General features: G+C 36.8%; 1 protein-coding gene across 4 annotated transcripts; it reads right to left on the bottom strand.

The window, feature by feature from the left end:
• Positions 1 to 19,408: 19,408 nt before the first annotated feature.
• LOC141397928 (uncharacterized) lies at positions 19,409 to 150,254 on the bottom strand. Of its 4 annotated transcripts, none has more exons than XM_073974874.1 (9): positions 148,427 to 150,254; positions 133,982 to 140,559; positions 92,524 to 92,989; positions 63,333 to 63,509; positions 42,620 to 43,038; positions 35,448 to 35,860; positions 35,024 to 35,384; positions 33,604 to 34,956; positions 19,409 to 20,665 (listed from the first exon to the last, which is right to left on the bottom strand). In XM_073974874.1, the coding sequence occupies exons 1-9, from the start codon at positions 150,198 to 150,200 to the stop codon at positions 20,132 to 20,134; spliced, it is 12,075 nt and encodes a 4,024-aa protein (XP_073830975.1). In that variant the 5' UTR covers positions 150,201 to 150,254; the 3' UTR covers positions 19,409 to 20,131. The 4 variants fall into 4 exon arrangements, with proteins under 4 accessions (XP_073830975.1, XP_073830976.1, XP_073830978.1 ...); XM_073974875.1 differs by having other exon boundaries at positions 33,622 to 34,956; XM_073974877.1 differs by having other exon boundaries at positions 42,620 to 42,915.
• Between the last annotated feature and the right edge of the window lie 85,224 nt (positions 150,255 to 235,478).

The raw sequence follows: 235,478 nt of genomic DNA, 5'->3' as shown, positions 1-235,478 counted from the left end.
TATTATAATCGCGTATAAAGGATTCCATTTATGTAAAAACCTTTAAAAAAATAGCGGTTTAGTACGCGGATTAGTCAAAATATATTCTTGCTGATTTTCCTATTTCCAAGGTATCTGTACCCGCGGTTTTAGTGGATGGATTCGGCCGCGGAAGGTTAAGTCCGTCGCGTAAAAAAAACTAAATTCACGTGGGGTTCAGAGGAAATTGAATGGCACTTGTAAATTTTAAACGCAAAAAATAGGTTTTTAGGAGAATTCACTCTTCAAATTTTGGCCTTTACACTCCAATTACTAGGATACTCTAAGAAATACACTGTTGAGATATACATTAAACGACGTAAAATCATGAGATCTATAATACTATTATGAGTTTTGAAAATCATCTCGTTGCGCGTCCGGATTATTAAAAAAATACAAAAAAAATTTTGGTTTTTACCATATAAACTTTCATACGGGCAAAATGTGTCTCATCGAAATAACGGTTTTAGACCTCAAGTATGTTTGGACGAAATTCGTTTCATACAATTTGGAGTAGATCTAGCCATGTCCGTCCGTCTGTCTGCCTGGCAGGTGCGCACGATAACTCTCGATCGGATCAACCGATTCCGATAGACCGGGTTCAAATATGGACTATATTGGTCCACAGCTTCGGGTACATCCCACACAAAATTCGAAATTTTTTAAAATGCAAGGGAAGTCTCTTGCTATTAAAAAAGTCCAGCTGCCCCCACGCCTGTAAAATCGTCAAAATTTAAAATCGGGAGGTACGTTTATATGGAAGCTATCCTAAACTTGGACCTATACTGAACATTTTTTGCAAATTTTAAAAACAAAAAGTTTTTAAAGTGGGTGTAGTTAAAATTGGTTTTGGACGAAACTAGTATTCTCTGCCCTTCCCTAAAGTAAATCAATTTTAACTACACCTACTTTAAAAACTTGTTGTTTTTAAAATTTGAAAACAACAAATCTGTGATTAAGCTGGGCTTACTTTAAAATAAAAAGTAAACACACATCACAACAAAGCTGTCAAAGTGAATTCAAAACAAGTAAAAAAGGGTCAGACGGCTTTGCCGACAGATATATGGGAAATATTGACAATTATTTCATATTCAATGTCCAAAAAATTGATTTTTTTCTTTTAGCGCTACATTAACGATTGTTGGTACATAGGTTAAGAAAAAAATCCCCAGTACAAATCCGCTCGCGAGCAAATTTTTGCTTGTTGCGGACAAATGTTATCGCGGTTTTACTTCTGCTTTTAAGAAAAAAATATTATAAAAACGCTAATTATTTTATTGAGCACAATTGTCACTAAAAAGTTATCACGAAGTGACGTCATTAAGTAGATTGCATAATATTTGTAAAATGTTACTCAGCATTCGCGGAATTACAAAAAATTGACAAAACTTTAAATTTTTTCCGAATTTTTTGAAAATATAGGTCCATTTACCCGTCAAAAATTACAAAAAAGCAACAGTTTTAAAGAAAGACTTCACGGGGAATCAAATGAGACCAAACTTATAGTCATCGGGATAGTAGTTAGGCACATATAAGCACATATTTGTGTTACAAAAAACAAATTTTGGTTTGAAATAATACATTCACATAGAAGGTTTCCCATTGGGGAAAGTTATCGGGTTGTTGAAATAAATCATTAGACTTCTTAAACAGAAATAGAGTTCAAATAAACCGCTTTAACTTATATGCATTATTAAAATATGTGTAAATCGCGTAATTATCAAAATCGTTTTGTCCGCATGTGATTTTCATGTACAGCAAGACCATATCTTTTAATTTGTATATATTTTTCGCATCTTAGCATTAAAAATCCTATAAAACATCGCTAATTTGGGCAATGTTCATACTATTTCATTCCGCATCCGGTTTTAGTGTCACCATGAAAATCTGCATCGATATATACCTATTTCAAGGCAATCAGTCAAGAACCGTGGAAGTAGCATCACACACTATTTTTGGGATAAAACGAATGTAGTTCCCTTATCAGTGAAGTTTTTAAATCTCTGTTTCCGCAAAAAGGAAGATGCTGCACTAGTTTTTTCATAGCAGTGCAAGCGGCCGACAGAATACGCGATAAAATGCGCGATACTTTCAAAAACAATATTAGGTGATTTTCCTACCTTGGAATTTCTCGTATCTCGCGTTTTAGTAGATGGAATTTTACGAGTATAGATTTACTAGATCCGCATCTTAAAAATCAAAAATTTACAATCAAGTACGAGTAAATCGAATGGCAATTGTAAAAATTAGGCCCGAAAAATATGATTTTTAGAAATTTGTTCGCACAACATTTTCGTATTTGGATACAGATGTCTCTGAAACTGTGTAGGCTACATTCACGACACATTTATCAAATATATCAGAATCGTGAGTACTTCATTCCTATATATGATTTTTTGAAAAACCTGTTTGCGGAACGAAATTATAAGAAAATTTCAAAAAACACTTAAAATCTGGCTTCAAAATGTCAGCATCATTTAATGGTAGACGCAGACCAAATTTTGAAAAGTTATACACTAGTGAGATGACCCTTATTTAGTTGCCTTCTACTTTTACTTTACTTTGCCTTCTACTTTACTTAATCGAGAGAAAACAAAAAAAGACACGTTGGCTTCAACCCATTTTTATACCCTCAGCCTTTAGGCTAAAGAGGGTATTTACACTTTGATACGACCAAAAATGTGCCTCATCGAAATAATGGTTTTAGACCCCAAGTATGTTTGTACGATATCCGTTTCAGACAATTTTGAGTAGATCTAGCAATGTCCGTCTGTCTGTCTGTCCGTCTGTCTGGCTGGCTGGTGCGCACGATAACTCTCGAACGGATCAATCGATTCGGTTCAAATTTTGGGTATCGAAATATTTTGTCCAGATTCGATTTAAGTTCGAAGATGGGCCATATAGGTCCACTCCTTCAGGTACCTCCCCACAAATGTTCAATAATTGTCGCAAAACTTGTGCGCACGATAACTCTTGTAGGGAATAACCGATTTGGTCCATACTTTGCACATCGTGTAATTTCTACCAAACTTAGATGAGGTTCCAATATGGACTCAATCGGTCCACTCCTGCGGGTACCTCCCACACAAAATTTCGGAAAAGTTCAGTTTAGGACCTGGTCTCGAATCGTTTTGATTTTTGTTTACGCAAGTTGTATTCGCTGTCCTCTATACGACGCTGTAAGTTTCATTAAGGGCAAGTCCATACTTCCTGAGAAAATAGCTTGAAAGTTACAAAAAACCCTATGACACCGTGTGTAGTGGTTGGAGCGCAAGATAACTCTCGAACGGATCTGTCGATTCGGTCCAAAATGTGACTTTCGTAATATTTTGTTCAAACTTAGTTTAAGTTCGAAGATGGCTTATATCGGTCCACTCCTTCCGGTACTTCCCCCACAAAAGTTCGGAAATCTTCGGAAAAATTATGCGCACGATATCTCTTGAAGGGAGTAACCGATTTGGTCCATACTTTGCACATTGTAAAATTTCCACCAGAATTCGATGAGGTTCCAATATGGACTCAATCGGTCCACTCCTTCGGGTACCTCCCACACAAAATTTCGGAAAAGTTCAGTTTAGGACCTGCTCTCGAATCGCCTTGGTTTTTGTTGTAACATCTTGTATTCACTGTACCCTCTACGAAGGTACAAGTTTCTTCAGGGGCAAGTCCATACTTCCTGAAAAAATAGCCTGATAGTTGAAAAACAAACCCTATGACACCATGTTTATGGGTGGAAGATAATTCTCGAACGGATATGCCGATTCCGGCCAAAATTTGGCCTTCGTAATATTGTTTCCAAACTTAGTTTAAGTTCGTAGATAAGCAATATCGATCCACTCCTTCAGGTACCTATCCAACAAATGTTAAAAATATTCAGAAAAATTGTGCGCGCGATAACTCTTGATGGGAGTGACCGATTTGGTCCATACTTTACACATTCTCATAATATCTACCAAATATAGATCAGGTTCGAATATGGACTATATTTGTCCACTCCATCCCGTACCTCCCACACAAAATTTTGGATAAGTTCACTTTAAGACCTGCTATTGAATCACTTTGATTTTTGTTGAAGCAACTTACATTCGCTGCCTCAATTACGATGGTAAAAGTTGTTTCAGGGGCAAGTCCATACTTCTTGAGAAAACAGCCTAAAGGGTGTAAAAACCCCCTATGGCACCCCCATGGTCTATGTCGGTCCATTCCTTTAAGTACAGTTTCCGCAAAATTTTTGAACTTTAATCTTAATTAAAATTTTTGTCGGTTCATACGACCAAAATTTTGAAACCCCCGAAATACATAATTTTTTTGTGAAAAGTGTGTTTCAATTTGCACAGGCTGAGGGTATATCTCTATCGGCAAAGCCGACTGATACTTTTTTACTTGTTTAACATAAATATAGACACAACTTCCACTCAAATCAACTTTGAAGGCCAATATTTTTTGCCAAGTCTACAAACATTTCATTTTATCGAAAAGCATTTAAATTGTACAATATACAACCACTATTCGCGAGTTATAAAGGGGTAAACCTTGGCTTCAACGATGTTAAATTTTCAATAATATTGCCCATATACCTAGGTTTTGATATAATATGACGAAGACCAAATGTTGTACTAAATCGGTTGAACAGTTCGAGAGTTATCGTGCTCTCCAACCGCCACCTATGGTGACATAGGCGGTCTTTAAACCTTTCGGCCTATTTTCCCAAGTAATATGGACTTGTCCCTGAAAAAACATTTGCCGTCGTAATGGAGGTAGCGAATGCAAATCGCTTCAAGAAACATTAAAGTGATTCGAGAGCAGGTCTTAAAGTGAACTTATCCGAAATTTTGTGTGAGGAATAGACAAATATATTCCATATTCAAACCTTATCTATACATATTAGGATGTGCAAAGAAAGCATTCAAGAGTTACCGTGCTCACAATTTTTCCGAACATTTTTGAACTTTTGTGGGGGAGGTACCTTAAGGAGTGGACCGATATGGCTTATCTTCGAAATTAAACTATGTTTGGACAAAATATTACGAATGCCAAATTTTGGACTGAATGGACAGATCCGTTCGAGAGTTATCTTGCGCTCCACCCATTACACACGGTGTCAAAAGGATTTTTTTGCAACTTTCAGGTTATTTTCTCAGGAAGTATGGACTTGCCCCTGATGAAATTTGTACCGTCGTATGGGGGGCAGTGAATACAAGTTGTTACAACAAAAATCAAAGCGATTCGAGAGATGGCCCTAAACTGTACTTATCCGAAATTTTGTGTGGGAGGTACCCGAAGGAATGGGACGATTGAGTCCATATTCGAACCTTATCTAAGTCCGATAGACGTTTCACGATTTGCAAAGTATGGACCAAATCGGTTACTCCCTTCAAGAGTTATCGTACGCATAAATTTTCCGAACATTTTCAAACTTTTGTGGGGGAGGTACCGGAAGGAGTGGACCGATATAACCCATCTTCGAACTTAAACTAAGTTTGGACAAAATATTACGAAAGCCAAATTTTGGACGAGAGTTATCGTGCGCACCATCCAGCCAGACAGACAGCAGACGGAAGGACATTGCTAAATCGACTCCAAATTGTCTGAAACAATCTTCGTCCAAACATACTTGGGGTCTAAAACCGTTATTTTGATGAGGCACATTTTGCTCGTATGAAAGTGTACATACCCTCGTCAGTATAAATACTGAGGGTAAAAAAAACCTTAAACTTTACATCTTCCAAATTTTGTGTGGGAGATACCCTAAGGAGTGGTACGATGTACGTTCCATATTTTGACGTAATCCAAGTATGTAAGCGAGTGTTATGGTAGGCACAACCAAGTTTAGTTAGTGCCGGCAGTTTTTTGGAGCTCCAGGGCCATTATCTCAAAAAGTATGAACTTGTCCCCGAAAAAGAATACACCGTCAGGGGAAAAAATACAAAGTCAAAATTTCGATTTTTAACAAAAAATGTGCCGTTTATTGACCATTAATCGGTCAAAAAAATTTTAAGGAAAATTCTCTTATTTGAAGACAAAATTTTGATGTATTCAATAAACTCACAAAAATGTATGAAGACTGAACACCAAATTTCTGTAATTTTGGGTGGATAATGTGGCTAAAACCTTAAAAACCCGAAAATTGGGCGGTACCGTTCCACGGGGGTTATATCAAAACGTGAACCAATACCAACAATTCTCTGTAAAAATATTTCGCAAGACCTGGCGAAGACTAAATACCAAATATCAGCTACATTGGTTGTTTAATGTGGCTAAAACCTTGGAAATAGCGATAATCGGGCGACACGGTTCTATTGGAGCTATATCAAAACGTGGACATATGTACATAATTTTTATCAGAAAAGTTTTTTGGTCCATTGGTAACCCTCAATGCAAAATTTCGGCGCATTTGGGAGTGAAACATATGTAAAATCTTCAAAATTCCGAAAATCGGGAGGTACCGTTATATGGGGTCTATATCAAAACGTGGACCTATGTCCATAATTTTTATCGGAAAAGTTTTTTGTGAAGTGAAAACCCCGCATCTCAAAATTCAACCAATTTGGTTGATAAGTTTAGCTAAAATATTCAAAATACCGAAACATTAAGAAGTACCGTTGTATGGGGACTATCCCAAAACGTGAACCGACCTCCCCAATTTTTTGATCCCAACATTGTCAGTGAACTATAAGTATTTACACCAAAATACATCTGCCAATGCCAACTCCTTTTATATTTGGCCACCGTTTATTTGAACTCCCGACTCAGCTCGTCGGGACATTAATTTTTGTATATATAAGTATGGGTCTACGACCATTATTTCGATGCGTTACAAACTTTTTAGCCAAAACCAACTAATAATACCCTCCCCACATAGTGGTGTTGGGTATAAAAGCAACACCGCGTATTGCCAGGCGCCACTTGAAATTTTTTTTTTGGGTAGTTTGACAGTTTTTAGCCTAGACTTACTTAGAACATTTTGTCGTTCGACCATGTTATGTGTTGTTTACAGTGACTTGAAAATATCACTTCGCAAAAAAATGAAATTTACTTGTAAACATTTTGTCCAAGAATTTATCACAACTTTTGAGGTAGATAATCACCGACAGAGTGTATCGATCAAATTAAACCTTTGTATGTCGACGAAGGATCATCCTATAGGACTATAAAAAACTGGTTTAATGAATTCAACCGTGGTCGGCACTCGCCAAAAAATGAAGGTCGTTCGGGTCGCCCAAAATAGGTCGTTGTGCCAGAAAAAATATGCCGTGCATGAACGGATAATGCGAGATCGCCATGTTAAATACCGTAAGATAGAGGCATCCTTGGGCATTTCTTCCACCAACTAAAATTTTATATTGCATAAACACCTGGCCGCAGATCCAGCAAAATTTGACAATCGCTCAAAAAAGGCTCCTGTGAATTGGTTCAAAGAAATTGAGCATAAAATCGATCGCGGTATTTCAAACGACGTTTATAAGATCGTCACAGACGACGTATCTAGGATCTATGATTAGGAGCCTGAAACAAAGCAGAAATCGGCCGTTTGGGTCTTCGAAAGCGAGACAAATCAAACGAAAGTTGTTCATGTAAGAAGCACTTCGAAGCAAAAGGTGGCGACTATACGGCTTGAGAAATATTGGACGGTTAATTCTGAGTGGTACACTATAATTTGTTTGCTTGAAGTCTCCTGAGAAGTTCGAACAAGAGAAGACAAATCATTCTGCATCATGACAATGTGGCTTCTCACACATCGATTCAAAACAGCGCACGGTGGTCGAGGGCACTGATCTAGCGGCGCGAAATTAATAACTTGCAAATAAATTGAGATACGTCACTGAAATTTTGCACAAACTCAGCTTGTGCCTGTGGGTAATAATGGGCCAAATATGAACAATATCGGCTAATGTTTTGGTATAGCCCCCATGTAACCGTAACTCCCAATTTAATGTATTTTGAATATCATGACCATATTTTTAAACCATCTTGGCTGTAATTTTGCATTCCGTGTTCTCACTGCGTATAAAATCTTCTTGCAAAACATTTTCAATACGAATTTATGTTTCGATGTAGCCCTTTTATGGTACCCCCGATTCGTTGAATTTTTACTTGTTATCCCATATTTAACAACATATTTAGCTATAATATGGTATTATAGAGTCTCCGAGGGTAGAACTCCTCCTTGCAAACATTTCTCAAGATAGGTCCATATTTTGATTTAGCTCCCATACAAATGCACAGCTAATTTTGTATGAATTTCATGCAAAATCCCTTATTTTAAAAGTGCAGTCATCAAAAGATTTGCAAATATTTGCAGCCCTAATGTGGTTATTTCGTATCCAATTTCATTCCCCAAAAAATAATCGAACCCAAGTTCGGCCAAGTTTACAAGATGCGCTCTATGAAACAAGCGCGTACAACCCATAAAAACAATAAAAAATTGAATTTTTTGAAAATGAATAGCTATATAACTAAGTACCTCCAGACCCCAAACTAATTTTTATAATTTAAATCACACCCTCTGCTATTAATTAAAAATAAATCTTGTCCAGTTTCATTACGAATTTATTTAACATTTAAACAAATATGAAGTTAATTTTTTGCTACAATTTTTTAAAATCTGATGGAACAAAAACTCTTGTATTTGATAGTGAATAACTGAGTGAATATTTACAACAACAAAAATGAAAAAAAAAAAACAAAATCTTTGTCTGCAAATTGTCTGTAATCGATACAATGGAAAATATTTTGCAATTTTGTAGTTCGATTTTTTGACTTTCGCGCCGCTAGATCAGTGGTTTCGACCTGTTTGACCGGACAAAACGTGGAATTGATGGGTCATACGCTGTACTTAATTTGATTCCAGCAAATCAAGAAAAACAGGCGTGGTCAACGATTTTCGTCGCTAGAAGATGTTGTAAAATGTAAACAAAAAATGGTTTGGAGGTGTCGCAATCAAGCCAGTGTAAACAACCCAACACATGGTCATACGAGTATGTCAAACTGACCTGAGTACGCTTAGGCTAAAAACTGTCAAACTTTCCTAAAAAAAGTCAAATGGCGACACTGCGAGTTGCCTAGGCCAGAAGGTTTTCTTAGTACCAGGGATGGAAAATTAAAAATTTCAAAAAGTACTAAAATGGTACTTTTTTCATCGAAAAGGTACTTTTTTATTATATTTTTAAGAAAAAAAAATAAAACATTTTTATTCAGTATAAAACAACAACAAATCTATGAAATCTGAAGAATGTTGCAAATATTTTAGATAGAATTTTTTAATTTGGTACAGAAATCTCAATTATTCCTAGGATGTTTGGTATTGAAAATAGGTTCAATCGGTCCACGTTTTGATACACAGAAAAAAATCCGGCGATAAAAAAATTATCATATTGACGAAATTCGATAAAATTATTTGATCACAAAGTAAAAATACAACTGATAAAATATTTCACATATTGACTAAAATATTTATGGATTTTTTATATTGAACTGATAATGTGGAATATTTTGATAAATATTTTTGTCAATATGTGAAACATATTATCAGTTGTATTTTTACTTTGTGATCAAATAATTTTATCGAATTTTGTCAATATGACAATTTTTTTCGCCGGAAAATCGATAAATTTTTTAATGAATCTTTAAATTTTTTAACAAATGGCTAAAAATTTTTTTCTGTGTATGATACCACGGTACCTCCCGATTTTCGGTACTTTGAAGGTTTGATCAGGTCCACGTTCTGATATAGCCTGGTTACCACCTGGTAACAACGGTACCAAAAACCATGTTTTGGAGACCGATGTTAACTTTGTTATACGTCGGTAATCAAAACGATAATCGGACTATCGATAGTTTGTCAGTACTAATATGGCCCACCAGAAGAGGTATTGCTGGTTCTCAGATTGGAAGGTATTACGATACGGCTCGATGTGAAGACATGTAAATTATAAGTCTACTGTAGTGACTGTAACATCGTATTTCGGATTCTCATCGGGTGGAAGAGCCCCACGAAGAAAATGACCAATATATGTCAATATTCTGGTGTATTCCCAATATAAAGGTACATACATCCAGATTTTTAAAATTTCTAGAAATTTGCATACATATATAAAAATGTCAATCTTAGAAGCAATATGCCTGTTCTTTCATGATATCGAAAAAATAGTAAAAATGTGTAGATTCTTGTAGTTCTGGAACATACCAAAGTGTGAATTTTGCATTTTTAGTTTCACATAAAATTTGTCAACGTGTGGCACTAGAGTATGTGAAATGGTACTGAATTAGCTGCGGGGGTACTTCGGTACTTTTTATAATGAAATGGTACTGAAAAAAGTACTATTGTACTGAATTTTCCATCCCTGCTTAGTACCCCTCGTATGTATATAAAGGTTGGTGTAGGACCAATATTTCGATGTGTTACAAAGCCAACTTATAATACCATCCCACAAGTGGTGTAGGATGTAAAATGTTCCCCATTGAACCCACCGTTTTCATATGTATTTTCTTCTTGGTGCCTAGCTCACACTTATTGCCGTAAAATAAAAATCCATCATTTGTTTATTATATTATTATTTTATTTATATATAATATTTAGTTATATATGTATAATATTTATATAATTTCAATAAATAATGTTTTTGGGTCTTAAATTGTTCTTCGTTAATTTTTGGGTTTTCTTTTTCTTTAATTCAATACATATTTCAATAAATATGTTCTTAATTGTACATAAAACTACTAATATCGTTTCTAAAATATAATATTTTTGTTTTTATTAATTTTATTTAATTCGATTCATAGTTATGTTTTTTTTTTTTATTTAACTTCACACCTTTCTTTTCATCATATTCCTTTTTTATATAGTTTACTTTTGTTTGACAAAGAAAATTTGGTTATTGTGTTGTTTGGAATATTGTTTGCGTTTTTTGGTAGAAAAATGTTCTTTCAATTTTTTTTTATTTATTAATATGAACAATTTCTGCCTTTTCTGCAATTAATATTTTAATATATTTTTACATTTAATGAGTATTTATTTTAATATATTATATAATACTTATGTGATAATAAAAGTGAAAAACAAACGATATTTTTATTTGGTTTTTATGCTTAAATTCAAAGATTACTAATTCGATTATCGGCTATTTTGTTTTGGTTTCTTTATTTTGTTCTCTCTAATGAAATTCATATGTTTTGGTTGTTGTTGTGGTTTGTTTGTTTTGCATTTTCAAAAAATAATTTTACTTTATTTCTATTTCTATAGATTATTCAATATGCAATGATGTTTTTGTTTTGTTTTGTTTTTTTTTTACTACATTTATTCATTACAAATTTTTATAATTATAGCTAATTGTTATTGTTAATTATCAGTTAATTCCTCTGTAATCTAATGTTGACATTTTTTTGTGTTTTGGTTTTCAATTGGTTGTATATATAGTTCTAAATATATATAGAGGATGTTCCAAAATGAAATGAAATATAAAAATGCGTTTCCATATTCTACATATATTTTGGAACACCCTGTACATGTACACAAGTATTTGTTTGGTATATATCTTAAAAACTTTATATTAATTTATTGGTTTTTACTCTTTCTGCGTTTTTTATGTACTTCTTAGTCTCTTCTCTGTTTTTTGTTTTATTTTTATCCTAATTGGAAGTAATAGTTTTCTCAATTAGTTTGTTTTTGTTTTTTTTCTTTCATTTAAAAACTAATTTCACAATTCAAACAAATATTGTGTTTAATATTTAATGTATTTTTATTTCACAAAAAAAAAAAATCATTTTCCCAAATAATTGGTTTTGTGGAAAATTCCATCCACAATTTAGTATTTTTTCTATATTAAAAATAGCTTTGGCACTGTTTTTTATTTAAATTATTCCTTTAGTATTTTTTTCTCTTTTGTATTAACATAATTTCTAAACAATTTAATTTAAAAATAATTAATACAATTACCATAAGCAAACTTAACATGTTTTGCATTTTCCCGTTTTGAAATCGAGAAAATAGAAATTCGAATGATTCTGCAAAAAAATGTAATTTTAAACTATTTTTCTTTTATATTTGAAACTAATTTGTATACTTAACTGATTTAATGAAAATTCTTTATAACTTAATTAAATTTTTTTGTTACACAAAATAAGTTAAAATCGAAAATTATACAACTCTTGAGCAATTTCTTACGAAAAGCACCTGCATTGTTTTTCAAAAAGAAGATTAAATAATTTTAAATATTTTCCTCTATATATGTATTAGCTATAAATTGTGTGTGTGTGTGTTCGTATATGTATTTATATAACTGAAGAATTCCATCAGATGTACAAAAAAATATTTTAAACATTCAAAATTATTTTATTTGTTGTTATTAGAACTATGAGTATTGCATTGAACCCAGGCCAAATGTCCTATCCTTATTAGATTACAAAATTTTCTTTTATTTATCTTAAGCATAATTTTAATAATTAAGGGAAATATTTAAGAAATAATTTACATAATTTCACTTGCAACAGTATTTAGCTGAGTGGATTAAGAGTGTGAAGGAAATATTTAGTCTAGGCTGGAGACAAGTGTTTCGTTCGAAGCTTCAACTCATTTACTTTAATAAAATAACAAGCCTAAAACATTGATATTTCAGTCAAATAAAATCAAGGTCATATTTTTAGGTTTTAAGGATTTTACTTGAAAAGGGAAACTTCTATCGATTAGATTACCTCAAAAAATCATAAAAATCATAACACATCTTGTTGTAGAGCACTTTCACAGCCACAACATTTGCTCTAATCAGTTTTCAATCAAAATCTTGAAAACCTAAAACAATCCTAAAAAAGTGGCCTTTGGCCTCGATTTATTTAAAAATTCTTCCGGCGATTTTTTGTTTTTAATTTTTCGCATATATGGACATTGTAGTTTCAGAATCCGCAAAAACTTTCCAGGTGTAAGCACTTTTCATTTAAAGTTAGTTAGGGCGCACCGTGAAGGCCTTCTTATACCATCGTAGCCTCACTATATCAATACGCACTCAACAGCACCCTCCCAGCAAAAATTTGGATCCTGTAGTTATTATTTAACCAATTACATTATGTAACCCAAAAAAAAAAAAAAAAAAATAACTATTTATATTACGGTGGCACAGAGCTTATGTGTCCAACTACAAGTCAGAGAGTTGTGTTCAACGCTCACCACAGGCTGGGTACTTTTTGTAAAAAAAAAAACAAAGAACAGTTGGTGTCGCAAATGTAAACGTTTAACGTGTGTGGCCTCGTGTGTAGTGTGTTCGGCTACAAAGCAGAAGTTTGTATGTTCAAATCCAGCAAAGAGCACAAAATTGAAATTGAAAACAAATTCCACCTAAACTCTTCTAAAAATAAAAAAAAAAAAATATTTTTTATCTTCTAGTTTATTTTTCAACTTCTAGTGGACATAAAATTACTTCTTTGAACACCAAAAGGCCTTCTGTCTTCCACAGAAAATCTCTTCAGGTTTCCTACAGTCAACAGATAACCTCGTGAGGTCTTTTATGGGTAACAGAAGACCTTTTGAGATCTTCTGTGGATAACAGAAGACCTCTTCAGGTCCTCTATAGACAACAGATGTCAGATGACCTCCTGAAGCCTTCTATAGACCTCTAGAGGTCTTCTTTGGACAACAAATAATCACTTAAGGGCTTCTGTAGACAACAGATGATCTCTTGAGGTCCTTTATGGACAAAAGAATACTTTTTGAGGTCATCTATGCACCACAGAAGGCCTCTTCAGGTCTTCTTAGACAACAAATGGCCTATTGAGGTCTTCTAATGACCACTGAAGGCTTCTCAGGTCTTCTATAGACAACATATGGTCTCTGAGGTCCTCTATTTACAACAGAAAAAATGTAAGGCCTTTGATGCTCTACGGAAGGCCTCTTCATGTCTTTTATAGACAACAAATGACCTCTTGAGGTCTTCTAATGACCACTTAAGTCCTCTTCAGATCTTCTATAGACAACAGATGGTCTCTTGAGGTCCTCTATGGACAAAAAAAGACTTTTTGAGATCATCTATACACCACAGAAGACATCTTCAGGTCGTCTATGGACAACAAGTGACCTCTGAGGTCAGTCATAGAATACCTTTATGAGGTATGCTAACAAAAGCAGACCTGCATTAGGTCTGTTGTTCAAAGAAGGTCTTTGAGAGCTCTGCTGGCCTTAGAGGACCTTTTTTGATGTCTTCTAATGACCTCTGAAGCCCTCTTCAGGTCTTCTATAGACAACAGATAGTATCTTGAGGTCCTTTATGGACAACAGAAGACTTTTTGAGGTCTTCTATGTACCTCAGAAGGCCTTTTAATGTGTTCTATAGACAACAAATGACCTTTTGAGGTCTGCTAATGACCACTGAAGGCCTCTTCAGGTCTTACAGCAGAATACTTTTTGAGGTCTTCTATGCACCACAGAAGACCTCTTTAGGTCGTTCATTGAAGGCCTTTTCAGATCTTATATAGGCAACAGATAGTCTCCTGAAGTCCACTATGGGCAACAGAACACTTTTTGAGGTCTTCTATGCACCACAGAAAGCTTCTAGTGGTTACATAATAACTATTCTATTCAGTGCGCCATGCCCTTTTTAAAATAATGGGTTAAAGGGGGTTTTGTACTTACAAAACCCATTATTTTGAAAGGATTTTTTGCTGGGCTATTACACATCAGTGATACATTGAAGTTGTTTCATTACTCTAATCCGTACATTGTAATTCGCATTCACCTCTTGCCATCTGAGGCTCTAGTATTTCACTTTTTGCCATTAAAATCAGCTTGTTGAAGGGGGTTTATTATTTAGAGGTAATATTGGGCGGGAAATTGTCTTAATAATTTTTGCTAAGATTTTCGCATTCCTATCCATACCTTGCCACAGCGACTTCGATTTCCTGCCCCAGGCAGTAGTTTCTACGTAGCCTGTAATTATTATTATAATAGCCCTGCAAAAATCCCATTACCAAATAATGGATTTTTATAGTATTTTTGGTAGTCGTAACTGCTTACAAAACACCCTACTAACCCACTATTTTAACAAGGGGATGTCGCACTGAATAACTAGTTATTCTGTGGTCACTAGAAGTGGAAAAATAAGATGAAAAACATATCGCTCATTTACTCAAAGAGTGACACATCTCAAAAATCGAGTTTCGAGAAAAACGTGTTTTAAGTTGGCGTTCGAAATTTGACTTCCCAACTTCAAAAGATTAGTAAAACTGAGCGATATGTTCTCTTTTTAGAACAGGTGAGGCGAATTTCTGTTCAATTTCAACACACTTTTTGCTTTACCAACACTTCGTAAATTTGCTAACAAAAATAGTTTGCCAACGGTGAGCGTTGTTGAACACACATCTGTCGATTTGGTAGTTGGACACACACGATATGTGCCACGTACTCATTACTTAGTAATGAGTAAAGTGTCTTGAAAAATGTTTAAAAAACAATCCATAGTTTTTCATCTTGCTTGTAATGCAGAAAGTATCGTGTTTATAAAACTTTGTGATGGGTTATTCGGCTCATGTAGCTCCCAAATTTTTGCTGGGTGCTAGTTATTACAATCGTTCCCGATCATAATTAAATAGTAGCATAAATCAGCTTGCGATCATCATAGAACTCGATCATCAACAACTCGATCGTCATCAACCAACATCTTCGTTTCCGACAATCATTAGTTCCGGGTTCTCGAAGTTCACCAAATCGCCAAATTATCAGTATTATGACTTTGAGCAGTATTCTGGTCATTATGCTCTCAGCCCTGAAACCATTAAAAGTGTGCCGCATCGTTCGTTTCAGAAAATTTGGAGTCAATTTAACCCTGTCTGCCTTGCTGCTAAGCACGAACAGATCAACCGATTTGGTATCCACATTGTTTCTCGAAATATTTAATTTAAACTTCCATCAAGTTCGAATATGGACCCACAAAAGTTAAAATTTTTCAAATGAAAACGCTCGAAGGGTAACCAACAGCTTTTGCATATCGTTGTTGTTGTAGCATCTTGTACACATAAGCTTTGTTCATTTATTTTTTTAATGGTACGGGTGGTAAAAGAGAAAAGTGTCAAAATTGCTCTCTCATGAACATTTTTACCAGAAAAGTAAAGGAACGGAAAAATGGTAGATCTGGCAGCAATGTCAAAAAGAAACATAAAAAATCAATTTTCGTCTTTTATTTCACAGTTTTTAATTTAGTTTTGTCAGCGTTCGACTTTTTCTTCTGTTTTTGTCCATTTTCTTTTTCATTGTGAAATAATCCTCCATTTATTACCTGCAGAAATTTTGCTGGTAGCCTGTGGTAGAAGAGAAAGCCATTTTCGCTCTCTCTCCACTTTCACTCTCTTAAAAATTGCTTCCAGTTTTGCCACTTTTCGGGGTTAAGGAACGCTTTGCAGGTTAAAAATGGTAACAAATGGTAGAAATGGTAACCTCAGGTAAGTAAAGGAACACAGCTATAATGAAACAGTAGTTTGATGAGTTGGTTTGGCTGGTCGGCGGCGTATAATGAGGATCGTTATTGCTTGCTGATGTATGAATTGAGGCGGTTACACCAATTGGATCTTAGTTGCGCCAAAACAACACTCATAGTCTAGGCAGCTATTGTTGTTCCGCTGCCTCGTACGTGTGATTTCCGATGTCGGTATTCGTACGATAGGCTCTTATGGGTTCCGCCACTATATCAATATAAATACCACACAAACCTGCTTGATATGCCTAAATGCTATCTTTTGTATCGTTCTCTCTAGATCATGAAGATATTTCTTGACATGCCAGGGCGAGGGTAGCTATTTATTAAAGGGTGATTTTTCGACAAAATCTTAGCCTTCTCATGTGGTTCGGTGGACCATGACATGAGGATTGTTAAGGCTGCATTCTGGTGTCGCATAGCCTACCTCTGACTGAGCTATCGCGTTGTATGTGGTTAACAAGGTTTTTTATATTCGCTTCAAGTGCTGCTGCTGGAACTTGAGGACCTTGTCCCTACTTTTCATCTTATCGCCGATAGCTGTAGGATTCGGACGACTCATTAAATCATTCGAATATGACCCTCAGGCCTTTGAGGTAATTATGGCTGGGAGTTATTGACCTATCTTTATCTACGCAGTCGACTTGGTGAACAGTATGGCTCTTAATTTATTGGCGGATATTTTCGTATTCCATGCGTGCTAGAACTTAATAGGATCAATAGGATTTATCCTGACAAAAATGTTATAGGGTCCATGAAATTGAAGAAAGAAAGTTTCAATCTACGGGAATTGGACTTATTCTTTCTGAATTCCACGTATGACTAGTTGGTGACCCAAAGTTTCAAACAAGGACGAAGGTAGTATTTTCGTAATTCTCGAACATGACTGACCATATTCTACTGTGATACTGCCTTTTCTGGTTGAGACATTGAGATCTATATGTGGAAGTGACGGGACGTGCTATATACACTGCTTCCGGAACCCGTATTGATGATTCCCTACTGGATATCACGCTCTGATGCTGGAGATGAGTATCAAGTATCTTTGCTACTGGTGGCAAAATTGAGATCGGGCTGTATGATTCACCAGAGCTGCCATAGTTGCCAGGCTACAGTAGCGGGACCATTCTGCTCTTTTCAGATTTGGGGAACCGTTAGGATGGCTAATGATAAGTTGAGAAGTGTACTCAGGTACTCTACTGATGGTTCATCCAGCTGATTTAGCATCACCATTGAAATTCCGTAAGGTCTAAGCGCATGGGATGATTTTGTGTCTCGTATAACTTCTACTTCATCCATATAAACTGTGGTGGTTCTTTCTTGGTTGGAAAATATCGCAAACGATGTAACACTTCTCTTCACCCGGATGCTATCGAGGTGCTCAATAAATTGTCGGCTAAAATAACCTGCGCAGCTACATGTTCATATTTGCACATCGTAGCATTTTTTTTGCAGACATAGACCAAGTTCGAATGTGGACAATATTGATTCACTCCTTCGGGTACATTTCACACTAAATTTCAAAAAAATTTGGCAAAAGTGCGGTTTAGGACAGGATACCACGGTACACTGGTGTAGGTAATGACCCAAAAACTCTAAAATACCCTGCAGAAAAATAAACAAAATGAATGATTGGCATAAATTGAGTTTACGGAAACTGTCTTCCAAAATTTCTTCCCAACGTAAATTCAGGTCTTTATCAGATATCATCTTCTGGTACATCGTTCAAATTCCCAGTTCTCAATGAACCAACAATTTTGACATCGGTAATTTGTCTGGTATAGCTCATGTGTCACGGTATCTATCCATTTCACGTATTTTGAAGGTCTTCCAATCGAAGTAATGTCTTGAGTAGGGAAGGGCGCCTGTCGTGCTTTCTCAATAAAAAAACGTTTTTCGGGTCACATGTGCCGGAAAAAGTTTAGGCCTTGCCTACTTATGTTTTGTTGTAAAATTGAAACACGTCCGAAATATGCGTGTCACGATCGTGTCTAATTCTTGTGTTTAGTGGTAGAGGTTATGGAGTATTTTAGTACTAAACCAGGCATCGCCACTAATACAAACGCATTGTTGGCGGTCTCACGAATACGTCTCTCTCTCGCTCTCTACACAAACTGCGTGTGCGTTAATGCATTGCTAAGACTTCATTGAATTCTGAACGAGGACTGAGTTGTGGTTGTTCTGTTGTTATACTCATCAAGGGCACGTGTGCCCCTTTTTGCCGGATGCTGTACTAAACAACGGCAAATGAAAAGAGAAATGGTGTGGTTTTTTATACTTTTTTGAAGTAGGAAATTGTTGTGTAAACCACAACACAATCGGTATATTTGCTCTCTCTCTCTCTCTTTTGGACGAGGAAAAATAGAAAATAATATCCTTGCCAACATAAAGATAACATCCTGACGACTTGCATTTTTTATTGCTAGAACCTCTACTGGGATTTCTTAAAATATTTAAATAGTGCTCCGAAAAATTGACCTTGGAAAAATATCTAGCTAATCACATTATTTCCTTCTGGTAGGAAAATTATGTCATATGCTTCACACTTTCTGACAGGTCATCTCTGCACAAAGGGTGGTATGTCTCTGTCCTCCAGCTGCTCTTCAGGTTTATTTTTTATTTCTTACTTGAAATGAGCAATAAATCATTATTTGTCCATTTCCCTAAATCGAATGAACACTTAGACAGGTTAAAACACCTCTCGTTATAACAACCATTAAGCTCCAATATTTCTGCGAATTAGGGAAATGTTTCGCCCCGTAATTGAGATGAGAAAGCATCTCAATTTTTTTTAAGAAACTCCTTTTTTTGAGATACTCCTTCCAGTTTTTTTTGAGACTATTTGAAATCTTCTAAAATTTTAAATTTGTTGCTTCGTTGTTGTAAAATCCTTAGCATATATACGAATTTTGAAATACATACATACACGTCTAAAATTCTTATGTTCAATAAATCGCATTTCAATTTAACAAATAACCACAAATAAGCCACTTCAAATGAACAATATTCACTAAACCAATTATTGCTAAAAAAATGTTCAAATTTTCTATTGTAAAAATGGATGTGTGCGCTTTTTCTCCAAAAAAAATATATATTTTTCGCTAAATATTCGAAATTCCCCCATCATATTTGGGGAACTCGAGTTTTCAATATTTTTTTTATAATTTGTTTTGATTTTGTATTGGTTTTAGTTCTTGGTCATCATTGACAACGACTCGACTAACCATTCCAGCCATTTTGTTTTGAGAGCCAATTAAAATTCCCTGTTACATAAAATTCTTTACAAAAAACGTTATTACATACAAACATACATACACATACACAAATAGTTGTGACTGACATACACAGTACATGCTATATTCCTTAAATGGCAGCTCATCGATTAGTTTTTTTTGTTTCTATCGTTATTATCAATCAGGTGTTGTTGTGTGTGTGTGGGGGGATAGGTGAAAAAGGACTTAAAAGTCATTCCACCAAATATTTATGTAAAAAAATCCGCCTATATTTTGTGTGTGTGTTTAAGTTTCGACTTCAATTTTACCGTTTTTACAAATCTCACTCTACCGTGTGCTAAGCTGCACCGAAGTTGAAGACATTTCGACACGTTGACATTGGCGGCGTTCTACAATTACCGCCGTTGATATGGACTAATCCACTGCGGGTCATACATTCATGGCATAATACACGGAACCCTGAGCTGTGGCGGCGGCGGCTGCTGCGGCGGTGGCGGTCTGAACATTATTTTGAATTTGACTTTGTTGTTGTTGCTGCTGCTGCTGTTGCATTTGAAGTTGTTGTTGTTGCTGCTGCTGTTGCATTTGCTGTTGTTGTTGACAACTCATTTGTTGCTGTTGTTGTTGCATTTGTGAATTCTGTTGCTGTTGTCCCTGTTGCATGGATGACATTTGTTGAGCCGTTGTTGGTGACACCATACCACTGCTCGAACAATCACTGTGCGAAACCGCCGCAGCACCTTCGGGAACTCCACGTTCACTGAAACCGCCAGCCATACTACTGGCATCTTGAGCGAATTGATAACGTTGTTGGGTCAAAATTTGATGATGATGTCGATGTTGTCCCTGTACCGGTGCCGTGGCATACTGAGCTGTTGTATGCTGCCCACGGCCAGCTACCACATGCAGCTGCATACCGGGCAGCGCATAACCAATTGGCACCCGTATGGTTTGTTGGGTAACCTGAAAGAAGAGGAGCACATGGAAAATTTACATAAGGAATATATTTATGGGGGGATACGAAAGCAACAGTTAGGTATGTTTACATTGCCTATGTAGGCGAACACAAGCAAATACTGATCAATCGATTTGAAATTCTTTTTTAAAACGGAGCACAGTGGTTCAGAATCGTTTTTTTCCTGGTCAAAACTCTGTAACTTTTGAACGCATAGATATATTTTGATAATTCTTTTTTTATTTGACAGATAACACAATCAGCTTTCCGATGCGACATAGATTACCTGTTCTATGTCGATTTAGCAGTTGCAGAGGAATTAAAGGTCAAAGTTAACATTTTGAGAAGTTGCCACAGAAGTTTTGGAAGAGTCCAGCGTAAATTTTTGGCGTCTATGGTGTAGGTATCACAAACAGTGGGCCTAAATGATCCACTGACTGATTCAATCAGCAAGAAGTCTAGACGAACAAAATGCACACTTCATATATAACTAGGAGACCACTTGGTCGAGGATTTTTGGAACTTTCGGGGCTATATAGGGAAACAAAAGCGTAATAATGCAGACTACAGAGAATACCGGCATCAATAACCCGTACTTAACTACGTAATTGTGCGGGAGCTGTATGAAGGAGTGACCCCAAATATTTAGCGTCCATTTAATGTTTTTTGTACCTTTCGGGGTGTTATAGATGAAACAAACGCATTGTAGCGTGGACTACAAAGGTTGCAAATAAAGCACGACCAGACACAACCCGTAAATTGGGCATCGGTAAGCTGCAATCACAACAGATAGCCACAGCATATTCCACTCAACTAGCCCAATTGTTTAATCAAAGCACCCCTCATCCCGATAATATATCAGCGCAATGGCAAAGTATTGCCGACTCCATGCAAACAGTCGCAAAATCCATACTTGGATACCAGAGACCTCCACCAAGGAATCCATGGTATTATCAGGAGTGTCGTGCTGCTAGCGAAGAGAAAAATGCGGCATATAATGCCACTTTACAATCCGTAGCAACGCGTAACGCACGAGAGATATATCGGGAGAAAAGGAGAGAGGAGAAACGTCTTTTCCGCAGGAAAAAGAGAGAGATGGAAAAGCGGGAGTGTGAAAAAATCGAGATGTACAGGAGCCAGAATGATATCCGAAAATTTTACCAAAGAGTGCAGCATCAAACTGATGGCTTTGGTAACTGATACATATAGTGTGCTCAGGATATGGAAAGAACATTTTTCAAACCTGTTGGTATCCAGCGAAGATGACGAAGATACCACAGTCCTAATCCCAGAAGATGGTATTGAATGTATACCGCCCAGCCAAGATGAGGTAAAGACAGCAATAAATCGGCTGAAGAATACTAAGGCAGCAGGAGCCGATGGCTTACCAGCCGAGCTGTTCAAAACCGGAGGCGACACGCTGATAAGGTGTATTCATCAGCTAGTTAGCACCATCTGGCAGGAAGAACGAGTACCCGACGATTGGAACCTGAGTATCCTGTGCCCCGTCCATAAGAAAGGAGATAAGACTGTATGCTGTAACTATAGGGGCATAAGTCTACTCCCGATTCCCTACAAGATTGTGTCAGGGATATTGTGCGAACGACTAAAGCCAATGGTCAACGAGATAATTGGGTCATACCAATGCGGCTTTAGTCCTGGCAAGTCCACCATTGACCAGATATTTGCCCTGCTGCAAATCCTGGAGAAGACCCAAGAGATGCAGATCGACACCTACCACCTTTTTGTTGATTACAAAGCAGCCTTCGACAGCCCACTACGTTCAAAGGTATTCCAGAACATGTCTGAATTTGGTATCCCCGCAAAGCTTTTTCGGCTTTGTAAAATGCCTTTAACTGACACGACAGCCTTAGTTAAAATAGGAAAGAACCTCTCCGAAGAATTTTGTACCAAAAGAGGTTTCAGGCAAGGAGACAGCCTCTCGAGAGGCAAACGTCAAAAGAAGTGGCACAATCTACCAATAGCCACATGTAACTTGCTTATGCTGATGATATAGACATCATAGGACGGTCAGTAAAGGAAGTAACCGATACCTTTATGAAGGTCGAAGGAGAATCTGCTAAAGTGGGTCTGGCGGTAAACGGCGGGAAGACTAAGTTGATGGTGTCGACGCGCATTGCGTCCATAGAGATCGGGCCAACTGTTGACGTTGGTTCATATAATTTAGAGGTAGTAAAAGACTTCGACTACCTCGGCACCGCAGTAAGCACAACTAACGACATCAGTTTTGAAATAAAAAGAAGTATTATATTGGCTAACATATGCTACTTTGGCCTAAGTAAGCAGGTTAAAAACAAAGCCACATCTCGTCAACCCCCTGCTGATGTATGGTTCCGAATCCTGGGAACTTCCGCAAGCAGACATGGCAGTGCTTAATGTGTTGACGGTGAATATCGAAGTCGCATGAACCACGAGCTGTATCTGCTATACAACGACATCAATATAGTTAAACGTATTGAGATGCAACGATTGCGTTGGCTAGGCCATATCATAAGAATGAGCGATGATGAACCCGCTAAAAAGGCGTATAAATATGAGCCGCTTGGCGGTGCACGCTGAATTGGCAGGCCAAAGAATAGATGGCGCAAACAAGTGGATGAAGAGATGACAAGGCGCGGTATTCCAGAAAGAGAAGCAATAGACGGAGAGAAATGGAGATCTTTTCTTAGTTCGGCCTATGGAACAAATGTTCTGTAATGGGCCAGCTAAGTAAGTAAGTAGGTGTATGATGGAGTGGTCCCAAATATTGGTGCATTTTAGGGTTCATATCTCGGGAAGTATTGGCTTCCTACTTTAACACAGTACGAGCCACATATGCCGAAAATCTAAATGGCCTATGAGTGTCTAAAGAAGTCTGGTCCTCAGCAACTCCCTTCAACGCCACGGTCGGGGTTACATATTAACCCATTATTTTAACAAGGGCATGTCGCTTGAAATGAACTGTTATTTTTTGGCAACTTAAATAAGTAGCCGTGATTTTTATTAACGACCTTTTAAAGTACTTATTTAAGTGGCCAAAAAATAACTACTTATTTCGCGAGACATGCCCTTGTAAAAATAATGACGTAGTAGGGGTTTTGTAATGAGTATTTTTGCTGAGTAGTCTGCCAAATACAAACCCCAAAACCTAAACCTAACTCTTCCGAGAATGAACTTTAGGCTAATAGTTAGCCAGTTAAGTGTAGTCAGCATCGGAAACAACTCCGACGCACTCCACCAGCAAAACACAAAAAAGCAACGACTGATTGCCAGAGCACGAACGGGATGAGACGGACAAACTTAATACACTGAAATTTTTGAGGATTATGAGAAAGCCAAAATTTCAAAAACGACGATCGTCCATCTACTTCCAGGGGAGAATGTTCCCGAACGGAGGACACAAAACCCGCTAAGAGCAAGACCAGCGCTGGCCGAGAAAACGGATATTTCCACATTTCCACACTTAATCAAGACGCTCCTACGAAGATAAGAGCACAATCTTCTCAGTCCTCCAGATATTACCATTGCGGAACCCCGTATGATAAATGACGTCTCCTGGCAACCCATCATTTCGCTTGGCTCAGAGCATCTTCATATCATGGTTCACGCGAACGTACCACCCGAGTTCATAACCTCTGACCGCCGTGCTTTTCTACAACATGGGCAAATATTAACAGAATTTAGTAAACACAGCTTCAGAGTACTGCTCATTCCCTAAGATCCTAACAGCTGATATCGCTCGCTACATACCTGCTGGTCGAATACCCGAAATTAGACCAATTTTTACCAGTCGATTTAACGGGACTAGCAAATGAGCGTGACAAGCTTTGTCGTACGATCGTTGAAGACCCAAGCGTTAGTCAACTTGCTCTTGAAGTCAACAGGCTAATAGGCGAACATTAGCGGAAAATTGGTTCAGGATAGAGTAAATTGTGGTTAACTGTTAAGTCTCTCTCAAATTGGGGAACTATAATTATAGAACGGTTGTTACTTTCTACGGTGTGACAGTGACAGATCTGAAGAGGTGTGCGTATTATTTTAACCGGCAGTTTATAGATCATCCCACACGCAGAGAAAAAATATTGTTGGAACAATCATATTCTAAGAACAAAATAGTGTATTTTAAAATTCTTAAAACATGTATTATTGGCGCAACAATATATTTTGTGTCATCATGTTTCCTAATAAAAAATATATGGTTGACAGAACAATATATATTTTCAGATTTTTAAAATACACTATTTTGTTCTTAGAATATGATTGTTCCAACAATATCTCTTCTCTGTGTGCAAGAGTGCTATGGCTAAGAGGAGTGTTCTACACCGTATAAGAGCCCTCTTAGCCGAGCAGGTATCGCCATAATTCAAGATTAGCGATGTTACAGATGTCTTGTGAAACACGAAATCATCCAAAGCATTAACACTGATATTATGTGTGGGCCAAAGTTATATCAGTGTTAATGCTTAAGCATTGGGACAATTTCGGAGTTGAGTTTTTGACAAGTGTTCTCAATATAGCGGTAGCCACTCATATTGCAGCAGAGTCTGAAAAGATGACAGGCTGGTCAGATGCCAGATAGCGGTGTCAGTAGAGGCGAATCGTACAGGCGGATATTCCTCCTGTTGCGAGTAGCGACGATTCTGGAGGCACTATTCCTCCCCATGATGAAAAACAGTCTCTCAGGTGCTCAAAATCAACATGGATTCCGGAAAAATCCACACATATCAGTCGAGGATTGAACCAGAACAAACCGTGTGACCGAACAGTCATGGTGGGTTGCTCTTGACCTGTCGTAAGCCTTTGTTACCGTTAACCATGGCAAACTTTTCGAGAACATAATGAAGACTCAAGCCGTGTATGAAACTGTTAAATGATAACCTCTATCTACCTTTCTAAAATTCCTCAAGATGATGGTCCGCAGCACTTGGGGTACAGACAAATAAACCTTGTTGACCTCATATAGAACAATAGGCCGGTTTGCGGTAATCTATGTGACGTCAGTGTGGTATGCAAATATTAGCGCTACAAAATAGAAGAATATTCAAACCTGTCAGAATACCGCCTTCAAGACTTACCGGCATTAATCATCCCTACCATAGTCTAGTGGAAAGATTTCCTCCACCCAGACACTACAAAAAAGATCTTTATTATTTAACGAGATAAGAGGTATAAAGGTACAAACGAAAACCTCTAGATCAACGAGGCTATCGGGCAGGATGAATAGCATTCACACTGATGCAGTTGGACCAAGGCAAACATAAGTGGTTTAGATCCGGAGGATGCAGTCGCATCAATTCGTATCGGGCCCTGCATGTGGATTTGGGACCGCACGTCACGCGAAAATTTGTTTAACTGCCCAGCTAAACCCACTCACTTGTCTCCTGATTCTATATAGTCCACGTTGCAGAATTTTTGAACACAGAGGAAGCGTACTTAAATAACTAACAAGTAAGAAAAGCGTTAAGTTCGGCCGGCCCGAACTTTTTATACCCTCCACCACGAACAGTATGGAAGTGAATTCCAAAAATTCCGTAAATTGGAAGATATCGTCTTATGGGGACTATATGAGGGCGTTGACCTATACCGACAAATTTCAGGTGGAAAGTTGTATACCCTTAACGAAGACTTACTACCAAATTTCAGTCACTTCGGTGAGATATTGAGGTCACAAGCTTCAAAACACCGAAAATCGGGAGGTAAGTTCTAAGGGGGCTATATAAATGCGTGGACCTATACCAACAAATTTCATATGGAACGTCTAATATCCCAAATGAAGACCACATACCAAATTTCAGCCATTTCGGTGAAATAATGAGGCTAAAACCTTCAAAATACCGAAAATCGGGAGGTATCGTCCTATGGGGACTATATCAAAACGTGGACCTATGTAAACATTTTATGGTAGAAATGTTTCTTTGCCTCTGGAAACACAAAATACAAAGTTACAATAGATTCTGTGGTCAAATGGGACTAATACATTCAAAATATCGTAACGTGACTTGTACTATATACGGGGTGTTATATGGGGGCTATACCAAAACGTGGACCTATATAAACAAACTTTGGTAGAAATATTTTTTAGCCTCTGAAAACACATAATACCAAATTACAACCGATTCGGTGGTCAAATGGGACAAATATCTTAAAAATTCCTTAAAACGACGACGCGTCACTTTGTATGGGGGCTATACGAAAACGTGGACCTACATAGCCCGCTTTCAATACCGAAAGTCCTACGTACATATAATAGATTTTACCAAAATTTCATCCACCTACTTCAATCCGTTCGGACGCTAGAGTGATTTCCACAGACAGACGGACGGACATGGCTATATCGATGTTGAATTGCACGCTGATCAAGAATATATAGTTTGTGGGGTCTACAATGATTATTTCGAGTAGTTACAAACGGAATGACAAACTCAATATACCCCCCATCTTAACTTAATATACCCCCCATACGAATAAACATATTTTTGTTGCTATAACAATAATAACAAGGCTTCCTCAATGATAAAAAATTATTCAATGAAATCGTTAAGGACAACCTAATGGTTGTCGTGGCCAACGAAGAATATATAATCCATTCCGCAGTGGTGAATGGATTATGGATTCTCCGGTACATGAACACAATGGGATGCTTTCGTTGCAGTACCTTTTCGGGTGTTACCATGAGAGCTATCCTATCCCCACCCTGGCATGTCAGGGATCTTCATGATCTAGAAAAAGAGTCAAAATTTCCAGAGAGAACCTCAAGATCAACAAGCCTATCAAGCATGTTTAAATGGCATTTACACGTAAGTAGTTGCTGATGCTATAAACAACTATCGTTTGAGTGCGGCCCTCGGAGAACATCCCCCATCTATCAGCAGCCACGACAAACCAGAGTAGTTTTGGCTCAACTACGCTGCACCTTTTCAACTGTCCTGTCAAACCTACTCAACTAACTCCAGCAGATCTGTGGTTACATCCCATCGAACAGGCCACATTCCTAGCACTGGAGATAGATCCGAGCCAGATTAAGCAGAAGAACGAATATACAAACATATAATATAAAACATATGGTTGCCGTGGCCATCGACAATTACAACAGTTGAATGCCGAATCAGTTGTCCGAACAAGTTATGGAATATGTTTTTACCAAGGAAAATTCTCATGTGATTCGACTCTAGCGAGGTGTAACGGGGTTATCAAATACATGGACGAGTTCTCAAAAGGGATTCCAGAAATAAACATAGCTAAACTTTGGACGACGATGCCGAAAAGCTACTGGACAAAAGGGGGCGTTCACATCACAAACGTCCCATACGGGATAATGGAGACTTCTTTCATATCAATGAGTGCACCCCGATTCATATTAGCTCAATGATATGGGACCTACTGTTTATCGCCGAGTCCGAACGGCGTGTCTTAAGACACCACTTTGTAGAGAAGTTTTACATGGCTGAAATACTCAGGAAATGTCGCCAACATTACTGAGGGGCCTATTGCACTGTAAGAATTTAACAACATTTCTGTCTCTGCACCCCAAGTCCTTCCGACCAGGGACTTGAGGACCTTGTTCCTACTTCTGATCTTGTAGAAAATAGCAGTGGCGTGCGCGGACGACTTAAACATCCTATCGAACGTTACACCCAGCGACTAATATGATCAAGGGGAGCTTTATTTCAGCCGACCAAGTGGTAAACATCGTTTTTTCCTGGTCAAAATTCTGTAACTTTTGAACGGATAGAGATATATTCATAATTCTTTTTTTGTTAGACAGATAACACAATCAGCTTTCAGACGAATTATAAGCGGTCAAGTTCGGTCTGGTAGTTGCAGAGAAATTCAAGGTCAAAGTTAAACTTTTGAGTTTTTTAACTATTTGTCATCAAAATATGAGTGTTTTTGTGGTTTTTATATCTTCCTATGTAGTAAAGATGGTCAAACACCAACAAATAAACAAAATAATTACCAAAAAAACTAAAAAAAAAATCGAAAAATTGTCGAAAAAATTTTTTTTTCAAAAATTTGTAAAAAAATAAATTTTACAAAAAAAATTAAAATGTTTTCAAAAATTAAAAAAATTCTCCTTGGGTTTTAATAAAACTTATATAACTCGTATAAAAACTCATATACTCAAAAAAGTTGTAATTTGTGTCAAAAAACTGTAATTCATATGGAAACAGTATAGAAAAATACACATTTTTACCCATGTAATTTCAATAAATTGAAAAAAGTGTTAAACGGACGGAACTGGACGGGTTCAAATGTATATATGGGCTGGAAGAGGAGACTTTCGGGCATCTTTCTGTGAGAAGAGAACTTTGTTCCACAAAAGTTCTAGTCCACTAAATTTGGAATTTCATAAAATTTAGTACCCGAGGAAAAATAAAATAGATCATGCTGTGTAAACGCAACGGATTTTTAAAGGCCACAATCCTACCTACCTTACAAAAAAACAATGAACACAATAACTGTTATAGTTACTGAGAAATAGCTTCGTCTTTCTCCATAAATTTGCAAAACTGACGTATTTCCCAAAAATGGGGAAAATGCTCGTCTTTAGGGGCACGCCACGCCCACACCTTCCAATATTTGGGCCTAATTATACCCTATACCACAATGTGGAAAAGGGTATTATAAGTTTGTTTTGGTAAAAATTCATGTAACAGCGCGAAATATTCGTCGGAGACCCCCAATGTGGTATACCAATCTTCACATCTCGACGAGATAATGCGATTTTGAGATGTGTGTCCGTCCGTCAGTCCGTCCGTCCGTCCGTCTGTCTGTCCATTATAAATTGTAAACACGCTCCAGGCCGCAATTATGGACCGATCGTCACGAAATTTTGTATGGAGGTCGGGTTCAGATCAGAATCGATCCCTATTCTTATTGGTGATGATCGTGAAATATTTAGTGGGTGAAATGGACCAAAAACATAATATTTATCCAATTTTCTAGCGGCTCTGTAGGTCTCAATTATAGTCCGATCAACGCGTAATTTTAAATAAGGTAAGAGTATATCCCAAAGGAGAAGCTTGCAATTTGAGATGGCGATCGGATAATATTTAGAGGGTTAAATGGACCAAAACTTTTGTGTGAAAATTGTGCAAATTTTTAATATACAGCTTATATCTTAATTCCTGGAAGTGACATTCTGGTCAAGTGAGATATACTTGAAAGTGCAACGCTTGACCTTTCAATTGATGCCAATTATGCTGGTGTGCATGTTCAGATAACAGAGTTACAGCCTAATATATTCCGTTATTTGTTTGTAGTGTAATAATAAACTCACTGGAAGTCTGATGTAAATTTCTTAAAAAAAAAAAAAAAATATTTATATAAATTATACATGTATTAAAACACGTTCAAGTCATATTGTTAATTTCTAAACGATTTGTCCCAATAAAGCCTAGAAGGCGCTGGGACAATATATAACATATGTACACAAATATTTATGAATAAATGAACATACTTAAAAAAAAAAAAAAAAAAAAAGTCGCAATTATACATCAATAATCACGAAATTTTGCACCGGGTTAGAGTATAGGTCGAAAAAGATGCCTACAATTTTGAATGATGATCTGATATTCTTTAGCGGGTGAAATGGACCACTACTTTTGTATGAAAAATATAAAAATTTTATTTTTGGTAGATATTTTAATTCCTTGAGGACATATACATTTCGCAAAGTAGCCCACATATGAAAAAAAAAAACTACTGACCTTTCCTCTGATGTAAATTGCAATAAAGTGTTTGCTAGATAACGGGCCTACTGCCTAATATGTATATAATGCGTTCTGTGTAGAGAACATTTTTATCCCATGCTACATATTGTCTCTCCAAAAGTTTATGTAACACCACGAAATATTCGTCCTAGACCCCTTATTTGGTATGCCATAATTCATATCTCGACGAGATAAAGCGATTTAGCGATGTGTGTCCGTCCATTAAAAATTGTAAACAAGCTGAAGGCCGCAATTATGGACCGATTGTAACGAATTTTTTAGGAGGTTGGGTTCGGGCCAGAATAGAAATGATTAGTTTTTGGTGATGATCGTGAAATGTTCAGGGGATGAAATGGACCAAAAACAAAATTTTAACCAATTTTGTAGCGGCTCTGTAGGTCAAAATAATAACACGCAAAATTTTAAACAAAGTTTGAGTTTATGATGAAGAAGAAGCGTACAAACCAACGTGAAGATCAGATAATACTACGAGTAAGCGGGTTAAATGGACTGAAACTTTTGTGTGAAATTGGTAAAAATTTCAATAACGTAGATAGTCCGGTCAAAATAGACATGCGTATAAGGGGGAAATAGCAAAAATTCCCACAAAGCTGAATTTTGGTGGAGAGCTAGGGTTGGCCATTAGAAGCAACGTCCTAAAAGTCCCCATCGATCCCATGTGTGCAAAACAAGTTATTCGGGGTCAAAGGTCATTTTTGGAGACATTATTCAGTTTTTTTAATTTTTCTCAAAAACGGTAACACTTAGCAAAAGCCCGCTAAAGTAAAAGTTATAGATTCAATAATTGTCTACAAGATTGGTCCTTATGATTCTTAAAAAAGACTTACCATTTTCGAGATATCTCGATCTAAAGGTCAAATAAAATATTAGCAGCGTAAGTACATTATGAGGCGAACCGGTTAAAGTAACGACACTATGTGTTAGATACTTCCGTAAGCTTTCAAACAATATCCACTTTGCAGTAATCGGTTCAGTAGAACCGGGTCTAACACGGTTTTTAAATTTGGCCTTTCGGGTCTAATAACCGGCGAACCGGATCCGCAACCGTTGAAAATTATACATTTCCGTAATCAGCGCAACAAACCCTACCTTCGGACAAAACTTGAAAAAAATCGGAGAGTTTTCGTTGGGGTCGTTCCCGTTGGGCTTTCGATTATACATGTGGATTAAATGGGCTATTTTTGCATAAAATGACTCTAACATTGAATAACTCTACTAAACACACTCCGATTTTGTTGGAATTTTTTTAGAAGATAGCTATAATTTCGCTCTTCAAGAAAATATATATTTTTTGGGGGACAGACCCGATTACTTCGCTTATTTTAGTCGGTTCGTCTGAATATGTGCATATTTCCCTTATAAGTGCATAAAAATCATGTGTTTTTTAGAACAGCTATATCTCAAGAATGGTTCCTTCTAAGAAAAAAATTATAAGGGTCAAACTTTTAGATAATTTTTCTGTCTACAATATTTACTTTAGTCACTTTTTGCCACCGTGGTGCAATGGTATGCACACCCGCCTTGCACGCTAAAGGTCGTGGGTTCGATTCCCCGGCCAGTCAACATCAAACACTTTTCAACGGTGGCAAAATACCCCTCAGTAATGTTGGCGACATTTTCTGAGTATTTCAGCCTTGTACAACTTCTCTACAAGTGGTGTCTTAGACACGCCGTTCGGACTCGGCGATAAACAGTAGGTCCCATATCAGTGAGCTAATATGAATTGGGGTGCACTCACTGATATGAGAGAAGTCTCCCCTGTCCCGCCTGGGATGTTTGTGGAACAATTATTATTACTTTTTGATTAGATCAACCGTTTTCAAAAAATAAATCCGAAAACCTAAAAACCCTTAAATTTTGACCTTTGACCCCGAATAATTTTTTTTTGCACACATGGGATCGATGGGGACTTTTAGGACGTTGCTTCTAATGGCAAACCCTAGCTCTCCACCAAAATTCAGCTTTGTGGGAATTTTTGCTATTTCAATGTCTATTTTGACCGGACTAAGAGTTAAACAACGGAAGTAGTAGTACTACATAAGTGGGTTTCATTACATTTTAGTTTGTGTGAACTAAATTTTCCTTTCCTGCTACAAAAATGTCTTTGTCATGCTACATAACTTTTTGGTTTTGGTCATAACTATTATACATTACATCTCTGATATTTGATAATTAAATTTTCACAATCATTGAAAAGAAGTTCCGTGGAGAGCGATTGTCCAGGGATAGTGGTATAGGGTATCCCATGGTCGGCTCCGTCCGACTATAGACTTTTCTTACTTGTTTTTTAGTTTCCTTAGTTTCAATATGTTTACTATCGAATCCCATATAGAAATTAAATATCTTTGCCAAAACAAAATTTTGATTTTTGGCCAGGAAAATCGATTCCTGAACCATTGTGCTCCGTCTGGAGGATGCGGCATTTTAGAAAGGTAGGTAGAGGCTACCCCTCCTGGAGAAACTATCTGGCTCTTAGACCTCTTATTTGCAAGTCCCTACTTCCTGATATAATTACCCTAAAAAGAACTACGGTCACTAAATAAAATGACTAGTGCAGAAGATAACTCTCGAAGGGATTACCCGACTTGGTTCAAAATTTGCACATCGTAATATTTCCTGCATATTTACATAGAAGTTCGATTATATTGGTCTACACCTTCCTTCACAAGAATTCAAACATTTCGGCTTATGAACAGCTTGACACCTTTTTACTGACACATATTAAAGTTTATTTCGGAGAGTTTCATGAGCAAGGATGTGTGCACGAATGTGTCATACGATCAAAAATATGTTCCATCGAAATAAGGCTTTAGAATTCTCCAAATGTGTTAAGACTAAATCCGTTTCAGGCAGTTTGAGGTCAGTCTTGCTAAGTAAAGGACACGAAGTAACCATTATCCGAAATAACCGATTTGCTCCAAATCCAAATTATATTTGTTCTCATAAAACTAGGCCATAATCATAGATGAAATAGCTTGTTCAAATAATCACTCCGTTCATCAGTTCCAAATCGATTGATCCATCTTTAAAACACACACATATACATTTAATATACATACATACAAATAATCCCCCTTCAACCAATGTTGATATTTACAAGCCAATTACCATTGTTAGTTAGTTAATCGATTAATTACTTACAACAATAACACCAACAACCACAACAATTTACAACAAATTTAGAAAAAAGAAATTTTGGATTTCGTCCTTACTTGTGTCATCTCGCCTACCTGTTGGTATTCCAAAATATTCTGACGTTGCATGTGAGCCATTTTCGGATCAATATTTGTTGCAGCAAATTGTGAATAAGTTTCCGCATTGTACGGTATCAAAACCATTGTCTGATGATAATTACGTAGGGGTGGTGGTGATTCGGGTCGTCGCGTTGGACTACGGGCATAATGACCATAGTGTGGCTGGGGTTGGGGTTCTATTGTGGTGGCCATAGCTTGGCAATTTTGGGCATAAAGCATTGCCTCTTCGGCGGCGGGTCCCTGCTGTTGATGTATCATTGTGTGACGGAACATGGCACCGGTTGGCAATGTTTGGTAATAGGTCTGTTGCATGGCAGCAGCTGCCGCTGCGGTTTCAATTGGAAGACGTTGTTGTTCGCCACCGGCACCAGCAGCTGTTTCCGCACTATAGAAACTCCAGGTTCGCTGTTCCGTTTGTTGGGCTTGGGCTATTGTGGCATTTGCGGGTAATTGTATGGCACTGGGACCACCAGCTCCAACAGCACCACCGACAACAGCACTGCACAGCTGTTGTGGTTGCGATAGCTGAGTCTGGGACGATGCCACCATTGTGGGGTGGGGTACATTTTGTGGTGATGGCTGTTGGGAGATTTGTTTACTCATGGCACTGGTACTGGATTGTTTTGGCAAGGTATAGCTTTTCATGGGTTGCGGCAGCGCTTGACTTTGGGCAACACTGGGCATTTGTTGGGTAAGTTGTTCTTGCATTTGTTGCAGAATTTCATTGGTCGAACTGAATTTAGGTTTGATGCCACGCACCGAGGGCCGTTTGTTAAAGCCATAATCATTGCCCTCATCATCATCGGAATTGTCCTTATCTTTGTCTTTATCCTTATCTTTCTCCTTGTCCTTTTTCTTATCTTTGCTGTCTTCAGAACCGCTGGATTCATTGCCATAGCGTTTCTTAATCTTTTCCGTTCGATTAGCATCCTGTTGGACAAATGCCGCCAGCTCATCTTGTTGCTCCTGACCCGGTGTACCGGCAATAACATCGGGAGCGACTTTTCGAACTTCATCACCCACGCCTTGGCCCATCCCCGTAACATTTGGATCACCGGCCACTAATGCGGACAGACTGTATTCTGAGGCATGAATGTGGTGGGCAGCTTGATTGTGATGGGCTGCAGCCAGGGTGTAGTATGAGGACAAGTCATCTTTATTACCGGCAACGCAGGCTGTCAGAGGGGCCAGTGTTGAGAGGAATTGACGTTTTGGTTCTGTTTGACGGGGAGGTGTACGGTGAATTTGTGTGTGTACTACAGGCACTTGAACGCCCATACCCAAATCTGGTGCTGCGGGACAGCGACATTCCTAGAGGGGAGGGAAATTCAGATATATTTAAATAATTTTAAAATCTGAAATGAGTTATTCCACTTACCTGAGGTATTATAACAATAGGATTCTCTTCCATTTCCATAATTTTCTCCTGCGATTTTTTGTCGCGATTGAAAATTTCGGTGATTTTCTTATATGCCGATGAACCACTTGATGAGCTGGACACCGAAGAGTTTGGTGAGAAACTCTTGTCACTGTTATTGGCACCACCATTACCGGTGAATTTCTGAGGATTTTCCTCACCAGCAGGACTATCGCGATGTGAGAAATCGGTACCATCTTCACTTTTACTTAAATCATCATCACCATCACCGGCATTTGATTCATCGTTGTCCTCATCAATGCCACAGGTTAGTTGGCGAATGCGATCTTCCAGGGATATATCGGATTTAACAGCCTTTTTCCTGAAAAAAATATGCGTCAGTAGGTATTCCTTCGCTTCCCCCGTGTCCTACTTCTTTACTTACTTGATTAACGAACGCCTCAGTATATTCCTTTCCATGCTACGTCTCAATGTATCCGAATCACCAGCACCAGCAGCACCCGGTAAAGTAGAGACCAATGAGCCGGCCCTTTTTGATTCATCGAAAGCTCTTAAAGCCTCTGAGGTAAGAGTTTGATGAACCACACTACTAGGGAACAGCTGTTGTACCGCTGAATTTGGCCGCAAAGCATTTTTGAACAGCGTCGAATGTTTCTTGATCGGTATAAGTTCATTGATTTGATTATCATTGACATCATCCACGGACGATGAGGCTCCATCGATTTCGTCACAGCTATTATTCAAATCTTCTGTTACAAAACGTACCGATCGTTTTGTACTGTGATTTGACATTGAACCAGCTTCATCTTCGGATGTGGTGTTATTTTGGTCATCGGACTGGAAAAGGGTTAAACAAAGAGAGAGAGAGAGAAAGAATTGATATAAAATTCGATAATAAATAGGAAGAATATTTTCATTAAAGTTTTGCTAAATAAACCTGTCGTCAGATTTCTTCAATGTCTTTCTAGCAACAAAAAAGTTCTTAGAATGCTGGCAAAATATTCCGAGAAAATCTTTATGTTAAGATTTGTATCCGAAAAAGATTGAGCACAATTTTTGTCCATAAAAAGTCCATGGTTCAAACTGGTACAGATCCCCCACGTTGGACGCCAATTTATTAAACATTAAACAATATCTCATTTTTCATATCTGTCCGCTTTGCCGACCGAGATATACCCTCAACCGGTGAGTATTGAGACTTTGATAAGTCAAAAATGTATCCCATCGAAATAATGGTTTGGACCCTTAGTATGCTTGTTCGAAATCAGACAACTTGGAGTCGATTTAGCCCTATCTGTGCGTTGTTTTCGTAGCCACGCAAATACAGTGAGCGTTAAAATAAACTTTACACCTCTCAACATGTTTTTAATTGCACTATTACACCGACATTTAAGATATGCATGTAACTTTTTTAAGTATTTAGTGGTCAATTAAAATCCAGAAAATATTAGGCCCTTCCAATGTTTCATTATGGAATAAATGAAGATTACCAAAATAACCCAAAAAAAAGTTTACACTTTTGGTAAACGTAAGATTTTTTATTTCTTTAAAAAAATTAAGGCATATTTTTGCTTTTGAACATCTTGTCATCCTATTGGAGCCTGCAAATATTAAATCAACGAGTGTTTTGGTGTAATTCGGTGATATTTTCCCCATTGGACCCGGGGTACCGCATATATGTAATTTTTTCCATAAGATAGGCCTATATTTATCTTAAGAGGTATAACGTTTATTTTGACGCTCACTGTATGTTTGTTCGTGTACCTGGGGCAGTAGATTTAACGGCGGATATTTTCATATTCTTCAGATGTAGAGTTGGGCAATCTAGTTCCTAGTTCCTTGTACTAGTTCCAAAACGTATGAGTAACATCATGAAATGTAACGCGTGATGTTAAGTATACGCAGTTTGTTCAAAGAAAAAATGTGGGCCATTGGAACTGCGAAGTGAACGAGATAGTTCCATATAGTTCCTTTGGCACAAGTCTATTCAGATGGAAAAACTGTACTAATTCAGCTATGAGGATATATTTATCCTATTACACATGTTATCGATGATAGGACCCGATGACAAGATCGTACAACCATCCGCACGCATTACGATATATATTCCGATATCTATGAGTGCGGAATGTGTGGACACACATGTAATTGATTATACAACGTTTCAAACATGGTGACGGTATTAAAGGCTTTCGATGGGTCCCACGGCCTGTAGTCCACGACTGATACGTGTGGATATGGCGTGTAATGCTGGTGTGGTACTCTGTATTTTCCGGAATCCATGCTAATTTTTGACAATTGGGAAATTGTTTCTTATCATGCGGAGGAGTAGTGCCTCTAAGATCTTCGCCACTGGCGGCAGGTTTAAAATCTGTACGAGTCGTCTATGCTATCATCCTTGCATGACTTCAGTGGCGGAACCACCCAGTTAACTTCCTAGCATTTTGGTACAATATGGGTGGCTAACGATAAATTGAGGACACTTGTCAAAAACACAATCCCGGGTTCATTATGTTGTCTAAGCATTACTATTGAGATTCCGCGTGAGCCCAACGCTTTGGATTATTTCGCGTTTCAGATGACATCTGCAACATCGTAAATTTGGGTGGAACCTCCTGGGCTGGGAGGGTTCTTTCTTATACATCGTAGCACACTCCCCTTCGACCTATCTCTCTGGAGGTGCTTCACAACCTGCCGGGTGAAATAAAGCGCCCACCTCTCATTGTCACGCCGTTGAAAGCAACAGCCGTTCTATCTATTGCAAATTACTCAACTCCCGGTTCATTACCATTTAGATTCCATGTGGGTCCAACGCTTTGGAGGATTTCACGTTTTCGGTGACATCTGTAACATCGCTCACAATAAACTGTAGTGGCATCTGCTCGACTGAGAGGGCTTTCATTCAGGTAAAACCCATGTCACTCTAGGAGTGCTGATCTATAAACGGCCGATAAAAACAACAATTCTTCGGATTTGTCATTGTCACGCCGCTAAAAGTAACAACCGTTCATTCCCAGAATCGAGAGTCATTTAACCGTTGTCAACAATTTACTTAATCCAGTACCAATGTCGCAATGCTTCAGGTGGCCTAGTCACTTTTCCGCTTGTGTCCGACTACGAGCCTGTTGATTTTAAGAGTAAGTTACCTAACTCATGGGTCTTCAGGGTTCGCTGAAGATGTAATGATGTCCCGAAAAATTCTCTCAGCTAACCTAGGTTATGAAAGAATGGGCAGCTCTGTTAAACGGTGATTAGCAAATTCTATGAATCTTTATCTGCATTTCCATGGTTCAGAAAAGTATGTCGGTCAGAGGATATGCATTTGGGTGTTCTGTTAATAGAGATACTGATAGAGAGAGGGGGGTATCAGCCAAAGGAAATGACGGGTTGCCGAAAGACAGCATATATCAGCCACAATGGTGATGTCAGCTTTCTTCTATTTCGTACAAAAAGGTTCTGTTGTTGTTAACAGTGTTTTTTATATGCCAATCTCCAGTTCCAGGAATGTGTCTGCTTCGATGGGATGTAACCACAGATCGGCTGGAGTAAGTTGGGTAGGTTTGGCGGGGAAGTTGCAAAAGGTGCAGTGTCTTGTGCGGGCCTGTGCTGAATGCTGGGCAAGATGTTTTGCACAGTGTCGTCGATCCTTGTCATGTAGGAGTTTAGACGGCTGCACTGCTTCGTAGGGAGCGGCTGCTTTAGTGATGAAAGTTCTCTCAGCTACCCGAAGATCTGAGGGGGTGCGCAATTTTCTAAAGCGGTGATTGGTAAATTCTCTGAAACCTTGCCAATCAGCTTTCCCATGGTTCAGGAATGTACGTAGACGATGATAGGGAGGTGGTCCGAACTAAGGGAAATGACGGATTGCCAGGATACGTCATTTATCAGACCTGGTGCCACAATGGTGATATCTGGCGAGCTGAGGCAGTTCGCCGCGCAAAACGAGGAGCTATCGATTTGCTCTGCCAGCGCTGTACCCCTCTGGTCATTACCTAGGACGGAATGCCAAAGCTCATGATGAGCATTGAAGTCCCCTAACACCAGACGGTTATCGCCCTCTAAAAGCAAACTAATATTGGGCATATAACGCCGGGCACAGCTATTCATCGGCGGTATGTACACATTAAGCAGCTCTACCTCGGCAGTACCACACTTTACTGCTACCCCCATACACTCCATTTATAGGTCACTAGAGCCAAGCTCAAGCGAGATAGGTCTGTGATGGACAGACTAGTGTATAAGGATGGCAAGTCCTCCTCCTCCGCTTCTTGTGTGATCCTTCCGCAAAACGTTGTAACCATGATGTTTTTCCGACTCATAAAGTCCACAATTTCACTGACTTTATTGCGGAGACCGTTGCAATTGAATTGCAGGAATGATGCATTTCCGGGCCGTTGAACAACAGCATGTGGTGTTAGATGCTGCATCTGTTGTTGTTGTTGGGGAGCCTCCGGTGTGTCTCGTATTCCGACGACGAAGAGTCAGACGACGACGTAGAAGACGCACTGGGTGATGCGCTGACGCAGCAAGCAGCAACATACCTGTCGCTGTAATTCCAGGTGCTACTAAGGCCAGAGCTCCCACGAAAATGCACCCATTCCATACATCCATTACATCTCACCATTGTTGACATGTGGTGGATACGGATCTGGCAAACGGCACAGATCCATACTGGCCCGGGGTTCATTTCTATTCCGGCACGGACCAGAAGATCTCGGAGCAGGCTTTCCGGGATAAATTGCCGCTCCCATGGTGAACAAAATACACGAACACAAACACATAATTGTTGAGGTGACGGCGAAGATTCCTCCGAGTCAATCCGGTGCATAGAACCGGGGATTGTACTCTATTCTGTCGTGGCAGCTTACGCTTCTCAGCTGCGATAGATGGGGGATGTGCTCCGAGGAACCCAGTCAAACGATTGTTGCTTATGGGATCTGCAACTGTGTCCGTATGATATGCTTGTTGATCTACCCAGCTAAAATACTCATTACAAAACCCCCTACTAACCCATTATTTAACAAGGGCGTGTCGCGCGAAATATGTAGTTATTTTGTGACTACTTATAGAAGTAGTTAAACAAGTAGTCGTGACTACTTATATAACTACTTCTATAAGTAGTCACAAAATAAGTACTTATTTGGGGCGACATGCCTTGTTAAAATAATGGGTTAGTAGGGGATTTTGTAATGAGTATTTTTGCTGGATAGAGTTTCTATCTTATAACGCTGGACCTCTTCTTCTAGATCATGAAGATTTTCCTTGACCTGCCTGAATGGGCGAGGCATATCCTCCATATGGTCATTTGGATGGCTCTCACAGTCACACCCGAGCAGGAACTGCAACGAAAGAATGTGATTGTGTTGCTGCACTGGAAGAATCTTTGTCTCCTCATGTAGATGGTCCAATGGAGTCATGAGGAGGCATCCGTTGTGGTTTTTAGGGCTGCATTCTGACCAGTTTGAATATTTTTTCATCAAACTGGCGCAGCATAGCTTACCACAGACCGGCCTATCGCGTTATATGTGATCAACAAGGTTTCTTTTTCTGCATAGCAAGTGCTGCCGGCTAGGGACTTGAGGACCTTGTTACTACAGCTTGTCACAAATAGCTGCGCCATGCGCGGACGAAGAAAGCATGCTGTCGAATGTGACCCCTAGAATTTTGGGGAAGTTTGTGGTTGGAATTCTGCTACAATCGACCATGACATTAAACTCTCTTCTCACCTGCGCCTTCCATGTGGTGAACAGAGTAGCCGCCGTAGATTTAGTGACGGAAATTTGCATATTTCTCATATAATTGATTATCCATCGTTTTAAGTTTGGCCGGAGGGTTTTCTACCAAATGTCCTCAAATAGCGTGGAGTGCTTGTCAGTATCAAGAACTTTTGATAAGTCAAACGTCACTATCACTGTTCTATCACACGGCTTTCTCTGGTTGACTCCTCGACAAATATGTGTGGAAATGACGTGCAGCTTTGCACCTTTGCTGGCATTCTTCCTGTGCTTGGTTTTAGTAACTGGACCACCCTTCTCATTTTCCAGACTTCGGGAACGATGATGGTGGCTAAGCACAAATATGTAAAATTCTGCAGTCCAACAATAAAAAACGCCAACAACAATAATAGGCATCAGCACGGCCTTGTTGACCAATGCATAATGCAAAAACAACTTTCTTGTTGTTTTTACCCCCGCTTATTGCAGCAACATTCCTATGTTCGTATTCTTTGCGAAGCAAAGACGACATAAAAACAGTGGTGGATATGAAATTCTTTAGTTCAACTCAAATTGTAGGGTAAACAGCTTTAGGGCCATACAGCAAATTTCTCATTTTATTTAATTTGCTAGATGGCTTTATTGACCTGTTTATCGATACAGAGTCGGCGAAAAAGGGAACTGATGAAGTTGTTTGGTGACAACTGAAACTATAGTATTCCCTACCCTTCGCCCGCAACTAATCAATTTCATATCCACTTTAAAATATTTTGTTGTTATTCAAACAATTGAATTACAACAAAATATGGACTCAAGCTGAAATAAACACAAAGATGTAAAATTCTGCAGTCCAACAATAAAAAACGCCAACAACAGGGTGAGAACTTTAGTGAAATACTCCACTCCCGGCCCATCCAGCTGTTTCAGCATTAACATGGATATTCCCTCAGGGCTCAATGTTTTGCATGATTTAGCGTTCCCGATGACATTTGCAACATCATACATTATAAATTGTGCAAGAGAGATATCTGATGCGACGTAGAACTCTTTACCCAGCAAACCAAATGTCGGATGTCCGACATGTCTGAACAATTTCGGAAGCAAGATCGTTAAGATTTCGTTCCGATTTTCAAACGATTTTTTGGAGGGGAAATAGTTCAGATTTCGTATCGATTTCGTTCCGATTTCGGGCGAATGTCGGAAATAAATTTCCCTTCCGAATTTCCCAAGGAGTTTCTTCAGATTTCGGTCCGAAATCGATCCGATTTTGGACCAACATTTCGTTCCGAAATTATGTCAATCACTTCATATAACTTTCGTTAAGATATCGTTGCGATTTCGGATCGTGGCGTCCGAATTTTGTTCCGATTTCGTTACGATTGGTTTGCTGGGTAGTCACTACCACTGAATTTCAGTGGTGATGAAATCGGGTGGTCTACTGAATGAAGACAATTATTAAAAACGTTCTGTGAATGTGTTTTTCGTCTTTTTGTTTTTCATATTTTGGCTGGTAAATTCAAAACTCTTCATTGGGTTAATGGGTTAATCTTTCCAAATATAATTGGCTGTTGAATACGATGCGCATTTAGTTGTAACTGTTTTTTGTTTTCAGGTGATTCTTGTACTCCCTATTTTAGTACAGTACTCAATGTGAGTAATGAGTTTAAAGTGGCGCCCAACGTGGTGCTCCCTTATTACATTACAGAATTGAACTAACCAAAGCTAGTTATATTCCTGCTCAATATTAGAAGTAACGACTTCTATTGGTTCTTGATTATTAATCTTTAAATGAGCCCCACATTGGGCGCCAGTTTCAAATAATAAATATTTCGTAAAATTTTTATTTACAAATTTAATTATATATTCATAGTTTTCAACTTACCTGTGATATAGAATCCTGTTTCCACAGTTTTCCACCCTTTAAAATACCACTGATCTGTGTTGTCGGTGATGATTCCTTGGGTGGTATTGGTGGCGGTTTCTCATTATTGTCCGTATTGTTGTCGTTACTAATGCCGCTGCCACTAATGCCACCACCACTTTGCATTGTTGCCGGTTTGGCTGGCAGTGCTGGTGGCACCAGATCCTCATCGTCGTCATCATCTAGGCCTGCTGCTGTTGCTGACGTTGGTATGGCAAGATCTTCGCTGGCTTCGCGTACAATACGCCTCTCGGTCACTGCAGTGGTAGTAGTCATAGTTATTGTTTCAACGACATATCTTTGATTGGTTTTTTGTACAGTTATAAATTTATTGGTAGTATTTGCATCCTTTCTATCTTTATTATTGCTATTTTTCTTGACTATAGATGGCGCCATATTTGCACATACAAAAATGTTTGGTTAGGTGGTAGTTTTTTTTGTTTTTGTTGGGTTTTTACAAATGGTGGCAATATTGAACAAACGTCACCATACAGAGACATTGGCGTCATGCAAACGCCAAAATGCAATGCAACGATGGTTGGTTGGTTGATTCGAGTCATGTGAGAGATATGGTCGTGTGGTTGGTGGTGGTGATGAAAAACGCCCATCAGGATTCGTTTATATGGTCAGAGACGTACAAATGTAGAGGTTCCAACACAACACACAACACAAAGAATGGAAATACAACGAAATTAGCTGGACATTATATTGCATGTAAGCTGCTGAGAGGGTGGACAGCGGGGTGATATACAGTAATGAGGCAAGGAGGTTTTTAATATACATTTTTCAAAAAAAAAACTCTGTTACGCATACATTAGAAGCTAAACAGTTACCAATTTGAAAAGAAAATTTTACTACCCTCTTCTACACAGGGTAATTTAACATGCATAAATACACATTGCATTGATGTCAAATGAGTTGTTGTTGTAATTACATGGGAATTAATTGGAAAATGCCGATTGTTTAGAAGAGGAGGGGGTCGGCCAAATGAGATTATGAGCTTTAAAACGTATGACAACTATGACGATGAAGCCATATCCAATATTTTGGCTTCAATGTGTGATTGAATGTGCTGTGGGGTGAGAGTTTGTTTTTGAAAGAGGGAGTCTGATTGTTTATCCTATCGACATAATTTATCCAATTGGGGTTGGAGATTTTTGGCTGAATATTTGCTGTGTTAAACTTAGTTGTAGATTGGGGCTAATTTGTGGGCATTTCGTTACAGTTGGGAAGGGGGCAGCAAACAATATTTTTAAAGCATGTGGAAGTAAGTATAAGATTTTTTGGTGTCAGAGGGTCTGCATAAATCCTATTCTGAGAGCACTATCTCTTATTAATCAAGCGGGAAGAAGAATAAGAAAAAGTCGTGTGAAGACACATATCCTTCATATCCTCGTAAATGCTACTCTATAATCCAAAACTCAGCGAACTCACTGTCTTTTACCCATTAGGCGGGAATATGACATGAGAAGTGGAGAGATTTCAACTTCTAAAAAAATGTGTGTCAAGACACGCTGGGCGCCAATTAATTTTCAATTGCAGTCTCTTACCATTTAGGCGGGAGATATTTCTACTTCAATAAAATGTGTGTCAAGACACGTTGGGCGCCAAATAATTTTCAATTACATTTTATATCCTCATATCCTCGTAAATGCTACTCTATAGTCCAAAACTCAGAGAACTCACTGTCTCTTAGCCATTAGGCGGGAATAGGACATGAGAAGTGGAGAGATTTCGACATCAAAAAAATGTCTGTCAAGACACATTGGGCGCCAGTTAATTTTCAATTACATATATCCCACCATAATATGGAGGGTATAATTAAATTTGCCATTCCGCGCCTGTAAGATATTGGTAGGAGACCTTATATATCGATATACCCTTGTCCGACTGTCTGTCCGTCTGTTGAACTCAAGATACAGCTCGCAATTTTGAAGATAGAGCTTTATAATTTGGTACAGAAGTTTCTATTACCCCTAGGATGTTTGCTATTGAAAAGGGGCTATGTCGATCCACGTTTTGATATAGCCCCCATAGAACGGTACCTCCCGATTTTCAGTATTTTGAAGGTTTGAGCCTCCTTATCACACCGAAATGTCTGAAATTTGGTATTTAGTCTTCGTTGGGGGTATAAAAACCTTTCACCTGAAATTTGTCGTTATAGGTCCACTTCTTTATATAAGCTGTGGCCTTAATATCCCATGGAAATGACAGAAATTTGGTGAAATTTACTTGGAGGTAAACAACTTTCGACTGGAAATTTGTAGGTATATGTCTACTTACTTACATACTTAGCTGGCCCTTACAGAACATTTGTTCCATAAGCCGAACTAAGAAAAGATATCCATTTCTCTCTATTTGTTGTTTCGCACTCTGGAATACCGCGCTATTTCATCTCACCATCAACTTGTTTGCGCCATCTATTCCTTGGCCTGCCAATTCTGCGTGCAACGCCAAGCGGTCCGTATTTATACCAATTTTTAGCGGGTTCATCATCGCTCATTTTTATGATATGGCCTAGCCAACGCAATCGCTGCATCTCGATACGTTTAACAATATTGATGCCGTTGTATAGCAGATACAGCTCGTGGTTCATGCGACGTCGATATTCACCGTCAACGCAGATTGGTCCGTAGATCTATCGAAGAATTTTTCTCTCAAACACACCAAGCACTGCCATGTTTGCTTCGCAAGTACCCAGGCTTCGGAGCCATACATCAGCACGGGTAGTATCAGTGTTTTGTAGAGCGTTATTTTTGTTTGACGAGATGTGGCTTTGTTTTTAAAGTGCTTACTTAAACCAAAGTAGCATCTGTTGGCCAATACAATTCTTCTTTTTATTTCACAACTGATGTCGTTTGTTGTGTTTACGGAGGTGCCGAGGTAGACGAAGTCTTTTACTACCTCAATATTATAGGATCCAACTTCCACAGTCGGTCCGAGCTCAATGGACGCATTGCGCGTCGACACCATCAACTTGGTCTTCTCACCGTTTACCGCCAGAACCACTTTAGCAGATTCTCCTTCGACCTTCATAAAGGTATTAGTTACTTCTTTTACTGATCGGCCCATGATGTCTATATCATCAGCATAAGCAAGTAACATGTGACTATTGGTGTAGATTGTGCCACTTCTTTTGACGTTTGCCTCTCGTATAACCTTTTCCAGCAGGATGTTGAAGAGATCACACAAAAGGATGTCTCCTTGGCTGAAACCTCTTTTGGTACCAAACTCTTCGGAGAGGTTCTTTCCTATTTTAATTGAGGACCTCGTGTCAGTTAAAGTCATTTTACAAATTCAGACATGGCTTGGAATACCTTTGAACGCAGCGGACTGTCGAAGGCTGCTTTATAATCGACAAAAAGGTGGTAGGTGTCGATCTGCATTTCTTGAGTCTTCTCCAGGATTTGCCGCAGGGTAAATCTCTGGTCAATGGTGGACTTGCCAGGTCTAAAGCCGCATTGGTATGGTCCAATTATCTCGTTGACCATAGGCTTTAGTCGTTCGCACAATATGCCTGAGCATACAGTCTTATCTCCCTTCTTGTGGACGGGGCACAGGATACTCAGGTTCCAATCGTCGGGTACTCGTTCTTCCTGCCAGATGGTGCTAACCAGCTGATGAATACACCTTATCAGCGTGTCGTCTCCGGTTTTGAACAGCTCGGCTGGTAAGCCATCGGCTCCTACTGCCTTATTATTCTTCAGCCGATTTATTGCTGTCTTTACCTCATCTTGGCTGGGCGGTATACATTCAATACAATCTTCTGGATTGGGACTGTGGTATTTTCGTCGTCTTCGCTGCTATTGTATACCAACAGATTTGAAAAATGTTCTTTCCATATCCTGAGTACACTATCTGTATCAGTTACCAAATTACCTTGCTGGTATCTACAGGAGGATGTGCCTGTACCAAAGCCATCAGTTTGATGCTTCACTCTTTGGCAGAATTTTCGGACTTCATTCTGGCTCCTGTACATCTCGATTTTTTCACACTCGCGCTTTTCCATCTCTCTCTTTTTCCTGCGGAAAAGACGTTTCTCCTCTCTCCTTTTCTCCATGTAGCTCTCTCGCGCGCTACGCGTTGCTACGGATTGTAAAGTAGCCCTATATGCCGCATTTTTCTCTTCGGTGGCAGCACGACACTCCTGATCATACCATGGATTCCTTGGTGGAGGTCTTTGGTATCCAAGTATGGATTTTGCGGCTGTTTGCATGGAGTGGGCAATGCTTTGCCATTGCGCAGATATATTATCGTGATGAGGAGTGCTTTGATTAAGCAATTGGGCAAGTTGAGTGGAATATGCTGTGGCTATCTGTTGTGATTACAGCTTACCGATGTCTAACTTTCATGTTGTGTCTGTTCGTAATTTGTTTGATACGTTTAAGCGGGTGCGTACCTTTGCTGCAACATGGTAGTGGTCCGAATCAATGTTTGCGCCTCGGAACGATCGTACATGCAACACGCTCGATGAATGTCTTCCATCTATCACAACATGATCAATTTGGAGACAGCCAGGTGCCCTGATGAATATCGAGATGATTAAATCTGGTACTGCTAACTACCATGTTTTTTGCAGCTGAAAAGTCTATCAGCCTCATACCATTGTCAGATGTTTCACTGTGGATACTGAATTTCCCGACTGTTGGGCCAAAGATATTTTCCTTTCCAATTTTGGCATTAAAATCGCCTAGTATAATTTTAATGTCATGGGCAGGGCAACGGTCATAAGTTTCTTCTAAGCGCTAGTAAAATATATCTTTGGTCTTTTCGTCCATGTCTTCAGTGGAAGCATGAGCGCAAATAAAGCTGATGTTGAAGAATTTTGCTTTTATTCGAATTGCAGCAAGTCTTTCATTCACTGGAGTGAAGTTTTAGTCTCCGACTAACTACATATCCGCAACCAAACGCATGCTTTACGTCATGGCAGCTATAATACAGTGCGTCACCTTTCCTGTATGGCAGTAGATATATGTCTACGTCTTCATTAGACTCCAAAAAACCTCCGGATTTTCGATATTTTGTAGGTTTTATCCTCATTATCACACAGAAATGTCTGAAATTTGGTATTTAGTTTCGTTGGGGGTACGCATAACATTTTCGGTATAGGTCCTCGTACCCATAGAGGGGTACCGTCCGATTTTCGGTATTTTGAAGGTTGTGTCCTCAATATCCCACAGAAAAAGCTGGAATTTGGTATTTAATCTTCGTTGGGGGTACAAAAGTTTCCACTTGAAATTAGTCGGTAAAGGCCCACGTCTTCATACAGCCTCCATAAAACGGTACCTTCCCATTTTCTGTATTTTGAAGATTGTGGCCTCAATATTCCGCCGAAATGGCTGAATTTTGGTATTTAGTGTTCTTTTCGGGTATACAACTTTCCACTTGAAATTATTTGGTATATATCCACGCCTTCATGTAGCCCCCATAGAACGGTACCTTCCGATTTTCTGTATTTTTAAGGTTGTGGCCGCAATATCCCATCGAAATGGCTGGAATTCGGTATTTATTCATCGTTGGGGGTACAAAAGTTTCCACCTAAAATTTGTCGACATAGACCTACATCTTCATATAGCCTCCATAGAGCGGTACCACCCGATTGTCGGTATTTTGAAGGTTGTTTCCTCAATTACCCAGCAAAATGGCTGAATATTGGTATTTAGTCTTAGTTTGGGGGTACTTAAGCTTTCACCTGAAATTTTTAGGTATAGGTCCACGATTTCCGTTGTTTGAAAGGTTTTGGCATCAATTTCGCACGGTAATGGCTGAAATTTGGTATTTAGTCTTTGTTAAAAATTTTCACCTGAAATTTGTTGCTATAGGTTCACGCCTTCATGTAGCCTCCATAGAACGTTACCTTCTGATTATCGGTATTTTGAAGGTTGTGGCCACAATATTCGTGTTAGTCGGGGTACAAAACTTTCCACCTGAACTTTGTCGGTATAGGTCCCCATGTGTTTATGCAGCCCCCATAGAATGGTACTCCCAACTTTATGTATTCGAGTTTTTTTTTACATTTTCGGACCGAGATTGCTGTAATTAAATATTGAGTGTTGCCACACGGTACAATAGCTCAATTCGGAAATTTGTTCTTCCTCGTTTTTAATAAATAATTTCTTTTATAAAACATAACCTCTTTTTCTAAACATGTCTTTCTTAAAACGTTTGCATGGTCATCGTTTTTGAACAAAACCTAACATTTTATTTTTTAATTTTAATGATTAATATTTCATTTTATTTTCCCAGCAAATTTGCAAACAAATTTATTGTTTGTCCAACCTTCACCTACCGCATGACATTGCAAAAAAAAAGGAAAAACTCAGTATACCACCATTAGTCTATTTTGTAATAATCCCCAACCAGCTATGTAGTAGCTCCTTCAAGTAAGAAGAGTAGAGTATATACATACATACATATGACACGTGTATCCACCCATAATCCAATCTACAATACATTTCCACAACTGCATATTGTTTTTAAATGGAATTGGTGGAATATTCAAAATAAGAAAAAAAAAACATACAAAAGTTGTGGTCCGCAAGCAAAGTTCATTCGTTTGTTCGTTCGTTCTGCATTTCAATTGTAATTACTAAGTACGTTCAGTTCACTTATATCAAGAATATAAACAATACTATGATATATGTTCGTATGTATGTTTGATTGTTGTATGTGTGTGTTCACATTAAATACTATGTGTTTATAACGAATGACATTAATTTATCGCATAAAACCAGCAGGTACCGCAATGCAATGCAAGAATTGTCATTAAATGCATTTATCTACTCAAACATGAATGAACAGTGGCTCAAAGCCAAAAAGTGATATGCAATAATCAATAATAGACCAAAAGGAATACAGAAGTACATACATATCTCGATGATAGGAAATCTTAACAAGCCGTTATAAACGGCAGGTCAAGTCTATTATTTCTCATTTAAGGCAACCTAAATCGAAATTGTGCAAAATTCTACTACTCAATATATTCAAAATATAATCAATCCCACGGGTGATCATTGAATGGAAAAATATTTTATGAGGTCATTAGGATACGAAACTAAAGCCATAGCTTTTAGAAACAACTAAAAAAGTGTCAGTCGGCTTCGCCGACAGATATATACCCTCAGCCAATGTGAAGTTAAGCTTTCACCTACGGACAGATCAAATGTATTTAAGGTCTCTTCAGAATTTTGTGGCCCTTTTTGGACATTTGAACTTGCCGACAAAAATGTGGAAGATCCAAAGTTTGGACCAAATTGGTTGCCCCATTCAAGTGATATCGCCCTAGCATTTTAGTGTTATTTTTTAAATATTGGAGAGATGTACCGAAAGTTGTGGACCGGTATTGCCCATCAAACTAAGTTTGGATATAATATCACGAAGACCAAATGTTGGACCAAATCGGTTGAACAGTTCGAGAGTTATCGTGCTCTCCGACCGCCACATATGGTGACATAGGGGTTTTTTACACCTTTCTGGCTGTTTTCCCAAGAAATACGGACTTGCCCCTGAAAAAACTTTTACCGTCGTAATGGAGGTAGCGAATGTAAATCGCTTCGACAAAAATCGAAGTGATTCGCGAGCAGGTCTTAAAGTGAACTTTTGTGTGAGAGGTACCAGAAGGAATAGACAAATATAGTCCATATTCGAACGTGATCTATATCTGGTAGATACATTAGGATGTGCAAACTATGGATTACATCGGTCACTCCCTTCAATAGTTATCGTGCGCACAATTTTTCCGAGGATTTTTGAACTTTTGTGGGGAGGTAACTGAAGGAGTGGACCGATATAGCCTATCTTCCAATTTAATTTATGTTTTGGTAAAATATTACCAAGGCCAAATTTTGGACCGAATCGACAGATCCGTTCGAGAGTTATCTTACGCTCCAACCACTACACAAGGTGTCATAGGGGCGTTTTGCACCTTTCCGGCCATTTTCTCAGGAAGTATGGACTTGCCCCTGATAATACTTGTACCGTCGTTTGGGGGGAAATGCATACAAGTTGTTGCAACAAAAATCAAAGCGATTCGAGAGCAGGTCCTAAACTGAACTTATCAGAAATTTTGTGTGGGAGGTACCAAATCGGTTATTCACCTTCAAGAGTTATCATGCCCACAAAATTTCCGAACATTTTTGAACTTTTGTGGGGGAGGTACCGCAAGGAGTGGACCGATATAGCTCATCTTCGAACTTAAACTAAGTTTGGACAAAATATTACGAAAGCGCAAATCGGTTCATCCGTTCGAGAGTTATCGTGCGCACCAGCCAGACGGACGGACATTGCTAAATCAACTTCAAATTGTATGAAACACATTTCGTCCAAACGTACTTGGGGTCTAAAGCCATTATTTCGATGAGGCACATTTTGCCCGTATGAAAGTGTATATACCCTTTCTAGCCTAAAGGCTGTGGGTATAAAAAAAATAATAAAAAAATTGTGGTCCGGAAATTTTTTGGAAGAAAGTTTTGTAGCCTCGAATTCGACAAAATACCAAGTTTCAGCCGTTTCGGTAAGATAATATGGCTAATATTTACAAAATAGCGAAAATCGGTAGGCACCGTTCTATGGGCCATGGATCTATTCTAAGAAATTTCCGGGGGGACATTTTGTAACCTCAAAGATAAGTAACTACACAATTTCAGGCATTTCGGTATAATAATATGGCCATAACCTTCAAAATACCGAAAACCGGAAAGTACTCTTCGATGAGAGCTATATGAAAACGTGGGCCTATACCGACAAATTTCAGATGAAAAACAGTATACGCCCAACAAAGACAACATTCAAGTTTTCCAACATTTCTGTTGTAAATTGAGGTCACAGCCTTCAAAATACCAAAAATCCGGAGCTACTCTTCTGTGGGCACTATATGAAAACATGAACCTATACGGATAACTCTAATCTGGAATTTTTTATACTTCTCCATCGAAGACTAAATATTAAATTTCATCCATTTCGCTAAAACCTTCAAAATACTGAAAATCGGAAGGTACCGTTCAATGGGGGGCTATATGAAGACGTGGGCCTATACCGACAAATTTCTGGTTAAAATGTATACCCTCAAATTGCAGTCATTTCAGTGGGGCATTGAGGTCACAACCTTCAAAATACCGAAAATCGGGAGATACCTACACTATAGGGGCTATATAAAAACGTGGACCTATACTTTTAATTGCCTTCTGGAATGTTTTGTATCGCCCATCGAAGACTAAATACCAAATTTCATCCATTTCTGTTTGATAATGACGCTGAAACCTTTAATATACCCAACATCTGAAAGTACCGTTCTATGGGGTCTATATGAAGACGTGTACCTACAACGACAAATTTGTGGTTTATCCGCAACCTTCAAATAACCGAAAATCGGGAGGAACCATTCTAAGGAGACTATATGAAAACGTGGACCAATATCCACACAACAATAATATTTTAAAGATCTGCGAACTTGCAACTTAATTGAATTGCCCCTTTATAGATAAGTTGTAGTTACATTCAAAGTCGATATATGCACATTAGGGTGTCCCAAAAAATCAACATGTTTGTACCCTTTGATTCGACCAAGTATGTTTAGACGAAATTCGTTTGAGAACCAGACAATTTGGGATTAATTTCGGTTGCTTCGAGCCTTTTTTGGTCCGTGCCACTATAGATAGCCATATATCTGTTCCGTTTGCCAGATCTGCAACGGAATATCGCTGAGATATAATGGCTGTATGGAATGGGCGCACTTCCGAGGCTGTTCTGGTATTAATCGCCTCCTGGACTATTGCGATAGGACATCTGCTTTGCTGATTGCTGATCGGAGGAACATCATGTTCACCGCGATCCAGGAAACAAAGCTCATCGTACCCTGTAGCTTGCAACGTTGCGATGGTTACAATGATTTGCGAAAAGATCGTACAACAAATGGAGTAGGAGTACTTGTATTCCTTATATACCAGTCTGTTCTGTACATACTTAACCCGCATGAGCTTGACTCTAGCAACTAGTACATTGAATAAACCTGCCAGTCTGTCCAGTACAGACATATCTCACTTGACATGTAATGTAAAGTATGCAACTGCCGAAGTAAAGTTGCCTAACGTGTACATACCGCCAATGACTAGCTGTGCCTTGTGTTATAGGCACGACATTAGTTCGCTATAGAAGTGCAATAACCGTTTGTGCTAGGCGACTTCAATGCTCACCATGAGCTTTGACATTTAGTCCTAGGCAATGACCAGAGGGGTACAGCGCTGATCGATCAAATCGATAGTTCGCTATTACGAAGATAAGATGAGATTAAAACACAGCTCGCTAAACATCACCATTGTGGCACCCGGTTTGATGAACGATGTGTCCTGACAACCTGTGACATGTCCTGGGTCAGATCATCTTCCAACCATTGTCTCTGCAGAACACACCACTCGACTTCATAACCTCTGACTACTGTATTTTTCTGAACCACGGATTGGCAAGAGTTCATAGAATTTACCAATCACCGCTTCAGAGCTGCCCATTATCTCAGATCCTCGGTTAGCGGAGGGAATTTTCTGGGACATTAACATAACTGACACCGCTCCCTAATATCAGTTGTTCGTATATCTGAAATCAGACCAAATTTCCCAGAAGAGGCGATGGGACTTGCAACCATGAAGACCTAAGAGTTAGGGAACTTACTCTTGAAGTCAACAGGTTAGTAGGCGAACATAAGCGGAAAAATACTACTAGACCGCCCGAAGCAATGCAACATTGGTACAGGATTATGTAAGTTGTGGGCAAAGGTTAAATCAGTCTCGAATCCGGGAACGAAGGATGATAGAACTGTTGTTACTTTCAACGGCGTCACAGTGATAGATCCGAAGAAGTGTGCGTGTTATTTTAACCAGGGGAGTGATAGAGCGAAGAGGAGTACTGTTGCGATGTAATCATCCAAGGCATTGGAAATCATCCAAGGCATTGGACCCACACTGACTCTCAATGGTAATGATTAAGCAACTGGATAAACCGGGAGTTGAGTATTTGCCAAATGTCCTCACCTTATCGTTATCACCCATATTGCACCAGAAGCCTGGAAAGTTGGCAGAGGAAAATCGTGCAGGCCGATTTCTTTCCTGTCGTGCGAAGATTCAAGAGGCACAACTCCTCCCAATGATGAGAAACTGTTTCCCAATTGCCCAATCCATGCTGAAGATTCCGGAAAATGGAAAGACCACAACAATATTACACGCCATATCCACACGTATCAGTTGAGGACTGAGTCAGCACAAGGCATGTGACCGCACAGTCTTTGTGGCTCTTGACCTATCGAAGGCCTTCGATGCCGTCAACCTTGTCAAGGTGTTCGAAGATATAGAGAGTAGATTGAAAGAGGGGTAATATTTCCGTAACTGTTTAATCTCTACATAACTGTTACACTAACATCCCAGAAGGGAACTTCTCTCATATCAATGAGTGCATCTCGATTCTCAACGATATGGGACCTACTATTTATCGCCGTGTCCGTACGGCGTGTCTTAAGACACCACTTATGGAGAAGTTTCCTGAAATACTCCGAAAATGTCGTCAACATTACGCTGAGAGGTATTTTGCCACAGTTGAAAATTTGATTTCTGCTGGTCTGGGAATCGATGCCGGGCATTTAGCGTGCAAGGCGGGTATGTAAACCATTGCACAACGGCGGTACAAGCTGTTTTATCTGTTCATTTCTGTTCACACCCTCAAGAGGGCATAGAGATCGTAATGTAATCTACAAGCTGACTAGGTGCAGTTCTTCAATCTGAGGAATATGAAACTATTATCCGTTAAACTGTCACCTGGAAGGCTGAAATGAGGTTCCCGATGTCTCGATTTCGACCACTGACTACCTCAAGATATTGAGTGTAAAGTTCGATAGCATGTTTAAGTCGTATGCGTAAGTCACAACTATTTATGACAAGATAAGAAGTAGAAATAATATCCTCCAGTCACGAAACGGCAGCACTTGTGGTGCTGGCAATGAAACCTTCTTGTCTCCTTACAAAGCAATGGACCGGTCTGTGATAAATTATTCGGCACCAGTGTGGTATGCAAATGTTAGCGCCACGCAGCAGAAGAATATTCATAACTGCAATATAGCTTTGAAATGAATCTCTGAAACAAGTACGGCTTAAAAAAAAGAATTAAAAAACAAAAACTATTCTGTCTTGGGCTCTAGGCTGCTTAGCAGATACTAAACAATATAAGCTTGCGAAAATTGAAAAAAGAAAATAAACTCGCTTAAAAGTAGAGGTGTTATGCAATTTATAGTGTGTTAACTTTTTGTTTTTTTAATTTTTTATATTGCTTAAGATTGGAGTCGCGGTGCGTATGATTGTTACTATCATCTGTCTAATTAATACTAATCATACGCATTGTGGTTCCAATGTTAAAAAACACAAAATATTAAAAAAGTTAAAACACAAAAAAATTGCCTCACACCTCTATTTTTAAGCGCTTTTTTAATTTTCGGAAGCTTACTTAATTTCCTTTTTCGTAATAGTAAATGCTGTTCCAGAACCTGCTAGAACCTGCGCTTTTTTAATTTTCGGAAGCTTACTTAATTTCCTTTTTCGTAATAGTAAATGCTGTTCCAGAACCTGCAAGAACCTGCTATTTTTTTAACATTTTTCCTTTATGTTATCGAAATAAATAGTAAAAATCAGTAGATTCTTGCAGTACTGGAACAGACCAATTGTTTCATATCTTCTAAGCAGCTTAGAGACCCAAGAACTTTTTTAAAAAATGCCTATATTGTACTCGTATGTATATTAAGTATATTTTCTACCTATCCTGTAATGGTGTATTTTTAAAGAAAGAGCCTGTTCTCTACACACTGCTATTAGTTTCATTATCTAATGGTGTGGATACCGCAAGAAGTTCGAAGCAATGAATTCCGATCTTGAATCGTTAGTATAATTGTCCTATAATTTTTGTACTGCATAACCTTTTCAACACACTTTTCTGTCCACTGTAAATATCTTCATGGTATTCTGCATTCTCGGTGTGTGTATATGGCGCATCGAAGAAGTACTTTGGAAATTGGGGTGTTAGCATGCATGTCAGTGAATGATTAAGCCCATTTTCTTTTTTGCTGCGTTCTTCATTTGCTTTTTTGCGTTTCAATTTTTTTTTCATTTTTCTTATTTTGTGTATTTTCTTTCCGGCTATGATTCTTTAAGCAGTACTTTATGATTAAGTATCAGTTACGTCGTACCCAATATTCTGCAAATGACAGAACATGCGAGGATATGGTGCGAATTTTTTATTTTGCATTTCTGGCTATATATGTATGTATTTGTATCAAAGAGCAGTTAGAAAATCATTTCCGTAGCTCTGAAAATAGCGGTGGAGCAAAACGTCACAGAAATGCAATTAAAACAATCATATTTACTGTACTAATAACTTTGTACACAATTTAAGTAAGGGTTTCGCTGTTTGAAAACTGCACTTAATATTAAGTAATATTTTCCATTTGGGGCGCCCAGGGCCTAAACGGCCTTACCCACGCTCAGTGAATTGTAATGAACTATTTCGACTGATCTAGTTTATAGGCTCTTTTCAATGAATCTTTTAATTGAACTATTTCGTTCTTGAACTATACAACACCACCATAAAATGAAACTTTAAGACTGGATACTTCGATTCAATAACATGATTCACAAGTTCTTTATAATTTTAGTAAAATTTCTTAACGATATTGCTTGGGAAGTGTTTTTTCCAACGACTTTGAAATAATTTCAATTAATGTTAAAATCTCACTGTCAGTACCTCCCAACCACACCCAAGTACAGTCGTATATTGAGGATATTTAAAGATTTACTCATTGCTTGTTATGCAAAACATGGCGTGTGATGAAGAAAAAAAACGTAGCAATAGCAGAAAAAAAATCATCAGAATTGATTTCACAAAAAAACTGCAAAAACTGCTTAGCTCAACAAAAAAACAACGACGTATGTATTTGCATGTGGGCGGCGGTTTGATGACTATGACGCCGTTGCATTTTTTCTTTTCTTACTCACTTCAACCACCAAAAGCTACTACTGTTCCTGCTGTACTTATTTTTCAGATGTCATGTCATGTGTTTGAATTTTCAAGACAAAAAGTAGAAACATTTTGTACCAATAACTAGTGCAACCGCATACGACAGAAGCAAACAAAACCGACGACTCGTGGCGGTGATGGCACAAAAAAAGGAAGGAGGCGCCGGCAAATCATTTGTGACAAACACTATTTCAACTTAAAAGATGTGAACTTTAAGTGTCACCACCACACTACACAATAATCAATAATCTACTTGAAGAAATATTAACCCATTTTATACATATGAGCGTATCATTGTTCTTTTGATCGGCTTTGTGTGTCTCTCCACAAAGTGATTTTTAACCAAAACGAGTAGTGGGTTGAAAAGAGAGACTGATTTGTTAAAGGAAAATACATTATCCTTTTTTATTAATTGTGAAATATCAAAGCAAGTGCATATCATATTGAGAAAGAATTATAAAATTGTGGGGCTTAGGCATTGTATTAGTATCCCATTATTGGAAAAACCACTCCGAAACAACGAAGAAGAAGGTAAAGGACACCTTGATAAGGTACATACATAAGCTTCGTTCCCGTACTTTTTAATAGTAAAACTCGTAAAAGAGAGAACTGCAAAAAACTTGTTCTCACAAAAGTTTTTTGAAATCGTTCGGGAACGGAAAAATAAATATACGTCAAAAAACTGGAACAAATGTCAAAGTCGGTGTATCAGCCAATCAGACGCCGGCAACCATGTTACTATTTTTTTACTCGCCCAAATTTGTCGTGTAAAAAGTTTTTAAAGAGAGCGTCATTCAGCGCCATTTTTGTTTAAACTTTAAAGAAAAATGAACATTTTACAACTTTTTTGTGTACGGGAACGCTTTTTCGGGTAAAATGTGTAAAAGTGGTAAAGACTGTAAAAACTTTTTAGTTCTGGAACAAAGCTATATATACATCAGCTAGATAACACCACCTGATAAAAAGGAACGCATTACTGATGCTTGAAACTTGAGTATGCTGTGATGCCCCACAAGTCACAATCTACTAAATTCTTTTCTGGAACGTTGAGTGATCATCCACGTAGTGACCTCCTACGAATTAGAGATCCCTTAACGCCGGTGTGTCAAGCGGATGCGTGCCTATCGGTGTTCCAAGACCACCTGTGTTAGAACAGAGCCTCATTGAAAACCTGGGTTTCTCATTGCAGTATAGATTTAGTTGTCATGTCCTTGCCATGGTACTGGAGGGCTATACCATGGTCGACTTCCATTCCTTCATTAGTTCAATGACGTATGGATCTGAACGAATTAAACAACAAAACAAATATCCCAAAACCCAATGATGACAACAATTTCGCAACGCCCATGGATATTGATTCGAATACAACCAGGAATGATGAAATTCAGCCTACGATCGACAAGACAATAATTTCGGGAGGGGATGGACAGGGGGTACCCGCGCTCTAGCAATTGTCGAAGACAGTCTCACTGAACAAAGTAGACAACTAAACCTTTTTCACATGTAATTCGAAACATTCCAGTTGTAATTCGTAACATTTCATTTGTAATTCGATTATTCTATTTGTAATTCGTTACATTTTATTTGTAATTCGAGAATTCCATTTGTAATTCGAATTATTTTATTTGCAATTCGAATTATTCGGTTTGTAATTCCAATTATTATATTTGTAATTCGAATTATTCCATTTGAAATTCGAATTACTCTATTTGTAATTCGAATTATTCTATTTGAAGTTCGAATTATTCCATTTCCAATTACAAATAGAATAATTCGAATTTCAAATGGAATAATTCCAATTACAAATGGAATAATTTGAATTACAAAAAGAATCATTTGAAATTCAAATGGAACAATTCGAATTACAAATGGAGTTAAGCTATTGAGGATGGATTGGCTCCTGTAGCCCACAAAGGCCAAAACGGTAGCGTTGTTGGCTAGACTCAGCGTCCTACGGACTTACTTCTCCTAACTTCAACGCCTTCTTCGTTTAACATGGAAAATAAATGTAGAGGAAAGTGGAAACAGAGGTCTACTAATCACTATATTCCTGCAAAAATTCCATTGGCAAGAGCTGGGGGCTGAGACCACTAGATTTTTACGACCAATTCTTTCATATGGCTCTCTAGTGTGGTGGAATGCTCTGAGCAAGACACACATCTTTGTAAACTGAACAGCGCCAAAGAGCGGCATCAATATTAATCACTGGTGCAATGAAGAACACTAAATGTGATACTTGATCTCAAACCACTGGATCTCGTAGTACAGGAATTGGCAGCAACGAGGGCAGTTCGGCTCAAAGAGCTATTTTTATGGCGCAGTTACCGAGTATGGTCGCACTGCAATTCTACGACGAGCTGAAATACCAATAGGCTTCTCAGTGCAAAGTGCACATGGATGACTGAACTCGCAACCGTTCACCTCTAGATGGTATAGAGATCTATGCCGACGGCTCTATGATTAAATCAGACACGGGAGAAGGCGTCTATAGAAATTCTCTCGACCTACGACTCTTATTCAAGTTAAAATTGTAGTGTCTTTAAAACCGAAGTATTTGCGATCAAAAAAGCCGCATAACTGATAAGCAATGTGGAAAGGGACATAGTTGGACCGGTGACTATTTACGTCTATCATCCGCTATTTCATTACCTTTGATGTCGCTTGACTAAAGAAATGGAAAGGCCTGCAAAGTCTTCAAGTGACAGAAGAAAAAGTCTTCTAGGAATTGAAGACAGTCTAAACGTTTTCTTACGACTGATTCCTATCTACAGGTCTCCTATAGTCAGAAGTTCTTTTAAAGGTATTCCAGGGACTAAAGACCTTATAAATGTCTTCTAGAGACTGAAGGCCTTCTAAAAGTCTTCTAGGGATTGAATACCTCCTAAAGGCCTTCTAGGAGCTGAAAACTTTCTAAAGGTCTTCTAGGACCAGAAGGCCTCCTAAATCTCTTCTAGGGATTAAAGACCTTGTGAAGGTTTTCTCGGTACTGAAGACATTCTAAAGGCCTTCTCCGTACAGAAGACCTTCTAAAGGTCAGATTCAACCGAAATCACGATCGATACATCCAGAACAAGGGTATTTGGATAAGGTCAGTCAAAATTGGCAAAATATACCCGGCTGGAACGTATCTAGGACAATTTGGCCAGTCCCTTCTAAACCAAGAACCACATCTCTACTCTCAATATCCGATCCGATCCGCCGGTCAGAAATTATGAAGTCGGTAGGTTTGTTGACGGACAAGATGATAGATCGGGAAGATAGAAAGCCAACGGAAATTTCGGGTTGCCAAGACACGCCATTTATCAGACCGGGTGCCACAGTGGTGACGTGGTCTGAGCCAAGCGAAATGCTAGGACACATCATTTATAACACTACGTGTCACAATATTGATGTCTGGCCAACAGTGGCAATCTCCCTCCTCTTATAGTCTGAGTTCATCGAGCAAACTGTGGAGCTATTAATTTGCTTTGGGTCATCGCTGTACCCGTCATGTCATTGCCTAGAACGAAAGTCAAAACTCATGATGACCGCAGAGCAAAACTATTCATCGACGGTATGTACACTAGGCCGGGGCGATTTGAAAACCTTAATGGGCCCTTCGCTTTTTTTATTCCTGGGATTGAACTGAGCAAAAAAGTCCACTAGACCATAGGTCTACGATGAAAACCGAGCCTCCTGATTTTGACTTCAAGTTTTTTTATCCACGTTTTTTGACATTTTGGCGTATAACTGCCAAACCAACACAATGGTAAACTCTCTAATACATCGCGAAAGCATTGGAATGCTCCTTCAGGTGGTTTTGGCCTTTAAAAGGTGCAAACTTTTCGGAAAATGTCGATAAATGACACTGTGCTACAAAAGTTCACCAGAAAAAAAATAGTTTTTTTTATAACGGTAAAAGCAGTAAAAATCTGGGTTTCTTACACTTTCAAATTTAAACGGGCATATCTTCTTTCTTTCACAACGGATTTCTATTGATCCTTCTACCTTTTAAAGGGGTGAATTATATATTTCGAACAAGTTATTATTTTTTTTAAATCGGTTAACAAATGGCTGAATTATTGTGTTTTAAGTCTGAAAAACCCCACAGAGAAACTATAACCGAATTTCTCACAATTTTCAAAATAAATATTGAACAAAACAAAAATTGAAAATATTTTTGAAAATGTTGAGAAATTCAGTTATAGTTTTTTTTTTGTGGGGGTTTTCAGACTATAAAAAAATTAAACGAAGTGACCCAAACAAACTAAAGGCATTCTCGTTCTCTTTGGATCCCAACACGATAGAATTTTGCATCAGAACGTTGCATTTTTTTCTGGTCCACTTTTGTAGCACAGTGCCTTTTATCGACATTTTCCAAAAAGTTTGCACCTTCTAAAGGCCAAAACCACCTGAAGGAGTATTCCAATGCTTTCGCGATGTATTAGAGAGTTCTTAATTACTGTCTTGGGTACAATTTCTACCTTTGTGTTGGATCGAAAATCTCAATGATTTGGCCGTTATACGTTATACGCCAAAATGTCAAAAAAAAAACGTTGATAAAAAACTTAAAGTCAAAATCGGGAGGCTCGATTTTCACCGTCGACCTATGGTCTAGTGGACTTTTTTGCTCAGTTCAATCCCAGGAATCAATGTACACTTTAAGCACCTCTATTTCGGCAGTTCCACACTTTACTGCTACTCCTATATAATCCATGTATGGGTCAGTAGAGTCAAGCTCAAGCGAGATAGGTCTGTACTAGGCAGACTGGAGTATAAGAAAAAACATATTATCCTCTTCCGCTTCTTGCACGATCCCTCCGCAAGGCGTTGAAACCATCGCAACGTTGTAAGCTATCGGCGACGGTGATTTGTTTCCTGGATCGCGGCGACAATGATATTTCCGCGAATCATAAAGTTTGCAATATCGCTGACTTTGTTGGGAAGACCGCTGCAATTGAATTGTAGAAACGATGCATTTCCGGGGCGCTGAAAAACAACGTGGGGGTATAAAGTGCTGCTTTTGTTGCTATTGGGGAGACTATGGGCTTTGACTGTGCTTCGTATTGCGAAGATGGTTGCTGGCGGCGGATCTGAGTGCAGCTCGGTAGTGCGGCCATTCCCTACATCCACAACATCTCACCAATGTTGACATGTCGTGGATGCTAATCTGGCAAATGATCCATGACCCCCCGGGGTTCTTATCTATTTTGGCGGGGACCAAAACAACTCGGAATATACACGAACGCCGGCAAATAAATTTTGAGGTGGCGGCCCCTGGTCGAAGAGTTCTCCGAGTAAACCCCATGCATTGAATCGACCGCAGTGGGATTGATGAATCATATTGTAATCATTTATTTGGTCCGTCTAAGCCAGAGGGCCTTAGGGTGACATTATAAAAATACACCACGCTGTAACTCAGACACTTAACCTTTGATAAAAAGCTACTTTGGGTTCTCAATAAAACCTTGGTGAATATGTTAAGAAACCAAAAGGCAACTTTCGTGGTAGGTAGGACCACTTTACTTACCACGAAAGTTGCCTCTTCACCTACGAAATCTTGAAGCACAGAATATTCTATGAACAATTGGCACTGCTGTCCTCTATTTAAAATCCAAAGTCTCAAACTTAAATTCAAATTTTCTTTTAAATGTTGTATTTTAATAATTTAATTTCTTGCAAATATTTTCCACGAATTAAATAAAACTGAACTACTACGTCGCAGATAAAAGTGTTGCCTTGGTGAGGTTTTTAAATATGTAAATGAAAACCACAAGACTTGATTTCGCTAAAGGACATAATTTTATGAATAAATAAAGGAGACATGCATTAAATCGAGCAAGTCTTTAGGGGAGACATTTACATTTTTTTGGCTGCTTCTTTTTTTGTATGCGTAAAATTTTTTTGTCTACATTAAACATTATAAAAAAATATCAACCATCTAATAAGTATTTACAGACACGCAAGGATCCACTCACATCCTTGTGTGAGCGAGGAGGGAAAGAGGGAAATGCAACAGAAGTGAAAAGAAAACCAAAACGTAAGAGCTTACGATGAACGATAACCGATTTCCATATCGAATTGATTGTTTCATTGATTGCATGATACTCGAAAGCGATGACGGTGATTTAATGGCGCAACGGGGAGGGGGATATGATGGGGGGTCAAAAGCATTTTGGGCGTTTTTTTCTTTTTATTTTTTGGTTGTACGGTTGTCAAATATGGCGCTCGTGCTGTTTTTTTTTTTTTTTTTTTTTTTTTGGATAAACTAAATATCCTTCTTTCATTCATCATGGTTTATGTACAAATGCATGGCACGGTAGAAAGGATAAAATGAGGTTCTGTTTTTTTTTCTTCTTTAGAATTTCGTTTTCTTTTTTGTTTTTGTTGTATTTTGAGTTATGAAGAAAAACGTAAATTTTGTTCTTTTGTGTTCTCTTCTTGCCTTTTCTTTAATGATAAAATTATTCCACATCTTTTGTGGCATATAAACGAACACACAAAAAAACAACAACAACAGAAACAAGAAGGTGCAAATTGAATAAAACGAAGCAAATTGAATCTGTGTGAAAATCGCAGCGTGTGCTGCTGGCGCTAGCGGCTGGCTAGCTAGCTGCCTACTAGTTGAGCGGGGGGCGGCCATTATACCTACCTGGTGATGATTTATACTGAGCCTGCAGTACATAGCGTGGTCGTTCTTCACCGGCAATAATTTCCTTTTGTGTTATACGCCGTTCGGGCGAACTGGTATGCAATGGCAGTATGGCCACGGCTGGTACGCCCAATGGTGCTGTTGTTAAATCCTCCTGGCATTGAGGCGAATGGCATTCTGCAAGGACAAAGAACAAAAACACACACAAAACAGATATTAACATTATGAAAATTGCATGATTTTCCTGTGCCAAACCAAAAAAGAAAAAACAGCAACAACGAAAAACGATTGCAGTAAAGCAAACCCACTTTGATCTGAAATGGCTTATTAACATTCTGTGTGTCATATTTACTCTCAAGGTAAAGTGACACACAACTTGATACCTGCACTCGGTCGGTCCCTGTACACATTGAAAGATTGTTTTAACCATATAAAGTAGATATACCACAATATTGGTATTGATAATGGCAAATATAACAAGTAAAAAAAAACGTTAAGTTCGGCCGGGCCGAACTTTTTATACCCCCAAAATAAAGTGTTCTGACGTAAAACGGAAAAATTATTTTGTATCCACAGATCTTTATTATGTGAGGGCCATATAAAAGTGTGGAGCTATGTTGACACATTCTGTTTCTGAAGTTTAGTGACCACTGGGAACCTCAAATGTCAATTTACAGAGAGTTTGGGATTTACCGTAGTTCGGTGAAAAGATGTAACTAAAATCCTCAAAATACCGAAAATCGGGAGGTACCGTTATATGGGGGCGATACCAAAACATGGATCTATGTTGAAGATTTTTGGTGAAGATGTTTTGTGATGTAGCTAATCCTCAAAATACGGAAAATCGGGAGGTGACGTTATATGGGGGTTATACCAAAACATGGACCTATGTTTCCAAGTTTTGGTGGAGATGTTTTTTGACCACTGAGAACCGCAAGTGTAAAATTGCAGGTAGTTCGGTCACAAAATGTAGCTAAAATCCTCAAAATACCGAAAATCGGGAGGTACCGTTATATGGGGGCGATATCAAAACAAGGACATTTGTCCATAATTTTTGGAATATAAGTTTTTTGGTCACTAAAAACCCTAAATGATAATTTGACATTCGCTAATTCGGTCTGAAAATGTGACTAAAAACGTCGAAATACCTGAAATCGGGCAGTACCGTTATGTGGGGGCTATACCAAAACATGGATTGACAATTTTTGGTGGAGATATTGTTTGCCAACTGGGGACCTCAAGTGTTAAATTACAGGTAGTTTGGTCAAAAAATTTAGATTATATCCTCAAAATACCGAAAATCTGAAAGTACCGTTATATGGAGGATATACCAAAGTATGGACCTATGTTGACAATGTTAGGTACAGATGTTTTGTGACTACTGGTAACCTCAAGTGTTAAATTACAAGTAATTCGGTCAAAAAGGGTAGCTTATATCCTTAAAATACCTAATATCGGGAGGTACCGTTATATACCAAACCATGGACCTATGTTGATAGCATTTGGTGGATAAGTGTTGTGATCAATAGCAACTTCAAATGTAAAATTACAGCAAGTTCTGTCAAGAAATACAGCTAAAAATCTTAAAATATCGAAAATCGGGAGGTACGCATAGATGGGGCCTATATTAAAATTATATTGCACATTTTTAGTGAAAACTTTATGTGACCTCTGGGAATCCCAAATGTCAAATATCGGGAAGTTCCGTAAAAAAAAGGACCTGAAACCCTCAAAAAACAGAAAACCGGCAGGTACCGTTATATGGGCGCTATACCAAAACATGGACCTATGGACTTTTTGTTTGGAGAAGTTTCGTGGATGTTTCAAATCTCAAACTACATCTTAAATCCTCAAAGTACCGAAAATCGGGAGGTACCGTTAAATGGGGACTGTATGTTCGCAATTTTTAGTGGGAAGTTTCGGACCACTAGGAACCTCAAATGTCAAACTACAGATAATTTGGTTAGAAATTGTAACTAAAATCCTGAAAATACCGAAAATTGGGAGGTACTGTAGTATGGACCTTAAATGATAATATCTTTAAAAACGTCAAAATACCTCAAATCTGGCGGTGCATTTATATGGGAGCTATACTAAAACGTGGACCGATATAGGCCATCATCGAACTTGACTTGCCTGAAAACAAAAGACGCATCTTCCCAACCCCATGTCCATTCCTGTGAATGCTAGAGTGATTACAGCAGACTGCCGGACGGAAAGGCATAGATCGACGCAGAATTTGACCCTGATCAAGAATATATATACTTAACAGGCAGGCTTGGAGTTCAGAGATGCAGTGTCAATGCCTTATTTGGAGACGACCCACCACCCAATCAAGATCCGAACTATTTAGCCACCTAAATTGATAGCACCGTACCTAACACATGCTCTGCATGTGGTTTGGAACAGAACGATACGCTGCTTTTGTTTAACTGACCATTTAAAACGCAATCACCTCTCTCCAGATTCATTATGGACGCAGCCAGTCTAGGGTGCAGAATTTTTGCATGTAGACACAAAGGAACCAGAACTAGATAACTTAAAAATTTATACGAAAGAAAGTAATTGCGATGCTACAGCAACAACAAAAATATTTTAAACTATCGCTGCAGACACGTTTACCAATGCTTTGGTCGTGAAAAAATTCGCCTGGAGTCGAAGTCGTGCCAAAAATATATCGTCGTTCTAAGAATTCGTAAACATTCATACGAATTCTTAGAACGACGATATATTTTTGGCACGACTTCGACTCCAGGCGAATTTTTTCACGACTCCGGCTCCGACTCCTAGAGTGAATTCCTACACCACTAAAAATGAATAAATTGTGCACAAATTTTTAACTTTTTCCTATATTTTGGCCTATATAAACTAATGTGTTGGTTTTTCGTTACATATTCATTAGAAAGAGCATTCGTTCGAATACATTCGAACATATCAATATTGTTTCTGCCGCATCTTACATTGACAAATAGCAAAGTTAGAAAGTTTTTGTCGGAATTATTTCGCGTGAGAAAATCTTTAAACTTTCAAAATATGTGAAAATGAAGGGGCAATACAAATCATAAGGAATCCGTGCTATAAAAATTATAAGCAATTTATGGCCAAGTTTCAAACTAGATGTAAGCCAACATTTTAGTGTGCTTAGCTTTAAAAAGAGACCCCCAGTTGTAAAGCTCAATAAAAACCATTTTTCATGATTTCTTTCCGAGAAAACTACGAAACTTTTTGGCAGATTTTTTCTCCATCTGATTAAAATAGTACAAAGTTTTGAGGACGTCTACGAAACCCTGTTTTTAATAAAGCATTTTGCGGTGCCAACTCTAGCTCGAAAACTAATAAACCAATTGTCATATATTTTTGTGGCCGATTTCGAGAAAAACACAGCATATATGCTGCATACAAAATAAAATAAATTGTTCCCATCCAACGCTCATACTAAGGCAATATTATTCCGATCGACTTAAAAAATTGACCACATATTCTATGCTACTTATACTTTCTACTTTTTTCTGAAATTTATAAGTAGGGATCACCCCTAAAACTAAAACTAAAATTCAGCGATCACATTTTGAACTTTGGTGTGGAGTGGATAATTTTATTGACATATTTGAGATATATTGTGTACACCACTCAGCACGTAGGCAGATGGATGTTTTCTGGAACTGAAAAATTAGCACACGATCAGACTTCGTGCATGTAAATATTCTACAACAAGTGAAAAAGTGTCAGCCGGCTTTGCCGACTGAGTATACCCTCTGCCAATGTGAATTGAAACTTTTATCTACGGACAGATTGAATGTATTTAGGGTCTCTTCAGAATTTTGTGGCCCTTTTTGAACATTTGAACTTGAAATGTAGATTAGGAATTAACACAAATGTTGAACTTTTGTGGGGGAGGTACCCTTAGGGAGGACCGATATGGGCCATTTTAGAAGTTAAACTAAATTTTGACAAAATATTAGGAGACCAAAGTTTGGACAAAATTGGTTGCACCATTCAAGTGATATCGTTCTAATATTTTTTAAATATTGGAAAGAAGTACCGGAAGTTGGGGACCGCTATTGCCCCATGAAACTAAGTTTGGATAAAATATGACAAAGACCAAATGTTGCACCAAATCAATAGAACAGTTCGAGAGCCACATATGGTGACATAGGGTTTTTTACACCTTTCGGGAAATATGGACCAAGAAATATGGACTTGCCTCTGAAGAAACGTTTACCGTCGTAATGGAGGTAGCGAATGCAAATCGCTCCAACAAAGTGATTCGAGAGCAGGTCTTAATGTGAACTTATCCGAAATTTTGTGTGGGAGATACCAGAAGGAGTAGACAAATATAGTCCATATTCGAACCTGATATATTCCTGTTAGATATATTAGGATGTGCAGAGTATGGATTACATCGGTCACTCCCTTCAAGAGTTATCGTGCGCATAATTTTTCCGAACATTTTTGAACTTTTGTGGGGGAGGTACCTGAAGGGGTGGACCTGTGAGAGCGGTACCTGAAGGAGTGGATCGATCTTGTTTATCTTCGAACTTAAACTATGTTTGGACAAAAAATTACGAAGGCCAAATTTTGGGGCAAATTGGCAGATCCGTTCGAGATTTATCTCGCGCTCCAACAACTACACACGGTGTCATAGGGGTTTTTTGCACCATTTAGGCTATTTTCTCAGGAAGTATGGACTTGTCCCTTATGAAACTTGTACCCTCGTATGGGACACAGTGAATACAAGTTGTAACAACAAAAATCAAAGCGATTAGAGAGCAGGTCCTAAACTGAACTTTTCTGAAATTTTGTGTGGGAGGTACCCGATGATGTGATACCGATTGAGTCCATATTGGAACTTCATCTTAGTCTGGTAGAACGATATAACCCATCTTCGAACTTAAACTATGTTTGGGCAAAATATTACGAAAGCCAAATTTTGGACCGAATCGTTTGCTCCGTTCGAGAGATATCGTGCGCTCCAGCCAGCCAGACAGACAGATGGACGGACATGGCTAAATCAACTCCAAATTGTCTGAAACACATTTCGTCCAAACATACTTGGGGTCTAAAACCATTATTTCGATGAGGCACATTTTGCCCGTATGAAAGTGTATATTAGAGTGGTTTTAAAAAATCGATGTTGGATTTTTTTATGCGGCACCCTCCTAAAATGTTTAGTTTTGTTAAAAATTAAGATTGCCAAAGTTTGAGCTCAATCGGAATATGTTAACACGTGCCACTGGGGCCTCAAAGTTTCTAAGGACTCTTTGTATAGCCAAAATTAAAATCTGACCCGATTTTCAAAATTTTTTGTAGAACTGGTAAACTGTTCGCATCGATTGGACAATAAATGTGGCCTCTAGAGTGATTTTGTGAAAATTTTCCTTTGGTCCCACACAAATTTGTATGTCGCCTTTGTCGAATTTCAAAGATATCGCACTATACACCATATTTACTGTCCAATCGATGCAAACAGTTTACCAGTTCTTTGTAGTGGCTATATAAGTAATCCTACAAACTTTGGCAATCTTAATTTTTAACATAACTAAACATTTTCGACATCGATTTTTTCCCTTTAAGTTAAAACCAGTCTAGTGTGTATATACCCTCGTTAGCATAAATGCTGAGGGTATAAAAATGTTTCTAGGAGCATTTTATGTAGGATCGGTCCATTAGGACAAGTATTTGATATCCGACATCGATTTTTTTCCCTTTGAATCAATCAAAAAAATTATTATGTCATAACTCAGAAATTTCAACTATGGGATCCGTTGGGGTTCTAAATTGGGGCTTTCATTCCGAAAAAGAATTTTTTCTCTCCCAGATCTTAACTTCCATTTTGCTGCACGGGGTATTCCGTAAGATTTCCCATAGAGACCACAATGTCTTTAATAGAAGACAAAGATAAATACTCATAAAAAACAAGATGAGAATACCATAGACCTTTGTGAGAAGACCATCTTAATTCGATTGTCATAGAACTTTACTTTTGTTTGCAAAAAATGTTAAGAATCAATTGGATCAACAAAGTAGGGATGAATACACTACACTTCAGAGGATAGTAAATATCCTGTCAATTGTCCTTTAACTTAGTATAATATACCCTTTGCATATATGTTTTCTTATAACTTTCTTTTAAAATAAATAATGATTTTTTTAAAGAAATTGCTTGTTCCAAATTTAATGTTATATTTCTATAACGTAGAAAAAAATTGCCCGGAGTCGGTGTCGAGTTATTTTTTTCGACTCCGACTCCGACTCCAGCAAAATTGCTCAGCTCCGACTAGTATTAAATGTTCAAAATGGTGCGTACCTAACTCTTGAAGGATGTATTAGGTCAAAACTATTTTCGAAGGCAAATTCATTCTTCCAGAGATAATGATGCAAAAGCTGTGATCTACATTTTGCACACACGCAGAGAAGATATATTGTAGGGACAATCATATTTTTAAGAACAAAATATCGTATTTAAAAAAAAATCTGAAAATATATATTGTTGTTTCAATCATATATTCTATGTCAGGAACCATATTGGCACAAAATATATTGTTGGGCCAACAATATATATATTTTCAGATTTTTACAATACACTATTTTGTTCTTTGAATATGATTGCTCCTACAATATCTCTTCTCTGGGTGCACTGTAAACGTTTCTCTAAAAGTACATCAAGTTCCATGAATAATTATCGGACAACACCTTCGGGTACTTCCCTCACAAAAAATGTTCGCTCAAGTCCTGCAGTTCCTGGTCTGTTTGAGAAAAGTTTTGAAATTTTAACCAATGTTGTTTCTTGCGGTCTTGTTAATAGCGATATACTTACTGTTCTGCATGGCCAAGTCAATGGTCCAAAAAAATCTAAAAATTCTACTGTGAAAATCCTACGCGATGGATTATGGATGGATTATGTTGGACAACACCTACCTCACAAAAGTTCAAAATATTCACATGAATGATGTTTGAGAATTAAATTTGTACCGAAAGCAGTCTGTTCCTGATTACAACGATATATTTCTTTTCTTTGGTAAGTCCATGCTTCTTGGCTTAATAATCCAAAAGTTTTAAACAGTCCTACAGTAAAATGCCTGAATGACCCAACATCTATCGAAAGAAATTAGTCACAAAATTAGATCCAAGTCCAAATTGAAATATGTCGGTTCATTTCTTAAGGTCCTCCCCCCGTAAACGTTCAACATTTTTTATTTTTAATCCAGTTTATAGTAACATTGCGAATCTTTTTGAGTTTTTATACGAAAATCCTGTTTATTTTTTAAACTCCCAACCGGAATTCTCGTTCAAAAAATTAGATAATTTCCGGTGCGGTAATTCTCCTCCCGAAAATCTTAATAAAATGTGACATTCTTTATTACAACAACAGCAAAGGACTTGTTGATTGCCTTCCTTTCTAGTTATTATAATTTATAAGCATGTTGGTCTCGATTATTGTTGCGTTCTCCTGTGGTTGAGCGGACGGGAATCATGGTTGACGAATTTTAATACCACCAAGCCAACAAAGGGAAACAATAACAACAACAACGCCGCCATGGCATAGCAACGAAAAGTCATCATCAACGAAAATTTGTTTGTTAATTTTTCATTTTAATGACAGCAGCCACAGAAAATAGTTTCATACGATAGCTGTTGGTTGTTGTTGTTGTGCTTATACCCTTTCTGACTTTTTTTTGGGGTCATTTCAAACATCTACTCTTGAACGCACAATAATAGGGTGTGGTAGGATGATGTTGGTTGGGTGTGCTGCGCTGTCCCTTATTTTGAATTTTACATAAAAAATTTATTGTTATCGAAACTTGACAAGGCATTTGTGCTGAGCTTTAAAATCACTCAGCCATAACCATTTCTAGCAAATCGTGTGATGGGACATCAGCTCTTCTGCTGGTATGTATATTTTTTGTTTTGCCAATTTTCAGGGTTCGAGCCTTTTTCTCATTTTCAAATGACTCGGTAACACAAATCGTAAATCTTTATTCTGTGTCTTCTTTTGGGTTTATTTTTCCCGAACTTATTAACCGTTTCCACGGTTGGTTTCCTCTGCTACAAAATCATAATTGACGTCATATTGTGTAATAAATTTACTAGCGAAAATTATGTCATATAGAATGAGAAACGGAAGAGAGGAGTGAACAGTTTTTTATTTAGAAGTAAAAGTTTTGAAATAAAATTCCAAATTAAGCTAAGAATTTGCAAAGATTTTTTCAAAGTGATGAGGGTTTTTAAAGGCACATATGGATGTGAAATATTAGGGCATTTTAATTAAGCAAGTAAAACAGAACCGGTCGGCTTTACCGACGCACTTGATAACTACGACTGTGAAAAAAGAAAAGAACAAAGTAACAGGAGTGGGGGACCTAAGGGTCCTATAAACAGAACTCAAATTGTATAACAAATATATATTTTACGTACGTGAAAAAAGAAGTCTGGTACAGAGTACATTTTTAGGCGTCATAAAGAGTGGGTCCCATTATTCCACTGACAACAAACTCAATTAACACAGTCCAATCCAAAAAAATATCCACTTGGGCGGTGTTTTTAGAACTTTCCAAAATTTTAGAACATCCGGACAATTCCCGATTAAAATTAATATTTTAACACGATCCGAGTAGTAGCCTTAAACCTGATTAAATAGCAAACATGTTAAACTTTTGCGGAGAAGCTACCTTAAGGAATGGACCGACATAGTACATTTTGGAAGTGGAGGTCATTTTGACAGCCATTCCTTCTGTTATTATGCCAACCTGCCATTTTAGTTGAACACCGTAGGATTTTTAAAGCTTTTGGGTCACTTTGTCAAGAAGTATGGACTAGCCCACAAAAAAAATTATATGGTTGTAATCCGAATCACAAGGACTAACTTAAACTGCACTTAAGCGACAAATTTAAACATTAGTGAGGGAGGTACTGGAAAGAGTTAGTAGTCCGAAAAATATATTACGATGTTTTCGACCAATGTAATGCCCACAAGCAATTTTGGGCGCAGAATACCGCTGTAAACAGGACCAAATCGGATTAACTTCGGTAAATATTTTAAAACTAACGAACAATTTTTAAACTACACTTATGCCAACATTTTAAACTTTGACAGGGATGTATTCAAATGTGGTATCCGATATATACCTTCTTGAAACTGGGTGTCGGCCAAGGATACTTAGTTCGTAAGTTATCGTGCTCATCAATCTTTTAGTTGGTGTGAGGCAATGTGTTTTAGAGTTTTCGGACCATTATGTGTGTCTGGAAGAAATATTACAATGAACAAAGTTTGAATCAATTCGGTTGCTTCCTTCGAGTTTCACCGTGCGCACCATTTTAGCAAAACAAAACAACTTTTGTGGGGAGGCAGCCATATATAGGACAACTGTCATTCTAAAAATTGGTGAAAATTTCATTCCAAAGCTTCAAATAATGTGTCGCCATAGTTCATAATATTGTTGTTGTTGTTGCTGTAACAATGCACATATTTTCGTTCCCATATATTTTTTTCAATTATCTGGGTCTTGTTGCTCTGTGTCCAGATTCAAAAGTTCTACAATCTGGACTGGCTGCGACCCATAATGAATCAGGAAACAGGTAAGTCCGGCCCCAATCCACAAGCAAGACATGTGTTAGGTATCGGGTCCAATACGCATTGAGGCGGCTGCATCGCCCGGATTTTAACTGGACTAAAAACTCAGGTGTTTGCCTTGGCAGCTGGCATTCTTTTGCTGCGGTGGAGGTGGGGGTGGTCTTTGTATTAACTGTGCAACTGTATCAGTGTGAATACTGACGAAACCTGCCTGATAAGCTCGTTAATTTAGAGAGCAGTGATGGCCACAACAACAATTTTCCTATGCCCGCGGGCATAAGACACACACGTACACTGTAAACACATTCGTTCGGTTAACGCATTGTTTACGTTTCCACTCACACTAGCGCAAGTTAGAATCTGCAAATGTGTGGTTTTTGGCCATCACTGATTTAGAGGTTCTCGTTTGTACCTTTGGAACTATCTCTGTAGATCTTTTCTAACGTTCCCGGGTGGGGGAAGCCTGTCCATTAGATTGTACCTGTTTGGGTCGTTGTAAGCATCCCTAAAATGATGTTGTGCTGATGCTGCGGTAAAATATACACCTCCTCATAAACCTCATAAGCGTAGCGCTAACTTTGAATATCATACTGGTGTCGCATAGCTTAACATAGACAGGCCTTTTACTTTGTAAGAGGCGAACTGATTTCAGGTCCTTGCTTTTACTTCTGGTCTTGTTGCAAATAACTGTGGCTTGCGAGGGCGACTTAAACATGTTATCGAATTTTAAAGCCAATATCTTTGGGTATATAGTTCATTATCCAAAGTTTCAAATACGGCTTGACGAAAGCCTTCTCAGTGTTCCCGAACAGCTTGGCATGGTCGCGGTATCGAAGGCCTTTAACAGGTTAAGAACTAGCGCATTGAACGTTTTCGAGTTTCGGGTGACATCTGCAATATTGCTCATTGTAACTTGTGGTGGTACCTCCTCGGCTGGGAGGGCTTTCATACGGGATGCTCTATATATCGCGGGTTAAAATAACACGCATGACTCACTGGATCTGTCACTGACACGCCGTTGAAAGTATCAGATGTTCTTCCATCTTTCTTTCCCGGATTCGAGAGTTATTGAAGGCAACGGTTAAATCAATTCAACTTACTTAATCCTATACCAATGAGGCCTTGCTTAAGGTGGTCTAATGGTCGCCTAGGCTAGTAGGTACTTCAATAGTAAGTTCGCTAACTTTTGGGTCCTCAGAGCCGCCACTGTACAGTCATTGCCTAGAATGGAATGTCAAAGATAATGATGAGGATTTCAAGTCACCTAGCACCAGACGGTTATTGCCCTTCAAAAGCGAAATAATATCAGTTAAATAACGCAGGTCACAACTATACATTAAGCACCTCTACTTCTGTAGACCCATACTTTACTGCTACTCGCATACTTTCCATGTATGGGTCACTAGAATCAGGTTGAAGCGAGCTAGGTCTGTGCTGGACAGACTGGTGTATAAGGAAGGAAAGTTCTCCTCAACCGCTTCTTGTACGATCCTTCCGAAAAACTTTTATAACCATCACAATGTTGCAAGCAACAGGTGACCGTGCGTTGTTGCATTTTTTCCCCAACTCAAATAGTCTGCAATTTCACTGACTCTATTGCGGACACCGTTGTAATTGAATTGCAGGAATTATGAATTTTCGAGGCGCTTAACAACAACAGGGTTTCTAGAATTTCGACGACGACGTTGGGAACACTTTGCGAGATGTTCTGGTGCAGCAGGAGGCAACATAACTCTTGTCGCAGTAGTCATGGAATCGGCTAAAACCAGAACAGCCTCGGAAGTATACCCATTTCCTACATCCATAACATCTCACCGATGTTGACATGTGATGGATGCGAATGTAGCAAACGGACCAAAAGAGGTCAGAGCAGCCTATCGGGGATACTGCAATATATCCCCGATAGGGGATATATACGTACATACACTAACAAAAATATATATTTTTCAATTATCTGGTTCTTGTTGCTCTGTGTCCAGATTCAAAAATTCTACAATCTGGACTGGCTGCGACCTATAATGAATTAGAAAACAGGCGAGTCCGGTTCCAATCCACAAGCAAGACATGTGTTACGCATTGAGGCCGCTGCATCGCCCGGATTTTAACTGGGCTAAAAACTCACGTGTTTGCCTTGGCAGCTGGCGTTCTTCTGCTGCGTTGGAGGTGGGGATGGGGTTTGTATTAACTGTGCAACTGTATCAGTGTGAATACTGACAAAGCCTGCCTGATAAGCTCGTTGATTTAGAGGTTCTCGTTTGTACATTTGGAACTATCTCTCTAGATATTTTTAACGTGCCCGGGTGGGGGAAGCCGTACACTAACAAAAACTCATAATTGTTGAGATGACGGCCCCTGATCGAAGATTCCTCCGAGCCAACCTGGTGCACAAAAACGGCCGATGTAGAGTTTGTCTTAAATATTGGGTGGGATTTTGCTAGGTACACATCTAACAATTTTTTCCCAGGGCTCCAATTTCCGATTTTTTCCGAGATTCTCTGGATATTTATACCCTCAGCATTTATGCTAACGAAAGTATATACGCTTTCATACGGGCAAAATGTGCCTCATAGAAATAATGGTTTTAGACCCCAAGTATGTTTGGAAAAAATCCGTTTCAGACAATTTGGAGTTGACTTAGCCATGTCCGTCCGTCTGTCTGTCTGGCTGGTGCGCACGATAACTCTCGAACGGTTCAACTGATTCGAACCAAATTTTGGGTATCGTAATATTTCGCCTAAACATAGTTTAAGTTTGAAGATGGGCATATCGGTCCACTCCTTCAGGTACCTCCCCCACAAAAGTTCAAAAATGTTCGGACAAATTGTGCTCACGTTAACTCTTGAAGGGTTAGATCAGGTTCGAATATAGACTACAGCCCTAGAAATAATTATATGGTACAAACATAAAGATGTCCAAATTTTCCTTAAAAATGTACATAACCGGAATTTTTATAATTTATGTTTTTAGTGTATAAGGTACTTATTCTAACCTATAACTGTTGATCTTGTGGCATTTATACATATACCGTTATTTTAATAACAATATTCTTTTAAAGACTTTTCTTGAGAAATATTTATATGGTACAATGTAAAATCTTTATGTTCTTATTTAAATACAAAAAGATTAAGTACTGATATGGACATAACATTAATTTTGGATTATGTGCAACGCAGTTGCATGAACTTTAAGTACAATCAGAATAGGCTGTATATCATTCCGTCTCTTAATATGACCCTGGAAACAAGATGACAATTGCATATTGGCATATAGGCCGAAATTTTGTTAAACTGCAAGGTTAGAACAATATTTTTGTACATTTTCACAAATTTTTCAATTGAAACTAAATAAGAAAGATGAACATGTTCAATATAAATTGTGTAATAAATGCAAATAAATAGTTTATAATCTGTCCGACGGCTATAATTTGGGTCAGGACCAAATAAGTGACCTACAAAAGGTTACGTAATCAAACAATATGCAGATTTTTCAACTTTAAATTATAGATAACTAACGGAAGCTTTAAAAAAATTAAAAAAATGGAAGTTTTCGTACTATTAGAAAGGCCAAATTTAACACCAAACTTGTTCTTTATTGTGCCGAAGCATGATAAAACACATGCACCTGTTAGACAGACACATATGCACAATATAACGGTGTAATATCAGTTAAAGTGACAAAAAAACGAGAAATTTAGATAATATATACCCGTTTCGAGAACATACAATAGGCCACTATATCGAAAAACTGAGTAGGCAACTGTAATGTTTTGCTCATTGGTGTTTTCAGGGAATTCTGCTATTATTTTAGTATTTAACATTACTATAACTTGCCGTTTTTAATTTTTATTTTATCGTTTGTTTATTTTCTACAATTAAAAGTTGTAAAAAGAGTGCACTGTTTGATTACATAACGTTTTGTTGGTCACTAATTTGATCCAGACCCAAATTGTAGTCGTCAGGAAATTTACAAACACCTTATGGGGGATGAGATATTGAAAGTATTTCGTTCTATTGGATAGATCTGATTAAAAATTTTAAGAAAAGTAAAAAAAAATCATCGTATAGATTTCATATTGCATGATTTCTGTCCATAACGCAGTTTCCACGATCTTATTGTTTTCCAGGGCTGTAGCCAGGGACAGAACCTAATGCGAACCATTCCAATTGTTCTCAACATGGATGTTTTTTATTGCACATAATCCTAAATACATTTTATGTCAATAATTTTGTTCAGGTCCTTTGTAGTGAAATGAAATCTTTACAATTTTTCCGTGTACCATATAATTATTTCCAAAGAAAAATTTATTTGAGTAATATTACGGATATGTATATAAGGCACACAAGGTCGGCAGTCATAGGTATGAACAAGCACACTAACCACTACTAACGTAAATTAATAACATCTGGATAATAGTCCTTAAATATAAGTTTAAAGATAATCATGGATGTACCATATAATTATTTCTAGGGCTGTATATTTGTCCACTAAATCGGGTACCTCCTACACAAAATTTCAGATATGTTCACTTTAAGACCTGCTCTCGAATCACTTTGTTTTTTGTTGAAGCAACTTGCATTTACTGACCCCATTTACGATGGTACATGTTTGTTCAGGGGCAAGTAAATACTTCCTGAAAAAAGTCCGAAAGTTGTAAAAAACCCTATAGCACCATCGTTTTCGTCATATTTTGTCCAAACTCAGTTTCAGTTCGAAGATGGGCAATACCGGTCCACAACTTCCAGTACTTCACCGCCAAAATTTAAAAAAATGTCACTAAAATGGTATGTATGATACACTTTCTTGAACGAGGTAACCAATTTGGTTCAAACTTTGGATCTTCTAATATTTTGGCCAAATTTGGTTTAACTTCTAAAATGGTCCATATTGGTCCTCTCCTTAAGGTACCTCCCCTGCAAAAGAGCAACATCTTAGCCTAAGTGCAGTTTAGGGTCTGTTCGAAGATGCTTGGGAAATGTATGCCGATACTATTCGTTGTGGTCCTGTTTAAAGCGATATTCAGTGGACAAGTTCATACTTCCTATCATACTAGTCCAAACGTTATACGATGACCCACTGAAATGACCAATGGGTGCGATTTCTATCAAAAATAAGATCCACTTTGGTAATGGACTATGCCGGTCCATTCCTTCAAGTACTTCCTCCGCAACACTTTTGAACTTTAATCCTAATCCACATTTTTGTCTGTATGTTCCCAAATGTTCAAAAAGCGCCACAAATTCTGAAAAGACACTACATACATTTGATCTTTCCGTAGATGAAAGTTTCAACTCACATAGGCTGAGGGTATATCTCTGTCGGAAAGCCGACTGATAGTTTTTTACTTGTTTTTTTTTTTTTAATTTTGCCGATTTCTCTAATATTTTCCTAGAAATTGTACCGATTTTCCAAAAGTTTTTTTTAATAATCTCGCACATTTTCTGAAGAATCTTAAGAATCTTCGTTCCGAATTCGTTCTGATTCCTGATCGATTTTCTAAGAGATTTTTTTATTCGGTTGTTGTCGAAAAACAAAGTGTTTGGTTAAAAAAAATTCCCATATACAATTTTTAATTTTTTTAATATTAATGCATCATATAATACCCCAGCTAACAAATTTTTCCGAGGGCTCTGATTTCCAATTTTTTTCTGAGATTTTCTGAATATTTTTTTTTTAGAAATTTGCCGAATTCTCTAATATTTTCAGAAATTGGACCGATTTTCTATAAGTTTTTTTTTTTAAGAATCTCTGAACATTTTCTGAAGAAACTTAAGAATCTTCATTCCGAATTCGTTCGTATTTCTAATTTCTAATCTAATGTCGACTGGTTATAAAATTCGCATATACAATTTTTAAATTTTTTTGTAATATGTATAAATCCAACATATAATAATTCAAGCTAGTGTTTATAGCTTCAACGTACTCGTGCACATTGTTCTACTATTAATCAAAAATGATAACAACAGGCAAAATCATTACAAAGTTTGAAATTAGAATGCTTCATAAATAGCGCATTAAAAGAAAATTGTCTCTGAGTGGGGGTTTGTTCTGTTCAGCACGAAACTTGTGGGTCAATATCAAAGGCGTCAGCGTCAGAATTGTTTCTGAAATTTTTCAGAAAATCTGAAGTTTTCTTCGAATTTTTACAGAATTTCCTTCCGAACTCGGAAATTTTCCAGAATTAATTTCTGAATTCGGACCGATTTTCTTCAGAAAATCTAAATTTTGCACCGAATTTCCTAGAATTATTTCCGAATTGGGAACGATTTCTTTCAGAAAATCTAAATTTTTATCCGAATTTTCTAAGAATTTTTTTCCAAATTCGTCACGAAACTCTAATATTTTTTTAGAATTTCTTTATAAAAACTTTCCAAATCGTCCATACAATTTCGTACCGTATTCGATACGAATTCGGCATCAGAATCGGAAATTTGTTCAGGGATTCTGACAGAATTTGGGAAAAACGATAGATGGCCGGACACACACGTTCTGTGCCACCGTACTCATTACTAAGTAAGGAGTAAAGTAAGTAGCTAGCTTTGCCTTGTAATGTTTTTAAGAAATAACCCTTTATTTTTCAACGTAATTGTAACGCAGAAAGTAGTTTGTTTACATTACTTTGTAATGGGTTATTCGACTCACGAGGCTTTCAAATTTTTGTTGCTGGTTTGGAAGCAGTTTGAAAATTTTAATTGTATCCAAAATTAATATTCTAAATACAAAACTTTGGTCTAATCATTTTAATTATATCAAACATGCACAATCCCCTTACAATAAAAATTCCAAAACCTAATAAAAACCTATTTCACTAAAATGTAATGAGTTCCATTTTTCCAACCAAACAGTTATTAGTTTTCACTCCTTCTTTTTTCACTTCTTCTTCCCGGTCAAATAGCATTCTAAAAATTTAATTGCCATGTATTTTTAGCAATTCTTTTGGTCTCATTTTCATTAAAACATTAAATGTTGGGAAAAAAGCTGTCAAAAAATTAGTCTAACAAAATTAGCAGATTTTCCATACACATACAAATAAAAAGAAAAAAATGGTAAGAAAAGTTAGGGAAGTCGATTGGAAATAAATGCATGAGAAGGGATATATTCATTTAATTTTAAGAAATCCCTTATTGGCCTTCCGAAATTTAACGTTAAAACAGTAGTTTAAGACTTCTGTATTTCCAAAGACACCCTAATAAAATCTGATTAAAAAAAACTAAAAACTTCAAGACAGTTTGTAACATCCCAAACCTAATGGCATGACATATAAAAGCAAATTAGTCTGGCACACCACGAAACAAACAAAAAAAGACACTCCTTTTTTTATTTGTCACACAAAAGAAAACTTTACGTTTTTTGTCACTTAAAGTTGACAGATTTGTATTCTCCACCTCCCCTCTAACCACAAAATTAAAAGTCTGAAAAAGTCTTCTCCGGCAGGTAGATATAGATAAATACCCCTAATGTTGTTGTCAACACCATTAAAGTTTGTTGTTTTGTTTGTTTGAAAAGATTTTCGTAAATGCACTTTGTTGGACATTGAATAAATGAATGAATGAATGGATGGTCCTGCAAGTATGTAAATCTCTGCACTAACCTCCAACCAAACAACAGATTGCAGCAAACCAACATCACCACTGACACCACCACTTGGATGCAGCCGTAGCAGCATCAGCAGCTGAGCAAATTTGTTGGTTAAAAGCCATTAGAATGACATCAGACTAATTACATCATTGTCAGCAGTTAACCCAAAGTTTAATTGAGAGTAGTTTCTCCATTGTTCCGCACCACACAATGGCCACTTGGCCATAGGCAAAAGTGTGCCTGAGTGCGACTGTGTGTGTGTGCTGTAGTGCAATAACAGTTGTGGCATGTGGCAAATAAATGTGTCAAATCAAATGCTAAAATTTAAAAATAAAAAAAGTTTTTTTTATGAAAATAAATAGTTTCAAATACAATTTTATCGATTTCTGTTTAATTGGATTGAACATTTGAGTGATTTGGAAAGTTAGTTCAGGAGAGAGGTTTGTCTGTGAAAATAGTTTGTAACTTGACTCACTGACAGGTTCGTTTGGCATATACATATTTAAAAAATCAATGATATCTAACAAAATTTTTGCCATTGTGAAGAGATGATAGGGATGGGAATGGGATACTATCTTCGTCGTCCAAAAATGTTTAGATAAAAAATATGTTTGGTGCATCGAATAAGTAAACCACGCTTACAAAATATGCTAAAATAAAAACGTTGAGGATGAAGGAAATCAAGCATTCTTAATGTTGACAATGTATTCAATTGCAATGGAAAGGAACCGATATAAACAAAATAAATTATTAACCCAGCAAAAAATTATTACCAAACAATGTTTTTTTATAGAACTTACAAAACACCCACTAATCCATTATTTTAACAAGGACATATCGCACTGAATAACTACCCAGCTAACAATTTTTTCCGATGGCTCTGATTTCCAATTTTGTTGCGACATTGTCAATTTATCTAATATTTTCCTAGAAATTTGACCGATTTTCTAAAGTTTGTTTTTAAGAATCTCTGCTCATTTTCTGAAGAATCTTAAGAATCCAAATTCGTAGCGATTTCTAATGCATTTTCTAAGGAATTTTGTGTTCGGTTGTTGTCGAAAAACAAAGTGATTAGTTATAAAATTGTCATATACAATTTTTAATTTTTTAATATAAATGCAACTTATAATAATTTAAGCTTGTGTTGATAGTTTCAACATAGTCGTGCGCACGTTGACTTTGTTCTACTATTAATCACTAAATAATAACAACAGGGAAAATCATTACAACGTTTGAAATTAGAATCTTCCATAAATTGCGCATTAAAAGAAAATTGAAAAAAATTAATTAAATTAATAAAATTAAAAATTAAGTGGGGTTTGTTATACCCTCAGCATTTCGTCACCATAAATGCCCAAAGACGTAACCCACAAAAACAAAACTTTACAGGAGAAACAAAAAACGTTAAAAAACTTGGTTTTGAGATCCGTCATTACAACAAAATCTGCAATGTTATCCCATTTTCCGAAATGTCATTTCTTGAATAGGATGCGCTTCAGACAATTTGGAGTCGATTTAACCATGTCCGTCCGTGTGTCTGTCTGGCTGGCTGGTGCGCACGATAACTCTCGAACGGATCAACCGATTCGGACCAAATTTTGCACTTCGTAATATTTTGTCCGAACTTAGTTTAAGTTCGAATATGAGCCATATCGGTCCACTCCTTCAGGTATCTCCCCCACATCGTGAAATTTCTATCAGACATAGATGAGGTTTCAATATGCACTCTATCGGTCCACTCCTTCGGTTACCTCCCACACAAAATTTCGGAAAAGTTCAGTTTAGGACCTACTCTCCAATCGCATTAATTGTTGTTGCCTTAACTCATTTTAAATGGAAGGTGCTTACACCTGGGAAGTTTTTGCAGATTCTACAACTACAGTTTTCATAGATGAGAAATACCAAGAAGCATTTTTGCTTCAAAACGGTAAAACCTACAAAAATATCATAAAGGTCCATCTTGTGGAGAATTTTCACAGCTACAACATTTTTTTAGGCCCATTAATATATGACTCGCGGTTTCCAAACAAAATCGTGAAAACCTAAAGAACCCCTGAAAATGTGAACTTAAATCGCGATTTATTTGAAAATCCCTCCGGCGATTTTTTTTGTTTCTTGATATTTCTCATCTATGAACATTGTAGTTTCAGAATCTGCAAAAACTTCCCAGATGTAAGCACCTTCCATTTAAATTTGGTTAAGGCACACCGTGTGCTCCCATTACAAGTTCTATCAGGGGAAAGCCCATACAGCGTGAAAAATGCTCAGAAAGCTGAAAAAAGTCCCTACGGCACCATGTGTGGTGGCTGGAGCGCACGATTACTTCGTAATATTTTGTCCAAACTTAATGGGCCATATCGGTCCACTTCTTCTGGTACCTTCCCCTCAAAAGTTCAAAGTTCTTGCGTAGAATGGTGCACACGATCGAAGGCAGTAATCGATTTGGTACATACTTTGCATATCGTAAAATTTTTACTAGACATAAATCAGGTTCACATATGGACTATATTAATCCAATCTTTCGGTTACTTCCCACACACAATTTCGGAAAAGGGCAAGTTAAGAGCTGTTCTTAATTCGCATTTTATTTTTGTTGCAGCAACTTGTATTTGTAGTGTAGTAGTTTTTTTTTCGGGAAAATGGACCAAAGCTCGAGATAATGGACCAAAAGCTCGAAGAAAGCCCGCCGGCACCAACTACACTGGGTAGTACGTAAGAAAACCCTCAAAGGGAGAAACCGGTTTGGTCCAACTGTGTTACATCGTATTACATAGACGTCAGACATATTGTGTTTGCCTATTTTCTTAAGGTCCGAGGCTTAGGGTATATCTCTGTCGGCAAAGCCGATTGATGCTTTTTTACTTGTTCTGTGTTGTGTCAATATCAAAGGCATTAGCGCAAATTCTTTTTTCTGATTTTTTTTTTCAGAAAATCCAAACTTTCCTTCGAGTTTTTCTAAAAAATTTTCCGAATTCGATACGAATTCGGCTTTAGAATCGAAATTAGTTTAGAAGTTCTGACCGAATTCGGAAAAAATGTTAGCTGGATAGTTATTTTATGGGCGCTAGAACAGAATATTTGAGTTGAATTTATGTTTAATTTCAACACACTCCAATTTTATTTTTATTTTGCTCTTTGGTGGATTTGAACATGCGAACTTCTGATTTGTAGCCAAATACACTACAAACTGTGCCACGCGTACGAAACATTAGGGGGGTCGGCATGTTTGCCGACGGTGTGCGTTGAACACAGAACCCTCGGATTTGTGGACGAACACACAAGCTCTATGCTGCCGTACTCATTACTTAGATGTAGTTTTGCCTTGTAAGGGTTAAGAAATAATCCATTATTTTTCAGCTTACTGGTAATGCAGAATGTAGCTTGTTTACATAACTTTGTAATGTGTTATTCAGCTCATGTGACTTCCAATTTTTTTCTGTTGGTTGGTCCATACTTTGCAAATTGTGAAATGTTTACCAGACTTAGATGAGGTTCCAATATGGACTCAATCGGTCCACTCCTTCGGGTACCTCCCACCCAAAATTTCGGAAAAGTTCAGTTTGATTGATCAGCTTTGATTTTTGTTGTACCAACTTGTATTCACTGCCCCCCATACGACGGTACAAGTTCCATCAGGGGCAAGTCCATACTTCCCGAGAAAATAGCCTGAAAGGTGCAAAAAGAACCCTGTGACACCGTGTGTACTGGTTCGAGCGCAAGATAGCTCTCGAACGGATCAACCGATTCGGTCCAAAATTTGGCCTTCGTAATATTTTGTGCAAATTTAGTATAAGTTCGAAGATAAACAATATCGGTCCACTCCGTCAGGTACCTCCCCCACAAAAGTTCCAAAATTTTTTCCAAATGTTCGGCAAAAATGTGCGCTCGATAATTGTTGAAGGGAGAGACCGATTTAGTCCATACTTTACACGTCTCAATATATCTACCAGATATAGATCATGGACTATATCTGTCCACTCCTTCGGGTACCTCATACACAAAATTTCGGATAAATTCACTTTAAGACCTGCTCTCGAATAACTTTGATGTTTGTTGAAGCAAATTGCATTCGCTACCTCAATTACGACAGTAAAAGTTTTTTTAGTGGCAAGTCCATACTTCTTGAGAAAACAGCCCAAAAGGTGTCCAAACTTAGTTTCAGTTCGAAGATTGGCAACAACTTCCTGTACTTCCCTCCATTATATAAAAAATGTCACTAAAATGGTGTGCACGATATCCCTCGAACAGGGCAACCGAATTGGTCCAAAGGTTGGATCTCATAATAGTTTGTCCAAATTTAGTTTAACTTCTAAAATGGCCCATATCGACCTTCTCCTTATGGTACCTCCCACACAAAAGTTCAACAACTGTGTCGATCTGTCCGTAGATGAAAGTTTCAATTCACATAGGCTGAGGGTATATCTCTGTCGGCAAAGCTTTTTATGATACTTTTTAACTTGTTTGTATTTTGCTCTTTACTGGATTTGAACATGCGAACTTCTGATTTGTAGCCAAATACACTACAAACTGTGCCACACGTACGAAACATTAGGGTTGTTTAAACGCTTATATGTGCCACACCAATTCATCGTAATGTTGCTAGGAAAAACATGTTTGCCAACGGTGTGCGTTGAACACAGAACTCTCGAATTTGTAGACGAACACACAAGCTCTTTGCTACCGTACTCATTACTTACTATGTAGTTTTGCCTTGTAAGGGTTAAGAAATAACCCATTATTTTTCAGCGTACTGATAATGTAGAATGTAGCTTGTTTACATAACTTTGTAATGTGTTATTCAGATCATGTGACTTCCAAATTGTTTTTCTGAGAAGCTGCCATTAATCGCCACAGCTTGGTTTGTTGTCTCTTCCTTAACATTAAAATGTTATATTTATCTCTGGACCACTGTTGGGTAGAAATGCTCGGTGTCATACACAAAAGTGTAAAAAATACACGAGTCTCTCGCAATTTGCCCTCCATTGCTCTGGACTCATTCTGATACCCCTAACTCTCAACCTTCTAGTACTCTTTTTCTTATTTTTCGTACTCAGAATGCGTTTGCCCTATTTATTTTTCTCTCACTACCTCTTTCGTGTCTGCTTCGTGTTGTTACCTAGCAAATAGTGCGATGCCAAGGAATGAGACCAATCATCAATCCCACCCAATATTTTAGACCACTACAACGACGGTTCTATGCATCGTATTAACTAGGAGGTCGTCACCTCAAACAATTATGTGTTTGTGTTCCTATATGTTATCACTATGGTAACGCCCATATGCCTTGGAATGCCTGCTCCGAACTCTTTTGATCAATTCTGATATAGAGTAGAACCCCTGGCCATGAATCTGTTCTCATTTCTCATTCATCCCATGTCAATATCATATCGGTGAGATATAATGCATGTAGGGAGGTTGCCCTGGTCTTAGTCACATCCAGGACTGCAGGCAAACGAGTTATGTAGCTGCTTGAAATACGAGATACCCCCACTGTCTCTCTAACAGCAACAAATTCAGCATCTTACGCCACATGTTATTGTTCAGCGTCCCGGGAATGCACTTTCCGTTCCATTTCCATTCCAACGGTTTCCGCAACAAAATCAGCGATTTCGCTTAGGTTTTAGGAGTCGGAGGAACACTATCTATGGTCGACGCCATGCAGCAAACAAAGATCATATTCACCTCTAGCTACAGATTGAGAGGAGTACCACTTTTTGCGAAAGGATTTTACAAGAAGCACAGAAGGAGGGCTTGCCTTCCTTACACACCATACCTATCTCACTTGACTTTGATTCCAGTGACCCATACATGGAATGTATTGGAGTAACAGCAAAGTGTGGAACTGCTCATATCAGTGAGATATAATGAATATAGAGAGGTTGCCCTGGTCTTAGACACATCCGGGACTGCAGGCAAACGAGTTATGTTGCTGCTCGAAATACGAGACATCCCCACTGTCTCTCTAACAACAACAAATTCAGCATCGCACACCCCATGCTATTATTCAACGTCCCGGAAATGCACTTTCCGTTCTATTTCCATTCCAACGGTCTCCGCAACAAAATCAGCGATTTCGCATAGGTTTCAGGAGTCGGAGGAACATCATGGTCGACGCGATGCAGGAAACAAAGATCCTATTCACCTCTAGCTACAGATTGAGAGGGTTACCAAAGGATTGCGAAAGGATTGTACAAGAAGCACAGTAGGAGGGCTTGCCTTCCTTACACACCAGACCTATCTCGGTTGAGTTTGACTCCAGTGGCCCATACATGGAATGTATGGGAGTAGCAGCAAAGTGTGGAACTGCTGAGGTAGAGGTGTTTAATACCCTAGGGAGACGGCAGGGTAAATTTGAATTAACTGCCTTATTTCAAATTAATTCGTGCATTATCCACATTCTTAATGCACAAAATCAAAGGGAATTTAAACTGAATTTAGGTATTTCAGTATGGAAATGCTGTAAAAGAGAGCCCATATCCATGTAGGAGAGAGAGCATATTCATCCTCTGAGACACAATTTCCATTGCAAACAACAACAAAACAGTTGTTTACCAGCAAATAGCTGTTTCGTAAATGCAGAAACTGTCGTCTGTCAGGTTAAAATTAAATGCACATATTAATGCAAATTAACGTTGCCGTCTGTCTAGGGTATAATACGTACAAAGCGTCGATAAATTGTTGCGTTCTGCGTAATAACCATCTGGTGATAGGAGACGTCATCATCATGAGCTTTGTCATTTCTGCCTACCCAAATGGCCAGAGGGTTACAGAGCATGACGACCAAATAAATAGTTCCACATTTTACACGTTGAATAAAATAGCTCTTACGATCATAAGAAGAGATTGTTACAACCCGCCAGATATCAACAACGTGGAGCGAATGTGCTAAACGACGTGTACCGGCAACCATTCATTTCGCTTGGCTCAGACCACCTTCTTTTTATCGTCTCCGTTAATAGACCACTCGACTTTATAACCTCTGAACACCGTACTTTTCTGAACCTTAAAAAAGCAGATTGGGAAAGTTTCAGAAAATTTTCCAATTACCGCTTTATAGAGCTGCTCATTCCCTCAGATACTCGGGTAGCTAAGATAATTATCCGGGACATCATCACAGTTACACACAGTTACCTAAAATTTGACGAAATTTCCCAACAGAGGCATGATGAGCTTCTTCGTACATACCCTGAAGACCCAGAAGTTACGAAACTTACTCTTACTTACTTACTTAAGACCACCTGAAGCAATGCAACCTTGGTACTGAATTGCAAATTGCGTTCAATGGTTAAATCACCCTCGAATCCGGAAAAGAAGGATGATAGAAAGGCTGTTGCTTTCAACGTCATGACAGTAACAGATCTAAATAAGTGCACATGTTATTTTAACCGGCAATTTATAAAGCACCCCGAGAGTGTTAGGGTGAGAAAAGGAGTGTGCTACGCCGTATAAGAACCATTCTCAATGTGCGATAAGCGTTTCTGCAGATGTCATCCAAAAAGCGAAAAAATCGAAATCTTTCAGCCTAAACGAAATCTCATTGGTAATGCTTAAGCCACTAGATGAACCCGGGGGTTGTGTATTTTACAAGTATACTTAATTTATCGTTCGTTACCTACATTTTACCAGTAGCCTGGAAAGTTACCAGGGTGATCCCGCTACTGAAGCCAGTCAATATTACTAACAGAGGCGTACAGACAAATTTCCCTTGTGTTGCCAGTATCGAAAGTTTCTAAAGGCACTTTTCCTGCATATGAAAAGAATCTGTTAGCCAGTGGCCCAACATCAACGTGGATTCTGGAAAACACATAACATTCCATATGCACATAAGACGACGACTAAACCAGAATAGGTCGGCTGTCTAACCGAACATTCATGATGGCTATTGACCTACCGAACACTTCGATGCATACTATCAAACATGCCAAGCTGTTCGAGGACATAGAGAAGTCTTTCGCCGAGTCCTATCGTCGATGACATATTACATGTTAAATATGTACATTAGGGATATAACTTTTTGCACTTTTTTGCAGATATCGAAAATACCACCACATAGCCGTGTAGAGCATGAAAAACTATTATGAAATAAGGTGTAATTTTATCTCTATCGCGAAAAAAGTTTCCGCACCAAATGCATTGAAATTCAGTAATGCATTTTTGAATTTTATCTGTTATAACAACATGTTTGCTTTTCATTAAAATTTTTATTTTTTTGTAATCTAATTTAAAATCATTATCAAAGCTTTCTGGACCAATTTAATCTCAAATCGCGCCATTTCGGAGCATATTAGGAACTTTTGACACTATTGCAATTTTTGGTTTTTCTTTATAAACTCGTGAATTTTATGTTTATATTTTTTGTACCTATCGGACAAGAGAATATGGTGTCATTTGCAACAAATTCGCGAAAGTTACAGACCGTTTTTAATGACTTTGCCTGTGAGAAATGTATTTTTGTCTATAAATATTTATTCAAACAAAGCAAATTTAAAATTATAAGTAGAAAAAATACCAAAAGGGTTTTAGTAATTGCGGTCGGTGCTGAAACTTTTTTCATCGAATCGATCTTAGAAACGCGTTTTCATTATTAGGACAAAATTCCCCACATGGTACTGGTGTTGTTTTTTTGTAGAAAACAAATACAATTCTCACAGGCAAGGTCAACAAAAACAGCCTGTAACTTTCGCGAATTCGTTGCAAATGACCCCAAATTCTCTTGTCCGATAGGTACAAAAAATATAAACATAAAATTCACGAGTTTATAAAGAAAAACCAAAAATTGCAATAGTGTCAAAAATTCTTAATATGCTCCGAAATGGCGCGATTTGAGATCAAATTGGTCCAGAACGCTTTGATAATGATTTTAAATTAGATTGCAAAAAAATAAAAATTTTAATGAAAAGCAAATATGTTGTTATAACAGATAAAATTAAAAAATGCATTTCTGAACTTCCATGCATTTGGTGCGGAAACTTTTTTCGCGATAGAGAAAAATTGACACCGTATTTCACAATAGTTTTCCATGCTCTACACGGCTATGTGGTGGTATTTTTTTGGTTATAGCCCTAATGTACATAGTTGATACTTTTTGTAGTTTGAATAATATGAATATAGCCCCCGCTCAATCTACTAGCCCAAGATATTGGATGTAACGTCCGATAGCATGTTTAAGTAGTCCGCACAAGTGACCGTTATTTTCGAAAGTTAGCGCTACGCAGTGGAAGAAACCTGCGAGAATGTGACCCTGAGGACTGCAAGATATACTCTCTTCGTCGTGACGCCAGTGAACACGTTTGTCCCACCCAGGCACGTTAGGAGAGATCTTCATGATTTAGATCAACGATCCTATTAGGCAGGCTTGAATAGCATTCACACTCATGCAGTTGCTGTTCAAAGGTATACCCTCTGCCTTTAGTCTAAATATATGACAAAACTTTGCTTCATAGAAATAATGGTATTGGACCCCATGTATGTTAGAACGAACTTCGTTTCAGACTATTTGTAGTCAATTAATAACCCTGTTAGTATTCTGTGTGGCCGGTGGGCACGATAACTCCCGAACGAATCAATATTTGGTCCTCGCAATATTTTGTCCAAATGTAGATCAAGTTCGAAGATGGGCCATTTTTACCACCAGCCATAGATCAGGTTCGACTATGCACTATATGTGGAAATTAAGGTTCAAAAACTCTAAAACCCCTACCGGCAAATATAAAACGAGTTAAGTATCCTTCTTATTCAGCCGAAACATTACACCTGATAAAGACATTTCGACGATTGTTTTGACATGTTTACCGCAGTTAGTCCTGTGATATAATGTTTTTTATGGACAACCCAATGCTTCCTAACATAATGGTCCAAAAAAAGCTCTACGATGACCAACTAAAATGCTTGGTGAGCACTATGAGTTTCGAAAGGTGACATTAATCCAACCTTCGCACGTCGTAATATTTCTCTTACACTTAAATCAAGTTCGAATATGGACTATATCAATACTTCCCACTAAAAATTTCAAAAATTTCGCAAAAGAGCTGTTAAAGTGCTGCTCCAGGATTCTCTTGAAACTTCCAACGAAGGTAGTCTTTGTGATTTTGACTACAACAATATAATTTTTTATACCCTCAGTCTTTAGACTAACGAGGGTAAATACACTTTCATACGGTCAAAATCTGTCTCATCAAAATAATGGTTTAAGATACCAAGTATGTTTGGACGAAATCCATTTCAGACAATTTGGAGTCGATTTAGCAAAGTCCGTCCGTCTGTCTGGCTGGAGCGCTCGATAAATTTCGATCGGATGAACCGATGGCTCGAAAATGAAAAACCCCTATGGCACCATATGTAGTGGTTGGAGGTTACGATAATCCTCGAATGGATAAACCGATTTGGTCCAAAATGTGGCTTTTTTTAATATTCTGTCCAACGTTAGTTTAAGTTCAATGATGAGCCATCAGTAGACTCCTTCAGGTAGCTCTCCCACTAAAGTTCGAAACTTTTCCCTAAAATGGTGCGCAAGATAGCCGAGTAACCGGGTTGGTCCATACTTTGCACATCGTAATATTTCTGCGAATCTTCGTTAAAGTTTGAATATGGACTATATCGGTCCGCTTCTTAGGGTACCACCCCCACAAAAGTTCGTCATATTTGTTTAATTGCAATTTAGGGTCTGCTCGAAGATCCTTTGGAATGTACCGATGTGGGCAAGGTGGGCCCTGTTTATAACTATATTATACATTTCGTGGCAAGTCCATTCTTCCTGACATAGTGGTCCCAAACCTTAAGTTATACGGCGACCAACTGAAATAATTGGAGGGAAATGACTCCCATGACTCATAAAAGGAAATGACCCTCAAAATACGGTTTACTTCCAATATCCAATTTTCTTATGTCGGCAAGTTCAAACCTCAAAAAATTGCCATAAAATCTGAAACCCCCCTAATACATAATTCTTGGGAAAAGGATTTCGGTTCTATTAGATATTGTCAATAGCTGAATGTTTCAATTCCCACAGACTGAGGGTATATTTCTGTCGGTAAAGCCGACTTATACTTTTGTACTTGTTTCGTGACATAATTTGGGTAACGAATCCAACGGTGACCAGCAAAAATGGTTGTTTGGCACGAGAACTAGCGAAGAGAATGACTCCCAACACTATATCCAGTTCTAACATTAAATGTCGGTACATTTTTTCAGACACCCCTCCAAAAAAGTTCAACACGTTTGCGCTTAAATTCATTTTAAGGCCCCTTTCGGATTGCGTTGGAATTTTAGTAGAGGGAAGTCGTTGTGATTCTGACTATACGATTATAATTTTTTTGTTGGGGAAGCCAAAACTTCGTGAAATATGGGCCATTTTACAATATTTAGTGGCACAATCAGAGACATTTTCATACTACATTTAGATCCACCACTCCGCTTATTTATTTTACAGTCAAGCTGAGTTTTTTAGTTGTCGGCAAAGCCTGACTGATTCTTTTTAGTTGTTTCAATTTGCATTAAAACAACTAATCCCCATGCCCCTATTATACAATTTTTCCCACTTAATTTCAAATTTTCCAGCGACTACTATCTGACTGGCAATTAACTTCAAAATTGCTCCCACTTCACAATAATTCATAGAATATCCTTTTACCCTAAGCCCATCTTTCGCATAGGATTTCTCTCATATTTATGGGCTAATAATTTGTCCACTTGTTTCTCATAATTTGCCCTGCAGTAGTCATGCACGATTTCAACGCCCCCTTTGGGAGGGCTAAATATAATCGTTTATGGCACTTCCTTATTTACAATGAAATGAAATTATAGCTTATGGCACTTTCACAGAGAGAGAGAGGGGGGGAGGGGGCAATGAGGTAAACTCGGAAACACAACAGAAGCTTTACTAGCCATGGTGGCGCATAAAATTGGAGTAACTATTTCGCGTTGTATCATTAAATTATTTACATACAACACAAAGCTGTTGTTCCTGTCATTGTTGTTGTTGTTGCTGCTTCAATTTTCTGACAAAGTTTACTACTACTACTACCATTACACAGTCATGTAATTTACCTGTATCCTGCTGTAATTGCTTTGCCGCACATTCAGCACACTCCGCACATTCGGTACAAACACCCTGTGGATCATCATCGGGTGAGTGTTGCAGTTGAATGGTGGTGGTGGCGGTGCTGCTGCTGTTGTTGTTGCCTGCTGATCCTGATGTTGGGGCCGATGTATTTGATGTGGCCGCGGATGCTGCCGCTGTTGCAGCTGCAGATGCTGGTGACGACGGGTGTTGCTGTTGATTAACTGGTGGAGGTGGTGGCGGAATTTGTGAATTGTTACGAGCTGCCAGCATAGCAGCTCGTTGCTGTTGCAAACGCTGAATGACTTGCAATTGCTGCAGGTGCTGGGCACCAAAGATGTGTCCGCTTAGAGCACCTCCAAGTGTGTTTTTCAAACCATTATCCTTGTAGCCATCGGGTGGACTAAGTGCCGCCTCATCGACAAACTCAATGGGTGGTGCGAATTTAGGACTCTGCAAAGAGAAGAAAAAACAAAAATAAAATTGCAATGAATTGTGGTGCAGACAAATAGCTTTTTAGGGCAAAACATCATGGCAACGAGAAATAAAAAATTTTAAATTTAGCTCATCTTCCAGCCGAGAGGATAACAAGATGAAAACGTTTGTTAATTTACTTTGGTTGTTGTGGCATAAAATGACTTTTTTTTAACTCGAATTGTGTCTTAAATATTTAATCGAAATTCTTAGACAATTAAATTTTAGCAATTACAAACTCCTACTAGGCAACGCAGAAGACTGTTGCTCTCTTCTCACCCGAAGGCTATACAATGCAAATACAAAACCTTAGTTGCTTGTTAAACTTAGTCCGTTTGTTTATATTTGCTGTAGCTTTCCATTGTTGCCCAGAAGCATTTAGCCAAATGCCATAGCCAGCAACACACACACAGCCTTGAACACAGGAACACAGCTATCATTAATCTTAATTTGTGGTTCATGGTCTAACAGTTTTCCTTTCCATTAACTTAATAATTTGTCTTGTCAAAAACTGTGCAAACACATTATTTGCAATGAATCAGTAATAATGTTTCAAAACCCAATAACAGATGTGGAGCGAAAGAATGTTACAATGCTTGTATACATAATGTCCTGTTCGCGGGGTGATTGTCCAAAGCACACGAAGGTCACAATCTAATCTTTATTGTTAATTTATATTTGGCATCAAGGCTACAGTTTTAGTATCCCCGACTTATAAGGTCAAATAAGCTCATATGTTAAAATATAACAAGTAAGAAAGTATCAGTCAGCTGTACTGACGGAGAAATACCCTCAGCCACTGACCAAGAAAAAAGCAACAAAACCAAACCAAACACTATAAATATGCCTTAGGTATATAAAATATATTGATTTTGATATCACCACTTTTGTGGGGGAGGTACCAGAAGGAGTGGACCAATATGGCCCATCTTCGAACTTAAAGAAAGTTTGTACAAAATATTACGATACCCGAAATTTGGGCACCAGGCAGCCATGAGCTTTTGCATGAGCTTTCAGAGCTACAGTTAGTTCTTCAAAATCGTCAGCGCGGAAGAATTGACGACAGAACCAGTGACCAGCCAATGAGTAAGAAATGACTGAACCTATTTTACACAACCTGTTCCGAGTTTCAATAAACGAAAGAAGAGCTTGAATGACACTAGAGTTCCAGCATCCATTAGATATGTATTGAATCTGCTTGAACTTTACATACCGGAACTCACTCCTCTTAATAAAGTTACGGAAGGTACGAGTAAGGTGGAAGAGAAACTTGATGTAATTTTTGCAACCACATGTTTCAATAAGCTTATGGATCGTCGTAGATTTTTTAATGATTTTTTGCTCCACCGAAGACAGCAACCAACGTGGATTTTTCAAAGATTTGTTTTGCTCTACCAAAGACAGCAACCAACTTGGATTTTTCAAACATTATTTGCTCCACCAAAGGCATAAATAAACGTAGAATTTTCCAAGATTTTTTTACGCCACCAACGACTGGAACCAATGTGGATTTTTTAAAAAAAGATTGCTCCACCAATGACAGCAACCCACGTAGAATTTTCCAAGATTGTTTACTCCACCAAAGACAGCAACCAAAGTGGATTTTTCCAAGATTGTTTACTGCACCAAATTTAACAACCCTCGTGGATTTTTCAACGATTTGTTTTTCTTCACTCCAGACAGCAAACCATTTGTACTTCTCAAAGAACCAGCAACTAACGTGAATTTTTTAAAGATTGTTTGCTCCACCATAGACAGCAACCCTATTGGATTTTTCAAGGACAGAAACCCCGGTGGATTTTTCAAAAATTGTTTTGCTTCACCAAAGATAAAAATAAACGTGTTTTTTTTTTGCTCCACCAAAGACAGCAACCAACGTGGATTTTTCAAAGATTTGTTTTGCTCCACCAAAGACAGCAACCAACTTGGATTTTTCAAACATTATTTGCTCCACCAAAGGCAAAAATAAACGTAGATTTTTCCAAGATTTTTTACTCCACAAACGACTGGAACCAATGTGGATTTTAAAAAAAAAGTTTGCTCCACCAATGACAGCAACCCACGTAGAATTTTCCAAGATTGTTTACTCCACCAAAGACAGCAACCAAAGTGGATTTTTCAAAGATTGTTTGCTCCACCAAATTTAACAACCCTCGTGGATTTTTCAACGATTTGTTTTGGCTTCACTCTAGACAGCAACCCATGTGGACTTCTCAATGAATTTTTGCCCCACCGAACCAGCAACTAACGTGACTAACGAACAGCAACCCTATTGGATTTTTCAAAGATTTTTTATCCCACCAAGGACAGAAACCCCGGTGGTTTTTTCAAAGATTGTTTTGCTCCACCAAAGATAAAAATAAACGTGGATTTTTCAAAGATTTTTGGTCCACCAACGACAGCAATCAACGTGGATTTTTCAGAGATTTCTTTGCTCCACCAAAGAGAAAAATAAACGTAGATTTTTCCAAGATTTTTTACTGCACCAAAGACCGGAACCAATGTGGATTTTTAGAGACTTTTGCTCCATCAAAAAAAGCAACCCACGCGGATTTTTCAAAGATGTTTTGCTCCACCAAAGACAGCAACCAAAATGGATTGTCTGATCCATCAAATTTAACAAATGGTTTTTGCTTCAACCTAGACAACAACCCACGTGAATTTTTCAAAGAATTTTTTGGCCCACCCAACCAGTAACGAACGTGAATTTTTATACCCTCAGCATTTATGCTAACGAGGGTATATACACTTTCATACGGGCAAAATGTGCCTCATCGAAATAATGGTTTTAGACCCCAAGTATGTTTGGACGAAATGTGTTTCAGACAATTTGGAGTCGATTGAGCAATGTCCGTCCGTCTGTCTGTCTGTCTGTCGGTCTGTCTGGCTGGCTGGAGCGCACGATAACTCTCGAACGGATGAATCGATTCGGTTCAAATTTTGGCTTTCGTAATATTTTGCCCAAACTTAGTTTAAGTTCGAAGATGAGCTATATCGGTCCACTCCTTCCGGTACCTCCCCCACAAAAGTTCGAAAATGTTCGGAAAATTTGTGCGCACGATAACTATTGAAGGGAGTAACCGATTTGGTCCATACTTTGCCCATCGTGGAGCGTGTACCAGACTTAGATCAGGTTTTAATATGGACTCAATCGGTCCACTCCGTCGGGTACCTCCCACACAAAAATTTTGAAAAGTTCAGTTTAGGACCATCTCTCGAATCGCTTTGATTTTTGCTTTAGCAACTTGTATTCACTGCCCTCCATACGCCGGTATAAGTTTCATCAGGGGCAAGTCCATACTTCCTGAGAAAATAGCCTGAAAGTTGCAAAAAACCCCAATGATACCGTGTGAGGAGGTTGGAGGGCAAAATAACTCTCGAACAGGTCTGCCGATTCGGTACAAAGTTTGGCCTTAGTAATATTTTGTCCAAACATAGTTTAAGTTCGAAGATAAGCCATATCGGTCCACTCCTTCAGGTACCTCCCCCACAAAAGTTCAAAAATGTTCGGAAAATTGTGCGTACGATAACTCTTGAAGAGAGTGGCCGAATTGGATCATACTTTACACATCCTAATATATCTACCAGATATAGATCAGGTTCAAATATGGACTATATTTGTCCACTCCATCCGGTACCTCCCACACAAAATTTCGGATACATGTTCACTTTAAGACCTGCTTTCGAATCGCTTTGATTTTTGTTGAAGCAACTTGCATTCGCTGCCTCAATTGCGATGGTAAAAGTTGTTTCAGGGGCAAGTCCATACTTCTTGAGCAAACATCCCTGAAGTTGTAAAAAACCCCTATGGTAACATATGTAGTGGCTGGAGATCCATTCTTTTTAGTATCTCCTCCGCAAAACTTTTGATCTCTAATCCTAATCAACATTTTTGTCAGTTCAAACGCCCAAAAATTTTAAAACTCCCTAAATACATGCGTTTTTTGGGAAAAAATTGTTTCAATATACACAGGCTGAGGGTATATCTCTGTCGGCAAAGCCGACTGATACTTTTTTACTTGTTCAAAGATTTTTTGCTCCAACAAAGACAAACATAAACGTGGAGTTTTAAACGATTTTTTTGCTCCATCGAAGATAAAACAAGTAAAAAAGTATCAGTCGGCTTTGCCGACAGAGATATACCCTCAGCCTGTGTATATTGAAACAATTTTTTTTTCCAAAAAACGCATGTATTTAGGGAGTTTTAAGAATTTTGGGCGTTTGAACTGACAAAAATGTTGATTAGGATTTAATATCAAAAGTTTTGCGGAGTAGATACTAAAAAGAATGGATCTCCAGCCACTACATATGGTACCATAGGGGTTTTTTAGAACTTCAGGGATGTTTGCTCAAGAAGTATGAACTTGCCCCTGAAACAACTTTTACCATCGCAATTGAGGCAGCAATGCAAGTTGCTTCAACAAAAATAAAAGTGATTCGAAAGCAGGTCTTAAAGTGAACATGTATCCGAAATTTTCAGTGGGAGGTACCGGATGGAGTGGACAAATATAGTCCATATTTGAACCTGATCTATATCTGGTAGATATATTAGGATGTGTAAAGTATGGACCAATTCGACCACTCTCTTCAAGAGTTATCGTACGCACAATTTTTCCGAAAATTTTTGAACTTTTGTGGGGGAGGTACCTGAAGGAGTGGACCGATATGGCTTATCTTCGAACTTAAACTATGTTTGGACTAAATATTACTAAGGCCAAACTTTGGACCGAATTGGCAGACCTGTTCGAGAGTTATTTTGCCCTCCAACCTCCTCACACGGTGTCATAGGGGTTTTTTGCAACTTTCAGGCTATTTTCTCAGGAAGTATGGACTTGCCCCTGATGAAACTTATACCGTCGTATGTAGGGCAGTGAATACAAGTTGCTAAAGCAAAAATCAAAGCGATTCGAGAGATGTTCCTGAACTGAACTTTTCCAAAATTTTGTGTGGGAGGTACCCGACGGAGTGGACCGATTGAGTCCATATTAAAACCTGATCTAAGTCTGGTACACGCTCCACGATGGACAAAGCATGGACCAAATCGGTTACACCTTTCAAGAGTTATCGTGCGTACAAATTTTCCGAACATTTTCGAACTTTTGTGGGGGAGGTACCGGAAGGAGTGGACCGATATAGCTCATCTTCGAACTTAAACTAAGTTTGGACAAAATATTACGAAAGCCAAAATTTGAACAGAATCGGTTCATCCCTTCGAAAGTTATCGTGCGCTCCAGCCAGCCAGACAGACAGACAGACAGACGGACGGACATTGCTCAATCGACTCCAAATTGTCTGAAACACATTTCGTCCAAACATACTTGGGGTCTAAAACCATTATTTCGATGAGGCACATTTTGCCCGTATGAAAGTGTATATACCCTTCATAGCCTAAAGGCTGAGGGTATAAAAACTGAATTTTTTGTGTTTCATCAAAGACAGCAACCCACGTGAATTTTTCGAAGATTTTTTTGCTCCACTAAAGATAAAAATAAACGTGGATTTTGCTCCACCAAAGACAGCAACCAAAGTGGATTTTATAATTTTTTTTGTGCTCCACCAAAACGTGGATTTTTTTGTTAAACCAAAGACAGCAACCCTCGTGGATTTTTCAAAGATTTTTTTTGCTCCACCAACGATTTTTTTACACCCTCAACCATAGTATGGAGGGTATATGACGTCTCTTTTTCCGTTTGTAACGAATTTCCATTTGTAATGCATTTGAATAATTTGCGACCCTATAAATTATATATATTCTTGATCAGGGTAAAAATCTGAGTCGATCTATGCATGTTCGTCCGTGCGTCCGTCTGTGATAATCACTCTAGCATCCACTAAATTGGAGATGGAAATTTTGAGAAGATGCGTCTTTTGTTTGCATGCAGATCAAGTTCGATGATGGGCTATATCAGTCCACGTTTAGGTATAGCCCCCATATAATGGTACGGCTCGATTTGAGGTAATTTGACGTTTTTAGTCACATTTTCAAACCGAATTAGCTATAATATGGCATTCCTAGTCATCATCAAACTTATATTCCACCAAAAATAATGGATATAGGTCCATGTTTGGTACCTCCCAATGTTCGGTATTTTGAGGATTTTAGCTAAAATTTTTAACCGAACTAGCTGTAATTTGACATTTGAGGTTCTTGGTGGCCACGAAACTTCTCCACCAAAAAATCGTCGACATAGGTCCATGTTTTGGTATAGCTCCTATATAACGGTACCTCCCGATTTTCCAAAAATTGTAAAGATAGGTCGACACATTGATATAGCCCTGTAGGTTTTACCTTTCACCTGGCTGAGCACATTTTTAGATTAGATAATTTAGACATTTGGGGTATCCGTCGTCGAAAAAGACTTATGGTGGAGGATATAAAAAGTCCGGCCCTGCCGAACTTAACGATTTTTAACTTGTTTTTATACCCTCAGCCTTTAGGCTAAAGAGGGTATTTACACTTTGATACGACCAAAAATGTGCCTCATCGAAATAATGGTTTTAGACCCCAAGTATGTTTGTACGATATCCGTTTCAGACAATTTTGAGTAGATCTAGCAATGTCCGTCCGTCTGTCTGTCTGTCTGTCTGTCCGTCTGTCTGTCTGGCTGGCTGGTGCGCACGATAACTCTCGAACGGATCAATCGATTCGGTTCAAATTTTGGGTATCGAATTATTTTGTTCAGATTCGATTTAAGTTCGAAGATGGGCCATATAGGTCCACTCCTTCAGGTACCTCCCCCACAAATGTTCGAAAATTGTCGCAAAACTTGTGCGCACGATAACTCTTGTAGGGAACAACCGATTTGGTCCATACTTTGCACATCGTGTAATTTCTACCAAACTTAGATGAGGTTTCAATATGGACTCCTTGGACCGATTACTCCTTCGGGTACCTCCCACACAAAATTTCGGAAAAGTTCAGTTTAGGACCTGGTCTCGAATCGCTTTGATTTTTGTTTACGCAAGTTGTATTCGCTGTCCTCTATACGACGCTGTAAGTTTCATTAGGGGCAACTCCATATTTCCTGAGGAAATAGCCTGAAAGTTACAAAAAACCATATGACACCGTGTGTAGTGGTTGGAGCGCAAGATAACTCTCGAACGGATCTGCCGATTCGGTCCAAAATTTGGTTTCGTAATATTTTGTCCAAACTTAGTTCAAGTTCAAAGATGGATTATATCGGTCCACTCCTTCCGGTACCTCCCCCACAAAAGTTCGAAAATTTGTGCGTACGATAACTCTTAAAGGAAGTAACCGATTTGGTCATTACTTTGTACATTATGAAATTTCTACCAGACTTAGATGAGGTTCCAATATGGACCCAATCGGTAAACTCCTTCGAGTACCTCCCACACAAAATTTCCGAAAAGTTCAGTTTAGGACCTGCTCACGAATCGCCTTGGTTTTTGTTGTAACATCTTGTATTCACTGTCCCCTATACGAAGGTACAAGTTTCCTCAGGGGCAAGTCCATACGTCCTGAAAAATAGCCTGAAAGTTGAAAAACAAACCCTATGACACCATGTTTATGGGAGGAAGCGCAAGATAATTCTCGAACAGAAATGCCGTTTCCGGCCAAAATTTGGCCTTCGTAATATTGTTTCCAAACTTAGTATAAGTTCGTAGATAAGCCATATCGGTCCACTCCTTCAGGTACCTACCCCACAAAAGTTCAAAAATATTCGGAAAAATTGTGCGAACGATAACTCTTGATGGTAGTGACCGATTTGGTCCATAGTTTACACATTCTCATAATATCTACCAGATATTGATCAGGTTCGAATATGGACTATATTTGTCCACTCCATCCCGTACCTCCCACACAAAATTTTGGATAAGTCCACTTTAAGACCTGCTAGTGAATCACTTTGATTTTTGTTGAAGCAACTTACATTCGCTGCCTCAATTACGATGGTAAAAGTTATTTCAGGGGCATGTCCATACTTCTTGAGAAAACAGCCCGAAGGGTGTAAAAACCCCCTATGGCACCCCCATGGTCTATGTCGGTCCATTCTTTTAAGTACCTTTTCCGCAAAAATTTTGAACTTAAATCCTAATCAACATTTTTGTCGGTTCATATGACCAAAATTTTGAAACCCCCTAATTTGCCCAGGCTGAGGGTATATCTCTGTCGGCAAAGCCGACTGATACTTTTTTACTTGTTTTTTTTTTTTGCTTCAGCAAAGACAGAAACCCAGACCGATTTTTCAATTTTTTTTTTTTTTTTTTTTTTTTGATTCACCAAAGACCAACGTTATTTTATCAAAGATTTTCTCTACACCAAACGTTGATATTTTAAAGATTTTCTTGGTCCACCAAAACAAACGCGGATTTTCAAAAATTTTGTTGGCCCACTAATAGCAAAGAAAAGGTAAACGTGGATTTTTCAAAGATTTTTTTTGCTCCACCAAAGACAGAAACCCACGTGGAATTTTCAAAGTGTTTTTGCTCCACCAAAGACAGAAGGAAATGTGGATTTTTTAACGATTTTTTGTTCCACCAAGGACGGCAGCCAATGTAGATTTTTTATTGATTTTGGTACATTTGGATTTTTTGCTCCTCCAAAAACAAAAATAAACTGGGATTTCTTTAAAGATTTTTTGGTCCTCCAAATACAAACTTGGAATTTTCAAAGATTTTTTTTGGTCCACCAAAGACAAACGATGATTTTTCAAAGTTTTTTTGATTTGTCCAACAATGATTTATTGGCTGGTCCAATAAAAAACAAATATTTTTCGCCGAAATTTTTGTTACCATTTGAACCTTTGTGGAAGGCTTAAGACATTAAATCTCTTCATTCCATCTTCGAAGTAATTGGACATTTATTAAAATACAAAAAAAATCATAGTAGGGTAGATAACATCCCCCGTTCTCTCTCCCTTAATCTTTCTGGATTGAGTCATAGAGTCAATAAATATTCAAAACTGCTTACAAAATATTTAATGTTGGATGAAATCTCCCTAAGGAGAATGTCGATATGCTTATTATTTGTCTAGAGTGTCGTTTTCCATCTTCTTTCTATAAATATTTCCTTAAATAAACAAAAAAATAAGAATACTGAAGTGGTATACCAACATAAAAAAATATTGAGATCGCAAGGAGCAACCATTCAACCAACCAACTTACATCCATGTGACGATGCATAATCATCCATACATCCAACCATCCATTGTTTGCCATGTAAAAATTATTTATTATTCATTTGCCAATCATTATGGAGAAGAAAGAAGAAGAACGACAACAAAAACAAATGAACGAAACAAAAACAAAACTCACATTTGGAAACCTACCCATTGAGTATTGAAAAACAAAAATAACGAACCCAGGGAGCAGAATATTGTAATGTCAAGTGTTCTTGTTGCGGCCCCCTTATGAAGGCAAAGTATGTGATAGACCCCAAAACAAGGCAGAGTGCACAGGCAGACCTACTTAAATTCGAACTTATTTCATATTTGTTTGTTTCGTACCTTTCCCGCGCCCGATGTATTTCATATTTTAGTACTCGGGGAGTGGTGGGTGTATTTTTGTCGTATAACATATCTTCGTAATACTTGTTACGTATATGAATCTTACATACATCTGTGAAGGAAAAACAAGCAAAAGGGGTAGGTTGGGTAGTGAAGTAAAGGGCTGGGGGCCATAAAAATCTAGTTATGCCGACACACATGTTCGAAATTACCTCTTATCCCTGAATCCTGTATCATTGTTTGCTTGTTGCATCACAAAAAATAGGAAACTGTAATGAAAACCAACACTTTCTAGCCATTGTTGTTGTTGTATGAACGAACGGTAACAACAATTGCAGCTGCTGCTACAATCCTCGTGTTTACATCAAAAGCAACACATAAACCTAATTTCAAAAATAAGAAAACATAAAAAAGTTTTTCTTTCATCTGATTTAGCCGAATAACCAAACATACACACACACACACACACGACCATCCACCCACTCAAAGTTTGCTACACAGCTTTGTAAATTTATTTTCACCTTCAACGTCGTCGTAGTCTTCGTCTTTTTCTTCTTATGTGTCAAATGAGCAGGATGCAGTTAATGCATCCGGTACACTCATCCAACAATTGTACGTCTACGTCTGCAACAACGACAACCACCCCTTTTATCATTTATTTAAGGTCTTAAAGGAGCTCAACGTAAACACCAGCCATCCACCTGCAAATTTATTATATGCCGCACAGTAAGACCAGCAAAGGATTTCGGAAAGAAATCGTCACAAAATAATATAATGTACATATAAAAATTAAAAAAAAATGTTTTGGTTATTCTCAAGGGCCAAACCGTTGATCTTAGAAGCTACCCAATGATCCCGAGGAAGTCCTTGATCTTAGGAACTTGAATTCCAAACAAATATCCACTACTTTGTTTTACCATGGCCCAAGTAAGTTCAGCCTTTACAAAATAATTGTATAAATTTCAAAGTCAATTCAAAGCCAATAGGTTCTATCGTAGCATTTTACTGGTTGTTTGGTATTCGTGGGGCAAAACTGGTCAAGGTCGTCAGACCTATTTACGTTGTATCGGTGATGACAGTGTTTGATTTGAACTCTGTGTCACTGGATTGTTGACAAAATATTCTATAGAATTAGGAAGATCATTGTAACGTGACCGTTTTATATACTCCTACACTCACTCATTACCATACCTGAGTAAGCAGTTTAGGCATAAAACCACATCTCGTCAAACAAAAACAACGCTTTACAAAACACTGATACTACCCGTGCTGATGTATAGTTCACAAGCCCGGGTACTTGCGAAAGCAGACAAGGCATTGAATATCGACGTCATATGAACCACGAGCTGTATCTGCTATACAACGACATCAGTATAGATAAAGGTATCGAGATGCAACGATTGCGTTGGCCAGGCCATATCATAAGAATGAGCGATGACGAACCCGCTTAAAATGCGTATAAATTCGGGCCGCATGGCGGTGCACGCGGAATTGGCAGGTCAAAGAATAGATGGCGCAAACAAGTGGATGAAGAGATGACAAGGCGCGGTATTCCAGAAAGAGAAGCATTAAACAGAGAGAGAGTTGGAGATCTTTTCTTAGTTCGGCTTATGGAACAAATGTTCTGTCATGGGCCAGCTTAGTAAGTAAGTAATTAACGAGAATCTATGCTGCACAATAATTCTCATTCACTTCGTGTTACCACGCGAATGTACATTTCAGTTATATTTACCGAAGTGGTCGATCACCAGCCGACAAAGTACGACAAGGCGTGTGGCTCGTCCGCAGTCTCGTTACTCGTTAGCTACGATTCGAACACGCTCTTAGCAAGCTCCAAGTCCCTTAGCAAGCTCCAAGCCTCCTAGTAAGCTCTTAGCAAGCCCCAAGCTCTTAGCAAGCTCAACGCTTATAGCCAGCTCAACGCTCATAGCTAGCTCCTAAATATTAACCGACCTCTTCCCCTACAGCCACCCGATTGCCCCGAACCGAAATCAACCCGGGTGCATAGCCGAGCCTCATCCGACAAATGCCGAGATGACAGACATCTCATTGCCACGAACCGAGTCGTGTAGTGCCGAGTCACACCCGACAGCAACCCGAGTGGTGTAGAGCCAAGCCACACCCTACAACTGCCGAGCCGGAAGGCACCCGATTGCCCCGAACCAAGAGAAAACTGGGTAGTGTGGAGCCGAGCCACACCAGATGATTACCGAGCCACACCCAACAACTGCCGAGCCGACAGTCACCGAATTACACAGAAAAAATTCAACTAATAACTTATATTGCATCCACTTTCCACACACATCTCATCCTCACCCATATTGTTCGTATATCAAACACCAAATAAACCAAATTGAAATAAATGAAATTGTAAATACTCGTGTTTTTCACTTAAGGTTTGTGGGTCCTTAGGTCGACCCTGACAGCGACTGAGTTTACCTCAGCCCTTCACAAAACCGCTCGTTATATCATATTGCTACAAGCTTCCTTAATGACCTGAAATACTCTGCAAGCTCCAAGGAGCTTTGCTGATGTTAATATCTTTGCTTCGTTGGAGAAGAAACTAGAGTTGTGCCAAAGGAACTATATGGAACTATCTAGTTCACTTCGCAGTTCCAATGGCCCACATTTTTTCTTTGATCAAACTGCGTATACTTAATGTCAAACGTTACATTTCATGATGTTACTCATACGTTTTGGAACTAGTACAAGGATTTAGGAACTAGATTACCCAACTTTAGAAGAAACCCGTCCGTGTAAATCTTGATGGCAGGCCGATGATGCTGATAGTCTCCAAAGCTGCTTGGTGTCGAGCAATTTTGACATGGGCTTTTTCATTCGGACAAGGTTCCCTTATTTTTTATTGTTTAATTACAAGCTTATAATTTTGGGTAACGGAAATCTAGCGCCCAAAACTAGCAACAGCATTAGGTCTTTTACCGGAGCATCAACACTACAGGATGTTGGGGGTTATCGCAGTAAGCATTCCTTTCAGGATTTAATGTACAGGCTTCCCCAAACCAGGCGCGTCAGGAGAGATCTACATGATCTAGAGAGAGCGGTCCAAAGTTATAAACGAGAACCTCTACACCAAGGAGCCTATCAAGTATGCTGGCATAGCAAATTGATGTCACCCAACACATGCCCGGCATGTGGATTGGGACCACATGGCACGCAGCATTTGTTTTGCCCAGTGAACCTCACTCAGCTGTCTCCTGATTCTTTATGGACGCAACCAGTCCAAATTACAGAATTTTTGTGTCCGGATACTGAGGAATCCAAACATGATAACTGAAATGATACTCGATCGAACATATTTGCGTTGCTACAACAACAAAAATAAAAAAAGAATTTAGTGTCCCAATCGACGCACTGTGTTCCAAAAGCATATCAAGTTTCAAGAAGGTCAACTTCTATAATGGGCTATATCGAAAAACTCATTCCATCAAATGTTTACCCCCTGTTTATGTATGTCGACCGAAAGGTCCACTCCTTCAGATACCTCCCCCACAAAAATTCGAAAATGTTCGGAAAAATTGTGCGCACGATAAAACTTGAAGCGAGTAACCGAATTGGTCCATATATTGCACATCGTGAAATTTCTACCAGACATAGATGAGATCCAATATGAACTCTATCGGTCCACTCCTTCGGGTACCACCCACAAAAAATCTCGAAAAAGTTCAGTTTAGGACCTGCTCTCGAATCGCTTTGAATTTTGCTGTAACAACTTGTATTCGCTATCCACATTGCGACGGTACAAGTTTAATCAGGGGCACGCCCAAACTTCCTGAGTAAATAGTCCGAAAGATTTACAAAAAAATCATATGGCAGCATTGTAGTGCCAGGAACGCTCGATAACTGTCCAATGGACCAGCCGATTCGGTCTAAAATTTAGCGTTTATAATATTTTGACCAAACTTAGTTTAAGTTTGAAGATATACAATATCGGTCCACTCCTTCAGGTACCTCCCCCACAAAAGTTTGAAAATGTTCAGAAAATATGTGCGCACGATAATTCTTGAAAGGAGTAATCGATTTGGTCCATACTTTTCGTATCGTAATATATCTATGGGACATAGACATATATCCACTCCTTTAAGTACTTCCCACACAAAATTTGTGGAGAGGGCAGTTTCAGGCCTGCTCTCAAATCATGTTGCTTTTCTTTCTGTAACAACATATATTCGCTGACTCCATTACGACAGTACACCTTTTTTTCAGGGGAAAGTCCATATTTGCTGAGAAAATACTCCGAAAGGTTTAAAGAACCCCTATGGTTGCTGGAGCGTACGATAACTCTCGAACGGATCAGCCGAAACGCTCCAAAATTTGGACTTCGAATCCCTTTGGTTTTTGTTACAACAACTTGCATTCACTTTCATGGGCAAGTCCTCCTTACTTCTTGAGATAATGGCCCAAAGGCTCCAAAAAGTCTGCCGCCACCAACTAAACTGGGTAGTACATAAGATAATCCTCGAAGGAAGAAATCGATTTGGTCCAAACGATGTATGTATGTACATCGTATTATACAGACGTCCGAAGTATTGTGTGTTACTTCTTTCGGTAAAGCCGACTGATACTTTTTTACTTGTTCGGAGATGTTCTTTCCTATTGTAACTGAGGGTCTGGTATCAGGTAATGTCATCTAACATGACTTGGAGTACCTTGGTAGGAGTCGATCTGCACATCGTGGGTCCTTTCCAAGATTGAATTTGTGGATTCGTTTTGTCTAAAGCAGTTGACGCGAAATTGCAGATTCTTGGGAAATATGTAATTTTTGAAAATTTCTGGAGGAAGAAGCAGTTAGTTTTTGGAAACAATAACAGATATTCTGTTCACTGTTTTTTGTAATGTAGAAAGAATTGCGGCCTTTAAAAATCGTTTCAATAAATTACCGTAGCGTTTGCACAACATGAGCTATTTTATTTTTTAATCAGGTACTAAATTTTATGAAATTCCAAATTTAGTGGACTAGAACTTTTGTGGAACAACAAGGAACAATGTTCTGTTTGCACAGAAAGATGCCCGAGAGTCTCCTCTTTCAGTCCATATATACTTTTGTACCGTTTTTCGATTTTTTGTATTTTTATATTTTATTTGTTGGCGTTTGACCATCTTTAATACATAGGAAGACATAAAAACCACAAAACGCTCATATTTTGATGAAACATAGTCAAAAAACTCAAAAGTTTAACTTTCACCTTGAATTTCTCTGCAACTACAGGACCGAATTTGACCCCTGAAAGCTGATTGTGTTATCTGTCTAACAAAAAAGAAGAATTATGAATATAACTCTATTCGTTTTAAAGTTACAGAATTTTGACCAGGAAACGAATCTGAACCACTGTGCGCCGTCTTTATGTGTTGCTGTTACTTCTAAACTAATCCATCAAATTTCGTGTATGTAATATCGGACTTGCACTTTGCAATTACATCAGCCAACGCACTGGCACCTACTCTACAATGAGTCAGGACGTTTCAGGTAAAGATTCGCTGATCTTGGTTCTTAAAAGGTTTGCGAAGCTTTGTCAACTTTAGAGTGGATTGTCTTTCTTTTTCTTTATTTCTTCTATGAGGATTTTAATAGGGTTGGGTTATTAACCTGACGCATGGTACTTTATTTAAAGTCTCAATTTGAGATGAAATAGAAACTAACATAAATCTCGATTTTATGTCCTCATCCAAACCGACAAGTATCCACCCCAAAATCCACATTTACTTGGGACCACACATATAGTCTTAGAGTCCATTTGTCCTCTCTATATCGTCGGTGCCATGCTTACGTGTTTCATACGTCATTTCCCATCTGCCTCAATAAATTCAAACCTTCTTAATCGAAAATTAAAGTTCTGATTTTTTATGTGTGTGTTTTAAATTTGTAGTTTATTAAAATATTAATTTCGCGACGAACCATGTATATTTTGGAAAAAGAGCAGATAATAAAAATGCGAAAAAAATTCAGAAAGAGCATACGCGAAAATCCATATCTCAAAAAGTCAAAAATGGCGTATGGAACACTTAAGCATGACACCGACGATATATATTCCTAATTCGAATAAGGTATACGACTCAAATTCACATGGAATTTAAAAGAAATTATTCACTGGGCTGTTGCTGCTCTAAGTGAAATGTACATGACATCATACTACTGCGGCTTAGTGAAATGAGAACTACAAAAATAAAAAAAGAACTAAAGCGAAAATAAAAACATTGTTCAAATTTAACATGTTTCTCGAACTCATTCGTATGTAATCTAACAACAGAATGGGTGAGTGGTGGTACGAATAATACCGGGTATGCAAAATTATCAAATGGGTGGTGAGAGGATACGACCGCCCACCTAAACCTCCCTTGCATGCGAAATTTTGCTTTTTTTAACGCAGGGGTATTGTTAAACATTTGATTCTTGTTAAGTACTTTGTTTTTGTGTAAAATTGTGTTGTTTTGTGTCCGTGCGTACATTCGTTCATGTTGCAAACAAATACAAATGCAATTCATTTGTAGAGCAGCAACAGCAGCAAAACACAAAGCCCATAAGCGAAACGAGCGACATGTATGCTGATAATATGCTGGTTTGTAGATGAAAAGTTAGGTGTTTTTTTTTTTTGCGTTTTCATGTTGCATTGTGCGTAATACATAATGCTCTGCGATTGTGTATGAGTGTGAGTGTGGTTGTGTGTGGCAGCCACCAAAAATCTGACATTCCGTGATGGTACACTTTCCATACAATTTGGTATTTGGTTGTTTGAAGTGAGTGGAAAATAATACAAATTCCAAAAAAAAGGAGATTATGCAGAAGTACTAAGGCCGACTCTTAACATAATTGAGTTGTCTACGAATACGAGAAATTTGCGGTTTTTGCTTCTCTATGTTTTATACACACATACATATTTAGTCCGTCCTTACAGACAGAATTCGTTTCTTTGCCCTAAATCACAATTTTAGGCACTGTACAAATAAACTTGTACATTCTTATAGTTAAGATTTTTGTGCCTAAAATTTGTTCCACCGAGCCTTTATCAATAAGGCGGCTGCACGGTCGGCATGTTCATTGGGCTAAAACCAGTCGTTTTGGCCTTGAGAGTTAAATTTATTTTTTCTCACGTTACGGATGGGGGTTGGTCTCCGAGTACGGCATTCAAACTATACCTTTGAACTGCAGTTCCACATGCATTACTGTGAATGCTATCCCAATTATAAACAAGTAAAAAAGCGTTAAGTTCGGACGGGCCGAACTTTTCATACCCTCCACCATAAAATATTCTGAACTAAAATGGAATAATTAAAAAAATTAATTATTAAAATTTCAGATAATGTACATAAAATGTTTCATTCGGTAGGCCCTTTTTTATGGTGCCTATATCTAACTATGTATGTTGACAATTTTTGGTGGGCTAGAAATTGGGAGGTACCATTATATAGGGGTTATAATAAAACTTGGACCTATGTTGACAGTTTTTGATAGGAGCCTTTAATGTCAAATAACTCCTAATTCGGTTAAAAATTTTAGCTAGAATCCTCAAAATACCGAAATCGGTACATAACGTGGGAACTTCAAATGTCATTAACAGCTAGTTCGGAGGTATGTGGGCTATACGAAAATATGAACTTAAATGAACATGAAAGCCATACAATGATTGAACAAATATTCAGCGTTGTAAAAAACAAATTGCGTTTGAAAGAGAAAAAGTTGGATAATATCGAAGCCGATATGTCTGAGGAGCCTTTACCGAAGGCGAAACATGCATGTCACATAATGGTGGTTGTGTGGGTTCGTATCGTCGGCTTCCCTTTTTCACTCGCATCATTAGGTCAATAAGCTCGTTTCTAACGAAAAATTAATTAAAAAAATGAACAATTTTTGTTGACTTTTAAATTTCAAATTACAGAAAGTTCGTCCAAAAAATAAAGCTAAGGTACGGAAAATCTGGAGGTTTGTTTTGGGGCTATACCAAAACATGGACCTGCGTTCGGTTAAACATTTTAAGTAAAATCCTCAAAGTACCGAAAATCGGGAAGTATCATTATATTGGGGCTATGTTGAAAATTGTTGATGCAGTTGTGTGGTGACCACTACAACCTTCAAATGTCAAATTACAGTTAGTTCGGTTAAAAATTTTAGCTAAAATTGCCAATTACTGAAAATTGGGAGGTACCGTTATATGGGAGCTATATCCGTACATGGACCTATGTTGACAATTTTATATTGTTGTGACCACTAAGAACTTCAAATGTCAAATTACTGCTAGTTCGGTTTAATATTGTAGTTAAAATCATCAAATTACTGAAAATCGGGAGGTACTTCTATATGGGAGCTTTATCAATATATCGACCTTTCTTGACAATTTTTGGTGGAGAGTTGTGGTGACCACTAAGAATTTCAAATGTCAAATGTTCAAATTACAGATAATTCGGTTAAAACTTCTAGGTAAAATTTTCAAAATACCGAAAATCCGTTATATGGGGATACCGAAATCCGTTATACCGAGGTACCGTTATATGGGGCTATACCAAAACATGTACCTATGTTCATATTTTTTTCGAATATAAGTTTTTTGGTCACTAAGAACCCTAAATATCAAATTATAGCTAATTCGGTCTAGAAATGCGACTTAAATCGTCAAAATACCTGAAATCTGGCGGTAACGTTATATGGGGGCTATACCAAAACGTGGACCTATGTCCACAACTTTTGTTATATAAGTTTAGTGACGCTTAAGAGCCCTAAATGTCAAATTAGAGCTAAATCGGTCTGAAAATGTAGCTAAAAACGGCAAAATACCGTAAATCGGGGGGGTACCGTTATATGGGGGCTATACCAAAACGTGGACTTATGTCCACAAGTTTTCTTATATAAGTTTATTGGCACTTAAGAACCCTAAATGTCAAATTATAGCTACATCGGTCTGAAAATGTAGCTAAAAGCGTCAAAATACCGTAAATCGGGGGTACCGTTATATGGGGGCTATACCAAAACGTGGATCTATGTCCACAAGTTTTGTTATATAAGTTTAGTGACGCTGAAGAGCCCTAAATGTCAAATTATAGCTAAATCGGTCTGAAAATGTAGCTAAAACCGTCAAAATACCGTAAATCGGGGGGTACCGTTATATGGGGGCTATACCAAAACGTGGACCTATGTCCACAACTTCTAATATATAAGTTTATTAACAATTAAGAATCATAAATGTCAAATTATAGCTACATCGGTCTGATAATGTAGCTAAAATCAACGATAAATGCCTCAAAATATTTTTTTAAAAAATCCAAGATAAATGCATCAAAATTATTTATTAAAAAAAATCCAAGATAAATGACTGAAAATTATATTTTAAAAAATCGACTATAAATGCATGAACATTATTTTTAATTTTTAAAAATGCACTATAAATGCCTGAACATCATTTTATTTTTTAAAATGCACTATAAATTCCCTAAAATTATTTTCTAAAAATCTACGATAAATATTTGAAAATTATTTTCTGTTAAATCCACTATAAAAACCTGTAAATTCTTTTCTAAAAAGTCACAATAAATACCTGAAAATCCTTTCTTAAAAAATCCACGATAAATACCTGAACATTATTTTTTATAAAAATTCACGATAAATACCTGCAAATTATTTTAAAAAACTACGAAAAATGACTGAAAAATCCAGAATAAATACCCGAAAATTATTTTTTAAAAAAATCAACGATAAATACTTGAAAATTATTTTTTAAAAAATCCACAATAAATTCCTCACAATTATTTTTATTAAATACACGATAAATGCCTCAAAATATTTTTTTAAAAAAAATCCAAGGTAAATGACTGAAAATTATTTTTTAATAAATCCATGATAAATGACTACACAATTTTTTTTTACCAATCCACAATAAATGCCTGAACATTATTCTTAATTTTTAAAAATGCACTACACATTCCTCAAACATATTTTTTTTATAAATCCATGGTTTTCTAAAAAAATTCCTCAAAATTATTAATATTAAATACACGATAAAAACATACCTGGAAATTATTAAAAAAAATCCATGACAAATGACTGAAAATTATTTTTTAAAAAAATTCACGATAAATTCCTCAAAATTATTTTTATTAAATCACCGATAAATGCCACTAAGCTATTTTCTAAAAAATCCAAAACAATTAAAAACTCCTGTGGTGGCGTGACTGGGTAGCTGAGGAATCCTGTCTACAAGATTGTCACAGGATTGCTCATGGTGATAACAACAAAATAGATACTGCATTGATAACGCCTTGTTGTTCGAATGCACCGTTAAAATCAACGATAAATGCCTCTTAATTATTTTCTAAAAAATCCACGATAAATGCCTCAAAATAGGTTTTTTATAAATCCTCGATAAATGCCTCAAAATTACTTTTTTAGAATCTAAGATAAACGCCTCAAAATTATTTTTAAAAAATCCACAATATATATATCAAAATTATTATTAAAAAAACTACACGATAATTATTATTTTAAAAAACGCACGACAAATGCCTCAAAATGACTTTTTAACAAATCCACGATAAACGCCTCAAAATTATTTCAACTAAACCCGAAAAATTTTTTTTAAAATGTCTACCAAAAATGTCTCAAAATACCTTTTTAAATATGGTTCAAATTATTTTAAAAAAATCTACGATAAATGGCTCAAATCATTTAAAAATCTACGATAAGTAGCTCAAAATATTTTAAAATCCGCGATATTAGTCTCCAATAAAAATTCTGTTAAAAAATCAATATTTTTATCCAAATTTAAATTGAAGTTGGACACGCTGGTGCTGAGTTTGATCACCCCTCAACTATTTCCCCTTCCCATTTATGTATCCATCCATCCATATTCTAAGTTCATTTTGGCTTTAAGCCACACAAACTAAATATTTGAACAATATTTGTGTTCTAAAGCAACAAAAAAACAGAGAATCTGTCCTGGCAAATTCTATTCTTTCAGTGTAACAAAAGCAACCAGCAAATATCATTGGTATTATATTCCAGTCTCGTATTGTAACCAAATTATCCCACCTACAATACCAACAAAACTCTAAACACACACACACACACACACACCCGAAATGTTCAACGTCAGCGTAAAGACTTGTATTTAGAGATTTATTTGCCAAGGACAAACTTAAATCTAAGCCCATTGGCATAAAACAAACTTTATATGCAGTCGTTATGTACGAAGATCATAGGATCCAATATCCTGTGGCAAAAAAAAAAAAAAAAAACATAAAAAATAGGCAAGTAGTAGTAGTCTTGGAGCAGACCAATTCCACCACTAACGTCGTTGTAGTATACAATGAAATATGTGGCATAGGCATACAAGACAAGGGCATCGGAGCTGATGACGGATGGCGACATGCTGTAGAAATTTCATTTTTTTATTCTCGCACGAACATGAGAAATTTTTAGAAGGTTTTTTTATATTTATGGGAAAACGGGAGGGGAATATCCCTTTATTTGTGTCCCTCCTCTACTGCGTTGTTTTTTCCTCTCTGTTGATTTTGGGTTACATTCTATGCTACAACTACAATATGTGTAAATACCAGGGCTATTGTTTCATCATCACTATTATTCAGTGGTTTGAAAGGAATAAAAAAGACAAGAAGAAAGAAAGTAGCAGTTACAATAAATGCCTCAAAATTATTTTTTTAAATGCTCGATAAATGTCCTAAATTTATTTTTTAAATATTCTACGATAAATCCCTCAAAATTATTTTTTTTAAAAAATCTACGATAAATGTCTTAAAATTATTTTTTTAAAAATCCACAAAATTATATTTAAAAAAGAAAAGAAAGATATTTGCCTCAAAATTATTTTTTTTTTTTAATCCACGATAAATGCCTCAAAATTATTTTTTTAAAAATGCCTTAAAATTATTTTTTTAAAAACTTTATTTATCGCAAAAATTATTTTTTAAAAATCCAGCAAATTATATTTAAAAATACTCCACAATAATTGCCTCAAAATTATTATTTTTTTATATCCACGATAAATTCCTCAAAATTATTTTTAAAAAAATCCACGATTACTGCATTAAAGCTATTTTGAAAAAAATCCACGATAACTGCCTCAAAATTATTTAAAAAATCGCGATAAATGCATCAAAATAGTCAAAATTATTTTTTTACAAAAATGCCTCAAAATTACTTTTTTAAAAAAATCCACGATAAATGCCTCAAAATTATTATTTTTTTTTAAATCAACGATAAATGCCTCAAAATTATTTTTTAAAAATCCACTATAAATGCCTCAAAATTTTTTGTTAAAAAAACACAAAAGTATGTTAAAAAAACTCCAATATAAATGCATCCAAATTATTTTTTAAAAAATCCATGGTAAATGCCTCAAAATTACTTTTTTAAATCCATGATAAACGCCTCAAAATTATTTAAAAAAAAAACGACATAAATGTCTCAAAATTGTTTAAAAAAAATCTAGGACAAATGTCTCAAGATTATTTTTAAATCTCCACGACACAAAATTGTTTTAAAAAACACGATAACTGTCTCAAAATTATTTTTTTTTTTTAAATGCTTGTAAATTAATTATCCACTAAAAATGCCTCAAAATTATTTTTTTAAAAAATTTATCGTGAAAAATATTTTTTTTAAAAATCCAGCAAATTATAATTAAAAATACTCCACATTAATTACTGCCTCAAAACTATTTAAAAAAATCACGATAAATGCATCAACATTTTCAAAATTATTTTTTTAACCAAAAATGCCTTAAAATTACTTTTTTTTAAAAAAATCAACGACAAAATGCCTCAAATTATTTTTTAAAAATCCACGATAAATGCCTCAAAATTATTTGTTAAAAAACCCAAAATTATTTTTTAAATAAACTACACAATAAGTGCATCGAAATTATTTTTTAAAAAATCCACGGTAAATGCCTCAAAATTACTTTTTTAAATCCATGATAAACGCCTCAAAATTATTTAAAAAAAAAAAAAACAACACAAATGTCTCAAAATCGTTTAAAAAAATCCAGGATAAATGTCTCAAAATTATTTTTAAATCTCCACGATTTATTCCACAAAATTGTTTTAAAAAAAAACGATAACTCTGTCAAAATTATTTTTTTTTTTAAATCGCGATAATAAATGCTTGTAAATTAATTATCCACTAAAAATGCCTCAAAATTATTTTGTTTAAATGCATTTATCGTGAAATTTTTTTTTTTTAAATCCACTAAATTATATTTAAAAATACTTCACAATAATTGCCTCAAATTTATTTTTTTAAATCCACGATAAATGCCTCAAAATTATTTTTTTAAATCCACGATAAATGCCTCAAAATTATTTTTTTTTAATCCACGATAAATGCCTCAAAATTATTTTTTTTAAATCCACGATAAATGCCTCAAAAATATTTTTTAAAAAAATCCACGATACCTGTCTCAAAACTATTTAAAAAAATCACGATAAATGCATCAAAATTTTCAAAATTATTTTTTTAACCAAAAATGCCTCAAAATTATTTTTTTTTTTTAACAATCAACGATAAATGCACGATAACTGCCTCGAAACTATTTTAAAAAATCACGATAAATGCATCAAAATTTTCAAAATTATTTTTTAACCAAAAATGCCTTAAAATTAGTTTTTTTTTTTCAAAAAAATCAACAATAAATGCCTCAAAATTATTTTTTAAAAATCCACGATAAATGCCTCAAAATTATTTGTTAAAAAACCCAAAACCCCGATAAATGCCTCAAAATTATTTGTTAAAAAACCCAAAACCCCGATAAATGCCTCAAAATTATTTTTTAAAAATCCACGATAAATGCCTCAAAATTATTTGTTAAAAAACCCAAAATTATTTTTTAAAAAAAGTACCCAATAAGTGCATCGAAAATATTTTTTAAAATATCCACGGTAAATGCCTCAAAATTACTTTTTTAAACCATGATGAACGCCTCAAAGTTATTTTTTTTAAAAAATTCAAGATAAATGTCTCAAAATTGTTTAAAAAAATCCAGGATAAATGTCTCAAGATTATTTTTAAATCTCCACGATGTATTGTTTTAAAAAAAAACACGATAACTGTCTCAAAATTATTTTTTAAAAATCGCGATAATAAATGCTTGTAAATTAATTATCCACTAAAAATGTCTCAAAATTATTTTTTTTAAAAAAATGCATTTATCGTGATAATTTTTTTTTTAAATCCAGCAAATTATAATTAAAAATACTCCACATTAATTGCCTCAAAATTATTTTTTTTAAATCCACGATAAATGCCTCAAAATTATTTTTTTAAAAATCCACCAAATCTATATATATAAAAATGGTGTAAAAAATGTATAGTAATTCATAAAATGAGAACGGCTAGGCCGATTTCTGTAAAATTTTTTGTCAGTTATTCATGTTTTCGAGGAAAAGGTCTTTACGGAAGAAAATTTTGGAAAATCTCTCTGGAAAAGACGGAAAATTGGAAAAATCGAAAATTGAGTTTTTGTATGAAATTTTATTCCTTAATAGCGAGACGAAGTTCGCCGGGTCCGCTAGTTATATTTAAAAATACTTCACAATAATTGCCTCAAAATTATTTTTTTTTTAATCCACGATAAATGCCTCAAAATTATTTTTTTAAATCCACGATAAATGCCTCAAAATTATTTTTTTTAAATCCACGATAAATGCCTCAAAATTATTTTTTAACTAAAAATGCCTCAAAATTACTTTTAAAAAAAAATCCACGAAAAATGCCTCAAAATTATTTTTTAACTAAAAATGCCTCAAAATTACTTTTAAAAAAAAATCCACGAAAAATGCCTCAAAATTATTTTTTAAAAATCCACGACAAATGCCTCAAAATTATTTGTTAAAAACACAAAATTATGTTTTAAGAAAAACTACACAATAAGTGCATCGAACTTATTTTTTAAAAAATCCACGGTAAATGCCTCAAATTACTTTTTTTTAAATCCATGTTAACGCCTCAAAATTATTTTTTTTAAAAAATTCAAGATAAATGTCTTAAAATTGTTTACAAAATCCAGGATAAATGTTTCAAGATAATTTTTAAATATCCACGATATATTCCACAAACTTGTTTCATAGAAACAGGATAACTGTCTCAAAATTATTTTTTTTTTTTAAATGGCGATAATAAATGCTTGAAAATTATTTTTAAAAATCAGGATAACTGCCTCAAAATTATTTTTTAAAAAATCCACGTTAAATGCCTCAAAATTATGTTTTAGAAAATCCACGATAAACGCCTCAAAATTATTTTTAAAAAAAAATCAAGATAAATGTCTCAAAATTGTTTAAAATAATCCACGATAAATGTCGCAAGATTATTTTTAAATCTCCACGATATATTCCGCAAAATTGTTTTAAAAAACGACGATAAAAGTCTCAAAATTATTTTTTTAAAAATCGCGATAATAAATGCTTGAAAATTATTTTTAAAAAATCAGGATAACTACCTCAAAATTATTTTTTATTTTATTATACGTCTCAAAATTATTTTTTTTTAATACACGATAGATACCTCAAAATTAATTTTAAAAAAATCCACAATAAATGCCTTAACATCATTTTTTTTTTTTAAAAAACAATTAAAATTTAATTTTTAAAAGTCCACGATAAATGTCTCAATATTATTTTAAGAAAATCCATGATAAATGCCTCAGTATTATAATTTTTTTTTAAACTACGATAAATACCTCAAAATAATTTTTTAAAATATCCATGAAGACTGCTTCAAAGTGACTGTTTAAAAAATCCACGAGTAGAGCTTCAAATATATTTTCAAAAACGTCCATCACTTCTTCGTAAAATACCGTTTAACAAAAAATTACATTTCTGAAAGTTAAACATCTATTGATTAAAATACTGTTATGTTAAACTACTGTCCACCATTACAAAGAATGTATACCATCATTTCATTGCTCTATTGTGGGTGGGCGTAGTATTCCTTGAAGGACTTTTGCTCGCATTATTTATATCTTTGGAAAAGTTCGTTTCGTTGTGTATATTCTCTAACACTATCCCAATAACCAACACACTGGTGCATTATTGTTATTACAGAATATTATTAAAGGTCCTTGTACTTTACAGTTCTCTTCTGTTTACATGACTTACAACAGCAAATGCATGAAACATTATCTATACATGTGTTGGGGTAGTGGGTGAGAGTTTGCACACATTTTGAAGAAGGGAATTCTAAATATTGTAGGTAGTTATTATGGGCTTCTTTGTAAATGTTATGTACATATGTACCATCCCATATATTAAGTTACTCTGGTTCTCTCTCTCAGAGTATAATAAGTTCTTATAATAAAAATAATAACAATGAAATTTTCATTTAAGGATAACAATAAGATGATGTTGGCTACGACAATGACTCGAAATACAATAACGTCGTTGAAGTAACGGGAGACAATGGCTGTTAACTGGACTTCAACACGCACCAAGGCGTACACAACACAAAGGCATTAAGGATAGTTTCAAGTCAAGTAAGTACTTTGGTATTCTTCTTCCCACCTTCTCTTTTTAAACACATATAAAGAAGAGTTTAATTGTCATTATCTTTAAGATTGCATGGACTACTTGTGCGAAACATCACTTAGCTAAATTATATGAATATTTTAAGATTACACTGGCTTACAGGCTGACTTTTCATGCTCGAGAGATATTTGAATAGAAATTAATCTACAACGAATAATATGAGGTGTGAGATAGGATGCAAAATAATATATTTTATGTAAGAAATTATAATGACAACATTTGTTATGGTAATGAAAATTAAAAAGGGTTCCTTATGAAATATTAGGTATTTAGACGACAATGTCTTTATAATAGATTTTTCTATTGGTTTAGGCAAATGCTTGCTGCTGAAATAGGGTAGTCGGAAACTACATGACGAGATTTCTCCACAAAACCACATGACGAGATTTCTCAGTTCTAACCTCGGCCATAAGGTCCAATTTCACTGTGGGCGTTATGACATCCCTATCGATGGTCACAAAGTGTTGAGGGCCTTAAGAAAATAATTCTTTAAAAAATTCACGATATTTGGCTCAAAATAATTCTTTAAAAAATTCACGATATTTGGCTCAAAATAATTCTTTAAAAAATCCACGATATTTGGCTCAAAATAATTCTTTAAAAAATCCACGATATTTGGTTTGAAATAATTCTTTAAAAAATCCACGATATTTGGCTCAAAATAATTCTTTAAAAAATCCACGATATTTGGTTTAAAATAATTCTTTAAAAAATCCACGATATTTGGTTTGAAATAATTCTTTAAAAAATCCACGATATTTGGTTTGAAATAATTCTTTAAAAAATCCACGATATTTGGTTTGAAATAATTCTTTAAAAAATCCACGATATTTGGTTTGAAATAATTCTTTAAAAAATCCACGATATTTAGTTTGAAATAATTCTTTAAAAAATCCACGATATTTGGCTCAAAATAATTCTTTAAAAAATCCACGATATTTTGGTTTGAAATAATTCTTTAAAAAATCCATGATATTTGGTTTGAAATAATTCTTTAAAAAATCCACGATATTTGGTTTGAAATAATTCTTTAAAAAATCCACGATATTTGGTTTGAAATAATTCTTTAAAAAATCCACGATATTTGGTTTGAAATAATTCTTTAAAAAATCCACGATATTTGGTTTGAAATAATTCTTTAAAAAATCCACGATATTTGGTTTGAAATAATTCTTAAAAAAATCCACGATATTTGGTTTGAAATAATTCTTTAAAAAATCCACGATATTTGGTGTGAAATAATTCTTTTAAAAATCCACGATATTTGGTTTGAAATAATTCTTTAAAAAATCCACGATATTTGGCTCAAAATAATTCTTTAAAAAATCCACGATATTTGGTTTGAAATAATTCTTTAAAAAATCCACGATATTTGGTTTGAAATAATTCTTTAAAAAATCCACGATATTTGGTTTGAAATAATTCTTTAAAAAATCCACGATATTTGGTTTGAAATAATTCTTTAAAAAATCCACGATATTTGGTTTGAAATAATTCTTTAAAAAATCCACGATATTTGATTCGAAATAATTCTTTAAAAAATCCACGATATTTGGTTTGAAATAATTCTTTAAAAAATCCACGATATTTGGTTTGAAATAATTCTTTAAAAAATCCACGATATTTGGTTTGAAATAATTCTTTAAAAAATCCACGATATTTGGTTTGAAATAATTCTTTAAAAAATCCACGATATTTGGTTTGAAATAATTCTTTAAAAAATCCACGATATTTGGTTTGAAATAATTCTTTAAAAAATTTACGATATTTGGTTTGAAATAATTCTTTAAAAAATCCACGATATTTGGTTTGAAATAATTCTTTAAAAAATCCACGATATTTGGTTTAAAATAATTCTTTAAAAAATCCACGATATTTGGTTTGAAATAATTCTTTAAAAACTCCACGATATTTGGCTCAAAATAATTCTTTAAAAAATCCACGATATTTGGTTTGAAATAATTCTTTAAAAAATCCACGATATTTGGTTTGAAATAATTCTTTAAAAAATCCACGATATTTGGTTTGAAATAATTCTTTAAAAAATCCACGATATTTGGTTTGAAATAATTCTTTAAAAAATCCACGATATTTGGTTTGAAATAATTCTTTAAAAAATCCACGATATTTGGTTTGAAATAATTCTTTAAAAAATCCACGATATTTGGCTCAAAATAATTCTTTAAAAAATCCACGATATTTGGCTCAAAATAATTCTTCAAAAAATCCACGATATTTGGCTCAAAATAATTCTTTAAAAAATCCACGATATTTGGTTTGAAATAATTCTTTAAAAAATCCACTATATTTGGCTCAAAATAATTCTTTAAAAAATCCACGATATTTGGTTTGAAATAATTCTTTAAAAAATCCACGATATTTGGTTCGAAATAATTCTTTATAAAATCCACGATATTTGGTTTGAAATAATTCTTTAAAAAATCCACGATATTTGGTTCGAAATAATTCTTTAAAAAATCCACGATATTTGGCTCAAAATGTTTTTTTTTAATCAACGATATTTGGCTCAAAAAATTCTTTAAAAAATTTGGTTTGAAATAATTCTTTAAAAAATCCACGATATTTGGTTTAAAATAATTCTTTAAAAAATCCACGATATTTGGTTTAAAATAATTCTTTAAAAAATCCACGATATTTGGTTTGAAATAATTCTTTAAAAAATCCACGATATTTGGTTTGAAATAATTCTTTAAAAAAATCCTCGACAAATGATTCAAAATAAGTCTTTAAAAATCCACGATATTTAACTCAAAAAAAATCTTTAAAATTTCCACGACATTTGGCTCAAAATAATTCGTTCAAAAATCTACAATAATTGGCTCAAAATAATCCTTCAAAAATCCACGATGTTTGGTTCAAAATAATTCTTTAAAAATCCACGATATTTGGCTCGAAATAATTCTTCAAAGAATCCGTGGATATTTAGCTCAAAAAAATTGTTAAAAAATCCACGATAAATGCCTCAAAATAATTCTTTAAAGAATCCACGATATTTAGCTCAAAATATTTTTTACTCAAAATTATTATTTATTACGATAAAATGACTCAAAATTATTCTTTAAAAATCACCAACAAATGCCTCGAAAATGTTGTTAAAAAATCCACGATAAATGCGTTAAAATTGTTCTTTAAAATCCACAATAAATGCCTCATCAATGTTTTTTTTTTAAATGCCTCAAAATTATTATTTATATGGGCTGCCTAAACGAGTCATATCTACTTACAAGTCAGACTTTTTTGGATTTAATAAAATCAAATTTTGTGGAAAGATGACATGTTAATAATGTTAAGCAAAATATCCAATGAAAATATGTTTAATAACGCCTTTATAATAACTGACAGAAAAAAGGTCAGCTAAGCCCTTCTTTCAACCAAAACTGTTGACAATAATGGACCATTTTATATGTAAATATGGGAGGATTAAAATAAATACATTTATTACTGACATGGCATTGGTTTTATTAAATCTATAAAAATATGATAAACATCTGTTTGCTGTCCTATTGTATTCGCACAAAACGAAACTTATAATAATAGCACCAAAGAACATTGGTTCTCCTCTTCTTTACAAATCTTCCCCCAAAAAAGGAAATATTTGTTCTAAGCAACCTTCAACGTTTCCTCTAACGATAGACACATCATGGTCAGTCCTTGAAGGGATACAACACTTTTCGTTTAGTTTTTTTTTTTTATTTTTTTGGCTATGCGAAACTAGCCATAACATTTATTAAATGTTACATTCCTGATGATGGTTATGCGGAGGAAAATCTGGGTCATCATGCCATAAATGTTCACAACGTTCTGCTGTTGCCTGCGTTCAGTAAGACATTAATATAATGGAGAAAAGATAACAATTAAAAAAGGAACGAACGAATTGAAACTCATATAGAAGACATTTTAAGGGACACACAACACTCACTGATGTAACGTTGTGAAATCAATTCCCACCTTCCAACAACAGCAGGAACATTGGCGACAACACATTATTATTACCATGAAAAGGATTAAAACCGAAGGAGAACGTAAAGGAAACTACATGAAAGGAGTCAAGCTAAAAGGCCACGCACATTTTGCAATGCATTAAACAAATAACACCAAATGGCCAAAAGCTTTGTGAATGTAAAACGAAAGTCGTGCAGAAGGACGGTCTTTTGAGTTTGTTTTACTTTAATTTGTAAAATAAATATTTATTTAATGACGCAATAAAAGCTTTCGTGGGCATTAAGATTTTATCGCGGTATTCGATAGAACGATTTTTTACAGAAAAGTGCTTGTTAGGCCGGGTTAACTATTTTAATTAGTTTAATTTTAAATAATAAATTCTTTGAACTTATAAATTCTATAACCTACTATATGTGTCCCCCGCCCTGCAATAATAATACTTAAAATGCAAACGCTGTTCCCATCTGTGTGCGGCAACGATTTATCTTGTATTCTTCTGTAACTTTGTTTTCTTAATTGGAAATTGGAACTTTTGTTTGTTTCAAATCCAACAGAAGAACATTTATTTTATAGGCTGCCAAGAACCAAACAACCAACCATACATACTTATATCTCTAAACATTTTCTCTGTATGTATTTCTAAACATAATTTTGTCCTTTTATGCCCCAAAAGAATGTTGGCAAATAGTTTATCGTCTAAACAAAATATAAGTTCATGTTATTACGTTGTTGTTGCTACTGCTTTTCCTTGTAAACAGATTTTTATAGATGCATATATTTGATTTGTTTAATGTACTTACGAAGATACTTTCTTTCTATATCAAAGAGATTTTAGAAATCTGAACAAGGACACGTTCTAAAGTAGATGTTTTCAAGATGAAACACAATATAACATGTGTTGTTCTAAACAATTTTAAGATACGAAAACAACTTTGACTAACAGAAATTTCATTAGCAATAACAATGTCGAAAATCACAATAAAACAATAGAACTCAAAAAATCAATTACGCAAAAAATTGAAATTTGAAGTGTTGATTTAAAAACGTGATACACGACAATGTAATGAGGATATAGTCAATTTATTTCTATACAATAACAATTTTGATATTAAAACAGTATGGAAAGAATCAAAGTATATGGGATACACTACACCACTACGGTGTTCACATAATTTGGCGAAATTTTTTAAACCCAAATTGCGTCACATTTTGACCAATTTTTATCAAAACCAGACAGTCGTAGTGTGTTTGGTGCGTCAAATACATGAAATCGAGCGAAAATATATGGGAATCGATTTCAATATAATTTGGCAAACTTTTTTCTAGACCAAATTCTGTAACAAATTTAAATTTTTATCAAAATTAAACACACATAGCGTGATTGGTGCGTCAAATACCTAACATCTGGTAAAAATAGAACCGGTTGTTACCAAAATAAAAAGCGTTCGTAATTTGTAGTGAATCTGTGCAGATCATTAAAAGGAACTATGAGTCTATTTCGTTTCCTTTTGGATGTTACAAACTAATGCACATTACCCCTTAGACATTATACTTCTTACCACCGTGTGGTGTAGGGTATGACAATTCAGAAAATTACAAGTTTTAAAAGCCAGCTTTAAAATCATTTGCATTAGCTGTACACATCAACTGCTACACAAAATTGAGACACACGGCTAAATAAGCAAGCGAGCGCTTATTTATTTTTGTGCATCTTTGCTTATTTCGTATTAACACCTAAGCTTTTTTGCTACGCATAATCGACAACTACGGTACACATTTAGCACTCGGTTGACCAATCGTCGCAGCAAATATCCAAACGAGGGGTGTGTTTGTAAATGAAAAATGTGACAGTTGGTCACAAAATAGCGACATATTTATTTTTAAATGTACAACATATTAATTAATACGAAGAGAAGATACATATTTCATCATTTAATTGATAAAATGCTTGTTATCAAGCGGGTTTATATTTAATAAATACACGCAAAAAAAAACGGCCTCTCTAACATATGTCCCAAACATATTTTGCAGCAAACATATATATGTCTGCAACAGTCCCAAACATAATATATGTTTGGGTCTGCAAACAAATATATGTTTGGGTGGAAACAAATATATGTTTGGGTGCAAAGATATTTATGTTTGGGTGCAAAGATATATATGTTTGGGTGCAAACAAAGTTATGTTTGGGTGGAAACAATTTTATGTTTGGGTGCAAACATTTTATATGTTTGGGTGCAAAAAAATACAAACCCAAAAGGCACAAAAAAAAACAAACACATGCACCAGTGGGCGCTTACTGAGAGCAAGGGAGCGTAAAATTCAATGTAAAACACTTTGAAATGTGTGCTCACTTGCTCTCAGTAAGAACTCACTAGCTATCTCTATAGTATACACACAAATGTTGAGGTTGTTTATTAAAAGGCAAAAGAACAACAAACACATAGGTACATACAATGAAAATTAATTATTATATATATTTTTTTGAATATGGCATTAGCATTTTAAACTCTGAAAAAAGCTCTGTTTTATTCTTTACATGCCAAGTTTTTATCATATTTTACTAAAAAAAAGTGTTCCCTTACTTCAACAGGCATACGTGGACCTTGGGAGTAATACAAATATCAAAAATATCGTTCATTTATCTTAAATATTGTGATATCCATCTTCATTTACTCTTTATTATTTTATTGTTTAAATTAAAAAATATATATTTGTTAAACGACATTATTAAAAATTTACATGGCCTTTGAAAGAAAAAAGTGATTTCTAATGCCTTAGAATAGGAAACCCTGATCGCAAAAACTATTGTTTGCTGAAAAAGTGGCTAAGCAGTTGAAATTATGTTGCTTATTCTCTTTTCTTTTATGTGTTGATCATGTGTGCTATAAAATATGACTATTAGGCCGGGGCGATCTGAAAACCTTAATGGGCCCTTCGCGTTTCTGATTCCTAGGATTGAACTGAGCAAAATAGTCTACCACCATATCCATATGTCTATGATGAAAATCGAGCCTCCCGATTTTGACTTGAGCCAAACCATTTAGATTTGCGATCCAACACGAAGAACGAAATTGTAGCCAACACAATAGTTAAGATCTCTCTAGTACATGGCAAAAGTATTGGAAAGCTCCTTCAGGCAGTTTTGGCCTGAGAATGTGCACATTATTCGGAAAATATCGACAAATGACACTGTGCTACAAAAGTTGACCAAAAAAATTTCAAGCGTTCCGTTATAAAATTCTATCGTGTTAGGGCCCATAGACAACGAAAATGCCTTTGGTTCATTTGCGTCATTTCGTTTTATTATTTTATAACGGTAAAAGTAGTGAAAATCTGGGTTTCTGACATTTTCAAATTTAAACGGGCATATCTTATTTTTTTACAGCGTATTTCTATTGATCGTTATTCCTTTTAAAGGGGTGAATAATATCTTTCGAATAAGCTATTATTTTTTAAAATCGGTTAATAAATGGGTGTGATGAACTTTTTGAATTTACCCCTATAATGCCTGAGAAATTAGCCTTCTATCTCTGTTTGGCGTTATTGTAGCGTTGTTTTGAGATTGCATGTCTTCAGTCAAATCGAATGGCGAATCTTTTCGTGGAATATTTCATCCTTGTAACTCAATTCTTCTCACTTCTAATACAAACCAAATAAACATATCCCAATGTGTTTCCTTAAGTTAGTGAAACTAAAATGCAAATAGTTTTAAGGCGTACGTATACTTTTCCGTGTTGTGAAAATTGAATTTCTTTAATTGTAATAAATATACGTATTATATTAAAATAAATTTGTGTAATTATGGTTATTTTGTCCCCAAGGAATCACACAGAATCACAACGATTTAGCCTAAACTTCATTTTTGTAAGGTGTACGTATACTTATCTGTGTCACTGTATATACATCACATAAAAAGACGATTAATTCTGAACAACAGGTGCTGCTTAGGGCTAAGGAAGAATCGCAAATGAACATAACATCCTTTCACGGTCCTATAGTAAGAACAAAATAAACTGTTGTTGTAGCTCTGAAGCATGGCTACTTGGGAAATTAGACGAGGCAATAATTGGACATTTTATGAAATTATTTGAAAATTTATAGACTAAATATGAGCTATTCTTCGACAATGGTATTGTTAAGATATCAACACATGTCACAGTTTCCGATCGGAATGGTTTCAATTCGGTCGTTTTTGTTTTACCTTTTTCAGATTTCTATCGATTTGGTGAATTTCGAAAATTTTATTATTTATTTATTAAAACAAAAGCACATGATTAAAGAAAGTTTGTGCGAAAAGAAAGTTAATTTTTATTGAAATTTAAATTTTCTATTGTTTGGAGGCGCAAATTAACCCACATAACGCCACTGGCCGTTTAAACGCCACCAAAAAATGTTGCAAAATTTGACATAAAACTCTGTTGCAAAAAAAACTTTGACATTTTCGTAAGTTTTAGTGGGCTTTTTTGCATTTCGTTATAGTACTGTCTGTTAACGATCATTCCATGTTTATAGAGCTTTATTTGACCTATACATTTCCACGGAATTGGCCTAAAATCCAAGCAATAATTCTGTCTTGTTACCCAAAATTTGTAACCATTTGTACCAATTGTTGCTGGAGTCGTCTGTTAACACAAAAGTCAGCAAAAGAGAGCGATTCGAGAGTGACATTTTGACAGTTCTTTCACTGAGAGTTTGAAAATTCTTGCTGGACAAATTTCTTTTAGCAAGCACTAGCAACTCTTCTTCTTCTTAAAAAGAATCAAACATCTGTTTATATTTTTTCGTTGATTTATGTTTGTGAGAATTAAAAACAATTTTATTGTGGAAATAGCAAGCCTAATTGTATTGCTTTTTTGGAGAACACAGTTGCAAAGTGGGAAAAATCCTGTTTGGGTCATTGTACCGTACACCACTATGTGAGGAGGGTATTATAAGTTGGTTTTGGCCAAAAAGTTTGTAACGCATCGAAATAATGGTCGTAGACCCATACTTATATATACCAAAATGAATGTCTCCACGAGCTAAGTCGATCTGGCTATGTGTGTCCGTCCGTCTGTCCATCTAAACCTTGTAATCACGCTACAGGTCGCAATTTTGATCGGATCGTCACGAAACTTTGGATGTTGATGGGGGTCCCGGAGGGGAAGAAGCCTATTGATTTTGGTGATGATAATGGTCGGATAATATTTGGGGGTCGGAATGGGCAAAAAACGTATGTGGATAAAAAGACAACGTTTTTTTCCAAAGCGAATATCTCAGCTTCTGTATGGGATATACCAAAGGCAAAACCTTACTATGAAAGTAGAAAATATCACCTTTCTAATGATCAAACAACGAAGATATCACAACCGTCGCAAATAAAACCCAAATTTTCATTTTTTGCGATTTTAATTATAATGACGAATATCACAGTTTTGGTTGGAGACTTAGCCTGACTATAAAAGTAGAAGATCCCATCTTTACAATGATGCAAACTAGGTCCGCATAGGTGACCAACTAACGGAGATATCGCAATAGTCGGTAATACATCCCATTTTTTCCATTTTTTGGAAATCACGCTACAAGTCGCAATTTTGATTGGATCGTCACGAAATTTCGAGGATTAATGGAGGTCTCACAGAGGAAGAAGCCTATTGATTTTGGTGATGGTCGGATAATATTTAGGGGTCGGAATGAGCAAAAAATTTATTTATTTATTTTATTCCAAAGCAAATATCTCAGCGTCTATAAAAAAAGCAAGACCTGGCAAGGAAACAACGAAGATATCGCAATAGTCGCTAATAGAACCCAACTTTTCATTCTTGCGATTCTAATAATAATGACGAATATCACACCTTTGGTTGGGGACCATCTAAAGGCAAAGCCTGACTAAGAAAGTAGAAAATCCCATCTTAAACAAGTAAAAAAGTATCAGTCGGCTTGGCCGACAGAGATATACCCTCAGCCTGTGTATATTGAAACATTTTTTTCCCAAAACACTTATGTATTTAGAGGGTTTTGGGCGTATGAAACGACAAAAATGTTGATTAGGATTAAAGAGCAAAAGTTTTGCGAAGGAAATACTTAAAGGATTGGATCGACATTGACCATATGGTGCCATAAGGGCTTTTTACAACCTTCGGGCTGTTTGCTCAAGAAGTGTGGATTTGCCCCTGAAGAAACTTTTACCATCGTTATTGAAGCGAACTCAAGTTGCTTCAACAAAAATCAAAGTGATTCGATAGCAGGTCTTAAAGTGAACTTATCCGAAATTTTGTTTGGGAGGTACTGGATGAAGTGGACAAATATAGTCCATATTTGGACCTAATCTATATCTGGTAGATATATTACGATGTGTAAAGTATAGACCAATTCGGCCACTCCCTTCAAAAGTTACCGTACGAACAATTTTTCCGAACATTTTTGACATTTTGTGGGGGAGGTGAATGAAGGAGTGGACCGAGATGGCTTATCTTCGAACTTAAACTATGTTTGGACAATATATTACTAAGGCTCAAGTTTGGACCCAATCGGCAGATCTGTTCGAGAGTTATCTTGCGCTCCAACCACCTCACACGGTGTCATAGGGGTTTTGTGCAACTTTCAGGCTATTTTCTCAGGAAGTATGGACTTGCCCCTGATGAAACTTGTACCGTCGCACAGAGGACGAAATCATTGATCTAGCGGCGCGAAAGTCAAAAAATCAAAGTATAAAATTGCGAAATGTTTTCCATTATATCGATTACAGACACTCTGCTGACTAAGATTTTGTTTTTACTTTTTTTGTTGTTGTAAATATTCACTCAGTTATTCAGTGTCAAGTGCAAGAAATTTTGACGGATCAGATTTTAATAAAATTGTTGCTAAAAACCTGATCTCATATTTGTTTAATTGTTAAATAAATTCGTAATAAAACTAAACAAAGTTTATTTTTTATTGATAGGGGAGGGTTTAAGTTAAATTAAAATAAAATGTTTGGGGCCAGAAGTTACATAGTTATAAAGCAATAAATTTTCAAAAATTATTATTTTTTGTATGTTTTTAGTGCAATATACTTTTGTTGGATGGAGCGTAACTACAAAGGTCCACCGAGGTTCGGTCCAGTTATTTTTTTAATAATTAAATTGGACTCCCTAGATTCCGAATAACCAAAATTTAGCTGCAAATACCTGCAAATCTTGCTGATAAATGGTCTTGAAAAATAGCTTAAATCCTCAAAATACCAAAAATCTGTCGGTACGGTTATATGGGGCCTATATCAAAATGTAGACCTATGTTCGCAATTTTTAGTGGAGAATTTTTGTGTCCACTGGGAACCCCAAATACCAAATTACACCTAATTTGGTCGGAAAATGTAGCTTTAAATCCCCAAACTACTGAAAGTCTGGAGGTACGTTAAAAGGGGCCTATACCCAAACGTGGACCTATGTCCACAATTTTTGGTGGAAAGGTTTAGTGATCAGTAGGAACCCTAAGTACCAAATTACAACTAATTTGGCAGGAAAAGGCGGCTTAAATCCTCAAAATATCGAATATCAGGAGGTACCGTTATATGGGTGCTACACCAAAATATTTGCCTATGTTGTTCATATTTAGTCCATAATTACCCACAGACACAGATTGAGTTTGTGCAAAATTTCAGAAAGATATCTTCATTCGTTTCCAAGTTATTAATTTCGCGCCGCTAGATCAGTGGTTTCGGCCACTGTGCGTCGTATGGAGGGCAGTGAATAAAAGTTGCTAAAACAAAAATCAAAGCGATTCGAGAGCAGGTCCTAAACTGAACTTATCCGAAATTTTGTGTGGGAGGTACCCAAAGGTGTGGACCGATTGAGTCCATATTGGAACCTCATCTAAGTCTGGTAGACATTTCACGAGTTGCAAATTATGGACCGAATCGGTTATTTCCTTCAAGAGTTATCGTACGTACAAATTTTCCGAACATTTTCGAACTTTTGTGGGGGAGGTACCGGAAGGAATAGACCGATATAACCCATCTTCGAACTTAAACTAAGTTGTCCAAATATTACGAAAGCCAAAATTTGAACCGAATCGATTCATCCCTTCGAGAGTTATCGTGCGCTCCAGCCAGACAGACAGACAGACGGACGGACATTGCTCAATCGACTCCAAATTGTCTGAAACATATTTCGTCCAAACATACTTGGGGTCTAAAACCATTATTTCGATGAGGCACATTTTGCCCGTATGAAAGTGTATATACCCTTCATAGCCTAAAGGCTGAGGGTATAAAAATATGCAAAGTAGGTTGGCGTAGGTGGTCAAATAATAGAGATATCGCAATAGTCGTAATACATCCCTTTTTCCACTTTTTCTGCAATCACACTTCAGGTCGGAATTTTGATCGGATCATCACGAAATTTTTAACAGAGATAAAATCATATTGATTTTGGTGATGTCGATAGTAGTCAAATATAAAATTAAATATTAATTATTTTGGTTCAGTTCGCCTTAAGTCATTTGGTATAATAGCCAGATAGGTGAAAACTTCCGTATCTCCCTAAAGGAAATGTTTTCGAGTGAAAAGATTATGCACAGAGGTAGTGGTGTAGGGTATCACATAGTCGGCCCCGTACCGACTATAGCCTTTTCTCACTTGTTTTCTATTTTATTTATTTTTAATAAAATACAAAATTTTTGCTTTCCTCGGTTCCTTCATTTGCGGACAAATTGTTCTGTTTTGGCAAGTCAGCTGATTGCTTGCAGGTTTTTGCTGGGAAGGTGTCTGTTTACTTTTTAAAATTTTCTTGCAAAAGAGAATAAAAATTCCTTACTTTCTGAGAGAGTTCCTGCTGGGAAAGTAACCAGACAGACCTAATTCCAAAAAAATCGACTTTTTTTGTAATTTTCGGCTTTGAGGAAAAATTTAAACATGCGATAAAAATTTAATCATAAATGTTACATTCATCTAAAGTCAGGGATTTGTTAGGAATGTAGTAAGAGTATTTTCTCAATCAAAAACCAAAGGATTGGCATACACCTATATTACCCTACAAAGTTTTCGGCACTTTTAAAAGAAGGTCCGATTGCAGGAAAACTATACGTTTTAGACAAAACAGTTATTTTTTTTAAGAAATGCTTAGAATGTCTTAAAAATATAATTTTCATAAAAATTTTAAGTTTTTTCGCAAAAAAAAAAATTCTCGGCGCTAAGTGGGTTAATCAACATAACATTGAACCATTGTGTACTTTCTTCTTTTGTTTTCTTTTATCTTTGCTTTAATTTATCATTCGTAATGCCATATTGTTTAGTTTTTTAAAAATGTTCTCACGAAAAAATTATGTGGCAGTACTTTGTTAATAATTGGTTTCGTTAATTGAGAAATAATCGAAATTTTGCGAATTTTTTAAATAAAATAATAAAAAAATATGAAATCAAATGTATTTTGTTAATAAAACAATTGCTTTGTTCCAGAACCTGCAAGAAGCTACTATTTTTTACTACGATAACATTTTTTCCTTTATGTTATCGAAAAAAATAGTAAAAATTAGTAGATTCTTGCAGTACTGGAACAGACCAAATGTTGGACATTAATAAAACAATGTTGACATATTTCCAAAAAAAAATTCCACTTGAAAAAACAAAAGTGGTTTCATTCCAAAAAAAATCGTTTTTCGGTTTCTGCAGAAGCTAAATACGGAATCAATTCCTCCACTTTCGATCGGAATTCGTTTCTGTGACATGCATGTATATCACGTGCAAAAAAAATATGTATATTAACTTCAAATGAACAAACGATTTGTTATAGCCACTTAAAAAAGAAATATAGAAGAATGTCTTCTAATTTAATTTCCGATTACACTGTGCAACAAAATGGAGGTGAGGTCTGGGGCACGGAAAATTCCTCTTGGGGAAGAAAGGCATTGGTGAGTATATTTAGAACCGCGAAGGACAGATTCGGCGTGAGTCGAACTTCCGCGTTATGGCGTAATGATGTTTTTGCTAGAGATCCTGTAAGTCTTCAGGAATTGGCGTTATAGCTTTGTTCACTGTTGATTTAGCTTATTTTTGAGATGACATGTCTTCAGTCAAATCGAATGAGGATTATTTTCGTAGAGCACTTCGACTGTGTTTGCTCAGAAAAAACTGTGTTTTGTTTTCTTGTATGTTCTTTAACAAATATTCAAAAAACAAAAAATATTTTTTTCTGAGCAAAAATAGGCTAAATGCACAAAACGACCACGAAAACGCGACAAAATCGATTAGTTGTCAATGAGAGCCGTACCTAAAATATTCTGAGCGACATTTTTGCAGAACATTTCGAAGCTGAAAAACGTCATCTTGTGGTACTTTTATAGGCGAGTTAGAAGGTCGAAGTGCTCTACGAAAATAATCCTCATTCAATTTGACTGAAGACATGTCATCTCAAAAATAAGATAAAACAACAGTGAACAAAGATATAACGCTAATTCCTGATGCCTTACTGGGTCTCTAGCAAAAACTTCATCACTCCAAAGGAATTATCTCTTCCCCAAAATTTGTGTTCACAGTGTTATAAACAATGGACTTTTGTCGATTTTGTTTGTGCTGTGTTCGAAGACTGTTTTCGAAAACGTTGACAGTGAAATAATCCCTAACAGCCAGAAAGTAAAACTGTTCTCACTTTTTTTTTAAACGTTTTATAAATATCTCAATAAAATCATGTTGCACCGTGTGTATTATTCCCAAGTAACGAAGTACATATTCGTGGGCAAATTGTGACACCCCAAACATTTTATCAATTAAATACGATCACATTACAAAGTCACGAATCCTAGCTAATTACATGATATCGAATGAAAATAGAACACCTGGATCACGATATCATGATCTACAAACTCAACTTCCGCAACTAAAACACAAAAACCACAAAAATTCAATATTCGAAATAATTACTCGATAATTGGCCTCAAAAAAAAAAACGCAACAAAAGAATTTCTGCTGCTGCTCCTGTGTGACACATTGTCGTAGAGAGTGAGTTTGTATTGTATATCAATCATGTCATTCATTACATACCTGTGGTGTACGATTGCTGTCATCTGTGGCGGTTGCCGGTGCCGTTGTCGAATAATTACACTGACAGCCCTCCTCACAACAGAGACGCACCAATTCATGTTCGCCGCACGTGCATGGCTCCTCATCCTCTTCGTCGTAGGCACAATCCTCACGTATTAAAATAATATAATCGGCTTCGAAAAATTCATTACGCGTTTCATCGAATACGACACGATTTTTACGCGCGGGTGGAGGACGATTCGGTTTTTTGAGTAAACCACGCAATTGACCGTTAACTTCACGCATTTTGTTTGAGTTATTTGTGTTTATTGTTGTTTTCGGTAGGGAACGTCTGGCAACGACAACAACGGCTGCTCGTGCGGGTAAAGGTGGTGGTGGTGGAGACGATGTTGTTGATTGATTTTCTTGTTGTAAAATTATTTGTTGTTGTTGCTCTTGAATATTGGCTGCTTCTTCAAGTTGACAATTTAAACAACCACATGGAGATGAAGTTGTGGAACTTATTGATTCCGCATCATCATCTTCGTGGATGGTATTATACGGTTCCTCTTGTTGTGGATCAGCAACAATTGGTTGTTGTTTTTGTATAAAGTTTGAGTTGAATGCTTTTGTTGTTTCCTGTTCTAATAATAGTTCATCATAACACTGATATATTAGGGGCCTAAAATATTCAGTTAACACGTGTTCTCTGTTGCCACTACTGCTGGCAACGTTACAGCTGTGGTTGTTGTCATCAGCAGCAACAGTGCGAGGGGTGCTGTTGTTGTTGTTTTTCTCTTGCTCCCCTCCCCGTTGCTCAACCACTTGATAGTGTTTTTGTAAAAATTCACTGAACCGTTGTGTATCAAATTCAGCTGGACCTGTTACAAGATCCGCTTGACTGCTGCTGTGCACCAAAACGAGATGATTATTTTTTAGACTAGCCTCGGCAGTTGTGGCGCTATTTCCGTTTCGTGGTATTAAACGTGGCTCTATTTCCGGTTTTGTTGGCACAAATGCACTTTTATATTCGCTTGTGGTGGTGGTGGCGCTGCTTGTGGCGGTGGTAGCTGTGGGCTCCCCTTGAGTTTTGTCCCTAATTGCAGTTGTTTGTTGCTGCCGCTTAACCAATTCCTTGGTGTTGACAATATGTTGCAGATTTAGATTGCAACGTTTTGTGGGTGATTCCAAGGAGACTTTACAATTCGAGGCACCCTCCTGTGTATTAGCGTTTAAATCGACTTTGGCTAAGGGAAAACTCGGTATATTTGCATTTTCATTGTCTGGCCTTTGATGTTGTTGGTGGCACTGCTGCTGACTGAAATGTTGGTTAGCTGGAGAGATAGTCTCGGTTGCTGGCAACGTCACTGCCTTTTCAAAGTCTGTGTGGGAGAGTTGCTGTTCTGGTTGTTGCTTTTGTTGCTCAAATGTCAAATGTTTGTCTATATTTAATTTCTCTTGTTGTTGTTGGAGCTGTTGTTGATGGCGCAAACGCACTACTTTGGCTGTGACATATGCCTGTGGTGAGTTTGTCGTTTGCCTTGATAATAATATGTCTGACTTTTGATACTGCTCCTGTCTCAATTTTGTTTCTATAAATTGTTTTGTTATTTTTCCAAGTTCCTTTTCTTCACTTCTTGTTTGTTGTTCTTCTTTGTTGTCTGTTTCGTCGTTTTCTATGCTATTTTCTGTATTTTCTTGTTGTTGTTCATCATTACCACTGGTGCTACTTGTAGGCCTGATACTACCGATTGTGTTGTTGGCCTGGTGGTGGGTGGTGTCGCTGATTTGCCTGGCGTTTCCTTTATGTATTGGTATCCCATACTCTATGTTCGGTTGCTTTGTTATGGACGACCTTTCTAAAGTTGTTTTACAGTCTGCCTGAAGTTTGTTAGCCTTCGATGTTGATGGTGTTGTTGTTGTTGCTTTGGTTGTGGCTTTTGTATTTAATACAACCACCCCCTGTTTACTTTGACTAACAAATGAATTGTCCTTAACACGAAGAAAATATTGTTGTTGTTGGCCTTCTTCCCTTTTATTAACGGTGTTCTCCTTGTTGTTGTTGCTTTTGTGGGTCTCTACTTTATATGGCTTTTGCTGTTTGTTGGCGAAATTCAAGGCTTTTAACTCTTCTTCTTCTAGTTTTATTTTAGTTTCTGTTTCTCTTAATGTTGTTGGTGGTGTTGTTGGATTATTTTGTTTATATGCTGTTAAAGACTGGTATTTAAGTGGAGGTATGGTATTTAATAACCTTTTTAGACGTTGACTAGCCTCAAATTCCTCAAGATTAGAGGGCTCCTCATTAGAGTGAAACTTTTGTGTTGTAGATAATCCTGAATTAATAGTGCGTGGATTTTTCTTTTCTATTTCACCGTGATTTTTCTCTTTTGTTATGTCCTTCTCCCCTTCCTTGTGATTTTTCACAGATGTTTTTGCTGTTACTTTTGGGTTTATTTCTTGCTGTTTTGTTTTTGCCCCTTCTTCTCGCCCTCTTTTATTGTTATTTTCTGTATTCTGTATTGTTGTTTTCTCCCTTCCACCCTTTTCGTTGGTGTCGTCTTTACTTGTTTCTGGTTTGTTTACACTTTCATTCAAATTACATTTCAACCTTAGATTTTCTAAATATTTTTCAAAATTTTCCAAGGTATCACTTTCGTATAAATTTTCATTAGATTTCAATAAATTTTCAAAATTTTTTGGAATTTCTTCTTCACACTTTGAGTTATTTAGAAATTGCTTAACATCTTTTGGTTTTTGTTGATTTTCACTTGAAATTCCTTCTTTATTTAAAAATTCATAATTTTGGGGAATCTTTTCATTAATTTTATGAAAATTTTCACAGGTTATTTCTCCAAAATTATTATTCTTCTCACTTTGGAAACTTGTCGCTGAATGATTATTTTCTTCAAATACTTTGTCACAATTTTTGGGAATTAATTCATATTTTTCATGAACAATTCCTAAATTTACAACTTCACAATTTTGTGTTACGAATTTTTTAGGGGTTATAACTTTTGGAACATTTTCTAAATTTGTTTCACTTTCCAAGAAATTTTCTTCTTTTAGAGTTTGTGAACGTTTAAGAATTTGTTCATTTATTTTATGAACACTTTCATAGATTTTATTAGATTGCTTTTCTTTTAGAAAGCCGTTGCTATTTTGATCTTCTTTGTAATAATTGTTGATTTTAGGTTTATTTTCCGAATAATTTTCTTCTTTTGGAGATATTATATTTCTGTGATTTTGTTCATTGGTTTTATGTAGAATTTCATTAATTTTATTTGATGGATTTTCTTGAAGAAAACCGTTGTCTTGGTAATCCTTAATGGAGATATCAGAGCTACCTTGATCCTGTTTTAAACTACCGTTGCTTCTAGGTTTATTTTCCACGCTTTTTCCTTCTTCTGGAGAATGTAAATTTCTGGGAATTTGTTCATTTGTTTTATGAACAATTTCATATATTTTACCAGACTGATTTTCTTTGTTGTCTTGAAAATCTTTTATGAAGCTTTCGGAACTAGATCGATTTTCTTTTAAATCGCCGTAGATTTTAGTTGTACCTTCTAAGCAATTTTTTTCTTTTGGAGATTCTGAACATCTGTAAATTTGTTCATTTGTTTTATGTACAATTTCATAAATGTTGTCTGATGGATTTTCTTTGAGAAAACCAATGTCTTGACAAGCTCCAATGCGGTTATTAGAAACACTTTGTTCCTTTTTTAAGCTGCTGTTGCTTTTAAGTTGATTTCTTTCTTCAGTAGATTCAAAATTTCTGGGAATTTGTTCATTTGTTTTATGTACAATTTCATAAATTTCATCTGATGAATTTTCTTTTTGAAATCCAATGTCCTGATAATCCTTAAGGAAAATATAAGAGCTATTTTGATCCCTTTTTAAACTGCCGTTGCTTTTAGGTTGATTTCTTTCTTCAGGAGATTCTAAATTTCTGGGAATTTGATCATTTATTTTATGAAAAAATTCATAATTTTTTTCTGATGGATTTTTCTTTAACAATTCTTGATCTGGCAAGTCTTTAAGGGTATTCCGAGACCTTATTTGCTCCGCTGTTAAAATTTCGCAGTTTTTAGGAACTGCTTCACAATTTTCAGGTATTTTTTCGTGCGATTTATGATTTTTTCCTAAATTTATTACTTTTGTAAAAGCTGACTCCCCTTTAGCTGTGTCCTGAGCCTTTTCAACAATTTCGCAATGTGTTGTAAATTGATTTTCACTTATGAATCCCTGATTTTTTGGGATTACTTCATCTGTTTTATGAATATTCTCATTTGTCTCTTTATTTTGTTCATCTTTTGGTTCTTGGAATTCCCTAAGGTAAATTTGAGGCCAGTTCGTATCTAAAAATACACATCTTGTTAATCCATCATCACCTTCATTATTATTATTCTGAATATGGGTATTAACCTTGTGGTTGCCTCCCTCTGGTTCCTTTCGGTGTAGTTCTGCCTCTCTCTGATGGGGGTTATTGTTGTGGTTGGCCTTAACTTCTTGTGGGGTTTTTACAAAAATATGTCCATATGTTTGATTCCAACGACCAAACACTTCATTATTTAGATCTTCATTAAGATTTGCCAAGTGTGGACTCTTGTTGTTGTTGGTTTTAAATATGTATTCTGTTTTTGTTGTTGTAGGATTTAAGTATCTCTTTGTCTTGTCACTTTGCCTTTGGTTGTTGTCGTTTTCTTCGTTGCCGTTGACGTTAGCTTTGTCGTGGTGGTAGTCGTTGTTGTTACCTTGTCGTTTCGTCGTCACCTGCTGCTGGCCTTCGTTTTTTGTCGTCCACCACACATTATTTTCAACACAAAGTTCTTCTAACTTTGTTGGTCCTGGTGCAGGCGATGATGATGTTAATATTGACGGTGGTGTTGGTAGGGCTAATGTTTGTTGGGCCAAATAGTTTGTCGTTAAACAATTTTTGTTGGTATAGATTTTTTCTTCTACGTTGCAGTCTTTGGTAACACCGAAAATTTCACAACTTTTAGAAATTCGGGGATTTTCCAAATTCTCCAACAATTTGAAATTTTCCAAATTCTCACAAATTCCAGGGCCACTGAATTGTGTATCCCTTTTTGCTGTTCCTTGTCGTAGAGGTGGTGGTGGTAGTACGCTGCTGATGGCCGTCGTTGTCGTCAGCAGTAGTTCTTTGTTGTCTACAATTTTTTGCTTTTTTTCTTCTTCACAAGTCTGGCGTCTCAGAGCCAACACAATACAATTTTCACTGGAATCTTTTTCTTTAAATAAATTTTCAAAATTTTCATTTTGCAATCTCTCACTGGAGGATACACTTTTCTCTTCTACTTCAAAATAATTTTCTTCACAATTTTGACTAACTATACCTCTAGAATTTTTTAGTATATCATTACATAAAACTTTCGAAGCACTTGTATTTTCTAATCCTTTTCCATTCACACTTTTGCCACTATCGACTGGAATCACTTGATTTTTTACAATAATTTCCGTTAATTCTTTTTCTTTGTTTAATTTTTCACACAATTTTCTTCTTTTTTCTTTTAACAAATTTTGCAAATTTTCATTTTGTTTTAATGTTTTAACAGAATCAGCAGCCGCAGCAATTGTGTATGTATCGACGATGATTTTGTCGTCCTCGTCTGCTGATGGTTTCAGACATTTTGCAAATTCCCTTAACGTATACGCACCACTGGCGGATTGTTGGCAATGATGTTGTAGTAGGTGTTGTAGATTTTCATTGGGATTTTCTCTTTCGCAGGATTCAGGCTGAGAAATAGAGAAATTTTGTTGAGGTGAATTCTCTCCATTTATGACATTTCTCTCAGAGGTGTAGTTCTCTTGTCGCTCTTGTCGTGCTACACAACAACTGGTTGGCAATATTTTTATTTTTCCATCATTCACTACATCCACTGGTGGTTCTGACTTTGTCACTTGTCGTCTACTACTAATCGTTGTTATGTTTTGACATGACTCTTTCAGTGACAGTGGTGGTGGCAGCTCTGCGCATGACTCTGCTGTCATTGACCAAAGCTCTCCTCCATCAGCACCCATATGGTGGGCACTGTTGGCGTCAACAGCACTGCCTCGGTTAACGTCAGTTTTGCTGTCACTTTCTTCTACTTTAACGTCTGTCTGTCGTCTATGACTATTTAAGTGTACATTTATACACGTAACTGGTGTTTTTGTTTCATTCACCTTCTCCGTCTCTGACTTTTCCAGCTTTACTACCCGCATTTCGCTCGCCTTCTCCGCCATTAACATTTTGTTGACCAATTGTTGTTGTTGCTGTTGTCTAGCATTAATTTCGCATTCAGCCTTAATTTCTTCGTCGGTCGTTTCTGCCACCAATATCTCCTTACTTTCCAAAAGATTTTGTTCCTCTAATGTTTCGTTTAAATCACAAAATATTGTTGTAACACTCTCCAAATTGTTGGTCGGCATAAAATTACAGTTCAAGTTGATGGGTTTCAGCAAATTGTCCTCTACATCATCAACGGCAACATTGAAATCATTAGCAATTCCAGACATGTCTTCAATGAAATTATTTGTTGTCTTCTTGTCAAGTCCTTGAGAGAATATTGAAAAGTCATCCACCACCGGTCCATTGACATCTGTGAAAAAAGTGAAAAAGTAAACATAAATATTTGAAATAATTAATTGTTAGACATGAAAAATGAATGAAAGAATGAATGTGAGAAAAATTGCGAAATCCACAGCGTAGTGTGGCAGCGGGAGATAGATAAGCCACAATAATATCTCTTAAAGGTTTTTATTTAATAACTGTTTCTGTCGGGGATTTCTAAATAGTTTTCAAAATGTTCTAACTCTCATTCTGTGTTAATGGGTCAACATTGTCCAAAAGTTTTTTATTTCCAATAAAGGCGACAAAAAATTGTTTGGAAGTTGTAGCGTACATTTTTAGGCGTTTTTGGAGTAGGTATCATAAGTGGGCTTAATTATTCCACTGACTGCTCCTCAAGTCGCCTGATCGATAAGGAGCAATCCTCGTTCGTATCGGGTCATAAGCTTTCTCCCAGTGCTTGGAAAAGTGCTGGAGAGGATTACGGTGGCGATGCTTGGGAAGTGCCGCGGCGTGAGTCCTTCACCGCATCAGTTCGGCTTTGTCGGGGGTAGAGGTACGGTGGACGCGTGGATGCATGTGCAGAATGGTCTGAGCGAGTCGAATGCCAAATATGTCTTAGGCATATTTTGTTGACTTTAAAGGCGCATTTGACTTCCTTTCGTGGGAGAGCGTGCTCGCTAAGCTGTCTGAGATCAGGTGCCGGGAGTTTGTTCTTTGGTCGAGTTATTTCTGTGGACGAAGGGCTTGTGTCGTGGGGGCCAATGAGACGGTCTGGACAGATGTGGAGCGAGGCTGCCTTCAGGGGTCTATCTGTGGTCCATTTATTTGAAACCTCATGATGGGTTCTCTGTTGCGGGAGTTAGCGACCACTTTCAAGATCTGTGAGTATGCTGATGATCTCCTTATCATGATCGAAAGTGAGACTCGTGTCGAACTGGAACGTCGTGCTGGGGAGGCCATGGGTATAGTACGGGTCTGGAGTGACCGAGTGGGTGTTGAGACTGAGCTAATGCTGCTGAAAGGCAGATTAGCGCACAGTCGACCTCCTTATGTTCGATTTGGTGACCACGGCATATGATATGTCAAGCAGGTCAAGTACCTTGGGATAACGATGGCCGAGAGAATGAACTTCCTGCCGCACTTTGATCTTTGAAGGACAAGTTAACTCCTGTAGCTGGTATGGTTAGAAGGGTCTTGCGGACCGACTGGGGTTTGAGCAGACGTTCCGTGCGCTCCATATATTGTGAACTCTTTGTTGCCTGTGCAACACATGGTGCACTTGTATGGTGTGCCGCAGCAAAATCTGCTGTTGGACGTAGGAAGCTCTTGTCGTGTCAACGAGTGGTCATAATAGCATGTCTGCCAGTGTGTGGCACTGTGTCTACGGACGCAATGCAAGTGTTACTTGGCGCCCTGTCCTTTGACCTGCAAGCGAGATGTAGGCCGGCTCTGTACAAGCTGAAGCGTGGTTTGCAGGTGTCTGGGCATGATTGGCTCGGGCCTTCTGATCTGGTGGATGGGGATGGTAGGCGGCGCAGTGCAATCCTTCGGGAGCGTGCTGCTGTTAGGTGGCGGACTAGGTGGACGGGCACTGACAAAGGGCGGGTGACGTACAAATTTATTCGTGACGCAACGTTCGTACTGGACCGCCCAGACTTCGGCTTTAACATGAGTCTGGGATTCTTACTGACGGGACATGGCTCTCTAAATACATTTTTAGATGCAAGAGGCCTGCCCGGGACATATTTATGTGGGTGTGGGATGACTGAAGACTGGCGGCATATATTGACTGAATTCCGGTACTATGATGACATTAGAGATTTAGTCAATATGGGCATCACGTATGGAGGGGCGGGGTGGGATTTCAGTAGGGCACTTGGAGAGTAGGTTTGCACGTGAAGTGTTTGTTGGGAGAAGTACTAGACTTAGTGGAGGTAATTCCTCCACATAGTCATCTCTACAATTTGGGGGTGTTGGTGTTGGAGGGGAGTTCGTGGAGTTGGTGATGGTGCGGCGTCGTTTTTCCTGGTGTGGATGTCGTGCCAACCATCCATGAGGGTGGTCTCGTACATTGTTTGTGTTGTGTTGTCCGTTGCCGCGGTCCCTGTGGGCCCATTGTGCAGTCCGTGAGAACAGCATGTTAATTGTTTGTGGTCCTGGCTTATATGTTTGTTCCGCTGTTCCGACCGGAGGCTATATTCTGGTACCGCGGGTGCCAGGTGAACCCAGATCCTCGGATCTGGCCTGGCAGTTGGTGTTGGCCCCCTTGTGGGAGCTTCGCGGTGGCTGTGGTTTGGACCCAAATCGCGGGTAGAGTTTCGGCTTGAATGTGGAGTTGCATATCAACAGGGTGCCTGACCCATAGAAGAAGTTCAACATGGCTAAAATACCAAGGAAATGTCGCCAACATAACGCTGAGGTATATTTTTGCCACCGTTAAAAATTTGATGTTGTCTGACCTGAGAATCGAATCCGGGATCTCTACACAGGCGAGTGTCCTATCATTGCACCACGATGGCATTTTTCAACTGGATCTAATTTTGGGTGTCATTGGTTTCAATGGTTATCGTGCAAACCAATCATTTTAGTTGGTAAACGTAGGATATTTTTTGAGCTTTTGAGTCATTATGTCAGGAAACATGGACTAGCCCACCAAAAAATTGTGGTAATCTGAACCACAAGTACTACCTACCTTCGATGAACATTTTAAAACTATCCTTGAGTAGCACTTAAATTGCACTTAAGCGAAAAATTAGAACTTTTGTGAGGGAGGTAACGAAAGAAATTGTCCGATATACTTGTAGTCGGTCCATGTTCGAACTTGATCTACGTTTGGAAGAGATTTTAGAATTTTGGCCAAATCGCATGCTCAATTTCAGGGAGAAATTCAGGCCAACGGCCAATACTTTAACTTTTACAAGTTGAATATGCAAAAAAATGTACAAAAAATTACCATTTGATTTTGGACGGGCCATCCTGTTGCTCAATTCATAAGTTATCATGCTTATAATCGTACGTTATAGTTCCTTAAAAAAAAAAAAAAAAAAAACAAGTAAAAAAGTATCAGTCGGCTTTGCCTACATACATATACCCTCAGCCTGTGTGAATTGAAACTTTAATCTATTGACAATATAAAATGTAATACCGGCTATACATTTCCAAAGGATCTTCCACATTCGAACCTGATCTATGTCTCTCTATGTCTAATATGTAGTGAGCAGAGTGGCCATAGACTTAGTGGAATGGTCAAATAGGTGTTCAGCCTCTCACAAATGTTATTAGGGAAGGTGCCGGAATGGGTACAGTCGTTTGCGTAACGATCTCAATGCCGTCTGGATGTGTTGAATTCCAGGTTAAACAGTTCCGGGGTTATCTCCCCCTTGAGAAACTCACGAACGACTGGCGTCCACATATGTAAATAATTATCCAACGTTTCAAACTTGGCCTTAGAGTAGTCTGCTCAATGTCCTCAAACAGCTTGGAGTGTTTGACAATGTAAAAGGTTTTTAATAAGTCGAGCACCGCCATAATTGTCCTATCGCACGGCTTGCTCTGATTGAGCCATCGACTAGTGCAGCGGTGTTGTTACGGAGGACGATTTAAGGACAACGGTCACACGTTTCTTCTAAGCCCTCGTAAAATATATCTTTGGTCTGCCCGTCCTTGTCTTCGCTTGGAGCATGAGCGCAAATAAAACTGATGTTATAGCAAGTCTTTTATTGGAAAGGAGAATATCTTGGACCCAACAGTCTGATAGAATTCGCAGGGCCGAGCGGTTCAAAACGGGAGGAAATACCGCCAGTTCCACTTTAGCAGAATAACTTTCGACTTTTGCAAAGTTATCTGTTACATCCTTTGCCGATCGACCCATGATGTCAATGTCGTCGTTCCACTTCTTTTGACCTTCGCATCTCTTATAAACTTTTCCAGCAGAAAATTGAATGAGTCACACTAAAGGTTGTCTCCTTGTCTGAAACCTCTTTTGGTACTAAACTCTGTGGAGAGGTTCTTTCCTATTTTAACTGAGGTTCGAGTATCAGTTAATGTCATTCTACAAAGCCGAATGAGCCTTGCTGGGATACCATGGTTTGGGATACCTTTGAACGTATGGGGCTGTCGAAGGCTGCTTTATAATCGACAAAAAGGTGTTAGTTGTCGATCTGCAGCTCATAGGTCTTCTCCAGGTTTTGCCGCAGGGTAAATATGTGGTCAATGGTGGATTTGCCAGGACTGAAGCCGCATTGGTATAGCCCAATTATTTCGTTGACCATAGGCTTTAGTCGTTCGCACATTATCCCTGACACTATCTTGTATGCAATACGGAGAAGACTCATGCCCCTATAGTTAGAGCATACAGCCTTGTCTATTTTCTTGTGGACGGGACACAGGATGCTCAGGTTCCAATCGTCGGGTAGTCGTTCTTCCTGCCAGATGGCGCTAACTAGCTCATGAATACAGCTTATCAGCGTGTCGCTTCCGGGTTTGAACAGCTCGGCTGGTAAGCCCTCGGCTCCTGCTGCGTTATTATTCTTCAGCTGGTTTATTGCTGTATTTACCTCATATTGGCTTGGCGGTATACATTCAATACCATCTTCTGGGATTGGATCTGTAGTATTTTCGCCGTCTTCGCTACTATCGGATACCAACAGTTTGGAAAAATGCTCTTTCCATATCTTGAACACACTATCTGTATCAGTTACCAAATTACCTTGCTGGTCTCTACAGGAGGATGTGCCTATACCAAAGCCATCAGTTTGATGTTTCACTGTTTGATATAACTTTCGGACTTCATTCTGGCTCCTGTACATTTCGACTTTTTCACAATCCCGCTTTTCCATTTGTCTCTTTTTCCTGCGGAAAAGGCGTTTCTCTTCTCTCCTTATCTCCCGATACTTCCCCCGTGCGCTTCGCGTTGCTACTGATTGTAGAGTAGCCATATAAACCGCATTTTTCCCTTCGGTAGCATTACGACACTCCTGGTCATACCATGGATTCCTTGGTGGTCTCTGGTATCCAAGTATGGATTTGCGGCTATTTGCATGGAGTGGACAATATTTTGCCAATGTGCTGATATGTTATCGGAACAAGGAGTGCTTTCATTAAGCAATTGGGCTAGTTGAGTTGATTATGCTGTGGATATCTGTTTTGTTTGCAGCCAACCGATGTCCAACTTCCGCGTTGTATCTGTTCGTGCTTTATTTGCAACGTTTAGGCGGATACGTACCTTTGCTGCAACAAGGTAGTGGTCCGAATCTATGTTTGCTCCTCGGAACGACCGTACTTCCAACATGCTCGATGAATGTCTTTCATCTATTAGAACATGATCAATTTGATTACTTGTTCTTTGATCTGGAGACAGCCAGGTGCCCTTATGAATATCGAGATGATTAAATCTGGTACTGCTAACTACCATGTTTTTTCCAGCTGCAAAGTCTATCAGCCTCATACCATTGTCAGATGTTTCACTGTGGAGACTGAATTTCCCGACTGTTGGGCCAAAGATATTCTCCTTTCCAATTTTGACATTAAAATCGCCTAGAATGATTTTAATGTCATGGGCAGGGCAACGGTCATATGTTTCTTCTAAGCGCTCGTAAAATATATCTTTGGTCTGTTCGTCCTTTTCTTCAGTGGGAGCATGAGCGCAAATAAAGCTGATGTTGAAGAATTTAGCTTTTATTCGAATTGCAGCAAGTCTTTCATTCACTGGGGTGAAGCTGGAGACCAGATGTTTTAGTCTCCGACTAACTACGATTCCGCAACCAAACTCATGCTTTACGTCATGGCAGCAATAATACAGTGCGTCACCTTTAGGTGTTGTTGTGACGCCTTTCCCAATCCATCGTATTTCCTGTATGGCAGTAATATCGGCCTTGTACTTTTCAAGTACGTCTGCCAATGCGAAGACTGCACCTTCTCTATAAAGAGTGCGAAAATTCCAGGTGAAGATTCGCAGATCATGGTCCTTAAAACGTTTGCGGGGTTCGTCAACTTTAGAGGGGTTTGTTTTTCTTTTCTTTCGTTTTTTCATAGTAGGCTGTTTTTTCTAGGGGAGGGTTACTAACCCGACGCCCAAACCCAAGTTTTTAACGTTCTTATGGGTGAACGCGCGGCACATGTTAGCTCACTACCTTTAACGGGTGTTAAAGGCAGTTCCCCAGGTTACACCACGGGGAGGTCAGTGTCCACTTGAGATGAAAGAGGGACCAAGATAAATCCTGGGCTTTGCCATGTTAAAGCCGGTCAACACCGTTGCTTGGTATCATTCATCCCCTACGTCACCCGCCTAATAATCACTACGTTATCGTTTATTCCAGTGAAATATAAAGAAAGTTCATGCACAAATCGATTTTAAAAATATAATTTTTTGAAAAAATGTATGAAATGAAAAAAAAAAATTTTTCAAAAATTTTTTGTTGTTTCACGAATGAATAATTATAAGCCTACTAATAACTATAATAATGTTTTATTTATTGAAAAACGTCATGCACAAACCACTTTGAAAAAATTTTAATTTTTTTGTTTTTTGTTAAAAAATTATACCTTTAAATAAAAGCGTTTACGACATTTTTACGATTCTCAGAATTGAAGAAAATTAGTAAGAAATAAATGTTATGTCAGTTTAATTATCTCATGTGACTCTAAAGTTTATTTTCAATTGTATATCAGCTATTTGATAATTTCAAATTTTAAAATAATTTTGTGCGTAAGGTTTTTTCACCGAATCACCTTATAATTATGATTTTATGTAATCTTATGGCAAAACTCATCACGCTATGATACACGGATATGAGGTTGTAAAAAAGTCATAACGCTACTCAATATACCAATTTGCATCAAAATCGATTGAAAAATTCATGTAAAACGTAAAAACGGTAGCCACCGTTACATGAGAGCTACAGGAAACCGCGGGTCTATGTGGCCCAATTTGAGCCCCTCACTGTCCACTAATATAAGAAACATTTGTGCAAAATTTTAGGAATCTACAACTTTTCCTTTAAAAGTTATTAGTAAAGTTCCGCTAAAGTGCTCATATTTTGCAGAGGTAGAGAATTTTCATAGCTGCAACATTTTCTTTTGTTCCATTTCGATATGACTTGCGGTTTCCAAGCAAAATCGTTAAAACCTAAAAAACCCTTAAAAATGCCGACTTGAATCGCGAATATCCACTTAGCGCCGAGGATATTTTTGCGCGAAAACTTGAAATTTTATATGAAAATTATATTTTTGAGGCTTTCTAAAAAATTTTTAAAAAATAATTTTTTTCTCTAAAACGTATAGTTTCTCTGTAATCGCGCCTTCTTTTAAAAATGCCGAAACCTGGGAGGTTTGGAAAATACTATATTCCTAACAAATCCCTGACTTTATACATATGTATGTAACATTTATGATTAATTGTTTAACGCAAATTTAAATTTTTCACCAAAAGTAGAAAATTACAAAAAAGTCGATTTTTCTGAATTGCTTGAGTTTTACGCCGATTGCGTGGAAATGCATGGACCAAATGAAGCGACCAGTGGCTTTAAGTGGGTTAAAAAGCGCTCCGGCGCTCATCTGTGAACATTGTAGTTTCAGAATTCGCAAAAACTTTCCAGGTGTAAGCACCTTCCATTTAAAGTTGCTTCAAGAACACCGTGTATTGCGAGCTGTGTCCTGATATGAACAGACAGACGGACATTATAATATCGACTAAGAACTTTAAGCTGATCAAGAATATACATATATAGGGTCTCCGACGAATATTTCGATGTGTTACAAAGGGAATGACAAATATAATTATACCCTCCGTATTATGGTGGAGGTTATAAAAATTAGTTCCTCCCCACAAGTCTCAATAATTTTTCTAGGTAAAACTATGAATATCTTAAAAATATTTTTTTTCTTCTCCCCCTTACCTTTGTTGCTAGTCTCCCAACGTGAAGAATCCATTAAAGGTGAGGAGCCCTTCGTCGACGGTTCATTAATTATCTCTGTAAAATCCATTAAATTAACGGAATCTGAATCTGAAGGTCCATTACAAATTTCCGTTGCCAAAGGTGATGCATTTTCCGCTGCATTTCCAAATGGGTCTTCAAAGAGTTGTTGCTGGTGGTGGTTCTTCTGGTGCTTGGGTGTTTGGGATATATTGTTGTCGTTGTCGCAAATGTTCTGTGGCAGCAGAACGGATGATGACAATTCAGCCATGACAAATGATGTTGATGGTGGTATAACTGTAGTTGTTTTTACCGGAGTTGGGGTGGGAAATGCAGCGGTAGCTGCATTGGTGCTGGGCATGGAGACATTTCCTACGCTGCCAACAACTGCTGCGTTAGCATCGATGTAGAGCTGTGGAGAAATATTTTCGTTGTCGTCGCATGTTGACAAAACGCACTGAACCGTTGCACTGCTGCTTTCATTGTTGTTGTTGTTGTTTGTGTTCCATTGAATAGTGGAGTGTTTATCGTTTTCATTGTTGGCATTTGTGGGGTGACAATGAGCACCACCATCACGACTATAGTTATCGTCATAGCCACCAGCAAAACTATTGGAATCCCAAATATTACCATAGCTATGTCTGGCACTATCAGTATTTGCATGGTTGTTGGCTTTGTTGTCTCCATAGTTATGTCCAATTGATTTTAAAGCTGCCACCACTGTGGATAACTTTAATGCCTGCTCTTGGGGCATACCTTTACTGTCAGCTTCAACAACACAACCACCGCCACGGCCACTAAGAATTCCTCTATCAGTGTTGATGCCAGCATTAGGCCAACTTTGATGATGTTGTTGGTGGTGGTGATGGTTACAATGACTTTTGTTAGTTGTGTCATGAGATACTGGAATACTTGGTGGTGGTGGTGGCATTGGTGGAGGGTGTGGTGGTGGCTTCACCACCATTTCATTAAAGCCAACATTATTTGGTTTATTCGTTTGTGCCAAGTTTAATTGTTGCTGTTCCTGTTTAACATTGTTAACGCTATTGTCGTTCCCTTTGTTGTTGTTGTTGGTGTTGTTGCAACTGTTGTTGACGCAGTTGTTAACCGAATTTAATGCGGTTGTATTGATGTTGCCATTGTTTTGTTGCGAAATACAATTGCAATTGTTGATGTCGTCGGTGGTGAAGCTGGTGTTGGTATAGTTTTTGTTGTTGTTGCCGCAACTGCACTTTGCCATTGCAGTCTTGGAGTAGTACTCAAAAGACAGTTCAGGTTCATGCTGTTGCTGTTGTTCTTGTTTTGCCATTGTTTTGCCTTTGTGGTGGTCTCTGGTGTTGGTGTCGGCAATTGTTATTGTTGCCGGTATTCTTTTATTGTTGCTATTGTTTTTGTTGTTGCTGTTGCCGTTGTTGAGGTTTTCAATCATGTCTTCATTTCCATCATCTGCCACAATAGGCGGCGACTCCACAATTCTACCATTGACAACTGTATCAGTCTCTACCACCACCACCAAATGATGTGACTTTTGTTGTTGACATTGTTTCAGTTGTTGTCCTTCTGGCTGTTGTTTTTGTCTTTGCTGTTGTTGTTGCTGTTGACTGCATTTATTTGTTGTCATTTCAGTTAAGGCCGTGGGCAATACAATTATCACTTTTTCAGGCAACAATTCCTCAATTGTTTCACTGTTTGTTATAGACAATGGGTTTTGTAGATTTTTTGTTGTTGCCAGACTTAGGGAATCCAAACTTATCATTATTGTCTTCAACTACTCAAGATTTTAGACATTGTTGTTGTTTTTAATTTTAGTCTGAAAATAAATTAAAAAATTATAGAAATACATTAATTTACGAATAAAAATCATGCTTGAATTCAACAGTTGTGGACAAGAGGGTTCTCAATTTACCTCACCCTCATATTATTTTGTAGTGATAATAAATTTAAATCGATTAACTTTTTTAATGCTTCATTGAATTTTGGTTATTTTTTTTCTTGACAGTATTTTATGATACCTTCTTGGATTGTACATAACTGATAGGGGAATTGCATATGTATGTACATAAATATGTGCTCAGAGTAATTTTAAAGCGACTAAATGTCTTTATTTTTGCATTGAAATGGAACGGAATTCCAAAAAGGTTTATATCCATTTCCGTATGAATTACAAGAATGTTTCTTTCTCAAGGGTTGGTAATAATTATTACCCAAAAACTCTAATTATGTAATCTATCTTTTATGTTGTTGGCATTTTTAGGCTAACGTAACTATCGAAAGGGAGCATAATCAAAATACTGGTTTTGGACCCCACCTATGATTGGGCGTAATCCGTTTCCGAACATTTGGTGTTGTTCGTCCGCCTGACTGGTCCGCCTGACTGGCTGGAGCGCACGATAACTTTTGAACGGATCAAGCGATTTGATCCAAACATAGAGGACGATTGCACTGGGCTACACGAAAAAAATGCAGGGGTTCTCATACACCAATTCGGTTTTGTTGGAGTCGATGGAAGACAAAAATACCTATGGGCTTTCCAAATGACTTTCTCGGAATTCCATTATTTTTTTTTTTTCGTTGAAAGGGTCAAATGTTAACATTCAAAGAAGCCATATATTTTAAAAATCGGTTAAGAAATGATTAAATTACAGTTGAAGTGTGAAAAAAGGTATAAAAAACAAACAAAAAATGATTTTCCTCGGGCTCTATACTGCTTCTACACCAAACAGTATAATTATTCAATTTTTCCAAAAAGGAAATTATGTTAGCTTTCAAAAATGGGAAAAAACTACTGAAATCGGTTCAAAACTAAATAAGTTACGCATTTTTTGAATTTAGCTTTTTGGTTTTTATTTTATTTTTTTTTTTTTGTATAATTATTATTATAATTATTGGTTTTTATGCATATCCAAGCATCCGTCCGTCTGCGGTAATCACTCTAGCGTCCACAATAAATGAGATAGAACTCAGACATTTTTGAAAGATGCGTTTTTTTTTTTGCTGGCACGAATTAACTAAAATTTGGCATTTAGGGTTCACAATGATCAGCGAATAAACGATTTTTACATCGTAATATTCCTTCAAGGCAAATATCATATATGTTTGGGTGCAAACAAATATAAACCCAAAAGCCACAGAAAAAAAACAAACACATGCACCTGTGGGCGCTTTCTGAGAGCAGAGAGCGTAAATGAAAATGTGAAACACATTGAAATGTATGCTCACTTGCTCTTAGCAAGCGCTCACTGGATATCTCTAACATATACACACATTTATAAATGGTGGTGTTTTGTTGAAAGGCATAGAAAAAAGCAAAAGCACAGCAGACACAAAGAAAGACAAAACACGCTTTAATAAAAGAAAAAACTGAATGAAATAACTTATAAAAAGTCGACCTTTTAAAAAGAAAATATTATATAAGAGCATCGTTGAACGCTTCTCCTTAGTTGTGAAATAAAACACATTTTCTTCAAAGTTCAAATCATCAGCGGGAAATCGGCATCTGAAATCAAATGATTATATAATGTAATAAATAGGTACATCCATATTTCAAATATACATATGTATGTATATATGTGGAATGGTGGAAATCCTCATTTCTATTGGCATCCAAGGAAAGGAATTACAATGCATCAAGGAACTATATTGGAACAAACAGCACAAGTCGACATTAATGGAGAACTTACCGACTCCATTGCAATATCGAGAGGAGATAGACAGGGCTGCATACTATCACCATTACTATTTAATATTTACGCCGAAAAAATTTTTCAAGAATCAGTCTTTAACGTTCGCAAAGGTATATATATTGGTGGAACATTCGTCAACAACATCAGATATGCAGATGATACCACGTTAATTGCAAGTAGCCTGTCAGAATTACAATTCCTTCTGAATCGTCTAAATATCTGTAGCGAAAAGTATGGGTTAAAGATCAACATCCCAAAAATTAAATATATGGTTATATCTACGGTGACCAACCGTACTCTATTATAGAGGACAGTACTCTATTTTAGGTGTCCGTACTCTATTTTTTCAACGTACTCTATTTGTTCTCTATTTTCATCACATGTACTCTATGTCCTCTATTTTGATTTGTTTTACAAATACATGTGAATACAAAGGTAATACAATGAAATCATAGAAACCTAGGCAGAAATATAACCAAATATTGTCGTTGTTTAACTGAAATCAGTGGTTTCAAATCACTTTTTTCAAAACGTGGTTTTTGAACATGTCAACAACATGTTCTGGCGATTGCAGTTTTGTTTCGGGCTTATACAGCGACCGTATTAAATTTAAATTTCTGCACCAATCGGTACGGAATCCATCGATTAGAAACCTTATTTACGGCCAGGTTTTCATGCAGTATGGAATGTATGCCGGTGAAAGAAATGTTTTAGGATGCTTCTATTATGGTGATTTTGCATTATCAGTTTCCTTACGGTTTTCAATGTTCAATGTTTTCTGTCACAAGGGCAGTATTTGGACGACCCTTGCTACTTTCTTCGTCGAGCGAGCGTCCACTACGATTGAATTCATTAAACCAGTTTTTCACAGAGATATGTCAGTAGTCACACGTACTTTTTTTGTTTTGGTAAAGTAAATTGAGTTTTTGGAAGAGAGAGCTCTGGGTTTTGGACAGTCAATGAGGACGCCCCTACTAGAATTAGCGGCAAGTGTCACAGACATAACCATCGTGTCACCTGGTCTGACAAATTATGTCGTTTCTCTTGGACGTACAAAGTTTGCCTAAAATATATTGATTGTTTGGTAAAAAGGTTGAGGATCTTCTTCTATAATAAATTTCACAAAAACTCAATTTACTTTACGGCAAACTTTTTACGTGTGACTACCAAGATTTCGGAGTCGATCCAATTTTGTTTCGACTCCGAGGGAATTTTTTTAAAATCTCTATCTCTATTTCAAAATAGTTATGCATTTCTTATCGTATATTAGTAAATCGTCCCAGCTAGCAAATTCACGCTAAAGTTGAAACTCTAAATCGATTGTCATGTATTAATTGGAACAAAAAGTCCTTGAACTTCATTTTCATAAATGCAGTAAGAAATTTTGCCCGGAGTTGGAGCCAAGTTATTTTTCGACTCAGCATAATAACCCGACTCCAACTCAGATTCAGACAGACGAAACCCTGGTGACTACTGACTATAGGATGTTGCTTCATCGCGTTGTCATCAAGTAGAAAATTGTGAAAAATGGTAGGACGAAATGTTCACAACTAAATGCAAATTAATTCTTCAAGTCCTGTAAGAAACGCAATACGTGGTACGTCAAACCGTACTGAGTACGCCTATGCTAGAAAATGTTAAGATTTCCAAAGGAAGTGGTAAATGGCACCTGGTATTGTTGTCCAGCCTAGAAACTTATGTAGTAGCCCTCGTATGTGTACTCTACTTTCATCCAAAAATATTGGTCACCGTAGTTATATCCAAGTCCAGAAACCAAGAAACAACCGAATTACAAATAAATAATGTACATATAGATAAAGTACAGACCTTTAAATATCTCGTCGTCAAAATAAATGAAAACTGAATAGAAATGGCAAGAGCTACATTTTTCAAGTACAAAAATGTCTTATGTATAATCATGACATAAACATGGAAACAAAAATTCGATTTTTTAAAACTTATCTCTGGTCGGTCTTGCTGTACGCCTCAGAAGTATGGACGTTAAAAGCCGTTGACATAAAGAAACTGGGATCTTTTGAAACGTGGATTTATCGACGTATCCTAAAAATCCCATGGACACATTTGATACCCAATTCAGTAGTTCTGACAAGGGTTAATCGAGAACGTGAACTCATTACGACAATAAAAAGAAGAAAAGTGTCATATCTTGGACATATAATGAGGAACCGAAAATACAAGCTGCTCCGAACCATAATCGGTGGAACGATAGAAGGGAAGCCATCCAGAGGACGGAAAGAAACATCATGGATTGACAATATACTGAAATGGACCGGCATTGGAAATCTCTCAATCCTACTAAGTGAAGCCAGAAATAGAGAAGCTTTTATGGAGATCACTAATAATATATGAATATACCTTAAAATTTGTAACAAATAATGATATATAATTGTATTGGTCGCTTATATTCGAGATCGAATATGCAAATAAAGAAGAAGATGTATGTATGTATATGAAAAACGTATTGATGAATTACCAATATTAAATGCGATTTCTACCTTGTCCAATAAAATATTTCCATTCACCTTTTTGATTCAATTATAAAATGTATTGGACATTTAATTTACTAACAAGCACAATTTCTTTAAGAAAAGACAAAACACTGGTTTATTCACTCACTTTACCGTCTTTAATCAACGGTTGTCTCTAGAACACTGAAGAAAAAGGAATAATACTCTTTTTTTCTTTTCCTCTTCGCTTGCTACGTTGGTTAACAACAACAAAGCACGAAACCCACCTATTTACGCATACACATCACAAGACTTCTGCGTCTCCTATTACACCATATACACAGCTCTATATTATAAACCGGCATTCCGCAGCCGCGAGAGCCCTGTTGTTACTCTCTTTGACAAACATTCTCTCTCCACCCATGAAAAATATGTTCTAACATAAAAAATATGTTGGTACCCAAACATATAAAATTGAGATATATTACAAAATGTTGCAAACAAATATATGTTTGGTCAGTCCTCTCCCTGTAGGAAATGTCAATAGTGAATCTATACTGACTTACTACTGACATTGTCAACAGTACTACTGACAAACTGTAGACAACTAATGTAATTTCCTATAGACATTTTGTATGAACGTGTCATTCGAAAGTCAGTACTGACAATGGAACTAGTATGTCAATAGTAAGTCAGTAGTTCCTGAGGAACCATGTGTTGACATTGGAAGTAGTGAGTCAGTATAGACATTGGTGGTAGTAAGTCAGTATAGACAATGGAGGTAGTGAGTCAGTATAGACATTGGCGGTAGTGAGTCAATAGTACCAGATTTTCAATACTAAACTTTTTAGCTTATTTGGAACTTTTCATAGATAAAACAGCTATATAGTACGTTTAATAAGAAGATGAAGCTACACATTTGTTTAAATACTATATTTTATTAAAGAATAAAACAAATAATATTGAAAATGCTAAAAATGTACAAATTGCGTATTACAGTATTTTTATCTTTTTAAATGGCTAAGCCAAAGATTCCACATAAGTAAAAATTAGTAAATAAAGACAATGTTTTCAAGGCTGCTTAAACATTTTAACATATAAATAATAAAAAACGTTTTCGTTTTATTTTCTTGGCCAAGTCGCACCAATGACTTGTCTGCTTAAAATAGTTCTTCTTCTGTTGCACTTAACGTTTTATCAGGCGATTCGCTGAATGTTGATATAACATCTAGGAATTGAAAAGAATAAACATGTATAAACTTAAATAAAAAATATGTCCTTAAATTTTCTTGCCTATTACAGCTGTATAACATTGGAAAAATCTCACAATCGATTTTTGCCAAATAATTCTTCAACATTGTAATTCATTATTATGTTTAGTTGCATTCAGCATTTCCAGCGAGACGGGACAATATATACATCAGGCTCCACAATCTTCTCTAAAGGTTCCACACAATGTCTAATTGTCGAAATTTCACCACAAATGTTGTTGGTCGCCTTAGAATTCGTACTTTGCTATAGAATTGTTTATTTTTCACATGTCTTTTATATTTTCTTTTGCTCATACTTGTTATTGAAATTATATGTTTTAAGTTTTCACGATATTTTATTGATTTTTACAAAAACACTTTTTTCACCAACCGCAAAAACCGCAAATTATTTTATTGATTTTTACAAAAACACTTTTTTCACCAACCGCAAAAATCATTTTACGCCAAACAATTAAGAAAATTAAAAAAAGGATGCTTCGTTGGGCTATCATCTGTCAATATACACAATGCTTCTTCTTTCTAAGGTAAAGGTATCAATAGTTGACAACCTGGTGACAAAGAGTTGACTTTGTCACCATATTAGTAGACAAAGTGGCGACATGTCAACACATGACCCCACACTTCCTACAGGGCTTATATGCTGCCAAAGTCTGGACACTTAAAATTTCCGATGAAAGAAAATTGGCAGATTTTGAAATGTGGACATTCCGACCAATACTGAAAATACCCTGGACTTCAAAAATATCAAATGACGAAGTACTTAGAAGAATGAATGTGAACCGACAGCTAATCTCAACAATAACAAGTAAAAAAGTATCAGTCGGCTTTGCCGACAGAGATATACCCTCAGCCTATATCTGGGGTCTTTTCAGAATTTTGTGTCCCTTTTTGGACATTTGAACTTGCCGACAAAAATGTTGATTAGGATCAAAGTTAAAAAGTGTTGCGTAGGAGGTACTTGGAGGAGTGGACCGGAATTGGATCTTATTTAGATAGTCATATCTTTTCATAGATATCGCCACCGCTAGTCATTTCAGTGGGCCATCGTATAAATTTTAGACCAGTATGCTAGAAAGCATGGACTTGTCCATGGAAAACATAATATCGTTCTAAACAGGACCACAACGAACGTCATCGGTATATATTTACAAACGATCTTCGAACAGAGTCTTAACTGCACTTAAGCACAAACTTTGAACTTTTGTGGGAGAGGTACCCTAAGAAGAGGACCTATATGGGCCATTTTAGAAGTTAAACTAAATTTGGACTAAATATTAAGAGATCCAAAGTTTGGACCAAATTGGTTAATCGGTTCGGGAAATATCGTGCTCTCCAGCCACTACATATGGTGCCATAGGTGTTTTTTTTACCTCTTTCTGTTTTCTAAAGAAATATGAACTTGCCTCTGAAAAAACTTTTACGGTCGTAATTGAGGCAGAAAATTCAACTGCTTCAACAAAAGTCAAAGTGATTCGAGAGCAGGTCTTAAAGTGAACTTATCGGAAATTTTCCAGTCCCGAAGGAGTGGACAAATATAGCCCATATTCAAACCTGGTCTATATCAAGTAAATATACTAAGATGTGTAAAGTATGGACCATATCGGTCACTCCCTTCAAGAGTTATCGTGACCACAATTATTTCGAACTTTTTGAAATTTTGTGGGGGAGGTACCGGAAGGAGTGGACAAAATATTACGAAAGCCAAATTTTTGATCGAATCGGTTGATCCGTTCGAGAGTTATCTTGCGCTCCAGTCAGCCAGACAGACAGACGGACATTGCTTAATCGACTCCAAATTGTCTGAAACACATTTCGTCCAAACATACTTGGGGTCTAAAACAGACATGACCAAAAAGAGAACGGAGAAAATTCAAAATATTGGCAACTTATAACAGTGTGTTAGTAAGTTTGTATTTACGCAAGCTATAAAACAATAACAAATCAAAACATTTGTTCTCTTTTGTACGCTCTTTCTGTGCATTCGGGTCGTGTGTGTGTAAATTGCCGAAAATCATCGGCACCGCCGTGTCAAAGAAGAACACATTTGGTCTAAAACCATTATTTCGATTAGGCACATTTTGCCCGTATGAAGGTGTATATACCCTCAAATACAAGATTCTATAAACAATCCTTAAGGCAAAAATCGACGGAAAGCACGGAAGAGGTAGAAAAGAAACAACCTGGCTCAAAAATATCCAGACAAGGACGGACTATAATGATGAAGACACTCTTTTACAAGCCGCTAAGAACAGGGAGTTGAACATCAATGTGTAACAACAAATAATTACAAATATATATTTAATATCATATATGTATCATTGAAATATTATTGCACGATCACCAATATCCGAATAACGGATGAGTAAATAAAGAAGAAGAAGAATTAGTGAAAAAGGACAAATAATTGTAATAACAAGTAAAAAACATTAAGTTCTGCCGGGTCAAAGTTTTTATACCCTCCACCATAAAATATTCTGAACTAAAATGGAATAATTAGTTTCCTGTTAGGTGCAGCAAATGGTTCGACCACCCGACCAATGCCTAAATTTGGTCAACAAATTTATCTAAAAGTTTCTTCAATCTGTTGGTACATTTACATATTTAGAGAATATACCAAAAAATGGATGTATGTGTACGATTGTGGAGAAGTTTTGTGACCGCTGAAAACCTCAAGTGTAAAATTACAGCTGGCTCAATTAAAAACTGTAGCTAAAATCCTCAAAATACCGAAAATCGGGGGTACCGTTATATGGGGTTATTCCAAAACATTGACCTATATTGGCGATTTTTGGTGGAGAAGATTCGGAACCACTGAGAACCTCAAATGTCAAATTACAAATTACATGGGGGCTATACCAAAACATGGAGCTAAAATCCTCAAATTACCTTAAATCGGGAGGTATCGTTATATGGCGGCCATACAAAAACGTGGAACGAAATTGATTAGTTCGATGTGTTACAAACAGAACAAGTAAAAATGTATCAGTCGGCTTTGCCGACAGAGATATACCCTCAGCCTGTGTATTCAATACTTTTTTCCCAAAAAAAAAAAAAAACATGAATTTAGGGGGGTTTTCAAAATTTTGGCCGTATGCACCGACAAAAGTAAAGATAGGATTAAAGCTCACAAATTTGCGGGGATATCGATAGATAAGGCTTTTTTATCAAACTAGCCTGCGAAAAACATAATATAGCTATATTCGGTAATATATTCGTTTCGAGCCTTCCAACTACTACATATGGTGCCATAGGGGTTTTTTGCAACTTTCGGTCTGTTTTCTCAAGAAGTACGAGCTTGCCCCTGAAAAAACTTTTACTGCCGTAATTGAGGCAGCGAATGCAAGTTGCTTCAACAAAAATCAAAGTGATTCGAGAGCTGGTCTTAAAGCGAACTTATCCGAAATTTTGTGTGGGAGGTTCCAGAAGGAGTGGACAAATATAGTCCATATTCGAATCTGATCTATACTTGCTAGATATATTAAGATGTGTATAGCATGGACCAAATCGGTCAGTCCCATCAAGAGTTATCGTGCACACAATTTTTCCGAACATTCAACTTTTGTGGCGAAGGTACCTGAAAGAGTGGACCAATACTGTTTTTCTTCGAACTTTAACTAAGTTCGGACTAAATATTACAAAGGACAAATTTTGGACCGAATCGGCAGATCCGTACGAGAGTTATTTTGCGCTCCAACCACTACTCACAGTGTCATAGGGTTTTTTTTGCAGCTTTTAGGCTATTTTCTCAGGAAATATGAACTTGCCCCTGACGAAACATGGACCGTCGTATAAGGAACAATGAATACAAGATGTTACAACAAATATCAAAGCGATTCGAGAGCATGTCCTAAACTGAACTTTTCCGTAATTTTGTGTGGGAAGTGCCCGAAGGAGTGGACCGATTGAGTCCATATTGGAACCTAATCTATGTCTGGTAGAAATTTCACGATGAGCTAAGTATGTACCACATCGGTTATTCCCTTCAAGAGCTATCGTGCGCACAAATTTTCCGAACATTTTCGAACTTTTGTGGGGGAGGTACCTGAAGGAGTGGACCGATATAACCCATCTTCGAACGTGAACTAAGTTTGAACAAAATATACAGACAGACATGGCTTAATCAACTCCAAATTGTCGGAAAAGGATTTCGTCCACACATACTTGGGGTCTAAGACCATTATTTCGATGAGGCACATCCTGTCCGTATGAAAGTGTATATACCCTCGTTAGCATAAATGCTGAGGGTATCTAGAATGAAGTTTTGCGGGACAAAACTTAATAGACTCAGATAAAGTACAACATTAACCCTAAAACGTGATTTTACTTTTGGCAGATTCCTGGCGTTTAGGTACGATTTAGAGTTTTATGACAAATAATTTTGTAGATTATTTTTATCTGATACGATCACTTTCTAAAGAAGTTTTTAGACGTTTTTGAAAAAAGGGACCAAAAAGACCCGTATAGTGACACACATGATAAAAAGATACCCCGCATTGTTGTCAGTAATATTGCCAAAGACACTATATACCTAAAATGCAAGGATTCCAAGGAATCTGATGTCGAATATTTCAAAACCTGTAGAAATGGGCGGAACTTGCCACCCCTATCTAGGTTACTTCACGACGTAAACTTTCAAAACGCCGATACACATGTCTTCTTTTTATACCCTCAGCATTTATGCTAACCAGGGGATATACACTTTCATATGGGCAAAATGTGCCTCATCGAAATTATGGTTTCAGACCCCAAGTATGTTTGGACGTAATGTGTTTCAGACAACGGATCAACCAATTCGGTCCAAAATTTGGCTTTCGTAATATTTTGTCCAAACTTAGTTTAAGTTCGAAGATGGATAAGATAACTCTTGAAGGGAGTAACCGATTTGGTCCAAAGTTTGCACATCGTGAAATTTCTACCAAATTTAAATGAGGTTCCAATATGAACTCAATCGGTCCACTCCTTCGGGTACCTCCCACACAAAATTTCGGAAAAGATCAGTTTAGGACCTGTTCACGAATCGCTCTGATTTTTGTGGTAGCAACTTGTATTCACTGCCCCCCATATAACGGTATAAGTTTCATCAGGGGCAAGTTCATACTTCCTGAGCAAATAGCCTAAAAAGTTAAAAATAGCCCTATGACACCGTGTGTAGTGGTTGGAGCGCAAGATAACTCTCGAATGGATCTGCCGATTCGGTCCACAATTTGGTCTTCGTAATATTTTGTGCAAAATTAGTTTAAGTTCGAAGATAAACCATATCCTTCAGGTACCTCCCCCACAGAAGTTCAAAAATGTTCGGAAAAATTGTGCGCACGATAACTCTTGATGGGAGTGACCGATTTTGTCCATACTTTACACATCCTAAAATATCTACCAGATATAGATCAGGGTGACGTAGGGGATGGAAGATACCAAGCAACGGTCCTAACCGGTTTTAACATGGCAAAGCCCAGGATTTATCTTGGTCCCTCTTTCATCCCAAGTGGACACTGACCTTCCCGTGGTGTCACCTGGGGAACTGCCTTTAACACCCGTTAAAGGTAGTGAGCTAACATGTGCCGCGCGTTCACCCATAAGAACGTTAAAAACTTGGGTTTGGGCGTCGGGTTAGTAACCCTCCCCTAGAAAAAACAGCCTACTATGAAAAAACGAAAGAAAAGAAAAACAAACCCCTCTAAAGTTGACGAACCCCGCAAACGTTTTAAGGACCACCTGGAATGTTCGCACTCTTTATAGAGAAGGTGCAGTCTTCGCATTGGCAGACGTACTTGAAAAGTACAAGACCGATATTACTGTCATACAGGAAATACGATGGATTGGGAAAGGCGCCATGACGTAAAGCATGAGTTTGGTTGTGGATTCGTAGTTAGTCGGAGACTAAAACATCTGGTATCCAGCTTCACCCCAGTGAATGAAAGACTTCTGCAATTCGAATAAAAGCTAAATTCTTCAACATCAGCTTTATTTGCGCTCATGCTCCCACTGAACAAAAGGACGAACAGACCAAAGATATATTTTACGAGCGCTTAGAAGAAACATATGACCGTTGCCCATGACATTAAAATCATTCTAGGCGATTTTAATTCCAAAATTGGAAAGGAGAATATCTTTGGCCCAACAGTCGGGAAATTCAGTCTCCACAGTGAAACATCTGACAATGGTATGAGGCTGATAGACTTTGCAGCTGCAAAAAACATGGTAGTTAGCAGTACCAGATTTAATCATCTCGATATTCATAAGGGCACCTGGCTGTCTCCAGATCAGAAAACAAGAAATCAAATTGATCAACTAGCCCAATTGTTTAATCAAAGCACTCCTCATCCCGATAATATATCAGCGCAATGGCAAAGCATTGCCCACTCCATGCAAACAGCCGCAAAATCCATACTTTGATACCAGAGACCTCTACCAAGGAATCCACGGTATGATGAGGAGTGTCGTGCTGCCACCGAAGAGAAAAATGCGGCATATAGGGCTACTTTACAATCCGTAGCAACGCGTAGCGCACGAGAGAGATACAGGGAGAAAAGGAGAGAGGAGAAACGTCTTTTCCGCAGGAAAAAGAGAGAGATGGAAAAGCGGGAGTGTGAAAAAATCGAGATGTACAGGAGCCAGAATGAAGTCCGAAAATTCTACCAAAGAGTCAAGCATCAAACTGATGGCTTTGGTACAGGCACATCCTCCTGTAGAGACCAGCAAGGTAATTTGGTAACTGATACAGATAGTGTACTCAGGATATGGAAAGAACATTTTTCAAATCTGTTGGTATCCAATAGCAGCGAAGACGACGAAGATACCACAGTCCCAATCCCAGAAGATGGTATTGAATGTATACCGCCCAGCCAAGATGAGGTAAAGACAGCAATAAATCGGCTGAAGAATAATAAGGCAGCAGGGGCCGATGGCTTACCAGCCGAGCTGTTCAAAACCGGAGGCGACACGCTGATAAGGTGTATTCATCAGCTAGTTAGCACCATCTGGCAGGAAGAACGAGTACCCGACGATTGGAACCTGAGTATCCTGAGATAAGACTGTATGCTCTAACTATAGGGGCATAAGTCTACTCCCTATTGCCTACAAGATCGTGTCAGGGATATTGTGCGAACGACTAAAGCCCATGATCAACGAGATAATTGGACCATACCAATGCGGCTTTAGACCTGGCAAGTCCACCATTGACCAGATATTTACCCTGCGGCAAATCCTGGAGAAGACCCAAGAGATGCAGATCGACACCTACCACCTTTTTGTCGATTATAAAGCAGCCTTCGACAGCCCGCTGCGTTCAAATGTATTCCAAGCCATGTCTGAATTTGGTATCCCCGCAAAGCTCATCCGGCTTTGTAAAATGACTTTAACTGACACGAGGTCCTCAGTTAAAATAGGAAAGAACCTCTCCGAAGAGTTTGGTACCAAAAGAGGTTTCAGACAAGGAGACAGCCTTTCGTGTGACCTCTTCAACATCCTGCTAGAAAAAGTTATACGAGAGGCAAACGTCAAAAGAAGTGGCACAATCTACACCAATAGTCACATGTTACTTGCTTATGCTGATGATATAGACATCATGGGCCGATCAGTAAAAGAAGTAACTGATACCTTTATAAAGGTCGAAGGAGAATCTGCTAAAGTGGGTCTGGCGGTAAACGGTGAGAAGACCAAGTTGATGGTGTCGACGCGCAATGCATCCATTGAGCTCGGACCAGTGTTCGAAAAGAAACAGTACACTAAAATAACGTACCGAACCAGGTACGGTATCAATAAAAAATATTTTAGTGTACCGTACCGGTACGCAACCACTAAAAAATATTTTAGCGTACCGTACCGGAGCACAACGAAAATCGTAGTGAACCGCAGTCGGTACACTAAAAAATCGTAGCGTACCGCAGTCGGTACACTAAAATATCGTAGTGTACCACTGGTCGGTTCACTAAAAAAATAACGTACCGGTAATGTACCACACATGTGTTTTTTTAATTATGAGGAAATATGAATTGTTATATGCTTTCTTGGGAAAGAAGGCAAGTATAATAAATAAAATTCAATATTGTATAAATTAATTACATTTTAATCGTTTATAAATATTGAGAAAATTACTAGAAAATATAATGTTGTTTAAAAAAATCGTGAATTACAAAATCATTTACATGAATGAGTAAAGAATAATTTTACTATTTTGATGTCATTAGCATTTTTTGGAAAAAGATTATTCAGAAAAAATTAATATTTGCTATACAATCCACATTAATATTACCAGTACCAACAAAAAATACCCATCTATTTTGTTTGTAGCGAACAGTACTGTTCATCACTAAGGTTTTTTTTTCCAAGCTATGTTTATTTAAACATTTAAAAGTATTTGTAGCCAAATTACAAATTTTAATATGATTTTTTCAATATGGAATGTATTTATCATAACACCAGTATGAGGTTACTAATTGACGTCATAAGGATGTTTAAAAATCCCCTCGTGCAAAATCATTATTATTGGCGGCACCAATAACAGAAAATCTATTCATAGCAAGGTAATGTGGACGATCAACGAGAATTTTGCCTGTTACTTTGTGGTACTACTGAAAAGGACGAAGCAGTAAAAATTCGTAGTTCGTATTGTTGGAACAATGAAAATAATATACATATCTGTAATGTAACATACATGTGTTTTTATGAATTATGAGAAAATGTAAAATTTTTAACGGGTTTTTTGTTTTATTATGGAAGACTATATAAATTGACCCCATAATTGTGTTATATACATATGTATATCTAAAATATTTGTATAAAGTAATAAGGCACATGTTGGTGTCACATTGATGTTTTTTGGGCCAAACGAACAGTGGAAAAAATACAGATATAGCGCGCCAAACTGAAAAAAATCACATACGCCTATGTAAAATATATTGGTGCAGTATTGATCTAAGGTGTCCACAGAATCTAACGACAGTTAAAATAATTTGTTTTACATCAGCCAAAGCGAAATAACGTTTAATTTTTTGTTCACAATTTATGGACTGGTTTTTATAATATATTTTAGTAGTAAATTTGCGATCGTCGTATACAGTCTTCCTACAAAGTAATTTTAAAGCTTTTCGTGAAGACAGGTGAGTAAAAAATATTTTATATAATATGTTATTTATTGTAACTCGGATTTTACACATATGTAAATCACGTGACATCCGCTTTTCTTTCAAATTCTGTACTTTGTTAAAGCTATTTAGTAGGGAGTGTCGCGGGATGGCGCGTAGATTTTTATACCCTCAGCCTTTAGGCTAAAGAGGGTATTTACACTTTGATACGACCAAAAATGTGCCTCATCGAAATAATGGTTTTAGACCCCAAGTATGTTTGTACGATATCCGTTTCAGACAATTTTGAGTAGATCTAGCAATGTCCGTCCGTCTGTCTGTCTGTCTGTCTGTCTGGCAGGCTGGTGCGCACGATAACTCTCGAACGGATTAATCGATTCGGTTCAAATTTTGGGTATCGAAATATTTTGTCCAGATTCGATTTAAGTTCGAAGATGGGCCATATAGGTCCACTCCTTCAGGTACCTCCCCCACAAAAGTTCAAAAATGTTCGGAAAATTTGTGCGCACGATAACTCTCGAAGGGAATAACCGATTTGGTCCATACTTTGCACATCGTGTAATTTCTACCAAACTTAGATGAGATTCCAATATGGACTCAATCGGTCCACTCCTTCGGGTACCTCCCACACAAAATTTCGGAAAAGTTCAGTTTAGGACCTGGTCTCGAATCGCTCTGATTTTTGTTTACGCAAGTTGTGTTCGCTGTCCTCTATACGACGCTGTAAGTTTCATTAGGGGCAAGTCCATACTTCCTGAGAAAATAGCCTGAAAGTCACAAAAACTCTATGACACCGTGTGTAGTGGTTGGAACGCAAGATAACCCTCGAACGGATCTGCCGATTCGGTCCAAAATTTGGCTTTCGTAATATTTTGTCCAAACTTAGTTCAAGTTCAAAGATGGACTATATCGGCCCACTCCTTCCGATACCTCACCCACAAAAGTTCGAAAATGTTCGGAAAATTTGTGCGTACGATAAATCTTGAAAAGAGCAACCGATTTGGTCCATACTTTGCACATTATGTAATTTCTACCAGAGTTATATAAGGTTCCAATATGGACTCAATCGGTAAACTCCTTCGAGTACCTCCCACACAAAATTTCGGAAAAGTTCAGTTTAGGACCTGCTCTCGAATCGCCTTGGTTTTTGTTGTGACATCTTGTATTCACTGTCCCCTATACGAAGGTACAAGCTTCCTCAGGGGCAAGTCCGTACTTCCTGAGAAAATAGCCTGAAAGTCACAAAAACCCTATGACACCGTGTGTAGTGGTTGGAGCGCAAGATAACTCTCGACCGAATCTGCCGATTCAGTCCAAAATGTGACCTTCGTAATATTTTGTGCAAACTTAGTTTAAGTTTGAAAATAAGCCCTACCGGTCCACTCCTTCAGGTACCTCCCCCACAAAAGTTCAAAAATGTTCGGAAACATTTTTCGCACTATAACTCTTGATGGGAATGAGCGATTTGATCCATACTTTACACATTCTCATAATATCTACCAGATATAGATCAGGTGCGAATATGGACTATATTTGTCCAATCCATCCCGTACCTCCCACACAAAATTTTGGATAAGTTCACTTTAAGACCTGCTATTGAATCACTTTGATTTTTGTTGAAGCAACTTACATTCGCTGCCTTAATTGCGATGGAAAAAGTTGTTTCAGTGGCAAGTCCATACTTCTTGAGAAAACAGCCCGAAGGGTGTAAAAACCTCCTATGGCACCCCCATGATCTATGTCGGTCCATTCCTTTAAGTACCTTTTCCGCAAAATTTTTGAACTTTAATCCTAATCAACATTTTTGTCGGTTCATACAACCAAAATTTTGAAACCCCCTAAAAAGTGTTTCAATTTACACAGGCTGAGGGTATATCTCTGTCGGCAAAGCCGACTGATACTTTTTTACTTGTTTATTTTATTTTTAGTACATATAGTTCTTACCAAATTTGTAAAGTTTTAGCTGCAACAAAGTGCAACAAAATATTTTATAATTGTTTTTATTATTATTTTCTATCTAAAATTAGCAAAATTCGGGCGGTACATTTCTATGGGGGTCATATCAAAACATGAACCCGTCGGAATATTTTATACTCCCAACGTAGACTAAATGCCAAGTTTCAACTAATTCGGTTGGATAACGTGGTTACAACCTTCAAAATAATCAATATCGGCGGAACCGTTCTATGGGGGCTATATAAAAACGTGGACCTGTACCGAAAATTCTTATAGGAATGCATGTATAACCCCAACGGACACTAGATACCAAATCTAAGCCATTTCGGTGGGATAATGTGGTAGAAATCTTCAAAATACCGAAAATCGGTACAAAGTAGAAATTTACTAAATATATTAATAACTGAAGTACACTTGTCAATATATAGCTGTTCTTATCTAAATTATAGACAAACGTAAACGTATTCTACCAGCAGAAAGTTTGAGTTTTTGAGGCATTATTCTCATATTCTTACCATGGCAGAACTACCAGGTAGTGGTATCACACCAGCTGATCGAATATGAAAAGTAAAATCACTTTATAAAAAAAAATTATTTTTGTTGTAATTTCCCCAACAACATAAAGAAAGTTTTGACATAACATATTCAAATTTTTACGATGCCACTAACTGTGTAATTGTGCCATGATTCTTACCATTTTTTTGTTACCTATTACAAACGGATTTTATGTTTTATGCAATTTTATTTTAATTAATTCAAACATATCAACATTAAAACTTCCACAGAATAAACATATTAAAATTTTAAAATATATTAGCTGGCGACTCAATCTTTAGTGATCCGACTGTGGCTGTTTTGTTTGTTCATGTGGATTGGACAACAAACATAACCTTTCTATGAATTGACTTTTGCCGCAAATAAACATCCTTATGACACCAACATATTAACGTTATTCTTTTCCATTCATAGAAATGGTTTTATGATACATGCATTATCACCCCTTTTTACTTGTAAAAACTGTCTAATTATTGAACTAGGGAACAAATAATATTTAAAAAGCAGTGTTTTAATATGTACATTGACTACAAGGACCCTAATGAGCCCATAATAAAATTTTCTCAAAGCGAGTAAATAGAAATACATACATACATTAATAATATGGGTTTTAAACCTAATACTATAATAGAGGGTGGTTCACAAAAACTTCTTATAGAATTTATTAAAATATGTATTGGTTGGAAATTTTAGCTAATTTCATATTTTACACTAATTTTCTCAAAATTCGTATACCGACCGAATTTACCACAATCGTGCATTTAATTTATATAATCTTGAATTTTAGTTACTATTCTTGCCCTTATTCTCAAAAACACCAAACATATAATTTTTCATCACAATTTACAAAAAACACGCGTGCGGTACATTACCGGTACGTTATGTTTTAGTGAACCGACCAGTGGTACACTACGATAATCGTACTGTACCGCAGTCGGTTCACTAAAAAATCGTAGCGTACCGCAGTCGGTACACTAAAAATCGTTGTGTACCGCAGTCGGTACAGTAAGATTTTCGTTGTGTTCCGGTACAGTATCACTAAAATATTTTTTAGTGTTTGTGTACCGGTACGGTACATTATCGTAGCGTACCTATCCAGCTTGGTACGGTACAGAACGGTACGGTACGATTCCATAGTGTTTATTTTCGAACACTGGCTCGGACCGACTGTGGATGTTGGTTCCTATAATATTGAGGTAGTAAAAGACTTCGTCTACCTCGGCACCTCCGTAAACACAACAAACGACATCAGTTGTGAAATAAAAAGAAGAATTGTATTGGCCAACAGATGCTACTTTGGTTTAAGTAAGCAGTTTAAAAACAAAGCCATATCTCGTCAAACAAAAATTACGCTCTACAAAACAATGATACTACCCGTGCTGATGTATGGCTCCGAAGCCTGGGTACTTGCGCAAGCAGACATGGCAGTGCTTGGTGTGTTTGAGAGAAAAATTCTTCGAAAGATCTACGGACCAATCTGCGTTGACGGTGAATATCGACGTCGCATGAACCACGAGCTGTATCTGCTATACAACGACATCAATATTGTTAAACGTATCGAGATGCAGCGATTGCGTTGGCTAGGCCATATCATAAGAATGATGAACCCGCTAAAAAGGCGTATGAATACATGCCACATGGCGGTGCACGCAGAATTGGCAGGCCAAGGAATAGATGGCGCAAACAAGTGGATGATGAGATAAAAAGGCGCGGTATTCCAGAGTGCGAAGCAACAAATAGAGAGGAATGGAGATCTCTTCTTAGTTCGGCCTATAGAACAAATGTTCTGTAATGGGCCAGCTAAGTAAGTAAGTAAGTATAGATCAGGTTCGAATATGGACTATATTTGTCCTCTCCTTTTGGAACCGAATACTGAGTTCGTCCACACTTTGTATATTGTAATATTTCTCCGAGTATTATATGAAATTCGAAGGTGATGGTTATAGGTCCACTCCTTCCGGTGCCTCCCACACAGAAGTTCAAAAATATTCGCTAAAATGGTACGCTAGATTTATCATAGCCGTAGCAACCGATTTGGCCAAACTTTGGATCTCTAAATATTGTCGAAACATAACCTAACGTTCAAATCTGGGCCATATTTGTCCAATCAACATTTTTGTTTGGTTCGAGGATCCTTTGAACATTTTACCGAAGGTTTTCCTAGTGGCCCTGTTTACAGCGATATTATGTTATTCGTAGGCTAGTGGTTTAAAGAAATCTCCCTATCTATTGATATCCCCGCAAATTTTTTAGCTTTAATCCTATCCATACTTTTGTCGGCACATAAATACATAAGTTTTTTTGGGAAAAGGTATTTCAATCCACACAGGCTGAAGGTATATCTCTGTCGGCAAAGCCGACTGATACTTTCTTACTTGTGTTCGCTCCACTTTCATAATCTGTGCGGGGTTTCTTGTAATTTCAAATGGCATTTTCTTCTTCAAAACAATATACAAATTTCTATGGTCGTTTGTATAAAAAAATTGCAATACCCATAGTCCGCATTAATTTATTTGAAATACATTCACCAAAAAAACCTTCACTGATTTAACTACCGAATTAATCTAAATATTTCACTTTAATTTAAAAATAAAACTTTTACTCACCACTCGTATCTTTAATTATCCTAATTTATGCACACCATTTAGTGTCCCATGTAGGGAATATCCAAAAAAAGTTTTGTCAAATTATTTTCACACACTCAAAAAGTTTTGATATAAAAACCCACTAACTTATTAGCATATTAATGTTGTTGTGTTTTTCTTTTTAAAACTTGTTTTTATTGTATTTGTGGGTTTCAACATTTCCTTATCATTTATTTGCTACTTCTTTCGTTTTGGTGGGAAATTTTATTACAAATTTTCGTAAGCATTATGCAAAACAATGTTTTCACACACAACTTCACTCACTCGCTGGCTCACTCATATGCCTCACAGGCACTTGTTCCCACCACAAATTTCCTTTCTTATTGTTGTCGTGTTTTCTTCTATTTGGTTTCAACAAAAAATTCCAACAGAGAAAATGATCACAACAGGTGCACAGGTGCTCTTTCAACACAACACACGCGCTACCCTCAATAAGGATAATAGTTAAAACGCCCGAAAGAGATAGCGAGAAAGCATGCGACGGATGACCCCCTGTGATGACTTTTAAATAAAAAAACAGACACACAACACAGGACACAGGTGATCGATTTTCCAATAATTACAACAACAACATAAAATGATGCTTAGCCCAAACAGCTAAATGTTCTTTACGATCCTGCTGCTGATCATGTTTTGGTTACTTGGTTATATTTTTGGGGGTTGTTACGCTCGACTGAACCGACAGCGCTTCAATTTTTTTTATTTTGTATGAAAATTTTGTTTGGCGAGAATTTTAGGTTTTCTCTCTTTATGTCGCTTCCGTTGCTAAATTACGTATTACGTTTTTAAGGAAAAAACGTCCGTTCTCGAAGACATTTGAAAGTAAACTAACTTCAAATTGTCCATCTACCAAGTCTGGCTTCAACACAAGGTGGCACTGGTGGTGGTGATGATGAGCTCTGTCGTTGATAATAGTTAGCTCTGAGAAAAAAATGACAAAATGCCAAAACCTTCAGAAAAAAGGGGGAAATTTGTTGTTTGTCGTTTGCAATGGCAAGCAAGCAGACAACAAGCCGTAGTAGTAGCTTCATTATTAAAGTTATTGTTTTTTGTCTTTTTATGGTCTCAAGCTCTTGTTTTCCTCCACACACATTCCCAGTACGTATGTATGGTAAGCTTGTCTTGGTGAAAAAAACATGGGTTTGTTTTGAGGGTTTTTGTTTGCAGTTCGTTTCGGTAACAATGCTGGGTGGATTTTATTCATTCATAGTTACCTTGGTGTACTCTATAATTTGCAGGGTAAAAACACCGAAGCTCTTCTTTTTGCCAAGGGAAAAAAGTTCTCAGCTATGGCAGAAAATTCTCACTAGTAATTGCTGGCGATTCTAAAGATAAATTCTGTCTTTTGTGGAGGAAAAAAAATTAATTAAAAAATACGAGGATCGGGAAACATTATGTGAGCTAAAAGGTGAGTGGTTTCTGTTCATTACTTTAAGAAAAACGAAATCGCTTTCAGCTCCCGCTCATTCACCCATAAAAACGATAAAGCCTTGGGTTGGGTATCAACTAAAGAAAAATATGAGTTGACGACTCCCGCAAACGTTTTAAAAACATGATCTGCAATGTATTGCAAAAGTTCATGTACGGCAAAGTTGTATTTGCAAAGTATATTACTACTACTAGATGAGGCACTGTATTGGATATAAAGTACGAGTTTGATTTCGGATTTGCAGCTTGTTGGAGGCTAAAACATATTTTTTCCAGTTTCACCCCGGTTCACAGTGGTCGAAATCACTGATCTAGCGGCGCGAAATTAAGGGGTCGATTATCGATAGCAATTATCGTTGAGTGGAGTTGCCAGTTGTCAAAATTACTTTATGTATGGCAATCTTCAACTGAAGTTGCGAATCTCAGTTGACGAACCGGGTTTTTTCAGCAAGCAGTTATTTTCAGTTGCAGTGAACATTTTCGAAGTAACAAGAAGTAAAATTGAAACGAAAAAAACATTTTCTTAACAATTGTTGATTATTTGCATGATTAACTAATTTTGTGTATCAAAAATATTGTGAAAATAACAACAAAACAACAGTTTGAAAATATCTATTGATAAATTGAGTGCAAATCCAATGTGCACATGGGTTCCATCTACATCATGATACAATAAGAAGGTAGCATTATCAGCCCAGCTGATGGTGACATAATGTGTCATTGCATTGAATTCATGTCAAATGTTGACATCTTATGTTACCAAAAACGGCAGTTGCTGCTACCTTCTTATTGTATCATGATCTACATATACAGCCGACAACACCAGGGAATTTCGTTTTTGAATAAAAAGGATTTTTGTTTTGTATTTGTTCCTCCTCGGACAATTTCGAAACGATTCAATTTTCGCACAATTTGTCCTCTATCAAGTCGACAACTTCCTTCCATACGTTCGACAATGTAGATTGAGCAATACAATTGTTGTAATCATTGTCGTGGGACTTTTGGAAACTTCCCTCCGCAAAAAATCTCAACGCAGCGCACACTTTTAAAAGTGGGAGTATCAGTAACTTACTTTGAAGTCATCCTTTAACGTTTCCACAATGTAAACTACGGCATCCTTGGGCAATCGAGAATACACCTTAAACCTAAAAAAATTTACCGATTATACAGATCTTTTCAACATGAGCATAAACTTACAGTGCAGATGGCAAATCCAATGGATTCGACTTGTCCCTCAAATTTCTTATAATAGATGTCATGTCCTGTACATTTTCTTCATCATCAAAAATTGTAGACAAAGGACCACATTTGGGTATAGGCCCATTTTAAGTACCTCCCGATTTTCAGTATTTTGGGGGTTTAAAGCTACATTTTCCGGCCAAATTAGGTGTAATTTGGTATTTGGGGTTCTAAGTAGACAAAAACATTATCCACCAAAAATTGTGGACATAGGTCTACGTGTTTATATTGTCCCCATATAACAGTACCTCCCAATATTCGGTATTGTTAGGATTTTGTCTACATTTTCAGACCAAATAAGCTGAATTGCCAATCCTATGCCAAGGAGGTTCTCGTTGGTTATAGATCTTCTCCACCAAAAATTGTGAACATAGGTCTACATTTTGATATAGCCCCCATATAACTGAACCGACAGTTATCCGGAATCTGGGAAGTCCAAATTAATTAGTAAAAAAATTGGGCTGGACCTCAAATAACCTTTGTAGTTACGCTCGATTTAACAAAAGTATATTGCACTAAAAACTTAAAAAAATTATAATTTTTGAAAATTAATTTTTTGCTATATAAATATGTAACTTCAGGCCCCAAACATTTATTTTTTTAATTTAACTCCCTCCCCTATCAATGAAAAATAAACCTTGCTTAGAATTTATTTTACAATTAAACAAATATGAAATCAAGTTTTTAGCAAAAATTTTGTTAAAATCTGATGCATCAAAATTTCTTGCACTTGACAGTGAATAACTGAGTGAATATTTACAACAACAAAAAAGTAAAAACAAAATTTTAGTCAGCAGAGTGTCTGTAATCGATACAATGGAAAACATTTCACAATTTTATAATTGATTTTTTGACTTTCGACCAGTGTGCAACGTTGCATTTATGTGTACGTCTATTGACAGAATATGCATCATTGTATTAAGGGCTTCAGCCGGAAAAGGTCGCATTGCCACTGTCACGCCGATGCATGCCGATCTTTGGCCACTGTTGGCCACCATACTAGTGCTCCATATGACTCTACTGTGCAGCATGGTGGTTATCCAACTACTAATGAATGGTTCCACGCCGAAGTTTTATAGAGCTTGTTGTATTGCTAAGGTCCTAACGTTGTTAAAGGAGCCTTCTATATCCAAAAAGGCGGCTATGGTGAATTGTTTGTGTTCCAAGGTCTTCTCAGTAGTAGTAACGACTTCGTGTAGGGCTGTGTTTGTAGAGCGTGCTTTAAGGTAAGCGTGTTGACTACACCATTTTCATCTGTAACACTGTGCAACATTTTTAAGGTGATCTTTTGCAAACTATTCGAACTGAGGATTTTTTGATAGTACATACCCAAACGACAAGAAACCCTAGTTGGAGTTTGTTGTCTTAGATCAAGCTCGGATTTTATGGCCCCATCTATACATGGTTAAATATTGAGTTTTTAAAGAAGTTCGGGGCTATATCTCTGAAACCAATGCGAATCTTCTTCTGACCTCTGAAGAAAATTTATAGATAAGGACAAGAGTAAAATATTTGGAGAAACAATGAACTCGAAAAACTACATTTATTGCCTTAAATTTCAAAATATATGCAAAAATTCCACAATTTTTATACATTTCGCAACGTATCTCCAAAACCGTTAATTTTTTCTGAATATTTTCTTTTGGAAAAATATTCCCTGGAATGTAATACACAACTCTTCAGAACATGTCATTGTTGTAAAATGCCTCTATGTCGTTGTTTTCAGTACATTTTTCAACGACGATTTAATAAAAATGTCAATAATGTAGAGAAATCCGAAATCTATATATATAAAAGAGTAGTGAGGTGAGTGACTGACTGACTGATTGACTGACTGATTCATCAGCGCCCAGACGAAACCGCTGAAGCTAGAAAGTTGAAATTTTGGGTGTAGGTTGCTGTTGGTGTGTAGGGGTGAGATAAGGCTGGGTTTTTGGAAATTCGACCTAGAAGTGTACGAAAAGTACTAAAAGGTACTAAATATGGTACCCTTTGTATTAGGCAAACGGTAAGAGCTAGAATTCTGAAATTTGGAATGAGTGTAACTGATGGAGAGCTAGAAAGATGTACCAACGGGTTTTTGGAAATTCGAACTACAAGGGAACGAAAAGTACTAAATGGTACTAAATTTAGTACAATTTGGATTTGTGTGAACGGATAGAGCTGGAATCCTGAAATTTGTAATTAGGGTAACTTGTGGAGAGTAACAAAGAAATGTTTTTGGAAATTCGAAGTATAAGTGCACGAATAGTACTAAATGGTACTAAATTTAGTACAATTTGGATTTGGGTGAACGGATAGAGCTGGAATACAGGCATTTGGAATGAGGGTCACTGATGAAGAGTAATAATGAAAGGTTTTTGGAAATTCGAACTGTAAGGGTACGAAAAGTACTAAATGGTACTAAATTTAGTACAATTTTGATTTGGGTGAACGGATTGAGCTGGATTACAGACATTTGGAATGAGGGCCACTGAGGAAGAGTAACAATGAAAGGTTTTTGTAAATTCGAACTATAAAGGTACGAAAAGTACTAAATGGTACTAAATTTAGTACAATTTGGGTTTGGGTGAACGAATAGAGCTGGAATCCTGAAATTTGGAATGAAGGTCACTGATGGAGAGTAAAAAAGAAAGGTTTTGGAAATTCGAACCATAAGTGCACGCAAAGTATTAAATGGTACTAAATTTAGTACAATTCGGATTTGGGTGAACGGATAGAGCTGGAATCCTGAAATTTGGAATGAAGGTCACTGATGAAGAGTAAAAAAGAAAGGTTTTTGGAAATTCGAATTACAAGGGTACGAAAAGTACTAAATGGTACTAAATTTAGTACAATTTTGATTTGGGTGAACGGATTGAGCTGGAATGCAGACATTTGGAATGAGGGTCACTGATGAAGAGTAACAATGAAAGGTTTTTGGAAATTCGAACTATAAGGGTACGAAAAATACTAAATGGTACTAAATTTAGTACAATTTGGATTTGGGTGAACGGATGGAGCTAGAATCCTGAAATTTTAAATTAGGGTCACTGGTGGAGAGTAAGAAAGAAAGGTTTTTGGAATTCGAATTATAAGTGCACGAAAAGTAATAAATGGTAGTAAATTTAGTACAATTTGGGTTTGGGTGAACGGATAGAGCTGGAATCTTGAAATTTGGAATGAAGGTCACTGATGGAGAGTAAACAAGAAAGGTTTTTGGAAATTCGAATTAAAATTATACGAAAAATACTAAATGGTACTAAATATAGTAAAATTTGGGTATGGGTTAACGAATAGGGCCGGAATCCTGAAATTTGGAATGGTGGGCACTGATGAAGAGTAAGAAAGATGTACCAAAGCTCGAAAAGTCCTAAATGGTAGTGAGTTTAGTATGATTTGGATTTGAAGAGCTGGAATCCTGAAATTTGGAATTATGTTTACTGTTGGAATATAGAATTGAGATATGGAGGTAGCTTTGGAAAATCGTACTAATGTGCACGAAGTAGTACTAAATGGTACGAAATTCGCTATAATTTGTATTTGCGTGAACAGATTATTTTTGGAGTGTAGGATTGAGGTAGTTTTGGAAATTCGTACTTATGGAAAAGTGCTAAATGGAACTACATTGGCTATAATTTGGGTTTAGGTGAACGGATAGAGCTGTGATATGAAAGTACATTTTGGAAAATCGTGTACGAAAAGTGCTAAATGGTACAAAATTTGGTACCTTTTGGTATTTGCTATATAGTATAGGAGTTTGTACAATTTGTGATTTTGTAAAGGGTAGAACTGTAATTTTGAAATTCGGTATTAGATTAGCAATTGGTGTTTAGAGTGGAGGTAGGGAGGAGGTTTTGAAAATTCGTACTTATTTATACAAAAACTACTAAATAGTCCTTAAATGGGTTTCAGGGGAACTGGAAAACTGAATTGGGGTTAGGATATATGTTGAATATAAGGAAGTAATTTTTGAAACGTTTACCTATGTGTAGGAAAAGTTGGGTAACATGATGATACCAAAACCATTTTAAATAGTTAAAGTACTAAATTTGGTGTTGGGTGTAGGAACAAAGCTGGGATTATATAATTTAAAAATACGCTATTTGTACAAAAAATACGATATTGAAAAATATTTGTTATGAAGATCGCTCTAAAGTTTGAGACAAAGTTCTGAGTTTGAAAAATTGTACTGAATATTGCCCCATTGATTTGATGTTAACGTCAAGGAGTTTCTAAATAATGTACTGAAATTAAGTAGTCAAACGTGAAGCATCTTTTCAAAATATGACCGCTTTGGTATGTAAATTTGAAAACGTGGTCCAATGCGACAATTTTGTTAACTAGAAGGTATTTACCCCTAATATTAAAAAATCCTAAATTGAAATGCCTTCAAAAAATTTTCCGTTATATACTGTTGACATACCGGTGCACATTAACTACAATTTTTTGTAAAGAAGTTTTCTAACCTTTCATGCCACAAATTCCGAATTTCGGTTGGAAAATGTGCAGAAGATCTTCAAAATACTCTAAAGCTTCAAAATATCTCTTCTAATAAACGTGGATTGAAATGGAGATTTTTTAAATTAAACTTCTATATCCTCTGAGTATTCAAGGTCCAAATTTAAAGAAAATTGGACAATATACATTTAAAAATACACCAAGTCGAGAGGTACCGTTATATGGGGATATAGGAAAACGTGGCCGAAAATTTAACGGACCTATTCGGGTTTTGGGAGAAACCGCTAAAGCTAGAACCTTGAAATGTGAATGTGTGTGATTTTTGTTGTGAAGGGGTGAGATAAAGTTTAGTGTTTGGAAATTCGTACTGGAAGAGAATGCTGTGTTAGTGAAGGGGTAAAACCAGGAGTCAAATCTGAAATTTGCTATATGATACGTAGTTTTGGAAATTCGAAATAAAAAATATGGTAGCTGTGTAGGGATGCGATACGGCAATTTTTTTTTTTAATTCTGACTACAATAGAAAAAATATTGGTAATAAAAATAGGCCTTAGTACAACAGAATCTCCAGTATTCACCATTCCCGTATTAAATATTGTTTATATATATTTCGTTTCCTTTCCGCATACGAAGTAGCGGGCATTTGCTAGTGCGAGAATAAACTGTTGGTATGAACTGTGTTTGAAATACGTGTTCTAAAAGATATGATGCAAATTACCGCTGAAACAGCATGAAGTAAGCATTTTAGAGTTTCAGAATGTTTTAAAGAATTGTTGAGTACTTTATTTGGAAGATTTTTGCAACAGGTTACTTGGTTCAACTCCCAATAGTTTAGCCGATACTGACCAGAATTTCAGCAATTATGTAAAATTTTCTATATTTTATAGATTTTGATGCCCTAGATGGAGTTTTTCTTATGTGGTTTTTTCAAAAGTTCTATTAATAAGTTCTACTAGTTCATGGCTACAATATTGCTAAAGACAGCAAAGCCAAATTCCTATTCGTTTCTGAGATAAAGGCCTGATAAATGCAAAAAAGTGTAGATTTAGCCCGGTTTAGATGAGGCCATAAAATCCGAACTGGATCTAACAGGACAAAACCCTACTAGGGTTTTTGTAGTCTAAATATGAACTTTCAAAAAATGCATACTAAAAGTTGTTTGCATTTTCAGTGTTGCATAGTGTATGTTAAAATATCTTCTGATGTGTTCGTATTACAGATCGATACTATTTAGTTTTTGAGAGTCCTATTGATATATTTTCGGAAAATATCCCAATTATAATAAAAAATTAACATAAAAGTGTACAATTTCTTGGTAACTTTTCCAGGTTGAGAATTGAACCCACGTTCCTAATAAAGCGGGTCAAATTTGTTGTAGGATTTATCAGAATGTTCCATTTTACTAAACTAAACCAAACAAATGCGCAATATTTGCATGGGTAGTACAATTTTTCAATTTTATTTTATTCAAACATATTCTGATGATCGCAAATATTGGATACTTTTTTGTAAATTTTTTATTATAATTGGGATATTGTCCGAAAATATGGCAACACCGTTATGTTTTTTCTTGTGAATGTTGGCATAGTATAGGACTCTCAAAAACTTAATAATATGGATCTGTAGTACGAACGCATCAGAAGATACCTTAACATATCAAAAGAAAAAATTTCAAACCTATTCAGATGATCGGGAGTGTACATTCTTTTGCTTATTATTTCGATCACTTGCATACGATTTCCATTAATTATCAAATGTGGGGTCATTGACAAAATTAAATAATTAACAAAATTTGCACGAAACATTCGGAGATTATTTTTATTTTAGAAGTGTTTGTTATTTAAAAAATGAGACACAACTCAGGCACTGATATCTTTTTGTCACTTTTTGATTCATCTTTCTACACATTTTCATATCTTCATTTACAAATAAATTGTAGTCATTAATACCGTCAACAAATACTCGAACTATTTCATCCTTTGTTTTGAATGCTGTTTTTACTACTTTTACACCTTCATTCAAATGAAAATAAAACAAAATTTACAAACTTTTTGCTCAGCGGCAGAACAACCAATGAGAGAACATTTGTTTTAGGCAGTGAACAGCTGTTGTGCGTTCATGTCAAAATGAGAATGTTAAGCAGATTGTGATTGGATCAACCATCAGATAATTATGAAAACATTACCATATATCGAGATTTTGTGATTCGTTGTTGTTTTATATGGTAAATAGAATCAAAATTGGCAATATACATTATGGCCTTAAAACTAATATGTGCGCCACAAAAAATTATTTGGTGCCAGCAAAAATAAAATTTTGCCCACCACCAGTTAAAAAAAATATTTTTTCTCTGAGTGTAGAGCACGTAGCCTTGCAGCATTGCAAGCGGCAGTTGCATTTATGTGCACATCTATTGACAGAATATGCATCATTGTATTAAGGGCTTCTGGCGGAAAAGGTCGCATTGCCCCTGTCACGCCGCACAGAGGGGTGAGATCTCAAAAAACGGAGATTAATTCAAAAAATTAAATTCGGTTTTTGGTATAACTGTCGTTACATGATTATAGGGTATAAAATTGTACGTCTTTAACCAAAATGTCAAGATCATATGTTGTTTACTTTTACAGTTACACATTGTCAAAGTTGAAGATTTTTTTACAACTTCGAAAGTAACATAAAAAAATTAAATTTTCTTGTGTTTGAAGTTTAGCATTTTTTTCTACACATCAAAAGTGGCTATTATAGAATGGAATCGTCAACTTCAGGTAGTTATCAGAATTTTAGAAAAATATAATTGCAGCAAAAGTAGTTCAGGAACATATTCAAAATTAATTTTAAATGTATCCATATTTTCCCTATATTTGAAAAATATATAGAGTATTAAAAAAAGTAGCGCGTTGTAGCGCGATAATGATAATTTTGTATTTTAGTCCTGACTGTTGTCTTTCGAAATCTACTCAAAATTCGTCCCGTTTTTGCCGTTATTTTTTATTGAAGAAATGGTGAAAATAGTCATTCATTAAAAATCTGGGAATTTTGAACATAATATACTTTCACTCGTTATTGGAGCTATGTTTTTTGTTTTTATATTGCATTGGCTGTTTAGCATTGTGTTATTTGTTTTTACATTACGTATGACAAACTATTATGGATCATCAGGGTAACGTTGTTCTTGGAAATATGGTATAATTTCTTTTCAGAAAGTAGTCCCTTTTATGTACATAGAACCACTGAATATAATTTTCATACACTTAGAAATGTATATATCTCTATACTTATTAAGGCACCACTATTATAAACTGTTTAACTTTAATTTGTACGTTATATATTCTAAAATTTGTAAAAATTCTCCTAAAGGAATGGGTAAGATCTTCAAAATATATCAAATTTGACTGCTCCTATGTATGGAGGTTATTCCAAAACGAGAATATATGGGAACGATGTTTCATAAAAATACTTTTAATCCCTTCAAAATGCACGCTTTACACTTTAAGCAACTTTAGTTGCAATAAATACGTAAAATGTTCAAAAAACACCAAATTTGACAATTCTTTTGTATGGGGGCTATACGAAAACGTTGACCTATATTGAAAAATATTCCCACAGCAAACTCTTAGGCACTCAGAATTATAAATCCCAATTTGCAGAAAAATATACTCAAAAATGTTCGAGGGTCTCGAAATATATAAAATCGGCTTACTTACTTACTTAGCTGGCCTTTTACAGAACATTTGTTCCATAAGCCGAACTAAGAAAAAATCTCCAATCCTCTCTGTTTGCTGCTGTATTTTCCCAATCTGGGATATGTAGCTTTGTGATATCTCGTTTCACTTGTTCGCTCCAACGAAGCTTTGGCCTTCCAGATCTGCGAGAACCTCCATGCGGCCCGTATTTATACGCCTTTTTAGCGGGTTCATCATCACTCATTCTTATAACATGGCCTAGCCATCGCAATCGTTGTATCTCGATTCGTTCAACTATATTGATGTCATTGTATAGTTGATACAGCTCGATGTTCATACGACGCCGATATTCGCCGTCAACACAGATTGGCCCATAGATCTTTCGTAGAATTTTTCTCTCAAACACACAAAGCACTGCCTTATCTGCTTGAGCAAGTACCCATGCTTCGGAACCATACATTAGCACGGGTAGTATCAGTGTTTTGTACAGTGTTATTTTTGTTTGACGAGAGGTGGCTTTATTCCTAAACTGCTTACTCAGCCCAAAGTAGCATCTGTTAGCCAACACTATTCTTCTTCGTATTTCACAACTGATGTTATTTGTTGTGTTTATGGCGGTGCCGAGGTAGACGAAGTCCTTTACTACCTCAAAATTATAGGTACCAACATTCACAGATGGTGCGGTGTTTATGGACATATTACGCGTCGATACCATCAACTTGGTTTTTACGCCGTTTACTGCCAGACCAACTTTAGCAGATTCTCTTTCGACTTTTGCAAAGGTGTCAGTTACTTCCTTTACCGATCGACCCATGATGTCAATGTCGTCGGCATAAGCCAGTAACATGTGGCTGTTCGTGTATATTGTTCCATTTCTTTTGTCCTTCGCGTCTCGTATGACCTTTTCCAGTAGGATGTTAAATAGATCACACGACAGGCCGTCTCCTTGTCTGAAACCTCTTTTGGTAGTAAACTCTTCGGAGAGGTTCTTTCCAATTTTAACTGAGGATCTCGTCTCAGTTAATGTCATTCTACAAAGTCGAATGAGCTTTGCAGGAATACCAAAATCAGACATGGCTTGGAACACCTTTGAACGTATAGGGCTGTCGAATGCTGCTTTATAATCGACGAAAAGATGGAAGATGTCGATCTGCATTTCTTGGGTCTTTTCCAGGATTTGTCTCAAGGTAAATATCTGGTCAATGGTGGATTTGCCAGGTCTAAAGCCGCACTGATAGGGTCCAATAATTTCATTGACCATAGGCTTTAGTCTCTCACACAATATGCCAGATACTATCTTATATGCAATAGGGAGCAGACTTATGCCGGATTATTGCTGTCCTTACCTCATCTTGGCTGGGCGGTATACATTCAATACCATCATCTGGGATTGGATCTGTGGTATCTTCGCCGTCTTCACTGCTATCGGATACCAACAGTTTGGAAAAATGTTCTTTCCATATCCTGAGCACACTATCTGTATCAGTTACCAAATTACCTTGTTGATCTCTACAGGAGGATATTCCTGTACCAAAGCCATCAGTTTGATGCTTTGGTAGAATTTTCGGACTTCGTTCTGTCTCCTGTACATCTCCATTTGTTCACACTCCCTCTTTTCCATTTCTCTCTTTTTCCTGCGGAAAAGACGTTTCTCCTCTCTCCTTTTCTCCCGATACCCCTCTCGTGCGCTACGCGTTGCTACTGATTGTAAAGTAGCCCTATATGCCGCATTTTTTTCTTCGGTAGCAGCACGGCACTCCTGGTCATACCACGGATTCTTTGATGGAGGTCTCTGGTATCCAAGTACTGATTTTGCGGCTGTTTGCATGGAGTGGGCAATATTTTGCCATTGTGCTGATATGTTATCGGGACGAGAAGCGCTATCATTAAGCAATTGGGTCAGTTGAGTGGAATATGCTGTGGCTATCTGTTGTGTTTGCAGCTTGGCGATGTCCAACTTTCGTGTTGTGTCTGTCCGTGCTTTATTTGCAACGTTTAGACGGGTACGTACCTTTGCTGCAACGAGGTAATGGTCCGAATCTATGTTTGCTCCTCGGAACGATCGTACATCCAACACGCTCGATGAATGTCTTCCATCTATCACAACGTGATCAATTTGATTTATTGTTCTTTGGTCTGGAGACAGCCAAGTGCCCTTATGAATATCGAGATGCTTAAATCTGGTACTGCTAACTACCATGTTTTTTGCCGCTGCGAAGTCTATCAGCCTCATTCCATTGTCTGATGTTTCACTATGTAGACTGAATTTCCCAACTGTTTGTCCAAAGATATTCTCCTTTTTTGGCATTAAAATCGCCTAGAACAATTTTAATGTCATGGGCAGGACAACGGTCATATGTTTCTTCTAAGCTCTCGTAGAATATATCTTTGGTCTGTTCGTCCTTGTCTTCGGTTGGGGCATGAGCGCAGATAAAGCTGATGTTGAAGAATTTTGCTTTAAATCGAATTGTAGCAAGTCTTTCATTCACTGGGGTGAAGCTGGAGACCAGATGTTTTAACCTCCGACCAACTACAAAACCGCAACCAAACTCATGCTTTGTGTCATGGCAGCTATAATACAGTGCGTCACCTTTAGGTGTTGTTGTGACATCTTTCCCAGTCCATCGTATTTCCTGTATGGCAGTAATATCGGCTTTGTACTTTCCAAGTACGTCTGCCAATGCGAAGACTGCACCTTCTCTATAAAGAGTGCGAACATTCCAGGTGCAGATTCGCAGATCATGGTCCTTAAAACGTTTGCGGGGTTCGTCAACTTTAGAGGGGTTTGTTTTTCTTTTCTTTCGTTTTTTCATAGTAGGCTGTTTTTTTCTAGGGGAGGGTTACTAACCCGGCAGATACCCTTATATGGGAACTACATTAAAAGGTTGATCTAAATTTATAATTCATTGCCAAATATAAGCTTAACCAATAATTGAACATATTAGAAGATTTTAGCCTAATCAAATAAGAAATGTAGACAAAACCGTAAAAACACTATATTTTGTATGGTACCCATTTATTAGGGCTTCGAATATACCTTTGTTCCGTTATATTGACTGGGGCGTAAACATTCCAAAAAAATTAACATTAGACCACCCAAATGCTTCCCTGAATTAATCTCCGTTTTTTTGGGATCTCACCCCTCTGCGCGCCGGTGCATGTGGATCTTTGTATGCTGTATAATTTTTCTTTCACACTGTTGGTCACTGAATGAATGGTTCCACGCCGAAGTTTTACAGAGCTTGTTGTATTGCTAAGGTCCTAACGTTTTTAAAGGCGCCTTCTACATCCAAAAAGGAAGCTAAGGTGTTTTGTTTGTGTTCCAAGGTCTTCTCAGTAGTACTAACGACTACGTGTTGCGCGTCCTTTAAGGTAAGCGTGTTGACTACATCATTTTCAACAGTAATTTAGAAAATAACAGTTTTAATTCAGAAATTCCATATGAAATTCAGATATTTTATTTGTAATTCAGATATTCTATTTGTAATTCAGAAATTCCATTTGAAATTCAGATATTTTATTTGTACTTTAGAATTTCCATTTGAAGTTCAGAAATTCCATTTGAAATTCAAATATTCCATTTCAAATTCAGAAAATATAATATGAATTTTAGATTCTCCATTTGATATTCAGAATATTTCAATTGATATTCAAAAAATTTCATTTATGATTCTAAATTGCGTTATATCGCTAGCACATATTTAAAATATTTTTCATAAATTGTTCGCGGAGCTCTTGAAACAACTTTAAATGGAAGGTGCTTACACCTGAGAAGGTTTGCGGATTCTGAAACTACAATGTTTACGGATGAGAAAAATCAAAAAACAAAAAAATCGCCGGAGCGCTTTTTAAATAAATCGCGATTCAAGTTGACATTTTTAGGGTTTTTTTAGGTTTTCACGATTTTGCTTGGACCGCAACTCCTATCGAAATGGGACTAAAGAAAATGTTGTAGCTATGAAAATTCTCTACAAGATTGATCCTTATGATATTTTCGTTGGTTTTACCGTTATTGAGATCTAGAAGTTCAAATTGGGACAATGCATTGACTGTACATCTACCTTATAAAACAATGTCATACATGGTGCGCCTTAATTAACTTTATTTGAAAACCGCTTACACCTGGAAAGTTTTTGCGAATTCTGAAACAGCAATGTTCATAGGTAATAAAAATCCAAAAACAAGAAAAAATCGCTGGAGGGATTTTTAAATAAATCGCGGTCAAAATTCACATTTTTAGGTTTTCAGGATTTTGCTTGGACACCGCAAGTCCTGTCAAAACGGACCAAAAAAAACTTCTAGATGTGAAAATTTTCTAGAGGATTGACCGTTATGATTTGTTCCTAGGTTTTACCATTTTTGAGATATATAGATGTTCAGGTCACATTTTTAGGTTTTTAGTTAGGTTTTCACGATTTGCTTGAAAACGGTAAGTCTTATCGAAATGGGACTACACATAATCTTTTAGCTGTGACAATTCTCTACAACATTTTCCACCATAATATGGAGGGTATAATTAAATTTGTCATTCCGTTTGTAACACATCGAAATATTTATCGGAGACCCTATAAAGTATATATATTATTGATCAGGGTAAAATTCTAAGTCGATATAACCATATCCGTCCGTCTGTTGAAATCAAGATACAGCTCGCAATTTTGAAGATAGAGCTTTGTAGTTTGGTATAGATGTTTCTATTACTCCTAGGATGTTTGGTATAGCAAATGGGCTATATCGGTCCACGTTTTGATATAGCCCTTATATAACGGTACCGTCCCATTTTCGGTATTTTGATAATTGTGAAATGGGTGAAAATTGATATTTAGTCTTCGTTGGGGATATTGAATAGGTCCACGTTTACATATAGCCCCCATAGAAGGTAGCTCCCGATTTTCGTAATTGTGAAAGATGTGACGTCAATATCCCACCGAAATGACTGAAATTTGTTATTTAGTTTTCCATTGGGTTATAAAATATTCCATAAGTGAATTATCAGTATAGGGGTACGTCTTCCTATATCCGCCATAGAAGCCTGTTTAAAGGTTAGCCACATTGTTTTACCGAATTATCGGAAATTTGGTATTTACAGCCTCTTTCAGTATGTCGAACGAAAATGAAAACGATGAAATATAACCATGAAAAGCATACGCAAAGTTTAGGTCTTTTCCGTTCGCATTAATTTTCTTCGACATAGTGAAACAGGCACTTAGTCTTATTCATAAACAAAAGGGTGGTGGGGTACAACAAGTGCTGCCCGCCCGAAATAAACGCCGTTCTTACTTGTTTTTTTTTTTTTTTTTTTTTTTTTTTTGATTTTTCTCATCTATGTATGTATGAGCACTGGCGTTTCAGAATCCGCAAAAACTTCTCAGGTGTAAGCACCTTCGATTTATAGTTGCTTTTAGAGCACCGTGGGTTATAAATTTATAAATTTCTTGTAAGTCTGTAAAATAGAAGATCCCCATTTGACAAACATCTTCTCCAAATTTCATAGCTCTACATTCATTCGTCCGTGCGGAGTTTTTTTTTCCACTTTTTATGAATCTGGCAAATTAGCAAACACAATATCTGAAATGAAAAAACTGAATATAGATATACTAGGAGTGTGCGAAACTTGGTGGCCTGATAGTGGAGATTTCACTTCGCAAAACATGAAAATCTTTTATTCTGGAAATCTGGATAGAAACCATAGGAATGGAGTAGGAATAATCATGAAGGAAAGTATAGCAAGATTCGTAACAGATTACATACCGAAATCGGACCGAACTATGTTTATACAACTTGACACAAAACCAGTAAAAATAAATATAATTCAAGTATATGCTCCCACTGCTGACAAAAGCAAAGATGAAATAGATAACTTTTATAAAGAAATCAACGACTTACTAAGATTAACAAAATCTCACGAAATTACCATTATCCAAGGTGATTTTAATGCGAAAGTGGGAAAACACATGGTTCCTGGAATTACGGGTCAATACGGTTTAGGATCAAGAAACGAAAGAGGTGACAGACTTGTGCAATTCTGTCAAGAATACAAAATGATAATAACTAACACCTTGTTTAGCTTGCCTGCAAGACGTCTTTATACATGGAAATCGCCACTTGACAGAAATGACAATGTTATTAGAAATCAGATCGATTATATTCTTATAAACAAGCGCTTTAGCTCAAGCATAAAAAAGACGTCGACATACCCGGGGGCGGACGTGCCATCGGATCATAACCTATTAATGTCTAAATTACGAATTAAAATTTCTGCATATGCTAAGCGGACCAAACAAAAGAAAAAGATTGATATACAGAAACTACAGGATCAAACAGTTCGAGCCAATGTGAAACAACTTTTAAGCCACGAACTAACCTCAGTCAACAATGAAAATGTAGAAAATATTTGGGAATCCATAAAATGCGCCATTAAAACTATTGCTGACAATAATCTGTCCTATACAGAAAAGCCACAAAGAAAAGATTGGATGACAAAACAAATACTGGACTTAATGGAAGAACGGCGAAAATATAAGAATACGAATTACGAACTGTACTACGAAATAAATAGAGAAATACAGATTAATATACGCCATGCCAAAAATGAATATCTTAATGATCAATGCAGAGAAATAGAGAGATTGCAACAATTACATGACGACTTCAATCTTCATAAAAAAATTAAGGAAGCTGCTGGAATATACAACAGAGGAATACCTAAAGTACTATACAATGAACATAATGAACCTGTTTTGGATACTATAGACAAGAAAAACATATGGAGCAAGTATATAAAAATCCTTTTTACTGACGAAAATCGGTCCATCTACGAAAGGCCGGTAGATCAACAATTATCTGGGACATCTATCACAAGATCGGAGGTTGAAACAGCAGTAAAGGCGCTAAAAGATAAAAAAGCATGTGGACCAGACGAGATTCCTTCCGAATTGTTGAAGTTAATTGATGGTGAAAACATTAACCTTCTGACGAAACTTTTTAATTATGTTTACGAAACTAGTAAATATCCCAAAGATTGGCTCACATCCATTTTTATAACCATTCCTAAGAAAACTCGTCCAAAATTTTGTAATGACTATCGATTAATTAGTCTAATGAGCCACGCACTCAAAATATTTCTAAAGATTATTCACTCCAGAATTTACCGGAAATGTGAAAATGCAATGGGGACCACCCAGTTTGATTTTAAAGATGGGATGGGAACCCGCGAAGCTTTATTCGCCTTACAAGCGTTAGTTCAAAAATGCCGAAATTCGCAGAAGGACGTGTTCATATGCTTTATTGATTATGAAAAAGCATTTGACACGGTCCAACATGACAAAATGATAGAGATTTTATTGTCCATTGGAGTAGAAGGCAAGGAGCTTGAATGCATAAAAAGTTTGTACTGGCACCAAACAGCGCAAGTCAACGTCAATGGTGAACTGACTGAAAATATTAATATTTCTAGAGGTGTTAGACAAGGTTGTGTCCTGTCCCCTCTACTTTTCAATATATACGCTGAACGAATATTCAAAGAATCAATAAATGATATCCGGAAAGGAATATATGTAAATGGAACGTTCATTAACAACATAAGGTATGCCGATGACACCACTCTTATAGCTGATAATATGTCAGGACTTCAAGATCTCGTCAACAGGCTGACCACTTGCAGCGAAAAATACGGTCTTAAAATTAATATCAACAAAACGAAATACATGGTCATCAGTAAACGCCATACATATACTAATGCGGCCCCATTAAAAATTAATGAAATAAATGTGGAAAGAGTCCAAAGCTTTAAATATCTGGGAGTTATAATCAACAACGAATGGGACATTTCTAAAGAAATAGCCTGCAGGATTGAAATGGCTAGAGACACATTTTTTAAATATAAAAAAGTCTTTACAAGCCATAATGTAAACTTAAAAACTAAAATAAGATATATTAAAACATATGTATGGTCTGTCCTATTATATGGCGTGGAAACATGGACCTTAAAATCCGTAGATATGAAAAAACTCGAAGCCTTTGAGATGTGGACATATCGACGCATCCTAAAAATATCGTGGACACACTTCATATCAAATAATGAAGTTCTCAGAAGATTACACAGAGAAAAAGAGCTGTTGAATAACATAAAGAGACGAAAAACATCATACTTGGGACACGTTATGAGAAATCAAAAATACAAACTGCTGCAAAGTATTATCCGTGTAAACTTTGAAGGAAGGCCGACAAGAGGGAGGAAACAACTTCTGTGGATCAACAACATCCAAGAATGGACCGGCATACGTGACGTCATAAACCTGCTAAGCGAAGCTAGAAACAGAGAGACTTTTGCCGATATTATAAACAATATTTAATAATTCAAACTATTGTAATATTATACTTATATTTGCATTTTGGTCGCCAACATTCGAAAATCGAATAGGCAAATAAAGAAGAAGAAGAAGACATTCATTCGTTTAAAAATAATAGATTTTTGACACAAAATACTATTTTGGACACACTGAGCTGCGTAATATTGAGCAGAAACTCAAAACCTAAAATCCATTTTCAACTTAGTCACTGTATGCAAATTTGGCACTGACGCTTTGCCAACATCGACATTCCCCTAAACATTGTTTTTTTACACACAATATTCATATGTAGTTGAGCAGAGAATATTATTATTGCAATAACTACCCTGTAGGAAGCCCAACACATATCACCACTTTTGTCTACTACTGATGCTTTCGTTGTCAACTTTGAGGAAATTTATAATTTTATTTATTTTAATATATGTATATAGTGGTGAGATAAGCCCTTTAAGACATATCAACATTTTATATGTTCAAAAAAGTATAAAATGGATAGTTTGTATATTTTTTCTTTAAATATTTTAATTTTATAAGTCTATTGTTTAGCTTCAAAATCGACCAAAACGTTCCAAATGAGCCTTCATGAACAATTGACTCACAACCTCCATTGTCTCTATTTACTTACTGCTCCAATGTTAATACGTGGTCCTCCAGCAACTACTGACATACTAGGTCCAATGTCACTAGTGACTTTCCATTGAAAAGGTCATATAAAAAGTCTACACGAAAATACATTGAGTTGGGTACAATTGATCAGTAATACTTGTGACAAAGTCAGTTGAGATTCACAATTAACATTTCTACAGGGTAGTATCATGCAGGCAAACACCACTTTATGACTGAACCATCCCCGTTGGAAATGTCATAAGTGAATCTCTACTGACTCACTACCGAATCAATTGTAGACAATTCTATGTATTTTCCTGTAAACATTTTATATGAAAGTGACATCCGGAAGTCACTAGTGACATTCGAACTAGTATGTCAGTAGTTGCTGGGGGACCATGTATTGAGATAGTAAAAGTAAATATGTAAAGACATTGGAAGTCGTGAGTCAAAAGAGACTTTGGAGGTAATGAATCAATAGTTCATGAAGGATCATTGCATAATGGTAGCAGGTTTTTGCCACTAGATTTTTGGGCTATTTGGACCTTTTTAGTCGATTTAACTGCTATATGCATAATATTACGTTTAGATTTTCAAAATCCACTGGATTTCAATTGTCAATTCCATAGCGTATACGTCAAATAAAATACACACAATAGCGTGGATTTATTTGGAGCATACTAATGGAATTTAGTTTTGAAATCCGGTAGATTTCGTAAATCTAAACTTACTATAAGGCAAAGAATGAACTAATTCCAAACACTATTATTTTGTTCAAATTGTATAATTTATTTAAAGAGTAAAGATTTTTGACAAAATGTTGACAAAGTCGCCAAAATAGTAGACAAAAGTGGTGACATGTCGACACTTGACGCCAGGTTTCCTACAGGGATTATTAGCGGCTTTGCTTATGTGTATGCACACACACACAGACTACGATGTATTCCCAGCAAACCAAATGTCGGATGTCCGACACGCCTGAACAATTTCGGAAGCAAAATCGTTCCGATTTCTAAACGATTTGTCGGAGAGGAAATTGTTCAGATTTTGTACAGATTTCGTTCCGATACCGAAGCGAATGTCGAAACAAAATTTCCCTTCTGATTTTCCCAAGGATTTTTTTCAGATTTGTTCGGAAATCGGACCAAAATCGATGCGATTTCCCTCCGACATTTCGTTCCGAAATTATGTCAACCACTACATACAACTTTCGTTCAGATATCGTTACGATTTTGGATCCGACATCAGACGTAGCGTCCAAAATCCGAAGAAATACATTGGTATATTCGAAAAAAAATTACTTCCGACATTTTCTCCGAAATCTGAACGGAATCCCCTACGCAAAATCGTATAGAAATCGATTTTCAGATGTGTCGGACATCCGACATTTGGTTTGCTGGGTTCATACAACAAACAATTGCAGAATTGTGAGCAACATGAATCGCACATCGATGCCTCGGTGTGTATGAATCTTGTATTTCGAACACTGTTAATAGTGTTTGCTCCATATTATCCCTTAAAATAATTCTCATTCAGTTCAAATTCCATGAAACTCATATTGTTCACAGTTGATCAATGTGAATTAAGTTTGAAACAAAATTTTATCTCTTTTTATTTTCTCTTGATGGGACCCTTTGTCTGTTAATGGCAAATGAGCGTCCCGAGAAATTAATCAATTTCATTGTTGTTTTCTTTACGTGTACACGTTATATACATATTTATTTATAAATATGTAACTATTATAACATATCAGTAGCAAGCGAATGGGTATTTTGTAGCATTCAATGGTATACAGGAAGATCAATTGGTATTTTTGTTGGTTGGGAAAATATATACGGATGTACGGCTGATATGTGCAACGTGACTGCTAGGAATTTTTAAAAAGTATTACAAAGTGTATCATTCTTGAAACAGGTGGCACAAATAAATAAAATTAAAAAAAAATAATTAAAATGTTTAATGAAAAGTAGAAGAGTATCGTATCTATATACATATCTAATCAAATTCTCCCTCCACTCGATTGATCACAGGTTCTTCTAATCTCTAAATCACAATTCTATTGGATACGAGGGATGAAAAAATAGTATTTTTGTGTCAAAATCCAAGTCTAATTAAGTCTATATGCAGATATATTAATTATAGTATATAAAACCAGTGCAGATCAATTTACTATGATCTCAATACTGCACTAATCTTATTATATAAAAGTTAAAAGCTTAGTGATAAGTGAGTGAGTGACTGACAGATCATCGCCCAGAAGAAACGGCTGAAGCTAGAAGCTTGAAATTTTGAGTGTGGGTTGTTCCTGGTGTGTAGGAATAAGGCTTCGTTTTGGAAAATTCGTCCTAGAAGGGTACGAAACGTACTAAATATGGTAGCCAGTGTATTAGGGAAGAGCTAGATTTTTTGAAATTTGGAATGGGAATCACTGTTGGAGAGTTAGAAAGATGTACCAAAGAAATGAGTGAAGGATTGAGATATGGTGGTACATTTGGAAATTCGTACTTATGTGTACGAAAAGTACTAAATTTGGTACAATTTGGATTTGAGTGAACTGATAGAGGTGGAAACCTGAAATTTGGAACTAAGATTACTGTTGGAGTGTAGGAATGCTAAATAGTAGAATTGAGATATGCAAGTGATTTGGTACAACTTGGATTTAGTTGAAAGGATAGAGGTTCAATCCTGAAATTTGGAATTAAGATTACTGTTAGAGTTGAGGATTCAGATATGGAGGTAGTTTTGGAAATTTGTACTTACGTGTACCAAGTGGTACTTAATTTTGTACAACTTCGAATTTAGTGAACGGATGGAGCTGGAATCCTGACACTTGGAATATAGATTGCCGTTGGAGTGGAGGATTTAGACAGTTTTGGAAATTCGTACTTATGTGTACGCAATTAAGATTGCTGTCGGAGTGGAGGATTTTGTAATTTGGGAAATTCGTACTTAATTATGTATACGAAAGGTAGTAAAAGTGTTACAATATGGATTTGGTGAAGATTACGGAAAGTAATAAATGGTACAACATCTATTTTATGAATAAAGGTAGAATTCGCAAATTTAGTCGCTGTTGTTGTGTAAGGTTGAGATATGAAAGTGCTGAATGGCACAGAAATTGGTTCAAACTTCAAACGTATCTTTTCCAAAAAAAAAAAAATATTTATATATATATATATATATATATATATAAAAGAGCTTAGTGAGTGAGTGAGTGAGTGAGTGAGTGAGTGAGTGAGTGAGTGAGTGAGTGCGTGACTGACATATCATCGTCCAGACGAAACCGCTGAAACTAGAAAGCTGAAATTTTGACTGTGGGTTGCTGTCGGTATGTAGGGGTGAGATAAGGCTGGGTTTTTGGAAATTCGACCTAGAAGGGTACGAAAAGTACTAAAAGGTACTAAATATGGTACCCTTTGTATTAGGCAAACGGGAAGAGCTACAATTCTGAAATTTGGAATGAGGGTAACTGATGGAGAGTTAGAAAGATGTACCAAAGGGTTTTTGGAAATTCGACCTATAAGTGTACGAAAAGTTACTAAATTTGGTACCAATTGTATATTTTGAGCGGATATAGCTACAATGTTCACATTTGGTATGGAAATCAAGGTTGGGAAGTGGTGTTGATATAAGGAAATGATTTTGGAAGTTCGTACTTATGTGTACGAGTAGTACTAAATGGTACTAAATTTGGTACAATTTGGATTTGGGTGAACGGATAGAGCTGAAAACCTGAAATTTGGAATTTAGATTACCGTTGAAGCGTAGGATTGAGATATGGGTGTAGTTATGGAAATGCATACTTATGTGTACGAAAAGTACTAAATGGTACCAAATTTGGTACAATTTGGATTTAGATAGACATGGAAACCTGAAATTTGGAATTAAGATTACTGATGAAGCGAAGGATTGAGGTAGTTTTGGAAATTCTTACTTATGAGTACGAAAAGTACTAAATGGTACTAAATTTGGTACAAGTTGATTTTGGGTGAACGGATAGAGCTGGATAGCTGAAATTTGAAATTTAATTAAATTTGGAGTGTAGAATTGAGATAGTTTTGGAAATTCATACTTATGGGTAAGGAAAGTACTAAATGTACTAAATTTGGTACAATTTATATTTGGGTGAACGGATAGAGTTGAAATCCTGAAATTTGGAATTAAGATTACTGATGGAGTGTAGGATTGAGGTAGGTTTGGAAATTCGTTCTTATGGGTACGGAAAGTACTAAATGGTACTAAGTTTGGTACATTTTGGATTTGGGTGAACAGATAGAGCTGGAATCCTGAAACTTATAATTAAGATTACTTATGAAGTGTAGGATTGAGGTGGTTTTGGAAATTCGTACTTATGGGTACGGAAAGTAGTAAATGGTACTAAATTTGGTACAATTTATATTTGGGTGAACGGATACTGCTGAAATCCTGAAATTTCGAGATAAGGTTACTGTTGGAGTGTAGGATTGAGGAAGTTTTGGAAATTCGTACTTATGGTACGATAAGTACTAAATTTGGTACAATTTGGATTTTGGGGAACGAATAGAGATGGAATCCTGAAATTTTGAATTAAGATTACTGTTAAACTGTAGGATTGACTTAGTCTTGGAAATTCGTAATTATGGGTACGGAAAGTACTAAATGGTACTAAATATGGTACAATTTGGATTTAGATAGACATGGAAACCTGAAATTTGGAATTAAGATTACTGATGAAGCGAAGGATTGAGGTAGTTTTGGAAATTCTTACTTATGGGTACGAAAAGTACTAAATGGTACTAAATTTGGTACAAGTTGGATTTGGGGGAACGGATAGAGCTGGAATGCTGAAATTTGAAATTTAATTAAATTTGGAGTGTAGAATTGAGATAGTTTTGGAAATTCATACTTATGGGTACGGAAAGTACTAAATGTACTAAATTTGGTACAATTTATATTTGGGTGAACGGATAGAGATGGAATCCTGAAATTTGGAATTAAGATTACTTATGGAGTGTAGAAGGTAGTTTCGGAAATTCATACTTATGGGTACGGAAAGTACTAAATGGTACTTAGTTTGGTACATTTTGGATTTTGTGAACAGATAGAGCTGAAACCTGAAATATATAATTAAGGAGTGTAGCATTGAGGTAGTTTTGGAAATTCTTACTTATGGGTACGGAAAGTACTAAATGGTACTAAATTGGGTACAATTTATATTTGGGTGAACGAATAGAGCTGGAATCCTGAAATTTCGAGTTAACGTTACTGTTGGAGTGTGGGATTGAGGAAGTTTTGGAAATTCGTACTTATAGGTACGAAAAGTAATAAATGGTACTAAATTTGGTACAATTTAGATTAGGGTGGGCGGATAGAGGTGGATTCCTGAAATTCGCAATTACTGTTGGAGATAGTTATTGAATTTCGTACTTTCATACGAAAAGTATTAATGGTATCATGAATAGAGGTGGAATTCGGAAATTTGGTATTATAGCCGCTGTTGGTGTGTAGGGTTGAAATATGGATGTGGTTGTGGATATAAGTACAATAAGTGTACGAAAATTACTAAGGGTAGTTTACACTATATGTAAATGTCATATGACATGAAATTTTCCATCAATAAATGTGCAATATTGGGGATTTTCCTTATGCCATTTACTTTGTGCGTCCACGCCAGCAAAAATGTAATAAAATTACGTCTCCACATTGCCTGCGTGGGTAGATATGGAATGTTTTCATTTCGTGTCATATGACATTGATAGATAGTGTAAACTACCTCTAAATGGCACAGAATTAGGTCCAAATTGTTATTGTGTAAAGTAGAGCTGAAATTGTGAAATTCGGTATTAGTATAGCAGTTGACGTTTAGAGTGGAGATAGAGAGGAAGTTTTGGAAATTCGTACTAATATATACGAAAAATACTAATTCGCGGCTGGGATATAGTTTTGGATAAAAGGAAGTAATTTTAATATAAAATGTCTCAAAAATTAACTGTTATATAGGGTAGCATCTTCTGAATAATGGTTTTCTACATTTTGATATCTAATATTCTAAAATTCGGTTGGAAATGTGGATAACATTTTCAAAATACTCGTACCGTTCTAATAAAACTTGGACTGGAATTTAAAATGTAGGCCGCTGTTGAAGTGTACAGGTTTTTTTTTTGAAATTCGAACAAAACTTGTACGAGCAGTACTTGAAAGAAATTAAATATCAATTCAAATAGGTATTAGTACTTCAAAATTTTCAGTGTTTTCCATATTAAATATTGTTTATTTGTATATTATTCCTTTTCCGCTTACGAAGTAGCGGGCATTTTGCTAGTATATATATATATATATATATATATGGTAAATTTCAAATTTCCTTTACAAGTACATAGAAATAAAATTAAAAACTTTTTTGGCGAGCACATCCGCCATTTTTGGTACATGGGTTACGAAAAAAATCGTAGTTTCAAATCTGTTCGCGTTCACAAAATTGGATGCTGCACTCAAAAGTTATATGCGGTTTTACTCACTTGTAAAGAAAAAATTTTTAAAAATTCCTATTGTGTTGTAATAAGAACATGTATATATGAATCGTTAGCAGCATTTGATATCTATCCGTAGATGCTAAAATAGTTGCTAAATTTATTTTTATTTTCGCGGAAAATCAAAAAATATTGAAAAAATCTTGGAATAAATTTTATTTATTCTAAATCAGAGTCCAAAAAATCTCTAAACATAATTTAAAAATACGTACAGAATCTAGACAACGCGTAGAAAAATGTGAGACCAAAATTATAAAAAATTATAAAAAAGACTTACCATTTTCGAGATATCGCGATCTAAAGGTCATATAAAAAATTAGCCGCGTAAGTACATTATGAGGCGAACCGGCTAAAGTAATGACACTATGTTTTAGATACTTTCATAAGCTTTCAAACGATATCCACTTTGCAGTAATCGGTTCAGTAGAACCGTATCTAACCCGGTTTTTAAATTTGGCCTTTCGGGTCGAATAAAAGGTGAACCGGATCCGCAACCGTTAAAAATTATACATTTCCGTAATCAGCGCAACAAACCCTACCTTCTGACAAAACTTGAAAAAAATCGGAGAGTTTTCGTTGGGGTCGTTCCCGTTGGGCTTTCGATTATACATGTGGTTTAAATGGGCTATTTTTGCATAAAATGACTCTAACATTGAATAACTCTATTAAACTTGCTCCGATTTTGTTGGAATTTTTTTTAGAAGATAGCTACAATTTCGCTCTTGAAGAAAATATATATTTTTTTGGGGGACAGACCCGATTACTTCGCTTATTTTAGCCGGTTCGTCTGAATATGTGCATATTTCCCTTATAAGTGCATAAAAATCATGTGTTTTTTAGAACAGCTATATCTCAAGAATGGTTCCTTCTAGGAAAAAATTATAAAGATAAAACATGTAGATAATTTTTCTGTCTACAATATTTACTTTAGTCACTTTTTGATTAGATCAACCGTTTTCACAAAATAAATCCGAGAACCTAAAAACCAATAAAATTTGACCTTTGACACCGAATAACTTTTTTTGCACACATGGGATCGATGGGGACTTTTAGGACTTTGCTTCTAATGGCAAACCCCAGCTCTCCACCAAAATTCAGCCCTGTGGGAATTTTTGACCGGACTATATAGAGTTGGGTAATCTCGTTCAATTGAACGATCCGGATCACTGTCCTCGTTCAAAAACGAATGAGTAACATCATAAAAACCAACGTGTGAAATTGAGTATACGCAGTTTTGTCAAAGAAATTACCGGTGTCCATTGAACGAGATAATGATCCGGATCTTTCAATTGAACGAAATTGCCCAACTCTATAAATATATTCATATTTTATAAAATATATTAACAGTTCGCGACTTATTAAATGGTGAACCTCAACTTCAACGATTGTAAAACTTTTTTGAATATTACCATATATATTCTTAGTTTTTCAGTAAGTTCATTGAAATCTATGCGACTATTGTTTTACAAGAAGATTCTTACCCTCTGGGAACAGGGGCCTAATTACGGCATTCGATTCAATCGAGCAATTGCTTGTGAAAAAAGTTTTCGACACAAAAATAAAACGGCATGCTCCTCAATCGAAATCTTTCATCGGTTGTTTCCTGAGTAGCCGGAATTAGTAGCCGCGCGTTCACCCAGTGAATGAGAGACTTGCTTCAATTCGAATAAAAGCAAAATTCTTCAACATCAGCTTTATATGCGCTCATGCACCCACTGAAGACAAGGACGAACTAACCAGAGATATATAGATATATTTTGTGAGCGCTTAGAAGAAACATATGACCGTTGTCCTGCCCATGACATTAAAATTATTCTAGGCGATTTTAATGCCAAAATTGTAAAGGAAAATATCAGTGTCGGAAAATTCAGTTTCCACAGTAAAACATCTGACAATGGTATGAGACTGATAGACTTTGCAGCGGCAAAAAACATGGTATCTAGCAGCACTTTCAACATCTCGACATCCATAAGGGCACCTGGCTGTCTCCAGATCAGAAAACAAGAAATCAAATTGATCACGTTGTGATAGATTGAAGACATTCATCGAGCGTGTTGGATGTGCGTTCGTTCCGAGGAACAAACATAGACTCGGAGCACTACCTTGTTACAGCAAAGGTACGCACCCGGTTAAACGTAGCAAACAAAGTACGAACAGACACAACACGAAAGTTAGACATCGGTAAGCTGCAATCACAACAGATAGCCACAGCGTATTCCACTCAACTAGCCCAATTGCTTAATCAAAGCACTCATCCCGATAACATATCAGCGCAATGGCAAGGTATTGCCCACTCCATGCAAACAGCCAGGAGTGTCGTGCTGCTACCGAAAGGAAAAATGCGGCATATAGGGCTACTTTACAATCCGTAGCAAAGCGTAGCGCACAAGAGAGATATCGGGAGAAAAGGAGAGAGGAGAAACGTCTTTTCCGAAGAAAAAAGAGAGAGATGGAAAAGCGGGAGTGTGAAAAAATCGAGATGTACAGGAACCAGAATGAAGTCCGAAAATTCTACCAAAGAGTCAAGCATCAAACTGATGGCTTTGCTACAGGCACATTCTCCTGTAGAGACCAGCCATGTAATTTGGTAACTGATACAGATAGTGTGCTCAAAATATGGAAAGAACATTTTCAAAACTGTTGGTATCCAATAGCAGCGAAGACGACAAAGATACCACAGACCCAATCGCTGATTGTATTGAATGTATACCGCCCAGCCAAGATGAGGTAAAGACAGCAATAAATCGGCTGAAGAATAATAAGGCAGCTGGAGCCGATGGCTTACCAGCCGAGCTGTTCAACACCGGAGGCGACACGCTGATAAGGTGTATTCATCAGCTAGTTAGCACCATCTGGCAGGAAGAACGAGTACCCGACGATTGGAACCTGAGTATCCAGTGCCCAGTCCACAAGAAGGGAGATAAGACTGTATGCTCTAACTATAGGGGCATAAGTCTACTCCCTATTGCCTACAAGATCGTGTCAGGGATATTGTGCGAACGACTAAAGCCTATGGTCAACGAGATAATTGGACCATACCAATGCGGCTTTAGACCTGGCAAGTCCACCATTGACCAGATATTTACCCTGCGGCAAATCCTGGAGAAGACCCAAGAGATGCAGATCGACACCTACCACCTTTATGTCCATTATAAAGCAGCCTTCGACAGCCCGCTGCGTTCAAAGGTATTCCAAGCCATGTCTGAATTTTGTATCCCCGCAAAGCTCATCCGGCTTTGTAAAATGACTTTAACTGACACGAGGTCCTCAGTTAAAATAGGAAAGAACCTCTCCGAAGAGTTTGGTACCAAAAGAGGTTTCAGACAAGGAGACAGCCTTTCGTGTGATCTCTTCAACATCCTGCTGGAAAAGGTTATACGAGAGGCAAACGTCAAAAGAAGTGGCACAATCTACACCAATAGTCAGATGTTACTTGCTTATGCTGATGATATAGACATCATGGACCGATCAGTAAAAGAAGTAGCTGATGCCTTTATGAAGGTCGAAGGAGAATCTGCTAAAGTGGGTCTGGCGGTATACGGTGAGAAGACAAAGTTAATGGTGTCGACGCACAATGCGTCCATTGAGCTCGGGCCAACTGTGGAAGTTGGTTCCTATAATTTTGAGGTAGTAAAAGACTTCGTCTACCTCGGCACCTCCGTAAACACAACAAACGACATCAGTTGTGAAATAAAAAGAAGAATTGTATTGGCCAACAGATGCTACTTTGGTTTAAGTAAGCAGTTTAAAAGCAAAGCTACATCTCGTCAAACAAAAATAACGCTCTACAAAACACAGATACTACCCGTGCTGTTGTATGGCTCCGAAGCCTGGGTACTTGCGCAAGCAGACATGGCAGTGTTTGGTGTGTTTGAGAGAAAAATTCTTCAAAAGATCTATGGACCAATCTGCGTTGACGGTGAATATCGACGTCGCATGAACCACGAGCTGTATCTGCTATACTGCAAACAATAATTATGCCCTCAGTCGTTAGGCTTGAAAGGGTATATACACGAAGGGTATATCATCGAAATAACAATTTGGAGTCGATTTAGCAATGTCCGTCACTCTGTCTGTCTGGCTGGCTGGTGCGCACGATAACTATCGAACGGATCAACTGATTCTAACCAAATTTTGGGTATCGTAATATTTTGTCCAAACTTATTATAAGTTCGAAGATGGGCCATATCGACCCACTCCTTCGGGTACCTTCCCCACAAAAGTTCAAAATTTGTCTGTAAAATGGTGTGAACGATAACTCTCGAAGGGAGCAATCGATTTGGTCCATACTTTGCACATCGTATTATTCCTTATAGATATAGATCGGGTTCGAATATGGGTCCACTCCTTTGGGTACCTCCCACACAGAATTTGGTTAAAGTGAAGTTAAAGAGCTCCTCTCGGATCGTTTCGAAATTTTCTTCAGTAAGTTGTCCTTGCGGCTCCCTCTACGACGGTACAATTTTTTTCTTGCGCAAGTCCATACTTCCTGAGATGTTGGCTTAAAAGTTTCAAGAAACCCTGACGGTACCAACCAAAATGGCAAATCCGCAAGATAATTCTCGCAGGAGTTTCTGATTGGTGCAGACTTTGCACATCATATTATTTTATACATTCATGTATCAGTTTGGAATATGGGCTATATCGGTCCACTCCTTCTGGTACCTCCCACACAAAAGTTCAAAATTGTTCGGAAAAATTGTTTGCACGATAACTCTTGAAGGGTGTGGTCCATACTTTCCACATCCTAATATACCTACCAGATATAGATCAGTTTCGAATATGAACTATTTTGTCCACTCCTTCGGGTACCTATCACACAAAATTTCGGATAAGTTCATTTTAAGACCTGCTCTCGAATCACATTGATTTTTGTTGAAGTAAGTTGCAAACGCAGCCTCAATTACGACGGTGATAGTCCATACTTCTTGAGTACTTCCCCTACATCTTGGACAGGGCAACCAATTTGGTTCAAACTTTGGATCTCCTAATATTTTGTGCAACTTTAGTTTAACTTCTAAAATTACCCATATCGGTCCTCTCCTTAGGGTACCCTCCCCACAAAAGTTCAACATTTGTGTCTAAGTGCAGTTTAGGGTCTGTTCGAAGATCCTTTGAAAATTTATATCGATGCTGTTTGTTGTGACCATGTTTACAGCGATATAATGTTTTTCGTGGACATGTCCATGTTTCCTGGCATACTGGTCCAGAGTTATACGATGATCCATTGAAATGAATAGTGGGTGCGATATCTATCGAAAATATATGACTCTCAAAATAAAATCCACTTCCATAATGCACTATGTCGGCCCATTCCTTGAAGTACCTCCTACGCAACGATATTCAATCCTAATCCACATCTTTGTGGGCAAGTTCGAATGTCCAAAACGGGACACAAAATTTTGAAAAGACCCTAAATACATTCAATCTGTCCGTAGATGAAAGTTTCAATTCACATAGGCGGAGGGTGTATCTCTGTCGACAAAGCCGACTGATACTTTTTTACTTGTTATACCCTCAGCATTTATGCTAACGAGGGTATATACACTTTCATACGGGCAAATGGTTTTAGACCCCAAGTATGTTTGGACGAAATGTGTTTCAGACAATTTGAAGTCGATTTAGCAATGTCCGTCCGTCTGTCTGTCCGTCCGTCCGTCTGTCTGTCTGTCCGTCTGTCCGTCTGTCCGTCTGTCTGTCCGTCCGTCTGTCCGTCTGTCTGACTTAGTGTAAGTTCGAAGATGGGTTATACCGGTCCACTCCTTCCGGTACCTCCCCCACAAAAGTTCGGAAATGTTCGGAAAATTTGTACGTACGATAACTCTTGAAGGGAGTAACCGATTTGGTCCATACTTTGCAAATCGTGAATCGTGTCTACCGGACTTAGATGAATTTCCAATATGGACTCAATCGGTCCACTCCTTCGGGTACCTCCCACACAAAATTTAGGATAAGTTTAGTTTAGCACCTGCTCTCGAATCGCTTTGATTTATGTTTTAGAAACTTGTATTCACTGTCCTCCATACGACGGTACAAGTTTCATTAGGGGCAAGTCCACACTTCCTGAGAATATAGCCCCATAGTTGCAAAAAACCCCTATGACACCGTGTGATGTGGCTGAAGCGCAAGATAACTCTCGAACGGATTTGCCGATTCGGTCCAAAACTTGGCCTTAGTAATATTTTGTCCAAGCATAGTTTAAGTTCGAAGATAAGCCATATCGGTCCACTCCTTCAGGTACTCCCCACAAAAGTTCAAAAATGTTCGCAAAAATTGTTCGAACGGTAACTCTTGAAGGCAGTGACCGAATTGGTCCATGCTTTACACATTCTAAAATATCTACCAGATATGGATCAGGTTCAAATATGGACTATATTTTTCCACTCCATCCGGTACCTCCCACACAAAATTTTGGATAAGTTCACTTTAAGATCTGCTATCGAATCACTTTGATATTTGTTGAAGCAACTTACATTCGGTGCCTCAATTACGATGGTAAACATTTTTTCAGGGACAAGTCCATACTTCTTGAGCAAACATCCCGAAGGGTGTGAAAACCCCCTATGGCACCATATGTAGTGGCTGGAGATTCACTTCTATAATGGTCAATGTAGATCCATTCTCTTTAGTATCTTCTCCGCAAAACTTTTGATCTTTAATCCTACTCAACATTTTTGTCGAGGGTATATCTCTGTCAGCAAAGCTGACTCATACTTTTTTACTTGTTTTATAAAGGTTTTCTACATTTTTTTATCACAAATTCCGAAATTGCAGCTTCATCGGTTGGAAAATGTGGATAAGATCTTCAAAATATCCTAAACCGGCGTACCGTTCTGATAAAACGTGGACTGAATCAAAGGTTCAAATTTGCAGCCAATTGGACAATGTCTATTCGGGTTCTAAGTGTGTAACTGCGAAATGAAATCGCACTTTTGCAAATTCGAGTTTAAAGGGAATTAAATGATGTGCGGTATTTAGCAAAAAGGTATAGAAATACATTTGAAAGCTGAAACCATTTTCATTTTCAATATTGTTTATTTTTATATTATTCCTTTTCTGCATACGAAGTAGCGGGGCATTTTGCTAGTGCTCTTTATATTCCACCTTCACTTAGCATTCACTTCATTCATAGTAACAATGATATCAAAGAAATTGTAATATCAACACAAAACTCACTGGTGACACATTGGTATCAATTTAAGTTGACTGACCAAACGACCGGTTAGTCGGCTTCATCAAGGAAATACTGCTATTGGAGGAAACAGAGGAAGTGTTACTTCATCACGAGCAACACTTGCGTCTTCTTGCTACATGTACTCGTCGTACGTACGCTTAACTAAGACATTTCCTTATAAAATCTGTTTAATTGCATGGTTTTGTGTAATATGTAAACCACCACCCCAAAACACAAGGTCCGAACCAAAAACTGATGTGGTTTTATTGTTTTTTACTCTTTCACATAAGATTGTATTTCATTCACGGTTTTTTGTTTACATCCAAACTCAAAAAAATCGACGCACATTTTATCGTTTCTTTTGCTTCTGAAATCATTTGATGTATATATTTATGTCTGATGTACTATCAACAGACTTTTTGTAGACACTTTAGTGTCATTGTCATTTTGTCGTATGTCATTTGATCGGTATCACAGCAAAACAATAGATGGAATGTTTTTTTTATTTTATTTGCTAAAAGAAACACTGCAGTGAACAGACCGGCTAACAACCGTAGCCACTGACTGACAATCACCAAAAGCAGCCCAACCAACCACCATTACAATCTTGTGTTCCCTTCAAACTCTATAAACATAGCTATCAATTGCTCTGCGCATGCGTCTGTTACTTGCGTGCCGGCCGGTAAGGTCTGGCTGGCTGTCATTATTTCGTTCATTTGGTCGCTGATTTAAGTTTAACCATCATAACCATCTTCATTTATTGTCTTTGTTAGGGGTCTTGTGTGATGTTTTGTTTATTTTTTATGGGAAATAAAAAAACTATATCTGTATTTAAGTACCTCTTGTAATCGCCTGATGTGTGTGTGTTAATGTTTTCATGTAACTATTTCTTGTTCTTGTTACAAGACGTTTTTAACCGGTACATTTAATACATACATATTTCATATTTACACAGTCTACAATTATAAATTAGTGTTGTTTTTAAAGTTTTGAAACTCATGAGCCTTTAGACGTGGAATACATCCCGTGTTTGAGAGTGTTCTAGGGATTGGATATTGAGAATTTTTTTCAACTGAGATCTCAAATAACCTCAGACTTACGAATAAAAAGATACATATTTAATTGTCTGCAACAGACAAGAAAAACATTTCAATATCGTTAAAATCAGTGGCGTAGAAAAATTGAATTTTGGATGAGCGTGAGAAACCCCCTAATACATTAAAAATGCAAAAATGTACATATGTATGAAATATTACAGAAGTTAGATTTTGCACAACAAAATTATAAGTACAGAATGGTTGAGATTGAGATTTAACAACAACAATTAGCGGTGACTTGCTTGTTTTCCTTTTATATTACATTTTTCCGACTATGTGATACCCTACACTACCACCCCTGTGCATAAGCTTTTCACTCGTAAGCATTTATTTTAGGGAGATGCTAAAGTTATCACCTATCTGGCTTTTATACCAAATGAATCAAAATCTATCTATACTTATAAAAGAGTTCAGTAATGATGACTCACTGACTGACTGACTGATCATAATCAACGCCCAGGCTAAACGGCTGGAGCTAGAATATTGAAATTTTGAGGGAGTGTCACTCTTGGTCCCAAGGTGTCAGATAAGGCTGGATTTTTGGAAATTCGAACTAGAACGGTACGAAAAGTACTAAAAGGTACTAAATATGGTAACCTTAGTATTAAGGAAACGCAAAGAGCTAGAATTCTGAAATTTGGAATGGGGTTCATTGATGGAGAGTTAGAAAGGTGTACCAAAGGGTTTTTGGAAATTCGAACTATAAGCGTACGAAAAGTACTAAAAGTAACTAAAGTTAGTACCATTTGGTATTACGTGAACGGATAGAGCTAATATCTTGAAATTTGAAATGAAAATCAAGGTTTTGAAGACGAGTTGATATAAGGAGGTGGTTTTGAAAATGTGTACTCATGTGTACGAATTGTACTAAATGGTACTAAATTTGGTACAATTTGAATTTGGGCGAACCGATAAAGTTGGAATTCTGAAATTTGGAATTACTATTATTGTTGGAGTGTAGGTTTGAGATATGGAGGTAGTTTTCGAAATTCGTACATATGGGTACGGCAGGTACTAAATAGTACCAAATAAGGTACAATTTGGATTTGGGGGAACGGATGGACCTGGAATCCTGAAATTTAGAATTAGGATTACTGTCGGAGTGTATGATAGAGCTATTTTGGAAATTCGTACTTTTGGGTACGAAAAGTACTAAATGGTACCAAATTTAGTACAATATGAATTTAAGTGATCGGATAGAGCTGGAATAGTGAAATTTGGAATTAAGATTACTATTGTAGGGTGGGATTGGGATACTTTTGGAAATTCGTACTTATGACAACGAAAAGTACTAAATTCGTAATTGTGGGTACAAAAAGTACTGAGTGGTACTAAATTTTGTACAATTTGAATTTGGGTGAACGGATATAGCAGGAATTCTGAAATTTGGAATTAAGATTACTGTTGGAGTGTAGGATTGATGAAGTTTTTGAAATTTTTGGTTATGGGTACGAAAAGTACTAAATGGTACCAAATTTGGTACAATTTTAATTTGTGTGATCAGAATCCTGAAATTCGGAATTACGATTACTGTTGGAGTGTTGATAGAGGTAGGTTTCGAAATTCGTACTTTGGATACGAAAAGTACTAAATGGTGCCAAATTTGGTACAATTTGGATAACGGTGATCGGATGCAGCTGTAATCCTGAAACTTGGAATTAAAATTACTGTTGGCGTGTAGGATTGAGGTAGTTGTGAAAATTCGTACTCATAGGTACGAATAGTACTAAATGGCACCAAATTTGGTACAATTTGGATTTGGGTGATCTGATACATTTGGAATCCTGAAATTCGAAATTATGATTATTGTTGGATGGAGGTATGTTTGGAAATTCGGACCTATGGGAACAAAACGTGCTAAATGGTACTAAATTTGGTACAAGTTGGATTACGGTGATCGGGTGCAGCTGTACTCCTGAAATTTTGAATAAAGATTACTGTTGGCGTGTAGGATTGAGGTAGTTGTGAAAATTCGTACTCATGGGTACGAATAGTACTAAATGGTACCAAATTTGGTACAATTTGGATTTGGGTGAACGGATATAGCTGGAATCCGCAGATTTGGAAAAAGAGTGCTGTTGGAGTGCAGGATTGATAAAGTTTTGGAAATATTTAGTTATGGGTAGGAAAAGCACTAAATGGTACTACATTTCGTACAATTTGGATTTCAATGATAGGATACATTTGAAATCGTGAAATTCGGAATTAAAATTGATGTTGGAGTGTTGATAGAAGTAGGTATAGAAATTCGTACTTTGGATACCAAATTTGGATTTGAGTGATCGGATATATCTGGAATCCTGAAATTCGGAATTAAGCTTATTGTTTGAACATAGCACTGAGGTAGTTTTGAAAAGTTGTACTTATGGGTACGAAAAGTACTAAATGGTACTAAATTTGGTACAATTTGGATTTCGGTGATCTGATGCAGGTGCAATCCTCAAATTTGGAATTAAAATACCTGTTGAAGTGTAGGATTGAGGTAGTTTTGGCAATTTTTGGTTATGGGTGCGGAAAGTACTAAATGGTACAAAATTTGGTACAATTCGGATTTGCGCGAACTGCTAGAGCTGCAATCTTGAAATTTGGAATTGAGGTTATTGTTGAAGTTTGTTTTGGAAATTCGTATTTATGTTTTATGTTTACATTTGGTACAATTAGAATTTAGTAGTCTTAGGGGTACGAAGATGGTTCTATGCATGGCACAATTTTGTGTTGGACTAACGAATAGACCTGGATTCGTTAGATTTAGAATTAAGATTTAGGAAATTTATTAAATATGTACCATAAATATAGGAGTTGTACTATATGGTACAGGATTTGGTACAATTTGTTATTGTGTAGATGGAATTTTGAAATATTAATAGGAGGTTCGTATTTATATGTAAAGTACGAAATAGAGCTGGAAATGAGGATCGCGGTTGGTGGTTAGGCCGTCTTGGTGCTGACCACCCCAATTAAACTATCTCAACAATTATGGCTGGCTCTTGATGTGCAGACGTGAGGAAAATCGGACTTATGTGGTACGAATAGTACTTACATGAAAATAAATATCAATAAAATAGGTATTAGTACAAACATTTTCCTTGTTCACCGTTCTTTATTCTATATTTTTTATTTGTTTTATATATCCTTTCCGCATACGAAGTAGCGGGTACTTTGCTAGTAACTAATATTTAATTTTATATTTGACTACTCTCGACATCTTCTTGGTACTGATTGAAATCTTTGCTGGTCTTCTTGATTACCATTTTACACCAAATAGAATCAGAAGTATTTGTCATTAAAGTAAAAACTTCAAAATATTAAAATTGTGATAGCTTAGCACCTTTTGCAATAACTCTAACATTTTACCATACATGTCACGTTTTGTATTAATTTAAAGCTCATATGGTTTAGTTTCGTTATTAAGCTCTTTCCTTGGAATATGTCCAACAGAAGCAGAAATATCTGGCATGGAAATAAAATTCTATAAATTGAAAATTTGGATATCCCAGCGTCTTTTTCAACATCACAAGCATATCACCAATTTTCGTAACGCAATTAGGAACATTTTAAAGCTCAGAATGTCATCATTGTTGAAACGCATCCAACGCTGAGATACTCTTTAGTACAATTCAAATAAAACAAGTAAAAAAGTATCAGTCGACATTGCCAACAGCCTGTGTGGATTGAAATATTTTTTTCCAAAAAAAACTAACGTATTTAGGGGGTTTTCAAAACAATATGGATAGGATTAAAGTGCAAAAATTTGAGCTTTTTTTTAAACTGAGTTTCGACAATATTTAGAGTACCATTTTAGCGAATATTTTCGAACTTTTCTAGGGGAGGTATCAGAAGGTCCACTTCTTCCACATTAGAATTCGAAGTTCATCTAATATTCGAAGAAATATTACGATATCCAAAGTGTGGGCGAACGCAGTATTCGGTTCGAGCTCTCCAGTCACTACATATGGTGCCATTGGGGATTTTAACAATTTCGGGCTTTTTTCTCAAGAAGTATGGACTTGCCCTTGAAAAAAACTTTTACTGTCGTAATTGAGGCAGCGAATGCAAGCTACTTCAACAAAAATCAAAGTGATCCGAGAGCAGGTCTTAAAGTGAATTTATCCAAAAATGTGTGTGGCAGGTACCCGACGGAGTGGACAAATATAGTCCATATCGAACCTGACCTATACCTGGTAGATATATTAGGATGTGTAAAGTATGGACCAAATCTGTCACTCCCATCAAGAGTTATCGTACGCACAATTTTTGCTAACATTTTTGAACTTTTGTGGAGGAAGTACCTGAAGTAGTGGACCTATATGGCTTATCTTCGAACTTAAAATAAGTTTGCACAACATATTACGAAGGCGACATTTTGGACCGAAACGGCAGATCCGTTCGAGAGTTATCTTACGCTCCAACCACTACACACGATGTCATAGGGGTCTTTTGCACCTTTCAGGCTATTTTCTCAGGAAGTATGGGCTTGCCCCTGATGAAACTTGTACTATAGTATGGTGGGCAGTGAATATAAGTTGCTACAACAAAAATCAAAGCGATTCGAGAGCAGGTCCTAAACTGAACTTTTCCGAAATTTTGTGTGGGAGGTACCCGAAGGAGTGGACCGATTGTGTCCATATGGAACCTCATCTAAGTCTGGTAGAAATTTCACGATGTGCAAAGTATGGATCAAATCGGTTACTCCCTTCCAGAGTTATCGTGCGCACAAATTTTCCGAACATATTCGAACTTTTGTGGGGGAGGTACCGAGAGGAGTGGACCGATATAACCCATCTTTGAATTTAAACTAAGTTTGGACAAAATATTGTGAAAGCCAAATTTTGGATCAAATCGGTTCATCTGTTCGAGAGTTATCATGTGCACCAGCCAGCCAGGCAGACGGACGGACATTGCTAAATCGACTCCAAATTGTCTGAAACACATTTCGTCCAAACATACCAGAAGTCTAAAACCATTATTTCGATGCGGCACATTTTGCCCGTATGAAAGTGTATATGGCGAATAACAAAATTCCTTTACAATTCCATTTGAAAAAAATTAAAATTTTTTTTTACGAGCACATCTACGATTTTTGGTACAGAGGTAAAGGAAAAAAATCCGGTTTCAAATCTGCTCGCGTTCACGAAATTGGCCAATGCGCGCAAAAGTTATAGCGGTTTTTATTCTCATATAAAGAATAAATATTTAAAACAAGTAAGAACAGACTATAGTCGGACGGGGCCGACCATGTGATACCCTATACCACTATCCCTGTGCACTAGCTTTCCGGGCTAGCTGTTATAAGATGTGCATTAGAAATTTTACCAATTTTCACACAAAAGTTTTGATCAATTTAACCCGCTAAATATTATCCGATCATACCGTTGACTTGCACGCTACTTCTTCATCTCAAACCAAAACTACGTTTAAAATTTCGCGCCGATCGGACTATTATTGCGACCTACAGAGCGGCTACAAAATCGAGCAAAAATTTTGTTTTTGGTCCATTTCATCCCTTTAACATTTCACGATCATCGCCAAAAACTAATCAGTTCTATTCTGGTCCAAACCCGACCTCCATACTAAATTTCGTGACAATCGGTCCATAATTGCGGCCTCTAGCTTGATTACAATTTTTAATGGACGGACAGACGGACGGACGGACGGACGGACACACATCGCTAAATCGCTTTATCTCGTCGAGATATGAAGTTTGGTATACCACATGAGGGGTCTACGACGAATATTTCGCGGCGTTACATGAATTTTTGGGAAAACAAACTTATTATACCCTTTTCCACATTGTGGTATAGGGTATAAATATCTTTTTTGTTGTTATGAGAAAATGTATGCATAAATCGTTAACAGCATTCCATATCTATTCGTAGATGTTTAAATAGTTATTAAATTTATTATTATTTTCGCGGAAAGTCAACAAATAAAAAAAAAATTTTGAAGTAAATCCAAATTATCCTGTCCCAGAATCCGTACAAACCCTCAAAAAATAAATTAAAGAATATATGCGGAATCTAGACAATGCGTAGAAAAATATGATACCAAATTTATAGAGATTGGGTACATAAATTGCATATTATAGCAACAACAAAAGAGAAAAACTTATTGTTGGAAAATATTGTTGCAAATATTTTTTTGGTTTGATTCTAAAAATTAGAAAAAAATATTTGGGAGTTCTCCAACTATTTTGCTAAAATCCCATAGAATAATGAATGTATACAGTTAAAACTTCATCAAAACATATGGTTTACCATCGCGAGAGTTTAACTGATTACTGTGATAACTTATAAGGGTAGGAAATTAAGAGTAAAATTGAAATTACAATCATTCAATTAATATTATAATTAAAAAGTCTGTTATTCGCGAATTAGTTAAAGTCGGTTGATGCGCATCCGTTTTTGGATACAGCGAATCAATCTCTGTCAAAATTTATGCATATTTCGATGTTTCACTCAGGGGCCATTGTGTGCCACCAGTTGCATCATACACTGCAAAAAACCTTAAAGTTGGTAAAAGTCGCGCAATGTGCATACGATTTTGATGCGCATCCGGTTTCGTCAGCGCCTATCAAAAATACGTCCAAATATACCAATTTTGATTAGATTCTTCAAGAACCGCGGATGTGCCTCCACATTCTATTTTTGGTGAAAAACCCATATTACACGCGAATCTCTGTAATTTATGACACGCGTTTTCGCAAATATTATAATCGCGTATAAAGGATTCCATTTACGTAAAAAAATTTCAAGAAAATCGCGGTTTAGTACGCGGATTTGTCGAAATAATTTTTTGCTGCTTTTCCTATTTTCAGGGTATCTATATCCGCGGTTTTAGTGGATGGATTCGATCGCGGAAGGTCTCATTAGATCCGTCGCGTAAAAAAACTAAATTCACGCGGGGTACAAAGGAAATTGAATGGCACTTGTAAATTTTAAACGCAAAAAATAGGTTTTTTAAAAAAAATCACGCATCAAATATTGGCCTTTAGACTCCAATTACTAGGATGCTGTAAGGAGCACACTCATGAGATATGCATTAAACGACGTAGAATCACGAGTTTTATAATCCTAATGTGAGTTTTGAATATTATCTTGTTGCGCGTCCGAATTATTAAAACAATTTAAAAAACCCCGAAATTCCGGCTTCAAAATGTCAGCATCAATTTTAGGTGGATGCAGTGGATATATCGAAAAATGATACACTAGTATCATATTGCCTATGAAGTATTCTTTGAGTCTTTCTTTGGGCATATGTCTATAAAATGTAAGGTTAAGCCTAAAATCGGAAGGGAGCATAAAAAAACTTGTTGGCTTCAACCCATTTTTACCTATTTTTCTACATTGATGCCAACACAGCTTCCACGTAAATTAATTTTAATGGTCGACCTTATGGGATTCCTCCTAAAACACTTCAGTTTAAAGAATGTATATCATACTATATAGAATACGTTAACAGTTCGCGAATTCTGAAAGGGTGAAACTCGGATTCATCGATTTTAAAAAATTTTTGTTTTTCGCCATATACCCTCGTTAGCATAAATGCTGAGGGTATAAAAATGACAATAAACATATTTTTAGTTCAGCTTACGACCAAAGCTGCAAATATTTTAATTGATAGTAGTAAATCAAATAGATTTGAAACAGGCTATTGTACCTTTGGCGATTTTCCCATAAATTGAGCAATTCAATGGATTTTATAGACAAAACCTTCAGAGCTGATACCTCGAACAATATACAATGATTGATATCCCATAAATTTGTGTATTTTGATCCTTGAGCCCAGGTTAAGCCAATTTCCATTAGCCCTTTATGTAAGGATCGACCAAACAAGCATATCTATAAGGCATTTATTCCTTGGCCAAATAATATTTTGAGGTCCTAAGGATGTTATCTTTGGGTATACAATCAATTTCGCTTCTATTAAAAAAAATGTTAATGTGTGATCGATTGAAATGTAGTTTTACACCATTTTGTCATAAGCAGGATATTACTATATTTTTTACTACATAAACTTCTGTTTTTCATTCAAAAATACTTTATTTAGATTAGTTCCATTAGAAAACTGTGTTTTATACGATGCAAAACCTAATAAACGTATTCGTAGGGCAACTTCAAAAATAAATATTTCTTTAAAGTTTGCTTTTCAACAAAGCATGTAGTAAATTTGTCATATCTGGCAATCATCCAATTTTTCAAATATGAACTAACAAATTGTTCTGCGTTCAGTTAAGATGCTGAGGGCCTTAAAACAATTTTTGGTCGGAGAATTGATTCCCTATAAAGGGTGATCCAAGTAGATATACTTTTTTCAACATCATTTTATTTTTGTTTAGTATTGTTTGGCATTTCATCGTGGAAAGACTTACGATTGAACAATGATTGCAAATCGTTCAACTTTATTACAAAAATTCGCTTTTATTGAGGAATGTGTTTCGATCGAGCCAAATTTTGTTCAGCGATGAGGCTATGTAAACAAAGAAAGTAGCCGCATTTGGGTTAAGAGCAATCTAAAGAGATTCAAGAGGTATCACTTCATCCAGAGAAAAACAACGGTTTCGTGTGGTTTGTCCGCTGCACGATGGGGCCAATGACAGGTTTTCGAGGCAACAAATCACTGGGGCAAGCTAGACCTTCCAAATTTTGTACAGATGTTTATAATGGGCTTAGAAACTAATATGCCAAATTTGGTTCATATCGGTTCATATATACATATAGCTGCCGTATATATATTCGCCCGATTTCAAGCAATTGATGGACCAAACACGCAAATTCTGCCCAATTTTTATGCGATTTGGAAAATACCACGGAATTAGGACTACAAATAAGTTTGCCAAGTTATATTGAAATCGGTTCAGATTTTGATATTGCCCCAATATATATTTTCGGTCGATTTTAGGTATTTGGTGCACCAATCCCGCTATGTATGTCCAATCTTGATGAAATTTGAAATGTGTGACGGATTTTGGTCTAGAAACATTTTTGGCAAATCATATTGAAATCGGTTCAGAATTGGATATAGCTCCAATATATATGTTCGCCCGATTTCAGGAAAATAATTGACCAAGCATGCAAATTCCATCAAATTACAATAAAATTTGGAAAATGTTACGTAATTCGGACTTCAAATAAGTTTGTCAAGTTATATTGAAATCGGTTCACATATAGAAATAGCTCCCCTATATACATATGTTCAAATTTCATGGTTTTGTCTGTGCTTTGTTATAAGTTAATAAAAAAAGGTTCCAAATTTAGTAAAAATCGGCTAAGAATCCGCCACAAAAGCCAAAGTTTGCCATATCTTTGAAATTATATATTATTATTATATACGTCTATTAAACTTTTCCGAAATCCAATTGGTAACATTAATGGGTTTCCGATTATTCCCCAAACAAAAACATAAAAATGTCCATATTTTTAAGTATTACGACATCTAAAATCAGATTTTTATGAAAAGGCGCAGATAGGCGCAGCTAATTTTTTCACAAAATGATAGTACACATTAATACCTTTCACCACATATATATAATATCCTAGATCTACCTAGATCTCAAAAGTTATACTCCAGAGAACACATGGATAACAAAGCAAAATACTCCAAAAAAGACATAACATCTTAACTCAAAAATACATTTACCACACATAACATTTGTATTATTTGTTAAGACTATCTTATTTTACAAACCCATTGAAGAGATTTCCATGTTTAAAAAATACAAAAATGTTGAAATGTTCTTTTTGGCGCCTAAAATGCTTTCACTACTTATTTATAATGAATGTCGGAAAATTATGCATAAGAAAATATGTCACAATTGCCAGATCAGTATGTCGCTATGTCATGTTACCAGATTGATTTATTTTTTTATTTTTAGTGATTCAGAGTGTTGGCAATCGAAATCCGTTATTATTTTTTTCAAATTGTTCACTTCAAAAATTGACTTTTTGCCTCAAAAACCTGCTATTGGCCCCATCGTGCGCTGGTAGAATGATGTCGGTGAGAACGTTACCTTCAATGGCGACCATGATATCCGACTTTTTGATCCTTGAAAATGAAGCTCGTGATCTCGGCTACCTTTTGGTTTCAACATGACATCAATCAATCGATTCATTAAGAGAACACTTCGATGAGCAGACAAATTCAGGTTTTGGGACGAACAATTGGCTACCAAGATCGTGTGACATCACACCGTTAGACTTTTTCTGTGGGGATATATACAGTCTAAAGTTTATGCAGACAACCCAGCTTCAATTCAGACCTTGAGGCAAAAAATCACGCGTGTCATTCATCAGTTACCAGTCGAAATGTTCATATGATTCTGCGAAAATTAGGCTCTACGGACAGACCGTCTAACATCATTTGATAGACATAAACTTAAAAAAGTAAATGCCAAGGAATGTTCTTTCAAATGATATTAAACATTTTCTATTTAATTAGAATTTTCTGTGTTTTTTTTTTTCTTTAAAAAAGTTAGGAGCCTCTAGTTGGATCGCCCTTTAGATACGCTTTTTTGGCCGATCCTTACATAAGGGCCTAGAGATTTTGAATTATCCAATAATTGCTCAATTTATGGAAAAATCGCCACAAGGACAATAGCCTGTTTTTGGCTACCACCAAAGCACTTTTGTTTTCAAACAGACTTCAAGTCTGTTGGATTTACTACTATCAACTAAACATATTTACAGTTTTGCTCTTAAATTCAACTAAATATATTTTTTATTTGAAATTTTTGCCATATTAGGGCGAAGATCATTTTTAATATTAATTTAACTAATTTCTCATTAGAGTCGAGCTTGGGGTCTGAGGGGCTGGGTCCTTGAAAAACACTTGAAAAATAGTGTTGTCACGGCGTGTTAGCGTTCTACCAAAGGCGAAACATGTCACATAGTGGTGGTTGTGTGGGTTCGAACCTTCGGCTTTCCTTTTTATACCCTCAGCATTTATGCTAACGAAATAACAATAATTATGTGCCTCAACGGAATAATGGTTTTAAACCCCAAGTATGTTGGGACGAAATCCATTTCAGACAATTTGGAGTCGATTTAGCCATGCCCGTCCGTCGGTCGGTCTGGCTGGCTGGTGCACACGATAACTCTCGAACGGATCAACCGTTTCGAACCAAATTTTGGGTATCGTGATATTTTGTCCAAACTTAGTTTAAGTTCGAAGATGGGTTATATCGGTCCACTCCTTCGGGTACCTCCCCCACAAAAAATCGTTCTGCCGATTCGTGCCAAAATTGACCTTCGTAATATTGTGTTCAAACTTAGCTTAAGTTCGAAGAAAATCCATATCGGTCCACTCCTTCAGGTGCCTCCCACAAAAAAGTTTAAAAATGGTACGAAAAATTGTGCGCACGATAACTCTTGCAATGAGTGTCCAATTTGGTCCATACTTTGCACATCCTTATATATCTACCACTCCTTTAGGTATTTTCCACACAAAATTTCGGATAAATTCACTTTAAGACCTGGTCTCGAATCAATTCGATTTTTGGTGAAGCAACTTGTATTCGTTAAAGTTTTTTCAGGGGCAAGTCCATACTTTTTGAGAAAACAGCCCGAAACATGTAAAAACCCCTATATCAACATATTTAGTGGCTGGAGAGCTCGAACCGAATACAGCGTTCGTCTACACTTTTTTTATTCCTTTATTTATTCCGGTTGGGAACATAGGGCTTCTACAAGAGAGTTCCATCTTAATTTATCGTTACAAATACGTTTTAAGGTTTCAAAATTTGTATTTTGCTTTGATATTTCTTGCAAGACCGTTCTTCGCCAGGTGATTCTTGGTCGTCCAGGACGTCGGCTGCCTTGAGGGTTCCATTCAAGGGCCATTCTAGCTATACTATAATGTGGCTTCCGTAGCCTATCAATTTCCATTTTCTTCTTGTTATTTGTCCTCTTTTGTCATTATCCACAGATCAATAATTGTGATTCGGTTTGGCCAGAATATGCGACATATTATACGGAGGCATCGGTTCACGAATGCCTGAAGTCTATTGATTATATATGTCGTAGTTGTCCACGTTTCACTACCATAGAGTAGGGTGGATTTGACACATGCGTTAAAGATTCGTAATTTTGTCTTCTGCGAGATTTGTGTGGATCGCCATATTTTACATAAACGAGCCGAAAGCGGCGCGCGCTTTATTAAGCCGGTTATTTAAGTCGTTATCTATTTCTCCATCCTCTGACATTACGCTACCAAGATAGCAGAAATCCGATACGTACTCTATCTGTTGATTTTCTATATGGATATGCATATTTGTGTTGTTATTTATTCGCTTTGCTTTTGTCTTTTCTATGTTTATGTCTAATCCCACATTTTTGGCCAGTTCAACGAGCTCGTTGAGTTTTTCTTGCATATCGGTGAATTTGTGTGCTAATAAGCAAATGTCATCTGCAAAGTCGAGGTCCTCTAGTTTCCTATGCAAATTCCAAACAATTCCCCTTTTCTTGGTTTCAAGTTGCAACATAATTTGATCCAAAGTGATGGCGAATAGGAGCGGGGATAACGGACACCCTTGTTTGACTCCTGTGTTTGTTTGAAAGAAATCACTGGTTGTTCCATTGTGACGCACATGTAGTTTGGTGTTTGTATACAAAGCTTTAATTAGGTTTATTATTTTTAGAGATACACCCTTTTTCTTTAATGCGGACCAAATTGCATCTCGCCGAATAGAGTCAAATGCTTTTGAAATTGACGAATACCAAGTAGAGAGGGGATCTCCATTCAACCGACTGTTCTATTATAATACGCAGTGTATTAGTCTGGTCCACACAATTACGATGTGGTCGGAAACCTGCTTGTTCGTCGCGTAGCGATTCTTCTACACAGTGTAGCCTGTTATTTATGATAGTGGCTACTATTTTATATACTGTATTAAGTAGCGTGATGCCTCTCCAATTATTGCAATCTTTCCGGTCATTTTTCTTGTGCAATTTTATAATGGCACCGTTTGTCCACTGACTCGGGAATATTTCATTAGACCATGCATCGAATATATGTGGGAATAGTAATTCAGCCGAAGCGATTGGGTTTGACTGTAACAGCTCCGGGGGTATTCCATCTTCTCCTGGTGATTTATTAGTTTTCAATTTTGTAATAACACTGGCAATCTCTTCTACGCTCGGATGTTCTGCTGATATTCGGATTTCTACGATACAGTCCTCATTTGGTGAAGCAGGGGCTTCTGTACTATTCACGACGTCACAATTGCTTATTTCTATGAAGTGCTGTCTCCACCAGCGTGTTTGGTCAGCAGTGTCTGTCAAAAGATTACCATTTTTGTCTTTTATGGCATAGGATCGGTTACCGTTTTGGTTTGAAATTTGGTTAATAATTTGATGTAATTCTTTCATATTATTTGCACCTGCCGCTGCCTCGCTAGCCATTGTTTCCAAGAATTTCCTTTTGTCATTTCTCGCAGCTCTTTTGACTTTTTTCTCTAAATTGGAGTATCTTGTTTGAAAGTTGGGGTTGTCATTTTTTCGCCAATTTTATCCTTCGCTATATTTATAATTGCTTCGTATGTGTCTTCCCATGATGTTTGTAACGACGGTACGCAGTCTCTTAGCGCGTTTCCGACGTCATCTCTCTTCTGGCTATTTTTTAATTTTGATACATTAAATCGTTCTGGTATATTGTTCTGCCTCTTCTTAAATATTCTCCTCAGCTTTATTTTCATAGTAGCAACCACAAGCTCGTGGTCGCTGTCGATATCCGCACCTCTGCTTGTGCGTACGTCCATTAACGACCCTCTCCATTTGCGACGTATACAAATGTGGTCTATTTGATTTTTTGTGTAGCGATTTGCTGCGGTCCATGTATATTTATGGATATCCTTGTGTGGAAATAGTGAACCGCCTATAACGAGCTGGAATGTTTGGCAAAATTCAATAAATCGTTCCCCATTGTTGTTCCTTTCTCCCAAGCCGTGTTTTCCCATAATTTCAGGTATGCCATGATTATTGTTGCCAATTTTCGCGTTAAAGTCACCTGTTAGTAGAAGTATGTCACGCTCCGCTACCTTATGAATAGTGGCAGTTAACTGGTTGTAAAACTGGTCCTTAATTTCTTCTTCTGCATCCTCCGTGGGTGCATAGCATTGCACAATAGTAACATATTTCTTGACATCACTATAGAAGCGGGCCACTAAAATGTGTTCGGAAATTGGGATCCATGAACAGAGGGTTTTGCGCAATTCTTTACTTATTATAAAGCCGACACCGTATTCGCTTCTTGTTTCATGTCCACTGAACAATATGAGGTTATCATTTGCAGATATCATTTCGCCATTTCCATCGCACTTCGCTTATACCCAATACAGCAACGTTGAACCTTTTTGCCTGCGCCTCTAGTTGGGCAAGTCTTGAAGACTCTCTTAATGTACGAACGTTCCATTGTCCTATTCTTATCCGTTTTCGTTTATTAAATGTCGTCATCGTTTCGGTTGATTCAGTTTCTGTTTCTCTTGTATCAGTTTCAGTAATCGGATTATGATTCAGATAGATGAGTGATTGGTCTATCGTAGCCACCATCCCGGCTATCTGTGTACACGTTTATATAGCGACCGCTTGATGCAAGCAGCCGCCCGCTCGCTAGAAACTAATGTCTCTATATGCGTAGTATTGGTTATTTTAGGGCGTCAAATTCTCGCCTCGTCGAACCAGGGATCTTAGGCACTCGGACATTTTCTCCGACTCCCTTTTTCAAACACACTCCAATTTTTTGAACAACAAATTTGAAGACGATTTATAATGTTGGTGTAAACAGTAACTAATTTAAAACAAATTGCCACATTTCTGTTAATGAATTAACAGTTGGGCTATCAACAATGTTAAACAAATACAAAATAGGCCAAAATGGAGAAGTTTAACCATAATTTTTGGACCATTACCTTTTGTGTATGGGCGCTCCTATTATTTTGAACTCAGCTGTACTTAGTGAGGCTAAGCGATCAATTATTTTTTAGTTTTTAGTGCATTTATAAATAATAAATAATTTTTTTTATTTTTTTTTTTTATTAGTTTTGTTTATTTCGACCTTTTTGAATCTTTATATTTATTTTTTGACTTGGTCTAATCAGGTTTTTAGGGTTTTTAATGAAAATAAAGATTATTTATTTCATTTTTTCATCCGACGATTCGTTGGGATTTTCCAACATCTTCAGGGATAAAGTTTTATTTCAATCTGGTAACGACAACAATTTTTTTAATTATTTTTACTTTTTATTATTTTTTACCACTGAGAACCCCATAACCAGATTAGAGCCAATTTAGGCCGAAAATGTAGATAAAAACTTTACCGTTATATGGTGTTATCTGTGGCCCAAAAATTATGAACTGGACTATAGCAAAGCTGCATAACCCAAAACAATCACATTTTCCAAACTAACAAGCTAAACAGGTCTGCTCCCTTGATAATTTTCAATTCAATACTTCTTTCAGATACATATAAGGACGTTATATAGTTATACATACAAGTATAATAGCTTAGTCGTATCAAATATTCGATGGTTTAACTGCTCACAAGTTAGTCATTTATTTCTATTTTAATGCCCAAAAAATCACTTCGTTTAGTTTGTCGTGAATAGTGAACATAAATTAAATCAAACTGCACCATAAAATACCACCTTTCCTGTCTAGACTGCCGCGTTGTATATCCCTGGTACCGCACACAAAATCTCATTACATGTCCCCCGCCCCGCACTACAAAAAACAAAAACATAACCCTTTCACACCAGCAACAGCTACCACTGTTCTTTCTGCCGCCGCATGCAGATACCATTTGCTGTTGTTGTGGTTTGCACCTCTCCAAGAAGAGTTCATCAAAATAAATTTTCTTTACATTAAATTTAGATTATGGGAATTTTGTATAACAACGTGGGAAAATAATTAACTAAAATATGAAACTATTTAACACACAATGGAACCATTAAACACTACAAAAAGCACACACACATACACATGGAGAGGGTCTTCCCAGCCTACGGTAGCAGAAGAGCACACTTAAGACTAAATATCCAGACTTAAGGCAACAATGATAAATAAAATGAAGAATACAGCCAGTAAACAGTTCACACCACACACTAACACCAACAGCTTTGAGAAGCACATACATCCGCCATCCTGAGGAATGGTAGTAGATGCTAAAAAAGAATATTTGATGAAGATTTGATGGTGAAAACACCCTCTTCTTAAGTTATTATGATGGGTCATGATTATGTCGATGGATGATCATTATATGTCAGAAACAGTGATTGAAGAGTTTTTTGTTATACGTGTGTTTGCCATTCTGGTATGTATGAGAGGAAGAATGTTTGTTCTGCAAACAAGTATATAACTTCAAAACATTTCTTATAACCACTGTTCATAACCAAACAACAACAGCAACAAATATGAGTAAATAAAATCTTAATTCGTTTGAAGAACAGACACACGCGACCCAAAGGAAACTGAACCCGTCTTCTCGTTTTAAAAATGTATTTTTATTTGTGTGTTCAGTTACTTTTGTAAAGCCACCCGTGACCATTCAAGTCGTCTGTTGCCATTTTCTTTCAATCTGTCGGTAGCTTGCGTGTTCAAGCATAGATTTTCCATGGGCACAGTTAAATGGCTACATATCCATATCACAACAACTAACGTACCCAACAGCCGCCATTGGTATTCGTACAAGAGGAATTACATTAGGGGTTTTAAGCAACGTGTTCATCTTCTTTGTATCATTGCGTGCCTCCTCTTAACCCCCACTTTTTTTCTGCGTTAAATTGCAATTATGCGAAATGAATATCTTAATTGCCACTTTGCTATTAAAATTTTGTGGAATTTTAAAACGTTCACTTCAGTGTTTTCTTTGGAAATGTGAGAATCGCAGAAAACAATTGTGATTTTATGATAATTCGTACACACTTTTTATTATGTAATGTAAAAAATCTGATTAATTCTGTATTAATTAAAATAATTGGTATTATGAAAGTAATTTCCAATACAAATTATGATGAAAATATTATATGTTGCTATGAATCTATTAGTTATGTAACAAAAGAATTGAATGTACGAAACTGTTTGATGCTAAATAAATTCAAGTTTTCTTATAGACGTAGAAGACCAAAAGGTCTTCTCATAGAAGAGAAGAAGGTCTTCCGATAGAAGATCTGAAGGTTTACTATAGAAGACCAGAAGGTTTTCCTATAGAAGAGCATAACGTCTTCCTATAGAAAAGCAGAAGGTCTTCGTACAGAACAACAGAAAGTTTTTATAAAAAAGAAACACACGGTCCTCCTAAAGAAGACCGATAGGTCTTCCTATAGAAGACTGAAAGTTCATTCTATAGAAGATCTGAGGGATTACTATAGAAGACCCGAAGGTCTGACTATAGAAGACCAGAAGCTCTTCCCATAAAAGACCAGATGGTCTTCTTATAAAAGACCAGAAGGTGTTCCTATAGAAGAGTTTTTCCTAAAAAAGACCAGATGGACTTCCTCTAAAGTAGGAAAAGCTCGCCCTATAGAAGAAGAAAAGTCCTTACTATAGGAATCCGTGTGGTGTTGATGAGAAGAAGATATTCCTATAGGAGAACATATAGTTTTACTGGTTTCCTTTAAAAGCCCAGAAGGCCTTTCTATTGAAGACCCTAAGATTTTGCAATAGAAATGCAGGAGGTCTTATTGAATACGCGGAGGTCTTTCTCTCCAAGAGTATTAGGCCTTCTTATATTTGAAATTGAAGTTTTCTTATAGACGAGCACAAGGACTTCCGGTAGAAGGCCAAAAGGTCTTCTCATAAAAGAGAAGAAGGTCTTCCGAAAAAAGATCTGAAGGTTTACTATAGAAGACCAGAAGGTCTTCCTATAGAAGATCGCATAACGTCTTCCTATAGAAAAACAAAAGATCTTCCTACAGAACACCAGAAAGTTTTCATAAAGAGAAACACACGGTCCTCCTAAAGAAGACCGAAAGGTCTTCCTATAGAAGACTAAAAGTTCATCCTATAAAAGATCTGAAGGATTACTATAGACGACCAAAAGGTCTTTTTATAAAAGACCAGAAAGTGTTTCTATGAAAAAAAAAACAGCAGCTCTTCCGATAAAAGACCAGAGAGTCTTCCTATAAAACACAAAAAGGTGTTCCTATAGAGAGTTTTTCCTAAAGAAGACCAGAAGGACTTCCTCTAAAGTAGGAGTAGCTCGTCCTATAGAAAAACAGAAGTTTTCCCTATAGGAATCCGTGTGGTGGTGATGAGAAGAAGATATTCCTATAGGAGAACATGTGGTTTTACTGGTTTCCTTTAAAAAACCAAAAGGCCTTTCTATGGAAGACCCTAAGATTTTGCAATAGAAATGCAGGAGGTCTTTCTATTGAATACACGGAGGCCTTCTTATATTTGAACTAGAGATCTTCCTATAGAAACTCAGAATACCTTCCTTTAGAAGACCACTAGATCTTCCCATAAAAGGTTGTGGTATCTTTTTCTTTCTTCTATAGAAGACCAGCAGGTCTTCCTATGGGGAATCACTAAGTTTCGTATAGAAGACCAGAAGGTTCCGAATATCTTCCTATAGAAGACCCGAAGATCTTCCCGAAGGTCTTCCAGTGGAAGAAAGTTTTCACATAAAAGAACAAATGGTCTTCCAACAAAAGACCAGAAACTCTTTCTATAAAAGAGCAGAAGCTCTTCCTATAGAAGACCAGAAATTCTTTCTATAAAAGAGCAGAAGCTCTTCCTATAAAATAGCAAAAGCTCTTCCTATAGAAAAGCGCGTAGTCCTCCTAAACGAGAGCGGAAGGACCACCTATAGAATAGCGGAAAGTCCTCCTATAGAAGGGCGGAAGGTCTTGCTATAGAAGAGCAGAAGAAGCTCATCGTATTGAAGAGCAGAAGCTCTTCCTGCAATAGAGAAGAAGCGCTTCATATAGAAGAGCGGAAAGTCTTCCTATAAGAGAGTAGAAGTTCTTCCTATAGAAGAATAAGGTATTCCAAAAGAAGAGAGGAAGATATGTATAGAGAAGTACGGAATGTCTTCCTTTAGAAGAGCCGAAGCTCTTCCTATATGAGACGATGCACTTCCTATAAAAAAGCAGAAGCTCTTCTTATAAGAGAGCAGAAACTTTTCCTGTAAGATAGCAGCAGTTCTACTTCCTATAAAAGTCCAGAAGGTCTTCATATAGAAAACCTGAAGGTCGTTCTATAGAGGACCACAATGATTTCCTATTAAAGGTCAGAAGGTCTTCTTATAAAAACCAGAAGGTCTTCCTATAGAAATATGTAGCTTCTGTCTTCTATAAGAAAACCTTTTGATCTATAGGTAGGTCTTCCTATAGAAGAGCAAATTCTCTTCAAATAGAATACTCTTCCTATAGAAGAACACAAACTCTTCCTATAGAAGATCAGAATATCTTTCAGGGAAAACTGGATGTTATCCTATAGAAAACCATAAGTTATACCTACAGATGAGCATAAAGTTTTGCTATGGAAGTGTAGGAGAAAAGACCTTAAGGTCGTCCTATAGAATACCAAAAAATCGTCCTATAGAATAGCAGGTCTTCCTCCTATGAAAGAGGTAAAGTTCTACCAATAGAAGACCAGGAAATGTTCTTATATAAGAGCAGAAGGTCTTCCTATAGAAAACCAGAATGTCTCCCATAGAAAGCATGAGGTCTTTCTATAGAAGGCCAGAAGGTCTTCCTATAGACCAGGAAGAGTATTTCTATATAAGAGCAGGAGGTCTTCCTATAGAAGACCAAAAGGTCTTCCTATAGATGACCAAAAGATCTTCCTACAGAAACAAGTAGGCCTTCCTATAGAAGGCTTGAAGGTCTTGCTATATAAGGGTTAAGGTTTTCCTATACATGACCACAAGGTCTTCCTGTAGATGACCAGGAAGTCCTTCTATATAATAGCAGGAAGATCTTCCTAGAGATGACCAAAATGTCTTCCTACAGAAGATCTGAAATTCTTCCTGTAGAAGGCTTCAAAGTCTTCCTATAGAATACCAGAAGGTCTTCCTATAAAGTACTAGATGGTCTTCCTAGAGAATACCATAAGGTCTTCCAAAAGACCGAGAAGAGCAGCAGATCCTCTTATAGAAGACCAGAAGTCCCTCATATGGAAGGGCAGAAATTCGTCCTATAGAAGAGCAGGAGGAAGCCCAGAAAGTCATCCTATAGAACATCCGCAAGTCTTCCTATAGAAGACCAAAACGGTCCTCGTATAGAAGGCCGGAGGTCTTCCTTTAGATGACTGGAAAGTTATTTTATAGAAGACCAGGAAGAGTCTTGCCGTATAAGAGCAGGAGGTCTTCCTATGGAAGACCAGAAGGTTCTAATATGGAAGGGCAGGAGGTCTTTCTATAGGAGAGCAGGAGGTAGACCAGAACGTCGTTCTATAGGAGACCAGAAGGTCGTCTTATAGGAAAGCAGAAAGTCTTCCTATCGAAGAACGGGAGGTTTTCCTATAGAAGAACAGAAGGTATTTCTATAGAACACCCTAAGGTGTTCCTATAGAGGACCGGAAGGTCTTCCTATAAAGGACCGGAAGGTCTTCCTATAAAGGACTGGAAGGTCATCCTATAGAGGACCGGAAGGTCCACCTATAGAAGACCAGAAGGTCTCCAGAGGGACTGCATAAAGTAACAAAAAAAATTAAATTAAGCTTGAGGCTATCGGCCTTATTCTAAACATAAATTCGCTGTGAAATTTTTCGCTTTCCCCTTTCGAGTTATTCCGGACAACATTTCACAGTGAATTTTTTTCGCATTCCCTCTTGCACGTTATTCTGATTAATGTTCGAATGTGGAAAAATTCGCAGACAGTGAATATTCGGAATATACGAATTATTCACAAAAGAATATATCAAAAATGCGAACAAGCTATGGGATCAAATCAATTTGGCTTTAAGGAAGGGATGGGGACGAGAGAAGCTCTACTTTGTGTCCAGGTCCTAATACAAAAATGCCGAGATGTTCACAAGGACATTTTCTTGTGCTTCATAGATTATGAGAAAGCGTTTGACACAGTGCAACACGATAAGTTAATGGAAATACTTGTGTCTATCGGAATTGATGATAAAGAAATCCGGTGCATTAGAAACTTATACTGGCAGCAAACTGCACAGATAAATGTCAATGGAAGTCTGACAGATGAGATATCAATATCGAGAGGAGTCAGACAAGGATGTATTTTATCTCCACTCCTATTTAATATATACTCAGAGAGAATTTTCCAAGAATCCACTACAAATATCCGGGAAGGAATACAAATAAACGGCACCTTTATAAACAACATTAGATATGCAGATGATACTACTATAATCGCTGATAGTATATCAGGACTCCAAAAATTAGTAACCCAACTCACCTTATGTAGCGAATCATATGGACTAAAAATTAATACTAACAAAACAAAGCTAATGATTGTTAGTAAGAAAAATCAACATAATGAAGCTAAATTAAAAATAAATAATGCATATGTCGAGAGAGTACATACCTTCAAATACCTGGGTGTACTTATTAATGACCAATGGGATTGCTCGAAGGAAATACGATGTCGGATAGAGATGGCAAGAGATGAGTTTTTTAAATATAAGAAAATCCTTGTCAATCATGATATAAACATCGAAACAAAAGCAAGGTTTATAAAATGCTACATCTGGTCAGTTCTACTGTATGCCGTGGAGACGTGGACTATTAAAGCTGCTGATATACGACGATTGGAAGCCTTCGAAATGTGGGTCTACCGCAGAGTTTTAAAAATACCATGGACTGCGCACGTGACAAATGCCGAAGTATTGACAAGAATGAATCAAAGAAGAGAACTCATAGCTACAATCAAAAAACGAAAAACCTCATATCTGGGACACATCATGAGAAATGTAAAATATAGATTATTACAAAAAATCCTGAAAGCAACAGTTGAAGGTCGGCGTACCAGAGGCCGAAAAGAGATGACCTGGCCAAAGAACATAGAAGAATGGACAAAATATAATAATTCGTTAAACCTTCTAAATGCGGCAAGAAATAGAAACACTTTTGAGATAATTGTTAATAATTTATAAATATATAGTACTAAATAATATCAAATTTAATATGTATATACATAAGTAAATGAAATGTACCTCGATATGTATTGTATTGTATGGTCGCTTACATTCGAAAATCGAATTAGCAAATAAAGAAGAAGAAGAAGAATATTCGGTATTCTGAATGAAGAGGGAGATTGTGATAACAATTTGTGAGAAAATTTTCGCCAGTAATTTGAAGGGAGTTCAAAAAAATGTAAGTAAGAAAAATATTTATATAAAAATACGACAGTTAATGTTTGTTAGCATATTAAATTATTTATGTTTGTTTGCATTTCCAGGTCAATAACAAATAAAAAACAACTGCAAATCCTGTTGTCAACGATGCAGGCTCACCCAGGTATTGTTTGGCGCAATTTGGAGCTGGAATAAAAAATATTGCTGAGTGGAAAAAGGTGTGGAATGATCAAAAAAGATATGTATGTGCGACAAAAAGCAGCACATAATCACAAGATGGCGAATGGAACGGGAGGTGGTCCCCATCAAGAATATAGATTTTCCGCAATTGAAGAGGAGATTTATAACTTAATAGCCATGAGGAGTCTGTTGAAGGTGTGGCCAACAGTTTCGGATTGGGAACCTCCTCTTCCCAAAGAAGTGGAAAAGAAAATTAACCTCCTGATTTGGCGGATATAAACATTGAGAACTACTTTGATGAGATTGACCAGGAAGAAGTTGTTCAAGAACCTGCGCCAAAAAAATGAAACCATCAACCATGGGTGGCTGATCTTAAAGTTGCTTTATTGGTTTGATTTCAATTTAAAAAATAAGATCGATTATTTATTAATAAAATAATGTATTTGTGTTTGTTTTTTTATATATGGTAAGGGGCGCCTTCGCCACGTTTTTGTTAAAAATGTTCTCATATCAACACCGTTAAAGTTTTTTTCAAATATTATTTTTAATCAAAATATTAATTAGCATATCTTGAGTTTATTATTAAGCTTTACAATTTTGTTTTTAAAATATTATTATTGAGAATTATCAAAATGTCTAAAAACCGAAACCGTCCCACGCATGGGACAGCGAGCAATCTGTCAAGAGATTTTTGCTGAAATTTCTGAAAAATACTAGTGTTGGGCAATCTCGTTCATTGAGCGGATCGATCTTTTTCATTCCGTTCACCAAAAAGATCCGGGTCGTTTACTTCGTTCGTTGGCTCTTTTTCGTTCAACAATACATTTGAATGTATTTTTTTCTTTTGAAGTCGTTCGTTCTCTGCTGCATATGACTCCGTCGTTCTTTTCACCGATTCGTTCTTTTGATAATGTTCGGTCACGAATGACACAACAGCTGTGTTACTTGCTTGTTTGTGTGCTAATGGGGGTGGTTTTGTTTCTGAACGTAGTGGTGGTGGTTTTGATATGAAAGAACCAGATGAACGAATGATGCAAAAGAATGATATGACCGAGATGTGCTACTGAATGAGATGAGTTACTGAGCGAGAGTAGCTCTCTGAATCATTGTTTGTTTTGTGTGGAAATTTGTGCTGCTAGCGCAGCGTTTGTTTAGAGTTTGACTGCAAAACCAATGCTGCTAATTTTGTAAGCAGCAATGACTCGTCCATCGGGGATCTAAATGAACGATATAAAATAATGAGCTGGATACGGATCCGTTCGTTCTTTTCACGGAATCGTTCCTATGAGCCGGTTCGTTCATGAACGACGCAACTCTAAAAAATACCTGTAGTGGGATTCTCTAACGCATTTTTTGGTTATCGACAAAAATCGTTAAAATTAAAATGCTTATAATTTCGGTAGTTAATGATATTATTCGGTAAGTTAGCGACCAATAAAAAGTAGTCGCAAAGTTCTACCGATAGCAACAGTGATGTCAACTTTTATTTGAACTTTTCATTCATAATTTTGCGTTTTAATTTGACCGATTTTTGTCGGAAACCAAAAAATGCCCTAGAGAATCCCACTACTGGTGCCCAGAATAAAATAGCAAGTAACCTTGAAAAAATAAAATACAAATGAAAAATGTACATCTGGCAATCCGTATTAAAATGTTCGACTTCAAAATCAAAGCTTACTTTTAGGCATTTCATTTTTTGATGTAGGGAATTGCCAGACCAAAAATTTTAATTTTTTATTTTTTTTTCGGCAAAACACTTACCAATCTATTCTGGGCGCCTGGTATTTTCATGAATTTCGGTATTTTGCAATCCAGAATGTGAGTGACGTCACATACTACTGGTGGTATTAATGGGAAACAGTGTGTTTGCATGGGGCATGAAAATAAAACGCATGGATTTAATGTGTTTGGGTTTTTTATTGGTATTGGGTATTGGTTCTATTTTTTTTTTTTTTTTTTTTTTTGTTACAATAAAAATAAGCCTTTATAAAAGTAATTTAAAAACAATTTAAAATAAAATTCAGCTGTAAAATATAAGTGTGGATTTCTAAAGGTATTTTGGAGGTCTAAGAGCGTGGATTTCTAAAGGTATTTTGGAGATCTATAACCGTAGATTTCTAAAGATATTTTGGGGATCTATAAGCGGGGATTACTGAAGGTATTTTGGAGATCTATAACCGTAGATTTCTAAAGATATTTTGGGGATCTATAAGCGGGGATTTCTAAAGGTATTTTGGAGATCTATAATATTCTGGAGATCTATAATCGTGGATTTCTAAAGGTATTTTGAAGATCTATAATATTTTGGAGATCTATAAGTGTGGATTTCTAAAGGTATTTTGGAGGTCTAAAGGCGTGGATTTCTAAAGATATTTTGGAGATCTATAACCGTATATTTCTAAAGATATTTTGGGGATCTATAATCGTGGTTTTCTAAAGGTATTTTGGAGATCTATAATATTTCGGAGATCTATAATCGTGGATTTCTAAAGGTATTTTGAAGATCTATAATATTTTGGAGATCTATAAGCGTGGATTCCTAAAGGTATTTTAGAGATCTAAAGGCGTGGATTTCTAAAGGTATTTTGGAGATCTATAATCGTGGATTTCTAAAGGTATTTTGGAGATCTATAAGCGGGGATTTTAAAGGTATTTTGAAGATCTATAACGCGTGTATTTCTAAAGGTATTTTGAAGATCTTTAATCGTGGATTTATAAAGGTATTTTAGAGATCTATAAGCGTGGATTTCTAAAGGTATTTTAGAGATCTATAAGCGTGGATTTCTAAAGGTATTTTAGAGGACTGTAGGGGGCATGAAAAGCTTAGAAGCTTAGAATAATGGAAATAAAACTATATTTCTGTTAGTAATGTAGAAAAAGCGTTTGGCATTGTTTTATTTTAATTCTCCGCTTTACTTCTGTCTCTTGTTGTTGTGCTAATTTGTTGGAAGTATTTTTCTATAAACAAAAATAATAACAAATACGACACATTTTGGTTACGACATTCATATTCAAAATCCGCAACTTGCCTTCGAGTATTTGCGAGTACATACAAAATTTTCATGATAGCCGACAGCAACAACAAAATGTACACAACGTAGAAATTGATTCACGTGTCTAAAATGCGTGACTGGTGAGCAAAACAAATGTGGCAGTGCACCATGGCATCAAATCATATAATCAATGGACATTAATGAGAGAATGGCCACAGTATTCGAATACTCGAAGAAAGTTCTAAAAGTTATATAGATTACATGACGTGGAGTCAAGGGAAACTAGTATTCTTTAATTGGGACTATATTTTAATATTCAGTTAAGGTTTATAAAATATTTTCAAATGAAGTAATATTTTAAATTTTTTGGGATCTAAGCTTGAAGCTTGTGAATTTGTGATAAAATAGGTCTTTATTGTGTAAACTTTGAAAAAAAAAATATATATTGGCTGCCAACATTATTTAATTAAAAACAGAAATAATAAATTTTATTGAATATTATTCACGCCACTGTGAACAAACAATATTGGGTTACGCTAATATTTATAGCTTTGTTACGCTCTCAGCAGGTAAATTTGCAAATAAAGCGTCGAGGAGAGAAAGACAAACACTTTTACTTTTATTATGAAACAGAAGAGAATGTTGTTAGCTTTTGACGAATAGGTAGGTACGTAGCAGCAGTTAGTTAGGGGATGGAAGGACGACAATTAGATATGAAAATAAAAATATAAAGCAATATACACATACAGCAAGGGGAGTGGCAGAATGCAACAGATACTTTTCACAGATACACTCGAATAAAAATGTTGCCTGGAGAAGACTAGTGGAAGATAATATTGTATTATATAAGGTGTTGAGAACCGATAATTATCAAAATATTACTAAACCAAAATAAAACAAGTGAGCAAAGGCTATAATCGGGGCAAGGCCGACTATGTGATACCCTACACCACTACCACTGTGCATAAGCTTTTCACTCGTAAACATTTCTTTAAGGGAGATACTAAAGGTTTCGCCTATTTGGGTTTTATACCAAATGACTTAAGGCGAACTGAACTAAAATAATCATATTTGACTACTGTCGATATCTTCCTTGGTACTGATTGAAAGCTTTGCTGGTCTTCTTGATTAACATTTTACATGTCTTTAGTACTCCAAATGGAATCAGCGGTATTTGTCATTAAAGTAAAAACTTCAAAATATTAAAATTGTGAGAGCTTAGCACCTTTTGCAATAACTCTGATATTTTACATAAATGCCACATTTTGTATTAATTTAAAGCTCAGATGGTTTAGTTTCATTATAAAGCTCTCTCCTCGGAATATGTCCAACAGAAGCAGAAATATCTGACATGGAAATAAAATTCCATAAATTGAAAATTGGGATATCCCAGCGTCTTTTTCAACATTACAAGCTTTTTGCCAATTTTGGTAACGCAATTGGGAACATTTTAAAGCTCCGAATGTCCTTCCAAATCTGAGATAATCGTCAGTAAAATTCAAATAAACAAGTAAAAAAGTATCAGTCGGTCAGTAAAATTCAAATAAACAAGTAAAAAAGTATCAGTCGGCTTTGCCGACAGAGATATACCCTCAGCCTGTGCGGAGTGAAACACTTTTTTCCAAAAAAAAAAAAACATGTATTTATTGGGGTTTCCAAAATTTTGGAATTTTGGGCGTATGAACCAACAAAAATATGGATTGGATTAAAGCTCAAAAATTTGAGGGGAATATCAATAGATAGGTCTTTTGTACCATAAGCAGGGCCACTAGGAAAACCTTCGGTAAAAAATTCGTAATTGAGGCAGCGAATGCAAGTTGCTTCAGCAAAAATCGAATTGATTCGAGAGCAGGTCTTAAAGTGAATTTATCCGAAATTTCGTATGGGAGGTACCCGAAGAAGTGAACAAATATTGTCCACATTCGAACCTGATCTATATCTGGAAGATATATTAGGATGTGCAAAATATAGACCAAATCGGTCACTCCCTTCAAGGGTTATCATGCGCACAATTTTTCCGAACATTTTTTAACTTTTGTGGGGGAGGTGCCTGAAGGAATGGACTGATATGGCTTTTCGTCGAACTTAGCCTTAGTTTGAACCAAATATTACGTAGGTCAAATTTTGGACCGAATCGGCAGATCCGTTCGAGATTTATCTCGCGCTCCAACCACTACACACGGTGTCATAGGGGCTTTTGTACCTTTAAGGCTATTTTCTCAGGAAGTATTGAGTTGCCCCTGATGAAACTTGTACCATCGTATGGGGAGGGAGTGAATACAAGTTGTTACAATAAAAATCAAGCGATTCGAGAGCAGGTCTTAAACTGATTTTTTTCCGAAATTTTGTGTGGGAGGTACACGAAGGTGTGGATCGATTAAGTCCATATGCGAACCTGATCTATATCTAGTAGATATATTAGGATGTGCAAAATATAGACCAAATCGGTCACTCCCTTCAAGAGTTAATGTACGAAAAATTTTTCCGATCATTTTTGAACTTTTGTGGGGGAGGTACCTGAAGAAGTGGACCGATATGGCTTATCTTCGAACTTAAACTATGTTTGGACAAAATATTAATAAGGCCAAATTTTGGACCCAATCAGCACTTCCGTTCGAGAGTCATCTTGCGCTCTAACCACTACACACGGTGTCATAGGGGTTTTTGCACCTTTCAAGCTATTTTTTTTAGGAAGTATGGACTTGCCCTTAATAAAACTTGTACTGTCGTATCTGGGTCAGTGAATACAATTTGCTACCAGAAAAATCAAAGAGATTCGAGAGGTGGTCCTAAACCGAACTTTTCCAAAATTTTGTGTGGGTGGTACCCGAAGGAGTGGACCGATGGAGTCCATATTGGAACCTCATCTAAGTCTGATAGAAATTTCACGATGTGCAAAGTTTGGATCAAATCGGTTCATCCCTTCAAGAGTTATGGTGCTCACAAATTTTTCGAACATTTTCAAACTTTTGTGGGGGAGGTACCGGAAGGAGTGGACCGCTATAGCCCATCTTCGAACTGAAACTAAGTTTGGACAAAATATTACGTAACCCAAATTTTAGACTGAATCGGTTGATCCTTTCAAGAGTTATCGTGCGCTCCAGATAGCCAGACAGACAGACGGACATTGCTAAATCGACTCCATATTGTCTGAAACGGATTTCGTCCAAACATAATTGGGGTCTAAAACAATTATTTCGATGAGGCACATTTTGCCCGTATGGAAGTTTATATACATACCATCGTTAGCATAAATGCTGAGGGTATACAAAATGTAGAGTTGTGTAGTTCGAACGAACTAGTTCAAAGGAACTATTCCGCACAAGGAACTATTGGAACTATAACTGACTCTAGCATTTATATATTTCCTTTAGTTCATATAGTTCCAGTCTTGCATATAATTCCCTTCATTGTCTTCCTTTAATTCCACACTCACTTCGACAAATATATATACCGACAAATTTCATATGGAACGTTTAATACCCCAAGTGAAGAGCAAATACCAGATTTCAGCCATTTCGGTGGAATATTGAGTCCACAATCTTCAAAATATCGGAAATAGGGAGGTACCGTTCCATAGGGGCTGTGAGGGTTATCATGAACGGTAATTCCCCATGCATTTTTTCACTTTCTCCCTTACTCACGGGGAAATTTCATTCATGATAACCCCATATACTAAGGCGTGGACCTGTACCGACAAGTTTCTGGGGGAAAGTTGTATATCCCCAACAAAGACTAAATACCAAATTTCAGCCATTTCTGAATACACGTCTAATACCCCAAGTGAAGACCAAATTTCGGCCATTTCGGTGGATTATTGTGGCCCCAACCTTCAAAATACCGAAAATCGGGAGGTACCGTTTTATGGGGGCTATATGAAGGCGTGGACCTATATCGACAAATTTCTGAGGGAAAGTTTTATACCCCCAACGAGGAATAAGTACCAAATGTCAGCTATTTCGGTGTGATAATGAGACCAAACCCTTATAAATACCGAAAATCGGGTGGTACCGTTCTGTGGGGGCTGTATCAAAACGTGGACATATGGGTTATAGGGTTAGTTAAATCAGATCCAAGATTTTGGTTTAGCCTTTTGTATTGTATTTATTTAAAGAAACCTTTTAGTTCTCCCAATCTGTGGATAACTTCGTTATGTTGGCTTTTCTGTAAAGCCTTCTGCTAATCTTCCTAAAATTTGCTAAATCGTTTGACATCTCAGCTATCATAGCTATCCTCAAGAACCTCTGCTACAGGCTTCACTGCTGTAGGGTAGTGTGATACCCCCAGCTTGGCGTTTACTAGTTCAGTGAATTTGTTCCAATCGGATTTCCGTGGATTCCTATGTTTTGGTTGCCGAATGCCGTGAATAGAGACTTGAAAGAGTGTATTGCGGTGATCCGGAAAGGAAACACTCTTCGGATACTTTCCAATCAATAATGAGGGATTCGTCTTTTTTAATGAGGGTTATATCAGTAACCTCCCCCTCGGTTCTATTTTGAAAGGTGTTCTCATTACCCCTGTTGCATATTCTAAGATTATGTTTTAAAATAAGCTGATAAACGGATTCAAACTGGCATTGGTGTCGCAGCTACCCCATTTCGTTTACGAATCTCTCCACATATTGGCCTGGTAGGTCAGAGCTTTCGAAAGGCAAGTAGATGGATGAGAAGATTGTGGCTCTGTGAGATCTATTCTTCATCCTTGCCGCCGTCAAATCTCCACCGCTAAAATGAGAGCAAGAGATATTACTTTAAGATTCTTTTTGGCAAATATAGAAGTTCTTAACTTATCTCCGATGGATGTGGTGAAGTTGGTATAGTTGCCATCGCTTAATCCAACAACCCCTTCTTTGTATAAATAAGTCTCCTGGATTAAGGCCATATAAATTTCAGACATTTTTAAGGCTAGAAGAAGTTCAGTAGCAGCCGCTTTGCAGTGATGCAGATTAATCTGCATAATGCGAAGTGGTTGCTACTACCGTCCCTCCACTATTTTTCTGCTAGGCAGGCCCTTATCCATTCTAGTCCAAAATGTTGCATGACCGCGCGAGTCTTTAGGTAATCTTGCGCCTGAGTCTCTATTGACACCCTAATGACAAGAGACCCATTCTCCGGACTGTGGCTAACCAGTTTCCATGTGATGGTATGGAAATTGTGATTCTGCTTACCGAATATTGTCAGTAAGCGCGCAGGGTCCACTGACAAATTCCTTCTGGAGGGAATCTCCTTTACATTAACAACTGCTAGTTGGCAACCCAGCCAGAGTTCAACAAGGTCCTCTATTGTGGAAGTAACAAATTTCATTTCATTTTCACAACAGATGACCTGTGCAGTGGGCGGCGCTACCAAATTGCGAGTGTTTGGAAGGTTCGCCTTCGCCCGAGAATCTTCTATATTAAAATACAAAGCTCTATCTTAAAA

The sequence above is a fragment of the Musca autumnalis genome, unplaced genomic scaffold, assembly GCF_047663935.1.
Source record: "Musca autumnalis isolate F117 unplaced genomic scaffold, ASM4766393v1 scaffold_3, whole genome shotgun sequence".
Lineage (NCBI taxonomy): Eukaryota > Metazoa > Arthropoda > Insecta > Diptera > Muscidae > Musca > Musca autumnalis.
The sequence above is the reverse complement of the archived record's forward strand: the minus strand, read 5'-3'. Positions and strand labels throughout refer to the sequence as shown.

Excerpts from the sequence above, each read along its gene's own strand:
- LOC141397928 (XM_073974874.1), bottom strand. The coding sequence starts at position 150,200 with ATGATAAGTTTGGATTCCCTAAGTCTGGCAACAACAAAAAATCTACAA. Across the intron at positions 35,385-35,447 it reads CTGAGGCGTTCGTTAATCAA|GAAAAAGGCTGTTAAATCCG; the intron begins GTAAGTAAAGAA and ends TATTTTTTTCAG. Across the intron at positions 20,666-33,603 it reads AGGTAGGCGAGATGACACAA|GTTACCCAACAAACCATACG; the intron begins GTAAGGACGAAA and ends CTCTTCTTTCAG.